Raw genomic sequence first — 288,358 nt, 5'->3', positions numbered from 1 at the left:
CACGCCAATAAGCGCCTGAAGGTGGCGCGGAAATGTACTAAGAGTACTACCCAAAACTGCTTGCTCTTCTCGCTAGGCAGTGTGTTATGGCGCTTTAATCGGCACCACAAACTTCAGCGCAAGTTCCCCAGCGCGTTTGTCTAATACCATTCCCTGCCTATATAGTTCCTTACAACGTATAGTCCAGCTAGTTGACGCATATGCCATGTCTGGCTTCGACAGAGAGGAATTAAGCTTGAACGAAATGCCGCGGAAAAGCACTACGGGTGCACCAGAAACTGCGTGCTCCTATCGCTAGGCTGTGTCACGGCGCTGCGATCGGCACGGCAAATTTTAGCACAGGCTGCGTATAGTCTCATTGTCTCTCGAAAGAGCTGACTTTTTCGTGTATGGCGACGATCGGCTGCACAGGGACGAAGGCAATGAAGAGACGAAATTATATATGCTCAATAATTTTGACGCTTCTGGCTTGCTTGGTAGAGCCAAACATTAAAAACCTGATTTTGTTCACTGCTTTGTAATTGGTCAGCGGAGTAATACAGGGCGCCACGGACCATGACCAGTGTTAGCAACTGCTGTCTATTTAAGTTGTATCCTACTATACATAGCTAACTTGATTCGCCTCTTGTTCAAAATTAATGGCGGGTCTCCCTGAAACACCTGTCATATTCTGTGGACTTCAACCTTCAATAGGTTTGTTGCGAGTGCTCGTGATCATGTTCTTTCTGTTGGCATGCCATCTGCGTTAAATTAAATCAATATAACGTCAGATTACTAATCAACAACGATGCAACCATAGTGCGTTCGCACCGTCGGCAAAACGACAACACGTGGGGCTCAGCTGGCTGATCACTGTATCGGCCTTATCTCGGAATCTTTTTCGCATCTCAATTAATTGGTCAATAGCAGTAATAACAGCTATTGTGCTTTAAGAGCGCTCTAAGGTGGACGTAAGGCTTTCCGCACTGCTGTCGACTGCGTCGCTCTCTCTCCTTTATTTTCTGTGTTGTCCAGGGCGTGACTCAGCTTTATTTTTGTCCAAAATTATATTTAGGCATAAAAATTACCCGCATTTCCCTGCTAATTCCTGAAGTTCTATGAAAACTCGTGAAGATTCCCCTGTCCCTCCAGGATCAATTTTGTGCCGAGAACTTCCTGAAACAGGGAAAATGGCCCGGAAGGAGCACCACTGACTATACCAAGGTAGACCGTCTCCTCAGCGGTGGCCTAGTGGTTAGAGCATCCGCCTCGCATGCGGGAGGTGCGGGGCTCGATCCACCGTGCCGCCGGGTACCCACCGGTGATACAACGGGTACAAGCTTTCCCCTGGTCTGGTGCTCGGCTTCTTTAGGGTGAAATGCTTGGAAAATGGGTCTTTGACCTTACCCTGTACAAAAAAACCTACCTTGTGCCATGACGCTATTTGGCCACAGATGCTCTTGTGCCATAAAAAAAAATCAGCAAGGTAGGCTGGCACTATACTTTTGTCGGCAGAACTCAAGCGCTCGCGACGAGACGAGTACTTTAATTATATACCTTTCTGGAAGAGAAGGGCCTGGGCGGCGGGACCAAGGGCGAGCACGCAGGCACAGCACAGCGTCGCGGCCCTCGTCGAAGGCACGGGTTTCATCGCTGGATGCTCGGGAGGTGGCGCTCGTACCAGATGGCCAGCACCTGGAACGCGATATGATGCGCCATAAAGGTATCGGCAGCTGCCCATTGAAAAACCATTCTGGATTTAGTGCATTCCAGGCTTGGCTGCTAAGACCAACGTCGCGGGATCGAATCCCGAGGCCGGTATTTTTATTTTATTTTATTTGTACATACTGCAGCCCTATTGGGCTATTGCAGGGGTGGGTGTAAACAAAACGACACAACAATGGCGAACAGCAGAGACAATGTGAGTAGAGAAAAAAAACATATGCAAGAAAAGGCATTACTATTCAATAGCCTCTAAAAAACAGTTTTAAGGGAAAAGAGCGCGTACGACCAGGTGAAGAATTCCAGCATTCGATTACACGCGGAAAGAAACTGTACTTAAATGTGTTCGTAAGGGCAAAATAAGGAGTGATATTTAGCCTGTGGTGACTTCTAGTTTTAGATGGTATAGCTGGGATTAGATAATCATTTGAAGAGGTCCGGCAAGAAGAGTTAACAACACAATGCAGAAATTTTAAAGACTCAGCCCATCGTCGAGCTATAATAATAATAATAATAATAATAATAATAATAATAATTGGTTTTTGGTGGAAAGGAAATGGCGCAGTATCTGTCTCATATATCGTTGGACACCTGAACCGCGCCGTAAGGGAAGGGATAAAGGAGGGAGTGAAAGAAGAGAGGAACAAATAGGTCCGTAGTGGAGGGCTCCGGAATAATTTCGACCACTTGGGGATCTTTAACGTGCACTGACATCGCACAGCACACGGGCGCCTTAGCGTTTTTCCTCCCATAAAAACGCAGCCGCCGCGGTCGGGTTCGAGCCCGGGAACTCCGGATCAGTAGTCGAGCGCCCTAACCACTGAGCCACCGCGGCGGGGCTGAGAGGGTGAAGCCCGTGTGCTGTGCAGTGCCAGGTGGTGGAAATTAATCCGCAGCCTTCCACTACACCCTGAGCAGAAAGGAGTTGAAAGGAAGGAAGATACCTTCTAGCGCACTCTCTTTCATAAAATGGAGTGCGCTAGATGACTTCACTCCCTTTTTACTCCCGTCTAGGCGTATTCGTGTATACAGTGCACGACTTCTCCCATGACCTATGTGCAGCCTGGAATCCTAAAACCCACGTACCAGGCCATGCCTTTCGAGTGTTCAGAATCGAGGCGTCCAGACGGAGGAAAAACGCTAAGGCGCCCGTGTGCTGTGCGATGTCAGTGCACGTGAAAGATCCCCAGGTGGTCGAAATTATTCCGGAGCCCTCCACTACGGCACCTCTTTCTTCCTTTCTTCTTTCACTCCCTCCCTTATCCCTTCCCTAACGGCGCGGTTCAGGTGTCCAAAGATATATGAGACAGATACTGCGCCATTTCCTTTCCCCCCAAAAAAAACCAATTATATATAACGATGTAAAAGGAGAGCGCAAAATAAATACGGCCAGAGCAACAAGGACAACAGAGCACACGAAAGACGCTAACTATCATCTGGTTTGAAACTCTTTCCTTACAGCGACTAATAAAATCGTTCAGTTTTCATGAAGAAGCCAATTGGCCCATTCTGCGCGCTATGCGCTGCTTTTGAGCCTGATCCGGAGTTCCCGGGTTCGAACCCGACCGCGGCGGCTGCGTTCTTATGGAGGAAAAACGCTAAGGCGCCCGTGTGCTGTGCGATGTCAGTGCGCGTTAAAGATCCCCAGGTGGTCGAAATTATTCCGGAGCCCTCCACTGCGGCACCTCTTTCTTCCTTTCACTCCTTCATTTACCCCTTCCCTTACGGCGCGGTTCAGGTGTCCAACGATATATGAGGCAGATACTGCGCCATTTCCCCAAAAACCAATTATTATTATCAGCAAGTTCTGCCATGCGGTTGCAAAAGAACTGTACTTTAGTTTCGGATTAGGAATTGTTGCCCGCCGCGGTGGCTCAGTGGTAAGGGCGCTCGGCTACTGATCCGGAGTTCCCGGGTTCCAACCCGACCGCTGCGGCTGCGTTTTTATGGAGGCGAAACGCTACGGAGCCTGTGTGCTGTGCGATGTCGGGACACGTTAAAGATCTCCAGGGGGTCGAAATTGTTCCGGAGCCCTCCACTACGGCACCGATTTCTTCCTTTCTTCTTTCTCTCCCTTCCTTATCCCTTCTCTAACGGCGCGGTTCGGGTGCCCACCGATATGTGAGAGAGATACTGCGCCATTTCCTTTCCCCAAACACCAATTTTCAATTTTATTGTCTGCTGCTGTTGTTGTTGACAGGAAGAAAGAAAGGAAAGCGCACGGGCCTGCCTACTGGCTCAAGCCGAGCCACGCTCGCTGCCGCGTGCTGAGAGTAGATAATAATAATAATTGGTTTTTGGTGGAAAGGAAATGGCGCAGTATCTGTCTCATATATCGTTGGACACCTGAACCGCGCCGTTAGGGAAGGGATAAAAGAGGGAGTGAAAGCAGAAGGAAGAGGTGCCGTAGTGGAGGGCTCCGGAATAATTTCGACCACTTGGGGATCTTTAACGTGCACTGACATCGCACAGCACACGGGCGCCTTAGCGTTTTTCCTCCCATAAAAACGCAGCCGCCGCGGTCGGGTTCGAGCCCGGGAACTCCGGATCAGTAGTCGAGCGCCCTAACCACTGAGCCACCGCGGCGGGGCTGAGAGGGTGAAGCCCGTGTGCTGTGCAGTGCCAGGTGGTGGAAATTAATCCGCAGCCTTCCACTACACCCTGAGCAGAAAGGAGTTGAAAGGAAGGAAGATACCTTCTAGCGCACTCTCTTTCATAAAATGGAGTGCGCTAGATGACTTCACTCCCTTTTTACTCCCGTCTAGGCGTATTCGTGTATACAGTGCACGACTTCTCCCATGACCTATGCGCAGCCTGGAATCCTAAAACCCACGTACCAGGCCATGCCTTTCGAGTGTTCAGAATCGAGGCGTCCAAACGATGTAAAAGGAGAGCGCAATTAAAATAAATACGGCCAGAGCAACAAGGACAACAGAGCACACGAAAGACGCTAACTATCATCTGGTTTGAAACTCTTTCCTTACAGCGACTAATCAAATCGTTCAGTTTTCGTGAAGAAGCCAATTGGCCCATTCGGCGCGCTATGCGCTGCTTTTGAGCCTGATCCGGAGTTCCCGGGTTCGAACCCGACCGCGGCGGCTGCGTTCTTATGGAGGAAAAACGCTAAGGCGCCCGTGTGCTGTGCGATGTCAGTGCGCGTTAAAGATCCCCAGGTGGTCGAAATTATTCCGGAGCCCTCCACTGCGGCCCCTCTTTCTTCCTTTCTTCTTTCACTCCCTCCTTTATCCCTTCCCTTACGGCGCGGTTCAAGTGTCCAACGAGATATGAGGCAGATACTGCGCCATTTCCTTTCCCCCAAAACCAATTATTATTATTAGCAAGTTCTGCCATGCAGTTGCAAAAGAACTGTACTTTAGTTTCGGATTAGGAATTGTTGCCCGCCGCGGTGGCTCAGTGGTTAGGGCGCTCGACTACTGATCCGGAGCACCCGGCTTCGAACCCGACCGCGGCGGCTGCGTTTTTATGGAGGCGAAACGCTACGGAGCCCATGTGCTGTGCGATGTCAGTGCACGTTAAAAATCTCCAGGTGGTCGAAACTGTTCCGGAGCCCTCCACTACGGTACCGCTTTCTTCCTTTCTTCTCTCACTCCCTTCCTTATTTCTTCTCTTAAAGCAATGTTCGGGTGCCCACTAATATGTGAGAGAGATACTGCGCCATTTCCTTTCCCCAAAAACCAATTTTCAATGTCTGCTGCTGTTGTTGACAGGAAGAAAGGAAAGCGCACGGGCCTGCCTACTGTCTCAAGACGAGCCACGCTCGCTGCCGTGTGCTGAAAGTAGAAGAGTTAAAGGATAGGAGAGTAAAGATAGAAAGAAAAGACGTCGCGCGCTAATAGGCCCCGAGCTGATCCCGGAGGCTGTGCAATACCGGGCTGACCCGTGCCAGAGTGCGTATAGCACTCTGACATTGTCATCTGCCGTATGAAGGAGTATTTTTAAATGGACCCTGAAATAATTTCGATGGACATGTTCTAGTGTAACAGACCTGTAGATGTGATCTTTGCGGGCGTTTGAGCAAAATTTGAAAACTTTGAGTGGAACCTATAATTTAGAAAATTTTAAAAAATCGCTGTCCCAACCGATTAGAGCGACACACGTCGCCGCGCGTCCCCTGCCCCGATGACGTCAGTGGGCAGAAGGGGCTGCCTTGTGCAAGCAACACCTGTATCAGCACCATTAAGGTTGACAGCTCAGAATGGACAGGAAAAATCGGTGCTCGCTGTGCCGGAAACATATAAGAAAGCATCACCCATATCCCCGCGCTATAATAATAATAATAATAATAATAATAATAATAATAATAATAATAATAATAATAATAATAATAATAATAATAATAATAATAATAATTGGTTTTGGGGAAAAGGAAATGGCGCAGTATCTGTCTCATATATCGTTGGACACCTGAGCCGCGCCCTAAGGGAAGGGATAAAGGAGGGAGTGAAAGCAGAAGGAAGGAAGAGGTGCCGTAGTGGAGGGCTCCGGAATAATTTCGACCAACTGAGGATCTTTAACGTGCACTGACATCGCACAGCACACGGGCGCCTTAGCGTTTTTCCTCCATAAAAACGCAGGCGCCGCGGTCGGGTTCGAACCCGGGAGCTCCGGATCAGTAACCGCGCTATTCCCGCGTATTGTTATAGTAATCGATTTCAGGGCTGGCGCGGCGCGTGGAGAAATGCGGCACTCCTGGGTACTCCGAAAGCTTCTCCTTACTTCTCCTAAACTTACGGCGCCCTCTTTGAGCCAGCTACTGCCGGTGAACGATACGAATCACTGCCACTCGACAGAACTGCCGCAGCGACCATGCGCACAAGCACCGTGAAGCCGTGGCTCGATCCGCATGCGTTGTGAAGCCCATTTCCCACGCACTATGCCTACCTCACGCCGTCGTTTTTCCATCGACTCGGAAGACGCTCACACCACGTACAATGCACTGACGAGTGACGAGAGCGGTTACAAGAGTTCGCTCTTGCTTGACCGGCAACGTCGACCACGATCGGTCGACCGGCAACTGCGGACGCTCGAGGAAGTTTCGGGCAAGCGCGGCGCGGTTCGGGCAGCCCGCTCAGCGCTAAACAGGTCTCGCACGGCGCTCACATGCCGAGGTGGGACGCCCGCCCCCCAAATTGTGCCGGCCCCTTCTTTACTTTGTCTACTTTTATCTTTTTTTTTTTAAATCCTCAAGGCCGTTACGCCAACACCGCGCGCACAGGGAGTGTTTACTTACCGGTTCCTCCGCGTAAGCCGCGTGCAAGAGTACATTAGGCGCTGTCTTCGCTATCAATCGAAAGACAGAAAGGCGCGTTTCGGCTGCTGACCTGACCGTAACCCACTGGCCGCGAGCTGTGTGCATCCGTCTTTTCTTTATTCGCTGTGACGCGTCGCCCTTCTCGATCAAAGTGTATAGTGCGCCTCAAAGGTTTTCACAGCAATGCAGATCCGGTCTTGTGCGTCTGGACTGTAGCAAAAATGTCTCGGACAGGCTCGGAAGTTAGACAATGATGCGCCAGCTACAGCAAACCTGCGATTGATCGGTATTCAAACGCGAAAGCAGAAGCGGAGAATAGACTGCATTCAGTTCGGAAAGCTTTTCATACATATGCGCACGAAACACGCGACAGTCGTCGGTTGCCGATGCAGGAGACTGTTACAGTAACCCCGGATGGCGAAAGTAGCGCACGGATACCGACCCGGATCTCTCTCGGGCTATGCTATGCCTCACATTCTGCAGCATGTAAACGTGGCTTTATGGACAAAATTAAGGTCATAATTTACTTACCTGGTTTTAAAAGGACATGCAAAACTGCAGCGAAAGATATGCGGTGCGAACTCGTTTTCCGACGATCGAGTCGAGAGCGGCAGCAGACGACGGCAGACGAAACAGCAAACAGCGCCAAAAACAACGCTTTGCGCCGTGCTGCCACCTAGTATGCGATATGAAAGACAGCGCAACGACAATACAACCACTAAAATTATTTGAGAGCAAAAAAAAATTGCCAGTTTGTGCTACAACTTAGTATCTAAGAAATTGACAACGATTGTGACAGACACCAAATAAGTTTATGTGACCAAGGCTAACAGCTGGCAACATAGTGTGCCGTAAACAAGCTAAACAAGCAATCCAATCCAAGAAAGCAAGCATGGCTCTCAATACGGTTCGCGATAGCTTGATAAAATGCATATTTTTCTGCGAATTTCATCCAACTGCTGGCCCAAAAATAATGTACCAGGTACGTGTTTAATTCTGTGTCACTCCGGCGCTCACTTGAAGGCACAATCATCCCTGGCAGCCAAAAATACTGTACGATGTCTTCAAAATTACGTATCGTGCAGTTTCGCTTTTGCCCGTTGCTGTTTGAAGTTGTGAATCAGTCGCTTATTACTTATTGCACGCCCCTTGAAGTGTATATTGCGAGTTACAGAAAATAATGCTGGATTCGTCATTCTTGGGGTGGCGGGGACGAGTCTATACGGTACATTTCTGGCTGCTAATGGCAGGTTCCTGTGAACTACATCAGCGAAGAAACATTCAGCGCCATCAGCGTCTACCTCATTCCGAAGCCGGAACTTCAGCACAAGTTGATCACTGTGTAAGTGCAACCTTTCCTTGGTCGTGCGATTTTGTAGTTGCTACCGCTTTTAAGACTGTGCCAGCTCGTTAAATCAATTAGTTTAATCTTGCGTGCCTCCTGGGTTACCTTTCTTTTTTTGGTCGTGGCTCAGTGATCAGACCAGTATCAGGTATGCACAAGCCCTGATATTTTCAAAAACCTGGAGGCATATCGTTAATAGCCGGACGAGATAAACGGCTCTGGCATGTAGTATAGACTCGATCAAATTAAAGTTTACTTATGGCTCATTTGTGGGCACACGTGAAGAGATTCATGCATGCTGATAACATGGTGCAAGAATTCTTATTTTGGCATACTTTAAGCACGACGTAATGCATTTGTCCATTTGCTTCGCCATACTGAAGCAAAGCATAGCAGTTGCTCTATTTCTTTTACCTTCAGGAAGAGTAATTTGTTGGTTTTATTTCAGGACATTGCAATCAATTACGGGTGTCCTTCCAAATTTTGCTTTTTTCTGCGCAATCTAATTTTCAATTTTGGTCCCACTTGCATTCTAGGAACATGTGTGAAATGAAAGTAATTGGCTACCCCGTGGGAATCGACAGCGCTGAATACGACCGAAATAGGCTGATGTTCAACCTCTGTTTTGTCTGCGATGCTAAAATGCGCACCATCCAGTATGAGCCCATTGTACGGAAGTTGGCAAACTACCTCACAACTCTTGAGGTAAGTTGAGTAAGTGCCATTGGCAGGTGATAATGCAAGCATTTTGTGTACTGAGAACCTGTGTGCTTGCTCCCGTTTAGCAAGAGACGAATTTCATCCGTGACGAGTCCAAGAAGTGCCACTTGCCAGAGATCATGTCGAAAATCCTGCACGACTTGAACATCAAGAGGAATTGCTCAATTCCTATAAGTATGTTCTCGTACATCTACGTATTAAACTAAAAGAGCCATTTCCTTGCAAATTTTAACAGAACCACAGAAGCTGATTGCAAGGATAGAGATGGGACAGTCTCAATTGTGTTTCCCAGTTGCAACAAGGAAAAAAAAAAGATTGCACAGCGTCATGGCACTTCTTAGGAGTGACTGAAGTGAAACTTGCATTAAGGATTATGAAAAAATCCAGAGTCTTTACCATTTCCTGAAGTGAAGAAGTGACAAATGACTCACTGCTCTTAATGATTACCCCAGATTGCTGTACCAAAAACTATGGTACTATGAAAGAGTCAAATAGCATCAGTTGGCAGTGCAGAGCTGTCATCACATGTAGTATTTGTAAACTTCAGCCATTATTTTAACAGAAAAGCAATTTAGACGGGAGTAACCGGAACCGACTTCATACCTATACCCTACCTTTGCACATTCTGTAGCAAGGCTAGAGCACTGCACATGGGGGCAGTTTTGCTGAATCACATTCCCATTTGTGACATGGTTTGGTTTTGAATGGTTCTTCAGACGAGTCAACCACAATATACCTCAAGGTGACAACAGTGCATGAAGCGCCTCGTATAGTGTCAGACCATGACGTGCCAATCTTCACGGCCAGTCGTCCTGCGTGCACGCCGTCTCAGTGGGATCTCACCACGCAGCAAGTAAACCAGATTTGCTTGACTGTGTCTGTTGCTTATGTCTTGCATATTACTAGCCATGGTAGCTTGTAGAGGAGGATAGTTATCGCTTGTTGTGTCAAGTCGTATGGCGAGAAGTGCTGTCATGTGTGTCATCTTGTTTTGGTGGGCACCAGCCGATGTCATTTACTGAGTTGTGAGAAGCATTTAGGGTGAGCTGGTAACAAGCTGCTCAAAGAGATGCTTTTTGCAACAATACAGTACAGGTTTTTTTAGCTTTCTGCATATTTTAGAGCAGCCGCTTTGGAGGCAAAGCCAACAATGAAGGAGAAAAGAGACCGTGATACAAGTTGGTAGTGAAGCCTTTAGAAGTTCTTCAGTGTACATTAAAATCTGCCACCATCTGCCGAACCTGAACAAAGGCATGCACAGATGATCGAGGTGTTGAAGTGGCAGCACTTGTGGCCTTTCAAAGCCACTGGCAGAGATTTTCTGCCTGAATTGTTCCATCATAAAACTTCTTTGCCACTGGCTCAGATGTGTGGCACGTTAGAACCAGACATCCGTGTTTTACATTTGATTTATTTTGTTGTGTTCTTGTGGTGCAGTGCACTGCAGTGTCCTTATTTATAAACGAAAAATAAACGCTGGGGAAAGAAAAAGAGGCACTCCCAGATGGCATGATTCATACTCAAGGTTTTTTTCTACCACAGCTTATCGCGTTCCGTGGTTAATAACAAGAAGTTGGCAGATGTGCGCATAGCTGCTAGTGAAGAAAAAACTTTGCAACAAATCATATACGAAGTTCAAATTTAAATAGCGAAGTCAACCTTTTCCTGCCTTGTGCTTCAACATCAAGCTGCAGTGCAAGCTCAAGATAATGGGCAGCCTTTTTTAGTGCGCTAGCACTGCAGCCCTTACTCACCGGTTTTGCCAATGTTTGTCCGATCCGTCTGCGACCTTGAAAAACTGGGTGGCAGGCGGGCCACCTAGGTCATGTGACCTTGTGACATCACAACCTGCCCACCAGATTGTCAGCAAACTGCCTACTATGGCAGATGGCAGTTCATTTAATGACCAGTTTTTAGGGGTTGCTCAGGAAGAGCAACGAGGGTCTCAGAAGACCCATTGGTGGCAGCACCTGCCATTGCAGGGCAGTGGCGCATAGCTTAACCGCTGTGCCAGGAGTGGCATGAGGACTCCCACGGATCGATGAATGTAAATTGGAGGAAGACCAATTCTGTATATATGAACGGCATTCATGGTTTCTTGTCATACCCTTAAGGCGGAGCTTAAAAGGACTATGCAATAAATTAATTGAGATTACATAAAGTAGACGAGAGATAGGCATTTCATCACTCGTCACCCCAACGCAAGAATTTTTAAGCTAGCATCAATAACAACGAAGATATAAGACGACTAAAAATTACGCTCCTCCTCTCCCCCCTCAACTCGTACACATGGGGCACCAGACAAAAATAAAGAAAACCGCTATGGGACTGGGCCCCGCCCATGAATACGTCATCAGATGACGTTCGCTTTGCAAGTTCCGGTTGTCGCTCCTAGCACCCCAGCAGCAGCGTTGGCGGCGTGGCGGTATCTCTCCGGTCTCTCTTCGCCTTCCTGGATTGCGGCGCGCATCGGGTTTCTTTGCTTGTCATCTGTTGTAGTTAGCAGTAATAAAGCCGGACCTCGAGGCACGACTGCTCGTGCTTACGGCCGCGATGGGCATCGAGCCCTATGCGTGCCCACGAAGAGCTGTGCGAATGGCTCCGGAACTCCCGACAGAAGGAGGCGGCAGAGGAAAATTGAAACCATATGCACGAAGGCAATGCCCTGGCCCGTGCTTGCCCGAGAGGGTCGCGCGCGGCGGCACGAGCAGACGATTTTCACGGCTACCGGAAGTGTGCCCGTAACGTCGTAGCTGCCGTTGCTCCAGTGAATGACAGCGTGTGGTGGCCTGGTGGCGTCATGGGTACAGTGACGTCTTTTTTTCACGATTTTAGTGCCAAAATCGGTCACTACGAGCACACCAATCGGCCCGCGAATTTTATGAAACATTTTTTAAAAATTTATAATAAATTGCCGGCTCAGTTCTGAACACTTATACTTGGTGTGAGTGCTCATTAGCATCATTTCTAAGCATTGAAAACATTTACAAGCGACTCTGAATTCTTTGCATAGTCTCTTTAAGTGCCCTTCCAGTTTTAATGCGCTAGCGCTAAGGCCCTCTCTCTAGCTAAAAAATCCAAGTTAAGCTAAGCACAACAGCTAGTGCTAGTGCACCTGTGTCACATTTGGCCCAACCAAGCTAAATTGTCTCATTTGTCTTTTGATTCCTTCGCCTTACAATCAGTGTGAATTGAGGGAGTATTGTGTGAAGCTCTCGCAAGGCGAGTGTGCAATCTCATGCTGGTAATGCAAAAGACTCCAGTAATGTCTTCTCATCTGGCGCTGTGATGGAGTGTGTTGTGATTGTGCAGCGTACTGCTACTGTGAAGTCTGGCCTTTGTGTGTTTTTTTTTTTCAGCATCGGCTCTTACACATGCTGGCGTGTATGCCGTGGTGGCTGCTTATTAATGCTGAATTGTTGTGTGCTCTTTCCCTCCCTGGCTGTTTCTTTTCTCTTTTCTTTTTTGACTTTAATGGATCACCAGTGGGATATCACAGCAATGCAGGTAAGGCACATCTGCATGTGACATCTGGCTTCCCTTCTAACTGCATTCTCTAACAGTCCATACAATGCACTAACAGCCATTGGCCTTTTTCTTGTGCTGTTGTTGCCATAAAAAGTCTTTTTTTTTGAACTTGGACCAGAACTTAGTCATGTTTTGTGTGTTCTGTAAAATCAACACCTTCCTTGCTCCTGGGGAATTTTATTTGCATTGTGTGCTGCAATGTGAAGACTGTGAGGTGTGCTGTGCTGTCTGTGCACCTGTGTATTGTTATTGTGCTCATCAGCAAGCTGCACTCTTGCAACTTTATGACAGATATGTAACGTTCAAGTCAGCAGCCGAGACTTTGCCATATCCCTGACGTGCTGACCATCAGGTTATTTTTGTGTGCGTAATATGTTAGGTTTAGCACCAACTTAGCTCATAGCCTGAACATGAAATAATAAATAAAACCTCATAGTCATGGGATGTAATCTTCCACTTTTGTGAGTGGTATCCGACTGCTGCATCATGTAGCACAATGTACATGTTGCATTAAACATTTATAATTAATTCTAACATTTAATGCTTAATTTATGTCGCTCTCAACCTAATGCTGATTGATATAAACACAACATGAAAGTTTGAAGCCGTAAGATTTTTATAGTTCATTTTCACATGCCAGGTGTACCGGCTAAATGTAATCAAGTTTCTAAATAAGTGTCCTCGGGGAGTGAAACCAACCTTGTGCTCTTGAGGGGCGTGTTGCCCATTCTGCGGTATTTTTTTCATTCTGCGAAGTTAGTTAATTAGTTACGACTAACTAGCTAACTTTTTAAAGAAAGTGTCAATTTAAGACTTATAGATCGCCTTGAAAAACAACCAGTAGAAAAGTTTGCAACCAGGTACCATTTACTCGGCTTATTTTACCAACCCTAAAAAATGCATGCAGAACTAAAAATCTACCACTTGACAATCGATGCTACTTGGGTGCCCAGACATGATCTGAGAGAACAAAATCTGCTTATTTCATATCCTGTGCCCAATGCAAACACAGCACCCTGTTGTAGACAGCGTCCCGGAGATTAGTAGAATTTTTCCCCTGACAGGGCATCTTGAGGTGCTCAAGATGCAGCACTGTAAGTGGTAGATTTTGAATTTCATGCTCTTTATTTAAGAGCCGGTATGAAAAACTGCGTAAACAGCACCTTGTTGCAGACCGTTGTTTTTCAAACTGATCTACAACTTTCAAATTGACACTTTTTTTCCAAACCCAGCAGTGCGGAAATTTTCTAGTTAGTCCGAACTAATTGACCAACTTTACAGAACTAAAAAAATAATGCAGCCTAAGCCACAGGGCTCTCAACAGCACTAAGCTTTCACTTGCCTAGCACATTCCGTATATTTAAAAAACGCTGTTATATTTATCTGGGGCACCTGGTGTTTGTTTGGTTCTTTTCACCACCTGGTAGAGAGTCTACTTTTTGAACACGTTTTGATTTGATCCTAAAGTGTGTACAGCTAGTCAGTTTAAAAAATAATTTATCATCATTACAACACATAAAAAGCTGCATAACAGTTTGATAGTGTTTGAAATGTGTGCATACATGCAGAAAAAAGTGACGACAGGTAGCAAGTGAATATCATTTGTGCTCGTGCGTCGATGTCTCATAGCCCTCGAGTTTACTTTCCGCCATTCATAACTGGAACTTATTGTTACAAATAAAGGGAAGATGCGGAATGAACTGGCATTGCTGAAGTACTGCATTGTAAGCTACTATGTTAATACAACCCGGCAAAGCAAAACAAAAAATGGTGGGGGGAGAGCTGGCATGAGGAAAGCTTGTCTGGAATGTTTGATGTCACATATTAGTGCTTGCCTTTTTTTTGTTTGCGCAAGAGTTCCCTACACCATCAGATGAAGGCTGGCCTAATAGGGCCGTTTGTCGTCATGAAACAAAGATGCGCGTTTTTTTTTGCAGTGGCAGTGTACCAAGTTGTCTGACATTAGTGCTTTCTAACTCTCTGATATCTGTTCGTGTAGATAGACGCTGTGGCATGGCCCTTGCAGCAGTGTGCTAGCCAATTTTTAGACACTAAGGTATATAATGGAACTGCTAGATGTAAAGAAATCACAAAAATTTGACTAATCAGGTCAGGAATGAGGTGTTGGACGAGGGTTGCTGAAGGAGCAAGGGCCAATTACGATGTACAGGCAGGAAAGAGGATGCAAGGGAGCCAGGTGGCATGTGATTGCACTGCAGTGATGTTGAGGTAGATAGCACCGAGTCCGGCTCTTGTTTTCGGTCCTTGTGGCGATCCCTTTGTAATGGCGTATTCCTATCGACGATCCGGAGCACATTTTTCTTGCTCCGTGAAGTGAAAAGCATGCTTAAATGGGCGATTTGGATTCAAATCTTGAGTTGTTATTTCCCAAGTTACTAGATTTTTTGCTCCTTAACGGATTCAAGGCGACTCTGCTCTGGATCACCGATTGGAATATGCCACAAGATGTTGCAGAGGCGTCGTTAGAAAGCACCTATCACAATGTTTTTGTAGTTTGCAGACAAAACAAGAGCTGTAAATATGTTACACTGCTTATTCTCACGCTGAGCGAGCTGCAAGACTTCTGTTTTTGCTAGTAATGGAAGAGAGAGAGAAGCAACTTTATTATGCTAATAATGGGATGTTTCTGTGGTCATTGAATGGAAGTTTCCTGTAGTTTTGCTAAATGTTGAGGCAGTTTAGCAGTACTGGCAGTTATTTGGCTTTGTGCCAGGTTACCAGCAATATACTATTGCCTGCTTGTGTGGTTTTTTAACCACTTAATTTGTGTATTACTCAAAGATGCATTGCCACTCTAGCTTTGTGCTGTTAACCTACGAAGAGATAGCCTCCATATTCATATTTTTGCTTGTTCTGCTTTGCTTTACTGCAGTGAGAGTAGAAGAACATGCCTGTGGTTATTTCAGATACTGCCATACATTGATGGCTTCAGACATGTAGCGAAAATCGCAATCGAAGCTGATGTTGAAGTCAGCCTGGTCAAAGAGTGCATCAGAAACATGCTGTGAGTGTTTAGTTTGTCGTTTCATCTTCATTATGTTTGGGTCCTGTCGAATATAGATTGATGTTGAGAGAGTCGTGTTATTGTTGTCTTTTGCGCCATTGCAGGTACTATGGCATAGTGCAACTGATTCCCCTGTTCCTCTACTCTGCTGTCTACGCAACAACACCAGAGATTAGGATACTGGCTACAGATTCTGTTGTTCAAAAGGAGTGCATCTCCTACGTTGCTAGACAAGGTGATGCCCTAACGCTGCTTTTGTTTTTTTTTTTTGTTGCATAGAAGCCTTTTTTTTTTTAAATGCAGCCCTAGAGTAAGAACATTTCTTGCCAAGTTTTGTGGTATGGAAAACAGCTGTTTGTTAAACAGGCAGAGCACCAAATTTTTGCTTTGTCAACTCTCGCCTTCATCCACTTGCGAAGTGGTCACACGAAATGCTGGTAGATAAAACGGGCATAGTCATTTTCACAGTGTTGCTTTTTTATCACTGTTGCATAGCCACATATTTAATTGCAGACCCAGATAGCCTGCAATGGTTTAGTTGTGGTTAATATGGTTTGCCTAAACTTAACTTGATCATTGCACCAGATACACTTTATTCTGAAGCCCACCACAAAGTGGCATTTCAGTGCGAACGTTGCATTGAAAGAGTGGTTGCTCATTTAGCGTATGTGAGTAGTACTATGACTGCAAAACATGTTAAACTTTTGTTGCAGGTTCATGAATAGTACTACTACATGCGTTTGTGATACATTGGGTGCAGGAAGGAACTTGAAAGCTGTAGGTACAACACCAGAGACAGTAGTTGAACTACTATTGCTACAGGCACAAGCAGCAGCTGAGCAGCAGTAATAGCTTAATTAACTAGAATGCTCTTTGCTCAATCAGTGGAGCAGAAAACGTTGGCACTTCCTTGAACCTCTGCATGGCACACTACACCCTATTTTGATACAAATGTACAATTATAATTTTGTGAGGTGCAGTCTGTTAAACTATGTGCCATATCATTAGCACTTCTTTCCAGAATGTTACTGCTGTTTATTTATTGTGTGTTCATAGTTTTTTGCTTATAGTATTTGAAGGTAGGTACGTTTTGCAGAGCATGGTGAAATATGAACCTATAAGGAGAACTTCAGCCGGAAGGCAGAAGCTCTTCTGAGGTTTCGACCAAAGTTTGAATTTCTTCACGTGTCAAATTATTTAAAGCCATAACCACCAAACTTCAGGTAGTACCGTCATATTTGAATCAAATGCAGTCAGCAAAATGCATAGATTTTGGCACAGTCAGCACCAGCAACCAAGGGAACACCTAGCAAGGGTTAGCATCCAGCTGTGGCATTTCTTTACTATTACTCAGCCAACTAGCATATCCTATTAATGCTATTAAGCAGGGGTTGAGAGTGAGTCACGTGGGTTCCTGAAATATGGAAGTTTGCGAGGATAGGGCGGTTGCAGTTGGCTCGGGACATGGTTGATAGCAGATCAGCATGGGAGGCCTTTATGGCACTGCTCTCTGCTCATCCTTTAGTGCTTGCTTAATTAGTGCTTGATGCTACCAAGCTGCTCATGCAGGTTTGAATGCCGAGACTTTTTTTTCCTGTGATGCCATACCGGCTGCCTCTGCCTTCATTTCGCCAGTGTTTTGCCACAAATGGTTATATGGGAAGCAGATAAAAAGCCGTTTATCGGCTGTTTTCAGGGAAAAATCTGCTAGTTCATCTAGGAACACGTCAGCGGCTCTGCAACAACATGCTTTGCTCGTGCATTAGTTTCGCCCAAGTATCCAAATTTGAACATCCTGTTGTGCCAGGATTTTGTGGAGTTGCACATTAAGGGGTTGATGAGTGGAGGCACACACCAACACAGGCGCACGGTCACTAAGCTGGCCACAGTATTGGCGGACTTGTGCTCAAGCAAACACTTTCTAAAATTCCATGAACATTCTTTGCCAAGTAGAGTCAAACCTCATTACAATGAAATGGCTTATAATGTAATAATGGATATAATGAAGAAATGACAATTCCACTTGGAAGCTCAGTCAAGACTGGCTATAATGAACTAATTGCCGGACCTCTTCAAATTCGTTACAAGGTTCAACTGTAATGTAGTGTGAATGCTGTGGGTTTGCCAGATATATAGTCCTTCCATGGAACACCCTATGCTGCCTGCTGCTTTTTATAGCTTTTCCCCACTGCATTGGATCAGCAGCTGCGTGTGCTACTTAATCAGAAGCTGTGCGTTTTTTGCCCAACCATAGTGGCCACACACAGATACAATCTGAAAACACGGAAGGAACCACAATTTTAGCCATCATTTACAAACCAGAGGTGCTTAAAAAAAATGCTCCTTCAGTATACAACACCCTAGATTGAACCAAAGAATGCTGTCAGTGGAAATTTAAATGTTGGTGCACGTTTTGTAATACAGAATCGGTACTTTGCCGAAGCATTAAATATGTTCAGCCTCTAATTTGCGCTTCCTGAACTCTTGCATGCTTCCTTCCATTAGCATGATTGCAACAGTTTGACAGGTAGTGAAGTAGAAGTCATAAGGGGAACACATCTAATCAAACCAGTGAGCAAGGTTGGAACTTGGAAGGCTAATGTAAAGGCTTAAAATAATGTTTAGGACAGCATAGCAAGCTATGGAAAGAATGGAGGCAATGCTGACAGGAAAAGAGTGGTGTGGGTTAGGGAGCAAACACAGGTTAATGACATTTTTGCTCAAATCAAGAAGAAATGTAAATGAGAGGAATATTAATGGTACATTATGGTAGGAAAGTGGATTGTGGATAGCAAGAGGAAAGTGTAGTAGCCGACAGCATAGAGTCAGAGGGGGAGGTGAAATTGAGAAGTCCGCAGAGATCGGGTGGTGGTCGCAGCTGGCTAAGGGCAGGGAGAGTTTTTGTCCTGCAGCAGACATGAAAAGGACTGATGATGATGGCAATGAACTCTTCCAAACAGTTTACTGTGCAATGTGGTAGCAGTGCTTGCTTATCCTTTTCCATTTGTTTCAGGTCGACCAAGGCCAACATTCAGGTCGATATTTGAAATGTACTGCAGTTTTCACCACAGCAACAGTGTTCGAGACGTCTGTGCCCGAACGAACCCTCATAGCCTTGGAATAGATGAAAGGTAGCTGTACTAGACCAGACCTCTGCTCAAGTTTTCTCTGCCATTCAACCCTTATATATCTAGGTTGGCCAGAAGTTTTGGGAATGGACTTGGTGCAAGTTCATAAAAAGTTTTTCATGCCTATCATTTAGCTGCGTACAAGCCACTTGCACATTTGTTAACGTGTATTTTCTTGCTTTTGCTATTCGGTATTTTATGTCACACCTTTACGCAGTTGCGCTGCTCCTAGCCTTCGACAGTCTCTGTCGCTGCCAATACAAGTGGCAACACAGTGCAGTAAGCTTTTTCATTGCACAGACCTTCAGCCGCTTTGAGTGTCGAGATTAGCAAAGCATATTAACCATGTTCATCTTTGTTTCCTGCATTGTCATTTGATTAGTATAGATTTTCTCACCTTTCATCGAGTGCTGCAAGTTTTCCACAACTTGTGCAGTGCCAAGGTTTCAAGAAATTTTCTGTCATGGATGTGGCCCTATATTTTATTCAGAACAGGTGCAGTCAGCTCTGCCAGCCATGGTACTATATATTCCTTGTTAATGACCTACAGAGTTATGCACCTTATCACTGGACTGTGAAATGACACCTGTCTGACATATCTCTGTGGTCACCCAACTGCTGATGCATTCTCAATTTTGTGGTTAGCACCATCAACATGCTATTAAGCAGCATGACACGTTTTAAGGCCATTTGCTTTTTCGATTAGCACACATTCATCTCCAATTTCAGCTTTTTAATTTTTATTCCTGGGCCAAGAAGGGCAAGGTGACTAGGCATTTATGTTTTATTAGCATAGGATACAGCCAGGCCTCCGACAATCATTTTGCTTCTCAAACGAGAAGAAACTAGTTCTGCACGTGGCCAGAAGGTCAACTGTTGTTGCAAATCTGTAGTTTTCTATTCATGGTGAAACTGTTTAGGCTGCCTGTAAGCTGCATTAACTGTCGCAGTGACCAGAGAGAGTCAGAAACGTATCACATCACAGGTGAACTAGCTAGCTGGTTAGAATTGCTCTTCTTGAGTAACATGCACTTGTGACACTTTGGGTGCTTCCTATTAAAAGTGTAGCATGCTAAAGGAAGCGATTTTTTTCTTATTGACCAGGAAACTTGTACAGTACGGTGTAATGAAGGGCCTGCTTCGTCGTCTTCACAAGTATCCAATAGACCTGAAGCGGTCTGGAGACAGTGCATCGAAAAGCAAACCTGTTGCAAAGTACTTCGATGGAGCCCACAGCTATGACGATATTTGTGCAAAGACGGGTGAGCAGGCATATTCCATTTTGGGGCTTGTGCCGAGGTAGGAAAGCATGTTCTGTGAAACAAGTTGTTCCATGTCACTCTTAGCGTAGAGAGCAGCCTACTCAAGAGACAATAAAAATATGCAAGTTACTGAAAGTGCATAGTGTTAGAAGTGATTGCTAGGAATTTCTAGTTTCACAGCTTCACATTTTGTGCACAGGGCTCATAGTGGCAGGGAGGGGTGCCCAGCGTTATGTCCTGCACATGCCGAGACTGTTAGCAGCCAGTTTCACAGATGGTGGAAGTATAGTCGTGGACAGAAGTTTACGGGGTATGGGCTCACAAAGATAAATTTCTCAGCAGCCAGGTTAAGGGAGGTCATTGTAAAGAGCGGATGCACGATCTGATGTGCGTGCTCCATCCCCTGGAAGTATACCAGCCAGCAGGCTTTCGAGGCCAGAGAGAAATTTTTTTATGTTAGTCAACATCATGCAGAATTGTCTACGACTGTACATCTGGCCTCCAGCGATAGTCATGGACAGAGGCTGCAGTACATTCAACTGCAGCATCATCACTACAGAGTGGCCACTAGTTCAGTGGAGAGCATCTCTTGGGCCTCATGTATGGCATGGCATCCCTCATATCTGAAATTTTTGGGACCATCCATTTGATAGCATCAGTAAAAGCCTTGCACATGATTTGCATCTATGGCTACAATGCTAACTGGTGTTGCCGTTTTTCTCAGTCTACATTCGCTTTATTACATACACACACACCTGTCAGCTCCGAAACATTTTAATGGTCAAAACAACAATCAAAACATAACTTTGTGGAAAAGGTGACAGCCTGTCTCTTTAGTAAATGTGTTATATGTTTGCAGATTCAGAAGCAGAGGTGGCATGCAAACTGTGAAGATGCAGTTTACCTTATCCTTTCTGAGGCAGATTTATCCATTTGGCTTGTAGACTGGATGCACTACACAATAGTGCTCCCTCTAAAGAGGATTGCAATTGAAAGCAGGCCCCATCTACTGCTAAGACTCCTCTGTACTGCACTGTTGTTGGAGCATTCACACTTTTATACAGTCACCTGATTGGAGCCAGTCAGCCATGTTGAGGTAGTGTGTACAAGTGGCACACTGCTTGTAAGCTGCTCTACATTTGCTTTATTACACACACCTGCAGTGGGCATAGTTGGGCTGATGATGATCCTACTCATGTGGTCCATTTCTTGCAGGCATGAGCTACAAAGAACTGGACGACATACTTGACAAGGACCCAAATGTGTGCGTGTGCTGGAAGTAGAAACTTCTGCAGTTACCATGATCCCATTATCCTGTACATACAATTAAAGCTATTTTTCAAAACACTGTCTTCTGCAAGGTTATCTGAAACATGCACTACTTGAAATTTTCCTGGAAAATTGGCCATTTGTGACAGCATGGTTATGTAACTGGCTTGATTTCCCACCTATCATTCTATATACCTTCAATAAATTGGTATACAAAGTACTTATCTTTCACACCTATACTAATTTCATACATCACAAGGCGCAACGCTCTCAAAGGAAACTGCATGGTCTACATCCATGATCAAATAGTGATGTGTTCCTTGTGGACAAAAAAAAAATAGTAGTGCGCTCCTTATGGAGAGCGAAAAAATAAGCCTGCACATGACACGTTAATCATGAACTCCACTAAATGCACAGTTACTGCCGCTGACATGCCGTCACAGTCTCGCGCTTTAGGTCACAGTACCACAAACCAAGCAGAGTAACATGGTTCCCTTTTCTTGCGTACTACTACTGTACCTTTCACAGCACTGCACCTGATAAACAGTGTAATCTTCACTTGAGTAGAGTGTCCTGCACACGCCTCCACATATAGGGCGGCCATCGTTAACATGATCATGTCATCACCTGGGTCCTAAGACCTGCAGGTCTTTATGGCATTATTAGAGCAGATGCCCTTGCTTCAGAATATATCAACTGGGGTTCGCAAACTCCATTCTCTACCCCCTCTCGATCAATTGCGCAAGGCAGACCATGAAAAACGACTGCACATAACATTTTATCCAGCTGCACTGGGAGGCTAGAATGGCCTTCAGTGCATAATTTCTTCAACTAGTGGTTCTCACAGCCAAATTGCAGACCCTTGAAATACTCTTTGCAATCTGCACATTTTAGTCTACACATTTCATGTGCACAAGATGCACCCATGAAGAGGTGCAGTCAGTGCCTAGAGTTATATTGCAGAAATGTTTGCAGGACCCACTGCACTGCTGTAATGGTCGACAGTGCCATGTCAATTCTGTGCAGTTTCCATTAGCAAGTTAATAGCGAGCTTATCCTGCAGTAAGCCATTACTTACCTAGCTGCAGAGTTCTTCCACAATCTTTTCTAAAAACCGGACTGCAATTTCCCTTGCAAGTTTGGAAACTGGTGTACCTTGTACATTCCAATTGGTAATGTGGAGTAAAGCTCTGAATACAAGCACGCACAAAATTCGTGTCATCCAATAACTCGGCATTTAAATGCACGCATAGAAGCACCCTTTTGAATTTGCAGAGGAAAATGCACTCCAGAACGCAGATTGGAACAAGACTAATTCTGGCAACACTTCTCAGCTATGTAGTGCTCTTAAAACTGTCATGCACAAACACTTTCGGAACATGTTTTTTTTTTTATTGCGGCAATGTTATGTGGCATTTTGTGCTCTTACATGTATGTGTCGTCTATGGTTTTTGAATTGATGTGCCAAGCCCAGACTTGAGAGCATAAAATATGGTTGTGTTGGTCCCCTTGCACAAAATTGGCAAGGCAGCAATTGCGGGTTTTCCACGCAAGCTGCCAAGCAGTAAAGACAACACAGGAAATAATGCGAATGATTTTTATTCAGTGAAAGAAACTTGGGTTTAACGTCCTGAAGCGACACACTGCTAAGAGCAACACCATAGTGGAGGGCTCCAGATTAATTTAGACCACCAGGGGATCTTTAACATGTGCTGACATCGCACATCACATAGGCGTTTTTGAATTTCGCCTTTTTTGAATTTCGCGTTTTTGAATTTCAGTCCAACTTGCTGTGGCGGCTTGGTGGCTTTGGCGCTTGGCTGCTGATCCCGAAAATCAATCTCGACCGCCACAGCAAGTTAACAAAGGTCACTTGCTAGACATGCTTTAACCAATTTTGCATAATCCTTCTATGTACCATTAACAGTTAAGTTTTTGAATTGTACTTAAATTGTATATCCAGGCCTCAAGAAAACCAATTTAGTTTTTCAATGAAAAAATGGAGCACACCAATGGTGAATTTCTTACATGCATGCAGAAAAATTTTGCTCTTAAAATAGGTGGTGAAAAAAATGTGTTTGTAGAAATATCTGCCTTCAGCGCAGGGTGTGCTACCAAGCACAATGTTTTCAGATATTTGCTGTTCTTGGTAAAACCTTATTGGAGTGTGAAGGATGCTAAATTTGCCTGAAACAGAAGTCAGCATGCAGACTTGCGCTATAAATTAGCTGGGTACACTATATTTGTTTAACATGCAACTTACATGTTGCATATATTAAACCCTTGCAGCTCTCACTAACAAACACCCAGCTCAACACAAGGCTGACAGCAGACCCTGAAGAAATTGCCAAGCAATTTTGAAATGGCAGGCTCCCTTCTCCCCTTCACCTGCCCCTATTCCACACCAAGATTTTTTTTGTATTTATTGTGAACAAAAGTCTGGGCTCGGTTATCTTCTTAAGCCATATTTTCTTTCTTTCCAAGGCAATCTTCAAAGTCTGCTTAGTCCTGAAAGCTTGGATGCATGCCAGACAAAGCCAGAATAAAGCTGCCATGTTTGCCCACCACTGAGTGTATCCTACCCTAGCAGGCTTAACAAGGGCACCACAAATGGATTCCAATCATTTCAACTCCTCTAGAAAACTGCAAATTTGGAACTTTAAATCCTGGCACATTAGACTAGCATTATCTGACATGTTTTCATGGGGAAAAAAATCCACAATGCAGAGAGCACTTGCCATCCTTGCACTTTTCAATCACTGTCCAACTTCATTCTTGTATTTCAAACATTTACAACAACACATCTGCAGCACACTATCCTCAGACTTCAAAATGGTGAAACGTATAGAGAAAGGGTATTTTTTAAAGTGTTTGACCAGTATCCACTATGTTGGAGGGGGCCTCGATTAAAATTCGATATTTAATTTTAATATTGAATTAATGATTTAATTAATTTAATAATGACTATTGCTCATCCATTTCAAATATAGATGAAAATGGCCATACAGTGACCTCCTTTTCAATTGTAGACCTCCTCTTTAATAAACTTGCAATCAACATAGACCATAAACTAAATCTTTTAATGCCTGCTGCAATTAGCTAGTAGAACTACTGGTATTCCAGCCTTACATTATTGATAATTATTACAAAATTTGATAATTATTACAAAAGCAACGTCACTCTCTTCGATCGTAAAGTGAGCCTAGCTGAACTAGCACATCACATGTTAAGGAAATGACGAAGAGGCACACTGCGTTATATAATGGGAAACCTCCTTGGAGTCACGACAGGAAAACACTGCCGCAGTATGTCGCAACATATTTCACCACAACGTGCTAAACCAATTTTCTGTCATCACCATCCATTTTGCTAGTTGAAAATAACTGGGCCTTGGGTTCCACTGAATGATTATATTGCAAGAGGATTTTAAGTCCCAATTTCACTAATGGCAGCACCACATTGATTGTGGTCAAAATATTAATGGACTTTTTTAAGAAAGCTAGTTTATGAAGATTACTGGAAATAACAGGACACTGAATGTACTGCTCTTTATATTTTTCGGTCATGGTAAAGGCTACAGGAAACTTTACCTTCTTCAAGAAGAGTTCCAACAGTTTTAGCCTGCTGTTAATAGCATTAATATGAAATTACTCTCTGCAAGTCACTGAGAAGGAAACACCGCTTCACCATCTATATCGATTGTGATCTGAATATCAATTCACAGTAGTACCTTGTTTTCTAGGACAGTAGATTTAAATTAAAGCAAATGGCATTTATATGGAGAATTTACTGTACTGTATAGATGCGGCACAGTCTGGGCACAGCACAAATTAAACCAGATATTGTTTTTCTGTTCTTTGTTTTCAAATTGAATGTACCCCCACCTATCTTTATGGCACTACTGTACATAAGATTCGGTAATAAATATCACAGCTTTTGTTTAGCCACTGCAGTTTAAACCGCAACTGCAAAGCATGCAGAGCATTCAGAAGAAATTTCACAAAACATGCCAAGCTCACTTTGTGGTATGCTATCTAAGTGGGTTTACACTTTCCTTTTTTGTGAATGGCAACACTTTTTATTCTACACTAAAGTGGGCACGCATTAATGCTCGACATCCTACCATGCTTCCTAGACACATCTCAACTTTAAAATATGAGAAACCCAAAATGGAATTTCTTGGGTGCTGTGTCCTAACCCTTAAGGTACGCAATCACTGCTTTCATTGAAAACCATGTGTAAAACTGTGAAACTGAACACAGCTCTTTAGTCAGCTATTCTGCTTTCAAGTCAGCCTGCACCATAAAAACCATTGGTCATGCTATGTACTTTTGCCCTCCTGCCGACTTCGTAGCAATCGTCTGGGTGGTATAAAACAGATCGCATTATGCACACGCCAAAATTCTATTATTTACTTTTCAAAAACAAAACCTTGTTTTAAACACAAAGAAATATTTAGCCCATTACCTCAGTTCCATATTTCATACCTCAGGCAAAAGCACAAGTGACTAATGTTACGACCGCCCATGGGTGCATTTACACTAAACTGGCTTCACTGATTTAAGCATAATACAGTGTTTTTATTACAAAAAGCAGTCATTGGTTATCAAAGTGCTTTACGACCTCACCCTGGCCTAAAATACTTCATTCCTCCAATGTTTTAATGCTATTTGCTAAATACAAATGTAATTATACCACAAAACTGAACATGACCCCCTTCAATTTTAGCCAAGAGTACGCATGAGAAAAACATTTGAAAACATTAGCATAACTGGAAATTCCAGTAAGAATTTTTGAACTTGAAACATTACTGCCACCTATTTTCAGCAGTTCCGTCGACCATGCACCAGTCACTGCTACATAAAAGCTTTATTTTTACAGGAAATCTTAGCGTTATCACAAGCTTTTTTTTTTGTTTAAGTACTAAAATACCTAAATTTTTCCTCAACAAATCTGAGCAAAATTATTAGCTTCACTTGAGGGCAGCCAAATTTTTCTAATTTCATGCCAGTACTATCTATTCAAATCTACAGCACCCCAAGACTAATAGCTAACTATCAGGAAAAAGAATGATCGCTTACTTGTTCTATTATACTACCGACTTCACAAACATCTGGTCTATATAAGACGTATTTCATTATTCGTGCTTGTCAAACTTTCATTCTTCATACTTCTTAATATGTTAGCCATGAGCACCTCCGGCCCTTTACTGCAGGGATATTTTAGCGCATCAGGTGGCACTAAACTACTGCCGGTTTTTATGCGAAGCATAATAGGGACACTACTTAGCTCAACCATAGCCCACCCTGACGCGGCCGCGACCACCAAGGCTAACTCCCGCTAGGGGGCGATTGTCGTCGCGGCATTGGGGCATTCATTCATAAAAGTATGAATTTTTAATGGGTTAGACTGGGATGCAGGGAACATTTATGGCTAAAAGGAACAGTGGCAGGCAAGCAAACACTCCTTGGCTTTGTATACCTGTGGACAGGGGTTAATGCCAAAGACGAAAACAGGAAAATGTTAGAATGTATTGCAAGCGACATTGATGAGCTAAAAGGACAGGGCGAGATAAATATATTAGGCGACATGAATGCACACATAGAAGACCTGGATGGGTACACGGATTCGACAGGAAGCATGCTGCAGGACATGTGTGATAGGCATGATTTAGTTTTATGCAACAGCGCCGAGAAGTGTGAAGGGCTCATAACATGGGAGGCAGGGAGTCTGCACTCGACGATAGATTATGCACTATTGTCACAGAGGATGTATAATAGATTAGGGGTAATGAGCTTAGATGAAGATGGTTGTTGAGCTTCAGAAGAAAAAGCAATGTAGGACTGAAGCAAGATGAACAATCAGGGGGGAATTTTTACTCAGAAATGCAATTGGAAGCAGCAGCCAAACAAATCGAGAAAGTAATTTTTGAGGATAGTGAAACAGAATGGACTTATACCAAATTAACTCGATTACTGGAGCTAGAGCTAGCTAAGGTGCGAGTAAAGCAAAAAGGGAAAAGATACAAACCCAAGAGTTGGTGGGATGAGGAGGTCAAGAGGGCAATAGAAAAGCGCCAGGGAACACAGATATTCCAAGAAGAGGGGGGAACCAAAGCCCGAAGTAGACAGAAAATGGTATACCTTCATAAACTGTAGGAGGGACGCATCCAATTTGATTAATGAGAAAATTAGAAGAAAGGGTGCCCAATGGATGTCAAAAGTAAATAAAAGCAGCCCAAAAATTCTGGAAACATCTAAACGCAATGAGTAATAAAACTAGGCTAGAACAAAGGTTTATTGTTACAGATGAGGGTATTCGACTAGAAGGGGATGAAGCAATAAAACAAATAGGAACAAGGATGACGGAAAAACTTACAGCAAGCACGTGGTACATAATTTATCGGAGGAGGATAGACTGGTTACAGCAATAGCTTCACTTGAGCAAGGAGAGTGGGAAAGGGCAGAGAAGGTTCCTAGTGGCACATCAACAGGACCAGATAGTATCTCGATTATGTTGATAAAGAAGTTAGGACCAAAATCCAAGCAAACATTAATACAGGTAGTGAACAAAATGATAGTGGATGAGAAAGTCCCCGATGAATGGTGATTAAGTAGAATGAACATGATATATAAGGGAAAGGGGGAGAAAGCAGACGTAAGTAACTATCGTCCTATAACAGTGACATCTGTGGTTTACAGGGTGATGATGCAAATTATAAAGGATAGACTGCAGGCTTGGGTGCAGAACGAGGGGGTGTTAGGGGAACTACAGAATGGGTTCCGGAAACAAAGGAGATTGGAGGACAATCTATTTTTATTGACACAGTGTATAGAAATTGCGGAAAAGGAACATAGGCCCTTATGGCTAGCATTTCTGGATATTAGGGGAGCCTATGACAATGTTACTCAGGAGCATTTGTGGGACATACTGGGCACATTGGATGTGGAAAATGGAGCAATTAATCTTTTGAAAGATATATATAGAGGTAACAGAGTGCTCATAAAATGGGGAAAAAATGCATCAGGGCCTGTAGAGATACAGCGGGGGCTTAGACAAGGATGTCCTCTGTCCCCTTTGTTGTTCATGTTGTACCTGCAAGGGTTGGAGACCAAGCTAGAGGGGAGCGGACTAGGCTTCAACCTACCTTTTTTCAAGCAAGGGGAATTGACTAAACAGACATTGCCGGGACTAATATATGCGGACGATATAGTGATAATGGCTGACAACAAGGAAGACCTGCACAAGTTGTTAGACATATGCAGTACAGAGGGAGGTAGAATAGGCTTCAAGTATAGTAAGGGAAAATCTGCAGTCATGATATTTAATGAAAAGGGCGGCGAGCATAGAATACAGGAGTTCGTACTAAAAGTAGTGAATGAGTACAAGTATCTTGGGGTGTGGATAAATAACAGTGTTGAGTATCTGACAGAGCATGAAAAATATGTAATGAATAAAGCTAGTAGGAATGCAGCTGTCATGAAAAATAGGGCACTGTGGAATTACAATAGGTATGAGGTCGTAAGAGGGATCTGGAAAGGGGTGATCGTCCCTAGCCTGACCTTCGGTAATGCGGTTCTGTGTATGAGGCCAGATGTTCAAGCAAGGCTGGAAATTAGGCAACGGGGAGTAGGGAGGTTAGCTTTGGGAGCACATGGCAATACAATACACCAAATCAGGGGGTACAGGGTGATATGGGATGGGTGTCTTTCGAGAGCAGAGAGGCTAGCAGTAAGATAGCTTTTGAGGAACGATTGAGAAAGATGGAGGAAAAGCGGTGGGCTAGGAAAGTTTTCAGATACCTGTATATAAAGAATGTTGACACGAAATGGAGAAAGCAAACTAGAAATTTGACAAGCAAATATCTGGACAGCAGTAAGGGGGCAAATCAGCAATTATCGTTTAAGAAAAAGGTTAAAGAAACAGAGAGAGCTTTGTGGAAAACAGGGATGCTGACGAAATGGGCACTGGAAACATACCGGACCTTTAAACAGGAAATTGTCAAAGAAAATATCTATGATAATTGTAGGGGAAGCTCTTTGTTGTTTGAGGCCAGGACTGAGTTTTGCGGACTAAGACGTATAGAGTTGGGTACCAGGAGACACTTTGTGCATTGCGTGCGGAGAGGAGGAGGAAACGGCTGAACATTTGATACTTTTCTGTAAAGGGCTTCACCCTACAGTGGAAAGCAGCGGGGCTGACTTACCCAAGGCATTGGGGTTTAGGGATAGTGAAGGGAAAGTGGACTTTAAGAGGTTAGAAGTAACCAAGTGAAGGTTATCCGATTGGTGGCTAAAAGCAAGACAGGAGTAAAATTTCACAAGACATGGCTAGGTGGCTTGAGACACCGCCCGATGTAAAGGGTTCAGCCGTATCCATCCATCCATCCATCCATCCATCCATCCATTGTATAAAAGAGTCCCGCTCCTCACGCCGAGGCAGTCATACAGCGAGATGCTGCCTATAGACAGGGAAGCTCGGCGGAATGAAAAGCGTAAGCTTCAGCATCTATGTTTCGCATCCTAGGCTTAACCTTAGCTAAGCCAGGCCATTTTTTTTTTTCCTCACTTGTAATGCCTCGTATAATTTTAGAACTGCACACCATGTTTGATCCAAAAATACAATTCCACAATGGAAACTTCATTTTGCAGTGTTCGAGACAGACTGCTATCACCATAATAACATTAAAGACTGATGCTATTCCTTAAATAACCATGCCATTCCTAGACACGCAGCCAACAAGGAAGCCTTCACGAACATATTTTCAGACTACACGAGTGTTTTTTAGCCTATCGCACATATACTGAAAGCCACACCTCTTGTTATCCATATGGCTCATATCTAATGAACAATATTTTGCCATTTCCACACCCAAGTGCTGCAGTTATACAGTGCCCTTCTTTATGAGTCTCCTCGCAAACATTCAACATTTTATCATGCTTATTCTCATCCATTTGCATTTAAATGCTGTTAAACAACAAAACCATTTCTCTGCGTATTAGACCACTAGTGCCAAAACACTCAATTTAATACATCATTAATCATTATCTGTCGAAGGCCTCCACCATAACAGTCTTACCCTTTTTAACCTCATCTGCTCACCTGACTCTCTGCCACCCCCAGCTGTGCTTGCCTTGTGTTTTGCACAACCTGACCTTTAGAGAGGAGGTTACCCTATATCCTCACTAAACTGATAGTCAAAGCATACATGCCAACATATACTGCACACCTAACCAGGCATCAGTTTTAAGTCACTCAAACCTTCCCAATTTCACTTTTAAACAAACAACACTAGCAAGGAAGGAAAACCATGCTTCTTTTCGTTGTTTAATCACGGCAACTGAAACGTTTTAACTGTCACTGAATTGCACCCATATGCTTAAAGGCAACCCCAGTTAACCACAACATTTACTTTCCCTAGAAATATGCGCTATGTAATGACCTGTAAACTCTTCAAATCCCACACTAGTGTGTCTCATCATGCCCACAGTTCTCATAAAATTTTCTTTTAAGACAACCAATTTCTAATTAAAATTTTTTTCAACTTTCTTGAAGCTAACTTTTACTGTAAATATTTCACAATATTAATGCATTACTCCACATTTAAAATTTCACTGCAATGAAACAACCAACCTTATTACTTGCCTTGAGCATTTTTCTGCACCTGGCATCTGTTCCTTCATCACATTCAAAATTCTTCAGGCATGACAATTTTTTCCTGCACCTATCATGTGGTTAACGCACAACCATTCAACTCAAATCTACATAACGTATATTTTGCACAATTAGCATTTCCCACAAATTAACTATTCATTCCACGCTGCTAAATATAATTTCATAACCGCAGAATGTATACTACCTGCTAGCATTACTCTCTTTTCCTGGCAGAACAACCATGCAAAATATTTTTGCACTTCACTGCTTTGTTATCATATTTCAGCACTGCAGCGCGTACTTTCACACCCACCTTTGTAGTTACTCATATTATCCTGCCTTAAGAGGCCTCTCAATTTTGATTCAATACATTACTTTGAATAAATATTCCAACTATTCTTTTCTCACTAAAATCATTCTTTAGCCTTGTCATTTCAGCACACTAGACAAAATTTACACTCTGCAGTACACATTTTGCGCCACTCGTTCTCACCAGAATAACCCCAGAACAACAAATACTAATCTTTTTTACGCTTGCAATTTGAAATCATTACACACTATTTGTAGTGCACTTTTAATATGCTTCAAAACCACACAACTTCTATTCTGCACTGTTAACCCTTCTCCCTATATCCACCCTGGGACATCATCTTTTAAACCTCTACCGTACATTCACATCATGCCCTAATAATTGCAGATATTGCCCACCACTGTTTTTCTACATGCCATTTTATCACACTACCCAGTAATCGTTATGCACTATATTTTGCATTACAGAACTAGAGAACGAGTTTACACTTACAGACCTAGAGAATGAGTATTCTGTACCATTTGTTCAAATTACCATTGACATGACAGCCTCTCAATTTTTCCATTTTTGCCATTTAAAACACCACCCAGCATTCAATATGCAGTATAATTTCAGAACAGAAGATACATTTTGCAGAACATTTCAGACCATTCCTCATTTCACACCACTCAGAGTGCCAATGAATCGCCACATTTCTCGCCATGCACACCCATGCAAAATTTCTAATCTTTAAGTAATGCTATTCAGTACCAAATTCATCCTGGGCATTATGAACGTGTTTTTTTTTTTTCTCTACTTGAAAGATTTATAACACCCCATCCACAACTGTTAAGCATAACAGATATTTTGGATTACTGGGAGGAATGCCAATACAGAAATCAAATTTGCCATTTCACTGTGCAATGCAGCACATGTTACACACTACCATATTCACTATTTAAGGACGTAAAAATTTATACGCAATTGCATTTTCCTTCAATGCAGAGCATTTGTCAGGCGTTATATTCATAAATTGCTAATGCAAGTTACACACCTGTTAAATTTCTAACCCTCACATGACTGCTCTTACTTCTTGCGATTTCCATGTTAACTTATTTTTATGTCAACCAATATTCCTAATGCACAACCGTTTTTTTAACACAAAACCATTTCACACTCCTTATTTCCCCTTCACAAACTGACGAGCATGACATCTATTCTCTAATTTTTGCTTTTAACAAACTACTTCTGATTACCTTCATTAATTCCCCCTAAAATTCATCACAGCATGAAGCCTTTATATGTTTTTTGTTCCAACCATTACCGTTCAGACACACCGTCCAGCATTTATTACACTATTTTTCAGCCACATCGCGCCGGTCAGGCAGTTATACTGCAGGCTTTTGTGAACACTACAGAGCACTGAAACGCATGATTGAGCAATGTTTTTACACCATTCATCGTAATGAATTTTTTTACTAGCACTGTAGTTATCTAATATTTATATTTATCTCATAGTTATACATTACTACCATCCAGCGTTCATTAAGCATCAGTCTATGCTCATAGAAATGCAGAATGTGGTATTATTTTATCGCCCTTGCATGGCCGCTTTTTTTTTTTTTTCAACATATGCCTACACTAGTAGATCAGACTGTATATTTTATATATTACATTGCAGATCATTTAATTCAGATTCCTACAGTCATTCCAAAACATCCCCCCCAAAAATCGCTAAGCATTACTGTCAGTTGATCTTTACACATTTTCCCATTCAACCCAACATTCGTTATGCAGCTTATATTTTTCAGCACCGCAAAGCTTTCATGTACAGTCCATCATCAAGAAATCAAATTGCGAAGTTCACTACTGCAAATTTGTATTCATTTCACAAGCTCACACAAGAATAAATCCCAGTGCACCGGTGTATTTCCTATGAATCTTTACACCTGGTAACAAAAATGCATTACTTTCAATATTTTCTCAACCTAGATTTACCACTCAGCCATTTAAAGTCAAGGCCTTAATTATGAATGTTATCATTCAGTACTGCAATGCATACATGTAGCTTGCAGAATTTTATTCTTTTAGCAAACTATTTTTACCACTCTCCATTTAAATCCAGCCTTCATTATGAACCTTATTTTTCAGTACCGCAATGCATTCATTTGTTTCAGTTATTTCACAAAAAATTTTTTGCACTGGCCATTTTAACATTCAACCAAGCCTTCATTATGAACCTTTTTTCAGTACCGCAAGACATGTGTACCTTATGTTTAAGTGACACAACACATGGTTTTAGTTCCTTTTACACCTTATTATCACATCCATATAAACTTTAAAGCAAGACTGTATGTATTTTTATTTTTCAGTATCACAACGCATTTATATTTTTCACATAATTGTTTCAGTCCGTTTCACAACCTATTTTTACCGCTTCTTACTTTTACCGCTTCATAACAACCAATTTATGCACTGGTTGTTTCAGAACTAAAGCTTTCAATATGAACCTCATTTTTCAGCAGCACAACGCATTTATGTCCGCAGAATTGTTTGTTTCACACCTCATTTTCACCACACTGCAATTCAACATCTAACTCTGCCCACACTATGAACCTGGTTTCTCCATGCTGCAACGCCATAATGTTTGCAGACTTGTTTCAGTTCACTTCCCAATCACATTTTACCACTGGCCACTTCAACAATGAACCCAGCCTTAATATGAACCTTACTTTCCAGTACCAGAATCCAATCGTGCTTTTTTTTTTTTTTTCAGAACACATTTCCTGCTGCTCCATTGTTAGCAGTTGACTTCAGCAGTGAGCCTAGCTTTCACTATGAACCTTATTTTTTACTATCGCAACACATCCATGTTTTTCGCAGAATTGTGTCAGTTCGTTTTACAACCCAACAGAACCTTAATAGTGAAACATTTTTCAGTATTGCAACACATCCATATTTTCCACACAACTGTTTTAGCTCTTTACAGAACCTATTTAACCCACTGACCATTTCAAATTCAGCAAAGCTTTCATTATGAACCTTGTTATTGAGTACCGCAAAGCATTCGTATTCGCAGATTTGTTCGTTTCACAATCTATTTTTTCCACTGTTCAAGTCCTTAGTCAACCCAGCCTTCATTATCAACCTTATTTTCAGCACCGCAACGCATCTATGGTTTTCGCAGAACTGTTTCAGTTTGTTTCACAACCCACTTTTACCACTGTTCATGTCATTACTCAACCAAGCCTTCATTACGAACCTTATTTTTCAGTCCCGCAATGCATTAATGTTGTTTGCAAAAATTTTGTTTCTTTCACTACCTATTTTTACCATTGGGCACTTCCAACATAAAACCTAGGGTTCATTATGCACTTTTCTTCAGTATCGTAATGCACCTCTTATATTTTACACAGAATAGTTTCATTTCATTACATGCACGATTTTTACTGACGTGCATTTTAAGTCATCTTTCATTATGAACTTTATTTTTGAGAACCACAACACATTTATGTTCACACGGTTGTTTCAGTTCATATTGCAACTATTTTTACCACTTGGTATTTTCAACATGCAACCCAGCCTTGATTATGAACATCATTGTTCAGTGCAGCTACGCATTCAAGTTCGCAACTCTGTTTCAGTTCGTTTCACAACTTGTTTTACCACTGTGCAAACCAACAATCAAACAAGCCGTTACTATGAACCTTATTTTTCAGCACCGCAATGCACGTTTTTCTCACAACTGTTTCATTTTCTTCCACAACATATTTTCACCAGTCCATTTTAACATTCAAGCAGCCTTCATTAAGAACCTTATCTTTCAGTACTACCACACGTTCATGTAATCGCACAATTTCATTTCATTTTATTTCAAAAGCAATTTTTACCATTGTCAATTTCAACATTCAACCAGCCTTCATTATGAACCTTATCTTTCAGTACTACCACACGTTCATGTAATTGCACAATTTCATTTCATTCCATTTCAAAAGTAATTTTTACAATTGTCCATTTCAACATTCAACCCAGCCTTCATTATGAACCTTATCTTTCAGTACTACCACACTGTAATTGCACAATTTCATTTCATTCTATTTCAAAAGTAATTTTTACCATTGTCCATTTCAACATTCAACCCAGCCTTCATTAGAAACCTTGTGTACCGCAACGCATTTATGTTTTCCGCAGAGTTGCATAAGAGCCTGTTGTTACCACTGTCCGTTTTGATATTTAGCCCAGCCAATATTATTAACCTTAATTTTCAGTATCACAATGCATTCATGTTTTTCGCAGAATAATTTAGTTCCTTCTCACAACCCATTTTTAGCACTGTCCATTTAAGCGAGGCTTTATTATATACCTTATTTTTCAGTACCGCAATGCATTCACATTTTTCAAATTGCTTTTCAGTTCGCTTCACAGCTCACCTATACCACTGTCTATTTCAAACGAGCCTTCACTATGAACCGTATTTCTCAGTACTGCAACGCATTTGTCGTTCGCAGATTTGTTTCAGTGTACTTCCAAACCAAATTTTTCCACCGGTCATTACAACAATCAACCGGGCTTTAATATGAACCCTATTTTTCAGTACAACAATCCATTCACGTTTAAAAAATTTTCAGTGCTCTGAAACTAACCGTAATATTCTTAACACATTCCGATTAGAGTAAATATTTTTCTCGGAACACATTTCTTGCTGCTCCCTTTTAATAATCCTCAGTATTTTCTGAATCTATTTTTATGACTTAGCCATTTCAATCGCCTACATATCATTCATTACAAAGTACCGCAACGCATCCATTTCAGCCTGGTTTTCATTATGAACCGTAATTTTCAGTGCCGCAACGCATTCATTTCTTTTCACAACAAATTATTTGCACTGGACACATTAACAATTGCCCCAGCATTCATTATGAACTTTATCTTTCAGCGCCACAACACATCTATGCTATTCACAGATTTGTTTTAGTTCATTCCACACCATATTTTTACCCCTGTTCATTTCAAGACCAAAGCAATCCTTCATTATGAACCTCATTATCAGTGCCTTAACGCATGCACGTTTTTCGCAGGTTTGTTTTATATTCATGCCAGCCTACAACATGAACCTTACTGTTCAGTAACGCAACATGTGCATGTTTTTCTCAGAATTTTCATTTTTGAAAACTTATTTTTACTATTTTCCATTTTAACGGAACCTTAATAGTGAACCTTATTTTTCACTATTGAAATGCATTTACAATTTTCACACAATTGTTTTACTTCTCTTCAGAACCTATATATACCACTGTCCATTTCAGCCCAGCCTTCATTATGAAGCTTGTTATTGAGTACTGCAATGCATTCGTAATCGCAGATGTTAAAGTTCGTTTCACTACACATTTTTACCACAAGTCCTTAGTCAACCCAGCCTTCATTATAAACAAGTTTTCAGTACCACAACGCATTTATGGTTTTCGCAGACTGTTTCAGTTTGTTCAATAACCTATTATTACAATTGCCCATTTCAGATTTCAACCTAAACTTCATTATGAACCTTATTTTTCAGTAACGTAACACATTTATATAGTTTGCAGAATTGTTTCATTTCACAAGCTATTTTACCAGTCCCTTTCACTACCGCAACACATCCGTTTTTACCAGATTTATTTTAGTTCAACAACTGATTACCCCCACTGTCAATTTTAATATTCAAATCTGCCTACATTATGAACCTTATTTTTCAGTATCAAAGCATTTATGTTTCTCGCAGCATTGCTCTAGTTCTTTTCACAACCAATTTTCACCAATTCCTATTTCAACCTATTTCAACGATAATCATTCTGCACTTCAACCCAGTGCATCATTGCATTTCCTTAAAATCGTCAGACTTAGTAACAAAAACGCACTTAGGCATTTCAATCCCCGACAAATCATTCGTTACGAATCTCGTCAAGTACCGCAACGCATCTGTTTTTCAAATTAAGTCCGTTTCCCAATTTATTTTTACCACTCCCCATTTGAGCCCAGTTTTCATTATAAACCTTATTTTTCAGTACCGTAATGATGCTTGCATCAATTTGTTCCAGTTCGTTTTGCAACAAATTTCTTAGCTGGCCATTTTCAATGTTCAACCGAGCTTTCATTATAAACCTTATTTTTCAGAACTACAACTCATTCATGTTCGCAGATTTGTTTTCAGTTTGTATCACAAATAACATTTAGCACTGGCCATTTCAACATTCAACCCAGCCCTCATTATTAAGTTTATTGTTCAGTAGCGCAATGCATCCACGTTTTACACAATTGTTTCAGTTCGTTTCACAACCGATGTTTACCACTGCCAATTTTAACATCCAATCCACCTTTCCCAATAAACCTTTTTCACTACTGCAAAACAATTATGTTGTTTGCAAAAACTTTTTTACTTATGTCACAACCTATTTCTACCTATTCATTTGAATATTCAACGCAGCCTACAATATGAACCTTATATCTCAGTACTGCAATGTGTCCTGTATCACAGAATAGATTTATTTCATGTCACACACAATTTTTACTAATGTGCATTTCAACCCATCCTCCATTATGTACTTTATTCTCCAGTACCGCAACACATTTATGTTCACACGATTGTTTCAATTCATATCTCAACCATTTTTGCCACTGTTCATTTAAGCATTCAACAGAGTATTCTATAAACCATATTTGTCAGTACCACAACGCATCCATGTTCACAAGATTGTTTTCAGTTCGTTTCAAAACCCATTTTTATCGCTGTCCACCTCAACCGAGCATTCACTATGAACCTTAACGCAACACACTCGTTTCAGTTCATTTCACAACCAACTTACGCAGACTATTTCAATATTGAACCAATACTTTACTATGAACAGTCTTCGAGCATCGCAATGCAATCATATTCGCAGAATTGTTTGTTCGTTTCACAAACTATTATTACCAACCACTCCTCATTTCAACACTCACCCCAGCCTTCATTACAAACCAGATTTTTCAGTACCACATCACGTTTTTTGCAGAATTCTTTCAGTCCATTTCATTTCAAGTACATTTCAATATATTTAACATATATTTACCATACACCATTTCAATACTTCACCCAGTCTACAATAAGAGTTTTTTTCAATACCGCAACACATCCACGTTTCTCATAGAACTGATTCACAACTATATTTACCACTGTTTATTTCAGACGAGCATTCATAATAAATCTTTCTCAGTACCGGAACGCATTCATGTTTGCAGATTTGTTTCAGTTCACTTCTCGACCATATTTTACCACTCGCCTTTTTAACAATAAACCGGGCTTTAACATGAACCTTATTTTTCAGTACAACAATCCATTCACGGCATTCAAAAAATTATCAGTTCATTGGAACCACAATATAAACACACACCGATTAGAGTAAATATTTTTTTTTAGAACACATTTCTTACTGCTTCATTTTAATAATCTTACGATTTCGCAATTTTAATCTCCTACAAATCATTCATTACAAATCAGATCATGAAATACCACAACGCATCTATGTTTTTCACCTAATTTTTATTTTCACAACCCATTTTTACTATTGTCTATTTTCAACGGAGCCTCCATAGTGAACCCAATTTTCCAGTATTGCAATGCATCCATGTATTTCACAGAAATTTTTTTTTTTTCAGAACCTCTTTATACCACTGTCCATTTCAGCCCAGCCTTCATTATGAACCTTGTTATTGAGTGCAGCAAATCATTCATATTCACAGATTGGTTCGTTTCACGACCCATTACCACTGTTCAAGTCGTTAGTCAAACCAGCCTTCATTATAAACTTTAGGCTTGAGTACCACAATGCAACTATGGTTTTCACAGAACTGTTTGAGTGTTTATTTTTCAGTATCACAATGCATTCATGTTTTTCGCAGAAATGCTTTAGTTCCTTTTCACAACCCATTTCAACCGAGCCTTCATCATGAACCTTTTTTTTTTTTTCAGTAGCACAATGCATTTATCTGCACACAATTGTTTCAGTTCATTTCAAAATTAATTCAATTCATACCACACTTCATTTCAATAATCAACATAGCCTACATTATGAACTTCATACCGCAACGCATCCACATTTTTCGTAGAAATGTTTTATTTTGCTTCACAACCTGTCTTTACCACTATTTCAAATGAGCCTTGAATGTGAACCGCATTTCTCAGTACCGCAACGCATTCATGTCCTCAGATATGTTTGAGTGCACTTCCAAACCAAATTTTACCACCGGTCATTTTAACAATCAATCGACATTCATGTTGTTCAAAAAAAATTTTTCAGTTCGTTGGAACTAACCACAATATCAACCCATACCTACTAGAGTAAATTAATTTTTTTTAGAACACATTTCCTGACCTCCATATTTAGCAAAGATCATTCTGCACCTTACTCCCAGTGCACCATTGCATTTTCCTAAAATTCGTCAGACTTAGTAACAAGAACGTATTATCCTTAATACTTTCTTAATCTGTTAGTACCGGAACGAATCTGTTTTTGAAAATTGAGTCCGTTTCACAAGCTAGTTTTACCTCTCCATTTCAGCCAAGTTTTTATTATAAACCTTATTTTACAGTACCGCAACGAATCCATTTGTTCCAGTTTATCTTAACTGGCCAATGTTCAACCCACCTTTCATTATGAACCTTATTTTTCAGTGCCGCAACACATCTATGTTTTTAGCAGAATTGTTTTAGTTCGTTTCACACCCTACTGTTGGCGCTGTCCATTTTAATATTAGATCACACCTTCATTATGAACCTTATTTTCATTTCTGTAATGCGTCCACGTTCTATGCAGATTTGTTTTATATTCAACCCAGCCTACATGAACATTTATTATCAGTATCGCAACGCATGCATGTATTTCACAGAATCGTTCCAGAACCGATTTCTACAGCTGTTTATTTCCAGCAGAGCCTTCATTAGGAACCTTTTTTTTCAGAACATAACGCATTCATGTTCACAGATTTGTTTTCAGATCATATCACAAACATTTTGCACTGGCCATTTGAACATTCAACCCAGCCCTCATTATGAAGCTTATTGTTCAGTACACCAACGCATCCACGTTTTACACAGAATTTTTTCACTTCGCTTCAGAACTGATTTTTATCACTGTCCATTTCAACAATCCATCCAGCTTGCAAAACGTTCATGTTGTTTGCAAAACATTCGTACTTATTTTAAAACTTGTTTTAACCTGTTTATTTCAATATTCAACGCAGCCTATAATAAAAACTTTATTTCTCAGTACCACAATGTACTTATAAACTAAACTTTAACACCGGTCATTTAAACAATCAACCGACATTCATGTTCAAAAAATTGTTTCAGTTCGTTGAAACTAAACACAATATCAACCCATACCTACTAGTGTTAAGTTTTTTTTTTTTTACAACACATTTCCTGACTTCCATATTTAGCAAATATCATTCTGCAGTTTACTCCCAGTGCACCTTTGTATTTCCTTAAATTCATCAGACTTAACAAAAACATATTATCCTCAATACTTTCTCAATCCATTTTTACCACTTAGCCATTTCAATCCCCAAGATATCATTCGTTACGAATCTCATCATTGAGTACCGTAACGCATCTGTTTTTCAACTACTTATTTCGAGTCTTTTTCACAACTTATTTGTCACCACTCTTCATTATAAACCTTTTTCAGTACCACAACGCAACCATTTGTTCCAGGTCATTTCGCAACAAATTTTCTTAACTGAAGAAAACTGGCTATTTTCAATGTTCAACCCAGCTTTAATTATGAACCTTACTTTTCAGTGCCGGAACACCTCTATGTTTTTTGCAGAATTGTTTCACGCCCTACTGTTACCATTGTCCATTGCGACATTAAATCAAACCTTCATTATGAACCTTAATTTTAGTTCCGTAATGCATCCACCTTCTTTGCAGATTTGTTTTATATTCAACCCAGCCTACAACATGAGCCTTTATTTTCAGTACCGCAACGCATGCATTTCGCAGAATTGCTTTCAGTTCATTTCAGAACCCATTTCTAGCACGATTTATTTGCAGCAGAGCCTTCATAATGAACCTCATTTTTCAGAACAACACATTCATGTTCGCAGATTTGTTTTCAGTTCGTTACACAGCAATTTTTACCACTGCCCACTTCATCAAATCCACCTTTCCCTAAAACGTTTTTCACTACTGCAGAACAATTATGTTGTTTGCAAAAACGCTTGTACTTATGTCACAACCTATTTCTACCTGTTCATTTGAATATTCAACGCAGCCTACAGTAAGAACCTTATATCTCAGTACCACAGTGTGTCCTGTACCCCGGAATAGATTTATTTCATGTCGCACACAATTTTTACCAGTGTGCATATCAACACATCCTCCATTATGAACTTTAAGTACCGCAACACATTTATGTTCACACAGTCTTCATAATGGAATTTATTTGTCAGTACAACGACGCATTCATGTTCACAGGATTGTTTTCAGTTTATTTCAAAACTCATTTTACCATTGTCAATTTCAACCGGGCATTTACCGTGAACCTTACTTTCAAGTAACTCAACACATTCATATCAGTTCATTTCACAACGAATTCATACACTACCCATTTTAACATTAAACCCAGACTTCAGTTATAAACCTTGTCTTTGAGTACCGCAACACAATCATATTCGCAGAATTGTTCAAGTTTGTTTCACCACCCACTATTACCACTGTCCACTTCAACCGAGCATTCACAGTGAACATTAAGTAACGCAAAACACTCGTTTCAGTTCATTTCAGAACCAACTTACACTGACTGTTTCAATATTGAACCCGAACTTTATTATGAAGTCTTTAAGCATCGCAATGCAATCATATTCGCAGAATTGTTTCAGTTCGTTTCACAACCCATTATTACCAACCACTCCTCATTTCAACACTCACCCCAGCCTTCATTACAAACGATATTTTTTTTCAGTACCACAACACATTTTTCTCAGAATTCCTTCAGTCCATTTCATTTCAATATATTTCAACGTATATTTACCATACACCATTTCAATGCTTCCCCCAGTCTACAATATGAACCTTTTTTCAATACTGCAAAACATCCATGTTTTTCATAGAACTGGTTGTTTCGTTCACAACTATGTTTACCACTGTTCATTTCAGACGAGCATTCATTATGAATCTTTCTCAGTACCGGATCGCATTTTATGTTCACAGAATTGTTTCAGTTCACTTCCCAACCATATTGAGTATTAATATGAACCTTAATTTCCAGTACCACAACCTATTTCTGTTTGTCCTCCTCAGTGGCACAGAGCCAGCGCCTCGCCTCAGTCTTATAATCGCATTTCTGTTGTTCGAAAAATTGTTTCAATTCATTGAAACTAACCACAATATTCTGTCAACACATACCAATCAGAGTAAATATTCATTTCAGAACACATTTCCTGCGGCTACATTTTTATAATCCTCAGTGTCTTCTCAATCCATTTCTACAACAGCCATTTCAATTGCCAACAAATCACTTAATCCAAATCTATCATGAAGTACCGCAACGCATCCGTTTTTCACAGAATTTTCATTTTCACAACCCATTTTTACCATTGTCCATTTTAACAGAGCAGCATAGTGAACCTTATTTTTTCAGTATTGCAATGCATCGATGTTTTTCATTTTTTTTTTTCAGAACCTATTTATACCACTGCCCTTTTCAGCCCAGCCTTCATTATGAACCTTGTTAATTGAGTACAGCAATGCATTCATATTCGCAGATTTGTTTGTTTCACAAACCATTTTTACCGTGGCAACTGTTAAGTCATTAGTCAAATCATCCTTCATTATCAACTTTAGTTTCCAGTACCGCAACGCATCTATGGTATTCGCAGAACTGTTAGTTTGTTCAGTAACTTACCATTGTCCACCTCAGCATTCAACCCAACCTTTAGTATCAACGTTATTTTTCAGTAATGCAACAAATTTATGTAGTTTGCAGAATATGTTTCATTTCATTTCACAACTAATTTTATGTCCCTTTCGCTACCGCAACGCATCCATGATTTCACAGAGTTCAACAACCTATTTTCACCACTGTCAGTTTTCATATTCAAATCAGCATACAATATGAACTTATTTTTCAGTATCACATCACATTCATGTTTCTCGCAGGATTGATCCAGTTCTTTTCACAACCCATTTTCACAAACTTTCATTTCAACCAAGCCCTCATTATTAACCTTATTTTTCAGTATCACAATGCAGTCATGTTTTTCGCAGAAATCTTAGTTTTTTTTTTTCACAACCCATTTTTAGCACTGTCCATTTCAACCGAGCCTTCATTATGAACCTTTCTCAGTACCGCAACGCATCCATTTGTTCCAGTTCATTTCACAACGAATTTTCTTAACTGGCCATTTTCAATGTTCAACCCAGCTTTCATTATGAACCCTTCAGCGCCGCAAAACATTACTTTTTTCGCAGAATTGTTAGTTTCACACCCTACTGTTAGCATTGTCTATTGCAATAGTGGATCAAACTTTCATTATGAACTTTATTTTCATTTCCTAACGCCTTAATGTTCTTTGCAGATTTGTTTTACATTCAACCCAGCCTACAACATAACCTTTATTTTCAGTACCGCAACACATGCATGCATTTCACAGAATTGTTTTCAGTTCGTTTCAGAACCCATTTCTAGCGCTGTTTATTTGCAGCAGAGCCTTCATAATGAACCTTATTTTTTCAGAACCACAACGCATTCGTTTGCATATTTGCTTTCATATCTCAAATAACTTTTAGCACTGACCATTTGAACATTCAACCCAACCCTCATTATGAAGCTTATACCGTACATTAACGCATTTACGTTTCACACAGAATTTTCACTTCGTTTCACAACCATTTTTATCACTGTTTATTTCAACATTGCATCCAGCTTGCAAAATTTTTGTACTTCACAACCTATTTTAACCTGTTCATCTCAATATTCAACGCAGCCTACACTATAAACCTTATCTCTCAGTACCACAATGTGTCCTGCATAACGGAATAGATTTATTTCATTTCACACACAATTTTTACCACAGTGCATTTCAGCCGATACTTCACTATGAACTTTATTCTCCAGTACCGCAACAAATTAATGTTCGCATGATTGTTTCAATCCATATCAACCATTTTTGCCACCGTTCATTTAAACATTCAACTGAGTCTTCATTATTCCCGAGTCTTCAGAACAACAATGCATTTATGTTCACAGGATTGTTTTCAGTTTGTTTCAAAACAAATTTTTAACACTGTCCACTTCAACCAAGCATTCAGTGTGAACCTTATAATCAAGTAACGCAAGACATTCGTTTCAGTTCATTTTAACTCACACTTCATTATGAACCGTTTGAGTATCGCAACGCAAACATATTCGCAGAATTGTTTCAGTTCGTTTCACAATGCATTATTACCACTCCTCATTTCAACACTCACTCCAGCCTTCATTACAAACCATGTTTTTCAGCACGTCACACATTCATGTTTTTCGCAGTCTTTTCAGTTCGTTTCACACCCTATATTTACTATACTCCATTTCAATGCTTCCCCCAGTCTACAATATGAACCTTTTTTCAATACCGCAACGCATCCACGTTTTACATATAATTGATTGTTTGGTTGACAACTTTTTACCACTGTTCATTTCAGCCGAGCCTTCATTATGAACCTTTCTCAGTACGGGAATGCATTCACGTTCGCAGATTTGTTTCAGTTCACTTCCCAAGCATATTTCACCACTTGCCATTTCAACAATAAACCGAGATTTAATATGACCCAAATTTCCAGTACCACAACCCATTTGTTATTCTATCAACAAATACCGATTAGAGTAAATATTCATATCAGAACAGTTCCTGCTGCTCTATTTTTAATAACCCTCAGTAACTTCTCAATCCATTTTTACAACTTAGCCATTTCAATCGCGTACAAATCATTCATTCCAAATCTGATCATTAAGTACGCAATGCATCCATGCACATTTTCATTTTCTGAACCCATATTTACTATTGGCCATTTCAATGGAGCCTTCATAGTGAACCTTATTTTTCAGTATTGCAATGCATCCATGTTTTTGACAAGTTTTTTTTTTTGTTTTTCAGAACCTATTTATACCACTGTCCATTTCAGCTCAGCCTTCATTATGAACCTTGTTATTGAGTACAGCAAAGCAATCATATTCGCAGATTGGTTCGTTTCACGACCAATTTTTACCACTGTTCAAGTCATTAGTCAACCCAGCCTTCATTATCAACTTTAGTTTTCAGTACTGCAACACATCTATGGATTTCACAGAACTGTTTTTAGTTTGACAATAACTTATTACCATTGTCCACATCAGCATTCAACCCAGCCTTTATAAAGGTATGGACCTTTAGTTTTTTTCAGTAACACAACATATTTGTGTAGTTTGCAGAATTGTTTCGCTTAATTTCGCAACCAAATTTACCAGCCTTTTTTAGTACCGCAACGCATCCATGTATTTCACAGATTCGTTTTAGTTCAACAACCTATTTTCACCATTGACAATTATTCAAATCAGCCTACAATATGAACCATATTTTTCAGTATCAACGCATTTGTTTTTCGCAGGACTTGTTCAGTTCATTTCACAAACCATTTTCAACAATTTCCATTTAAACCAAGCCTTCATTACAAACCTTATTTTTCAGTTCAACAAAGCATTAATGTTGTTTGCAAAAATTTTTTGTTTCACTTATTTTTACCACTGGGCACTTCAAAATAAAACCCAGGGTTCATTATGCACTTTTCTTCAGTATCGTAATGCACCTCCTATATATTACACAGAATAGTTTCATTTCATGCATGATTTTTACCACCGTGCATTTTAAGTCATCTTTCATTTTGAGAACCACAACACATTTATGTTCACACTATTGTTTCATTTTTATTACTTGGTATTTTGACATGCAACCCAGCCTTAATTATGTACATCAACACTGTTTCAGTTTGTTTCACAACTAATTTTACCACTGTGGATATCAAAAATCAAACAAGCCGTTACTATGAACCTTATTTTTCAGTACCGCAATGCATTCACGTTTTTCTCACAACTGTTTCATTTTATTCCACAACGTATTTTCATTAATCGATTTCAACATTCAACCAGCCATCATTATGAACCTTATCTTTCAGTACTACCACACATTCACGTAATCGCACAATAATTTCATTTTATTTCAGAAGCAATTTTTACCACTGTCCATTTCAACATTCAACCCAGCCTTCATTAGAAACCTCATGTACTGCAACGTATTTATGTTTTCCACAGATTTGTATTAGAGCCTGTTGTTACCACTGTTCGTTTCGATATTCAGCCCAGCCAATATTATTAACCTTATTTTTCAGTATCAAAATGCATTCATGTTTTTCGCAGAATAATTTAGTTCCTTCTCACAACATATTTATAGCACTGTCCATTTCAACCAAAGCTTCATTATCAACCTTATTTTTCAGCAGCGCAAAGGATTCATCTCAGAATTGTTTCAGTTCGTTTCACAATTTATCCATACCACACTTCATTGCAATATTTAACCCTGCCTCTATTATGAACTTAATTTTGAGTACCACAACGCATCCACATTTTTCGTAGGAATGTTTCAGTTTGCTTTACAACCTATCTTTACCACTCTATTTCAAACAAGCCTTCAAAGTGAACCGTATTTCTCAGTACCGCAATGCATTCAGGTCGTTCACAGATTTATTTCAGTGCACTTCTAAACCAAATTTTAATACCGGTCATTTTAACAATCAACCGACATTCATGTTGTTCAAAAAATTGTTTCAGTTCGTTGAAAGTAACCACAAAATCAACCCACATCTACTAGAAAAAATTTTTTTTAGAACAATTTCCTGACCTCCACATTTACCGAATATCATTCTGCACTTTACTCCCAGTGAACCATTTTATTTCCTTAAATTCATCAGAATTAACTAACAAAAGCGTATTATCCTCAATACTTTCTCAATCCATTTTTACCACTTAGCCATTTCAATCATAAAGAAATCATTCGTTACGAATCTTATCACCAAGTACCGCAACACATCTGTTTTTCAACGTATTGTTTCGAGTCCGTTTCGCAACCTATTTTCACCACTCTTCATTTCAGCTCAGTTTCCATTATAAACCTTTTTCAGTACCGCAACGCAACCATTTGTTCCAGTTCATTTAGCAACAAGTTTTCTTAACTGGCCATTTTCAATGTTGAATCCAGCTTTCATTATGAACCTTATTTTTCAGTGCTGCAACGCATGTATGTTTTTCGCAGAATTCTTTCACACCTTACTGTTAGCACTGTCCACTTAAACATGAAATCAAACCTTCATTATGAACTTTATTTTTATTTCTGTAACGCATCCATCTTCTTTGATGATTTGTTTTATATTCAACCCAGCCTACAACATGAACCTTTATTATCAGTACCGCAACGCATTCATGTTCGTAGATTTGTTTTCAGTTCATATCACAAATAACCTTTAGCACCGGCCATTTTAACATTCAAACCAGCCCTCATTATGAAGCTTATTGTTCAGTACACCAACGCATCCACGTTTTACACAGAATTATTTCACTTCGTTTCAGAACTAATATTTCTCACTGTCCATTTCAACAATCCATCCAGCTTGCAAAACGTTCATGTTGTTTGCAAAACATTCGTACATATTTCAAAACCTATTTTAATCTGTTCCATTTTAATATTCAACGCAGCCTACAATAAAAACATTTCTCAGTACTGCAATGTACTTCTAGACCAAATTTTAACACCGGTCATTTAAACAATCAACCGACATTCATGTTGTTCAAAAAATTGGTTCAGTTCGTTGAAACTAACCACAATATCAATCCATACCCGCTAGAGTAAAGTTTTTTTTTTTTTAGAACACATTTTCCTACCTCCATATTAAGCGAAAATCATTCTGCACTTTAACCCAGTGCACCATTGTATTTCCTTAAAATCGTCAGAGTTATATTTTAACCACTTAGCCATTTCAATCCCTGACAAATCATTCGTTACGAATCTCATCATAAAGTACCACAACGCATCTGTTTTTCAAATAAGTCAGTTTCACAACTTATTTTTACCACTCCCCACCTACTTCTGCAGAGTTTTTATTATAAACCTTATTTTTCAGTACCGTAATGCATCCACTTTTTCCAGTTCATTTTGCAACAAATTCAACCGAGCTTTCAATTATGAACCTTATTTTTCAGAACTACAACGCATTCATGTTCGCAAATTTGTTTTCAGTTCGTATCACAAATAACTTTTAGCACTGGCCATTTCAACATTCAACACAGCCCTCATTATGAAGTTTATTGTTCAGTAGCGCAATGCATCCTTGTTTACACAGAATTGTTTCAGTTCATTTCACAACCAATTTTTACAATTGCCCATTTCAACATCCAATCCACCTTTCCCAATAAACCTTTTTCACTACTGCAGAACAATTATGTTGTTTGCAAAAACTTTTGTACTTATGTCACAATCTATTTCTACCTGTTCATTTGAATATTCAACGCAGCCTACAATATGAACCTTGTATCTCAGTACTGCAATGTGTCATATCACAGAATAGATTTATTTCATGTCACACACAACTCTAGTACCGCAACACATTGTTCACACGATTGTTTCAATTCATATCTCAACCAAGTTTGCCACTGTTCATTTAAACATTCATTATACACCATATTTGACAGTACCACAACGCATTCATGTTCACAGGATTGTTTTCAGTTCGTTTCAAAACTTATTTTTACCACAGTCCACCTCAACCGAGCATTCACTATGAACCTTAAGTAACGCAACACACTCGTTTAAGTTTATTTCACAACCAACTTACGCAGACTATTTCAATATTGAACCAATACTTTACTATGAAGTCTTTGAGCAACGCAATGCAATCATATTCGCAGCAATTGTATCTTCGTTTCACAACCCATTATTACCAACCACTCCTCATTTCAACACTCACCCCAGCCTTCATTTTAAACGATATTTTTTTCAGTACCACAACACATTTTTCCCAGAATTCCTTCAGTCCATTTCATTTCAATATATTTCAACGTATATTTACCATACACCATTTCAACACTTCGCCCAGTCTACAAAACGAGTTTTTTTTTTTTCAATACCACAACACATCCACGCTTTTCATAGAACTGATTGTTTGGTTCACAACTATATTTACCACTGTTCATTTCAGATGAGCATTCAGTATGAATCTTTCTCAGTACCGGAACGCAATCATTTTTGCAGATTTGTTTCAGTTCACTTCACCATATTTTACCACTGGCCATTTCAACAATGAACCAGGCTTTAACATGAACCTTATTTTTCAGTACAACAATCAATTCACGGCGTTCAAAAAATTTTCAGTTCGTTGGAACCACAATATTAACACACACCGATTAGAGTAATTTTTTTTTTTTTTGAGAACACATTTCTTAGTGCTCCAGTTTAATAATCTTACAAATTCACCATTTCAATCTCCTACAAATCATTCATTCAATCTGACCATGAAATACCGCAATGCATCTGTTTTTCACCGAATTTTCATTTTCACAACCCATTTTTACTATTGTCTATTTTCAACGGAGCCGCCTTAGTGAACCCTATTTTTCAGTATTGCAATGCATCCATGTATTTCACAGAAATGTTTTTTTTTTTTTCAGAACCTCTTTATACCACTGTCCATTTCAGCCCAGCCTTCATTAAACCTTTTTATTGAGTACTGAAACGCATTCATATTCGCAGATTTGTTCGTTTCACAACCTATTGTTTTCACTGTTCAAGTCATTACGCAACCCATCCTTCATTATCAACTTTAGTTGTCAGTACCGCAACGCATCTATGGTTTTCACAGAACTGTTTGTTTGTTTTTTTTCCCCGAACGTATTTATACCACTGTCCATTTCAGCCTAGCCTTCATTAAACCTTTTTATTGAGTACCGAAACGCATTCATATCCGCAGATTTGTTCGTTTCACAACCTATTGTTTCCACTGTTCAAGTCATTACGCAACCCATCCTTCATTATCAACTTTAGTTGTCAGTACCGCAACGCATCTATGGTTTTCACAGAACTTTTTTTTTTTTCCCCCGAACTTATTTATACCACTGTCCATTTCAGCCCAGCCTTCATTATGAACCTTGTTATTGAGTACAGCAAAGCATTCATATTCGCAGATTGGTTCGTTTCACAACCCATTTTTACAACTGTTCAGTCGTTAGTCAACCCAGCTTTCATTATAAACTTTAGGTTCCAGTACCACAATGCATTTATGGTATTCACAGAACTGTTTGAGTTTGTTCAATAACTTATTACCATTGTCCACATCAGCATTCAACCCAGCCTTTATAAAGGTATGGACCTTGTTTTTTTCAGTAACACAACATATTTGTGTAGTTCGCAGAATTGTTTCGCTTAATTTTGCAACCAAATTTAGCAGTCTTTTTTAGTACCGCAACGGATCCATGTTTTTCACAGATTTGTTTTAGTTCAACAACCTATCTTCACCACTGTCAATATTCAAATCATCCTACAATATGAACCTTATTTCTCAGTATCGCAACGCATTCATGTTTTCCGCAGGATTGGTTCAGTTACTTTCACAACCCATTTTCATTAATTTACATTTCAACCAAGGCTTCATTACGAACCTTATTTTTCAGTCCCGCAATGCATTAATGTTGTTTGCAAAAATATTTAGTTTCTTTCACTACTTATTTTAACCATTGGGCACTTTGACATAAAACCTAGGGTTCATTATGCACTTTTCTTTAGTATCGTAATGCACCTCTTATATTTTACACAGAATAGTTTCATTTCATTTCAAGCACGATTTTTACCAATGAGCATTTTAACTCATCTTTCATTATGAACTGTATTTTTGAGAACCACAACACATTCATGTTCACACTATTGTTTCAGTTCATATTGCAACCATTTTTACCACTTCGTATTTCAACATGCAACCCAGCCTTCATTATGAACATCATTGTTAAGTACCGCATCGCATTCATGTTCGCAACACTGTTTCAGTTGTTTCGCAACTTATTTTACCACTGTGCATATCAACAATCAAACAAGCCGTTACTATGAACCTTATTTTTCAGTACCGCAATGCATTCACGTCTTTCTCACAACTGTTTCATTTTGTTCCACAACGTATTTTCACCAGTCCATTTCAACATTCAACCAGCCTTCATTATGAACCTTAACTTTCAGTACTACCACACGTTTATGTAATCGCACAATTTCATTTCATTCCATATCAAAAGCAATTTTTACCATTGTCCATTTCAACATTCAACCCAGCTTTCATTACAAACCTCATGTACCGCAACGCATTCATGTTTTCCGCAGATTTGTATAAGAGCCTGTTGTTACCACTGTCCGTTTCGATATTCAGCCCAGCCAATATTATTAACCTTATTTTCTAGTATCACAATGCAGTCATGTTTCTCGCAGAAATGCATTACTTCCTTTTCACAACCCATTTTTAACATTGTCCATTTACCACACCTTTATTATATACCTTATTTTTTAGTACCGCAATTCATCCACATTTTTCAAATTGTTTTTCAGTTTGCTTCACAACTCATCTATACCACTGTCTATTTCAAACAAGCCTTCACTATGAACCGTATTTCTCAGTACCGCAATGCATTTGTCGTTCGCAGATTTGTTTCAGTGCACTTCAGAACCAAATTTGACTACAGGTCATTACAACAATCAACCGGGCTTTAATGTGAACCTGATTTTTGAGTACAACAATCCAGTCACGTTCAAAAAATTGTTTCAGTTCTCTGAAGCTAACCGTAATATTCTTAACACATAGCGATTAGAGTAAATAATTTTTCTCAGAACACATTTCTTGCTGCTCCATTTTAATAATCCTCAGTATTTTCTGAATCTATTTTTAAGACAGCCATTCCAATCGCCTACAAATCATTATTACAAATCTGATCATGAAGTACCGCAACGCATCCATGTTAATCGCAGAATTGCTTGAGGTCCTTTCACAACCTATTATTCCTTCTCTCCATTTCAGCCTAGTTTTCATTATGAAACTTAATTTTCAGTGCCGCAACGCATTCATTTCCTTTCACAACAAATTTTTTGCACTGGACACATTAACAATCGCCCCAGCATTCATTATGAACTTTATCTTTCAGCGCCACAACACATCTATGCTATTCACTGATTTGTTTTAGTTCATTCCACACCATATTTTTATCCCTGTTCATTTCAACACCAAAGCAATTTTTCATTATGGACCTCATTATCAGTGCCATAACGCATCCACGATTTCCGCAGGTTTGTTTTATATTAAGCGTGCATGTTTTTCTCAGAATTTTCATTTTCGCAACTTTTTTTAACTATTGTGCATTTCAACGAAACCTTCATAGTGAAGCTTATTTTTCACTATTGAAATGCATTTATGTTTTTCACACAATTTTTGTTAGTTCTCTTCAGAACCTATATATACCACTGTCAATTTCAGCCCAGCCTTTATTATCGCAGATTGGTTCGTTTCACTACACATTTTTACCACTGTTCAAGTCCTTAGTCAACCCAGCCTTCATTATAAACTTAAGTTTTCAGTACCACAACGCATTTATGGTTTTCGCAGAACTGTTTCAGTTTGTTCAATAACCTATTATTACAATTGCCCATTTCAGAATTCAACCTAAACTTCATTATGAACCTTATTTTCCAGTAACGCAACGCATTTATGTAGTTCGCAGAATTGTTTCATTGCATTTCACAAGCAATTTCACCTGTCCCTTTCACTACCGCAACGCATCCAGGATTTTAACTGATTTATTTTAGTTCAACAACTTATTACCACCACTGTCAATTCTAACATTCAAATCGGCCTACAGTATGAACCTTATTTTTCAGTATCAAAGCATTCATGATTCTCGCAGGATTGGTCTAGTTCTTTTCACAACCAATTTTCACCAATTCCCTTTTCAACCAAGCCTTCATTATGAACCATATTTTTCAGTCCCGCAATGCATTAATGTTGTTTGCAAGTATTTCAAGTTTTTCACTACCTATTTTTACCATTGGACACTCCAAAATACAACCTAGGGTTCATTATGCACTTTTCTTCAGTATCGTAATGCACCTCCTATATTTTACACAGAATAGGTTCTTTTCATTTCATGCACAATTTTTACCAATGTGCATTTTAACTAATCTTTCACTATGAACTTTATTTTTGAGAACCACAACACATTCATGTTTACACGGTTGTTTCAGTTCATATTGCAACCATTTTTACCACTTGGCATTTCAACATGAAACGCAGCCTGCATTATGAACATTATTGTTCAGTACAGCTACGCATTCAAGTTCGCAACACTCAGTTTTTTTCACAACTTATTTTACCACTGTGCATATCAACAATCAAACAAACCGTTACTATGAACCTTATTTTTCAGTACCACAATGCATTCACGTTTTTCTCACAACTGTTTCATTTTCTTCCACAACGTATTTTCACCAGTCCATTTCAACATTCAACCAGCCTTCATTATGAACCTTATCTTTCAGTACTACCACACATGTAATTGCACAATTATTTCATACCATTTCAAAAGCAATTTTTACCATTGTCCATTTCAACATTCAACCCAGTCTTCATTAGAAACCTTATGTACTGCAACGCATATATGTTTTCCGCAGAGTTGCATATGAGCCTGTTGTTACCACTGTCCATTTCACAATTCAGCGCAGCCAATATTAACCTTATTTTTCAGTATCACAATGCATTCATGTTTTTCGCAGAAATGCTTTAGTTCCTTTTCACAACTTATTTCAACCGAGCCTTCATTATGAACCTTTTTTTTCAGTAGCACAATGCATTTATCTCCACAGAATTGTTTCAGTTTATTTCAAAATTAATTCATACCACACTTTTCAATATTTAACCCAGTCTACATTATGAACTTCATACCGCAGCACATCCACATTTTTCGTAGAAATGTTTCATTTTGCTTCACAACCTGTCTTTACCACTATTTCAAATGAGCCTTGAATGTGAACCGCATTTCTCAGTACCGCAACGCATTCATGTCCTCAGATATGTTTGAGTGCACTTGCAAACCAAATTTTACCACTGGTCATTTCAACAATCAATCGACATTCATGTTTTTCAAAGAATTTTTTCAGTTCGTTGAAACTAACCACAATATCAACCCATACCTATTAGAGTAAATTAATTTTTTTTTTAGAACACATTTCCCGACCTCCATATTTAGCGAAAATCATTCTGCACCTTACTCCTAGTGCACCATTGCATTTTCCTAAAATTCGTCAGACTTAGTACAAGAACGTATTATCCTCAATACCTTCTTTTCAATCTCTAACAAATCATTCATTACGTACCAGAACGCATCTGTTTTTGAAAATTGTTTGAGTCCGTTTCACAACCTAGTTTTACCTCTCCATTTCAGCCAAGTTTTCATTACAAACCCTATTTTTCAGTACCGCAACGCATCCATTTGTTCCAGTTCATCTTAACTGGCCATTTTTGATGCTCAACCCACCTTTCATTATGAAACTTATTTTTCAGTACCGCAACACATCTATTTTTTTCGCAGAATTTTTTTAGTTCGTTTCACACCCTACTGTTAGCGCTGTCCATTTTAATATTAGATCACACCTTCATTATGACCCTTATTTTCATTTCCGTAATGCGTCCACGTTCTATGCAGATTTGTTTTATATTCAACCCAGCCTACATGAACATCTATTATCAGTATCGCAACGCATGCATGTATTTCACAGAATCGTTCCAGAACAGATTTCTAGAGCTGTTTATTTCCAGCAGAGCCTTCATTAGGAACCTTATTTTTCAGAACATAATGCATTCATGTTCACAGATTTGTTTTCAGATCATATCACAAACAACATTTTGCACTGGCCATTTGAACATTCAACCCAGCCCTCATTATGAAGCTTATTGTTCAGTAGTTTCAGTTCGTTTCAAAATTCATACCACACTCTATTTTAATATTTAACCACTCGTCCCTGTCTGTTCCCTCTGCGTCCTCGGTGTTTTAGCGCTTCTGAAAATGACATTATGAACCTTATTTTTCAGTACCGCAACACATCCACATTTTTCGTAGGTATGTGTCAATTGTACGAATTTTTATCACTGTCGATTTCTACATTCAACCCAGCTTTCACTATGGACCTTATTTTTCACTACTGCAAAACGTTCATGTTGTTTGCATAAATTTTTTACTTATTTCACAACCTATTTTTAAGTGTTCATTTCGATATTCAACGGAGCCTACAATATGAACCTTATCTCTCAGTAACGCAATGTGTCCTGTATCACGGAAGATGTATTTCCTTTCACACACAATTTTTACCAATGAGCATTTCAACCCATCCTTCACTATGAACATTATTATCAAGCACCGCAACACATTTATGTTCGCACGATTGTTTCAATTCATATCTGAACTATTTTTGCCACCAATGATTTGAACATGCAACAGTCTTCATAATGGAACTTATTTGTCAGTACGACGCATTCATGTTCACAGGTTTGATTTCAGTTCATTTCAAAACTCATTTTACCATTGTCAATTTCAACCGAGCAATTACCGTGAACATTACTTTCATTTATACACTACCTATGTTAACATTAAACCCAGACTGCATTATGAACCTTGTCTATGAGTACCACAACACAATCATATTCGCAAAATTGCTCAAGTGTGTTTCAACACACATTATTACCACTCCTCATTTAAACACTAACCACATTTATCAGTACTGCTACACAATGTTTTTCACAGAATTCTTTCAGTTTGTTCGCTTCAACACACATTATTACCACTCCTCATTTAAACACTAACCACATTTATCAGTACTGCTACACAATGTTTTTCACAGAATTCTTTCAGTTTGTTCGCCTTATTACCATTGTCCACTTCAACATTAAACCCAACTTTTAATATAACCTTATTTTTCAGTAATGCCACACATTTTTGTTTTCAGAATTGTTTCATTTTATTTCACAACCAATTTTATCAGTCCCTTTCAGTACCGCAACGCGTACATGTTTTTCACAGATTTGTTTTAGTTCAACAATTTATTTCACCACTGACAATGTTAACATCCAAATCAGCCTACAATATGAACCTTATTTTTCATTATCACTACGCATTCATGTTTTTCGCAGGATTGGTTTAGTTCGTATCACAACCCATTTTCACAAATCTCCATTTGAACTAAACCTTCATTCAAACCTTGTTTTTAGTACCGCAATGCATTAATGTTATTCGAAAAAAATTTTTTAGTTTCTTTCACTACCTATTTTAACCATTGGGCACTTCAACCTAAAACCTAGGGTTCATTATGCACTTTCTTATATTTTACACAGAATAGTTTTATTTCATTTCAAGCACGATTTTTCCCAATGTGCATTGTAACTAATCTTTCATTATGAACTTTATTTTTGAGAACCACAACACATTCATGTTCATGTGCATTTTAACTAATCTTTCATTATGAACTATTTTTGAGAACCACAACACATTCATGTTCACACTATTGTTTTAGTTCATATTGCAACCATTTTTACCACTTGGTATTTCAACATGCAACGCAGCCTTAATTATGAACATTGTTGAGTACCGCAACGCATTCAAGTTCGCAACAGTTTCAGTTTGTTTCACAACTTATTTTACCACTGTGCACATTAAGAATAAACCCAGCCTTTACTATGAGCCTTACTTTTCAGTACCGCAATGCATTCATGTTTTTCTCACAACTGTTTCATTTCGTTCCACGTATTTTCACCAATCCATTTCAACATTCAACCAGCCTCGATTATGAACCTCATCATTCAGTACTACCACACATTCATGTAATCGCACAATTGTTTCACTCCATTTCAAAAGCAATTTTTAGCATTGTCCATTTCAACATTCAACCCAGCCTTCATTAGAAACCTTGTGTACCGCAACGCATTTATGTTTTCCGTAGAGTTGCATAAGAGCCTGTTGTTACCACTGTCTGTTTCGATATTCAGCTAAGCCAATATTATTAACCTTATTTTTCAGTATCACAATGCATTCATGTTTTTCGCAGAATAATTTAGTTCCTTCTAACAACCCATTTTCAGCACTGTCCATTTCAACCAAGCATTCATTATCAACCTTATTTTTAAGCAGCGCAATGGGTTCATCCAAGAATTGTTTCAGTTCGTTTCACAATTTATCCATACCACACTTCCAATATTTAACCCTGCCTACATTATGAACCGAATTTTGAGTACCACAACGCATCCACATTTTTTGTAAAAATTTTCAGTTTGCTTCACAACCAATCTTTACCACTCTCTATTTCAAGCAAGCCTTCAAAGTGAACCGTATTTCTCGGTACCGCAATGCATTCAGGTCGTTCAGATTTATTTCAGTGCACTCCCAAACCAAATTTTAACACCGGTCATTTTAACAATCAACCGACATTCATGTTGTTCAAAAAATTGTTTCAGTTCGTTGAAACTAACCACAAAAATCAACCCACATCTACTAGAACAAATTTTTTTTAGAACAATTTCCTGACCTCCACATTTACCGAATATCATTCTGCACATTACTCCCAGTGCACCACTGTATTTCCTTAAATTAACAAAAACGTATTATCCTCAATACTTTCTCAATCCATTTTTGCCACTTAGCCACTTCAATCCCCTAGAAATCATTCGTTACCAATCTGACCACCGAGTACCGCAACGCATGTTTTTCAACCAATTGTTCAGAGTCCGTTTCACAACCTATATTCACTACTCTTCATTTCAGCCCAGTTTTCATTATAAACCTTCTTCAGTACCGAAAAGAATTTATTTGTTCCAGTTCATTTCGCAACAAATTTTTTTAACTGGCCATTTTCAATGTTGAATTCAGTTTCAATATGAACCTTATTTTTCAGTGCCGCAACACATTATGTTTTTCGCAAAATTGTTTCACGCCCTACTGTTAGCACTGTCTATTTTAACATTAAATCAAACCTTCATTATGAACATTATTTTTATTTCCGTAATGCATCTATCTTCTCTGCAGATTTGTTTTATATTCAACCCAGCCTACAACATGAACCTTTATTTTCAGTACCGCAACGCATGCATTTCGCAGAATTGTTTTCAGTTCGTTTCACAACCCATTTCTAACGCGATTTATCTGCAGCAGAGCCTTCATAAATGAACCTTATTATTCAGAACCACAACGCATTCATGTTCACTGATTTGTTTTCAGTTCGTATCACAAATAACTTTTAGCGCTGGCCATTTCAACATTCAACCCAGCCCTCATTATGAAGTGTATTGTTCAGTAGCGCAATGCATCCTTGTTTACACAGAATTGTTTCAGTTCGTTTTACAACCAGTTTTTACCACTTCCCATTTCAACATCCAATTCACCTTTCCCATAACCTTTTTCACTACTGCAGAACAATTATACTGGTTGCAACAATAATATTTGCAAAAAATTTTGTACTTATGTCACAACCTATATTTACCTGCCTGATCTCTCAGTACTGCAAAGTGTCTTGTATCAGTGAATAGATTTATTTCCCTTCACACACAATTTTTACCAATGAGCATGTCAACCCATCCTTCATTATGAACTTTGCACGATTATTTCAATTCATATCTCAACCATTTTTCCCACCGTTCATTTAAACATTCAACCGAGTCATTATAAAGCTTATTTGTCAGAATCAACGCATTCATGTTCACAGGATTGTTTTCAATTTGTTTCAAAACCCATTTTTACCACTGTCCACATCAACCGAGCATTCACTGCGAACCGTATTTTACAAGTAACGCAACACATTCGTTTCAGTTTATTTCACAACCAGTTTACGCAGACTATCTCAATGTTCAACCCAGACTTTATTATGAACAGCCTTTGAGCATCGCAATGTAATCATATTCACAGACGCAGATCTGTTACAGTTCGTTTCTTAACCCATTATTACCACTTATTTCAACACTCACCCCAGCCTTCATTACAAACCATATTTTTTCAGTATCACAACACATTCATGTTTTTTGCAGAATTCTTTATATTTCAACTCTATTTACCATACTCCATTTCAATGCTTCCCCCAGTCTACAATATGAACCTTTTTTCAATACTGCAAAACATCCATGTTTTTCATAGAATTGATTGTTTGGTTCACAGCTTTTTTTTACCACTGTTCATTTCAGCCGAGCTTTCATTATGAATCTTTCTCGGTACCGGAACGCATTTTATGTTCGCAGAATTGTTTCAGTTCACTTCCCTACCATATTTTACCACTGGCCATTTCAACAATGAACAGAGTTTTAATATGAACTATAATTTCCAGTACCACAACCCATTTCTGTTGTTTGTTCTCTGTGGCGCAGAGGCAGTGCGTCAGTCTTATAATCGTATTTCTGTTCGAAAATTGTTTCAGTTCGTTGAAACTAACCACAATATTCTCCACAATGTTCTATCAACACATACCGATTAGAGTTAATATTCATTTCAGAACACATTTCCTGCTGCTCGATTTTTAATAGTCCTCAGTATCTTCTCAATCCATTTTTACGACTTAGCCATTTCAATCGCCAACAAATTCATTCCAAATCTGATCGTTAAGTACCGAACGCATGCATGTTTTTCGCAGAGTATTTTCTCAACCCATTTTTACTATTGGCCCTTTCAATGTAGCCCTCATAGCAAACCTAATTTTTCAGTATTGCAATGCATCCATGTTTTTCACAAGTTTTTTTTTTTGTTTTTCAGAAGCTAATTATACCACTGTCCATTTCAGATCAGCCTTCATTATGAACCTTGTTGATTGAGTACAGACACGCATTCATATTTGCAGATTTGTTGGTTTCACAAACCATTTTTACCACTGTTCAAGTCATTAGTCAACCCAGCCTTCATTATCAACTTTAGTTTTCAGTAGTGCAACGCATCTATGGTTATCACAGAACTGTTTGAATTTGTTTAATAACTTATTACCATTGCTCACATCAGAATTCAACCCAGCCTTAATTATGAACCTTATCTTTCAATACTACCAGACATTCATGTAATCGCACAATTTCATTTCATTCCATATCAAAAGCAATTTTTACCATTGTCCATTTCAACATTCAACCCAGCCTTCATTAGCAACCTCATGTACCGCAACGCATTCATGTTTTCCGCACAGTTGTATAAGAGCCTGTTGTTACCACTGTCCGTTTCGATATTCAGCCCATCCAAAATTATTAACCTTATTTTCTAGTATCACAATGCAGTCATGTTTCTCGCAGAAATGCATTACTTCCTTTTCACAACCCGTTTTTAACACTGTCCATTTCAACCAAGCCTTCATTATCAACCTTATTTTTCAGTAGCGCAATGGATTCATCTCAGAATTGTTTCAGTTCGTTTCACAATTTATCCATACCACACTTCATTTCAATATTTAACCCTCCCTACATTATGAACCTAATTTCGAGTACCACAGCGCATCCACATTTTTCGTAGAAATGTTTCAGTTTGCTTCACAACCAATCTTTACCACTCTCTATTTCAAACATGCCTTCAAAGTGAACTGTATTTCTCGGTACCGCAATGCATTCATGTTGCTCGCAGATTTGTTTCAGTGCACTTCCAAACCAAATTTTAACACCGGTCATTCCTATAATCAACCGACATTCATGTTGTTCAAAATATTGTATCAGTTTGTTGAAACTAACCACAAAATCAACCCACACTTACTAGAGTAAATTTTTTTTTTTGCAACACATTTCCTGTCCAACATATTTAGCGAATATCATTATGCACTTTACTCCCAGTGCGCCTTGTATTTCCTTAATTACACACAAAAATGTATTATCCTCAAACTTTCTAAATCTATTTTAACCACTTAGCCATTTCAATCCCCGACAAATCATTCGTTACGAATCAAGTACCGCAACGCATCTGTTTTGCAAATTAAGTCCGTTTCACAACTTATTTTTACCACTCCCCATTTCAGCCCAGTTTTCATTATAAACCTTATTTTTCAGAACTACAACGCATTCATGTTCGCATATTTGGCATATTTGTTTTCAGTTCATATCACAAGTAACTTTTAGAACTGGCCATTTCAACATTCAACCCAGACCTCATTATGAAGTTTATTGTTCAGTAGCGCAATGCATCCTTGTTTACACAGAATTGTTTCAGTTCGTTTCACAACCAATTTTTACCATTGCCCATTTCAACATCCAATCCACCTTTCCCAAATGACCTTTTTCACTACTGCAGAACAATTATGTTGTTTGCAAAAACTTTTGCACTTATGTCACAACCTATTTCTACCTGTTCATTGGAATATTCAACACAGCCTACAATATGAACTTTATATCACAGTACCGCAATGTCTCCTGTACCACTGAAGATGTATTTCATGTCACACACAATTTTTACCACTGTGCATTTCACAACCCATCATCCATTATGAACTTTACTCTCCAGTACCGCAACACATTTATGTTCGAACGATTGTTTCAATTCATATCTCAACCATTTTGCCACCGTTCATTTAAACATTTAACCGAGTCTTCATTATAAACATTATTTGTCAGTACCACAACGCGTTCATGTTCACAGTATTGTTTTCAGTTCATTTCAAAACTCATTTTACCATTGTCAATTTCAACCGAGCATTTACCGTGAACCTTACATTCAAAAAACGCAACACATTCATTTCACTACCAATTTATACACTACCTATTTTAGCATTAAACCCAGACTTCATTATGAACCTCGCCTTTGAGTACCACAACAAGATCATATTCGCAGAGTTTGTTTCACCACCCAATATTACCACTGTCCACTTCAACCGAGCATTCACTGTGAACCGTAAGTAACGCAACACTCGTTTCAGTTCATTTCACAATTAACTTTCGCAGACTACTTCAATATTAAACCAAAACTTTATTATGAGCAGTCTTTGAGCATCGCAATGCAATCATATCCGAAGAATTGTTTCTGTTCGTTTGACAACTTATTATTACCAACCACTCCCTCATTTCTACCATCACCCCAGCCTTCATTACAAACCATACTGTTCAGTACCACAACACGTTTTTTGCAGAATTCCTTCAGTTCATTTTATTCCATTTCAATATATTTCAACTTATATTTACAATACACCATTTCAATACTTCACCCAGTCTACAATATGAATTTTTTTTCAATACCGCAACACATCCACGTTTCTCATAGAACTGATTCACAACTATATTTACCACTGTTTATTTTCAGACGAGCATTCATAATAAATCTTTCTCAGTACCGGAACGCATTCATGTTTCCAGATTTGTCTCAGTTCATCTCTTAACCATATTTTACCACTGGCCATTTCAACAATGAACCGGGCTTTAACATGAACCCTATTTTTCAGTACAACAATCCATTCACGGCGTTCAAAAAGTTTTCAGTTCGTTGGAACCACAATATTCTTAACGCGTATCGATTAGAGTAAATATTTTTTTTTTTCCAGAACACATTTCTTACAAATCATTCATTACAAATCTGATCATGAAATACCGCAACGCATCCATGTTTTTCACCTAATTTTCATTTGCACAGCTCATTTTTACTATTGTCCATTCCCTATTTTTCAGTATTGCAATGCACCCATGTTTTCTGTTTTGTTTTTTTTTTCAGAACGTATTTATACCTTTGTTTATTTCAGCCCAGCCTCCATTATGAACCTTGTTATTGGGTACCGAAACGCATTCGTATTCGCAGATTTGTTCGTTTCACAAACTCTTTTTTCCAAAACATCCATGTTTTTCATAGAATTGATTGTTTGGTTCACAGTTTTTTTTTACCACTGTTCATTTCAGACGAGCATTCATTATGAATCTTTCTCAGTACCGGAACGCATTTTATGTTCACAGAATTGTTTCAGTTCACTTCCCAACCATATTTTACCAGTGGCCATTTCAACAATGAACAGAGTATTAATATGAACCTTAATTTCCAGTACCACAACCTATTTCTGTTTGTCCTCCTCAGTGGCACAGAGCCAGCGCCTCAGTCTTATAATCGCATTTCTATTGTGTTCGAAAAATTGTTTCAATTCATTGAAACTAACCACAATATTCTGTCAACACATACCAATCAGTAAATATTCATTTCAGAACACATTTCCTGCGGCTACATTTTTATAATCCTCAGTGTCTTCTCAACCCATTTCTACAACAGCCATTTCAATTGCCAACAAATCACTTAATCCAAATCTATCATGAAGTACCGCAACGCATCCGTTTTTTAACAGAATTTTCATTTTCACAACCCATTTTTACCATTGTCCATTTTAACAGAGCAGCATAGTGAACCGCATTTTTCAGTATTGCAATGCATCGATGTTTTTTTTTTTTTTTTCAGAACCTATTTCTACCACTGTCCATTTCAGCCCAGCCTTCATTATGAACCTTGTTGAGTACAGTAACTCATTCATATTTGCAGATTTGTTCCTTTCACAAACCATTTTTACAATTGTAACTGTTTAAGTCATTAGTCAGCCCATCCTTCATTATCAACTTTAGTTTCCAGTACCGCAACGCATCTATGGTATTCGCAGAACTGTTAGTGTGTTCAGTACCTTACCATTGTCCACCTCAGCATTCAACCTAACGTTTAAAATCAACCTTATTTTTCAGTAATGCAACACATTTATGTAGTTTGCAGAATGTTTTATTTCATTTCACAACTAATTTTACGTCAGTTTTCATATTCAAATCAGCATACAATATGAACCTATTTTTCAGTATCACAGCACATTCATGTTTCTCGCAGGATTCGTTGTTCTTTTCACAACCCATTTTCACTAATTTCCATTTGAACAAAGCCTTCGTTATTAACCTTATTTTTCAGTATCACAATGCAGTTTTGTTTTTCGCAGAAATCCTGGTTTTTTTTTTTCACAACCCATTTTTAGCACTGTTTATTTCAACCGAGCCTTCATTATGAACCTTTTTCAGTACAGCAACGCTTAGCTTTCTAGCATCTGCGTATTGAGTCAGAATCCATTTGTTTCAGTTCATTTCGAAACAAATTTTCTAAACTGGATATTTTCAATATTCAACCCAGCTTTCATTATGAACCTTTCAGTGCCGCAAAACATCACATTTTTCGCAGGATTGTTAGTTTCACACCCTACTGTTAGCACAGTCTATTGCAATATTAGATCAAACCTTCATTATGAACTTTATTTTTATTTCCATAACCTCCATGTTCTTTGCAGATTTGTTTTACATTCAACCCAGCCTACAACAAACCTTTATTTTCAGTACCGCAACGCATGCATGTATTTCGCAGAATTGTTTCCAGTTCGTTTCAGAACCCATTTCTAGTGCTGTTTATTGCAGCAGAGCTTTCATAATGAACCTTATTTTTTCAGAACCGCAACGCATTCATGTTTGCATATTTGTTTTCATATCTCAAAAACCTTTTAGCACTGACCATTTGAACATTCAACCCAACCCTCATTATGAAGCTTATACAGTACATTAACGCATCCACGTTTCACACAGAATTGTTTCACTTCGTTTCGCAACCAATTTTTATCACTGCATCCAGCTTGCAAAATTTTGTACTTCAACACAACCTATTTTAACCTGTTCATCTCAATATTCAACGCAGCCTACACTATAAACCTTATCTCTCAGTACCACAATGTGTCCTGCATAACGGAACAGATTTATTTCATTTCACACACAATTTTTACCACAGTGCATTTCAGCCCATCCTTCACTATGAATTAATGTTCGCATGATTGTTTCAATCCATACCAACCATTTTTGCCACCGTTCATTTAAACATTTAACAGAGCATTCATTATAAACAATATTTGTCAGTACCACAACGCATTCATGTTCACAGGATTGTTTTCAGTTCGTTTCAAAACTTACTTTTACCACTGTCCACCTCAACAAAGCATTCGCTATCAACCTTAAGTAACGCAACGCACTCTTTTCAGTTCATTTCACAACCAACTTACGCAGACTATTTCAATATTGAACCAATACTTTACTATGAACAGTCTTTGAGCATCGCAATGCAATCATATTTGCAGAATTGTTTGTTCGTTTCACAACCCATTATTACCAACCACTCCTCATTTTAACACTCACCCCAGCCTTCATTACAAACCATATTTTTCAGTACCACAACACGTTTTTCGCAGAATTCTTTCAGTCCATTTCATTTCAATATATTTACCATACATTATTTCAATACTTCACCGTCTACAAAACGAGTTTTTTTTTTCAATACCATCACACATCCGCGCTTTTCATAGAACTGATTGTTTGGTTCACAACTATATTTACCACTGTTCATTTCAGACGAGCATTCAGTATGAATCTTTCTCAGTACCGGAACGCATTCATTTTTGCAGATTTGTTTCAGTTCACTTCACCATATTTTACCACTGGCCATTTCAACAATGAACCAGGCTTTAACATGAACCTTATTTTTCAGTACAACAATCCATTCACGGCGTTCAAAAAATTTTCAGTTCGTTGGAACCACAATATTAACACACACCGATTAGAGTAAATTTTTTTTTTTTTTGAGAACACATTTCTTAGTGCTCCATTTTAATAATCTTACAAATTCACCATTTCAATCTCCTACAAATCATTCATTCAATCTGATCATGAAATACCGCAATGCATCTATGTTTTTTACCGAATTTTCATTTTCACAACCCATTTTTACTATTGTCTATTTTCAACGGAGCCTCCTTAGTGAACCTTATTTTTCAGTATTGCAATGCATCCATGTATTTCACAGAAATTTTTTTTTCTCAGAACCTCTTTATACCACTGTCCATTTCAATTTCAGCCCAGCCTTCATTAAACCTTTTTATTGAGTACCGAAACGCATTCATATTCGCAGATTTGTTCGTTTCACAACCTATTGTTTCCACTGTTCAAGTCATTACGCAACCCATCCTTCATTATCAACTTTAGTTGTCAGTACCGCAACGCATCTATGGTTTTCACAGAACTGTTTGTTTTTTTTTCCCCCGAACGTATTTATACCACTGTCCATTTCAGCCCAGCCTTCATTAAACCTTTTTAATGAGTACCGAAACGCATTCATATTCGCAGATTTGTTCGTTTCACAACCTATTGTTTCCACTCTTCAAGTCATTACGCAACCCATCCTTCATTATCAACTTTAGTTGTCAGTACCGCAACGCATCTATGGTTTTCACAGAACTTTTTTTTTTTCGCCCAAACTTATTTATACCACTGTCCATTTCAGCCCAGCCTTCATTATGAACCTTGTTATTGAGTACAGCAAAGCATTCATATTCGCAGATTGGTTCGTTTCACGACCCATTTTTACCACTGTTCAGTCGTTAGTCAACCCAGCTTTCATTACAAACTTTAGGTTCCAGTACCACAATGCATTCAATAACTTATTACCATTGTCCACATCAGCATTCATCCCAGCCTTTATAAAGGTATGGACCTTTAGTTTTTTTCAGTAACACAACATATTTGTGTACTTCGCAGAATTGTTTCGCTTAATTTCGCAACTAAATTTACCAGTCTTTTTTAGTACCGCAACGGATCCATGTTTTTCACAGATTTGTCTTAGTTCAACAACCTATCTTCACCACTGTCAATATTCAAATCATCCTACAATATGAACCTTATTTTTCAGTATCGCAACACATTCATGTTTTCCGCAGGATTGGTTCAGTTCCTTTCACAACCCATTTTCATTAATTTACATTTCAACCAAGGCTTCATTACGAACCTTATTTTTCTGTCCCGCAATGCATTAATGTTGTTTGCAAGAATTAAGTTTTTCACTACCTATTTTAACCATTGGGCACTTTGACATAAAACCTAGGGTTCATTATGCACTTTTCTTCAGTATCGTAATGCACCTCCTATATTTTACACAAGAGTTTCATTTCAGGGACGATTTTTATTAATGAGCATTTTAACTCGTCTTTCATTATGAAATTTATTTTTGAGAACTACAACACATTCATGTTCACACTATTGTTTCAGTTCATGTTGCAATATGAAACCATTTTTACCACTTGGTATTTCAACATGCAACCCAGCCTTCATTATGAACATCATTGTTCAGTACCGCAACACATTCATGTTCGCAACACTCGGTTTTTTTCACAACTTATTTTACCACTGTGCATATTAAGAATCAACCCAGCCGTTACTATGAGCCTTATTTTGCAGTACCGCAATGCATTTTTCTCACAACTGTTTCATTTTGTTTCACAACGTATTTTCACCAGTCCATTTCAACATTCAACCAGCCTTAATTATGAACCTTATCTTTCAGTACTACCACACATTCATGTAATCGCACAATTATTTCATTTTATTTCAAAAGCAATTTCTAGCATTCTCCATTTCAACATTCAACCCAGCCTTCATTAGAAACCTTGTGTACTGCAATGCATTTATGTTTTCCGCAGAGTTGTATAAGAGCCTGTTGTTACCACTCTCCGTTTCGATATTCAGCCCAGGCAATATTATTAACCTTATTTTTCAGTATCACAATGCATTCATGTTTTTCGCAGAATAATGAAGTTCCTTCTCACAATCCATTTTTAGTATTGTCCATTTCAACCAAGCCTTCATTATCAACCTTATTTTTCAGCAGCGCAACGGATTCATCTCAGAATTGTTTCAGTTCGCTTCACAATTTATCCATACCACATTTCATTTCAATATTTAACCCTGCCTACATTATGAACCTAATTTTGAGTACCACAACGCATCCACATTTTTCGTAGAAATGTTTCAGTTTGCTTGACAACCCATCTTTACCACTCTATTTCAAACAAGCCTTCAAAGTGAACCGTATTTCTCGGTACAGCAATGCATTCACGTCGTTCACACGTTTGTTTCAGTGCACTTCCAAACCAAATTATTCAAAAAATTGTTTGAACTAACCACAAAATCAACCTACACTTACTAGAGGAAAGTTTTTTTTTTTACAACACATTTCCTGACTTCCATATTTAGCGAATATCATTCTGCACTTTACTCCCAGTGCATTATTGTATTTCCTGAAATTCATCAGACTTAACAAAAACGCATTATCCTCAATACTTTCTCAATCCATTTTTACCACTTAGCCACTTCAATCCCCGAGAAATCATTCGTTACCAGTCCGTTAACTGAGCACCGACGCATGTTCAACAAATTGTTCAGAGTCCTTTTCACAACCTATATTCACTACTCTTAATTTTCAGCCCAGTTTTCATTATAAACCTTCTTCAGTACCGAAAAGCATTTATTTGTTCCAGTTCATTTCGCAACAAATTTTCTTCACTGGCAACTTTCAATCTTCAAACCAGCTTTCATTATGGGCCTTATTTTTCAGTGCCACAACACATATATGTTTTTCGCAGAATTGTTTCATGCCCTACTATTAGCACTGTCCCTTTTAACATTAAATGATTACCTTCATTATGAACCTTATTTTCATTTCCGTAATGCATCCATCTTCTTTGCAGATTTGTTTTATATTCAACCCAGCCTACAGCATGAACTTTTATTTTCAGTACCGCAACGCATGCATGTATTTCGCAGAATTGTTTCCAGTTCGTTTCAGAACCCATTTCTAGTGCTGTTTATTGCAGCAGAGCTTTCATAATGAACCTCATTTTTCAGAACCACAATGCATTCATGTTCGCAGATGTTTTCAGTTCGTATCACAAATAACTTTCAGCGCTGCCCATTTCAACATTCAACCCAGCCCTCATTATGAAGTCTATTGTTCAGTAGCGCAATGCATCCTTGTTTACACAGAATTGTTTGTTCGTTTCACAACCAATTTTTAGCACTGCCCATTTCAACATCCAATCCACCTTTATATAAACCTTTTTCACTACTGCAGAACAATTATGTTTGCAAAAACTTTTGTACTTATGTCACAACCTATTTCTACCTGTCCATTGGAATATTCAACGCAGTCTACAATATGAACCTTATATCACAGTACCGCAATGTGTCCTGTATCACGGAAGATGCATTTCATGTCACACGATTTTCACCAATGTGCAATCCTCCATTATGAACTTCTCTCCAGTACTGCAACACATTTATGTTCGCACGATTGTTCCAATTCATATCTCGTCTTCATTATAAACATTATTTGTCAGTACCATAGCGCGTTAATGTTCACAGTATTGTTTTCAGTATATTTCAATACTCATTTTACCATTGTCAATTTCAACCGAGCATTTACCGAGAACCTTGCATTCAAATAATGCAACATTCATTTCACAACCAATTTATACACAACCTATTTTAGCATTAAACCCAGACTTCATTATGAACCTCGCCTTTGAGTACCACAACAAGATCATATTCGCAGAGTTTGTTTCACCACCCAATATTACCACTGTCCACTTCAACCGAGCATTCACTGTGAACCATAACGCAACACACTCGTTTCAGTTCATTTCACAACCAACTTACGCAGACTATTTCAATATTGAACCAAAACTTTATTATGAACAGTCTTTGAGCATCGGAATGCAATCATATTCGCAGAATTGTTTCAGTTCGTTTCACAACCCATTATTACCAACCACTCCCTCATTTTAACACTCACCCCAGCCTTCATTACAAACCATATTTTTCAGTACCACAACAAGTTTTTCGCAGAATTCCTTCAGTTCATTTTATTTTAATCCCATTTCAATATATTTCAACTGATATTTACCATACACCATTTCAATAATCCACCCAGTCTACAATATGAATTTATTTTCAGTACCGCAACACATCCACGTGTTTCATAGAACTGATGGTTTGGTTCACAACTATATTTACCACTGTTTATTTCAGACGAGCATTCATTATGTATCTTTTTCAGTACCGGAACGCATTCATGTTTGGTTGAGAAATGAACTTTAACATGAACCTTATTTTTCAGTACAACAATCCAATCACGGAGTTCAAAAAGTTTTCAGTTCGTTGGAACCACAATACTCGTAACACATACAGATTAGAGTAATTTTTTTTTTCCAGAACACATTTCTTGCTGCCTTATTTTAATAATCTTACGACTTCGCCATTTCAATCTCCTACAAATCATTACAAATGTGATCATGAAATACCGCAACGCATCCATGTTTTTCACCGAATTTACATTTTTACAGCCCATTTTTACTATTGTCTATTTTCAACGGAGCCTCCATAGTGAAAGCTGCAATCGCGTTTTTTCCCCTTCAATCACTGCAGACACTACCACCATTCCACTGGCTGGCCACCATACTTTATCTTTTTCCATCACGGGAAGTTCAGAACACACACGTAGTCCATTGCACACTACTGATCCACCCGATTTCAGAGGTTTCAACTTTTTAACACGCCACAGTTGTTTATACACGTTATAAGTATCGCATTAAATATTGCACTCTTAATTTCGGAAGTCGAAAAATTCACGCAACCCAACGTCCACAGCATTGCCCTCTCACAATAGGATCAACCAACATCCATCTACATTTACAATATTCAACCCAGCCTTCAATCTGCAATATATTTTATTACCTCATTGGAACTGCACAACATATGCCACAAATTCGTTTATTCACTCCGGTCACACAGAGTGTCACCACGACATGAAATTTTCCCCACTACCCCACCTTCACTAAGCCCATAATACATTTATTGCATTTTTCTTAGCTCCTTGGCACCCAACCTACTTTTGACGTTTGAAAATGCTAATAGCCATTAACCACCGTACTGTATTTCAGATGTCTAGAAAGCATTTTTCACGCCTCAAAACTTCACATTTCAACACACCTTGCACCCTGTAACCATTATTCTGAACTGCGAACATACTCGGCACAGCTTTCCATTGCATCACCAAGAGCATCACCATTTTCTCGAGTTTTTGCAGTTTGCACACTGGGTACACACCCTCGGACATTCAAAATTACCGTTTTCAACATTTCACAAGTTCCGAAGTCCATAGCAGACTTTCTTCGTTTTCAATCGCAATTTTTCTCTTTCCCCTTGCCGTTTAAACACCCAGAGGTATACAGGCAACGTTTATGCGCCTGCCTAATTTTACTTGCTGAAAACCCACATGGTGAACTTTTTATACTTCATTAACCCTTGGTGCACAGCTATTCATTTTCTCTTCAAGACTACCTGGCATCTCAACATCCACCAGTGCAAGAGTCCAGAACCACGTGTACACTTCCACACCACCCGCATAATGCATTTTCTATTTCCACTCTCCATTTCAAACCACAAGCCAGCGTTTGGTTTTAATTCACTCTGATCATTTTATACACCATCTGTTTTCTGCCACTTTGTTCCCAACAAAGCAGATTTCTTGAAGCTACTGCCCACTCAACACACCACCGTAGGTCACTTGTAAAGGTAATACTTTACCAAAGCAAAAAATTCAGAACACATATTTTAGGCCATTTCATCATTTCACACCACATTCCTCGGTGTCTAGAATATTACTGAATTTGCACATATTCATATCCCACAGTCGTTTCAGAAGCACCCGCACTCAATGACAATTATTCCAGATTCCAGAATATTTAATTCATCTCAAAACAGCACCAAGCATACTTCAGATTTAAGTACCACCCAGTCAACTATTGACAAAACTATTCCGTAGTCTATGCACCATCCAGCTTTCATTAGCCACTATCATTGTCTATGAAGCTCAGAATTGGAGGAAACACTTCCACTACCCACATTTCCAATTATCCAGATCAGCACTTCATTTAAACAATCTTGCACCACTCCCTCCAGCACACACACACCCGCAAATTTTACGTTTAGACACTTTCTCCATAGCATCATCCTTGCCCAAAATTTTTCAATCTTTTCCTTTCAGACAAAGTTCCACACACAATTCACACATCACCTAGCATAGCAAATAGATTAGAACCACAGTCCATCTGCTTGCTTGACCATGCTTCCATTTCCCCCCTCCCCCCACGCCCAAACAATCTTTTTTGTCACATCAACACAGCCATGTACTAATTTTCTCATAATGCCATCCACAAAATAAAACGCACAAATCTATAAACAGTATTTTTAGCAGAAATTGGAGTTTCAATAATACATGCACATCTTGGATTTAGTTCTGCACCACCATGACATTTGTCCTCAGTACACCACCTAGTATCTAATGGGAACATACTACTGCCATATGCATAGAAGCCGTACTCTATCAAAGCAGTAATAAGCACAGTTGCTCTTCCGCACTACGGGGCCTATCTGCAATCTCAATTTATAAATGCATTTATTCTGCCAATACACCTTCAATTGTTTCAAATACCACAAACCTTTTTAAGACCACATACGAATTCACTAAAGCTATCGAATCCCCACATCGCAATTACTTGCAATGTCGAATTCCACCTGAACTCTTCCACCATTTTTTTTTATGAAGGCATTACACCAACCTACAAACATCTGCAGATCAGCTAAATACCACTTGCCAAAAAAAATTAAGCCACACCCTGCTGCTTCAGCCAGCAGCAATGACTGCACGGAACCATTTCCAGATAAAAAATCCTACTATTAATTCAAAGCAAAATATTATCCACTTGGCATTACCACAGTACCTAGATTGTAGAACACTTCCAGAATGACAACCTTACGGAAAAGGCAAATGATTAGATACTCCCAACATGCCCACTGCAAGCTCTTAAGTCTCGCATCCTAGATCAAAACATGCAACTACAAAATGCGTGATACTATACCATTCAAACCTCCAGCATCCAGAACAGATATGCAGCACCTCGAAGCTTTTGGTATAAGGTGCACAGTTGCGGTAGATATACTATACCATTGAAATCTCCGGCATCCAGAGCACAAGATACGCAGAATCTCGAAGACTTGCTAAAAGAGAACATCTTACTAGAGTACAGGCTTAATCCAACACCCTTTCTGAACTGGCGCAACAAAGCAAGTAATAAGCAACCAGTCTCGAGGGGTAATGGATTTAAGCAGTAAAGCCCGCCTTTGCTTCAAGTGCTAAATGCATTTGAGCCAAGCAAACCATGGGCCAATTCCCAAAATGCTGCCAAACTTTGGCTGGCACCTGGTTTAAGAAGATACACCACAAAGTATGCAATATGCTTTCACTTTTTTTTATTTCATTCACTTATTCACTATCTCTAGACAGTAACACTGAAACGTTGCTGTGAATAGAGTTTTGTTTCAGGCAGGCTCCCTTCTCCCCTGGCACCTGCCCCAAATCCACGCCTTTTCTTGCCGGATATTGTTGAATTTATTCAATCGACCTTATTTACAGCAACGTTTAAGAAATAAGTCCCGTTGTTATGAACAATGCTTTCACATATCCTGCCTAGAGAACGAAAAGCAGAACAAAAATATTGGTGTGATAGATGATAACTGAAGGATTTGAAAGTACATTTCCAGGAGTGATAGGACCAAACAGAAGGGGTTTTTGTAGAGAACTTCTGAACTGTAGTTTATGCTACCCACACAGCAAGGAGTTCCTTTGTTGAAATCTCATGCCTTGCAAATCTCAAATATTCCTTACATATTACGGTTTCTTTCAATGAGAAAGCCTATTGAAATATGCAACTAATGCACTTGATAGGTGAACATCTATTACTCCAGTAATCTGATAAAGCATTGAGCCACAAAGGGAACTTAACCCTTATTACAACAATAGAGAATTTCAAGTTACTATGCTTTACAGATGCAGCCGACAGTTTTCATTTCACGGGGTTTTGGCATTTGTGAAAAATTTATCACGGAAGGACGTAACATATATGAAATGACATCCTTGCTAAATATAGCACATGTACATTTCACATTGGCATTATTGCAACCAGCTCCACAACTGAACTCGGATAGATCCACTGGTCTGCCTAGAAGCTTGTAATGTTCATGGAAACAATTAGCAAGTTTAACTTTTTGCAGTGGAGGTAACACTAAAGGTATGCAGGAAATATAGTTTCCAGTGAAATGAATACAAACTCAGTATGTATGCATTGAGCAGGACCTTCGTGCACAAGTCTCACTTTGCAGAGCAAATTAGACAATCTTCCTTTGAGTCTCAGATATTAGTTCCAAGGGGACATTTCATATTTAACTTTTACAGGAAATAGTTTGCAATCAAGCAATTACAGGCTGACAGCAATGAACGGCTTACAAGTAACAAAATCCTTTCACAGAGCAAAATATAAAATATACTTCTTATTCCAAGTCACTCAGCTAGTTTGGAACCAAATGATAATGCAACTTAAGCAGGTATGGTTTGCAATTAAGTGAATGTGCTTGATAGTAAGTAATAGATTGTTTATTTTAACCCATTTTCCTTCTGCACCTTATTTATAAGCACCTCCCAGCTGTATTAAGCTCGTAATAAATCCAGGTTAACGAGTTTTCAGCTTGACTGATGCAGCTCCACACTGCAATAACTTGAGCATGGGGACAAAGTATCCATGTTTTGAGATTTACAGAGCACTGTGAATATACTCGAATGCATATGCAATCGAATGCATATGCAATACTTTCGAATGGATTTCAGACTAATGCTAAAACAATACAATGTATGTTGTACTTGATTCACACAAACAAATCGCAACTATGGTTACTTGAATGCTTTTACAAAAGATTGCAGCGTCAGCAGCAGTCACTACCTCGCAACACCAATGCGTTTGGAACGGTCTCAATCTAGCATATAGACCGCACAAATGATACTTTATCGAATTTAAACTTTATATAACGCAATCTTGGAAATGCTGTTGTAGACTATAATACAGTTACAGACGTGCAGATGGAGCAAATTTGCTAGTCCAAGAAGGCACCTACTGCTGCCCAGATGGAAAATGGCAGCCTCAATGTGGGAGAAATCCTATCCCAATAGCACTCTCACAAGGTGAGCCTTTATATACATGGCATATAGGCTACACACAGCTCAAGTATATCAGCTCCAGGAAACTGGTCTAAATTGCATATGAATGAAGACAGTTACAACATGGAAGCATGACATATGTAGCAGTAACAAAGTGCGTTCAGGAATGTGCACGTCACAGGCAGTACCAAAAGATCAGATTTTTCATTATGAATTTCAATTTCCTTCTTATTAATGCTTTTGCAGAGATATTGGTGCATTGCACTAAACAGGGAGGAAATTTGGCATTTTAAAAATGCATTCGCATAATTTACGTACTGAGCAATGCACAATTTAGACATCCAGTTACAGCACTAAATGGGCTGACATGACTAGTAAGTAAATATGAAGAATGGACAGATGATTCTAGAGTCGAATAGGCAATAAGTGACCAGGCCAATTAGCGTTGACGATGCCGATGAGGCCACATGGGGCACCCATGGCAGTGGAGGCATCCTGGGATCTTCAGAACTGCGCGCTTTGCTCACTTGCAGACTGGGAAGTTCCACCGCGGGGGAACAAGCTACGATGATCTTCCAACGAAGGGGGAGGGGAACCTTGCACGCCTCACACGCCCGACCGCACCAAGACGCGTCGCCGACAGTCCTCTACACCGGGAACACGGGAACCACAGGAACCGGACACAGCACCACGGAGAACGGCAGCCCCTGATGCACCCTCGACGACCGAGGAGGTGATCTAGCGGGCGCATATCCTCCAAAGCTGGTCGGCCGCGGATACCCTCGCCCAGCTGTGTAGCGGGACCCTCGCCGAAACGCCTTCTCTTTTCGGGTCGAAGCCCCTTGCCATCGCGGCTCACAAAGCGGCGAACCCGACGAAGCCTCGCCCGGACAGCGGCGCAAGACGCCTCTCACCGCGCAACGGCACCGCAAACCACACACGCCACGGCAGCAGCCACTCGCGCCAGAAGCTGCAAGAAAACGCCCACTCCCACACAACACCCCAGACCATCCCCCCCAGCGACTAGCCTTACTCGAACCACCACACACTAGCTAGCTACATTATAAAAAAAACTGCACAACACAAACCCAAAACCCACCCCACCAATAAAAAAAACACCCAGCCCCAAACTCTTGCCAGTGGAGGAACAAATGCAAAAGCCCGCTTCCAAACCTTCGGCCCCACGTTCACACCAAGGCCTTGTCAAGGACGGCCAGCAAGCAACACGCAGCAGGAGTGCAGACTGTGGTAGGGATTTCCTTTACAGCAGCCAGTCGAGAGAGGTACGTGCCCGAACAAAGGAAGGCTTTCTCTTTGCGGGTCAGCTTTAGGGCCAGGGCACTCCAGGGCCAGTAGCATTAAGGGAACCAGGGCTCGGCCACCGGGAGCAGGGCTCGATCACCCCTAGGCGCGCGCACACGCATTCCAACGACAGTAAGCGGTGGGCCCAAAACCAATGAGTGGGTAGTAGCCACAACAGATCAAGGTCTACAGCTGTACTCCCTGCACCCATCCTCGCGACGAGAAGACCGCAAACCGGGGACCGCGTCCCTCTGCCAGCCAGCCACACATCCAGTGGAGGTAGGCACCGCACACGGAAGCTAGGGTTGCCTCGGAGCTGCAAGGATGCATGCACGCCACCAACGAACCCCCCCCCCCTCTCCCCAACGCAATAAAACCCACACAATGGTACAAATAATAAAAAGGGCCACTCACAGACGGCTAAGGGTCGGGAGACTACAGTCAACAGGTATACCTGACCTGGGTTCACACTGCAAGAGCTGCACATGGTAAATTAACCCCCCCCCCCCTTCCCCAAACAACTGAGCAAAATTTACTACCCTCCGCAACACTAAAACAAAAGGCTTATGCTTACATTGGTCCTCTGGTGTAGGCAGTCTTCATTACGCCACACTGTAAGGCTCACGGGAACCAAACTTAAAATACACCCCTTCCCCACCCTTAGAAAGAGAAAGGCTTACAACTGCACGAGTTGATCATCCAGATTGCATCTACTATGGTTGCCAAACACTGCACAGACTCAAAACTGTGATACCCCACCCACCCCTTACCCGCACTACATCCAAGACACTTCTGCTTGCAGCAGGCTGTTCCTCCAGACAGGTTTACACGAATCCATTAGTTCCTGCAAAAATATGCTTCATCACGCAACCCCCCCCCCACCCCCCCAACCGCAACGGGGACACCCAGGTTTAACAAAGGCAATCCATAACCAAAACATGGCGTGCAATGCTTACAGCAACTTGCTTCCGGAGCGTGTTCAATGTGCCACACTGCAAACATTTAACACAGCAGTTATGCCACCCCCCCCCCCACCCCCCCAAACCGCATCGCGGACACCCAGATTTAACAAAGGCAATCCATAACCAGAATATGGCGTGCAATGCTTACAGCAACTTGCTTCCGGAACGTGTTCAATGAGCCAAACTGCAAACTTTTAACACAGCGGTTAAGACAACCCACCCCCCAGCACTTTTAATGTAGCCCGCGCAAGAATCCTTTGGTTATAGCGATGCAATGAGAAGAGGTCGAGCAAAGCAAGTACTTGCACAATCCAGTGGGCCGTTATGCAATGATCCGTGCAATTTGCTAAGAGAAACCGGACCCCATTCAGAAGGAGCTTACAACAAGCTTTCCGTGCAGCTGTAGACAAAGATCGCAGAGTGCACCAGGCAGAACAGAAGAAAGCAAACGCAGGGCTCCAGGCCACGCTGAACCACGCAATAAAAGTCGCAGAGGTGTTGGTGTCACTAGCAGTCTAAGTCATCCAGGTGAGGTGTGCGAAGTGTACCTAGTTAGCTGCAATGGCTCAAAAGCGAAGCATACAACACCCCCCCCCCCCCCAACCCAGTAACAAGGGCAACACGCACGTACACACATCAACCATGCTACATAAGCTTAGCCTACAGTACACAACTAGCTGGAATTGCACACAAGGCAAAGAGTTGAATGCGAGCACTAGAAGATATTGCAAAGGATGTGCAATGAGACTATGTATACGCAACGAAGGGTTATGCACGAAAATGAACTTAATGCAGGACAGGACTCACGAATACCTGTGGGAGAACCGTTGATGCACGAAACTGCTGGTATCTACTAAGAGTGCCCACGCATGGACGATCCTTTGGCATCTACTTTCGCTCTTTAAATCAATGCTTTGTGATGATCCAATTAACTGGCATCCCACAAGACACTAGTTCCTTCAGTCTCGACCACCAAACCTGCAAAACAAATTGCCTTTAATCTCATATCCTGAACTACTGTGCCTGCCTTCTAAAACTGTGCTGCAATTAAGACTTACGGTGTTGGTTTAAAGCCAACAATAATGAAAGCTTGCAAATGAAAAAAATTTAAGCAGCACACAATACAAGTAACCTAAATGTGAAAGATAAAAAGCAAACCAATGCCATTCAGGCAGAATGTTGGCAGCTTGAATACTTCAGTACTTCTTAGCCAATCTTGTGGTCCACACTTGAAGCTTTACATGCCAATCTTGGAACTTTACTTGGTAGACTTTCCTTATATCCAGTGCCTTGGGCTGTGTATGGACAACATCTTCATAAAGCCCCCCACCCTCCCCAATAATAAACTTGCTCTCTCATGCATGTCTTGTCAACTTCATACTAAAACTTCGAACTTTACTTGGTAGACTTTCCTTCTATCCAGTGCCCTGGGCTGTGTATGGACATCTTCATAAAGCCCCCCACCCTCCCCAATAATGAACTTGCTCTCTCATGCGTCTTGTCAACTTCATACTAAAACTTCGAACTTGGTAGACTTTCCTTCTATCCAGTGCCCTGGACTGTGTATGGACATCTTCATAAAGCCCCCCACCCTCCCCAATAATGAACTTGCTCTCTCATGCGTCTTGTCAACTTCATACTAAAACTTCGAACTTTACTTAGTAGACTTTCCTTCTATCCAGTGCCCTGGACTGTGTATGGACATCATAAAGCCCCCCACCCTCCCCAATAATATACTTGCTCTGTCATGCATGTCTTGTCAACTTCGACTAAAATCAAGCTTGGAACTTTACTTGGTAGTATCTTCTATCCAGTACCTTGGACATCTTCATACAAAGCCCCCGAACCCCCCACGCCCCATATACTTGCTCCGTCATGCATGTCTTGCAATTATTGAACTTGTGCTTGTCAACGTGAATAAATTTTGTCCTCTACAAATACTTGCATTGCTTCTCATGTCACTCATCTCTTGAAATAAAACATTTTCCTTAAGTTAGGACCAAGCTGAGCTGGTAAGAGGCTTGAACTTGTGCCTTTTATAGCAATACATTCCTTCTTCCCATGGACACTAGCAGCATGTTGAGCTTCTGCAGTTGAATTACATGGTAACTTCCTTGCTTTAAAGATGTACTTGAAACAATGTTGAAAGGCAAACCCATGACATATATGCATTCCCGGATGACTTCACAAAGATACTCTTGCTTGGACGTCATTTCAGACCGCTCCAGTGCCTTTGCTTTCTCATTCACCAGAACTTCAGTACACAGTGGATACTACTTTCACCTCAAGCACTGACCAGGATGGAGTGCTATGAAATAGGGAAGAAAAAAAAAGTCGAACCAGATGTGATCAGTAATGAGTTGCACCGAATCACTGCACTTATCTGCCCAAGAACGACTACAATTTAGTGCAAAGGTTCATATCTAAAGGAAGTGTACAAGATTGTTAAATAAATTTTAAAATACTAGAGTAAATAGCGAAAGTGTCGCATCAAGCATGATTGAGTGATTTAATATCTGCCCAAGAACGACTACAATTTAGTAGGTTCGTATCTAAAGGAAGTGTACAGGATTGTTAAATTTTAAAATACTAGAGTGAATAGCGAAAGTGTCGCATCAAGCATGATTGAGTGATTAATCATTAAGGGAACAGTAGCCACAAAGAAACGAGCGAATATATAGGAACTTGGGCATAGTAATATGGAGAGGAAAAAGGAGTGAGCAAACCCAGTGTTTCGAACGCTAACGAAGGCGCCGAGAAGCGGTGACAGACGGGTTGCCTTGGATGAAACTGAGCAGGTATGATGTCAACATCCAGAATCAAGTTTCCACTTCGACGTGCCGTTCAAATGCCGTGGACATACTTTGGTCGACGTATTGCATCAGTCTAAAACTTGCGAGTTGCTGGTGAAACTTTCCCCCTGAAACGCAATCGACTTCAACGCAAAAAAAAAAGTCGCTCGATGCATTCCTGTCACGAAGTCATCTAGTATAAAGCAAGGCAGTAAACTGTATGCAGTCTTCCAATACCATATAGTAGTGATGAGTTTTCTAACTTGTAACAATCAGTGACCTAGAAAGAAGAAATGCTATTCAGTAGACGCGGCGAAGTCAACAAGTCGTTCTTAATGCGCGCGGCGGCAGGGCATCGGTGCGAAGCAACACAAACCGCAACACCCCCCCCCCCCCTTAGGCTTAGGATAACAAAGCCGGCGCCATGTTTAACCCCGCTAAGCCTACCAAGATGGCGGCCGCGAAGCGACAACACAGTAGAATGCATGTTTCGGCAAATAACTTAATTTTAATCTTGCGACTATGGCTATGTACAGACTTATTTACAAGAGTGATGAGTATTTACAAATGCGCATTTACAGCGACAACCACCGGAACTCACTCCCTTCCAGCGGACGCCGACATCCTGGTGGGGGTAGTCGCGCCGTGGGGGCGGGAGGTGGTGGTGGGAACTGCAAAAAAGAAGGAAACGACACCACGCTCAGACTCGGTCCTGCACAGCCACTGCTCCCTGCCGTAGCTTGTCAAAGAAACAGTTCAAGGAAAGTGGGTCATCGTCGCTTGCGCAGTCGCCGCCATCTTGGTGCAGTCGCTTCGGTTGGGCGCCGAGCTCTGACCACAACTCCTGCCACCGGCGTTTTCGGGTTATCCGTTTCCGCTCCAGCTCCTCCTTGGCCTTTGCATACGTGGCGCGGACGAGGACGTTCATTCTGAGGTCGCACTTCCGCCTCAACCATTTCTGCCAGGCGCTGTTGACAATCTTCTGAAGCTCTTGCGTGTTGACCACACAAGTCGGGCCGCCGGCGCTTTCGACAACGGCTACCATGCTGTCCAGGTATCACTCAACACAGCCCTTAGGTAAGCAAGCAGACGAAGCAAGTCGAAGCTTACCTTATCGCAGACACGCGGCCGCGTGCTCCAGCGCACGTCCCTGCGAAAAGTTCCGCTCCTGCTTGCGTCGCACGGGTTTTTATAGCCGCCCGAACCGAATTGTAGCACTCCGCTAGAAGGAAACGTAGTTCTCTACATAGTATCAAAATTGTTTGCTAAACCTCGCTAACTTCTAATAAACAGTCTTTTCCAATCATTTTCAAAATGTTTCGCACTACTGTAATTGAATATTTTCTCATTTTATTGCGAATTAACAAAACTGCGCTCCAGGAGGTCTCGCGGAAGATTTCTGTCTGGGGCGCTCTGCGGCCCGTCGGGAAAATTCCTTTTTGTGACGTCAGCGCTGGCTGACGTTGAAGCAAACGCTACAGAGCGGCATCCCGTTCGTTTGTTTATATTTTTATTATGCTGCGTGGCCTAGATAGGCCTGAGGACATTAAGTTGCAGTCCTAAAAAAACGCTTTTGACTCGGCTTTCTACCACTGTGCAGGGTTCTGAGGTACTGTTTTGTGCGTAAAAATCGTGGAAACCAGGAGGCGGCTACGTATTTTAGGCTGGAATTTGTTTGGCCTTCGTGTTTGATGGCGTCGCAGTTGCTAGAATGTTCTAGGCAGTTCCAGACGTTGGCGCTGCTTAGAACAATAGAGAGTTGCCTGAAATTTTACGCAGCATTATTCCTGCACTATTCGTGTGCATAGAGTTTCGCCATGCAAGAATTGGCTTTTTTTTTTTTTTACGCGAGATTGCTTCCACTGTCAGCGCTGGCCGAATGTTGATGTGCGTTTTGCAAACGTTTGATGGTTAGTGTCTTCAGTCATAAAATTGGCGCAGTTACACTTTAAAAAAGACTTCGTTCCGTCTGGTGCTATCACTGTATCCGAGAACATGTTTCTGCGATTATTTCGACGCTTGTTTTCGTGCCGATGCACTCTCCATTCGTGACCTTGTTTGGGAATCGATGTCGTTCGACTGATCCTGCATCCAAGGTTGTTATTTTGGCGGTTTGCGTAAAACATCATCCGTCAGGCGTGCTTGCAGATTACGCTGCAATCATATTTTATTTCACCTCGGCCTTTACATAGCACCCCACCCTACTTCCATGAAATGCCTGGTTCAGCTGAACGGAGTCACAGCAGAATAATCTGATAATTTTTGGCCTATTTTTGCGCTGTTTTCGCTGCCCTCGGTTCGACAGTCAGATTCTGTATGAGCCATATGAATTTTTTGGCCCCAAACGAGCTGTGGCGAGCCGCTTGACTGACGCGTCACCCACTGCTGGATGCGAGTCAACTCTGCGAAGCTGTAGCTCTCTGTCGATCCACGCGTTTTGAAGTTTTATTCGAGATTCAAGAACTCACTAAAATCAATTTTGTCAGCCCACTAGCGTGCTTTGGCTGATTCTTCGTGGGCTGGGTGTTTTCCTCTGTGCCGACATATCTTGCTTGAGGTCGTCCTTCAACGGGCTGAACTAATCGGAGAGGCGTTTATTTGCGGTAAACATTACCTTGAATGCAGCTTGTGAATCATCGGCAACTCATAAAATTGTGTCGGAAAACAGCGCAAACTATACGGAACGCACAACAGAAGGAACACACCGAACGCGCTGACTCGCATTTTGTTACTGCGCTGAAAGCATACGTTGTGACGGGTCGAGAAACACAGACACGAGGCCAAAGTGCCTTTCTGAGTCACAACTGCTTTGTTACACTTGATTTCTTGCACAGTGGGATCTTTTTGTAACAATTAACAGATGCGAGTCAGCTTGTGTATGGCATCTTCTCTTGTGTGCTCCGTCTAGTTTGCGATGTTTTTCATCGTGAATATTGACCAACTAGCCCAAACTTGTGCTTTGCTCATTATAAAATGCCTGCAGCGACCTCTTATGTAGGCGTTGATGTATATATACATCCGCTGTGGCATTACATTCTAGCGTAGTTGGCGCTGCAAACCGCCTGCTATGCCGACTTATGACGAATCTGCCGCATGCCTCCCTACTTCCGCTACTGCGTCTCGCGAGCCTTACTCGCGAACTTAGTTGTACATTTCAGTGTTAGCCACAAATGCGTGGCTACCGCGATTATGTAATAAAACAGTGACAGCTGCTTGATATTGCTTAATCCTCTCATCAAGTGCTATTAAATTATATTCGAACAGTTTCAGATTGTGATCAGCATATCCCCAGAACTTTTTTGGCCACACCCCTTGCCAACCTGTTCACAGTTGCGGCAGCACCCAGTTTCACATGCCAATACTATTTGCCCAGAACTCTAAATTCTTAAAAAAATTTTACTGCATTTATTTTTCTTGCTGCATTATCCTTCCACTCTATGCAAAATCTGGTGCATATAACGGCCAATTTTCTTCCACTCTGTGATTGCACCCCATATGAAAATGAAAATTGGTTGCTGGGGAAAGTGAACGGTGCAGTATCTGTCTCGCATCTCGGCAGACACCTGAATGACGGTGAAATATCAGTATCTTTTTTAAGCAGCTTTTCTCGGCAAGAATGATACTTACGTCACTTTCAAGCTTCATGCAGAAGTGAGAGAGAATTTGGTTCAATGAAGGGCTCATTAAAGGTTTCAACCAATCAATGCTGCATTTTAGTTTATTGTATCTGAACCCATGTCTTGCTGCAGGTGTCCCACGATGCAGTCACTGCTTACCATCCCACATGCAACGACGATCGTTGGAGTTCAGGCATTTTTATTGAATGCTTTCTATACAATAAATAACACAGAAAATGAAACAGATAAAGGCAATGGTGGCATATTAACACAACATAGCAGCCTCTGTGTGTGAAAACTGATGCGTAGCTTTGTGCATCTGTACCAGCCACAGGTGCAGAGTCTTCTTCCAGGGGTGGGGGAGCTGGGACCCAATTGGTACCCACTCTTCCATCTTGACCTAACCCCAGCACATGCTCCTTGGCATGATACACGTAGGTGGAGAGGCTACATAAACATGGTTTTATTTTTCTGCAGCTGAGCGAATATGCTAAAAAAGAATGGCCGCACGGTTCTGAAGACACTAAATAAATTAATGAACAAAGGAAACTCAAAATGCGTAAACTCTTGGTAGACGTTAACGTCCTTAGTCGAAGCAAGAGAAAATGCTCGGCGACACAAACATTTCCACAACAAGCAAACAATTCGAATATTACTGTTTGTAAAAACCACTGTGCAATACCAACATTTCCACACCCCATCACTGAATTTCCAAAAGGCCAGCCCCCTCAAGAAAAATTTTGGGTGTGGCTTGAGCCCATGGAACCAGCTGAAAGTCCATGCAGAGGCACACAGCTTAAACTGCCTACCATGAATTCCCCCAATAAGTTACCACTTCCAAGCACAAACGGGAATCGGCAAACAGGACTAGAGGTTTTCGTTTGAATACTGAAATTTATACGAAGGAGATTATGGCTTCCAATTTTTCTTTTGTGCATACTTTATTATCGAGCATAACGCAAAAACACATGCCATAATTTCAGTTGAGATGGGTTGCATGCGATATCACGTGTGCCACGTTGGAGCTTTGGGTGTAGTTTCACGGTGCTGGTCTGAGCTGGTGGCAATAAGCGGAATAGAAAAACGTACAGCCTTTTGCCGTGCTTCTGGTCTCGATCTCTGTGACGCCAGCGGGAGCTGTCTGTTCTCACCTTGTCCAAGCCTGCAGTGTGCAGCAGAACTTGCTCTGTTCATGTAAACCATAGCTACGGCTATGGTTTAAAGAGTGTTTCATGTAATGCTTGTCTAGCACTGGAATTACTGTCTTTGCAAGCATTACAATACGAAACTCTTGTGCATATTAACTCCCAGATGAAATTATCTGGACAAGCTTCACGCTCGTCATTCAGAGAGAACTAAAACTGTTGCCTGGGAGAAAAAAAATCCCTGTATTTCAGTGTTGCAAGGCCTTTTTAATGCCAGTGCTTGGTGCCTTACTCGCAAAAAGACATGAAGCTGCTGACATTTTTAAGTGGGGATTTGATGATGGTGATGAATTTTTATGGTGCCTTGCGCCATGGCACAAGGTTGTTTCTTCTCCTCAAGGTGTGGTCAAAGACCAATTTCCCAAGCATTTCTCCCTAAAGAAGCTGAGCACCAGGCAGAGGAAAGCTTGTACCCACTATCACCGGTGAGTACCCGGCGGCGCTGGGGATTTAACCGCGCACCTCCCGCATGCGAGGCGGATGCTCAAATGACTAGGCCAACGCTACGGTTTTTAGCGGGGATTTGTCATAGTCCAAAGAGGATTGCAGAGGAAGTGTGCCCTTGTGGGACAAATACTGAACTCTCGAATAATGTTTTATTCATTAGCATACTGCAGAGCTAAAAGATAAGTCTGTCATCTGAACTTGCAACCTAAGAAGCTTAAGCACTGTTCTTTATCACATAGTCACTGCCTCCGGACCAGTCTCTGCAGTAGCAGACTATTGGCATGCTGCCCCGACAAAGCGTTAACTAGGCATCAAGGCAGGACAAGAATGCATTCCACTGCAGCACCTAAAGACAATTTTAGTTTCGGTAAATGCTGTCACCACTTTAACAACTTTGCTGTTAAAAGGGGGGCTATATGTCGCTGACTAGTATCCCCCTACACAGTGCTACAGCCAATCTGCAAGCACTGCAAGCATTGTACAGACTACTCAAATCTGCATGAATGCATAGCCAAAATGCTGCAGAGCCTAATGCATAGCCAAACGCAGCAACAAGAAAAAAATTCTTAGTAATGGCCCAGCACGTACAAGATGGCTACATCTGTTGACTGTAGAATCGTCCACAGGCAACAGTGATCACCTTCACAGGCTGCTCTCCAACATTACAGCGCCATCGACTCTCACAGTACAAACACTTTATGTGCACTCATAAAAATTTTTAAATATTAACAGCGTGCTGGTGTATGTAGCAATAAACCCACTTTGGTTCTGGAAGCCTTGGCAGCACCATGATAGCTATATCATTGTGCAGTAGCATAGAAAGGTGCACCAGTCTTTTCTTCGAAGAAATAACACGCAAACATCTGTTCGCACTGGTTACAGGAAGGGCGACAATGATACGTGAAAGATAGGCTGGCTGACCTACTGTCTTGATGTAAGCTTTAGAAGCTGGTTAAAACCCTGTATACAATTACGCTATACATGAAAAGAAACGCTAGCATTCTGCGCTGGGATTGTACTGGGTCGTGGCTGCTGCACTGGTAGAGTGCAACCCTACGAGTAGAGAGGTGTGCCTAGTGGGTCCCGTTGGGCGTCTGTATGGTGCTTTCAAAAAGTTGGACTAGCTTCTCGTGGTTGAGGACCCTGGCTACTTCTTCAGGGGTGTGATTGTAGATGTCTTTTGTTTCGGGGCGGATCTTGCTTTCCAGCAGAAACTTGACCACGGCCTCCTGGCCAGCTTCGCAAGCCTAAAGAAAAGATACAGTGCAATTACCAAAAGCATCAAAGCACGGACAGCAACGAATTCTTGGCCAACTGTAGCCATGTTCTGCCTGCTCAACTCGCTCTGTTGTCAGGTGCAGACATTTAAGATGTATTCAGAAGCTGAGCAGTTCATCTTACAGACACTGTGCTCCATCATTAACAAGGCCCCCAGTGACATTTCACGTGAACTTGTTGGTATCCATCACTACTACATTTCAATTTCCACGTATGGTTTGCACAATGTATGCATTCTCTCATGCATGGCAAACATGTCCAGCTCAAATTATTTGCAGGAATTGCATGCTTCTGTTGCAAATTAGACAACCCTAAACAATGCACAACACTAGGTAATGGTCAGCTAATATTGGGCTTTTAGTAATAAATTATAGATCATTCTCACTCTAGACTTACTTGATGCGAAAAAGAGAGTAACGCAGAGCGTCTATGATTATTTTGAGATATCCGCAGACTATCTGAAGTGCAATCGGCGCTTACGGAAGATCAATGTTAGCATTAAGAACAGGCTCTTCCTCATGAATAGTCTGTGTTGGGCAGCTGACAGTTCCGATCAAACTTCTTTCAAACTTCTAAAATCTTTGAAACTCCTTCAAACTCGAGTCCTATGAGGCCAAGAAGGCCAGCCTTTATAAGTGCTATATACTCCGTATCACTATTTCTTGCTGTGCAGCAGAAGCTAAAAAACACAAGAGTTGGCTCATGGGTGTGTTAGAGCAGCACACACACTAGCAGGCCATCTCGTTGGTGCTCAGTAGCTTCCACTCTGCTGCAAGAAGGAGTGTAGTGGTGAATACAGTGAATACGAGAGGAGCCAACATGTCTACTGCTCTAAACCCATCATTTTGTCAGAACAGCAATGAAGACACAAGCACGGCTGTATCCAGAAACTGTCTTTAAGGGGTTGGAAAGAGTAAGCGAGGCTAAGATGTCTCTGTGTCAAAAGGTAAAGGATAAACAGAAATCAGGAACCTGCTCTGCGCCGACAAGGCTGAGCAGTTTTCTAGTCACCCTTGTTAATAGAGATTTTTTTTTTTTTTCACTGCACCCCTGCCATTCCTCTAGTTGCAGACTCCAACAGCACTGTCAGCAGTTTTTCATCGCGCACTCACTACAAGCTCACAAGTGGCAATCCCAACTTCTATCATGTGAGAGATAAATAACAAATGGTTGCTTCTTGCAGATGGCACAGTGTGAACATGAACTAGGACTGACAGTAAAAAAAAACTGATGGCAGAGTGCATGTCCCAATCAATTCTAAATTTTTGCTCGTATTCATGCTCTGGTGCCTGCAAGAAGGAATTTTTACCAGCTACCAACTCGCGCTGCTCTCGTGGCCTTTGGAAAAGTTGTTCAGATCAGAATTGACAAACAGAATGAAGAAGAAAAAAAAAATGGCAACACAATTTTTTAAATAACAAATGGTTGCTTCTTGCAGATGGCACAGTGTGAACATGAACTAGGACTGACAGTAAAAAAAAACTGATGGCAGAGTGCATGTCCCAATCAATTCTAAATTTTTGCTCGTATTCATGCTCTGGTGCCTGCAAGAAGGAATTTTTACCAGCTACCAACTCGCGCTGCTCTCGTGGCCTTTGGAAAAGTTGTTCAGATCAGAATTGACAAACAGAATGAAGAAGAAAAAAAAAATGGCAACACAATTTTTTTTTTACTTTCTTTAAATCCAGACTCACTGCATGCAAGCATGTCCTTCCAGTCACGTCACTCTCGTAAAAGCTGGCTCCAGCAAGTCTGTAGGACTCCAGCCGCTTCACATTTCCATTCCTGGCCGCACTGAAATGGCAACAATGAACTTAGAGCACATTTTGACATTTTTTTACCGCCTATATTCACACAAGGCTGCTAAAATAACAAATGCCTCTGGAATGCACCTCTATTACAAGATAATTTAGTGGTGGGTCTGCTCTTGGAGGTCTGTTCAATGTACATAAAACTTGAAAGTTTACATGAAAGCAGACACTGAGGGAAAAGGCCTCAGGTAGCCAACAGATTCCAGTACAAGAATGCATTAATGCTGCATAACACACTCTGTCATGGGTGTAAAATACCATATTTATTTATCACATTTAGACACGACCAGAAGAAATGAGTTTGGGTGGCCGATATTTTTGTTTCTAAATGCCCCACTTGTCTGAAGATGAGTGCAGGTTCATTGAAGGACATCACAGGTCTATGCTTGGCAGGCTCTAGCACTGCCGAAGCTATTGAATTATGTCTGATGAATAAAATTTTAACACTCAGTGTCTCAAAGCGTGTGCTGGCTGTGTAGAAGGGCCAACATGGAACTGCATCAAGCTATTAGCAAGTCCTTCACACTTTCGTTGCGCACAGTAGCAGTTTTTTTGGCATTTATGAAAAGTGGAAAAACCTAGGAATGGTAACACATGCGTGAAAATAGCAGAAGCTGGTCACTTGAACTGCACTGTTACTGAAAAAACTACTGTAGAGAGTTCTTAAAGGGACTAGGAAATGATATTTTCAGAGATGAAGTAAAGCGTGTGAGCAAGCAATAGATATTCCATCACATGTTCACTCCACTGCAAGAATATTTGAGCTAGCTTCATTAAAACTGAAGACATAGGCGATTAAAAATGACGCTCCTCCTCTCACCCCTCAACTCATACTTGCAGAGACATCAAACATAAACAAAACTGCCTGAGGCCTATGCCCCGCCAGAGCCATCCATGAAAATGTCATCAGTTGACGCTTGGTTTACCGACCTCTGGTTATCACACCTGTTTTCCATTGCATGGGTCCTTGCTTTCCTGGTCCTCACGCACGCACATACTTCGGTCATTGCTCATCTCCTTTTTCTCATCTCATTGTTGGTAATAATGGACCCAGAGCCAACACAAAAGACATGGCAGATTGCTCCGGAACTATTGACGGAAAGATGTGGCAGCGGCAAATTGGAGCCATGTGTGCGAAGTCGAGGACGTTGCTCGTACATGCCTGAGGGGTTCACACAGCAGCGTGAGTAGATGACTTTCGCAGCTACCGGAAAAGTACCCGTGACGTCATGGATGCTGTGGCTGAAGCGAATGGCAGCATCTGGTGGCCTGTCGCTCACCATGGCATCACCATACTAGTGACGTGTAACTCTTAGCAAAATAAATTCCAAAAACCTTCACCATACGCACACCAATCGGCCCGCAAATTTTTAAGAACACTGTTTTTAAAAATGAATAATAAATTGTTCACACTGTTCCAAGGACTCATAACTACTGTGAATGATCAGAAGCATTCGTTGTACGCATCAAACTCATTTACTAGCAATCTTCAAACCTATTTCCTAGTCCCTTTAATGATACAGTGTACAATGCAACAAGTGAAGACTCTAACCGCTTGCAGGGAAACCTAGACTTTCACTCATAAGCTGAGAAATAATGATGATTACATGTAAAAATCCTAAGTGCGAGAAGGTTGAAGTCTCACAGGCCTCATCCATGTGTTAGTAACATGAGGCCTAAAGTGAGTGATCCTCAATAAGCAGTAAGGAATGAAATAAGGCTTTTATAAAGTGGCAATATAGTGACATGGAAACATTGCATATGTCAAGTCGCAGCTCATCTTGCAGCATCCTAGGAATTTTGTAATGTAAGGGCTGCCGAATTTGCCCAGAAAAACCAGCACAGAGTGCCTTCTATTCTCCTGTGTTAGCAAAACTAGTCCATTGCAAAAACAATATAATTTTTTTTCAGGAAGGGCTCGAGGCAGTTGCATAGGGCGAAGACCAGAGGGGGGTGGGGGGTTGAGTGCGATTTTAGGGGGGGCCCGAGGGTACATCCCTGACGATGAACAAGACTTGCTCACTTATGACAAATAAGGGGAGTAATTTCCCTGTGAAGAAACTGGTGCAGAATTTTTGAAGTCTTGTTTTTCCATAACAAAGAACATGAAGTCATCTATCCATCATGGTACAAAACATCAGCTGCTCCCCCACATGATGAATAGTCATAATTATAAATGCGATAGCATTAGGAGGGTCATGAAAGCGAAAATTGACCGGTGGCGGCATCTGCGTGAAGCCTCCACATATACTAGGTGGTGTTTAAGAGAATTTGCCTCTCATCTGCCATCTGTAAAACATCCGTTCCCTCCACTAATAGGGAAGAGAAGGGAGACACTGGACACAGAATACTGGATGCTGGTATGCAGTATGAAGTTCAGACTTCATTATGCATACTGCATTTCATCACATTAATATCTGTTTTATGAAATGCTGCACCTTAGAGCTACCTTTAAAATGACATTAAAATTTTTCTCTACTACATTCAGTATTGATCATTTTAACTAATGTATCCACATTTTGAAGATCTGAAAAATAAATTTAAAAAAAAATTTAATTTTTGTCAAGGGCTCTGGAGTCTGAAGGCCACTGACGTGCATAGCTCGTCGGCTAGTTGGGTGGCTGGTAGGCTGAGGTGTGCCCCAGCCTGCACCAGCATCTGGACGACGGCATGCTGGTCGGAGAGGACTGCGCTCATGAGCGGCGTGTTGTGGTCACGGTCGCGCATGTGCACACTGGCGCCATGCTGCAGCAGGTAGCGAACCATTGGGACATTTCCCTCACACGAGGCCACGTGCAGTGGTGTGCGGAAGTCGTAGTCACACGACGACAGGTAGGCACCCTGTAACAGAGAACGGCCAGCTGGCATACACGTGCGCACATTTGCATTAGCCCTTTCAACTGCCTCTTGCCATTTCTATATTTAAAGAATTTTTAAAACTAAACAACCTATGCAGGACTAAGGAAGCCGGGTAACACCAGTGCCAGAAGGGCAACTTTAATGCCATGAAATGCTTACTTGCCATGAAATGCCATGAAATGCTTAAAGGCATTCAAGTGATGCCATACGCATAAATTTAATGACATTAGCCTTACTGCCATTCGTGACCTACTGCGTTTGCCACAACTCATTTGCTCGGGCAATGCATACTCTCATCCCCATTCCACACACAGAAAAGCACGCAACTTTGTTAGTAACAACTTTCTAACCAGTAGTAAATGGTTAATTCATAACAATTCAGTCAGATGAGGCATCTCTACAGCATTTTTGATGCGAATGACGCCATTTTTACCGGCACTTCTGACAGATACTCTCGGCATGTGTGCTGACACACGAGTTTATGGCTACTTTCTCAACTTGTCAAGCAAGAACAGAGGCATTTTCTGCAAATTAATTTTTATATTACATTTGAACAACATTTCCGAGATACAGTGCTCATTAGCACTGTTTTTATTCAGATGAAGTTTTGTAGCGATAGCTACATTATGGTAGCATTTCTGGCCTTCAGTGTGGCAGCGCCGCCACGCTGTCACGTGGTACGGAGCAGCTGCCGGCGGCGCGACGCCATGGCTGATCACGTGACCAGCCACGTGGTGCGGACGCGCTGGCGAAACCGAGCTGCCACAGCTGTGCACATGCGCCATGTCAAATGGGACGAAGATGAAGCCCAGCGAAACGGAGCGGCGAAAGACTGACTTTGCAATTCAACTGAGCAAGTTCCACTCGGCCAGCTGTAGCTATCACGTCACTCCAGGTTTAACCAGAGCTAAACCAGCGCCAATTTTTTTACTGCCTTGCAAGCGCTGTTGTCATCATGACTTTCGTGTAACAACATTAAAAGCGGATGTGTAGCACCAACTCCGGAAATAATGGCATTAACAAACTTAAGGCCTTAACCATTTACTGCCACTTCCTTGTGCGCGTGTAGCACGGGCATTATAATTTGCTTTGAAGCATGAAATACAATTAATTTTCTAGAGGGATGTACACATCTGGGTAAAAAGCATCACTATGCTTGTGAAGTAACATGGTTCAGAAGGAAATAGATATTCAAGGGACGATGCAGTAACTTCTTCTTTTCACGACAAAGAAACCGAGAAAAAAATTATACGACAAAATCAGTACGTATCAATATGCACAACCAAGTGCTGCCAACCTCACTGTTTTGAGAAATATCATTTACTGCATTTGCTAGTTAACATAATAAATATCCCATTGATGAATACTATTGCATTTATCTATTTATCTGAAAAAAAAAAATGTTTGACAGAAGTAGCACATTCTCTAAGAAAGCTGCAAGCTTGCTTTGTGTACATACCATCTGAAACAGCTGAAAGAGATTAAGGCAAATAAAGTGGCTGACTTCATCAAGAAATTTGATGTTTGCATAAACAGTTTTCCTTATCCTCCTGAAAGTTAACCTGTACAGCTGTGAGACACCAAAGCAAAGGAGGACAACATGTCCACAATGCAGCATTTCACTGGTACAATAAGCTTATGATATTGCATGGGATCACTTTATGAGGCTGTGTTTCTGCAGCAATCAGTCACACTCAACCCTCCACTATATCTGAATGGCTACTATGTAATAAAATAATCCCATCTTTTGCAAATGGGTCTGGACACATATCGGAACACTCAATAATGTTGTTTAGTTTTACTGTTTGAACTGCTTCACTATTTTCATAATTCACTTTTTGGTAGAAGTAAACACTGTCGATTAAACAAGAAAGTTGGGCTAGTTGGTGCTGGGACACTGAAGGAAAAACCAGCACCTTCATTTCACGGAACAGTCCTTTGTGACCAAAAATAAAATTTAAAAAAAAGACGACTTTGTCGGGGTACTAATTATAGCATTAAAACTATAAGATACCTTAAAATTAACTTCTATTCTGATATCATCATCATCAGCCTGATTACGCCCACTGCAGGGCAAAGGCCTCTCCCATGTCTCTCCGATTAACACTGTCCTTTGCCAGCTGCGGCCACCATATCCCCACAAACTTCATCTCGTCCGCCCACCTAACTTTCTGATATCAGTTCATTTAATTACAGGAGTACTAATTTGGCCCAGATGAGGCAGCTCGACATCTCCTGCACAGTTTTTATATCATCAATTATTGAATTACACCCCCTCTGCAATGCAAAAGCCCCGAGGGTAAAATAAATGAAATGAATGTACATAAAGCTTCTTCAAACAGTATATGTATAGAAGGAGCTAATAATTTTATTTTAATCTTTCCCCCTTTTGCTCCATATTTTCTTGCTACCTCGCCCTGTATTCTTGCTTAGTACTTCGACTACGACATGCTTATTTTGTGCGGATCCTAATAGTCCGCAGTATTTACACAATAAAATAAATACAACAATAAAATTTCCGCCTTCACCCCACAAGTTATAGCTGACAAGAGTGAAACGTGATGTATGTGAACTCACAACCTCCCATATACCACAGCCTCATAAAATGATGAAGTTGCCTCAACGTAATCCTTGCCACTTCATGTACACTTCTGGTCAAAAATCTCCAGGCCATACTGTTCGGTTTTTCAGCCATGCAGTGGGGCACTGACATTGCTGCTGGAGCTTTAGACTTCAGGAAAATGAGGAGTACCTTTGTCCTCACTCTTCAAGACAATCTGATCTTCAAGGGTGCTCCAGGTGACCAAAGTTATATGGCTCAAAAGAAATACGTGGCCTGAACACTGTCGATGAAGGCTGCACTTGCATACATGAACTGGCCCCTTTCCTCTTCCAAACTTTATTCCTTCAAATTTACCCCTGAAATGTTTGCATCCAAATTTTGACCTGAGATTTCCCATCCTACTGCATCTAGAAGGAAGGGGTGTTAGGTGCTGACAATCTTGGTGCCAGGAAAAGTGAGCCAACCCAGCAGACCTAAGCTGTATCCATCATCAGAATGGACAGGGCTACTTTTGTTTAACTGTTAAGCCAGATGGTGTTTCTCTTAATTGCTTCCTGAGAGACAGCGATGCCAGTTTAGCTGGTTTGCTAGGCTTTCTTTTTCACAGCCGCTTTTTCAAACAGCAGCCCATCTTTCACCTCAATTCAAACTATGACCAATTTCTAACAAATGGGGTACTCACGAACTGGCGCATCACTTCTAGGCGATCAACGTCTCCCTGTGCCGTGACTGAACAAAGGATGCTGGGATACAGCACCGTCTGCAGGGACTGAAGTTCCTGTCAGCATAAGACACAGATGACTGTATAAGCTCACAATGACTGCAATATGAGTGAAGCTGCAGAGCAAGAGACACAACATGATCAGGCCAAAATAGGCATGACAGTGCAGCATTGAAATTGAAATTAATTTATTGATTCCTCGCACATGTGACAGCAGGCAGGGACTAAAGGCTATGTAAAAAGCGTGAAAGAAGTCTCTGCCCTCCTCACGGATTCGGTATCATGTAAGCTCAGAATACAAACATGCATTACATAGTAACAGCTTGTAATTACGCACTATTAATAATACAGACAGGAGTATATGGATACAATAACTTCAACCATATAACAAATATACGAAGCAAATTTCAACTGAAATAATCTTCCATTTTCACACAAAACATTTCCATCCACTCAAAACAACTTGAAGAATATTCATATTAATGCACATGAACTCCTATAAATTATAAAAACAACATATTGAAATGGCTGCATATGTGAGAGAAAATAAATAACGAAATCAGCGAGACATGCCGATTATTTACTGAGATCAACAACTGAAAGGCATGTTCTGAATTTCCTGAAAGCGCACACAGGATGGTCTGATGTAGCTCTTGTCGTGCTTGGGAGCCCGTTCAAATTAACCGGTGCAAGACACGTAGTGTTCAAATTAGCGAGCGTCCTACGCAATAAACTTATGCCAGGATCGAGTTGGCAGTTCGAATTATCCGGGTTACCAAATTAACGGGGGTCGAATTAACAAGCTTTTATTGATATCCTTTGTTAGGCTTTGAAATTTGGTGTCTCTACCCCTTTAAGATATTATAAATAATTTTGTGGAAAAAAAAAAAGTGACATCCAATAGTGAGTCTGTTCTGCTGCTATAAGCTGTGTTTGTTCCTACTGATTTTTCCAATATGAACCCAGATCAACTACCTCTACTGTCCACCATAGTCAGCCGCAATCACTACTACACAAGCATCTCGAGGGTTTTTCTGCACTGTGCATAAAACACAAAAACCCTTAGATCTTTACATTCTATGTACATTCTTAGATTGCCCAATGTGCTGATGAAAAATGCTACTATCAAAAATCTACAAAATTCATGGGTTCATCACAGTAGGCACCTGCTATCGTACGCTTTCACTGTCATACTGAAAAAGATATTCCCCTATTATAAGCCGCGTGCCCACCTCACTCTTTCATTTATAAATTCTTCGTCTAGCAAGAAGCTTTCCTGAAGCTTTTGTTAAAGCACTGCAAACTTTATGGCTACAGTCGGATAAAACTTAAGCCTGCTGTGAAGCTCCACCCACGTCCATTACCACCACACAGTATGTCTCCATGATAAGCAAATGGTCGATTGTTAAAAGCTTTTCTAATTGCGTAAATAAACAGCTAGTTCTAAGATGAAATTACAAGCCCAAAAATTTTGAGGCATCTGACTTCTTCAACAGCATGCAACGCTAAAATGCTGGCTTCATTTATTACTCTGATTGGTTAGAGGAGTAATATAGAGTGCTCTGCAGGCCATGAACTATTATCATTAACTGCTGTTTTTTTTAGCTTGTATTCTATTTAATCACCACTAATTAAACAAGCCTTTTCTATTGCTGTTCTGTTACAGTATCCGTTGTGGCTTTATCTTAAAAAAGAAATGATGGACCCTAATGACGATTACATACCCGAGGGATGAAAGTTAGGAAATTAAAAATTTTGTGTTAGCCATTAACCATCCTTCTCAGAGGCTTGTTTGCTTGAGCCCTCAAATGTGTTTTCGAAACATCAGGATCCGTTGTTTATACTAAGATAAAGCCATGACGTATACTACAACAGAACACCAATAACAAGGGCTTGACTGATTAGCAGTGATAAAAAGTCTTAGCCATGTGGAAGATTGTTGGCAAACATCCGTCGAGATATGAGAGCAACTTTACTACATTTCGGCTGTGAAACAGCTGCCAGAAAGAAGCATGCCAGTGTGCCTGCATAGCCGAAGTAGATATTTATACCTCAGGTGACGAGATGTTCATGGTCCTTGCAATGGCGGTGATCAGATCCAAATCATCCAGCTTGTTTGGCTTGGATACGGAGAGCTCACCTCTCAGACTGGCCTGCAGCATCTGCATTCACAGCCAAGTGAACTTCAAGCCACTAAATTTAACGTCATGCAGTTTGCCTTGAAAATAATAATGAGATTAGACGTGCTACCAGAAAAGAGCAAAGTGTGGCAATTTGTAGAAATGCCACGCTAAACTGCAGCTGCATCGAATGTACTCATGGGAATTCCCCCAGGTGATGTAAATTTAAATTAATTGAGTAATTGCTCATTAGAACCCACCTCAGCATATTTATATGGGCATAAAGAAAAGCTACGCAGACTTCTTAGAACAGTCAGAGTTGAAAACGAAACTGTACTGGCCTCGGGCTTGAATCACCGCCTGCCTGGAGCAGTCTACCAACTAAGCTTATCAGGACACAAGGCTGAACTAAACAAAAACCCAAACAGAGAACAGTGTTGGTGCAATGTATCAAGACAATTTTCCAAGGTGAAGTAGTTTTCAACTAGCATAATTAGTGATTAGCATTCACCTTAGTGCAGCAAAATGGCTACACCGCAAAGATTTTGAAAAAGGCATATACCTTTGCTCAGTAGTTGTATGGCTGCACTCAGGAATGTGATAATCAGTAATTACTCCATTAATTCAACTGCTATTAATTGCTCTGTTGCCAGTCAAGGTGGCAAAGTGGCAGGAGTATGAAAAAAGAGAAAGATGAAGATGCTGAAGATGGGAAATAGGATAATTTGGTATTAAAGAAAGAACATAAGACTGCAATGGAGAGAAAGAAGATAAGTAGACTTGTTCATTGGGGCTAAGAACAGAGATGAGAAGATTTGCTACAAATAATAAGAAATCAGGACAGGAGATTAAAGTAAGAAAATCGGTTAGAAGAATAGGTTGAAGGAAGGGGTATAAAAGAAAAGAGATGATGTGTACTAAGGAAGAGCATTCCAGATTTCAACAATGTTGTTTAGCTGTTCGCTGGTCCAGTTGCTTGTTCCTTAGGCCTCTTCGTCCAGGCGTGGGCCCCACCAGCTACCGTTCCTGTGGCGTTCTCCTGTCTACGTTACGAAGGCTCTGTGTGAATGCCCCTGGGATGCCGAGAAGGCCAGCTGGTGCTACCGACATATCTGCATCTTTGGAACATGGGCAGTGACCCATCCACACCTGAAATGTGTGACGTGGCCTGGACACATCACCACTCCGTCAGCACCAGTGCAAGGTACCGTCTAGCCCACTCCGCGTAATGCACCGCGTCGAAGTTTTAGTCGTGTGCACTACATCGAGGGCAGTTTTTTGAGACTGTGTCCTTTTATATAGTTTTGTGTACGTGTTAGAACTGAGCGTTCATCATGACTGTCTCACTGTTGCATTACAATTTTGCTCCTTTTTTTTTAGTGTTGTGTGCATGTGTTCTCTTTGCTATGCGTTCCATATAAATGTCTGTTTTCGTGTGCCACCACCTGGTCTGTCTCTTCGCTTCATAGGCACGCATACACAGAACGCTACCATCTCACACGTGACAGCTCTCACTGCACAATGCACTAGTTAAATATGGGTGCACATTGTTTACATTCTAACAGAACATCACAAACCATTGTTTCAAGGTATCCACCATGTCCTGCACATAGCCTAATGAAAACAGCACGACTTAAGTAGCAGTGTTATTACGCATGACTTGAGCAACTGTCAGGCCACATCACACGTCACCTGCTCTGAGTGACAATGCATTCGGCACATTCAATCAAAGAATATCATAGTGCCATTAAAACACAGCACAGAAAAATAGTTTGACTTAAACAGACTTCAAAGGAGTAACAGCTGATGAGCTGATACCACCTGATAAACTGGAAAATTGTTGTGAATGCCATTTAACTCACCATGCATAGGTAGTTAAAGTGATAATTATATTATATTGGCTGAGCAACTTGAAGCACTCAATCATTTTGTTAAGAAAAAATCGCATCCCAGACAGCCCCCGGTTAGAATAAACTTGCATACAAGAAAAACCAACGCACCTCTTTCTTGGTGGCATATGACCATTCGGTCTTGCTCAGCACATAGCACAGCTTGGTAAGTGCTGCTTCGGGAGTCATGTCCGAGCCAGGGATAACACCGGCTGAGCAGAGAGCCTGCACCATCATTTGCAAACAAAAAATTGTGATGTTACAAGCAGCATGACCACACAGGACGCCAGAGTTCAGAATATAAATGTGTTGTGTTGTGCTGAGTTGGTTTTTAAGGCGCAACTAAAGCCATCATGCATCAAATGCAATTTTCGAGTTCAGAATATAATATCCATGATTCACTATACCCTTTGCTATGATCACTGCTAATCACTAGAAAATGAAAATCATGCATGCAAGCAATGAACATATCTGAGAGAGATGGAATGAGGCTGCTGCCTCAAAAGCAGGATTTGAGAGCTATGGGGACTTGCCCCGCCGCCCCTTCGTTTGCTTTCCTGCGATGCACCCTGCAGCAACAGCACCGCCTCAATGAGGGGCGCGCTATGCGACTCTCCCTGGTTAGTTACCTTAAGTAACAAGAGAGGGCGACACGAGCACTACAGACGGCGTTATTGCTACGTGCGCGGAAGAGCGCATCCTCTTGAGGCTGGAATGTCATCGCGAGCGGACGTGTCGCCTGCGGCGCTCCGCTCTCTGCCAGCGGGGCGAGGCATCGTGGTGAGGACATTTTCCCACTTCTCGTCCCATCCAGCAGCGGAGTATCCCCCCGCCCAGCGTGGGCGAACATTCGCTCATAACCTTGCTGGTGAGTCGGACGACCTCGATTCATTAGCTTATCTTGTTGCTAGCTGCCGTTATTGTTTCTGTAGCAGTATATTCCTGTCTGTGTCAGCCAGTGTCGTTCCTTTGTTCCCTCAGAGCAAGGCCCGCCGTGGTCGGCGTGCGCTCGGTAGCGTACGCGATCACGGGGTGGGGTCCGGGCAGCTTTGAATTGTGTCAGCCGGGATTAAGCGGGGGAAAACGTATTTATTTCCCCTATTAAAACTCCACAGAGCACTAGTAAAAATGCCAAGAAAGCTCTAAATACCGTGCGTTTTAAAAAGCAGCAAGGTCTTTGGGATCAACAAGTGAAATTGCTCACATTCCCCGTAGCGTAGGCAGCGTCTATGGAGCCCTGTGTGCACTGGGAGCAATTGACAATTAGGATGCCCCTCAGTGTTGCGCGACGAATTTCATCAAGCAGGTCCGCACGCGCAGTCGGGCCATTTCCAGCACCGTAGGTCTGCAAGACAACTCCCTGAACTGGTGGTGTAAGGAATGCACGCACCTGAAAGCCAAGACAAAGCTTGATGCAGTGTACACGCAAAAAAACCACAGCTGGCATGACAGTCTTAGGCACTGGCTAGGTTATGCGCGAAAGAAAAGACACAGTAACTGCCTCATTCTTGGTAAACATTCCCGCAGCGCCGTCAGGGAAAGGATGAAGGAGGGAGCGAAAGAAGGAAAAGAGAAAGAGGCGCCGTAGTGGAGTGATCCAGGCCAGTTTTGATCACTTGGTGTTCATTGACATCGCACAACAAACAGGCGCCTTCTACCATTGGCATCCATCAAAACATAGCCACCGCAGGCAGAATTTGATCCCCTGTCCTTGTTCTCAGCAGCCAAATGCCGCAGTTGCAGTTTTTTCATACCTCACATGATTCAAACACACCTTACACATCACAGCCATCTTTTAGTCGATGCAACCAAACCCAAAACACCGTGAGAGAAGAAATTCAATAACAAATTATTTAGCAGTAACAGGCGAATACCATGTGGCCACAGGTGAATACCAACATTATTATAAGGTATTTAAAACAAAAATTCGCCTCGAGGAGGGGCACATTCCCTGGTTAGTTACCTTAACAAGAGAGGGTGCCAGCGTCGCAGCACGAGAGACGGCTTGGAGCTCGCGCGCGGGAGAGAGCGTGACCCTATTCGGCTGGGATCGTCGGCGCGAGCGGACATGTCGCTCGTGGCTCCTCTCTTCGCCAGCGGGGCGAGGAAGTGGTGGGGAGACTCGCCCCCGTATCTCATCCCGTCCGGCTCCGGGGTATCCCTTGCACTAGCGCGGGCGAACATTCGCTCGTAACCTTGCTGGTGAGTCGGACGACCTCGATTCATTAGCGTATCTTGTTGCTAGCTGGCGTTATTGTTGATGCAGCAATAAATGCCTGTTTGTGTCAGCCAATGTGTCGTTCCTTTGTTCCCTCAAAGCAAGGCCCACCGTGGTTGGCGTGCGCTCGGTAGCGTACGGGATCACGGGGTGGGGTCCTGGCAGTTTTGAACTATGTCAGCCGCGGTGAAAGTGGGGAGAACATATTTATCTCCCCAATTAAAAACCCCATAGTATAAAAGGCTACGCCAACAGTTTTTTTTTTTTTTTTTGCAACGAAAGTTGTTATACAGAGCCCTGCTCGGTGGGCACTGACAGGCTACATATAGATCGTCAACTAGGGACATGACAGTCACGGATTCATGGTCATGTATTATCATGTGATTGGCATCATCCACGTTACCTGTCTGCTACAATCATTGTGGTAGCACACGTTTTGCATTAGAAAAAGACAGCCAGTAACATGGTGACAGCTTCCGCCGAGTTCAGCATGTTACACAGCAGAGGGTAAACACTTGGAAATTTTTCTTTTTTCTGCTTTCAGATTTGCTGCTCCAGCCAGTTATAGGCAGTGCATAATGGAAGTGACATCCATGAAGAGAATAATTACATAATATGACCTTCATGTTCACACCTGGCAAACTAAGCAATGTGAGAAATGTGCAAGAAAATAAAGTAAAAAACATGGACAATGAAAAGACCTGAACCTACCACTTCAACAGTGATACTGGGAAAGAGCCGCAGGAGGCCAACATTGCGATTAAGCGTGGGGTGCACGCGGAACTTGTCCATCGTGTTCGCCTGGAAAACCGACTTCCAGTTCACTGCATGAACACAAAGGCAGGGAAGAAGTATAGCAAGACGAGGGTGCCACAAACTTCGACGATTCCAACATTACAGCGAGTGGCACATCATGCTTCCAAAGAATCTATAATAAACACCCACCACAGGGTCTTGCGAAACCAGCTTCTCCTGTAGGCAGCAAAAGTACAGTAGGACACAAACAAAGGCTTTCTGTATTCCACATGCTCTGAGAACTCCAAGCATAACCTTTTATTTTTTTTTCTCTAAGTTATTCCACTGACATGGACAGAACAAAATAGACCTGCTGCTTTGCATTACCCAATAAGGCATGAATATGACAGCTTTATCAGATTTCCACTGCTCACACGTTATTTTCCTCATTACTGACCCTAAGCAAGAGTTTACATGGCTTTGTGTGTATTAATCATTACTACATAATTATACACTACATTCATGGTCATTCACTTTCTTTTTTACAGCTATTCATGCCTGTAATTCACTAATTTCTGATCAAAAACCATGTACTATATACATATATATCAATGTTCAAAATTAGATGAGCTTTGCAGGACTTCCAACCCTGACAATACGCGTGGTGCCATCCTTTGCCAACTTCCCCTACTATAGTCGGATACAACTTGAGTCTGCAGTGAAGCTCCGCCCACATTCAGGACCAGTGCACAAACCCCTCCATGACAAAGTAGTAGTTCATTGTTAAAACTTTTCTGTTACCTAAACAAGAAGCTAATCACAGGAAAAAAAAAAAATATAAGCTCTAGAATTCTGATGTCTGGCTTGTTTAATAAAGTGAAACATAATAAAGCTCATTTCGTTTCCTGTTGTGAATGGCCAGCGGAGTAATACAGGATGCCTCGAGTCGTGGCCTAGCGTTAACAACTGCTGTTTTTTTTTTTAGTTGTATCCTACTCTAGGCTGCTGCGTCACAAACACTTCTGATTTACCCACTGACGGACATATCACACCAATTTAATATATGTTGCTTCCTTTTGAAAAATGTAATTCTCTCCATGTCAGAGTTGCACCAAAGCACGCTCACACTGAATGAAGCATTCCCTTCAGAATGAAAGCATCGTCATAAGCTTGACTACGCCCACTGCAGGGCAAAGGCCTCTCCCATGTCTCTCCAATTAACCCTGTCCTTTGCCAGCTGCACCCACCCGATGCCTGCAAACTTCCTAATCTCATCCGCTCACCTAACCTTCTGCTGCCCCCTGCTACGCTTGCCTTCTGTAGCTCATAAAGCACATAAATATAAACCAAAATGAGCATAAAAAGAGGCAGCCAAAGACATATCCCTACATCAAATCTGCTAGAAGTCCGAATGAGCACAAATTCTAGCTGAAAAGAAATATTAGAACATTCTTCACTTCTTCACTTCACCACAGTGCAAAAAAAAAAAGAATGAACATGGATAGGCAGAAAGACACCACAATTTAGCTCTTTTTATTTGTTGATAAGGCAAGTGCTTGCTGGACTATAAATTAACTGCTCACGATGACTTGCTCGGCTAGATGGTTCCTCGTGCTTCACTTCACCACAGTGCACAAAAAGATGAACACTGACGGACAGAAAGACATCAGGAGTGAAATGCAATATTTCTGTGTGTCCGTATTCATTTTTTGTGTGCGGTGGTGAAGTGAAGCATGTGGAACTAGCCCAGCAATTTGAACCAACTAGCCCCGCAGAGCCGAAACAGCGAGGTCAGGATTCGCATTTGTCAAGGTGTTTGAATGGGTCGTCTGTGCATACTACTAGTTTTTCAGTTTACGTGATTTTGAACTGCTTTCTTGCCACATATAGTTCCGTCATGTCATCTTGGCAGCATTTAGAAGGTATATATACACACACATTAAGTCACCACCATTTAGTGCTGCAAAATGACAATTTTTTTCACATCACCAATCAGCAACTATCAAGAATCACCTTATCTAACAAGATACAAGATACTAACAAGATACTTAACAAGACACTTAAGTAGCAGTGTTATTATACATGACTTGAGCAACTGTCAGGCCACATCACACGTCACCTGCTCTGAGTGACAATGCATTCGGCACATTCAATCAAAGAATATCATAGTGCCATTAAAACGCAGCACAGAAAAATAGTTTGACTTAAACAGACTTCAAAGGAGCAACAGCTGATGAGCTGATGCCCTTTCCATAACAATCCCTCTTATTATACATGGCACGTGTATACAAATTAATAAACAGATCTGAGAGCCTTCATAGCTTTAAGGCAACACATTTCTAAGCGCCAGGCATAGACAAGCGTATGCCATCTGCTTTGCCAGGTGAGACTTACCAACTCTGACAGAAAACTCTGACAGACCTGATTTAAGTGCAGGCGATGAAAGAACGACAGAGACAAAAGACAGTGAAAGGCATGACACACAAAGAGACACTCATCACACCAGAAGGAAAGCAAGAGTTAGGAGCGCCTATGCAGAGCTTTGCTAGCTTCGGCTGAACTTACGAGAGTGCAGCTAATTAAGTTCGCCTAGACAGACGGATCACCGAGTCATAATGAAAAAGGCAACTATTGTCACCAAAAACGTAGCTCTTATAAGCAAAAAAAAGTGAAAAATAAAACATGAGTAGCACAGAAAGTACACCACGATAGCATCAAGTGAAATTTTTTGTTGCATAGAACGGAAGATAAAGGATTACAGGATAACTTTTGTATTGTTACCGTAGTGCAGTTTTATTGCATAAGCAAGATAAGAACAACTAAATGTGGAAAATGAAACGAAGCAAGGCCACAACTCCCGATGTCATCACCAGCATGCAGAGTTTCGATTGAAGAGGCAGGGAAAAATTAAATATTTAAACTTTAACTAAAAATTCCTCAGCAACGTAAACATTTCTTTCTACTACATGAATGTCAGTAGTGTCACAAACAGCCAAGCTATATTTTACAAAGAGCAAAAGCCTGGTGTGAATTGATAACTTTTTCCTCACTGTCCCTTAAGATCCGCAGCCTTTGCTGGGCCGACTTATTCTCCTACCATACTATATTTTTCAATCCTCCACTCAGGCACTTCTATGCAGCGCATCAAAGAGACTTGAAGGTGCCTACGATTACACAAAGAATGAAGGAAGCAGTTTAACAAAGAATGTTACTTTTCTGTCTCAACATCAGTGTTTACTGTAGAGAAATTTTCATTCAAACTTAAAACTGGAAAAAACAAAAATTTTGTTTCAGTGGTAACCTCACAGAAAAAAATATACATGCCGAGCAAGCTCTCTATTTAAAAGAATTTTTTAACAACTCATGCTCAAGTTGGAGGCGTCAAAGTTTAGAACCGAAAACTAGAATCTAAATTATGAAGCTGAAAGAAGCATAATGCAGACTTGGCAAAAGTATGACCCACTGGTCTAACAGAATGAACGAAACTTATATTGTAAATTACTTTATGCACAGCAACACAGTACTTCAAAGAAGCTCACGCACTCAGCTGATGACAAACAAAGGTGGAACAAACAGCCGTATCCAAGCAATACTGAACATGATCTTCATAGTTACTGACAAATGAGTGTTTGCACTTCCTAACCTTTCTCCAACTGCAAGTATTTCCGGTAGCGCAACCATAAAGACAAGCAAAACATGAAATCTGTATATTTGTAATGCCACCAATAAGAAAACCATCCCACCATTTCTGCAAGATAAGCAATACCAAATATCATACGACCTACCCAAAAGGCTAGCAGTTAGCGAATTATTAGATTTCTGTTTGTTTTCACTCGAGCAACGAACCTGCTCCTATTAATTACTGACTGGGCAAAACACAAACCACAGCAAAGAGCTTGTGTCGCTGCCTGCATTCTATCGTAGCTTTCATCCTAGAATGTAACTCAGCCTTCATAACTTAATCCCTCCTTTTAGAATGTAACACCCAAAGCCAACTCTGCAAGTAATCCAGACAGGCCTATACGGTGCTAACATTGAACCATTATAAACATGAATGTTAGGCACTTTCCCGTGGGTTGCAATGTCAGGAGTAGAAATGGTGTATACCACACATCGATGCTTCGCTCTCTGCTTCTGCAATGCCTTTGGGCGTCTTCACCAAGCAGGAGCACCACAATCAAAAAAAACAACTGACATGTTTCCATAGAAACGCAGTCACCTGGTCGCCTGCCTCGACTGCAGATGCTGCCCGAAAAAGGTGCGGCAATGAAGTCTTAACTGTGGCTCAAATGGCCTACATTGCTTTCACTCTTTACAGTATCAATACCACTGTCGCCATTGGGATGGAGCTGAAGACAATGCACGGATGACACTATTACCTTTGATCTTGACACCGATAGTGGCCAAGGGAGGCAGGTTGGGAGAGGAGAAAGCATCCAGCTCATTGATGCTGGTCTTACTTGTCCTGTTGCCACGAAACAGCTTGTTGTTGAACATCAGCGTTACCTGAGGCAGATGCGGCAGAGCACATGAAAGGTGTTAGAGAACACTATTCGTGAGTTTCGTGCTGCGCAGTTCCGTGCTCGCTCGCCCTTTTTTCTCCTTCCCTACTCATTTCACTGCCTTCTATTCTTTCTCAACAGCCTGCGCCACCTTCTTCCCACGTTTGCAGCAACTCTTTCTCGCCTGCGTGTCCCACGCGCTTCGCATCGATGACCCAAGGTCGTTGAGAAGTTGGCTTTTCCTCGCGGCTTGCCAGCCTAGTGGGTGAGCTCACTTTGAACATCTATAAGAACAGCGAAAAAAATTCGCCTAATTCGTGCTTGGTTCAAAACATAACGTGACATACTTTCTAAAGCGGATGATTCAAGCAAAACTGGCGTTGTATTCCTGCAGATACAATAACGCTCCTTTCGACAGGCGCCAGTACATATCGGCATTTAAAGCATGTCAAGGCATTATCAGAACTTCGTTCATTACCAGATTCTACCTTTCAAGAAAATTCAGATGAATAAAATAAACAGATTCCCATCATTCTATCACCACTAGTGATGTCCATATACAATATAATTTTTTAAAAAAAGACAGAATGTAGCAACACACAATTCCGAGAAAAATGGCAAAATCCGCAATATTTCACTGAATCATGGAAAACAAGGAGCCTTTAAGAGAAGGACATGGTGTGCAATTCCGTCAAATTATCATCCTCAATAAAAGTTGATTTTCGGACTCTTTTTGGGTATGTTTTGTTTGTCCAGCAGCAAAAGAGCCACTTATGGCCGAGAAAAATGAATTTCTGAATTTTCCCGCTGTTCAAATTTGTGACGTCTACACCGAAAAGGACTCCATGGTAACCACTGTGCAGTGAACAGCTGTGTATCCTAGCCTCTGGGATCCGTTAAAAAAGTCAGCGTTGATGCATGCATTTTCTTGCAAAATCGGCCACTGATGGCGACAACTGCTTTTAGCTTTTTCGGCTTTTCTAGCTTATAAAACCTTGAGTGGTCCATTTGTCGTTAGAATGCCATGGTCTATCGATACAGACCAACTTAAATTTGTCCTCAGCGTCCCTTCAGCTATAGCGCCCCGCTACCGATTTACTGACATTACTAAATTTCAACAAGGAAGAGCATACTTGCCAAAAAAAAAAAAAAAACCTTTCAGCCAAAAACATTTGTGGAATGCAAGTAAACAGGTTCATTGCATTTAAAGAGTGATTGCAGTTTAAAAGTAAAATGCATGGAATGCATTCTAATCACTGGACCGAGCTGCCTGCAAAGGGAAATGCCTGGAAAACAACATTCCCCATGTTGGCCAGGGAGAAATCTCACCTCTGGAATGACGTAGTTGCCAGCAATGATGAGCGAGTTGAGCAAGTTCTCCCGTCCGTCACTCCTCGGCTCAAAGATTGGAATCTGGCCAGGAACAGAAACGGCACAGCTGCTGCCAAACCTCCCAACATGGGGCACAAAAACAGCAGCAACAACCGAGTTATTTTAATAACGGCTAGATGTCAGGATATCACGCACTTGTCTCAGCGCATTGTGCAACAGGCAAGCTGCTATGCAGCGACCAGTTCAGGTCACCGTGTCGCAGTGTCAAATGTTTGCCCGAAATAAAAAAAAATATTGTCGATTCCTAGCTTAACAACAACAAATCAAAACAGACAAGCACCGCATTACAATCAGAGTTACACTGGGTAGCTAGCTCAAGGATTTTTCAGGTTAAAGTGCAATTAGGCTCAGCATGAAAAATTAAAAAAACGTTAAGTGAAGGTAGACAATAGACCTTCACTTAGCCAAGTTTCAATGGTGTCCCTAGTTAAATTAGTGTAAAATCAAGGCTCATTCAATTAGTGTAAAGTCAAGGCTATCATGAAATTAGAGCCATTGACTTTCTGTGGTGTCATTTCTGAAATTGCACCACAAATTTTTGCAAACAGATCAACGAACCCCAATGAGTCGAACAATGCCACATCAGACCCTCAAAGCTGCTTCACTCTACCCTGGCAACATGCAGCAGCAGCAGAGAAATATAGCTCCAAAGATAATGTCATGTAATTAAGACAGGCATCATTACTCCATGCAGAAAAAGCATATAGAAAGAGTGCTACCCTCAAAAGACATCTATAGAAAATTGGCTGATAATAATGACTAGTTAGTAGTACTGCACAACTGGCTACAAGAAACAATGATCTGGCAGCAGTATTAACTGGAAAAGAGTGCAATGCCCATAAACTGAATCACTATGATGAGGAACATTCAACTTGTGTTGAAGCAGCAAAATTGTCCTAGCTTCTGCTCTCCATTTGTAGAATCACCATAACTCTCTTCAATAGAAAAGCTGTTTCATGGCTAAGGTTGACAAATGAGGTTCAATCTCGTTTTTGGTGATTTAATAATAGCTATAGGTGCTCCCTGTTATACTGGACTATGGACTACAACAAAAAACAGGATAGGTAATTTAACTGGGGAGCAGGTTTGAAGCAAAAAAAGAAACAGGAACAGGCGGTTAAATGGATCATGTGACAGACATTCCACCCAGTCGTAACCTATGCCTGGAACAATGAAAATCTGCCCACCTGTGAGCCTGTGATGATGACAGACTTGCCCAGGTTTTCAAGCATGAAGGACAGGGCAGAGGCAGTGTAGGCCATAGTGTCAGTTCCGTGGAGCACAACAAACCCATCAAACTGTTCATAATATGCCTGCAGACAAAAAACATGGCAGTCGCAACATACATTAGAGAGGGCTAAAAAAAAAAATTAAAAATGATATTTCCCTTCCCGTACTGCCTATTGGCACAACAGGCTTAGCATTATAGTCAGATACAGCTTAAGTCTGCAGTGAAGCTCTGCCCACATTTAGGACCGATGCACAGAATTCCTCCACGACAAAAACGTAGGCCGTCATTAAAACTTCTCTTGTCACCTAAACAATAAGCTAATCACGAGAAAAATGTTATAAGCTCTAGCATTTTCTTACCTGGCTTGCTTAATAGAGTCAAACATTAAAATGATGATTTTGTTTACTTTTGTGACTGGCTAGCGGAGTAATACAGTACGCCGCAAACCATGGCCCAGTGTTAACTGCTGTTTTTTTAAGTTGTATTCTACTGTAGCAACTGTTTAAAACCCCAGAAAAACTGCCTACCACCTTCCTCATTTTGCGTAACCTCACAAGCAACTTTGATGAATTACAAGAGACGAAGAAAGCCACACTATTCTATTGAATATTAATTGTCAGTTACCTGCATTGCAATCTAAAGCAAGCTTTAAAATTTACAAAGCAGCCTGATGCACATAGTGTTTTTTTTTATATATATAACTAAGCAAGTCTGTCTCTTAGGCACAGGCTACTATTTACTCGTATATGGCAAAAACATATGTCAGAAATGCGCAATTATGTTCAGAGATCATTATGCAGTTTTTGCGATCATATTACCTCCTCCTTACTTGACTTTCAAAAATTGCTTTCTTGTGTTGCCAACTAATATTTTGCAGACTTCGGATTCTTGAATGTATGCAAGTTCACTTGTCTTCCAATGGCCTTGTGCTTTTGCTAAATGACACAAGTTGAGCTGATTTTCATCTTTCAAATTCCTGACATAAAAATCTGTTCCAGGCTTCTCGAAGTTCTCGAAACTAAAGGAATTATTTGGCAGGTTCAAAAGTTTCTTGGAACATAAAACAAGGCCTACAGTGATTTAGCTCCTCTCATACTTACAACAGCCTGTGTAAGAAACTGCGCAAGCAACATTCATGAAAGACAAGTCATTTTATTATGTTACAAAGTAGGCACCATAACTCACCACAAGAAAGCTTAATTCCTGTCAGTTTTTGTCCTGGAGCCAAAAAAGTTGATGTGGCATGTTTCTAACCCACCCAGACAACAAGTTAAAACTATGTTCAACATCTTCAGCTGTAATTTACATACTGTTTATTACATGTATGGCTGCTAAGCACAGTAGAGAACCCACAATCTTGCCTTGAAAACTGCTTGCCTTTGCCAGTATACTTGTTTCACGTCCCCACTACTCTTTCCTGAATACTTTTTATGCACATCACCATCAGCAGATGGCATGTATTATTAGCCAGCAGAGAAATCTGGCTGAGCAAAAGTGGAAAGTAGCATGTCTAAACCACCAACAATATATTAAGCACACTCCTTACGCAAAGAACCACGTGCAGTAGTGCCATCATGAGACATGGCTTCGAGAGCTGTAGATATCACAAGAAGTAAGATGCTGTGAGACAATTTCTGATCAGTGCTAACTTTGCCAATGTGCACTTCATTTAAACATCTAAACGGTCCTAGTAGTGAGATATTCCACAAGCGGTGATTCTTCATGTTGAACAGATTTCATAACTTTGACAAAAGATATGCATATCAAAGTCCCTTTGAAATATTTTTATACCATCATCAGCAAATGAACACCCGTCACATAAAATGCACATGAAGCAGTTCAACTGCATGGCCACATAAAAGTTCTAAGTGGCCATGATTGCAATTTTCAGCACAAACAGAAAACACAAACACAGCTTTCACCAGTGGCCACTATTCTGACAAGGGTGCTTCACTGCACCGCTTGCAGCACCCGTAGGAAGCTTGCCTAGAGGCCGAAAGTTGTGTTTCTCTCATTGCCAACAATACGTGTCAGCACAAATATTTGCTCTGGGTTGCTTAGTGCCCTCTCATATCATGAAAAAAAAAAGCCTGCTGTGGCTATATTAGCGTCATCTATCTACCCACACTATGTCTAAAATTCTACTCCTGTAGCAGCAATACTTTTGAAGCAGTTCCTACATCATCATCCCCTATGGATAAGCTGCATAATAGTGCGCTGGGTAGCAGCTTCACAGGTGGCAAGCTCAATGCCACCACTCAAAGCAGTTTTTTTCGTGCAATTCTGATATACTTGAAAATGTAGACATTGAAAATCACAACAGTTCACTTCATTTTTGTTGAATTTAGTAATTAACCTCATGGACACGCAGTTACTAAGCGCATCACTCAGCTTTTTTTTTTTTTCACTCTGAGGATTCTGCATTTATGCCTAATTATATGTTTTTTTTTAACTTATCTGTTAACGTCGCTGCTAGATATGGAAAAATGAGGCCCTCCAAATGGCAGCTCAATCCAATCACCCTTCTTCATTTTAATTTGTAGATAGTCAATTCTAAATAACACTGTATGGATTAATAAAAAGGTACAGTAAGTAAAAAAAAAGCTAAGCCCTGTCATGAATAAAATTAGCTCTGCAAAGCTATACTTATGAAAAAAAAAAAGAGAGGCCTTTATAATGAACACGAACAAAAGTGCACTGAAAACCTTCTGTGTTCAAGTTCCAAATACAGAAGATGCCTAATAGAGACTTCTTTAGCTTTAAACCCGCAAGCAACCTTTTCATGTTGCTAACGTAAACTCCCTGAAAAAACAATTATTAGTGGCATGACAGGATATAGATGAATATAACAAAAATTATCTTTTGTTCCCAGCTTCTTTACTATATAATATATCCCTCACATGAGCCAACTAGCAGGCAGCCGCACCTCCAGCTGTCCATTTTAGGTTTTTAAATTGCTCAATCCCTGTTAGCAAGTTTAAAGGAGCAAAAAGAATATACAGGAGATGACCAAAAAAAAAAGGATATATATAATAACAGCATAAGCAGCACTTCGGTTTGTGCTAGTTGCTCGTAATGAGACATAAATGCACAAATTCAAACTGGTGCAAAGACACGAGGACAAATGCACACAGACAGGACTGGCACCATTCCTGTCCCTCTGTGTTCACCCGCATGTCTTCAGGCCGGTTTGCATTTGGACATAAGCAACTCTCTCTGAAAAATTACAGAAATGCTCAAGCAGATGACTCACCCGAATATCAAGAGCAATACGGACCCAATCATCCATTGTGGCATTAGACGAATCAAGCAGCGGGTCATATTCATAGATAGTGTACACTACACGATTGGTATCTCCGGTGCAGCTGCAAGGAGTCAACGGGCACAAGCATTTCGCATCAATCATACACCAGTTTAGTAAAGGCCACTAAACAAACTGCAATCTCAAAAACCTGTGCAGAATCCCTCTGCAAGCGTGCACAAGCTTCAAGGCAGAATTGTTCACACATATTGTGAGCAAAATTTTGCTGGATCCCAATTCGTGGAATAAAGTTTATTTCCGCGCAGTCAGACAAGCCAGTTTACCAAAAAAACCCGGAAGCATGAGCGGACATGCGCACTCTACCTGTTGGAATAAATACCAGCTGGCTGGGCAAATAGACAGTGCAGCAATATTTTTTTTTTTGCAGCACGCAAATTTTTTTCCACGACTGTGCCGAACCTGAGTGCACACTTCTGCAACCAAACAACCTGAAGGCACTGCTAAGGACCACTGTCTGCACTGAGCAATCCAGAAATGAAAGGCAGAATTTCAGCAAACAGGAACACTTCTTGATATGGTCAAGTGGTGCATTTTTAGAGCAAAAGCACTATTCCGAATGGTAAACCCTGAGCGAGATCTTGTGATGTCTGTATGCTTGCAGTGTTTGTGGGTTTTTGCCAAGTGAAATAAATAAGAAAGTGATTCAAATAAATATTCAAGACAGGGATTTGAACCAGCTGCAGCGCGAACATATCAGTTTTACTGGCCACTGCGTGAGTGCACTAGGCTATTGCCGCAGCCGAACATGCCTCGTGTTAAACTGCAACACACTCCTCCCGCGCTGTGCATTGCACATCGTCTTCTTCATCGCCTAACACTACTATCAAACTATTATTCCCGCTTTGAGCTATGAGTCAGTAGTGACAGAGAGATGTGAAGTGCATGCATTGGGGTGGACACCGTTATGGCAGAAACGCGGCACTAGAGCAATACGCGTTGGCATTGACAACATTGCTGCTGCATAAATTGGGTAAATTGGTATTGACAATGAAAAAGTTCAAGACACGCATAACTGGCTCCCTGGGTCAGTGGACACCTGAACCGCACTTTCAGGTATGTGGCGGTGGTGTCCGCTTGCAAAAAACTCTGCTTTCGCACAATATTTCGTGCAATGCTAGACCGCCAGCAACTTTTTTCCTGTGCTTAGGGACATACAGTAGTGAACCAAATGTGCAGTTTTCTCTGGTCAATGTACGTTATCTGCAGGGAGTAAACTATCCATGTGGTGCACCCGAGATGCCTGATGGCAATGCATGCAAGGTCTCGCAACAAGCTCCACATTCTGCCAGTAATACATGCCTGCACTTATTCCAGCACACAAGTGTGGTAAGAAAACTGGACTGTCCATCAGTTATGCAGCTGTTTTCATCCACACTTTCCCTGCGTACAGCACAGTTGGCTTAACTACCGCATGCCTATTTGTTCTGTACTCACAACTCAGCATTAGAAGGCATTTTGAGAAAGCAAGGCATAGCGTGTTGATTTTGCTGTTGCTCAGTGACATCACCCGTTTACTGATAAACCACACTATGCCAGCCTACACCTCTGCTGTAAACAACAGGCAATAACATCTTATCAACAGAATTCTTTTTCTTAGGTTACTTTTTGCCAGCAGCCAGACAGAAGGGGAACTCCCAAGGAGGAAGTCGTTTTTTGCTGATAGTTTCTCCAGGTTGCATTTACGCCTCTGCTGCAGCCAATGGGCAAAAACATCTTATCAACAGCATTCTTTATCTTAGGTTACTTTTTTGCCAGCAGCCAGACAGAAGGGGACCTCCCACGGGAGAAGTCGTTTTTTGCTGAGTTTCTCCAGGCTGCATTTGTGCCTCTGCTGCAGGCAATGGGCAACAACATCTTATCAACAGCATTCTTTTTCTCAGGTTGCTTTTTGCCAGCAGCCAGACAGAAGGGAACATCCGAAGAAGGAAGTCGTTTTTTGCTTTTTTGCTAATAGTTTTTCCAGGCCGCAGCAGCGCTGGCTAGGAGTGGTAATAAGCTCTCTTTATCTCAGAAATATCTATGGAGAAAACTAGGAAGACTAGCAAAGCTGACACAGATCAGCTGCGTCAACTGACATGCACATTTATCAGTAGCTGCACAAAGCAGACGTGTCTGCATTTCTGCACACTTTCTCTGCAGTGTAATCGGCATACACAGCAACGATAAAGACAGCTCTTTCTGCAACGAGCAGACTTCCTTGTCACCTGACAGCTTTCAGAGAAACTGCACTGTAGTATGCGTGGCCTAACAGCCTCATGCCTTCTTTTTAACGGATGTCAACGAATGGACTCACTTGTCACCTTACAGCTTTCAGAGAGACTGCACTGCAATATGCATGGCCTGACAGCCTCATGCCTTCTTTTTAACAGATGGTACAGTTTGAGCCTGATTCACATGGAGAAATATTTTTTATTATTTTTTTTACGGCAGCGCCCCTTTAGTCACGCAATGCAGGGCTCTTCACCAAGACTGTGCTGCAAACTAAATGACCTAGCAAACCTGTCCTGATTGCACAACAGCGAGCTAGCATGTTCTCGCAGCACCCTTCTATCTTTTCCTCATTACACCAATCCTTGTGGCCTCAAAGTTCCAGGAAACTAGATAGAGCAGATAAAATTCACCATGTCATTCATGCATTTCTTTTCTTGGGGCTGATATCTGACTGCAAAATGCATGGGCTTGTCACGTAGACCACTTTGCCAACACATCTAGTTTTGCAACCTTCCATGGTTGTTGCATAATGATAAGCTGCTGTCTTTTCTCTGCACAGCAGCAATTGCACACAACTTCTAACTCGTAGAAGATAGGGTTGAGTGAAATGTGCCAAGATCACCTGAGGCTACAGGCAGCCTGAATGATACTGCTGAAGAGCCCAGAAAGGCTTTTGGATAAGCTTTCCTTTGATGGCAGACTTTCACAATGGTTCTTCATGCAGGCTGTGAAGTAACACACTTCTAACTCATAGAAGACAGGGTTGAGCGAAATGTGCTAAGATCACCTGAGGCTACAGGCAGCCTGAATGATACTATTGATTGCACTTGAAGAGCTCAGAAAGGCTTTTGGATAAGCTTTCCTTTGATGGCAGACTTTCACAATGGTTCTTCATGCAGGCTGTGAAGTAACGCACTTCTAACTCATAGAAGATAGGGTTGAGCGAAATGTGCTAAGATCACCTGAGGCTACAGGCAGCCTGAATGATACTATTGATTGCACTTTAAGAGCTCAGAAAGGCTTTTGGATAAGCTTTCCTTTGATGGCAGACTTTCACAATGGTTCTTCATGCAGGCTGTGAAGCAACGCACTTCTAACTCATAGAAGATAGGGTTGAGCGAAATGTGCTAAGATCACCTGAGGCTACAGGCAGCCTGAATGATACTATTGATTGCACTTGAAGAGCTCAGAAAGGCTTTTGGATAAGCTTTCCTTTGATGGCAGACTTTCACCATGTTTCTTCATGCAGGCTGTGAAGTAACGCACTTCTAACTCATAGAAGATAGGGTTGAGCAAAACGTGCTAAGATCACCTGAGGCTACAGGCAGCCTGAATGATACTACTGATCGCACTTCAAGAGCTCAGAAAGGCTTTTGGATAAGCTTTCCTTTGATGGCAGACTTTCACAATGGTTTCTTCATGCAGGCTGTGAAGTAACACATTTCACATTTAAACCTTCATCTCTACTGCTCCCATCTCATAACCGAAAATCTGCAGAAAAGTGAAACGTTTTATGATACTCAGATGAGCAAAAGTTGCCTGATAAGTCTACTAATGGGGTATATCGCTACCAATTTTGCAAACAAGTTACGGAGAATCTCCAATTATGACCATTTGATGCAACAATACAGCCACAAGAATTAAAAGAATATTCAGCTTGCATTGCCTCAGCAGCAAACGAGCATTCAATGCATTTCTACATGCTATATATATATATATATATATATATATATATATATATATATATATATATATATATATATATATATATATATATATATATATATATATATATATATATATATATATATATGCCTTTGCTCACAGCTTTCACACCTGTGCTGTGATATTGCCCCATTCACTGAAAAGGCAAAAAGAAAAAAAAATTGTCTGGGTTTTTGCTGCTCTATGTGCAGCTAGGAGAGGCATCTGTGACCCCGATTTGCACCGTAAAACCGGTTCGTGTGACCTCGGAATTTTTTTTTTACTTTCCTCTTTCACTTTATACGACAAGCAAGACTGGCCCGGGATATGGCGATCACGCAACTTACGGCAAAACCAGGGGCGGTTTATTTGGGTCCGTAAAGTGCGTGCTCGAGTACTCAGCGTCGTGCAGCTGCGGAAAGGTGCGCAGGCGGTTTTCCAGCACCTGAGGCATCGGAAGCAACACTGCAGAGGGAGAGAAAGCGATAAAAGAAAGAGCGTACACATGAAAGAAATAACTTCGAGCGCGTTGCGCGAGATGAGCACAAACGATAGCGCCCGGGTTCTCGAAGAACACAAAGAAACGATGAGGCTGCAGTGCGCTCGGACAAGGCACCAACTCCTAGCGCATATTAATTTAATGCGTATGATTGTACGTATATATGCGAGTAAATTAACATTTCGAGATATGCACCTGTGCAAGCTGCAGTGTACGCGATCACGGCTGGGAGTATAGAAAAGCACAGTCGCGCGTCATATTGATCGCGCAAACTCCGACCAGCCAGAGAACTCGGGAAATTAGCGCACATGTAGTACAGGTGTGCGCGCCATGCATGTCCACCTACCGCCACTTTCGCAGTCCCGGACCATGCCGATGGTACCGCCGCTGTAGAGCACCAGCACCTTGGACTCGTTGTGATGCGACTTGGGCTCCTGGCTGATGAGGCAATCGCTCGTCTTTCGCAGCACCTTTGGCGCGTACGATGTGTCCAGCAGACTGCGAGACGACTGCTTCCCCGTGTGCCGCCGCAGAAGCGGCGGGCTGGCTTCACCGTGGAAGCCGTTCTTGCTTATTTCGAGCGACGGGCTGGACGATGCGGATCGAGACACCCGGGAAATTTGGCTGTCACCTGAGTGCGACTCCTGCAGATCGGCTTCCGACATATTCCCGTTCGCTGCCGCCGGCGTTGAAGTGCGGAGCGCGAGAAACAGGCGCGTCTTCGTTCACGTCGCGATCCACTTTCGCTTTCGCGCCGCTGACGACTGCGGCAACCGCGCCGACGGGTGAATGAACCCGCGAATCCTTATCCCACGCGACGGCGGCGGCTGCAACGACAGCCGGATCCTGCCGATTGCCTGGAACGGCAAGGCAGGGTGGCAGGGCACCCAACACCCTAGTGGCCGCGCTACAAACTAAAACCTCCGCATCTCCACGACCGCACAAGTAGAAAGCTCGGAGGCCGTGTTTGCGTAGGCAGGCGTGCGATCTGTCAGCAAATACGACTCTTGGAGGCTGTGCTCTGTGAAATATCAAGCTCACAAGTTAATTAAAAAAACAATTTAATAATGCTTGAATAGCAATATTTTTTTTTTAATGAGTAACTTCCAAATGCAAACCATGATCACGTGCGAGCATCCAGTTTGTAAAAAAAAAAATACAAAAAAGGCGCTGCTGTCGCCAACGATACAAAAGTAGCAGACGCCTTTGAGACACCTGCCTAAACAGTGCCTCCTCTATACTTCCTAAAAGTACAGTATTGTGCGTTTTTATCACTGACACTTTCAAAAATTTCCCCGCCTCAACCGCTGGCTCGTTTGCGGTGAAACTGCACACAGAGCTTGCGTATTATGGTAACTTTTGTATCGTAGCAAGTTTGACAATGGTACTTACTTAGTTCAGGCACACATGATGCGAAAACGTGAGCGTCTACGAGAGATCGGCGAGCCAAAACCCGCAGACGACGCTTTTTCGCTGAGAACCGGCAGTGGCGCCATCTGTTTTCGGCAGCGGAAAGCGTGACGACTAGGCCGCCGAGGCGAGCGTTGCAAGGAGCGCGGGCAAATGATGAGATACGCCTGGAATTGGTTTGTTTTTCAGTGCTATAATTTGAAAATACTTATGATGAAGCAAATGCCGAAAAAGAGCCCGCGCTCCTTGCAACGCTCGCCTCGGCGGCCTAGTGACGCTTTCCGCTGCCGAAAACAGATGGCGCCACTGCCGGTTCTCAGCGAAAAAGCGTCGTCTGCGGGTTTTGGCTCGCCGATCTCTCGTAGACGCTTACGTTTTCGCATCATGTGCGCCTGAACTAAGTAAGTACCATTGTCAAACTTGCTACGATACAAAAGTTACCATAATACGCAAGCTCTGTGTGCAGTTTCACCGCAAACGAGCCAGCGGTTGAGGCGGGGAAATTTTTGAAAGTGTCAGCGATAAAAACGCACAATACTGTATAAAGGAGGCACTGGCCTAAACCACAGCCGGGTTCGAATGAGACCGCGGCAGCCGCGTTTCGATGGAGGCGAAACGCTAAGGTGCCCGTGTGCTGTGCGATGTCAGTGTACGTTACAGATCCTCAGGTGGTCGAAATTATTCCGGAGCACTCCACTACGGCACCTCTTTCTTCCTTTCTTCTTCCTTAGTCCCTCCCTTACGGCGCGGTTCAAGTGTCCGCCGATATGTGAGACAGATACTGCGCCATTTCCTTTCCCCAAAAACCAATTTATATATTTATTAGTCCAGCGCTTTGCCACTGTCTACAAATTGCTAGCTATCAAAATTCTGTTAACTGCAGCAGCCGCTTTCACTGTATGACCAGTAGCAGCTGAGCAAATCATCGCTCGCAAATTTCACATTGCCGCGCGGCTTCGCAAACGCATGCACAGTGTTGTTCGGCAGCCGCTACGTGATTACAAGATCTAAAGTAAATAATGATATCGGTGTGAATATTGACGAGTGTAAAACGCCTAGTGGAAAATATCATTGGCCATGCCACGAGGAAGTTTAACTGCGCCGAGAAAACTTTCCGATCGCGCCATGCGACGTTTTTCATTGTCATTTTATTTAAGGAAAGAAAAATGGTAGGTGTAACGCTAACCGGAAGCGGGCAGAGTTGGTGAGAGAACAAACGCAGGTAAACGACATCACATTCGAAAATTGAAATTGAAAATTAATTGTTTTTTGGGGGGAAAGGAAATGGCGCAGCATCTTCCTCACATATCGGCGGACACCTGAACCGCGCCGTAAGGGAAGGGATAAAGGAGGTGCTTAGTGGAGGGCTCCGGTATAATTTCGACCACCTTTAACGAGCACTGACATCGCACAGCACACGCGTCCACCTTTTGCGTTTCGCCTCCATCGAAACGCGGCCGCCGCAGTCGGGTTCGAACCCGGGTACTCCGGCTATTTAGACGAGCGCCTTAACCACTGAGCCACTGCAGCGGTACATAGTCGAAATCAAGAGGAAGAAATGCGCAGCAGAGCATATGCGAAGAAAAGATGACCGCTGATCCATAAGGGTATACTGAGTGGATTCCAGCAGAAGGCAAGTGTAGCAGGGGCGGCAGAAAGTTAGGCGGACGGATGAGATTAAGAAGTTTGCGGGGATACGATGGCCGCAGTTCACCGAGGACAGGGTTAATTGGAGAGACATGGGAGAGGCCTAGCTTTGCCCTGCAGTAGGCGTACGTAGTCAGGCTGACGATGGTTATGAATTGATACTCCTTGAAAATAACTGTGTAGCCGGACCATCTATCACTATTTTACACGCGTCTTTTTTTAATGAACCAGCAACTGTTAAGTAATGAGAGCAGAGTGCGAGATATAATAATCTGGTTTGATCTCAGAATATATTCAATTCCACATTGTCCTGCAATAGGCCGATTTTAGGACATTGGGAAATTTTCATCCTCGAGTCATCACCAAATGACAAACTGAGGCCATCCTCATGAGGACATTTAGCCGTGAAGCACCTAACGTCTGTTAGGGATGAGAACTTTCTGACCATTATAGGACATTCTCAGGACGTTTAATTGGCCTGGGCAGTGGCGCACCACTTAACCACTGCCCCTTTAGTGCTATGAGGACTCCCAGCGATCTTTGGATGTAAATAAAGAGAATGACCAATTCTGCATATGGGCATAACGCTACGGCCCATCAACCGATTTCTCTGATCTTTGCCTGAAGCCTGCATGACCTTGAAAACCGTGCCATTGAACCTAAACCTAAGTGGAAACCGAAATGCTGCAGTGCATCTATAATAATTCGCAGTTAGCCTATCTGCTAGATAAGTCAATTTCTTGTTTTCCTGCTTTGTGCGTTTCTAGTAAAGCGAGTAGAGGAATTGAGATGATACCCGGAGGGTGGTTATCATGGGAGCTACGATATATGGCATGGCAAAATGCATAATTGGAGGGTGGTTACCACGCAGGAACCATGTCCAGAGCTAGGGTGGTTACTGTGGGATGAAGGGAGCTTTACTTAGTATGGTGAGGGCGAATGAATATGCTACTAGGGAGCAGTTACCATGGAAGGAGGCTATGGTGGGAGCGTAAGAAGGCACAGCCAGAGGGGTTGCCATGGAAATCACCCACAGGAGTTTATTACAGTGAGTGCGTGCAAGGAATGAAAAATTGTAGGGTGCCTGCCATATGGGAACCATGGGAACAAAAAGTGGTTACCATGGAAGGATGAGGAGATTATGCGGAAGAACGTAGCGCAGTTATTCCTCTGTCGGGGCTGCTGCGAAGCATGCTGCCCAAGGAGGTGGTCAGCGGCTGCATGCGACACCGAGCAGCGGACTGGAGGAGCACTTATCGAAGATCGATCGCTCTTTGACCCACTTTCAAATGTGTGTCAAAACTAAAAGGAGCGCTCTGTAACTACTTGATACAAAGTCGTTCCTTATCTACCTCATGCAATAAAGATACCTCAACAGCTATCGCTGAATCTCCCATTACACAGTAGTAACCGCCCTGTGAGTTTTCTTTTGTCTTATTTCAATCGTGCTTGTCGACATCACACGACATAATTTCACTATATCGATAGAAAGTTTGCATTACATATCGGAGATCCGCGTCTATGAATATGTACGCCAAAATAATTAGAGAATTCAGTGAATGCATGTGTATCTGGTGGTGTGCCACAGACAGTAGCTACACCGCTGCATTCGTTGTGTGCAATTTTTCAGCGTTTTTACTATTAGTGTTTCACTACTCGCCGCAAGGCAAGCTCCTTGGTGGATAGTGCCTCCAGTAGGAAGATTTCTTACTATATAATGGCATGTGAAAGAAACATCTATGGTTGAAAGCATTTTTGCTCTCCAGACCTTACAAGCTGGAACAGATATTTTTAGTTTCCAATGTCTTACATCTGAAAAAAATTTTGGTGCAAGTTTACCTGAGCCCATCACGAAAACAGATAACATTACAAATCCCCACTATTAACCTTGAAGCACCATTAATATTTCACATGTCACTGTTGACAACTCTCCCTGCTAATTGCATTGTTTTCACCTCAGCACCATATAGCACTTGCGGCACCTTCCTACAGCAAAAAAGTGTTTATGTAAAGTTTCAGAACCTTATTTACCTGAAAGCCCCATATGCTAATCACTCGAAATAATACTGGTTAGGGAACTCAATTTCAAAATCCACCAGTTTACTGGAAGTTAGTTTTGCAAGCTAAGGTGCATCAGGAATCAACATCTTGAAGTCATGCATTGTAATGGGGCTGAATTTTCCTCCAAGTAACAGCCTAAAACTTCTCAGCAGTTCGTTTATATATTGGTGGGAGATGTCATTTCTAGACCACAAAATTTCATGCCAATCAGCATGTTCTCTCAAGCTTAAGGCCTTTACTCGGTCAGCAACTCCTCTATATTTTTCAATCCCAGCCGCATTGCTCAGTTCATAATAGGAGCCCTCTGGACGCTTTAATTCAGGTAGTTGCTAAGACGCGGTGCAAGCCATGTGGAGAGTCTCTAGAAGCAGCTGCTTGCACCAAACTCCAAAGCTACTTGTGGCTGCTTCATTTCATCCGTGTTCCATCACAGTGCACCACCAGGACGGTGCCCTCCCCCACAGCTGTGGAGCAGGGATGGGGATGAGTAAGAAAGGAGGACAAGAGGGGGGGCCGTGATCAGTCGGGTCAACCGTATCTGGTGGACACTGAAAAAAAACTAAGGAAGTGCTGGCTCAGTTTCGCAAATGGTATCCTGAAAGAGCACAGAAAGAAGACATGAAGAATGGGATGCTGTGCAGCTCTGTATGCACAAGACATCACCAAATACATGACTCGGGACTCGTCAATAAATGACAGTGCGACAAGAATGTCCTCTGTATTCAATACGTTTATTTGGCGAGTGATAAAAAGACTGTGCTGAAGTTGAAAAGAGACTACACATGATGCAAAGATCACAAAAGAATTTTCAGTTACAAATACAATGCAGGGTTGCATTAAAAAAAAAGATTAAGCAGCAGCAAAAAAATACATAATATGTAACTGCAATGTACCACTACATGCAAAAGCAAGTGCAGTCTAGAAAACACACACTAGAGAAAAATAATGCCCTGATGAGTGTCGAGAGACTAAGTAAGAGCTTCAGGCGCATATGTCTACCGCAGGGGTGTGCTGTGCACTAAAAATTAAAAAAATATGGCTCATTTCATATTGTATACATGTAAATTAACAAGTACAAAACAGAACATAAAACATGAAACTTGGCTTTGAGGTTTACATAGCATTGGAGTATAATTTCAATAACAAAAATATGTAATAGTACTGTATAACTGACTCAATGAGCAAAAATTATACTCGCAGTCAATCGAATTGTAAGTAAATATTTAGCTTGAAACTCATGCTCGAAAAATTCGATTAGTGAACCCAAAGATCATCTCATGGCATATCATTATGCCATCATGCAAGTTCACAGTGTTGCAGGGTACAACAAAGAGTTTCAATACCAATAGTAAATCTTAAAGAACTGCCATAGTTATTACTAATGGTTCTGTCTTCTTTTTTTTTTTTCAGAGAGCAGTAACACAGGACACTTTTGGCCTTTCATTGCTTTAAACTCACAAAATGAGAAGCCACACTCAACAGGCTGGCTGTGCCATAAGCCACAGTAACTACACTGAAACCAATATCAAATAGCAAATATATAAATACGAAATGCATGTAAATGCTAATATGTTTAGACAAGACTGAATACACCTTTGCACTGTTCACATGACAGAGTCAGAACACATACTCTCTGGTCCGTGGCAAACATATGCAAAGTAAACTTGCGTTACAACGTCATGTGTGCCGCTAGCAGTTAGAACAGTCCACTGAGTAATATGGTGAGCTGCAGAAAGCACCTTTTGCAAAGTCTGCAACATACAAACACCAAGAAGCATCTTAATGATATGACTAGTTAGAAGGAAATTAAAATTTTTAAAGAAGAAGAAACCACAAGAGAGCAAAAAGAAAGAGCAATCTCAGGAATAATGTTATTGCACAAAGACGATAACATGAACAGACAGTTATTGCGTGCTATACAAGGTTCGTCAACTCCCTACGTGGTAATTGAAGAAACCTGCCAACACAACAACAGTAAAAGCTGCTGCTACTCCACAAATGTCTGGTGTACTCAAGGGTCTTGTGGGCCTGTGATGAGTATTATACATCCCCTAGATATTGAGATCACCGACGTCCTTCAAACTCAAACAAATTAATTCCAAGTAGATCAACAATAGCAAAATGCAAATAAATACTTAAAAGCTTCAGGGAAAAGGTAACAAATTAAAAAATGAGAAGCCTCGCTGTGGTGACATGGACTAGAAATGTGACACGAGATCAAAGCACACTAGGCAGATCAGTAGCATCTTGAGTATGAATGCCAGGTGAACAAATACCACAAGGAGTAATGAAAGCACATCTTGAAGGTCACTTACAACGTTAATTCTTGGTGAGTGACTTGGCAAAAGGCATAAGCCACATACACACAAAGGATTTCTACCATACTAAACATACCATAAATGTGCCACAATGAAACTACTATGCTGTCTCAAGCACAAAGGTATACTCAAGTCAACTGTGTGTGCGCTGCAAGATGAAAGTGCAGTACAAATTACACCTCAACAATTGCAGTTGAGTAAAGCTTGTTCCTAAAAACATACCTCCCCGTACTAATACATTGCAAAGAGAAAATAAATATCAATTCCAGCATTGCATTTTAGCAGATGCATCCCCTTTTCAATCCAGCTTGGCGAATAGCATAAAACAAAAGATTCCAAGTATCAAAGTCACTAAAGTGCCGTACAGTAAAGCATCGCGATTGTAAAAAAAAACCTTAAGACATGTCAACCTTCCAACCCCCCAAATGCAAGGCAGATGGCCGCATGTTCTTGAGACGTGTAGCTCTACAGTTTCTACCAAATGTGCACTCAATGATTGACAGTGCAATACATTTATGACAGAGACCTGCACAAAATTACTGTATACTGCCACGTGTAGATCGACCTACTGTGAATTCGACCTATTTGTGGGGGCTAAGGTAGTTTTGGCCAAGCTGCGAGTGCACCCGTTCCATGCCGGTGCCCGTTCCAAGCAAGATGTACAGAGCTCCCTGTGTCAGAGAAAATCATTAATTCTTAAGTAGATCAGTTCCGCTAACGGAAATTCAATTTGCGCGCCGTTTACCCTGCTTGCTTGTGCTGGTGGTAGCTTTCCCAGACAAGGGGTAGATGACACATGAGAGAATGTTCGGAAACCTCCGAACGTGTGTGATCATGTGGTGCTGGATGGGGCTGGAATCCGAAACTACAGGATCATTGCAAATTTCGGTTGGTTTGGTTTGCCGCCTAGTCGGCTGGGACGCATGCGAATATAGGAGGCAGGATAGGGCGCGGTTTTCTTGCCTACGACTGCTGGCCTTGCGATTGCATTGTTATACATTGCACATGCCGCAATGCCATCTCCCAGGGAGCCATATAAACTGTGTGGCAGAATGGCAGGATTGTGGTCGTCAACTTATATTTGGAGTTGACTAACTTTTCCGCCAGCGAGGGCTACGAGCTAGGGGCAGATGACCTATATTTGGAGTCGACATACATGCGGCAATGTACAGTATTCATTAATTTCTTAAATTTTTTCAGAATATCTTGAACATAATCTTAAACGTGACACCAATATGCTTGTGTCACTGCAACCAATGAATTCCAAAAATTTCTGAAACTAATATACCTTACCATGCATGAAATGATTTGAATGATTCCATGGTGCCAATCAAATCCCACATGAATATTGTAGAGGGACAGAGACTTAGTCCCCTACAAATTAACGAAGTGCGACGCGGACGAAAGCGAACCGGCCGGGAACCAGGTATCAACTGCGTTTTATTCTACTCTGCACGTGGCACTATCACCACCAGCAGTGCTGCGCCGCCTCGGCTCGTGACATGCGCTCGCGCTGGCTACATGGGGCCACGTGGCCAGCGCAAGCGCATGTCACAAGCCAAGGCGGCGCAGCACTGCTGGTGGTGATAGTGCCGCTACAAATATCATTATCTCCATCCATTATAAACAGCATTAAGGAAATGGGCTGGTGGCTTTAAATGGCACGCACTCAGATCTACACGCAGTTTAAACACAAAAGATGCAGTTCTGAGGAAAAGCAAGAGCCCCAAAAACATTTTCAAGAAGGAAGCAAAGTTCACTTAAAATGCTGTGAGAACAAAGTCTGCCAGCAATTACTACTGTCCACACCAGAATCAAGAGGTAGCATCAAGGTAGTACATCAAGGGATTCTCAGTGAAGCACACTAGAACCAGGCTTACCAATGATACCTCAAGAATTTTCATATTCCACTCAATTTTCCATTATGTTAACTGTAAAAGAAAACAAATAAATGCTGCAGTTGTGAAGGATAAATTCCAAAGGAATGTGACCAAAGATAGGGTGGCACACATCTGGTGAGAGACAGACAGAGTGAAAAAAAAAAAAAGTCAATGCTGCACATGCATCTAAACTGGTTAATTACACATTGTCTAAGTGGCAAGTCAGGCTGCAGCGAAGCCGGATATTACCTTCACTCCCGATTAAGCTCTGCTTCGAGCTCATGTGGTCTTTCACACAGAAATGCTGTAAAGTAGGTTCAAAGCCTCACCATGCTCTAAACTAGCCCTATCATTTGCACCGACAGCGTCAATTTTCATACCACTTGCTGCACGTTGCTGCTCGCATGAATGCAGCCGAGCTGCAAACATGCATAAGAACACGCCATCTTGTTGACGATGGCGAAAGGCCACAGTCACTTGTCAGACCTAATGCATTTGTGAACTTTGCCCTACATATTCCACGCTACAAATGCTTGGAGACAAAAGGCCACGATGTTCTGAGGGTTGGTGCAACCTAAAGCCTTCATTTCTTCCAAGTAAAGTCACTTGGCACTTTAAAGACACGCTTAACTGGCTATACTAAAACATAGCCCGCACTGAAAGCAAGGAGTATACAACTGCAGCTTCATAAAGCTGTGTGCCAGTGTCTGACGGAGTGCCTTAGCCTATCTGAATTCTACATGCTGACACGAGCAACCATGGAAACAAATTTGGCGTCATCACAAGAACTCTCTGTAGCTGCCTAAATATAGTTGGCACAGGCGAAAGAACGCCTCTCTCCCTACAAGAAAATGTAGTCCCAGGCAGATCACACCCACCCTACAGCTGGGGACACAATCAAGGCAATGGAGATGTGGGCAGGTGCAAGCAGTAAACACACTAAAAATGCTTCAAAAATTGCCTCAAAATCCAGCTGGAAACGAACAATGTACAGGATGCGCCAAGTAGATATGCAGCTCCAAGCAATACCAACGCATGTACAGTCGGGCAGGAATGAAACGTGAACAGCGCCTGCGAACAAAACAAAATATTTTACCTTTCAACTTACAGCTGCAGTATGCAACTAGCCTGATTCATGCTTCTGGGTGAAGGATCTACCCAGTTACGCATACATAAACCGGTTCTAAAGCAATATCTAGCTTCAAAGTAGTATGACATACGCATGTTCGCATCTCATTCTGGCCCGACTGTACACCTGTTATACACCCCGACACTGGAGGCTATGTGTTAGGTGCACATAGTATCAGCACCTACCGTGGCCTACTGCTACCCAACGTTAAATGCAATATGGTCACACATTCGACTGCTTGGTTTTTAAGCACTACATCTCTAGTACAAACCATCCACTGTGCTTCCTATCGTAACCTTGTGGATACACTTTGTGATAAATGGCAGAAGTTGGAACAAGAATGCCCTCCCGAGCTCCATTCCTATGGGTTCTACACCAACAAAGTGCCACATTAAGTGCTGCAAGCCAACCAACGTTATGCTGAAAGGAACTGTTTCGAATACCCTAGAACCACAACATCAGTCTGGGGCTCGCCTGACAGGGTCATAATGGTATGAATTTGCCCAATATATATAAGCCACCATCAGAAGGAATTTTTTGCCCCCCTTATGGCAGCTTGCCAAGTTCATCAATTCTTTGGTGCTGCCAATTACTCCCATTACAGATGCAGCACTTGGCCGCTGGGCACCAAATTGAGGAAACAGTGAGCACCAGCAAGACAAAATTCAAAGACAGCCTAGCACTGATATTTTGGTACGGGCTAAAATAATTGGGCACAAAGAAAAAAAAATTATTTGGCATTTAAATTTACTGCACTCTTTGTGGCCTTGGTGCTGGAGTGAGACCGGCGCAAAAAGAAAATAAAGAAAAAAAATTGGTGGTGGTTTAGCTCTGGTTAAACCTGGAGTGACGTGATAGCTACAGCTGGCCAAGTGGAACTTGGTCAGTTGAATTGCAAAGTCAGTCTTTCGCCACTCCGTTTCGCTGGGCATTTCTTCTTCATCTTCGTCCTGCTTGACACGGCGCATGCGCACAGCTGTTGCAGCGCGGGTTCGCCGGTGCGCTGCGCCGCCGGCAGCAGCAGCTGCTCCGAACCACATTCTGGTCACTTGACCAACCACATGGTGGTGGCGGCGCCGACACCATGGTCATGTGCCACCACCATGCTGAAGGCTTGAAATGCTACCGTAATGTAGCTATCGCTACAAAATACCTAGTGCACCCATAAGCAGAATGTGCAAAAACTGCAGAAATGCATTTGTAAACCAGCATTCTTCCAGCCTACGTCACACTGGGATACATGTGAATGGCCTCGTTAGCAAAACATTCAGCTCTTGACAGCATGGGGTGCTCTGATGGGTGTTCTGGTCATTACAGGAAAGGTGGTGCAGACACAGGTGAGGAGGCCAAAATGAATGTTCCCGCCCATCCCCCCAACCAGGCCACACCCTCTTTGCAAGCAGGCAGAGGTCTATTAGCGAGTCTGGCACAAAACACGAAACACAGAAGAGAGGACAATGCATGTGGCTGTACTGAGTACTTTCAACATAAATTTTTTGCTTAATGGTCATGAAAGCTGGCAGTACACATTCATTAAGAAGTAGTGACAACAAAATTTGAGGTGGCTGCTCGGACATGTGATGCGCAGAGCCTTGGCAGCAATAGCCATGGATACCAAAAGTGCTGCCACGACCTCAGTGATTCGTAATGACAGAATTGGCGCTCTACAGTTCCAGCTTAGTTTCAAACTAGGAGCGGCATGTGATGCCATTCATCACTCATCGCACAGTATAGACCAAGCAGGCTAAGAAACCTGCCATCGGCTAGTGTGAATGCACAACCATGACTAGTCACACTAATATATTATTGTTTTGCAAAAAAAAAAAAAAACTTCTCACATCGATGTCAAGCTGACGCATTCGATAGCCTAAGAACAGCTTGACACAATGAATGCTCAGAACAGAATGTCTTTTAACTGTCTCATAAACTGGCAAGAGCAAATCCTCGAAAGATCAGAAAGCTGACGCAGTAGCAAATATTTGCGTCTCCGGTCTCCTGGAGTTGGACCAACAATGTGGCACAAAGTGAAAGCGCTGTGGCCAAGGGGGACCACATGGTACTGTCCACATCTGGCCCTGCTCACTGGGGTGGTCCCTGGTGTGGTGGTAGCTGCCGGTAGCCCCCGAGAGACGGCGGTTGCAGCTGGCGCAGCAAGGATGCGCGTTGGCCACCGCCCATGACGGCGACGTTCTCCGCGAAGGCCGAGTTGTCGTAGGCGCCACCCGCAGCTGGCAGGGACGCCCCCACCAAGATGCCCTTGGAAGGCAACAGGGCAGCGGGCAGGCCGGTGTGGCCTGTGCAAAAAATGGCAAGCAAGGGTGTTAAGCCCCTCTGTGCATGGTAGCCCGGCTTGTACATGATACCACAGACTAGTCATTACCCATTGTGCAAACAAAACACTATCACTACACTCCATGCGCGCTCTACATTGCATGTGCACAATCCTATTTCCAAATGCATGCACCCAACAAAGCAATGTACTATAAAGCATAAAAACAATGTGTACAGAGCTGGTCAGAAAGCCCCAGGCCACAGGCTCTGCTTTTGCGTCACGTAGTGGGGCATCTACAATACCTCCAAACCTCAATATCTCTAGAGGGTGAGGAGGGGGTCTTGTCCTCAGCCCAGAGGACCTTGGAAGCTTAAGTGCCTGACTATAGTGACTAAAATCAGGCCCAGCGACCTCGGAACTTCTGACCAACACTGTACTTTTTAAACAAAAAGGAAACAAATACCATTTAGCATAACAAAATACAACAAAACACGATCTAAGCATAAAAACTATGCCAAAATGTGCTCAAAATTTTAGTTAGCCTGAATTGTCACTCAAGAAGACTTTAGGCTTCCGTTATTCCTTTTATGGCAAGAGCAGTGTAAATGAACCCCGCCCAATGACAGCTCTCATCGAATGTTTTAGCTACTAAGCTGCAGCCTAGTTTAGCCAGTAATCTCATTAAAGAAACCTGCCACTACATATTACATCATGTGCTTCTGATACCACAGGCCTGCTGTTAGCATGCACCTAGCTTTCAGTGTCCATACGGGTACCCTGTGGCACTAGCTAGCAAATCCTTTAGCAGCTCTCATTTCCGAAAAGCCCAATTTACTCCCGTGTTGCTTCTGCTGAATCCAGTAATGTTTTACGATGTTTGCGGTACACAGCAATATGTAGCAGAAAAGATGTGAGATAAATACCAACACTGCTATAATTTACCCATAAAGTTTTCACTTTAACGCAGTATACAGCAAGCAGTATATATGCTTTATAAGTGTTGCTTCTTCATATTATCTGATAAGTACATTGCATTAGGTATAATGGGGAACAATTTTCCCTTCATTATATCCATCACTGTGCTATAAACCATTTCACTGAAATAATATTTAAAGAAACTGACAACTGACCTTTAAGGACAATTTTTTTTTTTTGCCATATGAAAATTTTAGTCAAAAGCACCCGATTCCATACCAGGTGTGAAAAAAAGGCCATAAAGTATTTTAAACAAGTATTTTTCGATCTGCAGATGCGCTTATTCTTACGTACCCTGATGCTGGACACAACGACCAGTGAGTGCAATGGCAATCACACGCCAGCAGATGTGAAAAAAACCCTAAGCAAATATGGCCTTCTAAAGTAATTGGATTAGAAAAAATAAGTGAGATAAAACAGGCATTTACAAACAAAAAATCAAATATTATTAAAGTGTGAAACAAGAAAGTACAGAGAAGTTTGCGACCAACACAAGTTATTTAGTAAGGATGGCAGGTAATGATTGAGCAAATGGCATCTGTAATTAGTATGTATGTGTCTGAAAAGAGCTATTTTTGTGGTTTCATGTCAAGATTGTGTTTCCCAGGATTTAGGCGAGAAAAAGTTTCCAGAAAATTTTGGTGAGTATACCTTCTTTGTTCCATTTTATTTGCATGGTAATACATAGCTCGAGAATTGGAGTTACACTGAGAGAATGAAATAATGGCTTTGTCGTGATGTCATGCAGAATGTTAGCAATGTTTCTTACTGTGCATTTCTTCTTAAAATTATATGCAGTCTCTTTATGCTAGAGATTTCTGTAGTTCCCCAGACAGTGTAACAATACAGCATAATCTCGATATGGTCACGGGTGATATGAACCCAGAAAATTCTGAATTTGGATGCTCCGAATGCACCCCTGTTCCACTGTGGATGATAAAAAGACACGAGCTGAGACCGCACCCTCGAACACAGAGCACCGCACACCGCCGACGGTGCTACCATATGCTACGCAACACGAGCAGTGAAGGGCAGTGCGCGGCCCGTATGTCACAAAACGTCACGATAGGTAGTCGTGCGGTGCGCAGCGCAAGTGGTGAGCGGCAACATGTGGCCTATATGTCACGACTGCTATTTGCGTGGCGCATGGCCATAAATAAATCCCGTCAGCTGAAAACAGATAGCCGTGGATGCATTTCCAGTGGGTCTGAATACAAATTTTGTTAGCTTTGGATGATAAGAATATTTTTCGCGACCCCTTGAGATTAGTATAATCCGAGTGTATACCGTAGCTTACAACAGAGGCAAACTTTGAATTGCAGATTATTACTTTTATCAACCGTTTTTCTTTTTGTGCATATGACAGAACCCGACACCACACAATGCATGCTATGCCTGCACCACAGCCTTTTAGAGCGAGTCTTCTCACCTGGAGAGGAGCGGCCTGGCTGCCACCGCTTTTTCTTGGACAGAACCAGCAGCACAACGGAACCGAGGACAGTGGCCGAGCCAGCTACCAGGACCACAGCCAGAGGCCATGCCTTGTCCCCTTCTCCTCCTGCGAGGGAGGAGGACACGCTGAAATAGGAAGCCCTTGCAGCAAAAGCTGAACGCGACACTTTCCTTGCATTTCCTCAGTTAAAAGTCTGAGCAGAATTGTGACTAGGGGGGGAGCAGCACTGAGAACAACTGCAGGTTTCTCATGCGATGTTTTAATGAATTACACATCGCACAGCACGGAGTGAGTTCTGCGCTGAAGCAAAGTACGAGGATAGAGCATGTGGTGCATGAGGCTGGGCGATGTGCCAGGCCACTGCCACTGCAATGGACAGCCGCTGACCTTAGTGGTACGACTGTGCCTCAGGATTTTCTTTTTTGACGTGGCCATGAAAACACAGATACACAAAACCTCATAGCTACACCCTTTACTTTTTGAGCTAACTTTTGCAACACTCTTCCAGTCATGCAGGACAGTGTTTTCCCACATAGATCTGCTTGCCCCCAACCACATTACTAGACAGCACTAATTCAAACGATTTTTGTGTGATTTGGAATGCAAAACTGAAAGGTGTGAAAATGAACCCTGCTTGCAAGAGCCGACAGAGGTGTGCTATCAGCAAAACAACACGTACAAGCCCAAGGACCACAAAAACCAGTGCTATGAAGTCCGTTCTTCATACTGTGGATGCAATGATAATCAAGTCACAGTCCTGAAAAAAACAATAACTGCTACTTGAATTGAACTGCTTGACTCACCAGGGCTAGGCCCCATGAGCCACCAGCCGGTGGATTCGATAGAGGCATTGAACATGCCTGCGTGGTGGTGGGCATGGTGGCAGAGGCTGCTGTGGCTGCGGTTACCGCCACATGCGGGGCCAGTCCAGCTGGGGAAGGAGGGCAGGCGCGGTGGGGGTGGCATGTCCACTATGGCCGATGGCGGTGGCCCCAGGGAACGCAGGGTGGTGCAGTGCGGGCAGCCTGCATGGACACTGCAGCCGCCCAGCACCAAAAGCCACAGGATGCCCACCATCTGGGAAGGAGACCAGTGAGCATCACATCATCAACGGCCAGGCTATGTCTATTGCAGGGAAAAGGATATCCGTAGCAATAGCTGTGACACAGATAGTAGCATCCCTAGCAGCACAGATAATCGGCCCAATATTGGAGACATATTGGCAAATACTGGTCCTAAAAAGGGCCAGTGTGAGAACATCTTTTTCCAATTTTGGGCCAATTACCTGTGCTGCTTGGGATGTGGCATTGAGTTGGGAGTACTGTTATGTCATGACACAGGATCAGCTGTTCTGTCATTGTACAACAGGGGCTAGAGAAAGAATGTGCCATGTAATGAACTCGTTCAGAGTTTCGGCATTCTTTTTGCCTTTTCCATCTGATCAGTCATCTCTCAACCATCCCATACTTGCTGCAGCCATCCTAACCCAGTAAACTTCCCAACCTCATTAACCAACATAAGCCTCTTTAGATCAATGGTTAAAAAAAGAGGGTCCACATGTCTCCCAGTCTCCTTGAAGATATCCCTAAATTACTTGAAGCCCTCAATCTTTAGTGAATTCTGCTATTCTTGTCGGTTGGATCACAACAACTAACAGAATCACGCGCACTTATTCAAGTACATGATTTCAATCAAGTTAATTCAGGGACCCACAAGCTTCAGGAGAAGTTTCTTGACTGCAACATTGTGGTACAATACATGGGTGAAGAAATGAAATGAAATGACAAAACATTTCCTGGATTGCCATTTCATGCACTCATGTAGAACAAGCCTGATTTATGGCCACAACTGGTTGCATAGACCCCTATCCAGTGCTGCCACAACACTTCTCTGCTGGGCTCCTCTATCATCCTGACTGGGTCGTCAACCCAAGGTTCGATAGGTTATCAGCTCACTCATGATAGGGAACAGATGAAGACCACACTGCTTCCAGCATTATGATACTTTTTTTTTTGCTTAGCCATTTGTATCACTACATTTACCAGCAAGACATTATTGTGGGAAAATGTACCATAGGAAAGAGATGAATAAATACATCTCTAAGCAGGACTACTTTTGTGCTCAGTATGAGCTACACCACGCGAGGGCGATAGTACATGTACCAAACAAAAATGCTCTAAATTAATCATACACAGAGCTGAACAAGAAATCTGGCATTGCAGACAAATTAAAAAAATTTAAATAAAAGTAGCAAGAAAATGACACACAAGGATGAAAATAAATTCCAGACAAAAGGATTGAACCAGAATCCAAGTATGAAAATTGACATGCAAGTACTCTTATGCAAACACGTTTCTATCAACTGCCCTAGATAAAAGTGCAGAAACGGTTACAGAAGAGTGAAAATAAAGGAAAGACAGCCACTCATAAGACAAGACTGCCCTACTAAAATGGCTTGGCAGTGACTTATTTAAACCAACCACAACATATCCATAGAAGTAATGCATAGGTAGACAGGCACTTGTGATGAAGAGCTATGTAATGACTAAGTTTTGCATAGGTTCAAAGTCCCATAAAGATAAAATTAAAATAAAAAGGAAAAAGCATGCACCTGCAATAATAGCCTGCCTTAAATGGAGTGTATAGCTTTTCATCCAGATGGAACGATGTAATGCAGCTAGAGTTCTGTCTATACCAGACTCCTTATACTCCCACCCCTGGCCCTGGGGAACCCCCACTGCCCCTGCTGCACCTGCAATAATAGCCTGCCTTAAATGGAGTGTATAGCGTTTCATCCAGATTGAACGATATAATGCAGATAGAGTTCTGTCTATACCAGACTCCTTATACTCCCACCCCTGGCCCTGGGGAACCCCCACTGAACCTGCTGACACATTCCCTTCAGGTTTCGATCAAACTAGCAACAATACATACCATCACAATATTGTAATTTAAAGGTGCCAAAACCACACACACACACAAGAGAAGAGAACGGGACAGAGCACCACACAAACAGAAGGCCCCACGGTATTAGAAATTTGCTGGGCTAGTTGGTAATTGATCATATTTCTAATACAGTGGGCCCTTCTGTTTGTGTGGAGCTCTGTCCCTTTCTCTTCTCTCGTGTGTGTGTATGTGGTTTTGACGCTTTTAAATTACAACGATCAATTACCAACTAGCCCAGCAAGAAGTTCTCTTATACCATCACAACATGCACAAATGATTGTTGTTGTGTGGTTTTCTTTTCATAGCCATTACATCACAAGAAGGCAGGGTTTGGTTACGTTCAGTTCGTTGTCATCACAGCACTCAAGTGGCAGTTGCTGTTCCATCTCGACCTAACTCCAACAGCGGTTAAAATTTTTTTGAGTGCCTAGTGGTCTACCCAGACGGAACAATATAGCTGCTGCCAGAGTTTTGTATAGAGATACCATTACACAGCATCACAAATTGCACTGACTTTCAGCCCCATAGTTTTAATTGTGCTGTTGTTTCATGAGAAGTGGTCAGGTTAGGTTTGATGTCATTAGGGAACTTAAGTGACAGTTACTGTTCCATATGGACATAACTGAGAGTGGTTTTTGTTTGTGCTGTTGTTTCATGGGAAGTGGTCAGGTTAGGTTTAATGTCATTAGGGAACTTAAGTGACAGTTACTATTCCATCTGGACATAACTGAGAGTGGTTTTTGTTACGCTTGGATGAAACACCATCAGTAGCAGCAGCTGATTTCTGTACAGACCTCTAGCCACAGTCACTGCTCATACTTCATGTAGAATTGATAATATTCCCTAAACAAAAACTGTTGACCCGCCCCCATAGTATAATGAGCATCAATTAAGAGTAACTGATAAATTAAAAAGCATAAATTTTTAAGCAGTTTGACTAAAAGCTGTACCCGCCGCGGCGGCTCAATAGCCATGGTGTTCGGCTGCTGATCATAAGGTCGCGATACCAAATCCTGGCAGCGGGGGCCGAATTATGATGGACGCGAAATGCAAATCCCACAGCACGCCGTGCGCTGTGCAATCATACTGCTCACTGCTGCATCTCGGGTGGTCGAAATTAATCCGGAGCCGGGCTTTCAATAAAATACGTGCCTTCTCTCACTATTTTTTCAATTCCGCTACGAAGCGGTTCAGGTGTCCACCGACAGTAGAGTTTAACAATTGCTGCACTACTTATTTCGTGACAAAACATTAGCAACTGAGAGTTACTGATTACGGCAATGAATTTGCACGCGATGCTGGAACGAGTTCGCGCAGCATTAGGAAGTGGACGGCACGAAAACAACGAGATGTGCTGGTGATGCCTCCCTGAAAATGGCACGCCTATACACCCTTAACATTTAATGCTGGCCTGCAGCCCGAGGCTAGCTGGCCGCCGGGGCGCAGTCATCCCAGACGGCGCTGATGACACCAATTAACGAATCCTTAATTGAATACCTGCCGCCTCATCGCCAGGCACTGTAGAAGCTCGAAGCCGAACAGGCAACACTTTAAGTGAGCTAGCTGAAAGCAATTACTGTACTGCATATAAACGCTTCCACATATTCCGCATCATGAAAAGCCACTCCTCTCCTCACCTTTGGCAGCATTCGCCGAAACCACAACATCGCCTCGGCTTCAAGGCGTCGACATCGCGCCGATGCAGAAAATCAGCGTCACGTTTGACGTTTGCTGCTTCCTCAAAAGTGAACCTTACATCTTCGAAGGCATGGACGTAAATGAGGCCATAAAATGAGCGAAAGAAGTAAACGAGACGCTTACGCGAACACACGCGAGAACCAGGCACAACAACGCAACATACACACAGCACTAGCTTCGGAACAGCTTCGCACTACGATTGGTCTGCTGGAGCACGTGACCATTCACGTGACTATTCCTTTTGTTTTGCCATCGGAGGCAATGGTTTTGCCCACGACTGACTGTGTTGTTGTTGTTGCCTGAAATATGATGGCAAATACCCACGGTGGGGGATTGGCCAGGGCTTGGTGTAGATCCAAACAGGGAGAGTCTAATCCAGGTTCATTTTCGCTCTCAGCGCAACACGAACGGGACACAAGACGAAGGACTAGCACAAACAGGCGCTGGTTTATCTAATCGTTTATCTCAAGCGGCTCACAAATTGAGATGATTGAGTGAAAAAGGAAATCACGAATTTTGAGCGTGGTTTTGCCGTTTGCAACCATGTTTGCTGCTCTGTCTGGCCGCCTGGCTCTGCAGCTTATGCTTTGAATAAAACTTTGACGAAGCTGTGCTCAGTACGCATTATGTATATATTTCTGCTGGTTTTTAATTACTGCATAAAGCGTTCTAGTTGCTGCACGATAACATTTCTGCCTTGTCTCAAGCCAGAAGCATATTTATAGATCTGAACGGCAATTCCTGCGATTCAAAAATAAAAGCTTTTCTTGAACAGACGCTCATCAACCCCCCCACCCTCTCCCCAGCTTCAGCGGGAGACGCCTGTGTATGGCCATAAGTATTATCATGGCCACCTCCTGTGTTCTGAAAGCATACGGTATTGATGAAACATTGCTCCTTTTATTTGAAGCACCAGTACCAATTTGTGGTCTCGTTTTTAAGCTAGGAAAGCCAGTGCGGAGCCACTGCTGAGCTATGAATGCCAGAAAATTGTATGGGAAAACGAAATTTCACCCAGCTCAACAACATGGCTCCATTCAGACTGGAACTTGGTGCAGTAAACTGTCTAACCAACGGCATTGGTTTCGAAACTCTTCTTCGAGCTTCTTTCCTTGCCAGAGCACTGAAACTTGGTGTATTGAGGAGCCATTCATGGTGACCGCAATTCAAAAACTCTCTCATAGTGAATCTCGTCACTCTAGGTTGCCACAACTCAACAGCAACATGCTCATGGGTAGGCATATACACAAATCGGAATTTACCCTCAGCGTAACAAGTATTTATACGCTTCTACATCAACTCTATATGGAAAGTTTTTGAACTACAGAATACTTCAAGAATGCAGTACACATTAAAGGTCTGTGGGCGATTTTTTCAGAAAGCTACCGCCAAGCACACAATATAAATATAATCACAAGGTCGACTTGACAAGACTGTAGGCAATCAAAAACCGTGCTTGACATGACCAAGCATGCGAACGTCACTGGCCAGTCCTCATAAATGCAGGAGAGGTATAGTTTAGGTTAGTGCAGCATGGGTTTAGACTGTTAGTCACGCTGGCGCACTGCAGGGAGGTGCTGCGTTCTTTTTGCATCCGCTTTGAAATCAGTCACCCCGATTTACTCACTATAATACTATTAACTGCCCATAGTCAAGCTGGCCTTCCAAATAACCATTGCCTCTTGCTTCCAGGATTAATCCATACTTGTCCATTCCACAGGCAGATATTAGTTTGGGCAGAATAAAGATATAGACTGAAGATGTGACCAGATGGAAATACTTAGTAACTATCAATAACTTCATAAGTGCAAGCAGATATACTTTGCACACTACACCTGAGTGTCTGTGCTACTTGGAGTGCTGGAGTCCCAACAACCAAGTGGGTGTAAATGTGAGAAAGAACATGAACACTTTACAGAAAGAAAAGCTTTACTGCGTCAATAGATAACCGGGTAAAACATAAAAAGTAAAATGACAGCTCCTGCATACAGCAGGAAAGGGGTGGGTGTAGAGATTCTTAAGCCTCAGCTTGGGCCTCCTCTTCATCTTCAAACTCTCCCTCTTCATCAGCAGTGGCCTCCTGGTATTGCTGGTACTCAGACACCAGATCATTCATGTTGGACTCTGCTTCTGTGAACTCCATCTCATCCATACCTTCCCCAGTGTACCAGTGCAAGAAGGCCTTGCGACGGAACATGGCTGCAAAGAAAATGGGGGCCAGAATGAGCAGAAGTGGTCACAGTTCCACTCAGGCACATGTACTTCCGTTAGCTAGAAGTGAAGAGATTCGGGATAGCGGAGATTTAAAAAATTCGAACTAAAAAAAAATTACCAGTGAATTGTTCGGAGATTCTCTTGAACAGCTCCTGGATGGCAGTGCTGTTGCCGATGAAAGTTGCAGACATCTTCAGGCCACGGGGTGGGATGTCACAGACTGCGGTCTTGACATTGTTCGGGATCCACTCAACAAAGTAGCTAGAGTTCTTGTTCTGCACATTCAGCATCTGATCGTCAACTTCACGCATGCTCATGCGACCTCTGAATACGGCCGCAACTGTGAGATAGCGGCCATGGCGGGGGTCACAGGCAGCCATCATGTTCTTAGCATCAAACATCTGCTGTGTCAGCTCTGGCACAGACAGGGCCCTATACTGCTGGCTGCCTCGCGACGTGAGAGGGGCAAAGCCGGGCATGAAGAAGTGAAGACGAGGGAAGGGCACCATGTTGACAGCCAGTTTGCGAAGGTCGGCATTCAGCTGTCCAGGAAACCTGCGTAGAATGGCGATCAGAAAGCATAAGGCATGTCGCAATACAAGAAAATGCAATAGGAATGCACACAACCCAGTCTTTGTCGTGTGCATTCCCATCTTCACTCCTAATCTTAGACTGGTTGTCTTCAAATAAGTATGTACCAACTGGCCCAGGTTTTGACTCTGCAACAATCGGGGCATCCCCAGCAGCACTGTTCGGCCTTGCACACTACAGTAAATTACCGAACTGCACACATAACAGAGGGTGGCAAATACACACCTAAGACACGTGGTGACACCAGACATTGTTGCAGAAACAAGGTGGTTGAGATCTCCATAGGTGGGAGTGGTGAGCTTGAGGGTCCGGAAACAAATGTCGTAGAGTGCCTCATTGTCAATACAGTAGGTTTCATCTGTGTTCTCTACCAGCTGGTGCACAGAGAGGGTGGCGTTGTAGGGCTCAACAACAGTGTCCGAAACCTGCAGAGTGGTGAAAACATACAAGATTTAGGATTGTGCTACAAGGAGCAATGAAAAGCCAAGGATTGACAGACCCTAAAGACAACTTGATCCAACCTTTGGACTCTTGGCTTTTTCTGGACATCTGTCCGGTAGCAAAATATGCATTTACTGCAGAGAAAATTACATTAAAAATTTGTCCTGTCATTGAATTCAAACTTCCGATAACAACTTAGGTTACCACTTCGAAGTAAGTGAACAGCAGTGTAAGTAGCTTCAGGGATGTGTGCCAGCCAAAACATATAGCCAGCACAACGGCACTGAGGATCAAGTGCTCGACGTGCCTCGAGCCCCGCAGTGTGCCTGCCCATAGTGGACTGCAAATATGGGTAGCCCTCAGTTATTGGCAAGCAGACAGTTTTTTTTTTCTTAATTTTGCAGGTCTGCCTCACAGCCAGGGCAAAATTCATTTCTTTTGTCTACAGTGGTGGTGTAGCCGCATCTGCAATGACCACTGTGGAAGCAAAGACAGTATGCATGGAGGAGGCGTGCTTTCATTCGGTAACTATGCAATCCAACTTAGTAAATATTCCTGTAAACCGTCTCCCCGATCTGCTTGTAAGTGAGCAAAGTATACAAGCGAGAATGTATGCCACATGTGATTCTGTACCTACAGCTGGAGCGCAGCCAATGCATTTCAACCTGCAATGAGCCTGCCCGTAGCCTGCTGCAAATATGGTTTGCCCTCCCTTACAGACAAGCAGACAGTTCTCTTTATTCAAATGTTGTGGATCTGCCTCACAGCTACAGCAAATTTAAATATTCTCTCAATGGTGGCAGTCCTGCAGCAGCGGCAATGACCAAGCCGACAGGCTTGTTGAGGTGAAGACAGATCTTGGGGGAGGAGCTATGCAACAAACCAGAAAATGGGAGAAGCAGCAGTACGCTTGGCTAATCCAGGTGTTGAGTGATAGCAAGTACTTTCTGTGGAGGCAGAACCAAGCAACAAGGCAAGCAACGCAAGCACGACAGCAAAAGCGCTTCGCTGCAGCTTTCACGTACATGGAGCTCAAACTTAAAGGTCCATAGACACCATTTTTTTGCTTGCGTGTTTTCTTCTTTCAAATGATAAGTTAGACAGTACACATGAAGCACTACATTGCATTTACAGACGGCTGCTAAAATTCATAATTTATCTTTTTGCGCTGCTTCAGTTTCCAGTAGTGGGATGGCCAAGAGCATTTTGGAGCAGACTTAGTAGCAGAAGCCAGACGCCGAGAAATAAGACGAAAATGGCAATATATAGGGGGTCTTTCAACTAACTTGTGCTACGGCTTAAAAAATGACAATGCGCTGCATGAAAGCTTGAATGATGCAGGGCTGTAGGCAGTGGTCTTAGCCCGGCCTGCCTTTTTTTTTTGCTGAAATTCACATTTAAAAAATTTGGAAATGCTTCTACAGTAAAGTTGTAGAGAATGTAAAAAAATGCCGATTTCAGTTTGTGCAATGTCACTTTAGCCCACTTATCCCCAAAGCACTAATCTACTAGTGCAGATTAGTGCTTTAGCCTGGTTTCTTTTTAAATCTTAAATCACTGCAGTCTTAATGCGTGACGAAGCATTCTTGTCAGGCAAGCGCGGTCCTAGTCTAAACGACAACACGATGTTTTCCTCAATGACAATGAATATGATTATATAGATTCCTTCTGCATTCCAGAGACCAGTGGAAAAAAATTAATATGAGCATGCAAATGAAAGTTATTTCCCTTCGGAAATCAAGATCAGATGTGAAAAAAATATTCGCTTGCCCATTTCATTCACCCAGTGCAGATACTGGACTCTGCTAATCAGAACCGCGCCTAGCACACACTCAACGATAGATTGCATGCAACTGCTGCTATGACGCGGCAGCCCACAGCTGTGCATCTTGATGGCGTCCCTCCATGTACGAACCGTAGACAGGGTAGGGGTGACTGAACAAAGGAAGCTCACCAGTGTTTCTTTGTTAGTAGGAGACTGCCACTCGGCGATCAGTGTATTCTAATGTCTAATGCATCACTCGAAAAAAGAAAGCACTCAACTAATATTTGGAGTTTATAGTCTTAAAAACAATATAAAATGCCACACAGCACTGGTAACGCCACTTTGCATCCACAAACCTTAGGGGAAGGCACAACGCTGAACGTATTCATGATGCGATCAGGATATTCTTCACGAATCTTTGAGATGAGCAGGGTGCCCATGCCAGATCCAGTGCCACCACCGAGAGAGTGGGTGAGTTGGAACCCCTGGAGACAGTCACAGCCCTCAGCTTCCTTGCGGACAACGTCAAGCACCGAGTCCACCAGCTCGGCACCCTCGGTGTAGTGTCCCTTGGCCCAGTTGTTACCCGCACCGCTCTGACCTGATGAAAACAAAACAAGAGCAGCTTGCCAAATGTGCCCAAGAGCATTTTACTGGTAATACTGCCCGTTGAGAACTACTGTCTGCTTCTATGAAGGCACTATACTCCGTTCCCTACACAGCAGTCAGTGCTGCCAAAGCTAGCACACCTATTCGTGCAGGCTAAGTCCCAGCTTAAAAACTAGTTTGCCAAACAACCTAAGTGATGGCAGGCATATTTCGCTGCAACAAATCTCAAGTATCATGACTGGCAACCTGCTGCGCTTTGCTCCAAACACTCACCGAGGCTTTGAGAACAAATATGTGATGGAATGATATGGTTCCCCCGAGAACACTACTTTCGCAACCTCCGCAGCATTGCCTATGGAAAGCATCAGGGGATATAATTTGGGATGCCTAGCAATGCCCCTGGAGACCAAATGCTGATTTCAGATAAGCCAAACAACTATGTAGTTTGTACAGGGTCGTCCACTCTTAGTTAGAATGTTGTTCCGTGCTGCCGGCGCTCAACGGGGTGCCGTAGAAACTATTGCGCAGGCGCAGCGAGAGCTGCGGGCGGGGCTTCATGCGTCGTCTGCTACAGTGCGCTCTGTATAGCAGTGATGTGGGCTTCAATTTTGCACTGCGTGCGCATAACGCCGATCGGAGAAATGTTTTTGACTAAACAAAAGACTGCTAAGGAGCCTATCAGCTGCTTTCATTTTGTTGGAGAAACAGTACCAATGTTTTCTGCTTGCACGGTTAATTTGAAACCTACAAATAATGACACTCAGGAGAAAGTGTGCACCACGTAATAGTTAAGGCTTTGCTACTGTTGCTGCAACGGGATAGAAGCGGCTGATAGGCTTCTCAGCAGTGTTTTGTTTCTCACGTTTCTCCGATGGGCGTTATGCGGACGCAGTTCAAAATTGAAGCCCACTTCACCTCAATACAGAGCGCACTGTAGCAGACGACGTGTGAAGCCCCGCCTACAGCTCTCACTGCTCCTGCGCAATAGTCTCTCCGGCGCCCACGAGAGGCGCCCCGCGGAGCGCCGGCAGCACGAAGCGACATTCCAACTAAGAGTGGACGACCCTGTACAGCCCACTATGCCTGGAATTAATACAACTCATTTCAAAACAACAGAGTACGATTAACTAGAACACAATCAGAAGAGCAGGAACAAATAAAAAACAGCTCATTAAAAGCCAGTCTCATGTCCTCGTACAGTTACAAATTTACACGTTGGCCAATATAGCAATTGCTAAGTAGCAAATAGGGAGTCCTCTCTCCAATATGCAAAACTCCAGCACAGAAGGCTTAATTTAAATGGCTTCCAACTATTGTTTGGGAAGTACTTGAGCTCTAGGCAGGAAAAAAAACATCTCAGTACAATCGAGAGTGCAAAAGGCATGAACCGTCTCGTGTATTAAAAATGGAATTCCTCACCGAACACGAAGTTATCAGGCCGGAAGAGCTGTCCAAAGGGGCCCGACCGCACCGAGTCCATGGTACCAGGCTCCAGATCGACCAGAATGGCCCGTGGCACGTATTTACCTCCTCAAACAAGAAGAAAACCCCACTTAGTGGCACAGCGGATGTGGCACGGCTAGAATAGAAGCGCCACCAAAAGTCATGCACATTGAACGAATTTATCGACAGGCACACTGAATATTAAAGTACCAGAAGCTTCATTGTAGTAGACGTTGATCCGTTCCAATTGCAGGTCCGAGTCGCCATGGTAAGTGCCAGTCGGGTCGATGCCGTGTTCATCCGAAATGACCTCCCAAAACTGCAAAAGAAAAAACACAATCGTAGCATCGCTGAGTGACACGTCACAGCTTACCAGCAATATCAAGCACGCGGACTAGAAATGGAAGGCTGGTGAACCTCCTTCTCTTCCTTTGTAGTCTTAACGAGGGCAATTGTCGTCTGCGAGAAGTCTACGTGCCACACCCAACGGAGACGGCCGCGTGGTTTTAGATTTCTTGCCCCACCCAGAACTTTACGCCAACGAGCACAGTGACCGCTGTGGAAAAACGCAAAACAAATCCCGAGTGGCGGGCGGACAGCCGAAACAGCCACGACGTCAGAAGGCCACGCCAAAGAAGCGGTGATGTGACGGCGTGCATGGGATGTTTCGAGTAAGAATTCCGTGTAGAAAAACAGAGACCGCGTAATAAAGCAATTGTTACGGCCACATTATCAACGAACCTCTATAGGAAGACATCAGAATTTCAAAATTAAAACGCAGCCTTGCACAAAACAAAGCGGTAATTCAAACTTGTACTGTAACGGAAATCAACGCGGCTTAGGGAGACAAAAGGCATGCCCCTGAGCCACGAAACCTGTGTGGCGATATGCAACGAAGAGCGGACTTCCAGCTTACCTTGGCACCGATCTGGTTACCGCATTGGCCAGTTTGAATGTGGACAATCTCGCGCATGTTGATTACAAATTACACGTCCCAACGACAAACGTCAGAATGGCGACTAACGGTTACCGGCTCGGGCTGCTCGAGCGCTTATATGCGAAAAAAGCGGGAAAGGAAGTTACGTCATAAAAATGCATGACACAAAAGTCAGTTTCGGTTTCGTTGTGTGCCAGAGTGACTTTCTAGAAGGCTCGATAAGTAATTGCCCCAACCAATCTTCCTTCTTTTGGTTCTTTCACCAAGTATGTTGCTGTTGGTTGACGCCAGCCTGTCTAAAAACGTTGGATGTCGCTTGCAAACGCCTTGATATCTCCATCGTGCTTATTAGCATCCGCACTGCCCGCACTTGCTTCCGTATTTCGGTACTTCCGGGCGGGCCCTTTAATAACTGTTCTGTCTTGGTACGCGGCTCGCGCTCCCATCGTCACGCGCTGCCTCGCGCGTTCTTTCCTTCGCGTCCTTCTTGGTTTTCCTGCCATATCGTAACTGCTGTTATTTTGTTGTAATTACGGCACCAACGCCATGGCCAGCAATATGAAAGTATGGGCCGAATACCTGCAGGCAAAGGCCCAAGAAGAAGACCTTAAAGAGCGGGCCGAAGAGGCTCACTCGGATTTCGAGGTAATAGTGATATTTATTCCGACCTTGAAAGGCTGAGGTGCACTGGCTGAACAGAATTGTGTGCAGGCTGACTGTGAGGCTTTGGGCATAGCCTTTGGAAGAAGTACCCTTCAAATTCGTGCATAAATATGAAGCGGCAATTTAGTATTGTGACTGATCTCAAGCTTTTGTTTGACCTTTCGCACCGCGTCGGTGATGTTGGGACACGAGAGCATCATGCCAACTGCAGAATTCTTATGCACTCGGCTGATAGCCAACAGCTCCGGGAGAAAACGGCTCTTTTAAGTTGCAGCGCTAGGAGCAGCAGCATAAATATCCTCGGATGCTCAGAAGATTGCTTGTTATACTTGCAATGACCCAGTTCGAGTTTTGCACTGGGCTGTGAATGGGCGGCCCAAAGGCAAGGCGCCGGATGAGTTCAAGCCGTTAGTTTCAAAGCAGCTCTGCAGAGAACGGTAGATGGTGGCGGTGATACCTGCATTTCATTTTTTTCTAAATTTTTCTAGCTTATGAAAGCTTCTTTGTCATTAGAATATAGTTAATTTCTTCGTACAGGCCATCTTCAGGTTGTTGTCAGTGCCCCTTTAATGTTTAAAAATACTGCAAGGGTATACTAAGCTAGCTAACTCTGCAGAGCTGACCCTCAGCATTGGGGCCCGTCCGTAGCCGAGTAGGGATAAGTAGTGACTGAACTTCAACGTGCAGCATAATTATAGCCATTTTCTTAATGCCAATGTCAACATTGCTTTTTAAAGTACTAAGCATGAGGTGTGTCTCTTGGATGCATTGTAGATTAAAATGATTTTGAAGAGACCAAGGGGCTCGGAATATACTTGAAAGCAATTCAGTAAAGGACTATAGACAACAAACTTTTGCTTGCATGTTTTCTTTAAAATAATGCCTTAGACATTAGAATACATTTATCATGGCATGGTATTCGCCTACGACCACGAAACAATTTATAATTTAATTTCTTGGCGCTGTTTCGGTTTCATTAACCTAATGTTGGCTGTGACATGTAGTTTCCGCTTAAGTCATGTGAGGCATGAAAAAGCTGCAGTGTAACTGTTGGTACGTCGCTTATTGTCATTCCAGCTCCTGAAGCTGGCTGGTTTAAGTGCTGTAGTGAATTAAAACTTTGTATCAGCGTTAATATTAGTGACTAGTTAATATTAGTGACCCTCGCACGGTTTGGATTGGAAATAACTACTGACTGCAAATGCTTTGCGTACGGTGCAAGCTGTTTTAACGGCTTAGACCAAAAAGTGCTGAAGGGACATTTGCATAACGTGAGAAGAGATTCAGTGTCACCCATGTGCATAGAGATTTGCATTCACTCTGGCGAGTCGGGGAGGTCGCATGACGCAATTGAACCGATTTGTCACAGAGGGGGAACACTGAACAAGTCGCCAGTGACCCGTTTAGGGCTTGCTGACCAATTTCTCGCGACACAACACCATGTTGCAGAACTCCTCAACCAATCTGTTGTGTTGCGCGGTATGACACCACGCCATGTGATGTTAATATCTGGGTTCTTGCTCTGCCGGGAAATTCAAGCCATAAAGCGCTTGTTCTAGGCATCCATGTTCAAACATACATGTTTTGGTGGCCGCATTGTGCCTTCTGCTGGATACGCTGTTCTTTTCTATTATTTATGTCCCTGTCATGAAATCTTCCGTAGATGCAATCAACAATGGGGTAAAATATTTTCTCATTATGATTAAATAGCGCCTCAATTTCATGTGCCGTTAAAAGGAAAAAAAGCTGAAAGATGGAAAAAGATATGGGAGTTGTCCTGAGCATTTAGATAACAGGTCATGCATGCGTTTTTCATGCTGCCTTTGTGATATCGGGATGGTTACTGCAAGTGATTTTTCCTGATTGACGATTACCGATATGCTTTTTCGCGATTAGGTTACTCTCACCACACCGTGATAGGTGACAAGTATGTGTCCTTGGCCTTTTTTTCACTTGTGGTAGTAGATGTGCAGCGTGTTACATGGTGAGACGACCATATCACTGCAGCCAGAAAGAAGAAACTGACTTCCGGTAGCACCATTCGTCGAGCGTGCGCTGTTGGGTCTAGAGACTCGCGTGGCTGGCTACTTGCCGCCACTGCAAGCATGGGCATAAACATGGGCACTGCTGGCTTTGTCGTTGGTGCACTGCAGTTTTCTGGGCTTTCAAAGCTGCATTACGCTTGAGCATGGTCACTGCTTCCTTCTCTCACACCCTTATGTGCAAGCTGAAGGGGAGAGGGCACGCGAGTGGTGCCTCCCCTGCCAATTCTCGTTCAGAGGGAGCGGTCTTGGGAAGAGAGTCACAAACTCGTCTCACCTATGACTACACTTCTTGTCGCTCGGCGCCCATCGCGAGTTGGCCAGAGCAAGTTGCGTCACCCTCTCGACTCGCCACTGTGAAAACGTCTTAATAGGGAGCACTTGTATTATGCGCCACAAATATAGTTGTTTTAGTAAGTTGCGTTTTCTCATGTGCCCTAGTGGTGACCAAAGCAGAAAAAAAAGTACCTGGTGTGTTTTTCTGATGTATATCCGCGGGTATAATGCGCCTTTTTCACAGGGCAGCTCTGCGCATGTGTGCCTTTTCTTCTCCAGCTCCATTAGTTTACAGGGGCTCTGAAATGCCTTCCGAGGAGAGCACATTAACTCACTTAATCACTGCACTGCGTTGCCATGAAAACCAGAGCCACATAATACTCTTCTACACGCAGCAGACGACCCACAATCACGCGTCAAAGTTGGCGAGCCCTTCCCGGCGACATTTTCATGCTCGCACCCTCCTCCGTCCCCCGCATCTGCGTAGACAAGGTTAGAGGTGGCCATTGGTTAGATTCTTTCAGACGTCAGGCAGCTACCGTGGCCGCGGCCAATAAGCCGCTTAGCTCCGGCGGGTCGGGAAGCTCCGCTCCCAGAGGGGGGGTCGGCGAAGGAGCGCCTACCTTCCAGCGTGCAAAAAGCGACGAGAGGAGAGGGCAAGGCGCGAAGACGCTGAAATTCAAATTTTAACTACGGATAACTCAGCTTCTACAAAGCGCATTTAAAAAATCCTTGCTGGACACTATTCGTGATGCGGCGTGCTTCAATATCCCAGTCATGCCGCAACTTAGAGCCCCCTTCACAGCTCCTGCTGTGCATATGCAGTTCATGTTAGTGACAGTCACATGCGACAGATGGCTGCAGCTGTCAAGCACACACTTGCCACTTCACAGGCGCAGCTGACTCCTCATGGAACCAGGTTGTGCCTGCGTCTCCCACGTGTATTTGTTTTTATGCAGTAGCAGGCGAATTTTTGCCGCTCCCCATGGGCTGCCTCATCTTGTGAAAAAGGCAAATTTCCTGTGAAGTTCAGCTCTACTGAAGTGTCGGGGTGGTCACCAGGCCTTCAGCATTACTTTGGTTCCGTACTGCTTACCCTTCTATTTGCAAATCAGCAGGGCACAGCTGATTATAGGTTGTTTGTAGGTTGGGTTGGCAACAAAGGCACTGTGACCAAAGAGCCTGTTGCTTCTGTACGATTAATGAGGTCAGTGCGATGAATGCTCTGCAACTTTGGAGCATTGTGTGTTCTCTGATCTTCAGCGCTGACATTGGTGTAAGCGCATTGTGCTTTGATTGTATTTGACTCACCAATGAGCTCAGTGGCTCTGGCATTTGGCTGCTGAGCCCATGGTTATGTGGTAAAATGCCAGCTGTGGTGGCAACATTTGGATGCAGGTGAAATCCTAAAAACTTGTGTATGCTCTGCAGTGTCAGTGCACGTTAAACCTTGCATGCCTATTGAACGTGTTTGGTGCATTTCAGACATTTTTTGCTGAACGCCTTGGCAGCATCAGTGAGTTAATTGAAAAAGAACAAGAATTGCGGAGGAAAGTTGCCTTCTTTGAAGAATTGTCAAAGTTCAAAAAATCAATGCTGTCAGAGGTAAGTAACCTTAGGTATCACTCACGTTCAGTGTTTAATTTCATATTTTCATGCAGTATTTTTATTATTCGCACTGCCCAGCACCAGTGACAAATCTCCAGTGATATCTGTAGCTAGCAGATGTCAAAAAGTTGAAATGCAGTAGCTCTCCTGCAGTGACTGGGGGGACCTTTCGCTCACACTTTATTGCTCAATGGCAAAAGGATTCTTTCAACATTATGCCTTCGGGAGATAGAAAGTGAAGGTAACAGGCATTACAAAATAAGAAAAAAAATGGTACAGGTATCACTGTCGCCACCGCTTTGCCATCTTGGAGTCCGAGAGAGCTTTCTTTTTGTATGTCCAGACTAACACAGGATAAACTCTTAACACTCAAGATGAAGGGCAGTATGCATGATATTGCTTTTGAAAACAGCATCACACATTTATTTATTTATTTATTTATTCATTTATTCACGTTACCCCTAAAGGCCCTCCAGGAGAGCGTATTACATGGGAGGGGGGGGGGGGGGGTACAGTCATTAATAAACGCGATACATTTCAGTAAAAAGTGCAATACAACAACAACAACAACAAACATTAAAACATAAGGCATAACACAAAAAAGGAAAAATGAACAAACAAAAACAGCAAATCTTACACATTTCCATCACAGCTAAGAAACTTGAAATTTTATGATGTCAGTTTCTGTGGCGATGACTGATGGTAAACTATTCCATTCAACATTCACATACTGCACTGTGTTCATAGGTTGTGATCCAGCAGGTAAACTTAAGGCAAAGCTTTTCCAAAAGTGTCCGACACAGGGTTTGCTGCCAAAGCTCCTAGCAGGGCAGGCACCTGCAGCACTTTTGAAGCCAAAAGTGCTTCGCTAAATGCCTCAGCAGGGAACTCTCTGGGCTGAGCACTTTTGACAAAGGCTGTATTTTACCTGTTATACTATCCAGCCCGTTGTTCCATGACACTTTTTTACGCATCTAATTTCACTTTTTACTGTTTTCTTGCACTGGGTTTACCCAAAAGGGTGAAGCCTGGGCTAGGAGATACATTTGCACAATGGAAATAGCATGAAGGAGACGACAGATAGAGGAATAACTTGCAGATTTTGGTTTAATAGAAAGAACATATGACATATATACAAAGGTGCAGTGCAAGGGCTGTCCGAGGGTTGGATGGATATCTATATACCAAAAAAAAAGTAAATGCTTTGCATAAAGCTGTGATCTGGACCAGTTCGTCTTGTGTATGTTGAGGCTTGCATATCTTTGTTGACTGGCTCGAACTCTTTTTGTTCATCAGGTATTAGTTAAAATGTTATGCATGATTTAACTGTTATCTTCCTCTGCTTGTCGTTACCTTTTAGCCTTAGCCTTCGATGTGTTGTTAGCATAATGAGCCACCAGCAGGCGCAGCCATGTACGTGTCCTTTCGCATCCAGTCTAATTCAGTCCATTTTTGTTGTGCTGTCTCATCTTCTTGAACTGCTTCATTTTGCTGAAGGGATCATGTAGAATTGTGTTGTGCTTTGTAAGTTGGACAGAGGTGCAAATGTTGTGTGTAGTAGAATAACATATGTGCAAACATGGCTGAGCGAGGTATTGTATCGGCATTTAGGGATGAGTCCGCCACACCATAAAATTCGTCATGTACAAGGAGCAGTGTCCTCTAATGCAGTAAAATGTGCTGAGGCATGAAGAACCTACACTTAGCAACACCTACAGCTAGGCATGCAAATGAGAATCATTTTTAGAATGGACTTTTTTTTGTTTACGATAGCTCTGGTACAGTGGGTGTTTTTGTTTGTTGACATGAGTGCATTGAAGCGCCTAGAATGTTGGCGTATTTCTACATAGCGACTTCTTATGGTAGGAATCAGTCAAAAGAAGTATTTGACACCCTGAAAGCAGTTTGGAGTCGCAATGTGGTTGTATAAAGGTCCGAAAGAAATTGCATTATTTATTGGAAAAAAAATTGGAATTTCTTAAGTCGATTTTTGGCACGCTCTGTGCAAAAATCTTTTTCTCTCCAATTGGATAAGAACTGGAGCTTCAAGGGGACACGCATGATAAATTTGGCTTGGCTTTCACAAGTTGTGTGGTAGCTTAGGCAATGTGTCATTAACAACTAAAAACTTTCTTCACTGTGATTGCAGAGGCCGCAAAAATCTGAGCGGCAATCTTGAGCTAGGTTGGCTTCTCTGCGAAATACCGCACCGCGTGATCGTGGACAACTGACGCCATCATTCTTCTTTCATTGCTGTTGCAGGCTGCATTGGATGAAAACACAGGTTTTGGTGATGGCTTAGATGAAAATTGCATTGCTACGATCCGAAAGAAGGCTGAAGAAGTGACCGCTAGTGTTGTCGTCAAAAATGTCACTCATGCAGAAGGAGGTAAAGCGAATTTCATCTTTTGTCAGTTTCGCTCTGTTGTTTCAAGTGATGTGGTTCTGCAATGACTCCATGAATATTACCTCGGGCTCACAGCATATGTTCCCTGTGCTGTTTTCATTACAAACATCACAGGCAATTCGAATCGTTTCTCTTTTTTTAAATTTTTGTTTGTAGAGGCACGTGAAATGGCAAACATGTGCCTGAATCCTATTTGTGGTTGAGCCTTGGAGATGGGCAACAAAGCAAAGCACTTTGCGTCATTGCAGCTTGCTTCTGAAAACTAGCTGTGGCTGTGATGCCAGTATTTAATTTTTTTTGTGCTTTTCTAGCTTATAAAAGGTTCATTTTCAGTTAGAGGCCAACTTCAGTTTGTCTTCGCTGTTTAACTCTGTATTCCGTTTTCTTTTCTACCCAGAGGATGCACAGCATTGCATTGAGGAGTTGGCAAAGAGTGGCAAGCTGCTGGAGAGCTCAGCTGGTTTTGAGTACGCCAAGTTGTACACAGAGGCTCAACTTGTGGCCATGGCCTGCAAGAAGGAGCAATCCAGGTAGCCAAGCGGCCCATTTTTTGATTCGGTACCTTTAGAGGTCCCATTCATGAGAAAAGCCGACATCCTTCCAGGTCCTGAAAAAGCAGGTGGCCACGTGCCACGGTGAGCAGGTTGCAACCAATCCATCATGGCAAATGCCAGTGAATTTAATTCAGATAAATTCAATGCAGTTGCCACCTACCTGCCCTGGCACTGTGCATCAGCTCGTTGGTTGAGAGATAGACAGCCTTCTGAACAATTATCTATGCAAGAATGAGCTTTAAAAGGGCTGCGAAACACTGCTTGAACGGATGCCGGTTGCACTTCAGATGGATTCTTTATGTCACACATGCTGACTCAAAAAGAATTACAGGAATCGATGCATAGGAACAGGAGTTATTCAATGAAAAAATTCTAAAATACAAGCAAACAAAATGCTGCCCTCAACTCGATTTTCGCGCAGCTTCCCATTCCCATTTCACTCTCCCGATGACACTTGGGGGGACCAATCAAAACAGCCTATCTGAGCACATCGCGGAAGTTTTAACTCCATGCTTGCCTGTTCTCTGTAACTCGTTCTTGCCAAGGCTGGCAGCACCGTTTGCATGGTTACAACAACCATGTGAACCATGTGAACCAGCGATGCTTCATTGTCATGTCGACGGTGCAGAAGGGAACACTGATCAGTGACGTCCCCTGACTTGTAGATCCGAACTGGATCCGAACTCAAGCGCAAGATACTGCGACGGTGTGACGGCCTGCGCAAGATATCAGACACATTTAGCATAGAAAACCCAGAAACAGCCCAGAAAACCAGTTTTCCCAAGGGTTGTGAAAAGGTCTATAGGTCACGGGAGACATGGTAAAAAAACTGCGATGTAATCACTGCTTCTTCACTTGCTTTGATTCTGGCTCTTGAGGCAGGCTGGCTTTAGCCTTGTAGTTAACTAAACAACTAAAACTGCAAAGCAATGATTATATCACTCTTTTTTTTATGCCTCAGGTGATCTATACTGACCTTTTACATCATAGCCATGGCTCGGCTGTTCAAACTGAAACAAGCGAGAGAAGGAAAAAAAAAATAAATCATTTAGCAGTCTTCGCTGAATACCACAGGCTGATCAGTGTATATTATACTAAGGTCTTGCGCTTCATAACAAGGAATAAAACTCTCAACCAAAAATTTGGTGTTTGCTCCTAATATATTTGATCATGTCACTTATGCAAACGTACTTTTTTCTTTTAGCATTTCAGCTTTGTTGAAGGCAAGTGGAAACGCTGCACGAGATTTGGAGTGCATTGAACTTCTGAAAAAAAAAGGATACATTCCTGTAAGAGATGAAGAAGCTGATTGTGGAGACAATGACACATCTGGTTTCTCAAGCCTCGATGCATGCAATGGATCCGCTGGAACGTCGGACTCTGTTTGAAGAGATAGGATCAGTATAGTTTCGCGAGTTGCAAGATCTGTGATGGATGCAGAGTTCATGCTTAAGATCGTCCGAGTTTGTCAAGAGGACATCAAGTGCAGTGATAATTTATTTACTTGGGCTTATTGTTAAGTAATAATTAAGTCAGATTGTCAGCCTGAAGGTATTTGTGCTGTGTCAAGAAATTGTATAAGGATAGGCAGCCACTGTTGCTTGAGACTAGTCTATTTTCTACAGTTTGTATTTTGAGCACTTTCACTGTGATGTTCAAGTTGGACATGTTCACTGTGTTACTGAAATATATGCCAGAGCCCTGACCTATATTTGCGAGCATGCAGCCCAGGCACATTTTTTTTTCTTATCACTTGGTTGTCTGAAAGCCAAACTGTTGCTGCAGCTGGTGTTGTTACTATGCTATGGATGGCATTGTGTTTGCCATCCTACATTGCTATTGTTTGGGAAAACAGCTTTGATTTCTCGCTGTGCGTTCTTAAACAGAGCTGCATGCACACTGTTTTTCTACTTTTACCGTAGTGTTGCAGTATATGTAGCCTTAGCGACATACATGCGAATGGCTTGTTCTCTGAGGGCTTTGAGCTGCATCACTGAATAGTTGGATCACTGGGCATTTTGCTGCGTTTGAAAAACAAGCACGAAAATTACAAATTTAGTGCGACCGGGCACATTCATGGACAAGTGCACAGATCTGTCTCTCGCTGTGATAACAAAATAAAAATTTAACCCACTGCTCGTGTCAAAAGCAATTGGTACACAAGATGTCATTGTATTCACTCATTGGGTAAGGAACTTGAGTATATATGTAAGTGTGCTAAGGCAAAATAGTATGTTACCTTGCAAAATGTCTCCAAGTGTTGCATTCCATGCATACATGCGCAATAAATATATTTTGATAAACATGTCGAAAGACATTAGCTTGGCCATCATTATTACTATCTTATTTCACCTGCCGCGGTGGCTCGGTGATTACGGCACTTGGCTGCTGACCAGAAAGACGCAGGTTAGATCCCGGCCGCGGCGGTCGAATTTCAGTGGAGGCGAAATTCTTGAGTACACAGAAAAATTGTGCACTACGGAGGGAGGTTGCCATGTGGAGAATGAAATATGCACCAGGTGATCTGATGGTCAGTACCATGTTTTTTTTTGTGACTGGAACATAGCGGGCGGAATCAGCGTGCCATATGCACATTGATCAATCCATGACACCATTCCGACATGATAGTGTCACTAATTTGGCATGACTGTTGCCGCTTCTTTAACTGGAGCATAAATAAAGGGTGATGTGAAACAATCTCGAAATAAGCACTATTGTGTTTTGGGGTTGTAGGTACAGCGAACCGCAAACGGTGTGGCCAACTGGGGTGTTCATCATATATACAGTCATTATTGGAATTCTAAGGCTCGCTAATGTTGTCTTAAGTTTCCATGTGTTCGCAGCCATAACAGGTGGCAGGAATGATGCTTTTCTGTGTCATCTCATCTCTCGAAGCCTGTGCTTCGCACTTGTCGAGTCGCGACTAGAACATATGTAATACTCTTTTCGCTTTTTATTGTGGGTTCTGTTAATCTTTATTTCATGTATTTTTGTATTACTATTGTGAATCTGTCTGTCGCAGCTACTGTTATCCTTGCTTATTCATGTTGTTTCAGGCTGTGAATTTTATGAGTTGCTGGTACTAATATTGACCTTTTTGTGTTCCTCAGTGCCTCCTAAGTGTTTTTAAGGTTTCTTATATGTATATTCCGCCTTCTCATTTCTGTTTTTGTAAGTGTTCTACTTTCCTAATCCTGCAACAGCCTCGTACAAGAGGCTAGCAGTATGTATTAAAGAAATTTTGCATCATGCTTCCTGAACCCCAATTGATTGTAAAACATTTTATTCGTCGAAAAGAGCTTCGTGCTAAGAAGTCGCATTAAGTGGTCAAGAGTACATAGCCCTAGACGACTTTGTCAGCCCACTCCACCGCCAGAACTTGCGTTCTGGGGTTAGAGCTAGCCAGCACGGCCTCCCACCACTCGAGAGAAGGATCAATAACTAGGTCACCCGAAGTTGGCCGCAGTGTTTGCAGTTCGGGTTGTCGTGATCGGAATAAATGTGCGCGAGGACTGATGGGGTGCATATCGATCTCGTCTGTAGATGACGCCACGTAACCTCTTGTTCTTTGTCAGGCTTTTGTGCAGAGGGGGGAAAGGTCTCCTCTCTAGTTTAAAATGATTGTTTAGATCATAATACGTGATCATGGGGTCCTTTGTGAAATTCAGGAGCCAGACTCATCCACTGCCCAGTCGACGAAACTTCTGGCGTTATTGTGGGCTGCCTCGTTACCCGGATTCTCCGAATGGGCTAGGACCCATATCAGTTCAGAGTAATTTGGTCAGAATTTGATGGCGTTAAGGATTTTAAGGGCGGTGTTTGTAATTCACCTTTTTGCGAAATTATTGATAGCCATTTTAATGTCGCTGAGAATGGTGCTGTATTGGGTATGCGCTAGGGCGAGGGCTATAGCTGCCTCTTCTGCCGTTTCAGAGGATTTACCTTTGAGTGTTGCGGAGACAATGTGGTCACCGTTCTCGTTCACGGCCACAATTGCAGAGGCACTCGTATGTTTGTATTCTGCCACATCTACGTAAATTATTCTGGCGCACTGTCCGTATTTATTATGTAAGGCTTTGGCTTGAGCTTGTCTTCTACCCTCGTGGTGTATGGGGTGCATTCTTTTGGAAAGGGGTTTGATTAATAGGGCTTCTCTATAGTCACGGGGCAAGTCTACTTTGACGTCTTTATTCATAGGTTGAAAGTTAATTACAAGCCTTGTTAGAATACTCCTGCCAGTTCTGGAATTGGTTAGTCTCGCCATTTGAGCCATTAAATGGGCTTTTTTCAGTTCATTGTAGGTGTTGAGTATTCCTAACCTCATAAACCTTTCGGTTGAGGCATTTAATGGGAGTCCTAAGGCGGCTTTGTAGGCCTGCCGTATCATGCTATCCAATTTGTCCTGTTCTACTTTCACAAATTTGAAAATAAAGGGTGGTATAGAGTATCCTGCTTAGCGCAAAGGCCTGCACTAGTCGGCATAAATCTCTTTCTCTCACCCCTTGCCCTCGATTAGCTACGGGGCAGATTAATCGCACTGTCGCTTCTAACATGGTTCTTAGTTCAGTGAGTGTCATTATTTCCTTTTGTTTGTAAATACAACCCCAGTATTCTCATGGTTTGTACTTCTTTGACAGACCATCCTTTGGCATAGACGTTTATTTGTTGGGGCGGAGTTGTAGTTCTCCTACCTCTTTGTTTATGGCGCCATCTGCACGACGCCATTCGTTTAAAAAATGTGCAGACGTTGTGCAGGTATAAAGCCCATTCGAGTCGCCTGCACTACGTGAACTGGTTCTCGCTGCACTTCGCCATTCGTTTTAGCGGTGCAAGAAGGCGCCGTCTGCACAACGCCATTCGTTTCAAAAAAAGTGCAGACGTTGTGCAGGTCTAGTTCAGTAAAGTGCGGGAAAACTGTGCACCTCCTCAATGGTCGGTGCCGAAATGGTGGTGCTGCTGCAGCCGGCCGCCATGGAAGCAGACGACGGCTTGCGCTTTGCGATAAACGGCGGATATACTCAAATTATTCCACTCGTCGATGATAACAGTGCCTCACACGGGCCCGCCGACTCTCATGAAACGTGAGTGGCCACCCGGCCCTAGCCGGCACCTTGCATCTCTCGACCATCATGCTCTCGACGGGCTCGTAACCGGCGTCTTTCCTTTCTACTAATAAAGTTATATTAGTACTCGAAGCCGGTTATGTTAACTAAAAAGTAAACACGTGCATGCGCAGCATGATGCACGTTATTGCAACAACCGCTTAGCATGCAAGTCGGCGCGCGTACACCTCAGTCGTGTGCAGTAAAAGAACACACGTGCGTTTCGCTTAGCTGCCACGAGGTTGCATCGAGGCTGACTCATGGCAACACTTCGCTGCGATGTGCTGTTTGAAAATTCTTCACGCGGTTCGGCATGTTGGCGGCCGTTGATTTGGGCGCCACGCTGCTGGCTGCAATTTGGTGGCGATGCCAAGGCTAGCAGACGACCAGGCCTGCATGCACTCGACCATTCGTTTTGGAAGCGGCACCGCCACGGCACCGCTGCGGAACTTTATAGAACTGGTGCAGGGAGTGCAGGCGAATCGAACGGACCTTCGCATCATTTGGTTGTCTAAAGCGTGATGTCATAGATCTGCATAGAATGTGTGATGTAGGTCTGGTATTTGTGCCAATTTGAGGAGAATTTTGACGAGGGAAAGGTTAAAAATGAATGGGGACAGGACGGTGCCCTGTGGTGTTCCTTCGGTTCATAGTGTGATTGGGGCAGACTTGTTCCGACCGTTATCACATGCTGTTCTGTTAGTGAGGATAAGGATCGGATGCAGTGGTACGTCGTTTCTCCGGGATTGATTTCTAAAAAGTTTTCCAAAAAGGCTTTGTGGGTGACAATTATCGAAAGCTTTAATAAGGTCTAAACCCAACATTACTTTGGTTCCGGTTCCCTCGTCAGCTTCGATTATGTCTTTGCTAAGCTGCAAGTGTATACGTCTTGGGTAGATATATGGGCCCTGAATCCTAGCATCATTTCAGGTAGGAGGTTCATGTCCTCCACATATTTTTGGAGCCTGTTGAGGATGACATGCTCCATTAGTTTGCCTATGCATGATGTTAATGAAATGGGGAGTAGATTCTCTGTGCTGAGTTTCTTAGCCGGCCGCTTTAGGAATAAAGGTGATTTTCGCGTGTTTCACTCTTGTGGAATGTTGCCTGGCTGCCAGTATTTGTTCATTAGGTCCGTAACCGCCGCGATCGACGTTGTGTCTAAGTTCCTGCGATCCTTATTTGTTACTTTGTCTGGTCCTGCCGCAGATGTCCGTAATTTTCCAATTGCGTACCAGACCTCTGCATCTGGTCTCTCGAATCACGCGCTCTGTAAAGGGGTTGTGTCCGTTTTATCTTTCTGCCGACAAGCGCCGCCACCAGCCTGGCAGCAAGCCTGGCCCAAGTTGATCGGTGCAAACAATAGCCGTTCCTAGATTTTTTTTTCTTTGGCGAGTAATGTGTAGAGTGCCCCATGAACTTAAGCTGCACGCCGAGGACCAAATCAACCAAAGTACCGGTGGTACCAGCACCAATAAACCGTGCACATCGTTTTGACTCCAACAAAACTGTACAATGTGGCGGAATGACCTTCGTTTTTGAAAAAAAATGATCTAAACAATGGTCTACATACTGTTTGTAAATAGTAAGAAACTCTTATGATACTAAAATATGGTCCTAAAGACATCTCTAACGACCACAGCACCCCTTGCCTAAACTGGATTAAACTACTCAATGACAATGCATGTGGTTCGAGGGTATCAAACATGTCGTCTGCACTCTGCATCGTTGGCATCAAATAATGTTTCTGAACACGCGACATATACGTGACCAGACGTCTCAGCACGACAGTTTGGGCCTTTCTTTGTGAAAGCCATGTGACGACGAAGCAACTGTGGGTAAAAACACCGCTGGTTGTGGAAAAAGCTTACTCCTGGCAGCCTTCGAGGGCTATGCCCATTGGAATGCCGAGATGTCTTGGTTGGGCGGCACACTGTCGTCCCTCACGAACCAGATATCAAATCTCACAAGCGAAGTACTTCTCGAAGGGCGTGAAGAGTCGGACGGTACGTTAAACACACGTGCACCGCTGCTCATACTGCATTTCTTAAGCGCACTGCCGCGCTTTCCTCGTGCAAAACAAGGAATTGTGTTACGTTTCCACGTCTCGATCAGCGCAAGCCAACAAGCGCAGCTGTTGCTGTTTGCTCGCGAAAGGACGCTGTTTTGATGAGATCTGCTTTTTAGTTACCATGTCCTATTTCGTTGCGGGGGAGGGATGTCTATTGCTTGCAAATACTGCATGACCGAGTGCGATGTGACAGTTTTAGGGGCTACAGGTTAATAATTTCCAACCCGTGCTTGAAAAACTATGATGACATTGTACGTTGATCGACCAAAAAGTCGGGCTTCAATCTACAGCTTGTTATCCTCACAAGTTTAAGCGAACTTGGATGCATTCTGACATTGTTTCCCTCTTACTGATGCGACTATTGCTGCATTCCATGCTGTCATGTTCGACTCACAATAGAAGCTGAACCGCTTTTTGTGTATCAAATTCACGCACGCTTCTTCTCGTTGGCGCATGGGGAATGTCGTGACGGAAGCTTATTTTTATGTGTACGAGTATGTAGTGAGGGTCACCATGGATTCCCGTGCAAAGCTGGTTGGACTTTCTGTGTGGCATGTGTCCTGTGTTTCGAGTAACAGCAGCGGATGTTCCCATGGTTGTCAGGAGATTAGATCAATTTCGAATATATAATTTCTCTGGTCAGTGCTGTTATGATCTAGATGCTTACACCGAAACGTGATGGTTTAACTGAATGACAACTGATAATGTATCACTTGCGTCCGTAATATGATGTCATTCAGTAACTGAACACTTATATCACTGGGAACAATTCTTTCACATTGTGTGTCATACAGTACTTATCTACAATTGTGAGCACACATGACACAAACATTCCAGAAAAGTAAAAATGTAGAGACGGCTACCTCTCTTTTACAAATAATGGTCATCATACATCACTAATGAAGACCAAAAGTGCTGAAGTTTAATGCCTGTCAATGAAGATCTTCATATTTTTGTTATTTTTGTAGCCCTGTTTAGACTTGATTTGCTAAAAAGAATTATGCAAAAGGCCTTTACACCTAGTAAAACAAATACATTTGCTGTACAGCGTGTGCAGTGGTGATTCATTTAATTGCTCCAAGAACAGATGTTCAGCAATTTTTTTTGCTGCTAGGCAAGCATAAAAAAAAATGAAAATTGGTTTTGAGGAAAGGAAATGAGGCAATAATTGCAGTAATTGTCTCACATATCTAGGTGGACACCCAACAGGGCCAGAAGGGAAGGGATAAAGGAGGGAGTGAAAGAAGAAAGAGCGGCTGTAGTGGAGGTCTCCCGTATAATTTCAACCACCTGGGGATCTTTAACCTGCACTGACATCACACAGCACACGGGTTCCTTTTGCGTTTCACCTCCATCGAAACGCGGCCACCGCAGTTGGGTTCGAACCCAGCAAGATGCGTAGAATGTTGTTAGCATAATTTTCAGTTTTAAGAGCCATACTGTTGTAGATACCTAATTCAGACTGACCTCTCTTTCAGACCAAGGAGCCCAGCTCCAGCTGCTCAAAAGTCGCCTGGAGCAAATTGAAGGATGCAATGTGACCCTTCGAAAAGAGGTATGGATTTTGGGTCCTGCACCTTTTTCTCTACAGCCACCTTCTGAGCAGGGACATTCGGGTGTTATCTAGGTTGTGCTGACTCCAAACCCCCACTGGCAGATTTTGCTTGAAAGATGAGCCCTTGGCACTTCATTTCTACCTCAAGCGGCACTGGCAGCCGTCATGGCTCAGTGGTTATGGCGCTCACCTGCTGACTTAGAAGATGCAGGTTCATTCCCGGCCATGGCGGTCAAATTTCGATGGAGACGAAATATTAGAGGCCTGTGTACTGTGCGGTGTCAGTGCACGTTCAAGAACCCCAGGTGGCCGAAATTTCCGGAGCCCTTTACTGTGGCATCCCTCATCGCCTGAGTCGCATTGGGATGGTAAACCCCCATAAACTATAAACCAAACCAAGTGACAGTAATTGCAGTCATGCTTTAATCAAAAGAACTGCTTTGTTACCTTGGTAAATGTGTTCCAACTTGTCTGAAAAGGGATGAGTCTATGTACATTACTGTATCATCAACAGATTTGTTGCTTGATTTTAAGTTGTAGATGCAATAGTTCGAACCTCCTACATTAAACCGAATACCAATATTAACAATTATTTGTCATATTTCATTAACAGCCAGGAAGCTGTACATAGTACACTTTTTTTTCCATTGTGTGTCTTTGTTGCTTGAATATGTCAGATTTTTTCAAACAACCTTGTATTCAGATAACTAAAGATTTCCTAATGTATGAAGCTAGTTTTGCACAATAAGTGCCGTATGACGTTTTCGTGGTACTTGGACATATTTTGTTAGCATTAAAAATTGGTTACATCTAAAATAAATAATAGAGCCAAGCACCTGATGATGGAATATGAATACCACTAGCAGGCAAGTCATGCATACTGTCACATAGTGATGACAGCAGTTAGGGCTGCAAGTGTAACTCACAAACAGGTAGGCTGACAAAGAACTTGGAACTCTTTATTGAATAAACTTGTGCAGCATTAAGTGCACTTGGTGAAATCAGAAAGCCCGTCGCTTCTGGCCGCGCTCTTTTTAAAAAACACAGTTATCTATCTCTCTCTCATTGTCGTGTTTTTAAAGATGAGCCTGAACTTTCTATATAGCGCTTGCAGCATCGTGAATGATCCCGAATGTCATAAAAGCATCTGCATGTTACTATGATCCTCGTGAAGCTAGGGCACAATAACTCAAATAAATTTAAGTGAATTTTTCTCACTTTTGTTGGAACCTCCTTAGTTGTTATTAATGGAAAATAAATTAATTTAATTTGAATTTGAAATTTAAACTTATCTTGCATGGAAGAGTGATAGTGCACATTGTGCTAGTGGTGATGAACAAAGCACATTGGAAGAAATAACATAAAAACCATTCCAGCAGTATGTCGAAAGCTTGTTTCCCAAAATGTCCACGAGGGCATGTAAGATCTCTTGAGGATCTATTGGTTAGCTTGGCCAATGTTAACAGATATGGAAGGCAACAATTAGGGTGTCTAGCATATATAATGCACCATCTCATCTATTCATGCATCCATTATTTTTCACTGGTATGTTGCTTCAAAAGCTCCTTTGTGTTATTATTACTACTGCTGCGATATTAGGCAGAAATTCATCAGATTTAAAAAACCTCTTTTGATGTGATTATGAGCCAATCCTTAACTTCTCGCAGAAGTTACTTGAACTGCTTAATGAAATGCTTAATCTTGGGAAATGCCAGGCTTATGGTCACGAAAATACTGTCATAGAAGTGCGATTCTGTAATATGAAGCCAACAAAATTACAAGAATTTGTGGTCTTGTTTCCATTCTGTTGACTCTGCTGATGATTTTGTCTTTGCCTACTGGAAGTTCATAATGTGTGTCACAGATGGCGCTACCGCTCTGTTTCATTTGGCTTTTGCAATGAGCTCACTCCTTTGCAGCTAAAGAGAGCGCAGATGCTGCTTTTCATTTCCGCTAGTGTAACGTGTTGACCAAGTTTATGCTAGGCTTGGCTAAACTTTGAATCTATTTTTTGTGCAAGACTTGAAAACATTTTAGACATTTACTTCCGGATAGTGTTTTTAACTTATTCTATGTTCTGCGGAATGGAATTCCTAATGAATAAGCCATAGCCATACAGTGCGTTTTATTATGGTGCAGCTGCGAAGTGCCCATTCATTGGTTTGAGTGTCAGTGTTGCTTAGTTGTAACCGGAGGGTGGTTACCGTAGAAGAAGGTGATTATCTCCGTAACCACAGGGTGGTTACGTGTGGCTACCACAGAAGCAGTTCAGTAACCTTATAGAGGATGGTACCACCCATAGAGGGCGGTAACCTCTGTAGAAGGAGCAGGAGGGTTACCGTAAAAGGAGGAGGATATGGCGAGAGCACAGGAGTGTGACACAGACAGCCTGCGGCAGCTGCTGCTGCAAAATGCACCACCTGAGGAGATTGTCAGTAGTGTTGGCAGGCTAGAGAGGAGCGTCCAGGTGGGATGCAACTTAAAAAAACAGCAGTTGTTAACATTCGGCCGCGGTCTACGGCCTCCAGTATTACTTTGCTAGCCATTCACAACAGTAAACGAAATCAACTTTTTAATGTCTATATTTTTAAAACAAGCCAGGTATCAAAATTGTAGAACTCATAATTTTTTTCTTGTGGTTAGCTTCCTGTTTAGTCAGCAAGCAAAGTTTTAACAACTGACTACTTTTTTGTTGTGGAGGAAATTCTGTGCTGCAGTCCTGAATGTGGGTGGAGCTTCGCTGCAGACCCCACTTGTGTCCGACTATAGTCAAGGGCGGTGACCTCGAGAGTGGTACTACTCAGTGTATTACAAAATGAAAAATTAAGTGATGCTCACATATCTATTGTTGTTGGCAGCGCTTAAACACACAGGCGTAAGACAAACAGGAAAGACGACATCACAGGTGCTGAACTTCAACTTTATTTCAGAACCGCCGAAACGCTGCATATATACCCAAAACACAGGCGCCACTTTCTTATGCATTCGTGGCAACAGAAGTGACCAGGCAAGTAGTGGTAAAACAACAAAGGCTAGAAACAAAAACCAAAGGCTAGAACAGGCAAGGATAAAACCAGAACAAGATGAGACAAAAAAATTTTTTTTGCCAAGCCACCTTTAAAAAATTTCCAACACCTCCAACAATGGGTCAGCACAAACTAGCCTGACCTTATCTGATGCAACAATTCTGTGAAAGCAGTTAGATTTACCCTCAATGACTAGTTTGATGTGTTAACTCCATTGAATGCTTTTACTCCCAGCCCAGACTTCACACATGCGGCAGAATTTATCTAGAGGGTGAATGAGGGTGGGCAGAGGTGGATCAACGGTGGCAGTGGGTGGGTGGGCAGCCTCCTATCTGGGGAGGTGGGATGGGAAGAAGGTGGCCGGTGGTTGCTGCTTCTGAGGGGCAGCTGGTTTTCCCACTGTGTCTTTGAATTCGATTTTACCATTGCTTTTCGGTTGGACTGGTGCTTGGATAGGGGTGGTATGGGGCACTGGATCAAGGGTGGCAGTGGGTAGGTGCTGGTGGAGGCTCCTTGCTTGGGCTGGAGGCTTCACTTCAACACACGTCAGATTTCCGGTGGGGGTGCGGGGGTGACAGGATCACTGCTTTTGCAGTAAGAAACCTCCACAGCTACGCTGGAAAATTCGCATTACCGAGTAGCGTAATTGTCCAATGAGTTTTTTGTTGCATAGCTTTGATGCTGCTTCTGGAAGGAAACTTCTCTATCAGTCATTTTGATATTCTGGCTGCAAAATGTAGCTAGCCTTGTGCAAATCCTGTTGTGTGTCGCACAGAAAGACTAGTGTGTGTATTTTTGAGCATAGTTTCTCTGCTAATACGTCACTACAGGAGCAGAAGCATGGCGCATAGCCTGAGTACTGATACTAATTTAACAAGTAAGAATTACTATGTGCAGCTGCACTGTGGTAACTTAGTATGTATATTTGCACAAGCAGCTCACAAACTATGCTGCATTTTAAAATTTTGGCTCATATCATGTTACAGTTGCCTGTCTGCTGGCAAGAAATGAGCAGGCATTAACAAAATGGGACATTATGTGTTCTTTTGTTATCATTTTAAATAATATACACCCTCCGTCAAAAGTATATGGCCCGAGGGGTTTGCTTGGGAGGCCTGCTGAGGCCGGAAGCCTCCAAACTGCCACTTTATTAGTTTAGGTTCAGCCGACTACACAGATGCAGTGCTGCTTCTTCGCATGCGCAGAAGCAGCTTTCTTGCAGAGCTTGGAACTTAATGGTGGACCTTCGTGCTACTGTGCTCTCTTCGAGAGCGTATACAGCAACACTAGTACAACTATGCGCCGTGTTGTAACCCACAGCGGCAACTTCAGGTGAAGGCGCAGTCATTTAGATGGTATAAAGGGAGATAATGTTCATTTCACTTGAATATCCATGCCTCTTTTCACCCCTCATGCGCACACATTTTTCGTGCCTCTGTTTCAGCATAGGATGCATTCGTGACATCAGGCTGCACACGCCACAATATCTGTGCCATTTTCTCGCACTGTCGTTGCAGTTGCTCACGCATTAATGAGAACATAATGCAAAAGGGGCAGACTACAGACAGCAGCAGCCGTATTTATACGGCCGCCGCTGTCTGCTCCGCCGCCCAGTCTTTCTGCTTGCTTCGTCTTTGTCAGCATCTCGGCTGTCATCCGCTCGTGGTAGTGGGAGTGGAAACCGCTTGTAGTGCACCCTCTGATGTAGTGAAACATGCACTACGCCAAACACCCGCAGTTGTATCAGAAGCTGTCACAGTAAAATAGACCACTTATATGTTGAACTGCACATTGGAGGGCGAAGCATTTCACCTCTATGGCGTAAACTCGTACATAGCAGACGAGTATTGTGGCAGGCATTCGCGACCGCTTGAGTGGGATTGAAACTCTCCGCGGCCTTCTCCGATGAGTCCCAAGAGCGAGTCATGTGTTAGTCATGTATTGACTTTGGAACCTCATCGCCAGTAGCCGACGAAAGCTATCGCTGCTTTGGCACACTGATGACATCCCGGTAATTATTATTATCAGAGCCCATAACTGAGGGACACCGGGGGAAGGGAAATGCAGCCAAAGTCAGGTAGAGTGATCAGATATAGGACCTTTGGGATGAAGGACCGGGGTAATAGAAGGTCAGTGATGGAGGGCCCTACATGCGATGTAACCGGGCTGTTGGTGGTCATGAAAGGAGTTAGCACGCCTTCGTTTTCGAATAACTGCACTGCTCGCAGCAGTTGCATTTCCGAGCTGCGCAAGCGGGGTGCTTGTTTTTTTTCTTTTTCTAACTGTGTGTTATTGAAGCAGAGTGCACAGTGGTCGCCATAATAAGTGGGCTTTACTGTACGCGGGATGGTATCGAACATACTACCATTTCGTTACAAACGAGTCTGAACGTTAGGTACGCGCATCTGTCTGGCTCTATGGACCAGCGACACCCGAAAGAGGCCTCGCCGCGGGGAGCGTGCGTGCGTATAATGGGGGCTGCAGGCGGCGCGTCGTCATGCGCTGTCATGCTTGCTAGACTCGGGGGGCGGGCCGCCGCCGCCTGTTCATATTCCGGGACACGAAGAAGCCGCTGCGGCTGCTGGGAGCTGACGTGTATGCACACTACGTGGCACCAAGGCGCGGGGTTGGGTTCGTTTGTGCGAATTCGCGATCACCCCCACCCGTCCTGCTTGGTTTTTATCGCTGTTCCGTATTAGTTTCCTTGTAATGGATGGAAGACAGGGGAAACGTCTTCATGACCGGTATTAGAGACATCTAGCATATCGCCGCCACTACTGCGCATGCCCAGATCGCCCTGAGGGCGCTCTATGGCTCCATGTGCCATTGGAAGACGTATTTGAAGAAAATGGCGAATTTTAATAACTTGCAACACAGTTAAACAAAAATAAAGGGAAAAAAAGCTGAGCATAGTGGAAATTGCCATCCATCACCCCGTTTCAAAGGGGACGCTCCTACCGTCCGCCCGTCCGTCCGTCCGTCCGTCCGTCCATCCCCATGCTGGCCAGTTGCGCTCAATGGACGCGGCAGGTGTGCAACGCGTGCGTAACGCGCGATGCAAACCACTATTTTGACGCTTTAGGACAGCTCCGAGGTGTTTGAGCATTTAGCACTGTGTGCTGTGTTCACAAAGACACGAATTAAGAGACGACTCAGACCAAGCGCAGTCCGTGTCGTCACAGCGCACAGTGCTAACTGAACTAAATCTAACTTGCATTGTTAGTTACCTAAATTTAGCTTAGCGTGTACCGCCACCGCGTACCATGCCGCGCCACTACGCATGCGCAGATTGGTCCCTACGCGCGAGACGGGCGCGCTGCAGTTGACGGGAACGTGGCGCCATCTGATGCCCTCTGGGCGATCTGCGAATCGCAGTGATGGGGCGTGGTACGCCGTTAGCGGCAGCGGTAGTGATACGCGGTACGCGCTGCGCTAAAAGTATCTTTTGGGAGTTCCGGAACGTGGGGCTTGGGGACTTAGGGTGGGGAAAGCGGGGCGGTGAAGTGAGCCAGTTCGCTTTATAGAGATCGGATTTGGACAGAGTCTGTTTGATGGTTTCAATGTGTCGGCAGTCCCAGAACGTATGAGTGTTGATACGTACACAGCGGAAGTGGCCGGTGTTGTCCTGGACGTTTAGTCCGTACAGGGAGGAGGCGCTGAATTTAGGTGTGCCGCCGCGCGCTATACACCTCCTGGCGCGAGAGAGGAAGGATTGGGTTGTGAGATTGGAAGGCGGATGAGTAATATCGCTCCCCCAGAAAATGTGTCGCAGGAAATGATTTATTTCGGGACACTGCAGGTAAAGGTGCATATTATCTGTTATATATACCTGACATAAATGTCTTGCGTCGATGCACCTAAGCGTGGGGCTGCCTGCGTGTACGTATGTCTTGCTATTTCTCTACTGCGCTTTCTTGTGTATTAATGAGTCAATAGAAGTAAGACTTATACACATGTTGTGTAGTAGTCGCTTTTTTGTTTCACCGTTTTGTGACGCACTTGCCTCTGTGCCCGGTAGAGTGACGACAGGTAGATGCCATGGGTTACTTGACAACACAAAGTGGACAAGAGAGATGGGGGGAGCCTCGGGGTGCTTAGCGAACGTTTCCACGAAATTCTTTTCGTCTGGGCAAGGCGTTCATCATTGGCGGGGTTTAAATAGGGCGTTCACTCCGAGGAGGAAGCCCAGGTGTGGGGGAGGGGTGATCAAATAGGGCCTTCACTCCGAGGAAGTCACGGTGCGCTCACCGTGGCTTCCACCTCGCAGTGAAGGCCCTATTTAAACCCCGCCAATGATGGTATCTATTCCCTAATGGAAACACTCAGTAACACAGATGCGCAGGAATGAAGATCGTGTGTTTCGCCTTCGTTCCTGTGTGTTGTGCTGTTTCCAAACGGCCCGCAGCCGTCCGAGGAGTGTCGAACTGTTTGTTTTGCCGCCACGGGATGACGCGACAATCGGCAGGCCTGCAATTGAATTTTGCACATATCAGCATGCTGGGTATTGAAGCGTATGTGCGCCCAAGGGGGCGCTTCACAACAGGTATACGAAGACCCGTGTTGTTAATGGCACCGCTGACGTGGCAGCTGATGCGGATGGAGATCGTGCGTGAGGCGCTCGTGTGCTTAAACGCTGCACAGCACAGGCTGCACACGCGCACTCGTAACCAGCAAGTCGCGTACGCAGCTGTGGCACATCTGACGCTGATTCGAGGTCTCATATGTGTGCGTGTCAGCACGTACGTTGGCATCAGTGGTGAGAAAGGTTACGAGAGCTGCGAGGCGGCCAATTAGCGCTCGCGAGCCATTACGGGTTGGGATTATATAATGCTGCCATACCCGTGTCACGGGGACAAATTTAATGCCATCAAGTGCTTACTGCCTAAAGTGTTAATAGCGTTAGCCTTACTGCCATTCGCAGCCTACTGGGTTCGGCACAACTCATTCGCCCGAGGCATGCGTACTCTCGTGCCCATTCCTCACGCTGGAAAGCATGCAGCTTCGTTGGGAACAACCTCCGATCAGAGGAAAGCATGTTTTATACACGGCTTCCTGCTACGTTTTCGTTGCGAATGACGCCATTTTTACCGGAACTCCTGGCTTGACAAGCGAGTTCGTAGCTACTTTTCGACTTGTCAAATTCGATTTATTTCGCTTGGTTTCCGCCTCATCTTGGTTTTAACGCTCAAAACCCGGGCTCAGCGGAAAGCATAGTATCGAGCGAAGAAAGCGTTGTTTAACGAAACATCGCGGCTTATTTCGGTCGGCAATGCGGGGCAAGCTTTCTGCTCCGCGAAACCGAAGATCGTATTTCAATGGGCGGTTTGGATTCAGATCCTGAGTGCTGATCGGACCGCGATGGCAAGGTGCCTAGACTCATTAGACACGTTGCTCGTTCGCGGATTCTGGAGAGCTCCTCCAGATCGCCGTTTGGAATACGCCATTAGTAGACGACCGCGAAGTCTGGCTGGTTCGACGAAAATTTTTCTTATCTTTAGCAACATCGCCTTGTGCCTTCAGCAGCACTGATTATACGCCGGCTTTTGGAGCCATCCATTAGTACAAGTGTAATAATACACGCGATGCGCAGCGTTTGACCTGCACCCCGGATCAGTGCCGTGGAATGCGCGGTACGTTGCCAACCGACCGCCGACCGATTGCGCATGCGCCGTTCAGCATCGAGACCGTGGCATACCGGACGTGCAGAGATCGGAAACGATCCCTTGCCGAAATATCCCGATTGTCTTTGCGCGTATACAAAGCTAGACCTATCTCCCGCGTTGCGCAGTCTTCGCCCATAAGTGGGCATCCCTAGAGCAAGAACAAAAAAAAACGCTGTTTCCGATGTGGCGGGCTGGGATTTTTCTAGCCCCCCTCCCCCCCCCCCTCTTCCTTTTTCCTAGATCGCTTGGTACAAAGCTGGCGCGTGTGCGTATATCGCTCGCATCCGACACGAAGGACGCTCCATGGATATATACAGGGCTGCATGCAAAACACATGCGACTCTATGCCTTCCGCCCCTTTTTGTTTTGTTTGTTTTTTCTTGTTTCTGGGGCAGCTGCCATGTGTGTGTGGCCCCGCGGGGTTCCAAGCGCATGCTCACGGAAAGCTCGTCCCGGCTGGTGCGCTTGTGTCGCAAGCCACGCGGTCGGGATATTCGCCAACGCTATCTATACACGCGTGGCTGAAAAAAAGAAAAGCAATAAGAGGAAAGGATATGAATCCCTGCTGCATTTGGCCCGTGGAGGCCAGTGCGACAGGAACTGCGGCACCTGTTGCTGCCGCTGTGGGTATAGCGGTGCGCTATATTGTAGGCATAGAGCAAATAAAAACGATATGTGAACAGACAGACACCGATAGCTGCATGACTGCGCCGGGGGTTCGGGACGTGATCTCTGCGCTGGGTTTTTGGTTTTTTTTTTCTGGCGGCGTACGCGGCCAGACAGCTCATAATCACGCTGCAATACCCATCCAGGTGGAAACGGAGAGATGGGACATGGCCGCTGCCGCCGGCCCGTTTGTTGTTTGCGGAGCGGCAGGTTTTTGCGCGCGATCATTGGTGGATCGGACGTCACGTGATCCGATTACGTGTATACGTCGAAGCTCTGCTGTCTCCTCGGGCTCGCGGCTGCAACGTTACGAAGTGATATGAACCCTATTTGAAGCGCATTTGTCGTTGGGGCATGCATGCTGTTACGCGTTGACCGCCGGCTGAATGAACTATTAAAGAGCCCGTCTATTAAAGAAGTCTGACCGAAGCCTTCCTGCGTTCGGAGAGCTCTTTAACCTCGGTATCTGAAGCCTAGCTCTTCTTTGATGGCGTTGCCCCCAAACTCTCCAGTTTGTGTGATATGAATTATCCTGATTAGTTTTTGTGTAAGAGAAGCATCAAAAACTTCAAGCCGCCGCGGTGGCTGAGTGGTTATGGCGCTCGGCTGCCGGCCCGAAAGACGCGGGTTCGATCCCGGCCGCGGCGTTCGAATTTCGATGGAGGCGAAATTCTAGAGGCCCGTGTGCTGTGCGTTGTCAGTGCACGTTAAAGAACCCCAGGTGGTCGAAATTTCCGGAGCCCTTCACTACGGCGTCTCTCATAGCCTGAGTTGCTTTGGGAAACCCCTATAAACCAAACCAACCAACCAAAAACTTCAAAAAAGGTAGGGATGTGAAAGAAGGGTGGGATGTGAAAGTAAAGTTTGGGCTCTATTATTAGAGTCGTTTCTAGCAACTGTACTGTATGCACTGTTCTCATTTCAATCGCTAACCATCTAAACGTTTCTCTGTTAGTCTAGACAAGTAAGTGTAAGCGCCTTTTTCCAAACCCCGGTGTGCGAGGCTAGCGCAAAGGGTGTCGTCGCAAAGTCCCCACCACCTGTTGCCGTATCGGTCGCCGCGACAAGCACGTGGAAGCGAGTCTCCGTTGCTCGCCGAGCGCGGCCTGGGCAGAAAATGGCGCCCGTCGCGCGCGCGCGCGCGCATGCGCGCACGCGTGAATTCGCGGTTGCCGCCGAGCCCCCTGTTTCGGTCGGGCGCCTGCCGGAGCAGCCCGTGTTCCCGTTCGGGCGGCGGCCGAAAAGAGCCATGGCTGGCTGATTAGCGCATATTAATTAATTGGCGGCAGGAGCGTCTCGTCCCCCCGCATACGCACAGCTTCGAATGCGGGGGGAGGGGGGGCGGCAGGGTGCATGCACGCGCCCCGCCGTCCTGTTTGGCGTCGTCGTCCCATTGTGGCTGCCTGGCCATGTGTGAAAAGGGGCCGTTTCCCCACCGCGTCCATTGGTCGCGCTTCGGTGGCCGCGCCGTCGTGTCCCTCCCGTTGTGTAGTGCTGCAGCTCCTGCCGCAGTCGGCGCGTTGTTGTTGCGCTGTTCGCGGCAGCCGGCGTCTTTGCTCGCGTCGCTTGTGTCCTCGTCGCTACTTCTGGCGATGCGGCTGAAGGCGGTCCTCGCCGCCGCCCGAGCTCGCGGCGTATCGCTGCGAGCGAGAGCTGGCTGCTACCGGGTGAACCAGAGGGAAGACTTGGCGCTTTCCCCCTCCTCGAACCCTGTAGTTTTTTTTTTTTTTGTCGCTGTTATGTCCTCCGCGCGCTGTACTAGATGTGTGCACGAGGATACGCAGTGTGACCACAGTCGGTATCCCGTCCGTTACGTACATCGACGCGCGGACGAAAGCACTGTGATTGGTTTAAAGCGCAGGATGAGCGCAGGACAGATCGCTATGTCCTGTCAATTTCGTTACTTCCTGCGCTGGCCGCTTGCGCTGAAAACCAATTCCAGTAATGCACCAACTAACCTGCAGAAACGTCCTCACAAAAGCACCCGGTCGGATTATCCGAGTGTATACGCCGTTTAAGTTAAGCGGTGGTCACGTTTGTGTGGGAAGGAGGGTTAATTCAGCGCCTTGAGGGGGTCCATTCGTGTGGCGGTGCTTGTAGTACTCACGCACTTAGCCTTCGAGATTCGAGCGGCGAGACATGGTTCAGCCAGTTTTAGCCAAGCCTGCCTTCATAAGCCCACTATCGGATGGCATTGCTCAAATTGTCATCCCTCTCGTCTATATTGTGATTGGCAGTAGTATTTTTCGTTGTTGTCATGTGTAGCAAAAGGCAGTTTTCATATGCGTGTGACATGACAGTCACATAGTTAATGTACTGACCTCGTGTTGTCCCCTAGTGGAGATTGGTGGTGCGTTATTTGATAGGTACAGCTTTAGTTCCATGACTTGTATACCGCTGCTGCTACCGCTTTGCAGTTTCGCATAGTTATTCTTTTCGTACAAATATTCGCGCAAGTATAGCGAATAATATCATACAGATGCTCGATTCGTATCCGAATCGGTTGCTTCACTGTTCGATTCGTTTGATGCGGTTTTTAACAGCACTCTTCGTATCAGATTCGGTAGCAGAGGTTGACTATTCGTATTGTAATCGGTCGCGAAAAAGTACTTTCCGCGTCCCCTAACATTCGGGATCAGAAACTCTTTCAAGTAGACCACTTAACTTGAGACCAGATTAACTTGACCTAACAGGAGGGCCCTACAGTGCCGGTGCAGCCATCGACCTTTCGAGGCTGATATCACATTTAAATTCAACCCATTTCCTTACTCCTTGGATTGTATTTGCAGATTCCCTTCTTTGCACCTGAGCTAAGTTCTTGTGCCTGACATGCTTTAACTCAAGTAGTTTTTTTTTCTTCTTGCCTTGTGCTCTCTTTAAAAAAAAACATGGAATTAGTGTTGCAAGTGAGATTATAACAAAAAGGTTATACTGTCAGCGAGTGGCTTAATTAATTATTTTGTGCAGTGAAGAAAGTGCGCCAGGAATTGAGTCGCCGAGCCTTTCAGTGCCAATGATTTTGACAGCAGAAAGAGAAGTGCTTTGTCAGTCGGAAAGTGCAAGCAGAGAGTCGGTATGCCTGGCAGTTCAAGGTTTAACAAAAACTGCACGCTGTGCTGTAAGGGGTACGAGGGCAATTCCAGGGTGCAACAGCCATATGAGTCAGTCTGTATTTGTCGCCAAACACTTCTAACGGTCCTTGCGCTGTGTTATAAGTATCTGTTTACCACAGTCCAGACATTCACATTGCAGTCCTTATTATACGACAAAAATATGCAGGTCCCAATGGGCTTTGTGCATTTAAACCCTGTCAGCTGTCTAAACAGCAAGTTTCCATGTTAAGGCATGCATGCTTTGATAAAGTTTCATCCCCTGAAAAACTGTCCATAATTCAGGCCACCATATTACAGGGTGGATATTAACGAGGTATGGCTGCATACAGCAGAATGTGGTACATTTTTTTGTTCTAATAATGTCACAAGCACCAAATCATTGCACCATTTCTATGACTGGCATGGGTTCCTAATCGTGAAAAACACTATGTACTCTCACGCTGCTGAATTGTCGTGGCCCATTAAATTGTTCCTTCCAAATCTGCACGCTTTTTGAAAAGCATTCCTGTGATAGCCAACTTTTCGTTCTTTGTGACATACACTTGCACCTTAGTCTCTTTGAGAAAGCATGCGATAAAATCCTTTATAGAATAATGCCTTGCATCGTACTGGTCTGAGCGGGATTTAAGTGATTCTAGCCACCTAACAGCAGCTGGCCCATGCTAACTCTAGCTCATCCTGCCTTTCTTTTTTTGGAATCTCGGGCAACCCCAAAGGTATTGTACTTGGCCCTTCCCTTTTTCTTGCATTCAGTAATGACCTTCTTTCACTGTTTCATTTCACTAGTCTTCATTGATTGCTATATGGTCTGCCATCTCGCTATCAATATCAACATTCCTACCCTCCAGAACAACCGTCTCCGTGCTTGAGAATGGCCTATTTGCCAATGTTAATAGGACTGCATTAATAGTTTTTACTGTCAGCCATACCCGTCTCCATTACAAGGTGATATGCGTCAGTATTTCCTTTGTGCTTGTATCCTACCCTGTTTCAAGCGAAGCAACACAGAGACTTCCATTATGCGATGTGGTTAAAATGCTAGGTGCGTATGTTTACGCATGTAACTTTTATGTGCGTGTGTCATTTGATCCTTATCCTCATCTGAAATGGCCAGCCAGGTATGTTATTGGGCCAGCAAAAGGGTGCCTCCTTCTCCTCTATAATAAAGCTAAATTTCACTTACAGTTCTGCCATCATGAATGGAGTCAGATTATAGCTGCTGTGAATTTTGTGTGTCAATGTGATTTTCTTACATTGACGGCAGTGAAACGCATGGAAAGGCACAAACCTGTACTCAATATTAATTTATTCATAGGGTTGCTGTTTTGCTTACATTACTAACTCGAGTTTTCATATAAGGCCCTGAGGAGGATCATCATTTTGGTGTATTGTTTTGAAAACGGAGGCCACAAAACAAGACATTTGTTTGCTTAATACATGCAGCCCTTCTAGGACTGTTTAAATTCACATACACACCCTGTATGAAGCTGGAAAGTAGGCATAGCCTAGGCAAAGATCTTCAAGCAGTTAAGTTAACAACTAAGTCATTTTAACATAAGGTATGCCTAAAGGGAACTTTGGCAGTTTGACAAGCAAACTGGCAATGAAATAAGCTTTACTTTGCAGAAGATGTTGCTAATAACAACAGCTAGCATGTATATAGCATGTAATATTAGCTAGCATAGTAGCTAGCATGTAATATTAGGAGGAAAAAATCTTAGCTCGTAGTTAGAACGGTTGCATATATGGGTGGTCTTCAGTGGAGTCTAGCGGTCGAACGAGTTGTGTCACGATCGCGGTGTGATGCCTTTTTTTCACTTTCTGAAGTAGAAATAGCGCAAACGTTAATCGTTTCCCGAGACGCTGTTTTAGAACCTCGCCTGCGGTGTTGCAGAGTTTGTGGCGACTTCGTTCGCGGACGTCAGAATCGTCCGCGCAGAGATCCATGGCTATCACAACCGATCGCGGTTTTACCCGCTACGAAAAATCTCACAGCTAAACATGTCTCGTAAACATGTCTGTGTGTTCGTACGGCAAGATATGTTCGTGTTTTGCTACGGCAGATGCCTGTGCTGCCGCACGGGCGGCACTGACGAGCGCGCCAATCAGAACGCCGGAGTCGTCCGCTCGGTCGCATGCAGCAAACTTAATCGTGTAGCACCTCATCCGCAACGCGCCCTCACGCGGCCGTGCGCATGGTCGCAAGGACGCGTGCGCATGCGGAACAAAAAAAAAAAACGATCGTACAGCAGCCTTTACCCTCCGTGTTGCCAATCATGCCGGCTACAGCCTACATTACAGCATCTAGATTTCGGCGACGTGCGTTTTTAAGCACGCAAGACACAACACGTTTAACATCGGCGGATTATGAGCACCTTAAATATTATTGGAACAGGAAAATTTGTTGCTCTCGGCAGCTTGAAGTATCACTGACGAGGCTGCGCTGCCGCATCCCCCCTCTAAATTTCTATTTACACAAGTGGGGTTTGGCGCTCTCTCCCCTTTGTGCATTTTGCCGTGAGCCTGAATCTATAGAACATTTTTGGCTGTATTGTCGCCGATTCAACTCTCTGAGAAAAAGGTTACTGGAGGAGCCCTTGCAGCAACTTGGCCTTAGTTTGAGCAGCCCGCTCTTGCTATCATTTGGCGCCACCACATTTGGGTTCAGCCACAGATCTGTTTCTTTTCTATCAATCATTACATTTTGACTTAATCATTATTATTTAATCCCTCTCTTTATTATTATTCATATAATTTTGAAATCAAAACTCTCATCCCTTTTCTGTTCACGAGGAAGAATTCACCGGTGTTGCGCTCCCACGTGCTTTTCCTTTTTATTAACTGCGTTCAGGTGAATTGCCACCCGATTCTTGGCCGATCCCCCAGTGTGGGTAGGTGCCATCTTTTGATAGGCAAACAACAACAACCCTCCGTATTCTTGGCTCACTCCGTTTTCGGTTGCTACCCTTGCAAAAAATTTCTTTAGACCTCTGTCTATAATGTCTGTAGGCTCTCTATAGACAAGCATTAGAGTACAGTCTAAGGCAATACAAATCCTATCGACAGTCTGTAGATAGACAATCTATAGATTTATGGCCGTACGCTTTTAGCAGATTTTTGTCTATAGACTCTGAATAGCCAAAGAGAAATATACATAGGAAGGCAATAGAGTCTATAAGAAGTCTAGAGACTGTCTACAGATCATTTTGTAAGGGCACGAACCGGCCCTATCATAGCCCCTGCAGGCCTGGCAACAGGTTCGTGCCTTCGGTCCATTGGACGCGCCCTCCCGTTATGGTCGCTATAGCCGCCACCGCCGGGGGAGGCACGCGCGGCAGGCAGGCGTTGCACGTCGTCATCGCCAGCGGCCCGCTATCCTGTGCCTGCGTGTGCGCCACAACTTGCGTGTCTGCCTTTGTGCGTGCACGGTGACGCGACACCTTGCGATGCAAATGCGGCCGGCTTCCGCGCGCCACAAGCCATGCGTGCGCAGCAACCGCTGGCGTGGCGGACGCCTCCGACTCCGCACTGCTTGTTGCGTCGTGATAGTTTGGCAGCAGTTGAGGGGGGGGGGGGGGGGGGATGCTTCCTTTCCTGCCGTGTCACGTACCTACCTGCGCGGTGACCTTACGACCTCCCGCCGCTCGCTCACGGCGACCCGCGGGTGGTGCGTGAACGTGCGTGCGTGCGTGCGTGTGCCCGGGGGCTTTGCCTTCGCCGTTATCTCTGTTGCATATGGAATAGTAAACGCGTGTAGTGTTTTCTTGTTTCATCGCTTCGCGAATGAATGTTTGTGTTCAGTTGTACGCGTTGAGACCGTCTTTGTTGTTGGTGCGACATCGTTTCTGCACCCGAACTCGGCGTGTTCGTGTCACGCCTGTAACGGTATACGTGTAGGGAGCGTATAATATATGGAGGGCATCTGTACTCTTAGTAGACGGAGCAGAGTGCGCTGTGTACAGAGCGTGCGGCGTACGGAACACACAATAGGCACAATCGTGTACTGTATACATAGTTGCCATAAAGTGGTGTGGGATTATATCGGACGACTGAAGATACAACAAACTGTTTTATGCAATGCTACTTTGTCCGGACGCAAATAACTGTGTGGGAGGCGCGATATAGAGGAAGTCGACACTGTAGTACATGACGTACATGGTTTGATCATCATCATCAGCCTGATTACGCCCACTACAGGGCAAAGGCCTCTCCCATGTCTCTCCAATTGACCCTGTCCTGTGCCAGCTGCATCCACCCTATGCCTGCAAACTTCTTAATCTCGTCCGCCCACCTAACTTTCAGCAGCCCCTGCTACGCTTGCCTTCTCTTGGAATCCACTCCGTTACCCTTAGGGACCAGCGGTGATCTTGCCTTCGCAGTACATGCCCTGCCCAAGCACATTTCTTCCTCTTGAATGATGTGCTAGATGATGCAACTATGGATATCGTTGCTTGGTGCACTTACACAAGACGCAGCGTACCATATCGCACGCACGAATGCTTTGTCGAGATACGAAAGGGGTGTTTTTTTTCCGGGTTTGTGTTCTCGTTTCTTAATTCAAAATGTTCGTTTCATTTTCTTTCTTTCTTTCTTTCTTTCTTTCTTTCTTTCTTTCTTTCTTTCTTTCTTTCTTTCTTTCTTTCTTGACCGCGTGGAAGGCTTCCTGTTCCATGGATTGTCTGGAATTTCGCGCCCTCTTATCACACTCGCGGGCTGATGTAACACAACGATTCTTCTCTGTGGGTTTGTACCGTAAGCGGGCACTACATCGTGAGGGGTAATGGCCGCTTGCCATCCTCCACGCCTATTGGCTGCGTACCTATAGAAGTAGCGGCGACGCTAAAGAAGAATATTATATTCTATTTGAATACGAGCAACGCGAATTTGAATACATATGTCCGAGTTAAGGTTATCCTGGTGGAAATCAAGGCGAATATCTGATTATGCGGGACACGTGATTGGGCACAACGGGTAACAGAGTGGATTCGAGGATAAAAAGGGTGGCGAAGCGTGAGTCGGGTGGGGAGACGAGTTTGGATGACGGGACCGGGACTCGTCCAGGACGCGGCTATAATTTGAGATCAGTAGTTTTGTATCGCAGCGGGCGTAACGAGGCTGATGATGATGATGATATTTACTTTGTTCTCCCTGATTAGAACGCGTTATTATTTCCAACTACATATTCCTTGCTCACTTTATTATTCATTCGTAGCCACCTCAATTACTGTTTATCATCGTGGCGTAACACGTGTTATAGCCATCTTTCTTCTTTATGTCATCTTCAAAACCAGTCTGTTAGAATAATGACATTCAGCTCATACACCGCATCCAGTGCTCCCATTTACCGCAGGCTCAATACCTTGCCTCTCCTTTGTTCACTCCAACTGGAACTAGGTTATTGATGTATCGCGCCCGTCACAAGAGCACTGCTATCCCTATCTTTACAGCTTCTTGTTTGTCTAACGTCAATAATACTAGATTCGCAGAACAACATAATATCTCGCTTCCGAAAGTCGAAACTAATTGCGGCAAACAGTCAGCTTTATTTTCAGCAATCACTGTCTGCAGGAACTCGCTACCCGCAATCATCAAATCATTCCGCACCGAAGCACAATTCCATAAAAACTTGAAAAGCTGTGTACTGTTTAATTGCCTTCAATTACCACGCCAATGAAACCTGTTATTATTGTGTACGACTTCTATTGGCTGAGTGCTTGTACTATGTTCTCTTTTTGTGTTTGTAAAATGTGTTTTTAAAATTTAGCATGCTTAAACTGTTTGTTGCTAATATTAATTTGTACTGCACCGGTTTTCCGCTATGTAGTTGCTATCTGCCGTATGCTTATCTCTATTCATATATGCAATTAATAACAGGAAGTGCCCCTGACAGTTTACGCTTTGGGACCTTCTTCTGTGATAATTAATTAATGTACCTCTTACCAGCGCTTCTTTTTTTTTCAATAAAACCGTTCAAACCATTCTCGTGCAGCAAGGTGGCGCCCGCCTGCCGCAGGTTCTTGTATGGCTGTTGTTAGCATTGGTCGCGCGGTTTTGTCGTGAATTCTTCGAAATATGTTCAAAGCACACACACACACACACACACACACACACACACACACACACACACACACACACACACACACACACACACACACACACACACACACACGCACACGCACACACGCACGCACGCACGCACGCACGGACGGACGGAAGGTATTGAAACGGGATTGGGCAGGGCTTGTCGATCATTGGCCACTCTGCCACGTAAGCTGCGGGATGATTACGCACAAAATACTAAGCGCCGCGTGCTGCACATCTTGTCAGCGCTCCGTTGAAAGGTTGTACGGAGTGTATATCCGCCACTCATCGGGCCGTTATCTCGTCGGATGCAGCTACGCGGAACTCACGGTGCAGCGCCGTCGTGGGTGGCGCGATAACGGGGATCTTCGAAGCGGACTTTTTCCGAGCTTGCAGAAAGAGGATACACAGCACGTCCTAAGAGCACCGGCCACGCCCCGGAAAGGGAACGCTATACGTGGGGAACGATCCTTCACCGAGTATTCGTCCGCTTTCCTTACGCACGTGTCGTCAGCGCATTCTGAAACTATGGAAGGTTGGGTGCTGCCGGGTGAGAACCTTGTCTGCTGAGGGCAGCGTACGGATGCGTTGGCTGCGAACGTTGTTCAGCCCGGTCAGTGGGGCCTGCTAATTACCCAAGCAGAGTGGGGCGCTCATTTGGGACTTGCGTGCCAGTTCATGGCTCATAATGATGATAACCCCATCTATGTCTACTGCAAAAAAAGGCCTCTCCCAGATTTATTTGATTTGATTTAGGGGGTTTAACGTCCCGAAGCGACTCAGGCTATGACGGACGCGGTATAGTGAAGGGCTCCGGAAGTTTCGACCACCTGGGGTTCTTTAACGTGCACTGACATCGCGCATTACACGGGCCTCTAGCATTTCGCCTCCATCGAAATTAGACCTCCGCAGCCGGGGTCGAACCCGCGTCTCTCGGGTCAGCAGCCGAGCTCCATAACCAGTCTGAGATGTTAGATTCAAGAATGAATTGATGCAATTCTGTGTGAATTCGAATGAATTGGTTTCGCGGCGGTCAAAAGCAGGCAGGAGGACGTATTTACCGTTTCCTATCGTACTGCATGACACCTTAGTTCTCGCGACTATCATCACCCTACTCCGGAGGGCGTTTGGGGGGGGGGGGGGGGGGGTTGCAACGAAAATTATGCGTTCACAAATGTTATTTAATAGCCAAATATTTCATGTTCCCTTTTCTGCCACGTAACAAATGCATTATGTCTGATAGTAATTGAGGTATGAAGCGTATAGTTCCCCTGAATTCATTGCTCGCGGACCCTATGCCACGTGTCTGTAGGTTAACGCCACGGTGGCGATAGTGCGGCTGTTGCCGTAGATAAACAGTTATTTAATCTTCTTGTTGATGCAAAACGACTCTGAGATGCTACCGCTGCTCTCATACTGGTTCTTGCCCCCCCCCCCCCTCCCCCCACCATACAACTTACAATAATGTCCCTAAGGGTGCTGTAGAAATGAGTGAATTTATTTTATTTATCACTTTACCAACAGCGCTATTTTTGTTTGGCATTGCAGTGGAGGGGGGGGGGGGTAATTACATAATGTGCGCAACAAAGTTGAGGGTAAAAATAACGCAATGCAGAAAATACAATGCAGTATAATTTGAAACCAACAAACAAAACATTGACTATTACAGCAGTCAGGCAAAATATTCGTTCTCCATTCCGGACACGATTTCTTGGGGCTGCTTATACCACTCATTTATTGTTTTCCGGGGAAAGGACATTTTTAATAAATTTATCCTGTATCTTATTTACCTTGAAAGTGTGGTCTCTTCTTGCTTAATTGTAGTCTGATAGAAACAGATATTGGTCACGATCAGTACCGGTTTTGCAATAAATAATGTTACGGAAGAATTTAAGCCTAAGTACAGGTAATAGTATAGACACACTTCATAAACCTGCGTTGGAGGTCGGGGCGGACAAGAGAGCACAGCAGCCCATTTGGACTACAGTGCACAAGAGGCGCACATTTTTTGCCCTGTGTTGCGCGCCTCGTGTCCCGTGTCAACGTGCTGTTCTATCATCGTGTCCTCAACTCCGCGTGACTCGTACTCCCATCTTGCGGAGAGCTCCACTTTACGGAGACGCTTTGCGTGCGTCGCGGTTCTGATCTAATTGGTACCTTTTTTATTCTCCAGGTGGAGCGGCTGCGGTCGTCCAACGCGGAGCTCGAGGACCGCTGCCACGCCACCGAGCTGCAGCTGTGCGCCGAGCGCCGTTCCAGGGCGGAGGACGTGGCTGCCGCGGCCGCCTCGGCGGGACGCCGCCACAGCTGCAACAACGCCGAGGGGGACAGCTACGTGAGTGCGGCATCCCTCCCTCCTCCTCCTCCTCCTCCTCCTCCTCCTGTCTCTGCCTGCGCTGACGAGAGACGGCGATGAGCGGGTGGTGTCTCCGCACGTGGTCGGGCCAAAAAAACTAGCCTCCTGCTGCGAAGAAGCGGAGTGCCGGTTAACCCTTTCAGGCTCTGGCCGTAATTTCTACTCAAAACGAATATTTTGTCACCAAAGTAGTATAAGCAGACCTCAAGAAAGCCAATTCGTGAGTTTTTCAACACGAAATTTCGTACAAAGCGTCGCAGTAATTGAAAATTTTAGCATTCAAATTCCAGGATTTATCCAATAAACATCCGAAAATCGTGGAATCACCTTCTGCTTCGGAGATACGCATGGCTCCAGAAATTGAGAAAAGAAAAAGTGCTTTTCTAACTGGTGGCCAAATCTCTCTGTCTGAAAAATTGCGGAGGACGTGCCACCATCGTTGTTTCGAGAAGTAATACGTTCTGCTTTCGCTATAGTTGCCATAAAAAAAAGCACCCTACTTGCGATACGAAGATATGAGTCAAAAGTCTTCAGCCCACAAGTTTTTCTTTTGAGTCGTGCAGGGAAGCTCGGAAAGTGTTGTGACACAGGCAGAGGTGCCCAGAGCCGCATGGCCCAGTCCTTTTATGTAGTGAAACGTTCACATCTATCAGTCACCTAAAAGCAAACCCCCGTGGCATAAATACCTTTCATCGTGGCTTACGTGCACGTAGTTGTAAGGAAAGTGACACGTGTGACGTCAAAAGCCAGAAAGAGCAGGGTGGATTAAATGGTGGTATCCCGATATACAACTGTGTATATTGTATTTAAAGAGGGAGAAAACGACTGTGGCAGGATACTCATGGCATAAGGACACATAGTCCTTGCTTTGTGCCAAGGGTAAGGAAACGTGGCCCAGGGCGACGCGGCGTCGAGTGGGGAGATGAGTGTGAAGCGTGCGTTGGAACAAGCGATGTGCGCTGGACAGGGCTGGTTGGAGATCAGTCGGGGAAGTGTGTGTCCTGTAGTGGAGGAGGTAACCTGCCTGGTGGCAGTGTTGTCACGTGGCGCTGATAATCTGGCAGGCGGGACAGAGGGCGGGAAGGTCTTCGCACCAGTCTGTTCGTGAGTGATCTTGTGCCTTTTCGTGGGGTGGAGTTGCGCCTGTTCGTGGGGCGTACTTGTGCCTGTTACTGGGGTGAAGTTGTGCCTCTTTTGGGGTGTACTTGTGTCTGCTCGTGGGGTGAAATTGTGCCTGTTTGTGGGGTGTACTTGTGCCTATTTGTGGGATGTATTTGTACCTGTTCCTGGGGTGAACTTGTTCCTGTTTTTGGTTTTGGCTGAGTGTGTACCTATTCATGAGCGAACGCGCAGCGTCCAGTTTACTGACACGCCGGAGTTCTGCGAAGTACGCGCGCTTTCCGCCAGATGGTGCCCGTGAGGCTTCTTCGGTGTCGGGTTTTTTTTTTTAAGAAGAGCATTTTACTTTTCGCCTAACGCGCGGTCGGCTGCGCATCGGACAAGCGGCAGTGTTCGTTCGGTCACGTACGCTCACGCCAGGCATGATCGCGGGTCCGCGAAGGGTACTGAGCCGGCCGCGCATCACGCGCCTTCTTCCTCGCGGTGGAAAGGGGCGTAGAACGACGTAACGTGCTCGCTTACCTACCGCCTACCTGTGTACACCGATATAGCTTCTCATCCTCCCTCCCATCTCCTTCTCTCTTTCCTGGACCTTGGTCCACCGGCCGGCGGCGACGGGTTGCTTAGCTGACGGGATGTTTGTTATAACTGTACGAGGCGGGACGGGCGGCACGTTACCGGAACGCAGTATCTTTTCCTTCCCGTCTGGGCAGCCCGTCTTCGCCTTTTTTTTTTCTGGGGGGGGGGGGGGGGGGGGGTGTTCTCGGTTTCATCTGATTGCATAACTTCCTTCGCGTGACCGCAGCGCCCCGCCGGCGAAAGTACTCGCCGATCTGGTTGTTCGTGCGTATGCTGCCGCGGAAGGAGTACTGTTATATACACGCACATGCATCGTCATGCGGACGCGTATGAGTCTCCCCGGTTAACGTACATCTGTACGGTGCAGCGCTGGCGGATATTGTGGTGATTGATGAGAGAAGGGGGAAAGGAATTTAGACGGGAAAGTAGTAAAGCGGTTTGCCCCCCCCCCCCCCCCCCCCCCCCCCCATCCCTGTTGTACTTTGGACGCGATTCTGCTCGGCCACCTGGCGTTGTGCGCTATCGAAGTACGGTATTTTCCGGTCAGAGAAACTATGGACTCCTGCCGCCCGAACGAGCGGCCGCACCCGCGCAGGAAAAAAAAAAATGAATGAATGAAGTGCAAGCGTAAAAGAAAGCTCGTCTAAAAAAATATAAAAATCCTGACTCAGCGTCAGAATACCCTTTAGCATCGCTTACCCAATACGCATAGATCGAAACGTATACGGTACAACCGGCTGCATAAGGTTATCAGGTACACCACATTAAAGTGGCTAGATATGCAGATTCTTTTGAAGCGGAGGTTGCAGCTTGATTACGTGTTCTCCGCGGCTGCATCGAAAAGACCAAGCACCGCTGCCATCTGTGCCGGGATCGCGTAGGTCCCGGGTTTGGTTGCTCTGACCGCGCAGGTTTTCTTTAAATGATAATAATAATAATTATTATTGGTTTTTTGGGGGAAAGGAAATTGCGCAGTATCTGTCTCATATATCGTTGGACACCTGAACCGCGCCGTAAGGGAGGGAGTGAAAGAAGAAAGGGGTGCCGTAGTGGAGGGCTCCGGAATAATTTCGACCACCTGGGGATCTTTAACGTGCACTGACATCGCACAGCACACGGGCGCCTTGGCGTTTTTCCTCCATAAAACCGCAGCCGCCGCGGTCGGGTTCGAACCCGGGAACTCCGGATCAGTAGTCGAGCGCCCTAACCACTGAGCCACCGCGGCGGGGCTCTTTAAATGACGGTGATTTTCTTTTCACGAAAGGCACATAACTTTCCAAGTCTTGTGGTATTGGAATGCGGGGTTTGTTACGTCTCGAAGCGATGCATGGGCTATGAGGGACGCCCTATAGCGGAGGGCTCCGGATTAATTTAGACCACCTGGGGTCCTCTAAACTGCGCCTACATCGCACAGTACACACGGGTGTTTTTGCGTTTCGCCTCCGTCGGAATGTGGCCGCCGCGGCGGGGATTTGGTCCCGCGACCTTGAAATCGGCAGGCAGAACGCCAAAGCCGCTGAGCCGCCGCGGTGGGTCGTCTTGTGTACCGCAGGCCGCGTTCAGGTTGGGTCTGTGTAGGAAAGTGGTCGGGCTAGGTAGGCCAGTTCACCGAATAGTAATGATAATAGCTATTAATGTTATTATTTTGGGGAAAGGAGGAAAGGGCGCAGTAACTGTCTCATTCTGTGGACACCTCAACCACGCCGAAGGTATGAATGAGGGAGTGAAAGAAGGTGGCGGGAACAGAAAGAGGCGCCGTAGTTGAGGGCCGTGGAATAATTTGGTCCGCATGGCGATCTTCATCGTGCACTGTTATCGCACAGCCCATGAGCGTTTTTTTTGTATTTATAAACATTCACCGTTGTTTGATTGGTGCATTTTTTTTGCTGCGTTAGCAGTATATATAGTCTTATCTCGACGAAAAATTCATGATCTGTAGCGTTAGAGGTTAAAGACGAATTTAGATGTAGAGGTGCACCATGAATTTGTCCATGAATTCAGGGTATATGTTCAATTCGTGGTCTGTATCCTTGGAGGTTACAGAACTTAGAGGTAGAGTTGCACCATGAATTTGTCCATGAATTCAGAGTATATGTTCAATTCGTGGTCTGCATCCTTAGAGGTTACAGAGGACGAACTTAGAGGTAGAGGTGCACTATGAATTTGTCGATGAATTCAGGGTATATGTTCAATTCGTGGTCTGTATCCTTAGAGGTTACAGAGGATGAACTCAGAGGTAAAGTTGCACCATGAATTTGTCCATGAATTCAGAGTATATGTTCAATTCGTGGTCTGTATCCTTAGAGGTTACAGAGGACGAACTTAGAAGTAGAGGTGCACCATGAATTTGTTGATGAATTCAGGGTATATGTTCAATTCGTGGTCTGTATCCTTAGAGGTTACAGAGGACGAACTTAGAGGTAGAGGTGCACCATGAATTTGTCCATGAATTCAGGATATATGATCAATTCGTGGTCTGTATCCTTAGAGGTTACAGAGGACGAACGTGGAGGTAGAGGTGCACCATGAATTCATCCGCGAATTCTGGGTAGAGGTGCACTGGAGGCGTACCGGGCACTCACCGGAAAAAAATACAGCTCCCAACTACGAGCCTTAACCCACCTCCGCACTTCAAGTTAAAAGATGCTATGGGAAGCCAATGAACATAAGAGTGAAATGTACAACCAATGCTGCTGACAAATATTTATCGCTTCACATCGCACGATGAATCTATTTTTTTTTACATGAAGCTGAGAGCATATGCAGTGTAAATTCGTGGTTGTATATAAGCATATGCAATGTTTGTGGGCATATATATACGGCATAAAATCGCACGCATGCGAGTAATATCTGTGGTGGTATAAATTTTTGAAGCGTAAGCATAATACAAAAGCGAATGCATAGAAACCTGTTGTATACAGAACGACGAGTAATCGTCGAGGAAATCTGCTTAACCTGCGTGCTTAAAATTCCCCTGCCTGCATTCAGGAGGTCGACCAGACCTGGAGGATAAGTTTTGATATACGCTGACGTACTGTGCAGTTTTGCTCAGGTCCGGGGAAAATATATGTCACGCGTGTCATGTGATTTCGTTTTCAGAAAGAGATGCGATAACGAAACTCGTATAGAACACAGTGTGAAAGCGCATATAGATATATACACACACAGAGCTCGGTGTGTCTGGCGTGATCGTGTATGAGCATGGCTTCAAAGCAGGCAGGCTGTTCCCGGCATGCACTTGCGCAGCGTGAGCGCTTGGACAAAAGTGGGTCATCGTCATCGGGCAATTTACTGCACAGAGATAAAACTAAATATAAACTAAAGAAGCGCCGCAGTTGCGTGGCAAGCGGGATCAGCACATGCGCATGCGAGCTAGTATTCCCCGAGCACACGGCCCTGCTTATTTTATTATTCTTTTTTGTCCACCTTTGCTCTGCCTCGACTCTGTCGTCGAGCCGTTAATCGACGTACGTGGCATATATAGCCTTACCCACGGGTGACTATGTGTGCGTCCACAGGATGCAGTAAATAAAATAAATTCAACGTAGATGTCTCTTTCCTGTCGCAAAAGGCCACTAACCCGGAAAAAAATGGAATGAACGGGAAAATTTTTTGTGTGTGCCTGGGTTGGGGAGGGGGGGGGGGGGGGAATTTCCGTTTTTAATGCTCGATCGATGCTGCGGCCATCTGTGGATGCCACGTGTGTCGCATCACTCGGAGCAGGGAGCGTATCGTCGATCTCTGATTGGACCACCGGCCGCGCAGGCCCCCCGGCTTCATGGCGATCTTTCAATTCAGTTCAATTCAATTTCAATTTATTTAACATTTCTGATATGCAATATACGCCAACACTCTTTGGACCCATTGTCAAAGGCTAGTTCGGGTCAAAGTACACAGAATGCAAAGAGACAAATTCAAAAGCGCGAGCTTATACAGAATAGTATTAACATTTAATCAACATTGAAATCAAAACACTCTAAAATAACTCTGGTATAAAGCACTAGGCAGAACACGGAGATAGCATTATAATATAATAATGAATTGGTGAAATGGCGAGTATCTGTCTCATATATCGGCGGATACCTGAACTGCGCCGTTAGGGAAAGATAAAGGAGGGAGTGAAAGAAGAAAGGAAGAAAGGTGCCGTAGTGGAGGGCTCCGGAATAATTTCGCTCACCTGGGGATCTTTAACGTGCACTGACATTACACAGCGCATGGGCGCCTTAGCGTTTCGCCTCCATAAAAATGCAGCCGCCGCGGTCGGAGATAGCATTGAAACACTCTGTGAGAACATTCGGGCATGCGCTACACAGAGAAGACATAATGGGAGCATATATATACCCAGCAATTCTGGGCAAAAGCATTTTTGAACGGGAAACCATTTATGAACGCATTTTTTTTTTCATATAATGTACGATACGATTCCACTAGAACAATCAACATATCTGCAGATCACCCGACGGCAGTCTTGAATTTTTTTTTTTCAAATAACGTTTTAGCTATCGTCAAGAGAGTTCCCCGTTGGTTTTCTATGGCAGTCTTAACTGTTCGATGCGATCGCTGGACGCACTTTAAAAAAAATGTTTTGCTGCATATTAGAAATTCTTCCAATATGCAACAAAACCTTCAATATTAACCGTAAAATTATCTTGCATTTTCTCATTTTTTGAAAATTTTGTTCGAAATTGCTGGACATGAAACTATGGGAGGAAAATAAGATTTCGTGGCAAGTCAATTAGTTCAAAGGACACTGAGAACTCTATCATTTTTTTTTTGTTAGCAAAATCTGATAGTTCGGCATTTCATGGCTTTGTTGCCGCTTGTCCGGGCGCGAAAGATGCATTTATTTCAAAGAAATTTGGATTCGAAGATGAAAAAGTTTTTCCCGCCGCTCTGATTCAAACTCAGGGAACTCTTATGACGCCACGGCAACTCTTATGACGTCTCAAAACGGAGTGACGTGATACGTGACGTAAACGCAGACTCCGTGATTTCTGACGGCTAGCGGTGTGGTGCGCAACCTTCCTTTGCCAGCCTCAGAGATTCGTGCTTCGATGAAGTAAGGAAAATTCCTCCAAGGTGGCGCCTCTTGTCCTAGGAAGTCATCACGCTTGTACTTGCGAGATTGGCCTGTGGCGGCGACACCTGTATTTTGGTTCTTGCTATTTTCTACATTACAAGAGCTTTGTTTTCAGTAGGAGTGGCGTTTTTGCGATCAGGAACTGCTATTCTATCGATACAAGCCAACTTCAATTTCTCCTCAGTGTCCCTTTAAGTGTCGTCTCTCTGTGGCGCCGCTGTATTTTCGTTCCTCGCTTGCATCCTAGATGGCTGTGGGCCGATCGAAAAGGAGACGTTGGTGAAGGTGAAGGGGCGATTCGGGCAGGAGGAGTCGGAGTGAAAATGGTACAGGAACAGAATGTTTCTTCTTGATACAAACACATGCATTCCTGCGCCTACGTCGCTTCGTGCTCCCAGCGTGTCATGGATGCGCTGCGCCCACCAGCGGTGCTCATAGTAGTTGTTGGGCGCACTCCAGACGCGAACGCCCTTAATCCTGGAAATGTCTTCTGGTCCTCGGGCGCGGAGTCAGTCAGCCATTCTTCCCACGAGGCATGCCTGCGGGTTTGGCTGATGGATGGCTTTGGTTACGTTCGCGCTTGACCCGATCATGCATGTGTTGTGTGTAGAGTCCCCCACAGGAAGAGACATTCATTCTGGCCGGTATAGACCTTTCCACCGAGCGAGGAGGATGCTGAAAAGCCTTCTCTCTGGGCTGTTGCAAACCGGTTCCGCTGCCGCTTCCACCGCTCTAGCACCAAGTGCGCACAACAGCCCAATGTGGCGGCGTCCTGGAGCCCTCGGCGGAAAGGTCTTGATGTGGCGGAATAGGAGTGGTGTGGGGAAGGAACTTGTTAGCTGGCGGACTATTGCAGCCTGCTCCGTGTTCAGGCACTTTTGTGTGTATACCTGCACCTTGGCCCAAGGCTTCGAGGAGATGGCGCGCATGTCTGTTCTCAGGTTTATGAATCGAGTCGTGCCTATTCAGAAGCTTGCAGTGGCAGAATGCAGGGATGGAATGGCGAAATCAACTAGCGCAGTACTTTTCGAATCGCTGTTCCATGCGTCCATAAAACGTCATGAATGGCTTAACCTGTCCCCCTGTTTAGCCATCGCGTGTAAAACTTCCGCCCGTGCCTCCCTGGACTCCTAAGTCACCTGCAGTAATGCTCAAAGCCGTGAGCGGATTCTCGTGGCGTGTGCTCGCCAAACGGAGCCAAGGACAGCACCATTTGGGCGCGGTTCGCTAAATCCGAATTTCGCAATACTGGGTCGCTTCGGATCGGCACGAGCTGGGATGCGCTTCCCGCCGGGGGCATATTCCGAAAGCCGTGACCGCCGCCCCGCCGGGGTCGCCTTATTTGGTTGGCCAACAAAAGCGTAAGAGTAGTAATAAAGTTTTGGCAGGCGCGGCAGCGCGAGGGCGTGAACGCCTAAGGAGGCGCGGGCGGCTTTGTTTTTGGCACCGGCCTGGCGCGCGCCCGGACGCGTGTGTGTGCATTGAGTGGAGACTCACGAAGGGGGGTGGGGGCGTTTTTTTTTAGTCATTATATGGACGACCGACGGAACAAAAAAAATAAAAACGAGGGAAGAGGTGGGGTGTGGTAGGTGGCGAGAGGCGTCAATCGGCGCTGACGCTTCCGCGTCGACGACAAACGCCTGTCAAGGGCCGCCGCTGCTGAAGCCTCCTCTGTGCCCCATTGTGTGTGTGTGTGTGTGTTGTGAGCTGGGCTTCTCTGCGGCGGAGGCTGTCCCCTTCGTGGCCACCCCCGCCCTGGTTCTCCAGGAGGAAAAGCGCAAAAACAGCGACGGTGGCACGAGGTGACGAGCCGTGCAGACTCGACTCGTTTTTGCACCTGCGCTCCTCCGGGTCTGGGGCGACGAACCGAATTACGAGCAGCCAGAAAGATTTACCGGCGCGGCCACCAGAGGTGCTGCGAATTTCAGCCACTTTATGTCCCTGTCACGCGGGAACCGCAAAGGCCTTTGAGAATCAGGACCTTAATTGTATCCGAATGCGCAAGGAGCGCAGCTACACGGCACAAATGTTGCGCCTTTGCCGCTAAGGGCCTTGCAGGCGAAGGCGTCCGTCCGAGACCTTTGGAGCCCATAGGCGCGGCCTTCGAGAACCTGCAATCGCAGTGCCGCCCAGCGTCAAAAAGTGAAAGCAGTGAAAAAAAAAAAAGATAGATGCAGCCAACAATGTTTGAAAACACGTCTTTAAAAAATTCGAAAGTTGTGTCTGGCTTTGCTTTTTGTACGGGTGTGTATATCTTACGCCCATACTTCAAGACAGTAAAAGTGTTGCAGCAACACCGAGTGCCCGTGGCGGCCAAAGGCAATGCACAAAACCTGCTGCTGCTGGTGAGAGTAGCTGTTCTTAATGTTAAAGAAGCAATTAGAATAAAAAAAATTGTCTGAGCTCAACGAATGAATAGATTGCGCCACTTCAATTTTAAAACACAAGCTTCAGCAGCCCCAAGCACAGCAGCGGTTGCTGAGCCTCAACGACTGTTCCACCTTTGAGCTGCACCGTGTAGCTGAGTCGCCGCTCCCTTGAGCTTTCGGTCGCTTGGTGAAAAGAGGCGCCTTTGCTGGAAAGACCTTTAGGGAATGCCGTGTGACACGGGTAGTCTCATAATACTAAAACACGCAGGGCTGGCGAATGGCGCTACGAATGAAGGCGTGTTTGTAGTGACGTGGTTGTGTCACGTGGTGCAACGTATACGCTCTACTTAGACGTTCCTCCTCAGTTTCACGGGGACAGGGGTTTAGAGTCCGGAGCGGCGTTTCCGTTTCGTGTTATCAGATATACCTGTCGGATGACTGCGTCAGCTGTAATGGGGGGCTTTCTCAGGGATCACTCGCGTCGCGGCTGTAATCCGTGGCCGGATAACTTTAACAGGATGCTGTCCTTAAGGAGGTCCCGGGTGTATAAGAACCATATATGGGCTGACAGAGTATGCGCGCTCTACAGAGCGTGCTATCTGCGGTCGACTGAAAGCACGTTTAAACCGCTTACAGCTATCGCTATATACGTGCACTTATTCGAACCGGGGTGGGGCGAGAAGCCTTGGAGATTCTTTTGCATCCACGAGAGTGTCATCATCATCATCATACTTGTGGCCAACATAGTCATCTTCCATTCATCCCCAATTGTCCGTCTCCTGTGCGAGCAGTGCCCACTCCGGTCCGTCCCGGCTCAGCTGCCACCTCCGTCACTTCGCCCGGTTCACTGCGAGTGCCTCTTTCCCATTTGCGCCCGCTGTGTCACTGCAGCGAGGCACTCGCACGCGCTCTTTCTTCACCGACCACTATATAGATGCGCTACTTCCAGCGCAACCACGACCGTCACCTCTGCCACGATTTTAGTAGGTTTTAGTTTTGATACTTATAGTAACCACCATCTATCCATAGTCACTACCATACCATAGTGACCGTCATCGATACCTATAGTCACCACCAGCCAGCTCCGGCCACAGCAAACCCAGTGGCGCCTTCAGCCTGCTCTAACCTAACCTTTCGCCATTGTGCCCCTTCCCACGTGCACCGGGAAGCGCCGGTGCGGGCTTCAGGGTTGTCTGGTGGTGACTACAGGTATCGATGGTGGTGACTATGGGTAGACGATGGTGACTATGGGTAGATTGTGGCGACTATAGGTATGGAAACTAAAATCGTGGCAGTGGTGACGGTCTTCTTTCGCTCCCTCCTTTATCCCTTCCATTACGGCGCGGTCCGGGTGTCCACCGAGATATGTGAGACACTTACTGCGCCATTTCCTTTCCTCAAAAAAAAAACAATTTTTATTTTTCCCCGGCGCCATCTTGGGCTGTGCGCACGGCGTTGGTGCAGCGCTGTGCTTGTGAACACTGCCCGGCGGCGTGGTGTTTTGCAATGTTTATGAACTGAGAATACGGCTGACTTAGCGTAATTGAGCCAACAAACCACATCATCCGAGTAAGAGTCGTCAGTGCTGCAGGGCGGAAGCGGTTTCAAGCAGCAGTGTAGCGGCCAGCGCAACGCCGAAGGGCGGTGCTACGCTTACTGCCCGGGTGTCTATGCTTTATCGTTTGTGGAGCACGTACTTCCAGCTATGAATTGTCACTGTAACTGTGATTGCAACTGTGGACACAACCGCACAGCGAAGGAGCCGCATGCGCAGCTACCGAATGCGCGATGCAGGTACACATACGGCTCGCCGCGGTACACGTATACACTGTACTTCCTCACCTTGACTGCCGTTGTGGGACATCGTCAACCCACGTTTGTTCTCAGATCGCTCGCTGCTGTCCTTCTTTCTCTCTACACTGCGGCTAAGAGCAGCGCGTAAAGGTTTGGGCAAGTAGGTGCGACACGCTCTGGTAGGAATGGCGGGGCAGGGAAAGACGTGGACGAAAGAAAGAAAGCACACACGCAAGCTCCGCGTGTCGCCATGCGTAAATTCGGCGTATCGACAGCCACGCATTAAAGTTGAAAGTTGGCGCTTGCGTGTTGCTCCCAGAGCATGCGGCTAAGACTGTAACGCGATATCATTAAAAGCCTAATCGGGAAAGAAAAAAACCCTGCGGCGTCTGTCATAACATTCGCCGATTGGCTGGCGGGAAGGGACGTCGCTACACCGAATAAATCCCATTGGCTCTAGGGCATAAAGTGTCATCAACAGATCGGAGAGTGCTCATTGACTGCGGGGAATTAAGTGTCACCAGACGAGTCACGTCAGTGGGAAGCCCTCACCGGCCAACCGTGGCAGGTGGTGTAGACTATGGAGGAATAAGAAGACTCGGACAACATCAGGTCTACGTGCAAAACTGACAGCCTCCGGAAGGAATTGACAACCTTCTTTTTGCGCAAAACGGAGGCTTGCGCGAGCTCCTGCGCATTACACGGGCAGAGCTACCTGGGTCTGGCAAGCCCTAGGCTACCACCCGCTTCTGGTGAAGACATCACCGGCTTCGAATGCTGTGGCATTGTCAGCGCAGTGTAATTAGGTGAAAATAACGAAGCGCCGACCAAAAGGTGTTGTCAAGATGGAAGGGCGTTTCGACTTCCACACGGAAGTCTTGTTCGTTATTTTCGCCAATGTATTCACCCGACCAGACGAGATTTCGTCGAACCTTAGATTTCATCATGCTACGACGGTCGTATGGCCAGAATTTCATCACTCAGAGTGAACAAGACTTCCGTGTGGAAGTCGAAACGTCCTTCCATCTTGACAACACATTTTGGTCGGCGCTTCGTTATTTTCGCCAATGTATTCACCCGACCAGACGAGATTTCGTCGAACCTTAGATTTCATCATGCTACGACAGTCGTATGGCCAGAATTTCATCACTCAGAGTGAACAAGGCTTCCGTGTGGAAGTCGAAACGTCCTTCCATCTTGACAACACCTTTTGGTCGGCGCTTCGTTATTTTCGCCAATGTATTCACCCGACCAGACGAGATTTCGTCGAACCTTAGATTTCATCATGCTACGACGGTCGTATGGCCAGAATTTCATCACTCAGAGTGAACAAGACTTCCGTGTGGAAGTCGAAACGTCCTTCCATCTTGACAACACCTTTTGGTCGGCGCTTCGTTATTTTCGCCAATGTATTCACCCGACCAGACGAGATTTCGTCGAACCTTAGATTTCAGTGTAATTAGGTGTTAATTTTTTTGTTTCCATCGATGTTATTTTTCTCATTTCGAGCTTCCAGGTGAGTACAGTGGAAGAATGTACGCAGGTTACACACTTTCATTTTGCCACGACTGCGAGGTTATTGCCATGACTTTTTTTTTTTTCGAGTCCCCAGTCGCAATGTGACAGCGACGACAGCAGCTGGAGGCTGAACGTGAATGCCACGTCTTCTCCCGAGTCGTACACACACACACACTTGGCCGCCCTTAAGCTGTAGAATCTCCGGCAGCTCCGTCTCCCCCTCCTCCTCGGGCGGAAAGGCCGTTGCAACCTCGAGCCCTTTGCTGGGCGATGATGGCCGTCATAAAGATAACACGCCGGGAGGACAAGCTTGGGCGCGCGATCCGCGACAGCCCCCTCGACTCCGTCGGGAGGCTTTTCGCCTTATCCCCCCCCCCCCCCCCCGCTTTTCGCCTTATCCCCCCCCCCCCCCCCCCGCCGGTTCTCTTCGTTTTGCGCACGCTTGAGCAAACGGTTAATTAAGGCAGAGCGACGACATTTCTCAACTAGCGTTGGCCGTTTCCTTTGAACACCCTTGTTTCGCTCTGTATATGCAACTCCGCCGAGCGCTAAGAGCTGTGGAATTTTTTTTTTTTTTTGCGAAGCACTTTCGTTATATCGCGTCTTGGTTGTAAAGGGAACCTTTTTTTTTCCGTGTGCACCACGCTTTTACGCGAGCGTACGCGCCCCCTATCGGGCCGGCGAATGCGGGTATGCGCATATGCGTGCAAAAACGCGTGTTTTTGACTCAACGTGTTTTCGAAGTACACAGTCTGTATAATATCGCTTTTTTTCGCGTCATTTTCCTCTTGGTTAGCCCGACGGAAGCCGATGGCAGAGGCTTTGGGTCGTTCTTCTGTTGTGCACGGTAGGCTTTCCTTCTTTTTTTTATCGAGCTGGATCGCGATATAATGAAAACTATAGCTTGGAGCATCTTCTAACAGCATACCTATAGACCTAGTTGTTGTACGTGAGAAATACAGCAATGCATTACCTTTAGCTTAATTTTACATATGCGTGCAGCGTTGGACAACCGATAGACAACTCCCAGCAGATAGATGTTTCTACGATGCCGCATAGGCGCATTGCGCACTTTGTGTGATAAGCATTTTACTTTATTTTTCAGGATTATTTTCTCAGTGATCTGTTCATTTATAACAGTGTAGCCTTTCTCGCTTTTCGTGCCCTATCAAATCCATGTCTATTTTTAGAAACGGCCTCTGAAAAAAAAAAAAAACTTCGAAGTATACACATGCGTGGTAGCCATGTCACTGCTTCTGAGGTAAAGGTGGCTGGAACGCTGTCAAGCTGCGTAAAGAGCAGCTTTTTCTCCAGCCACCTCTTTTCGCTTCTTTGTAGTCAGTGCCGAAGATAAACAGTATTTTATTATTATTATTATTATTATTATTATTATTATTATTATTATTATTATTATTATAACTTGAAATGCCGGAGCGTTGGCCAAATCAAAAGCGGCTCCGGGCGACCATGAGAACACGAACCAACATCGAGGCGAAGTACTAGTGTGCTCTCTTGACGGTGTTTCTCTTGCATACCTGTTATGTTCGCTGCAGGGCGCAATCGAAAGTTAAATGTAAGGGCGTGCTAATATTGGAAAATTTTCGAATCGAACATCCTCCTATTCGATTCGCTCATTTAACTGAACGAATAAAATGTTCCATCTTCAAAATTACTCGAAACGAATCGAATTCGTTCTCGGCTTTTCAAATTTTCGAATAATTGACACGAAGTTCGAATAGCGAACTCCATAGATTTTTTTCTTTCGTCGCCTGCATGGTTATCAAGAGCAGGACACATTTCGAACGCCGCACAGCATGCTGCATGCCCCGATCCGTCTCTGCAAGAAGGAAAATTGAGCGCCGCGATGCGGTACATTTCTGTGGCGGCTTTCATAATGCTTATACAAATGGCCTTCTAGATTCGGTGACGTCACAAGGTTCGGACAGGTTTAGCAAACCCTGTCATCGTGCCCGCGATATCGAAGGCCTTGGCTCAAACTCTCGTCCCTCTCGTGAACTGAGATTTGGCATTAAGTTTGTTCGTTGCCGCCATCGGTAGCTAAAGGTAGCTTTCTATGCGTGCCACATGACGGTCATCGAGTTGGTACACTGACTCCGGGTTGCTTTGCGCCTAGTGAAGGTCAGGTCAGTGTCAGCTTTAATTTCGTGGCTTATAACGCTGCCGCCCCATATAAAAATGGTTGACAGACAGTCTATAGAATTCCTATAGACTTTATTGTCTTCCTATAGATATTTCTTTTGTCTACTCATAGTCTATAGACTGTCTATAGACAAAAGTCTACTAAGTGTTTATGGCCATAAATTCATAGATTGTCTATAGGATTTGTATTGCCTATAGACTGTTCTCTAGGGTTCGTATATAGAAAGTCTAGAGACTTTATAGACAGAAGTCTATGTATAGTCTATAGACTGTCTAAAGAAGTTTTTGTGGGGGCTAGCGCTTCGCTGTTTCGCATCGATATTCGTTTTGTTAATATTCGCGCAAGTATAAGTAATCACGTATAAAAGTTAGTTTCGGTTTTTAACTACACTACGCGTATTTGATTCGTCAACAAAACGAGCCTATTCGTATTCGATTGTGTTTCGAAAAAGTGCTATTCGCACACTCCTATAGCTAAATGTTAGTACGTCGTTTCAGGTTAGGTTGTCCAGCCTTGAGCTATTTCTGTGTATGCCGTTAAACACGGGGCGGTAGCATTCAAAGAGCTTCTGAGCGTGTGAAAAATAATTACATTAATATGTGGATACATATGTGCGCTGGAACGCGCGAAACGTGTAACTCGCCATCACGCACGTAGTTTTAAACTGCGTGCTGCTGCCTCCTCGCGTTCGTGTAGCTGCTGCTGTCAACGGGGAACAATTTTGATGGGAAGTACAGACTTTTGACGCGGTGTGTCAGGAGTCGCGCGCGCCACGCGCCACGCGGCTCTCTTGGAACGGAGTGGATGTGGAACGCTATATAACCGGTTCGTGCGCGCCCATCTCAAGTCGAAATGCGTGCGTGTGTTATGCGCGTGTGTATACAAGGATGGGGCGGCGCTTTGCAGCTCTTGCCTCTCGGGGGAAAATCAAATCCCTGGACTGGGGCCAACAGCCAAGCGTGTATATATACGCCTCCTCCTCCTCGTGTGTCACGAAAACCGTGCAGGGTGTGTGGAAGCTGTGAGGAGCTTGCCAGTAAGCCGACCAGGTGTATACGCTAACGCCCGCCGATCCTCCTCCGGCATCCATGGTTCGTTCGCGTACTTACTCGGAGTAAAGGTTCGCCCGACGACGCGTAATTAATTAAGACTTCTTCAGCAACTTGATCCTGTCGACTGCGCTGGTAAAGGTTCTGATCCTGTCGACTGCGCCAGTAAATGTTCTAATCCTGTCGACTGCGCCAGTGAATGTTCTGATCCGGTCGACCGACTGCGCCGGTAATGGTTCTGGTTCGGTTTGACCTTCAACTCTGCCGAGAGCGAAGATCTCTCAGTTTAGACCGATCTAACCTCTTACCTATTCATTCCCCGCTTACTGCGATACTGTAAATAATTTTTGTACAATCCTCCGTTTCCCTATTTTTAACTGTCGCCAAACGTATCTGACTCGGGAACACCAGCTGGCGGGAAACGGAAGACGCCTCCCAATTTCCGGCCTTGACGCGTGCTTCTTTGATGCAAAAGTCCTGCTACCTTGACCACAATGCACGTCGGCCTCGCTCAGACTGGAGAAGAATCCGACAAACCCTGGCTTTTGCATGGTGTATGCGTACATGGGTCGTTTTTTTCTTCCAAATGTGGGCAGGCAACACTCGTACACCTGCGGCGTGAAAGGTGGGTTCGTTCTAACGTTTGTTGGACACAATACTGTGTGCCTCTAGAGATACTGCAGCGCTCGCCCCGTTTCCGACCTTGCAGTGTTGCTTCCTGCCAGCACTTGCAATAATGGGCTGTAGTTTTATGGCACAGCTGAAGCTCACGAATCCCAGTTCCACAGTCCAAACTACTGCTGGCGCTGTCGAAATCGCGCCGTCAGCGTGGCGTCAGTATTCGACTCCAAGTAGTTGAACGTTGTTTGCTCTTTTTGTGTGTGTATGTGTGCGCCAAATACGGAGCAGAACAGGCAGCTAGTATTCTGCATGAAAAGAAAACACCGTCCACGCAAAGCAATGTTTCTTTTGTTGCCCCATCGCGCTCCGTAGCCTCCGCAACAGTGCATGCTTTTTACCGAGACGCGTGTACGGAGGTGTTGCGGCGGCCGCTCTCTGCGTACGAATACATACGCACTACGTGGCTCGTGCTGAGGCGCGCGCCTGAGTATTGACGAAATCACACAGCGCGCTTTTATACGTGCTCGCGGACCTCGGCGAGTAAGTGTCTCTCTCGCTATTTAAAGTTGCTGACTCGTGCCGTCCTCGTGCATGCTGCTTGCCTCCTGTGAGAGAAAAAAAAAGTAAGAAAGTGAAATCCTGCCTATTCGCCGGTTCTGAAGGGTCGATGCGTGTATGATGTAGGCATAGTTCCGCAAATGCCGTGCGAGGCGCCGCGACTCCGACAGAACAAACGTCTTTGGATGAGATAAGACTATCGTAAGGGGTAGTCTCAGCTGCAGCTGAAGGGCAAGTGTGTATGACCGGTGGTCCGACGGATGCCTGTCTCATGTATGTCCTTGCTACTTCAGTCTCTTTTAGTCTTGTCCTAGCTGCCTGAGTGGTTTTCCTTTGAGAGCGTTCCGTACATGAAAAGAAAATTGACTGAACGCAATTCTGTTAGTTGCGGTCCTGTTGCTGTAAAGCTTTTTATTACTGATAACGCTGAAAATCACTCCTCTATAGCGGAACCGCTGCTTGGTACGTTTAAGGTGACCCTTGTGACAAAACCTGTAGCGTTGACCTTTAGCCATTTGGCAAATTGTCCTGCTGTGTTTGTACTGACACTTATATCGCGCGCTAATTTGGAACATATTAAATTCAAACATCATCGCAGTGCACACATTGGGACGTGCAAGGGATGAAAGTAAATTCCGGACACTCCTTAATACTGCAGGAGGACCGAAATGGCGACGTTTGTTTTTTGTACTCAAGTAACACTTGTTGCGGGGCTAGTTGGTGCATAGTTCTATGTACAAATGTTAGCGCAAAAATAAGAGACAATCACAAGAAAGGTGGACAAGACAACGCGCTACTGACGACTGATTTTTTATTGAAAGAAACACATAATATATAGGTTCACCGTCACACCACCTATCAGCTGCAGCAAACGTCAGAAAGATGAATGGGGTCATAAAAGCGATAAAAAAACTCTAAAACATGACAGTTAAAAACGATAAGATCGGAGAAAGAACAATGACTGGCATGACACGTGGTGTAAAGGGCCAAAGAAACATGACTGATTTGGATCTGAAAGAATGACGACCAACCAAAAAGCATTAAAACTGTAAAAATCCAGAAAAAAGCACGTGAGACAAGGAAACCATCTAAAAGGCTTTGTGCACTCAACCTTTCAGATTACTTTGGAAAAACCACAGCACCTGTACACGTGTACCTATCAGGAAAACTTTCCTAAAAAGGCTTCTTCGCTTTTATACAACAATATAGAAGCATCGCTAACGGCACTCAGGCCCGTTTTCCTAATTAAAAAGGCTTCTTTTAATTCGCGGGACACTCGATCCTGGCCTCTACCTAAAACTACAGTTCTTTCAAGAATGGGCCCGCAGGTGCTTTGTTCACAGTCCTTACAGTGAAGAGGCAGTTTGGAACCTGTTCCCGTCCCCATCGAACGTTCATGCTCCTTAAACCTTTCACTTAGGCAACGCCCCGTCTGTCCAATATACACTTTCCCACACGCGAGTGGGATCTGATAAACAACTCCTTCATCGCATACTACGTACCTATGGGCATGCCTGATTCCGCAGGTTTTTTCCTTTCTTTTTTCTGAGTTTACACGAGGGCATGATGAGGCCAGCTTACAGGGAGCAGAGAATGCAACTGGAACTTTGAATTTTGATGCAACTTTTTTCAGGTTATGGGCAACGCGGTGGGAGTATGGTACCACTTCTGGCCTAATTCTATCCTCAACAGGCATAGGCCGTTTACGTTCCACGCCTTTTGTATATGCCAGTATACAGGAAGCTTCCAAATGTGTTGTGGGAGCTTTAGCGACCTTTCTTTTTTTTCTCTTTTTTTTAATTCGAGGTGTCAGACACCACATATGTACGCGTATCACATGACCACATTCAACACACTCTCATTGGTCAGGAGCTTATCACGTGACGCCATGTGGGGGTTGACGTCTTTGTTCTCTGCTACTACTAATACTATATACTGCGACGAATAAGCCGTAATATATACGCTGGGTCACCACAGACGGGACATTCTCGGGAATGGCCCCTCGTGGTCCTGGTGGCCATAAACGTGCTTGGATTATTGCAAGGTCCACACGTCCCTTTGTAACCCAGGGACGCGTGGGTACTGTTATCATTTTCCAACGGATGCACGCGGAGTTCTTGGTTCAGACGCACTGTCACTACAGCGACGCTATTTAGATCGGAGAAAGCTGTATGGCTGCAAGAATCTGGCTCCGTTGGACGCTCGCAGTCTTTGCGAATCATGAACACGGCGCTTGCCGGTGGTCGCTTCGTAACGGGAATCTCTGAGGCGCCTCGGAACGTCCCGAATGTTTCCAGTGCTTTGTTGAGGCGACGACCACTGATTCTGCGAGGTTCCAAGCCCGCATAACGTGTTTCTTTTTATTCCATTCCACTTGTCATTTCATTTCGCCATGACGTCAATCGCAATGAAACAACAGCGGGTGAGGAAGCAAACGGCCAATCACAGACACAGCCGGTCTGGTGGCGACGCCTGGTGGTGACTCCGGCTGCGCCACACGGACCACACCGCGCCAGTTCGCCCCGGACCGCAGCCGAGACTGGATTAGCGCCGGTAGAGTTCGTCAATCGTGACAAACGCCTTGTCGTGTTCCGTCATTCGTTGTCGTCGTCGGCGCCAGTCCACCAGTGCGGCGTTTGTGCAGGGAAGTGGCATCGTGGTCGTATTTCTGCCTCTACCCCACCTTGTAACACAAATACATCCTCAGGACATCCTGAGGATTAATTTTTGAGGACGTTGTGTTGTCCTGAGGCCGTCCTCTACTGATCCTCAATAAGTCCTCACATAGTCCTGTTGTCCGGCTTCAGTATGTCCTCAGGACATCCTCAAAATTCCTCTCAAGGACCTTTTTAGTATGTTTTCAGGACGTCAGAAGACGATTGAACCCAGAGAATGTGGGTCATTATATTGCTTAATTACTTTGGGGAGTGTGCACAGGGCTGTCAAACCGCTTTATTTTTGCTTCATTTGTCTTGGATTCTAGCAAATAAATTATCCAAAAATTTCGCCATGCTCAAGACTGGTTCGTTTGCAACATATCTTGGTATACATACAGATTGTATACATACAGATTGATTTCAGGAGTTGAACACTGCCGCCAGTGCAAAAGCTACTTGGACTAATGGCCCTAATATTCAAACAGTCCCCATCAGAAGCACGCAGCACATAACAGATTTAAAAGCCAACATACCTTAAAAAATCTCCAAGGCATATAGTTTCTTCAGTCAGAATAGTTTCATTAATTTTTGTGTACAGTAGCAGTACATAAGTATCTCTTAATAAACCTGCAGTTTTTGTAGCGACAGCTACACTACGGTAGCATTTCGAGCCTTCAGGGTGGTTGGTCACGTGGTGCGGAGCCGCTGCTGGTGGCGCGGCGCCGTGGCTGATCACATGGTTCGCCACGTGACCAAGTTCCACTCGGCCAGCTGTAGCTATCGCGTCACTCCAGGTTTAACCAGAGCTAAGCGACCGCCAATTTTTAATTAATGAAAGCCGAGTGCGAGGGATAAAGCTTGTTTCATCTCAGTTCAATTCCACAATATTGTCCTGCGATAGGACGTGTGTAGGACGTTTGGTCGCGACGCACTAAAAAATTGCTCAGAATGTCCTGTTAGGAATGAAGACATTCTGACCATTTGAGGACGTCCACGGGACGTTTGGCGTTGTCTGGGCCGCGTGCCGTCTTATTTGGTGGCTTGTCACTGGGAGCAGCGAGCAATGACAGGGCACCGGGATGAATGGAAAGGAAATGGTTCATTAGAAAATACTGCTCCACGTCTTCTGCTACCCTCCACATTCCTATAGCGGATTGCGAATCGGGTGGATCACACGGCTACTGATCCAGAGTTCCCGGGTTCGAACCCGACCGCGGCGGCTGCGTTTTTATGGAGGCAAAACGCTAAGGCGCCCGTGTGCTGTGCGATGTCAGTGCACGTTAAAGATCCCCGGGTGGTCGAAATTATTCCGGAGCCCTCCACTACGGCACCTCTTTTTTCCTTTCTTCTTTCACTCCCTCCTTTATCCCTTCCCTTACGGCGCGGTTCAGGTGTCCAACGATATATGAGACAGATACTGCGCCATTTCCTTCCCCCCAAAACCTATTATTATTATTATTATTATTATTATTATTATTATTATTATTATTATTATTCACACGGCGGACCATTGGCCCGCGGACCTGGCGTCACGTGTCGTCCCACTTCTGCTTCGTGAGGTCCGCTCCTGGTCCGCGTGCGTAGGAAACCCGGGCTCATGTCCATTCTATACTCATCACCCCTTTCCTCGTACCTTCGCCTCTGCAGGGGGCGCTAAGCGGATTGGGCATGCTCACGGTCTTTCGCCATGCTACATCCACCAATATCGCGAGCGAAACCCCAACCTCACGGAGTGGTCAGTCGTGTGAATCCACCTTAATCTAGCCGCTGCAGGACTTGTGCAGGCTCCTGAGGGTTCGGTTCCCGCAGCCAGCGCAGCCGCGGCACTCCAAGCACCACCGATGCTGCGAACAGAGCAGCACTATAGCTGCTATGGCGCTACCGAACGCACAACCTGTGTAGGCTGAGCCTGTGCTTGTGTCCTTCGGATGCTGACATCGGGTAACCGCTCCAACTTTACTGGCTTAGCTGTCGTACATGTATACAGCCCTAGATGTTACTTCTGCTTCTTTCGGCTCTGGCGTGTCTCGAGCCTTGTCGCATTCGTTTTAGACGCGCCCATTTATATTTATGGAAGACTACAACGGCAGCGAGTTGGTGGGTCTTATTGACGAGCGAATTCTTTTTTGGAGCACGTCCACTCATTTGAGCAAAGCACAGATCGTTTGACGCTTTTCTTCCTTCACTGCACCCGCGTCTGCTTCTTGGAGGCCGCAATGTCACCGTCGCTTGTATGTCAGATACTTGTTTCTGTTGATGTGCTTCCCGCTCCTGGAGAACGCCACCGCCTCCAGGGTTGAGCTGAGAAGTCAACTCAAAAACAAAACGACACAGCGCTCTGTAAGCCGTGAAGCTTGGAACACCATCGTGCAGGAACGGAGCCAGGCTCTGTGCTTGAGCCACTGGAAGAACCTTCCCACACAGTTACGTGCTGGAAACGACGGTCACTTACTGCTGTCTGTGAACCGGCCCAATATGAAGCAGCTTTTCAAGACGTTCGAAGCGGAGTCACTGCACGCTACATGTGCCGGGTAACTGGAAGACGTTGCACTGGAGTCGGAGGTTGCCGTTTCGGTTAGGAAATCCTTCACGACCCGTTCTTGTATTTGAAGGGAAAGCTGACCGTGTTGCTTGAGTAACCCGCTTTGGTCCCTGCTCCCCGAGGCGATGGTGTCTGCGGACGTGCACGGCGGCTTGAACGCACTTTCAGCAGTACAATGCCTCCCTACGATGTGTGCTCGTATCCCTGGTTCTGCAAGACCGGCGCGTTGGTCGGCGTTGGCTAGCGAAAGCGCGTGCCGCTGAAGTTGTGTACCAGGCTTGGCTGTGCTTGTTGCCGGCAACGTTAGCTGAACCGGCACCTTCTAGTAACGCTGGTTGTCGCTTGCCCTGACACTGTTGAGTGTCCAGCCCTCCCAGCGAAGCCGGTAAGGGTCCGTCCTTCAGCGATATCTGGAGCGAGAGAGAGAGAGAGAAACGAGTTTAATGAAGCACCAGTCATTGAACGCCAGGAGAGAAGCCCATCTCCCCCGTCGCCCCTAGCCGTCGGCCGGAATCCCTTGGGACACAGCAGGAGTAAGGGCTTTACTGATGGTGTCCTGCTAGACGTTACGGTCCGGGCTGCAGAGCGAAGCCTGCCCCCCCCCCCTTCCCCCCTAAGTATTCTGGAGTGCGCGAGCTATCGCACCTAGTCGGACATATGTCCATGCATCTTGTGGAGCAAACTTGAAGCCTCGTCGCAAAATTTGCACTGTGATCTGAAGACTTTGTCACCGATGCGAATTGCCTTATATAGGGCAGCAGCCTTGACGGCAGCAACCTCTAGTGCATTTTAGAAGTGCGCGCTCGCTCCGTGCGGGCTTGGAAACCGTCCAGCTCCGGTTTATTTCGGATTCATCGTCGCCCTACATTTTTTTTGCGATGCCGCCGAAAGGTGTCTGAACGGATCCCGGCGCATACGTGAAGAGGAAGCGCCCCGGTACGACGGCGCGTGACAATTATTCTGCCGGCAGCGGCGACTTCCTGCCGCTGGCGCCGTGCACGCTCATTGGAGGCCGCATGCAGCAGCAACGGCATCATCGAGCGATCGACGCGTGCGCGTTCAGCCATCGAGGTGACGCGTTAGTGCGTTCGTCCGTGCACTGCTGCGGTCCCTCTAATCTCTCTCCCTGGTTGGGTGGGTCTGGCAACTGGCGAGGGGAAGCGTGCCAGGTGTATGCGACACCACCAGCGCCGGTGGTTGGCGAACGGGGCTAGAAAGAACAAGCGCCGATGAGGGCCGCTGGTGGGGACTATAGTCCCGCGTGCGGCCGCATATCGCGGCACATGCGAGCGGCAGTCGCCGCGCCGTCGACCTCGGGAGGAGGAGGCACGCCGGAAACCGTCGGGCGTCAGGCGGCGCTACGGCAGCGACGTCGGCGGCGGGGGAGGGGTTGCGCGTGGCCGCCCCGACAACCGGCGACCGGCCGCGCGTTCCACAGCCAGATGCCGCGCAGACTCGGCCGCGAGCGCATCGCCGACGACTCCCTCTCCCGGCGCGCTCCTCGCGGTCGTCCAAGCACACGCCCGGTCTTCTCCCCGCGCGCTCCGCACACAGCGGCAGCCACCGCCCCGCAAAGTCTCCTTGGGCCGCCGGTCGACTCCGGGCTCCCCCGAGGACCGGCGCTGGACGTCCTCTTCCCACTGCGGCAGTTCTCGGTGGTGGTCGCCGGTTCTCGCCGAAGAAGGACGGTGGCGAAGACTGCAACCACGCGGCCGGTGGTGGGGGTCGCGGGCTCCTCCTTTAGGCCAACGGCGAGGCGGCGCAGGTGAGAAGGGACTGGCTTCCTTCTTCTTTCCTCTCTGTCGTCGCTCCTTCTTCCTGTTCTCTCTGTTCGTCGTCTTTTTCGTGCTCGTCCTCAGCAAGGACATGTGCAAATGTCGGAAGGCGGCGGCGCGTTCGCCCTCTCTCTCTCACTCATTCTGGGCGCCGCTGCTGCTGGCTTCCACGACTCTACAGCAGTGTCGCTCTCATAAGGTGGGGAGGGGGGGTGAAGAAGCGTTTTCTTGCGGAGAAGATTGATTGATGGATCGGTCGATTATGTGCGGCCCCGGCAGTTCACTTAGCAGCCGCTGAATGCGGTCGAATCTGTTCGGTGGGCTTCCGGAAGGTTGAGGCGCTTACGCCCGTAAGGGCGCGGACGCGTGTAGCGGAGTACGCGAAGGTTGTGCAGTTACCGGTACTCTTGACCGTTACAGGCCGAGTGAGCGTGATTCTATTTTTTATCCTGGCGGGGATTGGAGGAAGCTAGAACTGATGCTCTCAGGGAGGAACCCACGCGAACATTGGTGGGCACCGCACTGAAAATTTAGGACGCTTGCCGTCGGGTACACTGTATGCCCTTGCGATAGCTGACTACGACTTCAATTTCATCCCCTCATAGTAATTCGTGTAATTTGTTTCTTTGGCTGTGAGGTGGAAACACGTTGTCCTATACTTCTGGAACGGCGTGGTATAAACCGCAGTGTTACACTTTATATTTTGTCCTCATCACACCTCGGTCCACCGGGCGCGGCGGTTTGCTTTGTTTTCTTGCACGCGGTCACAGAGGTACACGCCGACTGCGTGACGTCACGCGCCTCGGCGACGCTGCGCTGAGAAGAACGAGCCTCGGCGAGTGCTCATAGCTGCGTGGAAAGGTCGTAGTGCGATACAACCGAACTCCCGCGCATCTGGATTTGAGTTCGCACTCGCGTATACCCACGAAAGATCGTGACACGGTCGTGCGAGCAGCTCGCGCCGTGGGACAGGAGTCGCGCATTATTAGCTCGTTCTCGCCACGTGTACGTCACGAGCCAATCTCGCCGGCGTGTATGTGTGTGTACACATGTAATACGCGTGTATCATCATATCTTGAGTGGCGCGTTCTGATGAGGCGCCTCCTTGCTTTGTTGTTACGCGCCCAGAAGCAGCCTCGCGCCGGCCACCTGCGCGTTGTATGTCGGAAAGCCACCGAGGAGGAGAAACAGCGGATCGGCATTCTATCTCTCTGCTTTTTTTTTCTTTCTTTCTTTCCTAACAAAGGAAAGGCTGTCGACAAAGGAAACGCGAATATAAGCGAGAAGAGCGACCGCAACCGGCAGTGGCTTCCACAGCTGCGGGCGACGCTCTTCATTGCACGCCAGTGGGAAAAGGAACACATGCCGCTTCCTTTCCCGCGCCTCAGGCCCGTATAATATCGAGATAGGGCAGGACGTGAGAGGCGATCTGCGATAGAGAAGGCTGGAGGGCACGCCGGCCAGGGTAACGGCGCGACGGTTGGATCCAGTGCGCATGCGCGAGTCCCGGAGGCGGCTCTGCGCATGCGCACGCGCGTGCGCAACGGCTTCGGGAACGTATCGGATGTCGTACCTGGACCGGATGCGCCCTGCCACGGAGAGTTTATTAATATTGCCTGGAGGGATAGCAGGCGGCACTGCGTGCTTGATCCATCATGAAGTGGCTGGCGCAGGAATGCCGGGAAGATGAGGTTTCGTACTTGGCTTTTGTATTGGGGCATAAAACGTGGATTCGGCCATAGCAATACTAGTTTTCTCGCGGCAGACTTCGAAGAAGTGCTGTGGTAGTTTCTATTATCGAAGCAGAGAAAAAGGCGCTATTGAAATAACTTAATCCGCACGCAGAGGAAAGCGCAGCTGCCGATTCAGGGGTAGAATCCACGTTTTCAGCCCAACACTAGCCGAGCCAATGAAGAAGCCTCGTCTTCCCGGCATTCCCGCGGTGCGCGAAGTGCTCTTTTGAGAAACTCGCATAGACGGTGGCGCTAGCTTTCCCTCCGTAGATAATGTTGAGAAAATGTATGGCTCGTCCAGGTATAGCTATGGTGGCTAGCCACCACCATAGCATAACTGTGCGTTGAGGAGCCGATTGTCTCGACTGGCGTCGAGCAGACAACTGTGACCTGTTTGTGCATTCAAAGTTGTACGTACACCTAACTTCCGAACATATGCGAATTGACTCCGTGAACGGGCAAGAAACTGACCGTATCGCTTATTTGCTGGAGCGCGTATTTCTCCGAAAGAACTGCGAGGATTGCGTAGTGAGACAAACACGAGGGTCGCGGTTAAATGCGGGCATTCTTTTAATGCGCATTCGCCTATACTACACTTCAAGAGTGCCGTTTTTCGAGTTTTTCTGCAAGCGAAGCTGCGGTGGTGGTAGTGGTTTTTTTTTAATTAAAATAATAGTAAAAAGGAAGGAAAAGATTTTTCCTAGCGATTGCCCCGCCGCGGTGGCTCAGTGGTTAGGACGCTCGACTACTGATCCGGAGTTCCCGGGTTCGAATCCGACCGCGGCGGCAGCGTTTTTATGGAGGAAAAACGCTAAGGCGCCCGTGTGCTGTGCGATGTCAGTGCACGTTAAAGATCCCCAGGTGGTCGAAATTATTCCGGAGCCCTCCACTACGGCACCTATTCTTCCTTTCTTTCACTCCCTCCTTTATCCCTTCCCTTACGGCGCGGTTCAGGTGTCCAAAGATATATGAGACAGATACTGCGCCATTTCCTTTCCCCAAAAACCAATTATTATTATTATTTCCTAGCCCCGGCATCTGTCATCGATACTGAAGCACCTGAGCTTCGGTATCCCCCCTTTTTTTTTCCGTTCCGAATCACATGTCGACGCATGCCATATAGCCGAGTTGGCCTTCTCCCCCAAACCATCCACGTCTCGTTTTTTTTTTTTTTTCAAACAGCCTGCGCATGCTCCGTGCTGCGGCGTCTGTGAGGGCGAACTGTGTGGGCGACTGCACAGGATGCGGCGATCGCATATGCACCGCACCAACTGGAGTCGCACATATACACACCACGCGTCGTCGCGTCTGTCTCTCTCCCTTTCTATTTTTTATCTGCCTCCCGGAGCTGTCTGCACCGAACGGAGTCGGTTGGAAAGCAGCGCCCCCGTTCGGTCGTCGTGTGTCATCTGCACACGCATGTAGACCTTAGTGCGTCGACTTTGTACGAAGCCGTGTTCACGGTGAACGTATACAGGAGTAGCGTTTCGCTGTCGCCTAGCCGCATACGCGTGAGCAGTGCTCTTCATTGCCAGGCCTGATGCAGTATCGGTTGGTTTTACCGCACGTCGGCTTCTGGGAGGAACGTCCAGGGTCGACCGCCCACTGTGCTCTTCTGAATTGCAGATGCGAGAGCGTCCCCGTGGAGGCAGCCTGAAGGGGGGGGGGGGGGGGGGGGTAGTGTGAAAAGGCATTGTTCTCTAGCTGAGAGAGGGCGCTGCGCCTGCGGAGCCCGTTTCTTTCGACAATTTGCAGTGCGCAGTCACTTGCGTGGCTCCTCCTCAAGGACCGCGCTGCATGTGGTGGTTTTAGCCTGAAGCAGGACGCCGGCTACGCCCATACGCGAGACACCGCGGCACGAATGTTTCTTGGACGACGAGTCTCTCGCGTGACGCGATAAGTTCCTCCGGTTGGCTGGTCAATTACGCCATGCGTGCAGTGTAACGTAGCCCGTTCGAATCCTTCACTGTACCCTTGCCGTAGGTTCGCGAGGCCAAAGCTCTTTCCCGGTGCATTACAAAGGACTGCGGACGGTTTGTAGGTCGATTCAGGGCTTAATTGTAGTCTGTTAGGTTGCCTTCGCCATGATTTATCATTACTATCCCACTTTCGGACCCTTCGTTGGCGATACAGTGTGACTTTCTCCGCCGTAATCGACATCGCGTGATACGCAGGGACGCGGTCATTTTGCCTACACCTGAACTAACGACCCGACATGGCATTCGAGCGGAAGTGCCGTGCTTTTAGCCGCCACGTTGTACACTCGTGGCGTTTTAACCGGCAAATATATTAAACCGAATACGAGTGGCAAGCTATTTGCGGTTTCTGACCTACGATGGTCCCCATAATGGGTGGCTTATGTATGGAATGAGTGCTGCTCGATTTTTGGTGTTCGCACACAAAAAAAGTTGGGTGTTTTTGTGATAGATCTATGCATACGTTTCGAGTCAGTGAAAGAGCCTTCGATTGCCTTGCTTGTAGAGTCTTCTGTGTGCATTCAAGCAGCCCAGCTATGATTGAGTCCTTAGACCCGGTCCTTTCGCTGCATGGCGTCCCTCCTGTCCGCTTCTGTCGACGTACTTTTGGGTGGCGAAAGGACGCCGATTTAGCGAAGGGCGCGCGTGCGCTGTCTTGTCTCCCGGCAGCCGACGTCGTTCATCGTCTATGGAGGGGAATGGGTGGGGCAGGCGGGACGTGGGCCCACCCCCCGATCGACGAAATCCCGTTCCCCCGCACGTGCATACTCTGCCCGCAGCTGTCGCCTCGATAGCCACCCGCCGTAATGAGGGCGGCCGATGCTGGGTGGCTGCCCTCTTAATTGCACACGGCCTACACGTGTCCGAGCGAAGAGGCGGTTGTGTGTGCCTATGTGCGGTGCGTTCGACTGAGGCCTCAGAGGGCGCTGCTTCCCTCTTCCCAGCTTAGAACACAGGAAGAGCATAGCTTGTAATGGCAAAGAAGCAGGATGGCCGACCGGGACTCAAAGTTAAAAAAAGAATAGTCCGGAATAAATGAAATAGTCCAAATATGCTATCTCAGATGCTACGCTCGCCACCGTCTCTATTCAAAGGAATGCCCCCCAAAAAATCCTTGTTGGGGACCTTCATATGATTGCCTTCGTCTAGTATGGTTTGGTTTGGTTTATGGGGGTTTAACGTCCCAAAGCAACTCAGGCTATGAGAGACGCCGTAGTGAAGGGCTCCGGAAATTTCGACCACCTGGGGTTCTTGAACGTGCACTGACATCGCACAGTACACGGGCCTCTAGAATTTCGCCTGCATCGAAATTCGACCGCCGCGGCTGGGATCGAACCCGCGTCTTGTGGGCCAGCAGTCGAGCGCCATAACCACGCAGCTACAGCGGCGGCTCCTTTGTCTAGTATGGTGACAAGCATTGTTCCGTAGGGAGGTACCATTTTGGTTCTCAATGATCCCGCAGACATTGAGTATGGACGTACGTCTTCCAGTTTTCTAACTCTTTATAACACTTCTATGCCTGGTACCTGTATTGGACAATCCTCATGGCCCAAGGAGCCCGAAATGCGGCCTTTCCGCGATAATTCTATTTCACAAAAGAATAGCCTGTGGCTCAGGACGGTGTGGTTTTCTTCAGACTCTTATGGCCTTGTCGCCACACGCTCGAGAATGAAATACGTGGTACCGCCTTTGTCCATTTCTATAACTTTCTTTTCAAACTGCTCTTTCGCTGGATGCCGCGGTAGGGTGGTCTGAGCTAAAATGGCGACCACGAGCGCCGCCATCTTTGTTCTCTTCGTTTCGGTGCGGCAAATACGATATAGGCGGCGCAGCCTTGTATGACACGTCCGGTGCACGGCGAACTTCCTGGACACCCGAGATGTCGTCGTTTACGTCATTTCGTGCGCGTGTATAACCGACCCTTTCGTCCACGTAGATAGCTAATCCGATCCTGTAGCGACGGCGGGCCAGGCTTCGGCGCCGTTTTCTGCGCATGCGCAGAAAGAAGCCCGTAGGCAGCACGCGCCGCTACACCGAGATCGTATACGGGACGGCCGACTGGAACCGGATTTCCGGTTTACTGTGACAACAGGCGCTCGCCGCCCCACCACTGGACGCGTGCGGTTAGGGCTGGCGGGGGGTGTGCGTTTTTATCGCACCTTACCGTTTAGCTGTTCGTGTCATTCTCCGCACCAGCGTTCTGGCTGCCTATATACCTGCGACGGTGGTGGGTAAAATGGATCTCGAGAATCGACTCTGGACGTTTTTTTCTGGAGCCGTCGGATACGTTTGAGAGAGCACGTTTTGTCCGCGCACGCGTCCATCCCTCTCCCCCTCTTTTTATTTTTGCCTTCCGCTTTCTCCGCTTTTCGCATTTGCCGCCGCTTCGTATAGCAGTTCTCGGGTTGTACCGCACCTCAGCTGTCCGCGCATTCTAGAAAACGCGATGGGGGTAGTAGCGTGATGCCGACTTCCTACGGGAGGGGGGAAAAGAAAAAAAAAGGCTTTTGCGGCCTGTTGTTATCTTTGAACTCCGTATTCGCAACCTTTCTTTTTACGCCCCTTTTCGACCGTCCCGAGTCGTTTTCGCTGGCCGCACTTTCACCGGGGCCACATTCAGGACTCGATCGCGGCCACCGTGATCGCGGCTGAGTTCATTGAGCGGTTCACCGCCCAGCAACAGGATTCGACAAACCGCGTGTGCTGTGCGGAAAAGAGGCGAAAGAAGAAGTACACTTCCATGGGGAAATCTCGCGAAGCGATGAAAGGAACAGAATGAAAAGCCGTTGTCCGACCTGATTATGAGAGGAGGGGGCCGCAGCGCCGGCTAGCAGCTGCAGCCACTTTCTGAAGGGAGGAGGAGGAGTTCTGCTTTGCTGCGGTCCTTCGCTTCCTTTTTCCGAGCGAACCGCTGGAAGAATCAGGAGGGGGGGAGGGGGCTACTACTACACGGCGTCGGCTACGGCTACTCTCCTCCACGCCTTACCCCATCTCTTCGTGGTCGCACACACACACACCCCTTGCTGCGGCAGTAGCGGCAGCCCGACAGCAGCCCGCGTTTCGGGGTCACGGCTTTCTCTGACCGAGACCCGACCGGCGCGCGCGCCAGCATCACGCATCGCCGCCGACGCCGCCACCGGTCTCTCCCTCCTCTGCCCACCACCCTACGCACGCACAGGCCTCTCCTCTGCCTCCGACTTTGGGGGTAGCGTGCACGGCAATCTGTGTCGCTGCCCCCCCGCTTTTAATATGCATGCACTCCGGGGCTGTAGAAGGGGGCTGGATGAAACCGAAACGTTCCTCCGCCCGCGGTGCTGCTGCTGCAGCCGGCGATGCTCCGGGGCTGTGTGTTTTGTTTGTGTGTCGTCGTTGTGCCGGCTAATACTCGTGCCCCTTTCGCGCTATCGGTCGCATCGGTTGTTAATACGCCGGCACATGCCTTTCTTTCTTCCTCTTGTGTGTATTTTTTTTTTTACGCTCTGCGGCGTCCAACCTGGCGGCGGACGGTCGTGAAGCTCCCAGTGTCGTCTCCCAAGTGGTGCATCCGGGGGACGAAACGTTGCCCGGAGAAAGACGCTATCGATACAGTTAATGATGGGAAAGATGAGAGGGGGTAGGGCTAGCTTTGGTTTTGAGGCGCGAACCTGCAGCTGCCTCGTTGGATTGGTCCCCGCCGCGATCCTGGCGTTCGAGTCCCCCTGCCCGCGTTCGCTGAATGCCGCGCCGCTGGTGTCCTGGAACTGCGCAGCCCTCGCCCCGCTGCAGTACTCCGGGGCATTGTTCCCGAGGCCTGACCGCGATTCAGGTTCGGGCGTAATTTTGAGCTCTCGAAAGGAAGTCGTAGTCGCGGGACCGTTGCCCGCCCGTCGCCGCTCTCCACTCCAGCTGTGGCCTTTTGTTTCTTCGCAAGACATACGCCTAGAACCGTGGAACGCGAAAGCAGGGGGTTCATAATTTAAGAACCTTCCAGGCACGCTATGCTTTGTCCTTTGCTTCCAACTTACCGTCGGTGTGGCGGTCTCGTTCACTGCCGCGCCCACCGCTACCCTTCTAACACTGTGAGCAGAGCGTGCTGGGCGCGTGTTTCCGCGTCGTGGGGGCCTTTCGACTGACGGCGGCGTTGCTCACGTCTTGCCTTCCGCTGCACCCTTATATCCTTTCCCTACCCTTAGTTCCGCTTGCGCGTAACTCTTGGCAAGCTGAGAACGACGGCACGACTTCGTTCCTCCTCCGACGGCTCCTTGTCGTCGTCGGTGGCGGCGCTAGCTAGCTCTGTAGCCAGAGCGGCGTGTGTGTGTGCGCGCGCGGGCGCGAATAAAATATGCACTCTAAACGCGGACCGGAAAGAACGCGCGCCGTGTAGCTGGCGCGGGGGAGGGACTTTTTTCTCTTGCGCTCTCTCACCCTAGGCCAGGTAGTACGCAAGGGCTAGCGCGCACGACGGCGGGACGTGCCGGCTGGGAAGGGTCGAAAGTCTCTCGCGAAGTCCAGACGCTACACGTCCCCAGTGGGAAAATCGAATCCGACGCGAGGTTCAAAGTTCGCCGTAGCGCCGCCGTCGGCGGCGAGCTTCGGGTCCGGCCACCGCCGCCGTAGCGCTTATCTAGCGACTCGTAAAATTTTACACACCGCCGCCATCACCACTACCGGGCATGGAGGACGGCTGGCCACCTTGCATCTTTTCCGTCCGCGCGCCGAAGCCCGTAGTCATCGTCACTGCTCCGCCGTCCGCTACATTCGGACATTTTTCCGTTATCTATACGCGCCCTCCTGGCTCTTGGGCCCTGCTATATCTCGCGCTCCGTCTCGCCTGCCTCCGTTATCCGGCTCGTTGTAAAACACTTTTATTGTGGGCCGCGGTGGCGAGGGAGGAAGGATTCCTCTAGCGCGTCTCCACGAGCTCCCATTTCCGAAAGCTCGTGAGGGTTTTTTTCTAGCTGCACGCGCGCCCTCTGTATGGCGACGACGTCGCGTGTTCTCTGGCGGTCTCTGGCGGTTCTTCCCGGAACGAGGACCTCGGCTGTGTAACGCGTTTCGGCCTTGCCTGAGCCGCTGTTTTATATGAGGGGCATTTATTCCTACAGAAAAGCAGCTCATTGCAACCGGATTGCACATGCCCATCGCGCCTCTGGCCTTTCCTCTGCCTTTTACTTCCTGCTATTGATCTCTAGAAAAAAGGAGAAAAAAGTGCAGAGCATCGACAGAACTTCTATGACTTATCCGCTGCTTCTAGTAATTTAATGAGCAGCGCAGAAGAATATGTGAGCCTTACACTGCATCTGTGCATTGCCTGCCCAAATTCCAAAGAGAAGACGAGACATGTATGCAAATAGGCAACACTTCACACAGCATTGGTACATGCTGCTGCCTTTGATTGCTGATTCAGGCTCTGCCTTTCACAATGTTGCGTGGTTTTATTAGTTAAGCGAAGTGTACTCGTTGTCGAAAGTGATGACTGTGTGCTCATGCCCCTGCTGACTTTCTGTTCAATCGTACAATTCACCGACAGAATAGGGGTAAAATGTGCTTTGCGCAAGTTCTAGAAATGCTTCATCAGCTCTTTGATTCTGGGGCAGGTGCGTCTGTTCCTGTTAGCTCTACTTCCTTTGATTCCATGCTTTTTTTTATTTCCCCCGCCCCGCTGTAAGCAAGCTCATTCGTTGCCTTTTCCTGCGCGCCAGGGTGACGCTCCAGTGTGGCATTTCCTGCCTGCCTGCTGTTGCAGTTGTGCTCGAGTTGTGGGGCTCTAGCTTCAGTTCCAGGAAAAAGAACGACTCTGGTTTCATTCCTTTTATTAACTTTTGCTATCCATCCCTGAAGCACACACGCGCACAACTCTGCTTTTATATAGCGTGCAGTCCGGAGCCCACAGAAACAGGCAGGCGTATTGGAAAATCTGCTGTACAGGTGGCTGACTCGCAACCATTCCGCATCACTAGTTGGTTGGCTCAGAAAAATTAAAAAATGAAAAGAAAAAAAAAACTACGAGCCTCCTCTCCCTCCCTCTTTTTTTTTTCTGCCCCGCTCTTTCTTTTTCCTCTGTGGCTGCCAGCACATTGGGCAGAAAGCGCAGTGAGCGACCTGACACATGACAGAGGATAGACAGAGAGGTGGGGAGGGAAAAAAAAAACAGAAAATAATGAGCATAGAGCGGCGGTTCAAAAAAATGCCCAGCAACCTGTACTCTAGATGCCGTGGCTTTCCCTTTCTCTCACACGCATGCACAAAATGCTGCAGCAGGCATGCTTGTCGTTCTCTCTCCGTGCACTTGCCTCCCCTCCTGTGGTGAAGGCTCCGCCTCCACGTCTGTGTCCTCTAGCCGACCTCGACCAGAGTTGAAGCGACACAAGAGGAGAGTCTGCCTTCTCACTGTTTGCCGTTTTGCTTTACACTGACGAGAAAAGGGCGCTTTGGGCGGTTAGTCTGGTTTACAAATGTGGTCTTTCATTCTGTTTTCCATTCAGCCCTTTTATTTTAACTGTTTGACTGCAGAATCAGTGCTTCCTTTTTGTGCTCTTGAAAAGTAAATGTGCAGACCATGCTTGGAGAACAGCATGAAAAGAGCAGACCCACTACCATTTTCAAGTAACTGTTACTGAGTTGCCTTGTTATACCTCTTAACTTGGACACAGTTCTTTCGCATTTGTGGAGGTAGTAGAAACGTTTTGTGAAGCTAGGGTTGCAGCAGTCGCCTATTTCAGGGATAGGACTTTATGGTAATGATGGGAGTTGCATGCTAACTTTACATTCTCTGCGCACACACATAGTTAGCTAGTTTACTTTGCAAACCACTGTAGATAGCAAAACATCTCTCTGGAAAGGTTTCGCTTTGAGTGCCAGGTTACATGTAGGCTTGATATCTTTTGCCCACTTTTTTTTTCACTAGCTGACTGTTTGTAACCCTCAGACTGAAGTTAAGTGCCAGGTACAAAGCTGGAGTTTTTTTGTTAATATCTGCTGGTTAGGCTTTTTTGAGTGTTAACAATGCTATCCTTTTCAGCCAATCTGTTTTCTGTGTAATAACAGGAGATGAAATAAGCACTGGCTCTGCCTTTCGCTGTACTAAAAGCCCAATTTTTAGCCCTTTATTCAAAGCTAATGTTCTTGAACTTAGTATAGGATCCTCAAAGGTTGGCTTACTTCTACTGAATGGATCTTCACGCCGATGTAAGTCACATTATTTCATAGAGGTGACAGCAAGAGGCCATCCTGGCTGGCAACAGTTTAGCCTGTGCCGCTTGGAAGCAGGATGGTGGCAGGTGTTCTGCCTGCCTCACGAGCTGAGCAGCTGGGGAGGTGGGGGAGCAACCAACGAGAGAAACAAACGTGCTGGCACCCTGGGGAGCAGCCTCATTCGGGCGGAACGGAGGAGGTCCGCTCTGCCATGCTTGAATGGACAGATGTCGTTGTCAGTGCAGGCACAGAGCCGAGGGGGAGAGGGAGTGGGTGAGGAGGCAGCCCCTTCCTCTCATTGTCACCTTTTCACCTCTGGGTGCCCCGCGTGCTGCGCATGCAGTCGCCGTGTCTTTGTTTCCTGGCCAGTCCGTTTGACGTGTCCTGTCGAAACAAGGGGCACCCCCGAGAGGCTTAGCGCCGTGCTGGAGTTTGGGTTTCCCGGCTGGCTGGCCAGTCAGTGTGCTCTCAGACACTTGACTTTTTTTTGCCTTATTACCGAGGTTTCCACGGGGTCTGTGGCACTGTGGTAGAAGAGCAGAGTTCTCTGAGGCACTGTTATCTAGCTTGATATTTATCGTTCCATTACATCCACCGCCGCCGTCGGTGTGCTTTCATTGTTCTTGACTGCTTGATAGGTATTCTGTTTATCTGGCACTTCATATGCACTACAAAGACAAGTGCTGCACTCGAAATAGGGTCATGTAGGCAAACAAAAGTTTCATTGAAACTCGTGCACTCCAGAGGTTGCAGACAGGTCGGGTATCTTTGCTGGTCTTGTCTTCTGGGAATGTGGGGGAGGATTTCATTGTTTTGAACTGGCTTCTCTCTGGAGCCGCCTGGTGGGGGTGTGGATCGCAGCAGATAGGAGCGTTTTGCTGTGAGAACCTAAGCTTCAGTAACATGTTGCCATGCCTTCACAGTGTATGAGATTAGAAAAAAGGTGGTGTCTGAAGCACAGAAAACGCTGGCTGCAATCGTTCGCACCTACTGATGAAATTGAGGCCTCCCAGCCCTTGATGGCAGTGGTCGCCAGTACTTCCTTGTCTCACTACTGCTTCATCTCGCGGCAGTACCTAGACCAAGGGGGACAGCAGTTGCGACATTGAATGTCGCTGAATTTGGCCATTGGCTGTGACAGGTGTGCCACAGAGAGAAGGGAGACGCTGAAAATGGAAGGTCCCTGCACATGTTTGCTGAGCACTCCTGAAGCGAGGTGGCCACTTGCATTGGCCTTATCAGGGGAACACTTTCCCTTGTGGGGTCATGCCGACGACGTAGGCGGTATCAGAGGCGATAGGGGTTGGCTAATCTTGCCGTTTGGGCAGCGCAAGGCTAGCTTCTCTTTGATGAGGGTGGAGGGGGAAGCCTCTCTCCTTTTCCTCGTTGCCTTTACCGTTGGAGGGCGCACCAAACCCCAGGCAGGCTTCGGCTCATTCTGTCTAGAGGGGGTGCGTGCTTGCTGTGTCCTGCCTTTGTGCAAGGTGTGTTAAACGTGCTTTTTTTCACGGCTTTGTGTAAAGCTGGAGCAGGCGTTGTTTGAGTGTAAGTATTCTGCACTAAGATCTTAGGCGGAGACCACTGGCTTCGCCAGGAGTGCTTTTTCTAGTTTTTTTTTTCTGAAGGGGCTAGCATTTGTTTTGACCTTGATAGAGTGGGGTGAGAAGAAGAGGAAAATGTCGTTATGGTATGGGTTTACCTCATTTCGGAATGGCTATGCTCTTAGTGGAGTCAATTCACTGACTCACCTTCATTTCTTTATCTTTCTCCAGGTCAACCATGAAGATGGACAGGAACTTTCCCTCCTCTTGGAGCAGCAAAGGGAGCGCATCCAGGTATGCCATACTGTGGTTGTTTTGAGGTGTTTGCTGCCACGTGGCTTAGCTTCTGCATGAGAGCCTGTATCACGCAATGTTAAGTGTCCAATTTGACAGTTTGGCACCCATATTTTTTATTTTATTTTTACCACTGCTTGAAAGGTATTGTAACAAAAATTTCCTACATTGGGAAATCTCAGTACAATGGGCCTGCATGAAGTGGCTCTTATCCTTTCATTTACCTTTTTTTATAATTACTTTTCATATCTGGTATTGCTTTTATTCTTAACCTGTAGCTGGTAAAGCCAGCCTTCTTGTGAGCATACTTCTGTGAGGGCATTTATGCGTGCACTGGAAGTCAATACATTATGAACGCTTTATTGGCGAAAAGCGTTTCATTGCTTCCTTTGCAAACAACATGGAATAAACATATGCAGCCTGATTCTGGGGGTAGGAATCGCTGAGTGCAGTTTCAAGTTTCAAGCAGCATGCTCCGGATGCAAAGAATTCAAATTTCTTTGGCTAAGTCGCGTTTCATAAACTTTTGGCGGCGGGTGTACATTGATGCTAACATGGTGTGGGATTGCACTTTGCACATGCAGTAAGAGGAGAGAATGGGATTTTTTCTCCATGCACTTGCCCGTCTGTGCAGGAGCTTGAAAAGGCACTGTCTGAAGCTGCCATTCAGCGACAGGAAGAAGTGGCCACCCTGCAGAGTCATCATGCCAGGCAGCTTGCCGAGGCACGGTTTCAGCAGCAGCAGCAGCAGCAGCAGAATGCGGCTTCAGGTACGTTGTGAAAGCCCCCATTTCTTGCATGTGGCCTATCGACTAGTGCAGCCCTGCTCTGTGATCTTGGCCAGGGCCATGAATTCCTTTTTGCGCTGTGTTCTTTGTCACAAAGCACACAAATAACTTGAGTAATATCATGTCAGGGTGTGCCAAAGCAATTATGATTGCCTGGTGAGCTTTTCAGCATGTGTGAAAGTTGAAGTAGACAAGCTCTCTTGCATCTTCTTCCCAGTAGAAAGATGTTGATGCAACTGAAAGCAAGAAAAGAAATTGTAATCATGCTTTGACACCTCAACACAGTTACTAGCTAGCATGGTGGGTACTGTTGGTGATTGTGTGGGACGTATGTAATACCCCATCTTCGTTGGAAATTTCCAGCATTGAGCTTTAAATCTTGGAGTAACCAAGAGGGAACATGGGAACATACTGAATAGGAATGGAACTCGCATATTAAAACACTATCAAGCTCTATCCTGACCATTTTGGTCACACATTTTTGTACACTTTGAGCACTGCACCTGTTTTGGGGACTCATTAATGTGGAGCTGCGTGTTGCAGTGCACGAGATCATTGTTTAGTACCTGCCAGGCAGTAGCCATGCTGTTATGGGGCAAAAACACAAACAAGCAAACCCTGAGACTTCTTACGGGGCGAGGAGTTCTTGCACTCACAGTTAATCCTGAGCTTTCTGGTACGGCATCTTCCATAGACAAGAATATGTCTCTGTGGTGTAAAAACTGTAATTCTTTACTTGTTACTCAAGATATTGTGCTGTTTTTTTGCAGCTTTATAGCTTCTTATTCCTTTATATTCCTATTATAGATACTAATGTCAGTATGGGCCTATTTGCTTACTGGCATCCTAGTATAATAATTTTTTTTGTTAAAAAGTAAATGTGACTTAAAAATTGCCATGTCCAGGCGTACTCAAAGCTGATTTTCTACAAGCTAGCTGATTATGGGTTTTTAAACCTGTTTTAGGAGCTGAAGCATCGCAAACATCTAGTGCAGAACGACAAGCATCTGGCCCGGATGCCGCTGCGGAATTGCTGCCACAGAAGAAAAGCAAGCTAAAAGATGATAGCTGCCAGACTGACACTGTGCATGGTAGGTTATGCTGTGTGGAAGAGTTTTCTGTTTGTTCACAAGGTCTTCAGGCCTTTACCTTGAAGGACTGGTATGCACCTTTCCATTGGGCATGTGTTCTTTGTCTTTTATTTTCAGATAGCACAGTCGAGGACTTGCTTGAAGAAAAACAGCAGTTGGAAGCAAGCCTTGTGGAACTGGACCAACAGAACCAGGCAAGCTCCACTTAAATACCGGGCTTAATAAGTTCTCAGAGCACTCGTTTTGAGGAGCATCTGATGTCATTGTACACAATTTTACTTATTTCATCTGTTATTTGCTAATTTGCATTATGGTGTATTATGGCAAACGCCCCTCCAAAGGAAGCCCTTCAACCATTGTCATCGACCTGTTGTCATAACGTTCCAGTCAACCATCTTGCTCCTGTCATTGCTGCTAACAGGTGCATGCTAGCAGGTACAAGGCAGGTGACTGCGATTTTATGGCAACAGGCTGGCGCCATTGGTTTGAGGGCTTCCTCTGACGGGCGTATGCCATTTTTTTCTTGAGCTATGCTGTATTGCAGTAAAAAGAATCCTTTAGTTACAAAAACAGTTTGAGGGACCTTCTTGAATTGTTGGCAGTTTAATAATGAATGATATGTGAAAGTCAAAATTTCCGTGGCAACAAAGCATAAGAAGAAAATTAGAGACCTTAAATGCCATCTAGATTTCTTATTCTTTCTAAATGCATAAAAAGCTTCTGGTCCTTGGTGTGTAGATGGAATTTTTCAGTGGACCCAAGCTTTCCCGAGAGGTAACTGTAACTGCTGCTCTAGTAAAGTCTTGCCCTAAAATATTGCACTTGAAGAACTACATTGACACTCATTTAACAAATGATCTTTATTACAGGAAGCCATTGCTAAACTTCTCGCCTTGAAAATGAAACTCGAGGCAGAAAATCGGCAGCAAGGCCAAGAGCTGCAGAGGCTACAGAAGCTTTGTGAAAGTCACCAAAAAACAACTTTGTGTCAAGCCTTACAGACTGACCGTGTACCACTCAACAATGCAGCAACAGAGACAGAAACTTGCAGCGAATCTTTTCCAATGTCTTCAGTCGCTGTACAGGCTGAAATTGTGCAAGAACCTTCTTGTAGCCTCTCAGTTTGTGAGTCAGAATCTAGACCTGGGGAAGGTGCTCGTTGTGCGACCCAGGAAAGCTGTGAAGGCACTAATTTAAGGGAAAGCCTCGAGGAAGCACGAGAGAAGTGCATCCAGCTTGAGCGCGAGCTTGCCAGCCGCAGTGCTCGCGAGGGAGAGTTGGAAAAGAAGATGCAGGAGTTGGCAGCCAGTGCAAAAGTGGCCGCCTCCAACAACGGCTTTGGCGAGCGTCAGGAAGGAGATGGAGCCGCCGCCCAGGACACACCGACGACACTCACGGTCAACCTGGAAGAACGTCTCCGCAGCCTGCAAGCAGACAAGGACCGCATCCTGTCTGTGATGAATGAGAAGTCGCGGGAGAGCAGCTCACTCAAGGCAGAGGTGCACCGGCTACTCGGCGTCGTGGCCCAAGAGCGGCAGGCCGTTGCAAAACTGCGGCGTGAAAAGGAGCAACAGGTGGCTTCTGCTGGGGCCCGAGAAAGCGAAGACGCGGAGCTGACGCGGCAGGCCCTTCGCAACCTGTCACAGCTTGTGCGAGACCGTGAGCTCGAGGTGGAGGCCGAGAAGCAGAAGAACAGCACCCTGCTTCAGCTTCTGCGGCAATGCTCACCTGTGGATGGGGAACAGCTCAAAGAGCTGCTCGAAGAGCGTGAGTCGCTCTCGCAGCGTGCCGCCCTTGCAGATGAGGAGCAGAGCCGCCTCAAGGTGGCACTGCAGCAGAAGGAAGGGGAGCTGAGTGACCTGCGGGCAGAGGTGGATCGGCTGACGCTAGACCTGGGCCTGGTTCGCTTGGAGAGCGACTCTGCAAAGCAGAAGGTGGAGGAAAAGGCAAGCGCGCTCGCAGCAGCACGGGAGGAAGCCCTGGCTCTCAGGCAGCGCATAGCAGAACTGGAGATCCGTGTGCAGGAGCTGCAAGACCAGAAGGACCAGCTTGTCCAACAGCAGAACGAGAGGAAGCATTTGCAAGATGTGGGAGAAGTCATGGCTGACAGCAGCTTTCAGAAGTCCCATTCAAGAAGCAGTTCAAGTTCCACACAGCCAGAGACCCCGTCAACACAGAAGGACCTGAACGGTATGGCTGTACTGGCTTCCAGTTCCTTGGTTCAACACTGGCAGATGCAAGCTGAGAGGTATCAAAACCAGGTGAGTTGGCCATTTTATTTTGGGGGGAAGGGGGTGGGGGGTGAACATCAACTTTCCTAGTATATTGAGTTGCAGTTCATATTTTTCTTTCTTTGACACTTCACTTTATTTTTTTTAAATCCCACCCGGACAGGTTCAAGAGCTCCAACTGAAAGAGGCCAAGCTGAACAAGGAACTTGAACGGCTTCGAACCCACCTGATTCAGGTACCCCCAGGGCCTTTTGCTGGACTCTCCTGTTCTAATTACTGCGACGTTCTTACATGACCCACCTTTCTCTGCAGTCGCATTGAGCTCGTCTGCTGTTACTGTTGTTCTACGCAGATGGAAGAAAGCTATACTCAGGAGGCACTCCAGGCCGAATCCCGGGAGGAGAGTCTTCGGGCCCGTTTGATGAAACTGGAGGAATGGGCACGAGTTTCGGAGTCTGCTGCTCACAATGCCACGTGAGTGCCCTGTGTTGCACTTCTGGCCCCTTAAAATATTATTAATGTTTTTGAGACAAGCAGTGTATGCTTCTTGATCTGTCAGTTGTCTTAAGAAGCTTTGTCAGTTGCCTTATGAAGTTTAGTCTTATGTTTTCGGGAGGTGAAGCGTCAACTGCGATTCATTTTCGGTCATATTTTTGCACAACATTCAGTTTTTCAAATTTTTCCCTTCAAATTGTCTGCTGTACTGTTTTGAGTTTGTCCAAGCAAGCCTTAGTTCAAGAGTTGCCAACAGGCCAAGAATTTTTTTTTACGGTGTCCTGGTATTGTAGTGCATTTTATTAGTGAACAGAGGTGTAGGGGCATGGGTTGTACCATATGTTCTTCATAGTTTGTTGCCTGTCAAATAAATTTGTTAAGTAAGCCTTTCAGATAGGTCTCAAGCTCTGCTGTGAGCAAGTTTCTTTGTTTGCTCGGACTGCGTGTAACAAATTACACATTTGTGTTCGCTGCTAAAAGGGCTGAAATGTCCAAGTCCACAGCTGAATTCTTTACTTCTTTTGGTGTGTTTTTCAGGGAGCAGGCAAACCAACAAGTTGGTAGCCTGGCACAGCAGTTGGCCTTGGCCCAGTCACAGCAGTCGGCTCTTGCAGAAGAGCTGCGCCACAGCAAGGCTTCACTGGCCAACCTGCAGTCTGTCCTGGACCACTTCCAGACAGGTAACAGTGTTCCTGTTCTTGTTCACCCTGCCTGATGGGCTTGCACATGTCTACCATATTCGCCCCAAGCACGACGACTCTGTGTGAAGCGTTTGGGTCATAAACTTATCTGCTCCTGTGACAGAAAAATCTTGTCAGGTCTCGGCAGGGCATGTCACTTGCGCAACATTGGTCATTCTTTCTGTATTGAAGACAGAATGTGTGCAGTCTGAACAGTTTGTCAATTCCCTTATCTCACACTCTTATTCTTTGTATGTTCCCTCTGAAGTGGCATTTCAGGTGCGTTTTCCTCTCAATTTCCAAGCCTGGCATCATTAAAGTGCAGCAGTGTTGTAACACTGCACTAGAGCACCAAAAAAATATGTGGCAAAATGACCTTCCATTTGTCTTAGCTCAAATTTGTTTTGGCACATTGCTTGTGTAGTCTAGTTATAATTGGCACAGCTGAATGTGAAAACCTCAGGGCATGTTTCGCATATACTTATTCACTGGCTCCATTTCTTTACATCTGTTTATCACCCCAGCATGTATAGTATTTTACTTGGAGTAAGCAGCATTTGTGAGAAGTTCATGGTGGTAACTGTGTCTTACATAGTATATTTAATGTATCCTTGGGCTAATCGACACTGCTTTTTCTTTTATCTCTACAGAAAAGGACAGGGAGATTCAGCTGCTCCGCTCTTCGTACGAGTCTCAGCTGTCCATGGAGAGAGAGAAGTCTCAGCAGCTTGTAGCTCTGGTCACTCAAAAACAGGTGTGTTTCCACGCAAATCTTTTCGAAAAGTGGAATTGCTGGTTATAGGAATGCGGAGGCCTTTGCAGGTTTGAACTGTCATCTGCTGGCTGGTGATGTATAGAAAAGCTGTAGAGAATAGACATTTGTGAGGATGCATGCCACTTAGAGCTGTAAAGAAACATACCTTATGATATGGCAAGTGTACCAGACTTGAGACTTGATAGCAGACAAGCAGTATTGTTTTGCCTACAAGGAACTCTTTGAACTTGAGAAGAAGGACAGTAGATGAATTGTAGTTTCAGTTTTGCATGCCTCACACCTTTTGGTAACCTTTTGAAAGGCTTATGCCAGGGGTATTTGACATTGTTATATATTGAATATGTTACAGCCTGGCATTCTAGTTATAACTTTGGATGCTTTCTGTCTCAAGACTTGTTCGAGAGACTTGCTTAATTGTTGACATATGCTGTCCTTGCATTGGCACTGTGAATCATGGGGGCATTCACCATTGGTCAATATGTAGGAGCAACTAGAAGGAAGCAGAGACGCTCTTGAAGCTGCTGAGCGACTGAGCCAACAGCTGGACCGACGAGAGGAAATAATAGCGGCACTGAAGCAGCAAAGTAAGTCCACTTACTTTGTCATGCCATGCATTTCCTTGTCTCTCTGCTGTCTTTTTTTTCTCCCTCCACTTCTTGTTGTTTCTTTTGCACTGATGGCTCAAGCACGGATTCAGCACCCCCAAGCCCCCGGCACACTGTGGGGAGTGCTGGTGATGAGTTGGCGACAGAAGTCTTTGCACGGTGACTGCCCGGGGAGAGACGCCTTCTGCACCGGCGCCTTGCCGAGGCCTAATCTCATTTGGTATCTCTGGGGAGATGAGGAACGCCCGGGGAACCAGATGAGATGCTGTCTCGGGGAGGCCCACCCATGCATGGCACACACTCGCACAACACCGCACGTCTTCTTCACGTTTCTGTTTTTTTTTTTTCCCTCACTGTTCTCCATAGTGTTGCTGTCTCTTCAGCCTGTCTCCTCAACTTCGGGACCTTCACTGTTGCTGGCACTAGTCTGGTGGTTTTGTTCCCCTTGTCTCCTTGGTCTTCTGAGCTGCAGTTCGTGCCTCGAGTTGAAATGTCTTGCACTCTGTTCTCTGAAGGCCAGAACCTTGATTCTGTAGACAGTGCCTGTTGGTTTGGGTGAGCCGGGTCCTACACTGTTCACTTTGGAATGCATGACCTCGGCACGCTTGGTTGTCGGTTTAGATAGTTGCATGAGTTTTGTATGTTTCGTCCTTGATCGTAAAAGCTGACTGTAGTTTCGTGTGCTGTTTGCCATTTGTGTTGACTGTTTATGTTGTGTTTGTCACTGACGCACATATGCAGAAGTTTGACTCATTGCCAAGAGCAGCTTGGAAATGCTAAGCCTGATGACCGAGTAAATTGACGTGTTGAATACCGCTTATCGTAAGGAGGTGTTGTAAATGCGATTTAAAATTATTAAATGAAATGTTGGAGATAGTAGCTTCCTTTTAATTTAGTTGGCATTAATAAAATCAATTCTGCAGATATATGCAGAAAACTAAGTTTGTTAGTATCACCTGCTAGTAGTTAATAAATATTAAGTGCAACTGCACCTATCATATGCATACTCTTTAACTTTGCAATGTTTAACTACCTTGTTACAAAAACCTGTTCTGTTTCTAACGGGTAACTTATTAGGCAGGCAAGCTTTTTTGTCCACTGAGGCAGTCTTGAAGTCACGAATAAAGTTCCATGGCATTACAGAGTTTGCTAGAGCTTTTTGAAGCATTGTGACGTCTCACTAACTGCGGTAGTTGATGTGTCTGTGGTGCTCGATGAGTGCCATCGTCTGGCGCATGCTTGTCGCTGCCGCCTCAGGAGCATGAAGCATGGCATTGCCTGGCAAGTGCCCCTCGTTGGCGTCATCCCGAAGAGGAGCTTGGAAACCTTGGCTGGGCCTGGGCCTGAGTATTACATCAGGTACTGGTCTGACAAGTAGGAACCAGTACCTGTGTGATATTCACTCCCCCGCCCCAGACGCTGCATCGTTCTCCGTCTCTCCCATGCACGGACTGTTGTGTGTGCGCCAGCACCGCTCGGAAAAACCTTGCGTGTAACACCAGTGCTTCATGTGGTTGTCGCATGACACGTGACTAGGAACCGCGTGATCTGCTTTTTTCCCACTTGGTTGACGGTGCTCTGTAGGGTGGAGCCAACAGTGACTGTGTCATTTGCAGTTGCAGATAAGGAGGCCGAGGTGGAAAGGATACGACAGGAGGTGTATGATGTCCGCAGCACAACGGAAGGAAAAGTAGACAAGTAGGTGTTCCTGCTGGAAGGCACATGTCTTGTTGAGTGTTTCGTTTTCTGATTAATTTGCGCTAGCTCTTTAAAAAGGCTGGTAGCTGGCACTCTCGAGCAGCTTACATAGATTGATGTCAAATATTTGTATTGGGATGTGCAGTAGAACCTCGTTGATACTTTAAAAAAATGCATGAAAAACGTATTATGCAGGAAAACGTATGATCCAAACCGCTCAGTTTTGAAAAATGTAACTGTCCAATGCGTTACCAAGGCATTTATTGACAATTTCACTTCATAAAAATGACGGTTAGCATTTCGTGGCAAGGGGTGTGAACAACTCCTTTTCTAGTGCTCGCGGAATTCAGTCCTCGTTTGCGAGGAAGGAAGTTCGCAACGCATCCGTTCCGCCAGAGGTAGTTGCGAAAGTTCACCGAAGGCTCTCTCTCGTAGTTGTGGATGCTTCGCCTCTTTGCACCGATGCACTGCGGGGAGGCACGACGGTGGCTGACTGTCGCAGCATTCTTGGTCTTCATGTTGCGTTCACCAGACCCGGCCCGCTCGTACGCAAGCCCATCGCTGTAGTTCTCAGAGGGTTTACCACTTGCCCAAATAGGCACCACGAAGAACCCGCAGTGCATTGTATTTTTTTTTGATGCTTCATCTTTCGTCTGGGTACTGCAGAGAAGCAACCACTGCGGGCATTTGGCATTCCAGTTCTCCATGTCGCCTGTCCCAAGGTCCGCCGCACCTGTGTTTTTGCACGTATGCGGTTAGTCGCTAAGCGTATTATAGTACAACCAGAATTTGTCGAAATTTTAAGCGTAATATCCGGGAATCTGTGTTATTTGGGAACATATTAATTGGGAGAGAAGTGGCATCATTCTAGTGCCAGCGATATTGAATGCCTGAACAGGGAAATTGCATGAACCAGGAACGTATCAACGAGGTTTTACTGAATATGCTGAATTTTCTGTGTGCCATCCAAACAGTCACAGGGCTGTTCGGCAGATCCGTAATGCATGTAGTTTATTGGACTTCTATGTTCATGTTGTTAAATTGAAACATGCCTCATCCCATGACCACAGTTTGTCTACCTGCAGCAGGCGTGTTTTTGAGAAACTATGCTTTTAATCATTAATGGTGCAAACAGATACCTAGAAAAATGAGTTTAGAGTGAGAGCACTGCTTGGTGCTTCACAGGAGGCCTGTTTTTTTTCTTCTTCTCTGTAAACTACTAGGAGAGCATGCACAATGCAATTAATACTGCAAAGTGCAGGCATTCTTCATGTCATTGCTGATGGTTGTCAAGATGTGTAGCTCCATTAGTCATTTGCTATGGTGCTCTTTGGCCAAAGCTGCCCTTGGACCATAAAAATTCATCATCAGCACCTTTAGTCATGTGCTATAGCATCCAAGCTCTCGTAGTGGATTACTTCGTAGTGCAGCACATGGGACAGCACAAAAAGGTAGATTGGACGAGAGGTAAGCGTTCGTCCCACCGACCTTTCTGTGCTGCAACATGTTTCGAGCTATGAAGTAATCCATTTTTAACCATGAGCTAACTCGCCCCAAGGCAAACGGTGCTAAAATTTTTTCATAGTGGAACAGTTCTGATGAGGCGCAGTTTTCAGGTGGTGAAATATCAAGGAAATTTTTGCATTGCTATATGCTTTGTTCCTTTCTTTTTTTTTTTGTGCAGGCAAATAATGAAAAGCTTAGTGCTAGGTTACTTTAGCAGCCCACAAGGTCAGCGGCCTGAAGTGGTTCGACTTCTGGCCCGTGTTCTGGACTTTAGCCGGGATGAAATGGACAAGGCAAGTTATATCAGTTTGCACGCTTTTTGTACCAATAAATTATCCTGTGTTTCGCTGATGTTGGTAAGGCCATGACCCATGGGATTGAGTGAATGATACCTTATACTGAATGTAAAGCACACAGTACTTGCGGGTGCTAGATATTTTTGAAAAAAGAAAAACGGTCATAATAGCCATGACCTCTAATGCACTGTGATACCTAATGCCGCACAAGATAGTCTTTTTAATTAAAAAGCATTTGAAGGCCTACCCTTTCACAGAGCTCATTATTTTCTTGTGCTGTTTTGGTGTTGCAGGTAAAAATTAAAATGATTTTTTTTTTTTGGAATTGCATGTGCATTACAATGCCCCTTGTTACCTTGTACTGTCATGACCAGAATAATATGGAGTATGCTTCGGTGATTAAACTCCTCTCCTACATTACCTAGGAAAAATTGAGTGTTGTTTAATATTTACGCAAGTAAGGAGCACATGTGTGCTTGTGGGTAAGCGTAGCAAACCTTCCTACTTGTACACGGCGCGAAGGATATGCCAGAGTGTGCCATGTCAATCCTGCAGAATGGCACTTTCAGATGCATGAATTGGTAATTCCTAAGTCTATGCCCTTCACTGTTCTATAGTTAAACTTGCTTGTTTTTGAACTTTTGGCTAGGAAAATGGATTTTGCTTGCTTTAACAGAAGTAGGGTAGTCGTGTGTAAAGGTTGTGAAGTATTCTCGCACCTTTCCTGAAAAGCTACTAGAACTGCTTTTCTATCCTCACTTTTATTGTGGTGCTGCCTTGTGCTCTTAAAGACTTGTATTTGCAGTATTGATGATTTCATGATGGCTCTCTCACAGGCTGGTATCAGCCTGGGCCCTCAAGATGGCAGGGTCCACATTGGCTGGATCTCTGGCTTCTTCCGGAAGTCTATCGGATCAAGCGCACCCTCCAGCACCGGCGCCATAGCCAGGCCACTTCATCACCAGGTGGGGAAATGGTCGTTCATGCTAGTCGGTAGCTGATCACAAATTCAAGTGGCGCTGTAACCACTACCGCTACCAACCATCACCAACTACCACTATTACTTTGATACCAATGCCGCATTTAACTTCATGAGGCACGGCCATTCGGGAGGAGGTCTGCACGGAACGAATTGTGAGGTGCTATACTACAAAGCATTGTAGATCACAAGGCATTGCATGCAGGGATAATTACAATGGGAGCCGAAAGTGCTTGTTGAATACCAGCTCAGTAGTTACTTTCTATGGGCATACCGCACCGCGTTCCCTGTGCTGTTCAGAGATGGCACTCAAAGTTCCAGGTGTGGTGGCACCCTGTGGTTTTATTGTGCTCTGGCCTCTCACTAGAGAAAACATAGCAGACATGACACATGCAAGAGCACTTCTTCCGAACGAGAGAATAGATGCGTTAAATGCAAATGCAGGCAAAAGTAATTGGAGCATGCTATTGTCTTCTAACAATTTTAACTCGTTGCCTAATTGAAACTGGTGGCAGTGGTACGCGCATGCTGGTAAGTAGATGCTAGTACGCTTTCTCGTGGGCAGATAATGTTTGTGCAGTGCATATTTGATGCAGAACATACACACTTCAAACTGTGCAAGGGCACAGCTTGATTGCCAGTTTCCGTTTTTATACCTTGCATCCGTCTTACGTGCGCATATTCCTGCTTCAATTTAGTACCCTGCATTTCACTGTGGCTCAGTTGACTGCATTGCCCAAGTTCATTTGAATCTAGAAAACCTGTCACCAGCAGGATTTTTTCTGCAGTAACGGGAGTTTCTTCGCACAGCATAACTGGGGAATTTGAACTATTTTTGTTTTCAAATTATCTACTGTCAAGTTGTTGTTTGTTTGGATAAATGCCATCTCAACATTCTCGAAGATTTGAAGACTGGCGTTTAAACAAATCTGAATATTGCACATATATGTATCTCAAGTAGTGGGTTCGATAGGATGTCAGAATGGGAGCACGTATCATTAGAAAGAGCTCTGCAGTGTTGATGCTTACCCCCTTGAACTTGTATCTTGTCTAACTAATCCCGCTTGAAAGAATATAATAAACAAGTGTGTGTCAGTAATTTGCAATAAATCATGGGTGCCTGAACAAACTGGCAGCGTTACCACGGTGTGCTTTTTCTGCAGCCAGCATAGTGATGCGAATGCCTTAATTCACTTTTATATTTGCACTTTTCCTGTGCAGTCCTTTTCGGCACTTTTTGTGAAGTTCCTGCAAGAGGAATCCGAGCCCCAGCAACAGGTCCGCCTGCCAGTGGAGGCCATGGCTTTGGGAACAGTGTCGCGGCTGCCAGCCATCAAAGCAGCTGCCCCGAAGCCAGATCCAACTCCGCACCTTTTGTTGCAGCCAATTTCGGAGTCTCTGCCAACACTGGCTCCAGTGACTGTAGTTCCAGAAGATGCCAAAGGCGCGTCTTCCAGTGCATTCCTCCAGGAAATGCTGAGCTGAATCGACAGAAAGTGGCTTTCCTTGCTGCGCGCACACTCAGTTTTGAAAACTAGGGGCTCTCTGCCCACGGCAGAACGTTACAAGAACCCGTTTTTTAGAATACATGTTATTTTTGTACATTGTGTCAGCTGACTCTCAATTACATTGATGTCCATTGCTCGTCACTCTTGCCGTGCTCTGCCAACAGCGGGTGGTTGATGTACACTTGGCGTCAAAGGTTTCCAGATCACGGGAATCACAAAAATATCCGTTTTCTCATAGCCTGGGTGTCCAAGCCTGAAAATAAAATGCTTACTGCGATTTTCTGAAACCAAAGCTCGCACTGCACAATTGATTATTAGGCTGGTCTGGTGGGATAAAACTCGTGAGCGAAGTGGCACATGCCCCTCAAAGGGGCTTCCAACCGATGACGTCGCAGTTAATACCATAGCGTGACATCAGAGATCGTTGCCAGGTACCTCTGTGGAATGAGATCAACCGAGATGTCATGACAAATGGTCGATGCCACTGTCTGGAAGGCCTCCTTTCTCGAGTTGTATCTGACTATAATGAGATTGCCTTTTAGTATGGATAGCTGAGCAGGGCATCTTTTCCACAGCAAGCGACAATGGCATTTTCATATGTTCAATGCAAACAGTGTCCAGGCAGTTCAGGTTTGGGCACTATTTAGAATGCAACCCTGCTCGTGTGGGGAGGTGGCATTGTACAGCACTGGCACTGTTGATAATCGCTCCAAAGGCAGATAAGAAAGGCATGGATTTTTAATGCAAGTATGCCCTTGTTTTGTGTGGGCCTTGGAGTTGTGCACTGAAGAGGCAGGGAGTAGGGTATGGTATATACTAGTGATTAAGAGCACAGATACCAACAACATGCTCCTTACATTATCATATGTTGTGAACATTGAAGCTTTTGCACACATGACAATGTCAAAGGCATGCCTGCCAAAGATTTTGTGGAGCATGGCAGACTGTGCACTGCAACTTCTGCCTTTTTTTTTTTTCTGCTGGCATGATTCACAATGTCTAAATGGCAGCGATACCTTGTTGCCAAGTGGCAGCTGCTGCCTGAATCACCAGGATTCTGCCAGCACTCTTGAAATCCCGTGCAGTTCAATGTTTTTAGGAGAGTAAATTTTTAATAAAGGAGTAATTACTCGTTAGCATACAACCAAGGAAAGCCATACAGCTACACTTTGTAGCCTGTATGGCTTCACTCATATTTATGCTAATGAGTAATTACTCCCTTATTAAAGTAACACTGTATTTCAAATAACCAAGTGGTTGTGTACTTACTCTTTTCTGTTTATTCCTTTATCTTATCCAATTTTCACCACAATTTCAAAAACAGTTTTTACAAGACACATATAAGCAGAGCTATACAAATCGTATTGTATTCATACTGGTTTACATGTGTGGACTGTCACATAATAGTCCTTGAGATTCTTGAATAGCGTGACGAGCTATAGATTTCAGTGCATGGTGAAAAAAACTTATAGTACAAAAATACAGCCCACATGTTCTGCCGGTATCCACCAACCAGTTCTTTGCTGTTTGCAGAAAAATAAAACAAACACATGGTCAAGCTGAGCAGGCAACTGTCATCACTTCTAAAATTCATACCATGGGTTGGGGCGCATTAGGCATTCCGGGAAAGGTTGTTCCTTAAAAAAAAAGAAAGTTGCTTTGGCCAAAAAAATGCACGTATGACATTACTCAGGCCTGCCATGTGTACAACTGCTTCAGCAAAAGCTATGCACAGCAGTAGATTTCAACGACACAAGCACAATAAAACTTCCTGCACTGTCTTGTCAACTAGGGTAGCTTAACGAAGAAAAGTCATGCGTGTGGAAGGTTGTCCTAGAAAGTGTGTCTTCTGCACCAAGCAACCACGGCAGGCCTAGATATGTCGTAATACAGTAAAATTTACACTGAATAATGTCATAGGGGAATTACGGCAAACAAAAAAACTAGCCGTCGACTGGGCCTCTCACGTTCTCATTACAGGCTCTTTGTGTGACACGATTGTTCTCGCTTCTGGTCCCTGAAGACTCTTTTTAAGTAGCAACGACATTTGCTTGATCCCGCAGACTGTCTTCACTGGGAACCATGTTGTCGACTAGGTTTCCATGTCTCTGTGGCCCCTGGCAACTCTTCATAGGGCGCGGAGCTCTTAGTGAAGTTCATTTTGTTCAATCCTCCGAAGTGCTCTTCACGGGGCACGCATTTGTTTGGAAGCGATCACGTTGCACCATGTTCGTAAGTGTGCTCTTTGAGATTCAGTTTGCAAATGCCACGAGGAGAGAGAGAGAGGGTGGTTTGAAAGAGGGGCGGAGTCACGCGGAAAACATCAACACGCGCGCGCACCGGGAACAATCACCTGCACCCACAGCCCTCGACAACCATGTCCTGATAGTTCTTGAGCACCACTCGTTCGAACGCGTCCACATAGAGCAGCGACACGGGCGACAGGTCAGTGGGCACGCAGCACGCGCCGGGCACCTTGCTGGCGCGCATCGAGTTCACCAACGACTGCACGATCGCGTGGTTGGTGCTGTTCAGGTGGTCCGGCATCGGGAACGGACACGTGCCGTGGCAGTAGTACGCCTCGTAGCTAGGCGGCGCCACGATCCAGTCGTTCCACCCCACGTGGCTGAACTCGATGCGCAGCGGGTGCCGGCGACACGCGTCGCGCCCCTGCTTGCCCTGCGGCTGCTTGCGGCGGCGCGCGGCACGCCGGACTCGCTTGGGGGCCGCCTTGCCGTCGGCCGAGTACGTCAGGAGCACGGGCCTCCGCGGAGCCCAGTAGCGCTCGCTGTGGCGCTCCCGCCGTAGAAGCACCCGACTGGCGTTGGACGCGCCAGTCCGGGCGTCGACGACCTGCACGTAGAGGCCGTGGTTGGGCTCTCCGGCCAGCCAGCGGCGCACGGCCGGCATCACGTCCAGGGCCAGCCAGCCCTTCTTGCGGGACAACGCTCGCGTGTCCAGGAGCCGCAGGTGCGCCTCGCCCAGTTTCTTCGTGGCCGGCCGCAGGACCTCGTAGACTCGCACCACTTCCACGGGCGTCGGGGCGTCCGGACACTCGGACCGCTCGCTGTCGGCTGGCAGTCGGAAGAGCCGCAGTTCAGCGCCCAGCAGGCTCTCCTCCGGGTCCTCGGTAACGTTGAAGCGGAAGCGGGCGCCTCCGGTCTGGGCCTCGCGGTCTGGGCCTCGGTCCCAGGGCGTGTGGCTGCGCACGGTGTCCGCGGCTCCTCCGGTCGTCAGGAAGGCCCCCTCGGTGTCCTGCCATCGGGTGAACAGCTTGGCCATGTGGTCCGGCACCACGGGCATCTTGGAGCCGGCGGGCCTGTGCGGGGCCGACTCGAGTCCCAGGGCTTGCAGGAGTCGCGCCTTGGCCAGTTCCAGGGAAGGGTCCACGCTGGCTCCGGCCTCCTGCACCAGGGCCGCTCGAAGCAGCAGCAGGATGCACGCTGTGCGGGCCATAGTAGCTGTTGCTGCGAGCTCGGCCAGGGTACCTGTATCAGCTGCGAGAGGGAAAGGGAGCTGCCTGAGTCACCTTGCAACTTCCAAAAGAGGAGGGGGGGGGGGGGTGAAGCCCGATATTGGACGCTTTCGCGAGAGGCGGAATGCGTCCGTTCAGATTACGCGGGAAAGCGAGCGCGAAAGCTTTCGACGCAAAAGACACGGTCGAGCGACCCTCCGTATATCGCGATATGCGCGCGGTTGCGAAGAAGAAGAAAAAAAGCCTCCTCCGATGGAATACGATTGCAACGTCTACCGGAAGAAAGAACAGAAAATAGAGAAAAGCGAATTGGAAGGGCCTCGGCGACGTGGAGGAGTCGCGTTTCGCCAAGAAGGCAAGGACGTCGGCAAGAAAACACTTCTTACTACGAGTGGAGGCTTGCGTCAGGGTACAGACGAGGAGGACCCAAGGCTGAGCATGCGGTGTAAGAGAGCTTTCGCTCTTGGACCAGTTGGTGCACCAATTGAAAACGTAATAAAATGGGATACCAGCGGGTACAAATGACGCGTACGTAGGAAGAGAGACATTAGACACGGACTAGCGCTAAGCTTTTGTTACAATTTCAACACTGACCATGCTGAACCATTGCGCGTACTGACGCGAATCTAGATAAAGATGCAGAACCGGCGCCACATTAGCAACTAAATTTTTATTACAAAAAATCGGAGTTCCCGGGTTCGAACCCGACCGCGGCGGCTGCGTTTTTATGGAGGAAAAACGCTAAGGCGCCCGTGTGCTGTGCGATGTCAGTGCACGTTAAAGATCCCGGGTGGTCGAAATTATTCCGGAGCCCTCCACTACGGCACCTCATTCTTCCTTTCTTCTTTCACTCCCTCCTTTATCCCTTCCCTTACGGCGCGGTTCAGGTGTCCAATGATATATGAGACAGATACTGCGCCATTTCCTTTCCCCTAAAACCAATTATTATTATTATTACAAAAAATAGGAGGGGACACTTAAGCTCTCCACCTTAATGGTTTGATGCGATAGCATAACGGGTTAATTCCCATATATGCGGAAGGCCATTCTCTATACATTCGCCGCCGCTGTGGCTCAGTGGTTATGGCGCTCAGGTGCTGGCCCTACAGACGCGGGTTCGATCCCGGTCGCGGCGGTCAAATTTCGATCTAGAGGCCCGTGTACTGTGCGATGTCAGTGCACGTTAAAGAACCCCAGGTGGTCGAAATTTGCGGAGCCCTTTACGGCGTCCTTCGCAGCCTGAGTCGCTTTGGGACGTTAAACCCCCCAAACCAAACAGATGCTTGCCATTCATAGATCCCTGGGAGTCCTCATACCTCTCCTGGCGCAGCCAGGAGAGGTATGGAGGAAAAAACGCTAAGGCGCCCGTGTGCTGTGCGATGTCAGTGCACTTTAAAGATCCCCAGGTGGTCGAAATTATTCCGGAGCCCTCCACTACGGCACCTAATCTTCCTTTCTTTCACTCCCTCCTTTATCCCTTCCCTTACGGCGCGGTTCAGGTGTCCAACGATATATGAGACAGATACTGCGCCATTTCCTTTCCCCCCAAAATCAATTATTATTATTATTATTATTAAACGATATCAGGAGATGCGTCAAGCGTACATTTTTGTATGCGTGAATTCAAAAGTAACTGCACTTGCTTTCTGAAAGTAATTGTAATGTACTGGTCATTACTTTTTAAGAACAGTAGTTAATAATAATAATAATTGGTTTTTAGGAAAGGAAATGGCGCAGTATCTGTCTCATATATCGGCGGACACCTGAACCGCGCCGTAAGGGAAGTGATAAAGGACGGAGTGAAATGAAGAAAGAGGTGCCTTAGTGGAGGGCTCCGGAATGATTTCGATCACCTGGGGGTCTTTAACGTGCTCTGACATCGATAAAGATCCCCAGGTAGTAATGTAATTTAACTCCAAGTTCGTAATTTTCATGAAAATATTTAATAATGTAAAATTAGTTTTTTTAGAAATAATTAAATTACATTAATAATTATTATATATTAATTGTATGCTCTGTGGGAACTCCCGTGTGACAAGGTCTCTACAGCATGATGAAACACCCTACTGCTGTTCATGCAGAGGGTAGTCTACGCGTTGCGCGGATTAGCCTGTAAGCTTAAAGTCGAGGTTTAATTAAACATTTAACGAACATGTGTGCAACTTTTTCTGAAATGGTAAAGCCTGCAAGGCGAGATTCGCCATTTGTGCTCCGCCACAACTTCGATCAAATCTCTGCAAGTAGCTGTAGACAAGGCCGAGGCGCACTATAATAAAGCACAACTAATACAATCAACTCGTACAGTCACCTGCTAACAGATAGCATGGCCTCAAGCTTATATAGCCAGCTGAGAAGGGTGCCATAAACCCATAAGTGGCAGTGGTGGATAGGCAACACTCAAAGTTTTCGTATAAGCACCAACATGCCCGTTTCACTACCATTCTGGTGCTGCGCGCATGCAATATATGGCAGGCAGCCCCTAAGATATTTAAATGTAAAGTTCTACTATAGTTAAAACGCATCATTACAGCACAGTGTTAAATGTCGAACATATTGAAAATGCTTCAAAATATTGGTAATGCTACTTTAATTATTGTTACAATTTGAACATCTTAATAGCATTGAATTCGCACTGTTGTCTTATGTTTATGATGTGAACATTAAAATGACATTTTGAACACAGCAAGGACATGATGTTTAACTTCTACGTTAAACTAAAATGTTTAATAATCATCATCATCATTAGCAGCAGCAGCAGCATCCTGACTACGCCCACTGTGGTACAAAGGCCTTTCCTCTATCTCTCCAGTCAACCCAGTCCTGTGCCACCTTATCGTCGCAAACTTCTTAATATCATCCACCCAAACCCAGTTATTCTATTTTATTTCGACTATTATCGTTTCTTACTAACCCGCGTTTGTTCTCCGACCCACTCTGCCCTCTTCCTGTCGTTTAACGTTACACCTATCATTTTCCTATCCATAGCTTGCTGCGTAGTCCTGCAATTCAAAGGGAAAAGCTGGTTTGAAATGAAAATTTTCTTATAAGAAATATTGTAAATAAATTAGGCGTGTCTATGTAATTATTCCTCCTGTTTTCATAAATATAATTGGTTTCAGTATACCTGAATTAGTTTCCATATTATGAAAAAAATAACTGGGTTCCGATTAAAATGTAGCCGTAGCTAAAGGCCAGCCATGCGGATCTATGCTATTTATATTGTTAATGAGTACATCATCATATAAAAATGTTCATTTGCGTCGATCGAAACACTGCAATTATGCAGTTAATTAGGTGACATTATTGTTCACAAAATTTGATATGTTCGACTAAGCCACAAAATATAGCGTAACTACATAGCTTAGTCCTTTTTGAATTTTCGACGGTATAAGCATAAAACATAACGAAAACTTCCGCGAGGTTAGTCATGTTGGCAAATAACACGAAGTTGAGAAAATCGCATTTGAAGTGCGCGCGCCAGCCATTCGTTGTAGAGGCCTCAGAATAATAATAATTGGTTTTGGGGGGAAAGGAAATGGCGCAGTATCTGTCTCATATATCGTTGGACACCTGAACCGCGCCGTAAGGGAAGGGTAAAGGAGGTCTCAGAAAAAGCGCGGAATATGGGTGTTCCGAGAAGATTTAACAATAGCGAGTAATACCAAGATGTGGGGAAGAGAGCCGGCCTTCGTACAATACCAAAATGGCGGCCGTCGGGGACGCGGTTGCGGGAAGGTGCGGCAAGAGATGCGCTACTGCACTTTGCGCCGAAATCGGTGTTTCGACACTTCGGAGGCATCAAATATATCGATTTCTTTTTTTTAGAAGTTGAATTAGATCTTTACACTCTGAAGCTAGTTACTTTACAGTATTTTTGGTTTCTATAGTGTTTAACGCCCCATACCGCCTCAGGCTACGAGGGACGCCGTAGTGGAGGGCTTTTGGTTAGTACTCACTGCACTAGACACAGAATCACATGGCCACGAAAGAGCGTTCCGTCCGGACGCAGGTTCCGCACCGAGAAAACTTTATATTGCTCGCGCGCCATCTGTTGAGGGAGCGGCATATATCAGATCACGTCGTCGTCTTCGTCAACTTCCTTGTGATACGTGCGCTATGGATCCCTCTTAGTTAAGCGGTCCCAAAATTTTATAGTGCGCTATTACTAAGGTTCCCAACCACTGATTTCGCCTATTTTTGCCTGAAGCCTGACCCTGAATGCCTAGCCTCGAACGGAATGCCAAATGAAACGCGTCGTGCTGACACACACACACACACACACACACACACACACACACACACACACACACACACACACACACACACACACACACACACACATATATATATATATATATATATATATATATATATATATATATATATATATATATATATATATATATATACACCAAAAGTGATTTCTGGCAGCTGATTTGGTCAATATAATATAAAATCGCCAAAAATTGAAGAAACATAACAGGATTTAATTCACGACGTTTCGGCTGGAGGACCAGCCTTTATATTTATATATATATATATATATAGCAGTTGATTTACTTCTAAAGTAGGTTTACTTCTATGAACTAGGTTGACATGTCAATGTTGGGTTGTCGCGCTGGGCCGAGCGCAAAGGCGGCGCATCACGTGGTTTGCGTGTTGATGACTGCGATGGAACTGCCGTCCAATTGTCGCGGTAGCCAGAACATACTTTTTCGTGACGCCTATATGCTCAATTTCGTGTCAGTGCCTAGCATGCACTTGATTAAGCTACCTAACCGACTAACTGCTCTCGGCAAGTAGTGAACCAACCACGCTTAGCTTGCAGGCGGCGAGGAGCTGACGCTTCCGGTCGTCAGAGACATGCAAAATAGCGCAGCCAAGCAAATATTTGAGCAGCTGCGTACGCGTGACATTTGAAAGGTATTCCAAACAGAAGCGAGCGTTCAGAAACCGGAAAGCAAAGATCACTTATTTCAAAAATCGACTTGCACTCTAACGCATCCCGTCAACAGTGGAAATAACATAACTTAGTGAAGCCGATAAAATCCTCACTTGAATAAAACACTGCAGGAAAGGGTCGCGTTGATCCCGGAGAAATAAGCGGTGTATAGGCCACGAATAGATGTTGGTACAAGCGTATTAGATGGGTACCTATATGGTTTATGGTCTATGGGGGCTTAATCCCAAAGCGACTCCGACTATGAAAGACGCCGTAGTGAAGGGCTCCGAAAAATTCTACCACCTGGAGTTCTTTAACGTGCACTGACATCGCACAGTACACGGGCCTCAAGAATGTCGCCTCCATCGAAACGCGGCCGCCGCGGTCGGAACCGATCCCGGGTACTGAAGAATTTAATAATAATAATAATAATTGGTTTTGGGGGGAAAGGAAATGGCGCAGTATCTGTCTCATATATCGTTGGACACCTGAACCGCGCCGTAAGGGAAAGGGTAGAGGGAGTGAAAGAAGAAAGGAAGAAAGAGGTGCCGTAGTGGAGGGCTCCGGAATAATTTCGACCACTTGGGGATCTTTAACGTGCACTGACATCGCACAGCACACGGGCGCCTTATCGTTTTTCCTCCATAAAAACGCAGCCGCCGCGGTCGGGTTCGAACCCGGGAACTCCGGATCAGTAGCCGAGCGCCCTAACCACTGAGCCACCGCGGCGGGGTCTGAAGAATTTCGCCTCCACGGAAATTCGACCGCCGCGGCCGGGATCGAACCCGCGTCTTTCGGGTCAGCAGCCGAGTGCCATAACCACTGCGCCTCCTCGGCGTAAAGGGTACCTATAGCGAACGCGTTGACGGGTGTTTAGGATGTGTACTGATCTTATAGTAATTAAAAAGAAACAAATATAAATGTTCTAATTAGGCGTCCGAAATTTCGCGAAATGAAAAGGCGGTGTTAAGGCTCCTCATTGTGCTTAAAAAAATGGTGTGTATGAGTATGTAGTGGCCTAGTATGCCGTGCAGTGTAAACTATGCAGTTATTAGGGATTAGTAATCGGCAATGTTATCGGTAATCGTTTTTGTGATCGATGACGATGATCGGAAATGTGATTGTGGATTTCTAATGGGTGAGAAGTGAGAAAGAAAATGACCAGGCTTAGCTTGGTTAAGCCAAGAATGCGTTGCATATCTCGATGGAGTTCCGTGCTGCTCCGTTGACTCGATAGGCTATTGACTCGATCGCCATTGAAACTGCCCGTCTAGCAGCGCTCGATCGCCTTTGAGTCGATAGACTATAGGTTCGAGGGCCCTCGAAATGCCCGTGTGACACGGGTATAAGACTGTCCTGGCGAAGGAGCGCAACTCTTTTATACATATGCCGTGACGTCAATCATAGCGCAGCGCCCCTAGCGGGAGGAGCAGGAGTCAGGTGGTGGCTGCGGCCGCGCACGACCGCGCGAGTTGGGGCCCAGCTTTTCCTCCGGCTGTCGTGACGCCACGTCACGTGGTTTGGTGGCTGCCCGGCCGCGCCCAAGGGCTGAACTGAGTGATTGCAATATGCAGCGCATAAAAAGGAATGAAGAGGATAAAGGAGGAGAAGGCGCCATCGCGTCTGCGCTTAAGGCGAAGCTTAAGCGTCCACTAAGTTTTTTTTTTTTGTAGATATACGGTATATCTGCGTGCCGCGGTGTCGCGGGAGCTACCTGGTTGCTTTAGCTGGCTCAGCTGCTGCGTGAGGCACATGCACAGCGGAATGCGGACGTGCGCGATCGAGAGCTGCTGTTGACGGGGCACGCGAGGTATTCCGCGTTATCTCCGTTTTACGAGGGCCTCGCAGATATAACTGCTGTTCCGCGTACCAGAGGTCGCGGTCATGCAAGCCATCAGAGGGAAGAGAAGCTGACCCGCGGGTGGCGGTTTTTTGCTGAACCGGGCCCAGAAGGAGTTTCGCAGCTCCAATATCGCCAGGAGAACTGAAAAAAGAAATGCAGATACAACGCGCCGCGGTGGCTCAGTGGTGAGGGCGCTCGGCTACTGATCCGGAGTTCCCGGGTTCGAACCCGACCGCGGCGGCTGCGTTTTTATGGAGGCGGAACGTTAAGGCGCCTGTGTGCTGTGCGATGTCAGTGCACGTTAAAGATCCCCATGAGGTGGTCGAAATTATTCCGGAGCACTCCGCCCCGCCGCGGTGGCTCAGTGGTTAGGGCACTCGACTACTGATCCGGAGTTCCCGGGTTCGAACCCGACCGCGGCGGCTGTGTTTTTATGGAGGAAAAACGTTAAGGCACCCGTGTGCTGTGCGATGTATGTCAGTGCACGTTAAAGATCCCCAGGTGGTCGAAATTATTCCGGAGCCCTCCACTACGGACCTATTTGTTCCTCTCTTCTTTCACTCCCTCCCTTATCCCTTCCCTTACGGCACGGTTCAGGTGTCCAACGATATATGAGACAGATACTGCGCCCTTTCCTTTCCTCAGAAACCAATTTTCAAAATACATTTCCTAAACCTCCCACTTCCCCCTTAAAGAGAGAGACAGAGAAAATTTATTGCAGTGAAGAAATTCAGGGCACGCAGGCCCCTTGGTACCCGTACGACCCCACTGCACTAAAATGTTCATAAGATCCTAAGATAGAATAGAATAGAACTTATTTACATCACTGTACATGATGTAGGATGATGTTCATAAGAGCCGTAACACTGGCGGCTCGGCCGGCGGCTATGGTCACCACGGCCGCGGTTCCTCTGAGCGCAGCACGTTCTCTTAGTCCTACCTGGTCTTGGGGGTTGGTGGCGGTGAAAACATTTATTAATCATAGAGAGAGGTATTGGGGGTCGTGACCTAAAGGGTCACGCCCTTACAACCACTAGGTGGGATGCCTAGTCAGGCACCCCATTGGCGGTTGCCGCAGGCCGGGCGCGCTGCGTTAAGGCCTTTGGGCCTCGAGGGGGCAGCAGCCGGACAGGGTCGCCTCTGTTACGTCTCGCCTACGGCGCGCGGTATAGCCGGCGCGGATGCAACGGACGCCGCGGCTTCGTTCACCGCTGCCGCAACGCCTCCCGCCAAGCGCGTCCAGGCAGGTTTCTGTGCCACGTGTCGTCGTGCGTGCGTGTGTGTGTGTGTGCATGTTGGTGCGCACGCTTGTCAAAGCGCGGCAGCCGGGGAGAGGAGCTCCTCAACTGGGAGGCGAGGAGGTCTGACCGGCGCCGGCCTGGCGGACGCGCCCGTCACGCCTGAACATGTTCAAGCGTCGCCGTATCGGATGACTCTTCCCAAGCCGTTCCCTCTTGCCCTCGACTCCGAGGGTATAAGACGCCGCTGCCCCTGACGCCGGGGGAGACTTCGATTCCTTCCTTCGAGTAACGTGGTCGCCCTGACCGGCTGCTCTTTTGCGATGCCAGAATAAACAAGTTGTTCTGTTGCCAGTCGACTCATCCTTTGCCGGGACCTTCGAATGTTTCCAGCTTTGCCCCAGGCCGCCAGGCCAACGCTACCCTTGGGGCTTGCAACCCAGATGCAACAACTGGTTGCCAGCGGTGAGATCCCGACAACGGAGGCCAGCAGCGAAGATATGCGGTCAACTGTATGCTGAGCAGCACAACGACCATCCGGGAGCAGTGCAACGAGCCCTGTGTGATGACTGGTTGCCTGCAGCGGAACGACTGCGCTGAATTCTTGGCTGCGAGGTTTGGTGAGTGCGGGACTTTCTTCTTCTGAGTTTTGCCAGGCTTTTGTTAGTGTCTGAAACAGAGCTGGTAATTGGGTTGTCGTTGCTGCCGGGTTAGTTTGCGGCAAGACAATAGTAGGCAGTAGAGAAAGCAGCATTCGGAGCAGCCATGGATTTGAAGTCGTTGCGCAAACCGAAATTGCTGGAGCTTGCAAGAGAGTTGGGTCTTGATGTCTCAGACAAACTCAGAAAACCGGAACTGCTAAGGGCGATTCTTGAGTTGGAGGCTGAGGATGACGAGCTGTCGGAATGCCTTGAGACCATTGAGGAGAGGGAACAAAAAGAGAAAGAGGAGCGCGAACGTAAAGAACAAAAAGAGAAAGACGAGCGCGAACGTAAAGAACAAAAAGAGAAAGAAGAGCGCGCTTTGGAAATGAAGCGTCTCGAGGTAGAGATGGAACGCGCTCGTAATGGAAGTCAGGCACACGGTGCAGGAGAACGGGTATCGTTCAAAATGACTGACCTGATGCGGCCGTTTAAGCTTGGAGAGGACATTGGTTTGTTCCTGGTTAACTTTGAGCGAACGTGCGAGAAGCAGGGGTTCTCTCGGGAAACGTGGCCACAGCGCTTGCTCACTTTGTTACCCGCCGAGGCGGCCGACGTAGTCGCTCGCTTGAAGAGAGAGGAGGCAGAGGATTTCGACCAAGTGAAATCAAGTCTGCTAAAAAAGTACAGGCTGTCAGCGGAGGCGTTCCGTCGGAAGTTTCGGGAAAATGAAAAAGGCAGAAATGAGTCATATACAGAGTTTGCCTACAGGCTTATGTCAAACATGCAGGAGTGGCTCAAAGAAGAGAAAGCGTTTGGTGACCACGAGAAAATTCTGCAGTGTTTCGGGCTGGAACAGTTTTATAGTCGGTTACCTGAGAACGTGCGGTACTGGGTCTTGGATAGGCCAGACGTTAGTACAGTGGCTAAAGCCGCCGAGCTAGCCGAGGAGTTTGTGACGCGTCGGGCTCGCGGAGCTAAGGACGGTCAAAAGGGTGAATTTGGCTCCAAGTCTGAGAGGCCGAAGTTCACACCCATGAGAGCAAGGGGGGACACACGTAGTGCGGATGCGAGTGAAAGCAGTCCGACCGAACGTAAGGAGACGGCGGCAGCCGAAGCCGAACGCAGAAAGCGGTTCGAGGCGAGGCAAGCGCGCGTGTGTTATACGTGCCAGAAGCCGGGTCACTTTTCGGCGCAGTGTCCAGAAACAAAAAGAGAAGTCGTGTGTTTGTCATTATGTAGCACTGACGAGAACATGAAGCTTCTCGAGCCTTACATGCGAGACTTCCTCGTGAACGGGAAAGAGTGCCGAGTGCTTCGTGATTCCGCAGCTACAATGGATGTAGTTCACCCCTCTTACGTAGAACCCGATATGTTCACGGGCGAGTGCGCATGGATCAAGCAAGCAGTGGAAGCTCATAGCGTGTGTCTGCCCGTAGCAAAAGTGCTTATTGAAGGACCTTTCGGAGCACTTGAGACGGAGGCCGTAGTGTCATCTAGGCTGCCCCCCCAGTACCCGTACCTTTTTTCGAACAGGTCCGATCACCTCCTGCGCGAGAAGGGGCTTTTGTTTGGTGAGGCTAGCGTTCAGGCCTTAACCAGACCGAGAGTTCGGGAGCTCGCTGCAAAGGCGGTAGTTGCGGGGCCGACGTTGTCGAACAATGAGAAAGGGTCGGAGGCGCAGCAAGCTGATATTCCGAGCACGTCAGAACTGGATAAAATTGAGCCTGTAGCGTTGAAGGCACCAGGTACTGGAGAGGAAATGCCCGACAAGGGAAAGTTAGAAGAGCTTCCGGTCGAGCTTCCGGGACTAGGCTCAGTGACGAACAGGGAAGACACTGATCAGGTCATTAGTGACTTAATCATTAAAGCACCGCTGTCGGCTGAGCAGAAAACCGAACTACACCAACTCTTACAAGAGTTTCAAGGTCAGTTCTCTGAGAGGCCTGGTAGGACTTCTGTCCTTACTCATGATATAGAACTTACCTCCCCAGAGCCAGTACGATCCAAGGCGTACCGGGTGTCACCCCGCCAGCGCGATATTATGGAGGCTGAGGTAAAGAAAATGCTACAGCTCGGTGTTATTGAGGCAGGTGAGAGTGATTATACCTCCCCTTTGATTTTAGTTGAGGTACCGGGCAAGGAACCTCGTCCTTGCGTCGACTACCGCAGGCTTAATTCTATCACTAAGGATCAAATTTACCCGATCCCTAACATCGAGGAGCGCCTTGAGAAAGTTAGTAGCGCTCAGTTTATTTCCACCCTAGATCTTGTCAGGGGTTATTGGCAGGTTCCACTTACAGAAGAGGCTAGTAGGTATGCGGCGTTCATTTCACCAATGGGAACATTCCGTCCTAAAGTTTTGAGTTTCGGTTTGAAGAACGCGCCATACTGCTTTTCAAGCCTCATGGACAAAGTGTTGCGGGGACAGGAAGAATTTGCTTTACCGTATTTAGACGACGTAGCGATATTCTCCGCATCCTGGTCAGAGCATATGGCACACTTGCGGGCAGTGCTAACCCGCCTGCGCGAAGCGGGCTTGACAGTCAAGGCTCCCAAGTGCCAATTAGCACAGGCCGAGGTTGTCTACCTCGGTCACGTTATTGGGCAGGGTCGTCGCCGCCCCTCTGAAATAAAGGTGGCCGCTGTGCGAGACTTCCCGCAACCGCGCACGAAGACCGATATTCGGTCGTTCTTAGGTGTCGCCGGCTACTATCAGAGGTACATCCCCAGGTACTCCGATATCGCGGCTCCCCTGACGGATGCTCTAAGAAAAACAGAGCCCCAAACAGTCGTCTGGAGCGAGACAAAGGAGAGAGCTTTTAGCGCCCTAAAGAGCGCCCTAACAAGCCAGCCTGTGCTACGATCGCCAGACTATACCAAAGGGTTCGTTGTTCAGTGCGATGCTAGTGAGCGAGGCATGGGCGTTGTACTGTGCCAAAGGGACAATGGAGAAGTGGAACACCCCGTCCTGTATGCTAGTCGTAAGCTGACCTGTCGTGAGCAGGCGTACAGCGCCACCGAGAAAGAGTGTGCGTGTCTCGTGTGGGCCGTTCAGAAATTGTCATGCTACCTAGCCGGCTCGAGGTTTATCATTGAGACGGATCACTGCCCTCTCCAATGGCTGCAGAACATCTCTCCCAAAAATGGCCGCCTCCTGCGCTGGAGCCTCGCTTTGCAACAATATTCCTTTGAGGTGCGTTACAAAAAGGGGAGTCTCAACGGTAACGCCGATGGCTTAAGTCGAAGCCCCTAACGTAGGAATCCGCCTCAAAGTTGTTGGTTACTGATGTTTTCTTCCTGAGGCAGGATTTTTAACATATTGCTTTTGTTTAGTGCTTCTAAGTGATTATGTGCTTTCTAGTGCAATTTTCCAATTTGTGGACGCGTTCTGAGTGCTGCTTGACTACTGTAAGGAACTAGGCAGTAGTATAAAAGGGGAAAGAGCCTGGCAGAGCTTAGTGAGGGTTGTCTCGTGCTTGCTGACTGAGCGGTTGCGTTTCGGCGTAGTTCTAACGCTTGCTGGGAACGAGCACAAAAATGGCAACTCTCCCGAAGTGACTTTACAGTGTCCTATGTGATCCTGAACCCGAGAACGAGGCCTTCTCTGTGCGCTGCGCTCAAGCAACGTCGAGGGACGATCGGTTTCGATTACGAGCATCATCGAGCGACATCCCTCTGGACAGCGGATGCAGTCCCCTGACCATCGGGATCTCCTTCTCCCGGCGGGGCGGTCTGTTACGTCTCGCCTACGGCGCGCGGTATAGCCGGCGCGGATGCAACGGACGCCGCGGCTTCGTTCACCGCTGCCGCAACGCCTCCCGCCAAGCGCGTCCAGGCAGGTTTCTGTGCCACGTGTCGTCGTGCGTGCGTGTGTGTGTGTGTGCATGTTGGTGCGCACGCTTGTCAAAGCGCGGCAGCCGGGGAGAGGAGCTCCTCAACTGGGAGGCGAGGAGGTCTGACCGGCGCCGGCCTGGCGGACGCGCCCGTCACGCCTGAACATGTTCAAGCGTCGCCGTATCGGATGACTCTTCCCAAGCCGTTCCCTCTTGCCCTCGACTCCGAGGGTATAAGACGCCGCTGCCCCTGACGCCGGGGGAGACTTCGATTCCTTCCTTCGAGTAACGTGGTCGCCCTGACCGGCTGCTCTTTTGCGATGCCAGAATAAACAAGTTGTTCTGTTGCCAGTCGACTCATCCTTTGCCGGGACCTTCGAATGTTTCCAGCTTTGCCCCAGGCCGCCAGGCCAACGCTACCCTTGGGGCTTGAAACCCAAATGCAACACCTCCCAGTCCTCTCGGGTGGGGTTTGGGATAGGGGGTAGGGATGGGTTCTGCTGGCAGGCCTACACCATGTGGTAGGTGTCAGACACCTCCCCACAGTGTGAGCGGTCTTGGGGTACCCAAGGCCCCGTGGGGGCGGGTCCACCGGGCAGAGGGAGAGAATGTGGAGGTAAGAGGCGAAGGGTTCTGGGCAGGGGGTGCAGAGAGGAGTAGGGACGGAGGGATGAATAGGGTAATTGGGTCAGGCCATCCTGGTACGTTAAGAGATTTCTCGCCACCAGCACCACTTTAACTCATTCTCTGCCGAAGAAGCAAAAAGTCAGTTGTGTTGGCTGTAATGCAGCCGCGTGTATCCATCTAAATAATCTGACGCATTAACTTGACTGCAATGCGCTTAATTATTGCGGGGACAATTTTTTTCTCAAAATTTTGCAGACAGATCGGATCGGACAGACCCGCCGCGGTGGCTCAGTGGTTAGGGCGATCGGCTGCTGATCCGGAGTTCCCGGGTTCGAACCCGACCGCGGCGGCTGCGTTTTTATGGAGGAAAAACGCTAAGGCGCCCGTGTGCTGTGCGATGTCAGTGCACGTTAAAGATCCCCAGGTGGTCGAAATTATTCCGGAGCCCTCCACTACGGCACATCCTTCTTCCTTTCCTCTTTCACTCCCTCCCTTATCCCTTCCCTTACGGCGCGGTTCAGGTGTCCAACGATATATGAGACAGATACTGCGCCATTTCCTTTCCCCCAAAAAACCAATTATTATTATTATTGTTATTGTTATTATCGTATCGGAAAAACATTTATTGAGCTCTAGAAAAGAGATCTTCGCGGCTTCAGACGGCGTCTTCCATCTTCCGATGGCGTCTTACGTCTTCATTCACAGGGTTGATGCCCTAGTCCAAGGCTCCACTGAGTATGGCCCATCTCGCGAGCTCGCTCTACTATAGCACCTTGGCCTTTCAAGCTTACGCTGGAAAGCATACTCTCCCACTGCTCCGCACTCGGGTTTTTCATTCTATAGATACTTGGAGGCTCAATCTTTTGACAGGCCCATGATATGTGGTACAAATCTGGTTTCTGTCCGCACCATGGGCACCTCCTCATACTGCGTAGGGAACATTTTACTAAGAAGGTTTAGATTCGGGAAAGTACCCGTCTGGAGCTGTCGCCATGCAACAGCATCCTCTCTGCTTAGATCCTTATGTGGGGGTGGATACTTCAGTCTGACCCCTTCGTAATGATTTAGGATATCTTAGTAGCCCATAGGTACTGACTCGGGTTCTTTAAGGCTCGATGTGTCGGACGCCCGGTTGGTATGACCTCGAGCTATCCTATCCGCCTCTTGGTTCCCTGTTATGCCAGTGTGCCCTGGTCAGCTTTGCGCGCTGAATATGAAAACGTGCAGCGCAGCCTGCAGATAGGCAGTTCTCTAAGCGTTTATTTGCTTGAGAATGTGGTGTGCGGTAGTACATGTCTAGCGTCGTGTCATGTCTCGCCAGCACGTAAATGCGTTCCGTATAGCAAAATTACACGATTGCACTTAAGTGACGTCACTGTGCTAAATCTTTTTCATTGCGACCACGAAATTTAGTGCTTGCAGCATTTTTTTTTGTACTGTTAAATCCTTCGGGCTCATAACGCATCAGTGCAGTATTTTTATAAGCGATCTGCTTAAGAGCGCAAATGCGAACGGGCCTTTCCCTGTCCTCATTCTCCCTTCATTTTTAATTTCCTCTTATTTTCTGTGATTTTTGTTGCTTTATTTTTGTTTTATTTCAGTTGTTTTTATTTGTATTTTGTTTTGTTTATCCTTTGCTAACGTGGAGGCTCGTGCGATATTAGCTATAGCCACAGGTGTTTTCCTCGTCGTTGGTGCGTACCGCGGGATGACCTTCGGCCAAGGACACGGAGGAAGACTATATAGGAGTGGAAACTCCGTCGTCTGCGGCGACCAGAAAAGGTCGCAAGCCCGCGGCGCCACTATCATGCTGGCGGCGCCTGGCGGTCTGGAAAGAAACTACTGAAATACAACGTCACGGCGTGCCCGCTGAAGCAAACACCCGTATCGTCTGCTTGTTGTCTGTTTTGAGCGCGCGCCGGAGCCGCCTGCTCGGGCGATGCATTTTTTTATTTTTTTTCCCTGCTGCTTCTACGAGGCGCCGCATGGCGCCGCCACTGCATACGGCCCCGTCGGCGCATACAACAACTGACTTTATCTGGTCGCCTGCGCTCGCTCGCGCAGCCGGGAGTTTCACCTCCTGTTTAGTCTTGCTCCGTGGCATAGGAGCACTTATAGGGGCACTTGAGTTCCGCTGCTGCTCCGCACTTGTAAATCGAGACGCGTCAAAAACGAAACCATGCGGGCACGCTAAGCGCACAGTTGCGAAATACCCCAAAACATACCGAAACTCAGCTGGCCGCCTGCTGCATCGCCAAGTATATAGGTTTATCTGCTGCTTCCTTTGTCTTTTTTATGTATTTCTCGTGTAATAACAGCGGTTTAAAAACAAAACTTATGCTCTTCAATATCCAAACGCGTAACCTTCATGCACGTTATCAGCCGCAGGGATCCTGAGTATTTCGGCATCACGTTTGTACTTGCGTGACTGGCCTGTGGCGGCGATACCGGTATTTTAGTTCTTGCTCTTTTCTACCTTACAATACCTTTGTTTTCAGTAGGAGTGGTCTTTTCGTGGTTCTAGAGCTCGTATTCCATCGATTCAAGCCAACTTCAATTTCTCCCTAATGTCCCTTTAAAGATCCCTAGGTGGTCTAAATTTCTCCGCGCGCTTGAGATTGGCAGCCGCGACTACGCATTGGTCGGAACACTCAAAAACCATGCGCTCGCAAGATACGCGATTCCTGTGTGAGGGCGTTGCTTTTTGTCACAGGACGGCATCTTTGGTAACTCTGATGTCATCGACAATTGATGATTCATTGACGCGATCGGACAGTTAGGGTTATTGACGTTTATTGAAGCGAAAAGCTTCACTATACGCTAGGTAAAGCAGTCGTCGCGTAGGCCGGAGAATGACCTTGAACGACCTTCAGCCCAACCACGTTAGCCCTCGTGTATGACCATATGTGGTGGAGTTATGGTGTCGAAACCCTGACCTTGATTCATGACCTTTAGTAGACTTTTGACCTTGAGTTGACCTTTCACATTGGGTGACCTTTGGGTTTACCTCTGACCTTAAGAACATCCGATGAGGTGATGTGAAGCCACGTGATGATATCCGATGGGCGTGTCGTAAGACCATGTGATACCACGCCATAGCCAAGTGGTCGTGTGGGGCGGCTGTCACGAGCGTGTAGCGGAGCTGCCATGTGGACGAGCCTCAGACGCTTAGCAAGCGTCCTTGCTTTTCGTTGAATTGCAGGGTTAGCCAAGTCAAGCCACAGCCAATTTTTTTTTACTTTGGTTTATCAATCTCATGACAGCCCTGGCGTACCGCTTGGCCCTGATTCCACTCTACGCGGATGATTTCACTCTCTGGTGTACCCGCGGATCTCACCGAGAAGTGGAATCAACTCTGCAGCAGGGCCTCGACGCTGTCTCTGAATTTCTCCTTCAATCTGGCCTTCAACCGGCTACGGAGAAATCCAAGCTGCTACTTCTCTCTCGCACCTCGTATACCATCGAGCTGATGACCCTCTCCTCTCCGTCAACATCAACCAACGGTCCATATCGCCGGTCTCGGCGTGTAAAATTATTTGCTTTCGCATACATCAACGATCGCACGCACATCACGCTCCTTCGTTCCACAGCCAGATGATTGTGTACACCAGCGCGGCGGTCACGGAAAAACATGGTCTAGCACTGCAGCGAATGCCGTGTAAGTATATCCCCCCGCACCCATCCGCGTCACTTACACAAGTCCGGCTCATACAGTCAGTTTCCTACGGCGCCCGCCCTGTAAACTGCAGCCACTGCTGTGCACACCGTCATCTCATTCACTCAGTTAGCCCCATATCTGAATATTGCTACGAACCCATCGAACGACGACGATGCGGACGAAGTTGTGTGTACGGTGGCTCACTGGTCGAATGCGTCGGGGCGGCCAGTGCCTAGTGCTCCTTGTGTGCCTTAATTGTGTTGCGTTGTTCTACGTGCTACGAGTGCCTTATGCTTCGTAACAATACACGCGGCCTTTATAGATGTCATTCACAGCCCCTTCACAGCCACACAATCTCTGCAGTCCTCTACGACGACCTCATTGAGGCCCTTTGTACCCTCTCCCCACCGAGGTCATAGTTAGGTGGATCCCTGGCCATGCTGGTATCGCAGGCAATGAGCTGGTCGACAAGTTCGCCCGCGAAACTCTTATTCGGGTGTCTGCGATCCCCTGGTGAGGCCCTCCGACCTGTGACGAGGCTCTGTGCTACAAACTCATCATTAAGGAATACTACACACAGCTCCGTGACTCCTTTCAGACACTCCCCAAACCCCACCCTCTCAACTCAGCGTCGCCCAGACTCGTATTCTCCGCAAACCTCACACCTCATAAAGATGTATATCTACAGGTATTTTGCCAAAAGGCGTGCAGTTGCACAAAAACAAAGCGCGATAAAACCCACCGGTAAAAATGCCCTTCCCACATGGGAGCCCAGCAGCTCCCGAAAAGGACCGGATGCGCTAACCATTAGGCCACTGCACCGAAGGCCTAGAGGTTAGCGCATCCGCTCTAATGTGTCTCCTTTCCTCCGCGAGTCGCAAGGTAGCTATAGCGTTGGGTCATTCGTGCTACAAGCTCGTGACCGTGCTGTGATTTCATTTCTTATTCGTTTCAATACAGCGTCAACCTGCTGCTGCTCCTCCTCCTTTTCTGTTTCGTTACTTGATGCTATTCTGCTCTATCCTATAAACCGCGCACCACCCACCCCCACACCCCTGCCCCCGCGTCCACGCCTCATGCCTGCATACTGCACCCGGCTACTCCAACACCATCAATAACGCACCACCATATCCTACCTTCACACCACCTGTCACTCTGGACAGCCGCCATATATGCGGATATAGGTATAGCGACCGTGAGTGACACACGCCTATTCTCCTAAACCCCTAAACCACACTCCTCACGACTGGTTGCCGCACCCAGCTGCTTCAACACTTTCAGGCAAACACCAAATAGAGCTTACCCGTGGCACTAATGCGAGTATAACGGCATAACTGCAACAGGCGCCCCACAACTCAACCCCGGGTTATAATCTGGCCGGAATCAGCGCTTCGCATCGCTCCAGCTGCCACTGTGCGATTCGCGTTACACAAAAGCAAACATGCGTTCACTTTCTTTATAAGTTTATGAATTTTCAGAGTAAAGGTGAATACAATAAAAACGCTGCAGGAGGAGTTTCCAAAGTACAGGTATGTCGGGTATTTACACCGCCTTTGTGAGCCTTTTCAGCGTTGCACAAAGTTGTGAGCAATGACTTCAAGAAACAGTCGCACGCACGCTAAAATTTATTTTTTTCGGTAAGCTTCGTCATGTTTATTTGTTTTCTCTTTCTTTCTCGCCACGTGCACACCGCGCTCGCCACACTGACCTGTCTTTACAAAAGTTTCTTTAAACAGTCTATAGACTGCCCATAGACTTCTGTCTATAAAGTCTATAGACTGTCCATATGCTTCTGTTTATAAAGTATAGATTGTCTATATGCTTCTGTTTATAAAGTCTATAGACTGTCTATAGACAAACCCTAGATGACAGTCTATAGGCAATTCAAACCCTATAGACAGTCTCTGGACAATCTATAGATTTTTGGCCATACAATTTTAGTACACATTTGTCTATAACAGTCTATAGACTTTGAATAGACAAAAAGAAATATCTATAGGAAGGCAATAGAGGCTATAAGAAGTCTATAGACTGTCTACAGACCATTTTTGTAAGAAGGGTTACAGTCTATAGCGGGCTAGACGGTACTGTATCGTTCGCGAATGTTCGCGATGTTGCCCGGGCAATTCTGGGATGTTCGGCCCTATTCGCGACAATATCCGTGCGCTTTGTGCGAAGTTCTGAGCCACGGATTTCAATACATGCCAGCTAGCACTCACGTCTGTTCAAATGTATGCATGCGATTACTGCAGTCGGTATGGCAGCATAGGAAAAACAGTGGCGGACGTTGTCAGAAGTGTTGCAGTTCTGCTTCAGATTACTGAGTTTTAATCAAGCTCCTCTAATGAATAGATACGATGTACCTGATTAAGCATGACGGCTTGGAATAAGTGTCAGACATGTCAGGCAATTTCCTATTGCGCAATCTTGCATCGCCGCTACGGATATACCCGCCGCGGTGGCTCAGTGGTTAGAACGCTCGGCTACTGATCCGGAGTTCCCGGGTTCGAACCCAACCGTGGCGGCTGCGTTTTTATGGAGAAAAACGCTAAGGCGCCCGTGTGCTGTGCGATGTCAGTGCACGTTAAAGATCCCCAGGGGGTCGAAATTATTCCGGAGCCCTCCACTACGGCACCTCATTCTTCCTTTCTTCTTTCACCCCCTCCTTTATCCTTTACCTTACGGGGCGGTTAAGGTGTCCAACGATATATGAGACAGATACTGCGTCATATTCCTTTCCCCAAAAAACAATTATTATTATTACTATTATTAATCTAATTTCAGATAACACACATATGACACAACGTTTCGCGCATCCCTGTAGTTGAGAAGAATGATCATCCATTCTGGGAATTTACCCCTTTTCAGGGAATTTTAGAGACAACATTAGGTGAAAAGGAAATATTATAGGGAGTTTCAGGAAATTTCAAGAACGGCATTTGTCTAACTTTTGCAGATTGACGAAGTTCTCAAGCTGCTACAGGGGGAAAGGGCCTGAAATAGGGAATTTTTGGTCTAATTTAGGGAGTTTTCGGTGACGACATGAAACATCGCCGGTCACAAGTAAAGATGGGAAAATGGCTTAAATTATGATCCAATGGGAGGAAAACTTTCAAAATTTCAGTTTCGTAAGGAACATGCCTAGATCGCGCACACAAATTTCAACAGTTCCTGCTGATTATTTATGCGCAATTTTGATAGGGTTCTTATATCTCCATGTCAAGATTCTACACTGCTTTCCGAATGTCAACTACTACTTACAAATTTCTGCGAGCAGAAGTCATTTTGTAAACAATTCAGCTTATTTTAGGCCTTTTGAACACGCTGTTGGGCGAAAAAAAAGCGAACTAATACTCACATTGTTTGACATAATACTTTGCACAATTTTTAAATATAGGCTTTTTGAGTTAGAAGAGCACTTTTTTCGGTATAGCATGTTTTCCACGGTGTAGTGCATCAGAATACAGCTAAGAAGTGCTAGCTAGCACGCTGGTTAACTAATATTTAATAATTAACTTTTATATATTAGGTTTAAGCTCCTTATTTACGAACAGGCGTGCAGCCCCCTGTAATTAATATCCATATCAGTTTTAAAATTTCGAAAACGCGGTTAGCCTCGGCGTTGTTACTGAAAAAAATTTGGCTATTTCGACGAGTTACGCGCACTGGAGAGGTTGCTTTGCCAGCAAGCTTCTCGAAAACTCGTGTATTTTGGTGCGATGTAGCCAAAATTTGGTTGTGTTTGCTTTGGTTTACGGGGGTTTAACGTCCCAGAGCGACTCGGGCCATGAGGGACGTCGTAGTGAAGGGCTCCGGAAATTTCGACCACCTGGGGATCTTTAACGTGCACTGACATCGCACAATACACGGGCCTCCAGAATTTCGCCTCCATCGAAATTCGACCGCCGCGGCCGGGGTCGAACCGGCGTTTTTCGGGTCAGCAGCCGAGTGCGATGTTAGTGCACGTTAAAGATCCCCAGATGGTCGAAATTATTCCGGAGCCCTCCACTACGGCATTCCTTTCTTCCTTTCTTCTTTCACTCCCTCCTTTATCCCTTCCCTTACGGCGCGGTTCAGGTGTCCAACGATATATGAGACAGATACTGCGCCATTTCCTTTCCCCAAAATATTATTATTATTATTAGCCGAGCGCCATAACCACTGAGCCACAGCGGCGGTGTAGCTAAAATTTGTTAGGCCACAGCGCCGAGGGTAACCGCGTTTTCGAAATTCTAAAAACCGGTATGGATATTACGTACGGTGGACTACACGCCTCTCCATAAATAAGGAGCTTAAAACTAATATATAAAAGTTAATTATTAAACATTAGTTAACCAGCGTGCTAGCTAGCTAGCATGTCTCAGCTGTAGTCTGGTGTACAACACCGCTGGCAATGCTATGGCGAAAAAAGCTCTAACTCAAAAGATCTATATTTAAAAAAAAATGTGTGGGTGAAAACACCTTGTATACGTTTCGGAGCTACACCGGCGCTTGCGAGAAACGCGGAGGCATCCACCTTAAGAGCAATTTTATGTGTTCTTTTCGCGCGCCGCTTAAAATGGTTCAAATGATATAAGCTCCAGCCAATCCCCAAAAACCAATTATTATTATTTGTTCCCGTACCTGGGGAGTGGGTTAACTATGGATGAAGCCAACAGTCACTTTACTTTAATTGGTTTTTGGGGGAATGGAAATGGCGCAGTATCTGTCTCATATATCGTTGGACACCTGAACCGCGCCGTAAGGGAAGGGTAAAGGAGGGAGTGAAAGAAGAAAGGAAGAGAGCTGCCGCAGTAGAGGGCTCCGGAATAATTTTGACCACCCGGGGATCTCGATTCCCGGCGTCGGAACACGTATGTGGTCTCATGTTGTAATTGGTCAGCACTCTGGACTCTGAACCCAGCCAACAGTCACCGAAACCAAAGAAATCATTGGGGAATGTTTCTCTCTCTTTCTTTTTTCTGAAAGGGGTACTGATAACTAGGTAATTAATTTTGCAATTATTTTATGCCTGAAATATACTTGATTAGATAGTGGGTTGCTCGCTGTTCAGGCTAGGAGTGCAGTGAGGTGAAAGGGGAAAGTTGGAAAGAGAGTGCGGGGCCGCTAAGTGTTAGAGGCAGATGGGGTATCCCACTATACCACGGCGCTGGGGGCAATGGCGTCTCCTTCCCTTTCCGGCCTAGCCTCTGCTGTAGTGCGACCGAAAGTTGACCGCGACTATAGTTTTCCTCTGCGCTTCGGAAATATCCCGAGTTTCTCCAAATGCAGGGAATCTCCCAGCACAAAGCCAAAAGTTCTAAACGCGTCAAAAGATATTTCCACCATGTTTCGGAACCTAAGTAATCATATCATAAGCGCTTGAATAAAATCACAGATGTAGCTTGCACTACGCGTCTCAGGAGGTTGAGTTTGCTACACTGCTCAAAAGGTCGCTGCGAACCGTGAGATGATCGATTACCGCGAAGGTTCGTCAGTGAGCAGGGGACGTTGTGTGTGACAGCAGCCATATTGTTCCCAAATCCATACAGTGTGGAGAGGAGGTATGCGGTGCTCTGAAAAAAACACTGTTCAGATATAATAATAATTGGTTTTGGGGGAAAGGAAATGGCGCAGTATCTGTCTCATATATCGTTGGACACCTGAACCGCGCCGTAATTGGGAAGGGATAAAGGAGGGAGTGAAAGAAGAAAGGAAGGAAGAGGTGCCGTAGTGGAGGGCTCCGGAATAATTTCGACCACCTGGGGATCTTTAACGTGCACTGACATCGCACAGCACACGGGCGCCTTAGCGTTTTGCCTCCATAAAAACGCAGCCGCCGCGGTCGGGTTCGAACCCGGGAACTCCGGATCAGTAGCCGAGCGCCTAACCACTGAGCCACCGCGGCGGGTACTGTTCAGATCGCAGGGGTGATTTTGAACAACAACAACAACAAAAAATTGAGACTGCCTCCGCGCACGAAACTGGGGAATGTTAGGATGCCCAAGTGGGGTGCAACTGAATTTCACTGAAAGCTCGCGTACAGCAGCAAAATGCAGGCCAGCACGAGGTCGCGGGTTCGATTGCCGGCCGAATTTCGGCGGAGACCAGATGCGAAAAATGTTCCTGTACCAAGATTTGGCCCGCCGGGTTGAAAAACATCAGAGTCGTCGACAATGATCCGGCGCACTCCTCTCAACTCCTTCAAAGGCGAGCAGTGCAGCTTTGGTCCGTAAAGCTAATTAATGAACTAATTAACTATTTGCAGCGCCGTTCGCCATTTTGGTACAAAACAAATACTTTTCCGCTAATGGGGTATGTGGCAATTAAAACTATTTCTGTTATTTGTGAGTGAAATGCAACCACATTTAGCGCATATATGTAACTTTTTATGCTGGTTTCAGAACTACATTTTATTTTAAACTAGCTAGTATAGTTACCGAGTGATTACAACTACCACCCTCGTCAAGGCATTCCCAGGGCGTTATATAATTAAGAAGGAAGTGTACAAGTTTCTTTTTTTTATGTCGGCATGCTCATAAAGCTTTGATTTGTGCACTAATGTTATTAGTTATCTTTAGATGCTTAGTACTGATGGAATTCAAGGTTAAACTCCAGCAAGCATATTTGCATGAAAACATTTTTTACAAAAATAACTAAAAATATTGCATATGTACATGTAAAAATTGAGAGCTTTAATTACTGAAAAAAAAGAGGCTCTTTCTGCAGTCATTCGGTACGGAATGCCAAAGGAATGAGTGATAGAAATGAGAGAAAAATTTGAAACCTGATAAAAACAACTTTAGCCTTTATTCCCTCCCCTCGTTTGCTTGCTTATTGCCTCGTATGCTTTTGTCTTTGGTCAGAGAAATGCGGAATAGCAATCAACGGAAGCTCTTCACATCATGGTTATACTAAGACAGCATTGCTTTGCAGTCGGAAACAATTTCAAAACAACTTTAAGAAAGCATAACTTTCTAAATCTGTACTGCATTTTTTGCTATAATTTTTCGTCAGAGACAGGCAAAGACCCGCTGGTTAAAAAAATTAAATCGAAAAATTTCAGCAAATTAGCCATTTCACTTGCCGCGTCTCCCCTTAATTCCAGGCCTCAGCAAAGCCAATTCGTTGGTTTTCTAAAACAACTCACCAGTGGTTATTTTTTACATGCACGTGCAAAATTTCTTACTAACTGTCAAAATATACCTGTGAACTGTATTATCAGAAAGCACCGGTATTTATGAGATCAACAACTTAAGGATAGTGAAATCATTTTCTGTTTCGAATAGATGCATATGGCGCGAGAAATTCAGAAAAAAATGGCGATAGTACCGGTCAAGGTTACCAGATGGGCCCGAGGACAAACACCCAAAAATATTTCTGACGCTAACCCGAACAAAAAAAAATGGGCCAATTAGGCTATTTATAGCCCACTCTGGTAACCCTGGTACTGGTGGTAAGATCTGTGTAAGAAAATGGCGAATAACATGGTACCAAGCTCCTTGTTTCGTGCAGTACCGTTCGCTAGTTGGCATAAAAAAAGCACCGTGCTTACAACATTCATGATGTCAAATTTGCCTGAAACAAAATAAATCAGTGCCGGAAAGACCACTCTGGGAGAAAAATCCGCGAGTTCGTAATGTGCACAGTTGTGTACATTAACGCCTTATAAGGGCTAATTGACATTCAAATTAGTTGTCACAGAAAGCATACGGTAATGCAGTCGTCATATTCAGTGCAATTCATCGGATTTCGACAGGTGACTGCATTCTAAATGCACATACCATCGAAATCAAACAAGAATCATGCATGTTTCAGTACTTAAGACCCAACATCCAAAAGATAAAAAAGTAAAAAAGTGGAAAATTTCATTACAGTTATTTACTGCATATAACAATACATGTATAACACACTCCTGGGGTGGTCGGACTCCAGGAATGGAAAAGTTAGCAAGCAGACCGCTAGCTATAAGTTTCACCCCGTCTGCAACTGCGCTAATTAAAGTCACCTGCTACAGGTGACTTCAAACACACGGGCTTTGAGACAGCAGATGCGTTTGTGCAGGGTATCAAGTGCGATTTAAAATTTACACGTAAATTTCTCTCAGAAAAAGCTCTCAGTGCATCCGAAATAAATAAATTCTGAAACATCAATCGGCGGAATTTTTATCAATGCAAAAAAACAAAAACAAAAAGTACTTGTACTGTTTCACCTGTACATGCAGCTTAGCGCAGTCATCGAATCACAAAAATACGTGCGCGGTATCCGAAGAATGCGGGTGGAACTCGAACCCGGTGCTGCGCGCAATATTCAAGAATATCGATGATTCTACAGAAGCAAACAAACAAACTTGGCACACATTGTGAACAAGTTGGGCTTTAGTTTCATGACCCAGCTATATACTGGGACAAGGTGCAAAAGGCCCCATGAGAGTAGCGCGCTATCAGATCACTAGAAAGACGGGGACGACACTGTATGAACAACTTAAAAAAATAAATCGGCGAAGAAACTAGAAACTAAGAAACTAGAGACTAGAAACTAGAGGTATACAACTACGCGCATATCGTTCAAATGGTAGAGATAAGCGATGCGGCTCAGAAAAATACACCTGCCCCATAAAAGACGCACAGATAAATCTACCTCTGCCGAAAATAATAATAGAAATATCTATCGGTCTAATACGGGTTGGTTTGGTTTGTGGGGCTTTAACGTCCCAAAGCGAATCAAGCAAATGAGGGACGCCGTAGTGAAGGGCTCCGGCAATTTCGACCACTTGGGGGTTCTTTAAGGTGCGCTGACATCGCACAGTACGTGAGCCTCTGGAATTTCGCCTCCATCTAAATTCGGACCTATTCGTTCCTATCTTCTTTCACTCCCTCCTTTATCCCTTCCCTTACGGCGCGGTTCAGGTGTCCAACGATATATGAGACAGATACTGCGCCATTTCCTTTCCACCGAAAACCAATTATTATTATTATTATCTAAATTCGACCGCCGCGGCCGGGATCGAACACGCGTCTTTCGAGTCAGCAGCCGAACGCCGTAACCAATGACCCACCGCGGCGGCCGTATTGGCCTAATACATTCCTGTATTTGCTGTATATGTCCTTTATTAGTCGAACATGGGCTTTAATTACGCTATGAAAGTATAAGTGTACTTCTTTGTCCTATAGCTTCTTTGACGTCAGCAATTTCAGTTGTCTTCAAGTGAAATTGCTGTATTTTGTTGCTGTATTTCTTGCTGCATTTTCTTGAAATTGCTGTATTTTCTGGGGCAACTGTACTGCCCCAGAAAATAGACAACCTTCCCACTTTTATAGGGGACATAACAAATACCTAGTCGTAATATTTATTTAGATAGCTTCGCCGATCAACAACTCGCCACCAGCACTTATGGCTACTCATTTCGGAGGCTCTATATAAGCCCAGTGAAAGCTGCCTATTTGTATAAGGTAAGTGGAGATGATTTAATCTCTGCATGTCCTTATGGTGTCTCCCAGAGACCGTTAATGTACGCGCGCTTTAAATGGAGACCTGGTCTCGTTGATGGCCCTGCAAGTGCTACTTCCCAGCGTCCGGGAATCCCATCAGGTTTTCTAGATGCATTTCTTTTTAGGCTAATTTCCAATTAGTAGTCGATAAGTAAGTAGGTCATTACTCCTGTTATCAGAATTTTCGCTAGGGACGTGTGTCGTAATGCGTCTCTGTTATGGTGTACCAGGGAGGGGGAAAAGCCTCAGTCTGCCTAGACGAAAAGAAGTCCTCTTAACGCAGCTAGTCGAAAACGTTGGTCAGCGGTTCCCTCCCACTTTTCATAGAAATTTGTGATGTCAAATTTCAACCTTCTCTGCTCTCTATCTACCTTAGATCTATGCCTCTCCTGTAATTCATCAGCGGACCCTATTATCAAGATGCTGTGCCAATTAGCTCGCAGTCAAGCCTTTCCACGAAAGAACCTCTTGCAAGTTGGCTTGTTCATACCCAGCAATTCTGGTCAAAAGCATTTTTGAGCGGGAGACCGTTTATGAACGCAACTATTTCATTTAATGCAAGATTTCACTATAACAATCAATGTATCCGCAGATCACACGGCGGCAGTCCCCCATTTTTTTTCTATTCACATTTTTTATATCTTCAAAAGCGTTCCCCGTTGGATTTCTATGGCAGTCTTAACTATTCGATGTGATCGCTGGAAGCACATTAAAAGTAAGATTTTTCTGCATATCATAATAATGGACTATTACCTTCAATATTTCCGTAACAGTGTCTAACAATTTTCCAATTTTCAAAATTTTTGCCCGAGAAAGCTGGACTTGGTTCGGGTGGTCACGAATTCGCAGGTACGTTGCAGTCGTCTGCATGGTATGCGCTAGTCCAATCGCCATTTTTTTTTCAAACTGAACAAAAAATTCACCTGCCGCGGTGGTCCAGTGATTATGGTGCTCGGCTACAGACCCGAAGGATGCGGGTTCGATCCCGGCCGCAGCGGTCGAATTTCGATGGAGGCGAAATGCTAGGGGTCCATGTACTGTGCGATGTCAGTGCACGTTAAAGAACCCCAGGTGGTCGAAGTTTTCGGAGCTCTTATCTACGGCATCCCTCATTGCCTAATTCGCTTGGGGACGTTAAACCCCCATAAACCAAACCAAACCGAACAAAAAATTTTCGCTTGTGTCGTCATTGGAGCGCGCCTGCGCGCCTGTTCAAGATCTGCGGCCCACTTGAAGGAAATGGCACGCCGCGTATCGTCTCGGAAATCTTGTTGCTACGCTGTCATATCATTTCGTACGCGTGCGGGCGACTTCGAGAGGTCGAGAGAGAAAAACAACACTGGACACGAGACAGTCGGCGCGGCAACGACCTGAGCCGCAGACGGAGATCCAAGGCTCTTCTTTCGTTGCGGGGAGTGGCGACGTCGTCGCATTAAGTGATGTGCGTCGAAGCTGGCGGTTGCCTTTCTCCGATTCCAGGGAGCGCTTTCTTTTTTTTTTTTCTCGCTTCGCCATTGACCGAAAAGTCAGTGAACCCCAAAAGCAATGCCACGGGGGGCAGACGAGGCATTTCCGATCCCGATCACGTGACCGCTTTCGGCCGAGAAGCGATTAAATGCAGCGAGATGAAAACAGGGGGGCTTACCGCGAGTGAAGCAGCAGCAGGGTGATGAGCGGATACGTCACCCTCTGACACGTCGTCGCCTGTGCATGCAGGCCGACAATGACGACAAGCAGAAGATGAATAGGAAATCCCAGGGCGTGTGCGCGATATACACTTGTAGGTGGCTTCGTTCCGTGCACAAATCGTGTCACTCACTGCACGCTTTCTTGGCACAACGGCGCATGAGAGAGAAAACGATGCGATGGCCCATTTTTCACGCGCACTTGAGAATTTCGCACGCACAAAACGAAACAAAGCGGTACTGTTGCGGAGAAAAAGTGCACCCACATCCGTTCTTGGAGGTCGGATCAGAGGCACGGGGAGAGAACCTGAACGCGCAACCGAACTGGGGACTCCCGCCGCCCGTAGCCGCCAAGCGCGCGGGTGATGGCCTCGACTCGCTAAAAGACGTTACACAACTGGAGCAGCGGCGAGCAGCCCGCGTGTCTTCGGCATCCTCCAAGCGGGGCGCTTTGCAACAACAGGAAAGCTACAGAGAGCGGAAAAGAAAATAACAAAAGGGGGGAAAGAAAGCGCAGCGTTCCGCCGTCCCCCCCCCCCCCCCCCCCCCCCCCTCAAAGCGCCAAGCGCACGGCCCCTGCGCGGTGTCGCTCATCACCCCCAGCAGAGCGCTTCGTGACAAACCGTTACCTGTGCGGCTGTTTTCTCTCTTTCCGTCGCCCGACGTCGTCTGCTACGGTCGCCGTCGGCGTCGTCGTCTGCGCTGTTGACGTCCCGTAGCGGCAACGGCGGAGGCCGCGCGTTCGTCAGCCGCTGCGTTCATTTGCCGCGGAGAAGAAGGCGGCGGCACATCATCGTCATCGCGCCCCCAGCGAGTTTCAGTTCGTCGGAGAAGCTCCTCTCTCCTCCCGGAGGGGGCACGCTGCCGCGCCGCGTCCACTTGACTTCGCAGGCACGCTCCTCGAGACGAGGTCGAAGACGTTGCTGCGATGCCACGCATGCGCACACGCATCACTCTCTTCTACACCCCTCGGCCGCTTCTGCACACAAACAGGTTTCTTCCCGAAGGAGAGCGGCCGCCGGACGAGATAAAAAGCAGCGAGAGGAGTCCTCCGCCTTGGCATCCGCCCCGGCGCCAAGACGAGCGCGAGCAGACCGCGTGAGCAGACGAACCGGGCACGCAGCCCGCTGCCTGGGCGGCCGCCGCTAGAGTACGGGCGCGCGTTCCAGGAAGGAACGAGAGCGGGGGGGTTGTTCGCCGCAGCGGCAGACGCCTTCCGGTGCAGCGAGCGAGCGCCGTCGCCAAGTAGACGGCGACGACGCCACGTCGGCGGCCGACAGGAGCACGGGGGCAGTACAGTACCGTTCTCTTCCCTCCCGCCTATTCGTTCTCCGTGCGCAGTCAGGCAGAGCCTCCGCCGCCAGATAGGCATCGCCTTTGGCCACACGTCTTCTTTCCCACGTCGTCCCCCCACCCTCCGGTCGGCGGCGGCACTCCGGCCTTCTGTCCTTCTGCAACAATGCGGCGCCAATCCCAGGCCACTTGTCCCAGGCCCGCCCCGAACGGGAGACAGATGGTTAGTCGGATAAAAGCGGGCATTCCTGTGCGGCTTTCTGCCGCTGACCGATGCTGTTGTTGTCGTAGTTGTACTCTGCGTTCACGGTAGTCACCCTCGTCGCGGGCCGTTAAACTGGCGCCAACCCTATTGGAGACGCATGACGCGACTAGGCGCCTCTGCCTTCGGGCTTGAAGGGGTGTTTAGAAGGTGCGACCCGCGTCTCGGCCCGCTCCTCATTCATGCGCAGTCGTTGAATAGAGTGCTGTCCTTCGAGTGGTCTTGAGTTGTCGGATGCCTTCCTTCCTGCGGTCATTAGGGGGTGCGGTGTGATTGGGTATCGATTCTGTGCACTGGCACCCTCTCCTCACGATGGCCGAAGCTTAACGGTTCAGGAAGTGTTAGACTGCAGAGTCGGCTCGTTTCTTCGGACCAACGAGCCGGCCCCTGCGCTTGTACCTTTATTTTTTTCGCTATTTGCGAGACGTCTACAAGCTATCTCGTTAGTGTGGGAGTGGGCCTACCGCACAGCACAACAATAACCAGGAAGCGCCTTTCTGGCGCCTTCTGTAAGGGTGCAGAGGGGCCACCTAGCTTGAGCCTTGTTTCACAGGTACACAGCTCTGAGGACACATTGGGAGTCCCGTGCGGTAGTGGACACAGTATATCATTGCCAGTGACGTGACTTTCTCTCATCTGGTGACGCTGTGAGCTTCGTCCTGTGCCCCACCTCCGACGCCCATCGAAGCGTATGTGCATGCGGTTTCATACGCTATCTTGGTTCATTGGTACCGTTGCTGGGACGCACTGTTTGCGAGACTGTGCGGCGGAAAAATGACGTAAAGCATCCCAAACTAATGAATGCATTCCTCTCCTCTTGAACTGCATGAGGTCTCTTCCGCTCCCACTGAAGAAACTCACAAACACTGTGAAAACGCATTAGCATTATCATGGCGCAGAGCACCGATCCCACTACAGGAGTAACATTTTGGACCTCAGAAGGTCTGTTTATGATTCTCAGTAAGCTTACACCACACCGACGTTCACTATAATACAATGAACAGTTCCTGCAGACCGGGTCTGTGAGTGATGATTGTAGAGCCTTCGTCAACGTGAGGGCCACAAAAGCGTTTTTAGGTGGGGGAAAGGGTTCTCCTTATCTCCTTATATTATAGAGATTGAGCTGGGATGGGGGGGGGGGGGGGTGTGATGCTATGAGAAAGCATGTAGTATGATGACATGACAAAATGACCAGGCGACCACATTTACTGGCTTCATGCATGCACTCTTCCCTTCCCACATGTCGGGAAGAACAGAACAGCACAAAAAAGCATTACAACTGCAGGCCCATGAAAGACAAAGGTAATTGATGATTATGGATTTTTTATGGCGCAAGGGCATCTATGGCCAAAGAGCGCCATGGCACAAGGTATTTTTCGATTACTCAAGGTGGCGTCAACGACCCATTTTCCAAGAATTTCACCCTAAATAAGCCGAGCACCAGACCAGGGGAAAGCTTGTACCCATTGTATCACCAGTGGGTACAAAGGTAATTAAGGTAAGGTAATTACCTCCCAGCGATCCTTCTACAAAGGTAATTAAGTAGAAGGATCGCTGGGAGAAGGACGTGCTGGTGACTACAGGCCTTCGGTGGCCGCGACCGTTATAAACTGCAATAACTTAGAAGAAGGCTGTCAGCTAACATAGCTTATAAGACGGCGCTCTAGGAGAGAACTTTTGTTTTCCGCTCATGTTCGACGCAAGGACACAACGCAGAACCACACAGGCGCTCGCGTACAACCAAGAATACATATCGCTGTGCGCGTGTAGGAATACACTGCATGCGACTACGTGGGAGAAATGACGAGAAAAGACAAAAAGAAGAAATATGTGTGAGAAGGGAAACAGAAAACGTTACTAGGCTGATCACATCTTTCAACACCCCCTACCCAGCTTCGCTGCCCGCCCGAGCCAGCGAGAGCAAGTGGAGCCTTGATTATAGAGGAGCCACCCAGCCTGAATAGACAAAATTCCCCTCATCCCCTTCAATTTGGGAAAATAAATTTTCTTCTACTGCTACTAAACCATTCAAATAAAAAGTTTACACCGACGTGGTTTACACCGACGTGGCAGAACACCTTAATAGAGATGCCTTTTCCGTAGACATAGCCACGGTCCCCGTGAAGGAGACCGGAAGCCGCAGTAATTGCCGCAGTTGCTTTAGCGATCGCCTCCACGGAGGCCCAAATGATCTTTAGAGTCTAATAAACTGCCATCAGACCAAAAAGGGAATATGCTGTACGACATACTGATTCCTCAAAAGAAGGAGCGGAACCAGACCGCTCAACCAGATTGAAGTCATATGGTTTCCTGCGCACTCCTCCCATCCGGGAAACGAGGCCGCCCACAACAATGCCCGAGGAATTATCGGCCGGGCAGTGAGTGACCCGGATCTCAGATCGGCGAAGGACCGCATAGAGTCCCATACCACGAGTGTACGATGCACTATAGAAACCATTGGATGCACTACCGACCCCCCGACAAAGCTCTTAACAAGCAGGAACAGGTGACATGGAGGCAACCACAAACAGACACACTGTCCAATCCATCTCAATGGTCTATCCTATACCCAGACGTATACTCTCCGACATGCCAGCTGTGCTGTCATCAAAAAGGAGATATTGTACATACTTTATGTGAATGCCTGGAGGACCCAGGTCCGGAGGGACTCAAAGATTTTGCAGAGTAGGAGGCTGCGGTTACGAGCTCGGACCCTTAAACTCGATAAAGGGCCGTGCTTTCCGCGCTTTGGAGGTCGACAGACGCCACCTTTCGGGTTCTCAACGCCAGGACAAATTAAGCAGACGAAGAAGAAAGGGCTGCAGATGTCCGGGACACCACTCGAACTCTTGTAACAATTTTATTTTGGCGATAATAAAATTTTTCATTCATTCATTCATTCATTCATTCATTCATTCATTCATTCATTCATTCATTCAAAGCCTCCAATGCCTGCATTGTGTTTTATGTTCCGTTTTATTAATGTTGTTAGCTGTCAGTAATGTACTAACTGCAGCGCACCTCAACTCACTGGTTGAGAACGGCAATGGACATACCGTGCCGGCTATTTCAATACCTTTCTGCAGCAGTCCTTTTGAACTATTTGGATATGCTAATTAGTTGTTTTTGTCAATAGCTAATCCCTCTAGAAATACAGTAATGTTTTTATACTATATGCCCGTGCATGGTTTGTCCCTGATGTCGCCATTTGCCAAGCGCTGCCCCTTTAGCATTTACTGACTTCTGCAGGCCAGAATTTGTGTTCTGTTCATTGGTATAATTAATAAATAATAGTTATTATTATAATAACTATTATTATAATAACTATTATAATATTAGTTATTATTATTATAACCTCCTTTGTAATTCGAAAGCCCTGAGGGTAAAATAAATGAAATGATTATTATTATGGTTATTTTTGTTATTCGTTAATATGTTCGTTAATGACTTTGCTTCTACTATATACAACTGCATGGTCTTCCAGTACGCTGACGACACTGTGCTTCTTTCTAATCACTTATGTTATAATACAGCAGTCACCATTTTGCAAAATTACGAAATCACTTTTAATATTCGTATCTCTATTACACGTATGTCTATAAAGCAATTTAATAGTTTGCAATGAATTCGCTCAAAGTAAATCCTTCAAAAACTAAATTCATTTGCTTCAGATCTTTTTTTTTTTTAAGACAACAGATTGGCTGTCCCAATTTTCTCCATAACAATCGTTGTTCGCCGTGTTGTTGCTCCCCAGTTGAATCATCATCATCATCATCATCCTGACTACGCCCACTGCAGGGCAAAGGCCTCTCCCATGTCCCTACAATTAACCCTGTCCTTTGCCAGCTGCACCCACCGTATGCCCCGCAAACTTCTTAATCTCATCCGCCCACCTATCTTTTTGCCGCCACCCGCTACGCTTGCCTTCTCTTGGAATCCAATCAGTTGCCCGTAAGGGAGACCTGCAGGAATATTGACAGTTATAGCGAAATGTGATAATATATGAAAAAAAAATATTGCGTTTATGAAATCTCTCCCGTTCAAAAATGCTTTTGTTCAGAATTGTTTGGTAGTGAAGGGCTCCGGAATAATTTCAGCCACCTGGGGATCTTTAACGTCCACTAACATTGGGCAGCACACGGGCGCCTTTTGTGCTCCGCCAGGGTTTCGAACCCGAGTACTCCGGCTCAGTGGCCTGCAGAGATGGACGAATTTCGAGGAACCTTCCTCTGGGCTACGCCTATCTGAGCATTGTTTTAACGCTTCTCTTCAACACCCATTCAAAGAAATCCCGGCGGCCCAGAAACGCGTGGCCATTCGCTGCCTGTCGCGGCTCGTTCAGACAAACAGGATGTGAAAAACGAGGCAGCCGTATTATCTGCGGCCCTCGCGATAACTGACCGACACATCTTTCCGAACGTGCAGCAGTTCTCTGGGCACCGGGCATCGGCGTGCGATGTAATAGGGACCCGCGTACCGCGAGTAGCTGTCTCGTCTATCCAGTGCCCCCCCCCCCCCCCCCCCCTCTAGCTGCGCTCATGGGGATGCGGAACCTCTGTGCAGTGCGTTTAACCGAAGAGTGTATCATAATTTTCGGTATACAATCCGTACCCGGTGTGTAGTCTGTAGAGTTCTATTTCGGCAGAGCTGTCGGCACCCGGTACATAGAACCCCGTTGTGCATTTCATGATATATTGGGCGATATTGAAAAAGAAAATGTCGTGTAGTCTGCACCTATAGATGGCCAGCAAAGCCCAAAATTTTAAAATGTAGCCCGTGGCCTGTGTACCGGAATTCTCGGTAACAGCTGGGTAATTAAAGTATAATAGTTTAAAAATTCACTATTATTGTTGGACACGTCACTGTAATTTTTGGAGACGCTCTTTGGGACTCTCTACAATTTGGTACTGGCAGTTTTCGCCGGAAACTCAATATAGCTATGAAGTTAACTTCGTCAATTCATTTAATTATTCCTTTTAAATACAGGCCAATTTCATTAACAAGCATTTCCTGTAAACTCATAGAGCAGATAATATATTATATAATCTAGTTTTTTTTCCCTGGGAAGTAAATCGTCCTTCAGTTTTTGACAGTACGGTTGTATACAAGGTGTCAGTAAGGTAAGATAACTGATGTGACAGTCAGGTGTCACATCAATTACTCCATTAAAACAAGTTCTCAGAATATAGACCCTAATATTCTCGAATGAATTGAATGTTGCTTGACTAACCGCTCTCAGTTTGTATCAGCCAATGACTCGGTATCATTACCATGTGCCGTAACATATCTGGTGTGCCCCAAGACTCTGTTTTGGGACCTTTAGTCTTTCTATAAAATCTATGCTACTGACGTTACGGTCGGAATTAACTTTTCTCTTAAAATCTTTGCTGATGACTGTTATTTTTCGTAAAATAAATGACTCTAAGGGTAATTTCATCCCTCAGTCTGATATCGGTAACGCTCATATTAATATTGGCAGTGATACAAATAAGTGTCAGCGATGGCTTATGATTCCTAACCCATCAAAACGTAAAGTTGTGTCCATCTCACGCCAATCTAACCTACCTAAAACGTTCGATTGCAAGATTAATAAAGTTTCTGTAGAGAGCGCCCTGTCTTACAAATATCTTGGTGTTCACATCACTAATAACCTATCCTGACTCATGTACTACATCGATCATATCACTAACAACGCGAACCATGCCCTTGGCTACATATGCGGAAACTTACCTCAGGCTCCGTTCCGTCTGAAGTTACTTTGCATCAAACACTAATACGAATTAAAAAAGTTAACTATTAAATTAAGTTAACCAGCGTGCTAGCTAGCACGTCTCAGCTATATTCGTATGTACTACAGCGCCGATAATACTACGCCTAAAAAAATTGCTGTTCTAACTCAGAAAGCCTATTTTTGAAAACCGTGTAAAGTCTTAGGTGAAACACCCTGTAGATTGTGACCAAGCCACCTTTTGCCCCGTAAGGTTGCAGTTACCGTAGTTATAGTGCTTACGGTGGGACGGGGCTAAAGCTCTCTACCAATGCGTTAGCATTAGAAGGCTATGCGAACGAAAACCAGGCCGCGACCGTCTGTCATCGCCGAACAAGCAGAAAAAAAACAACAACAACATACTAGTCGCTTAGAGCGGTATTCGGACTCGCGGTGGTGCGAACAGTCGTCAATCGGGAATGCGTTAGCATATTCGCTCAGTTTTTTTTTTTTTGCAAGCGTTGTTTATTACCTCAGGGCATAAAGGTTATGAAATTAGAGATGAGGAGGACGCTTAAATAAATGAAAAAAGGTTGGCTTATCTAATGAAATCAAGAAGTGAACGATGATATGAAGCCTGTGTCCAGGCAATATATGAATCCGGATTGCCCGGTGAGAGACCCACTGCCGTCAAATGCCGAATTCTCGTCGGCTTCAGCGCCTGGCAAACCGACAACAGGTGGTGAAATTAAGTGTTCGTCGCCCTCATCAGCTTTTATTCGTGCATCTCGCGCTGCGCTTTGCAAATCATCGTCGTCTTCGTCTATATTCATCCGCTTCCAAAAGCAAAATAACGCGAACAGTTGGACTAAAGCAGGAGGGGGGGGGGGGGATTTTGACAAGGCGGGAGATTTGAACTAGTGTTCCTGTATATGCTAATTTGAACCATTCTTCGTTACCGCGACCGACAACGAGGCCTGAAGAATAAAGGGCCCGCATCAACCGACGATGAGCCTGCGCAGGGGCACGGCCAAGGCAAGTCTAATTCCAATTTTCCATCGCGAAAGAACGGGAAGAAGCTACTTGCACTCAGCAAGAAAGCCCTTCTCCCGCGCTTACCGACCGACGACTACAAAATCGTCTGCCGACCACAAGGTTGGAATCTGAGGGACTTTGCGCCCGGACTACTACTCTTCTGCGCCTGCGAGGTGGCCAGGCTGCCGTATGATACGGTGAAGAATGAAGACATTATCAGAGTCAATACGGCCAACAACACCTTTACGCTATGCACGCCCGATCGTCAACGGGCGACTGCATACGCCAATATTGAAAAACTGAACCTCCAAGATCAAACCTACAACGTAACGTCGTACGTGGCGGCGCCCGAAGACTCGGTAAAAGGGGTCATTTACAACGCCTACGCGGGAGACTCGCCCGAAGCGGTTCGCCAAGGCTTCGGAAACCGAAACGAAGGAATAGAAGTTGTGGATGCCCGAAGGATCGGGAAATCCAGAACAATACAAATCACCTTTTTTGGAAAGAAGCTACCCAGCCAAGTAATCTATCAGTGCGGCGTCTTTCGAGTCCACCCCTTCAGGGAGCAACATGAGGTATGCTACAACTGCAGGAGAGTAGGACACCGGGCCGATGTCTGCTACAAACCTACAACGAACCTTTGCCGCCGCTGCGGAGAAAATCACTCGCCTCCACCTGAGGGAGAACAGCCAACCTGCCAACCCGTATGCATCGTCTGCAACGGGGGCCACAACACAGGCAGCCGGAACTGCAAATTCCGGCTGATCAACAAGAACAAACAAGGAACGCCCCATGGCAACCAGACACCCAAGCAAGGGGACAACGACTCATCACTACACGGACACCAGTCTAGGCCCAGGAAGAAGGAACACGGTGCTACCGGAAAAGGAGGAAGCCACAGCCGGAACAACTTCAGCTCCTTCCCGCCCCTGGGGAACCCTGCAGGGAACGACAAGAGAAGCTCAAGCCGCGGACGCAGCGATAGCCGCTCCAATAAAAAGGTGAGCTGGCCAGCAGAGGCCTCCCAATCTATTGACGCTCGAGAGAAGGAGTTTCAGATCCAACTACAATCCCGAGACAGAGAAATTGCCAGCCTTAAAAAAGAGTTGGCTGACATTAAACGCCTGTTACAAGCGCATCAGGTACAGAATGCCACTGCGGCTAGAATGCCACCCACCGCGTCCCAGGATTCGACCAATAATGCGATGGAAACAGACGCTATTTGCCACACTCCCTCCAACGCGTCCCAGTCTTCAGCCCATAACGCGACGGACACAGACGCCAGAATAACAACTAAAAGACCGCATCCTACAAAAGAAGGCGAGGACTCCAAAAGAAAGGCCGAGGCTTCGGAAGCCGACACCCCGCAGCCGTCGAAAGCGCCTACCAAACTCAGGGCAGACATCAATACTCTGTCAGAGAGAACTAGCGCTATATCAACAGAACAAGCAACCTTCCAAGGCCTCGTTACTACCAAATAATAATAATAATTGGTTTTTTTGGGGAAAGGAAATGGCGCAGTATGTCTCATATATCTTTGGACACCTGAACCGCGCCGTAAGGGAAGGGATAAGGAGGGAGTGAAAGAAGAAAGGTAGAATAGGTGCCGTAGTGGAGGGCTCCGGCATAATTTCGACCACCTGGGGATCTTTAACGTGCACTGACATCGCACAGCACACGGGCGCCTTAGCGTTTTTCCTCCATAAAAACGCAGCCGCCGCGGTCGGGTTCGAACCCGGGAACTCCGGATCAGTAGTCGAGCGCCCTAACCACTGAGCCACCGCGGCGGGGACTACCAAATTTGCAGAGATAGATATTCGCTTTGCAACACTAGAGGACAGGTATCCCAAATAGCCACCTGCATGCAGCAAATAATTGATATGCTTACAACTATCGAGGCCCGCCTACCCCCCACCTTGGATCTGTCCACGACGCCACAACCATCTATAACCCAACATGGCACCACGCCAAAAATTTGAAATTTGGCAATGGAACTGCAGAGGCTTCCGCCGCAAGCGGGCCCACTTGCAGCTCCACATCCAACAAGCACCGTCTGTTCCAACCCCAGACGTGATTGCATTGCAAGAAGCTAGCGGCAGGGCTACACTGCCAGGCTATAAAGCATATCTGCCACCTCATTATGATACTAGTAACGCAGCCGGCTCCTTCACAGCCACTCTGGTGCATAGAAATATCACCGCAATTCAACATTTTATAAATGATTCGGAAGAAGATTACACCCTACTTGAAATAGTACCAAGGCAAAAAGGAGGCTCAAATCTCTTCATCCTTAATGTATACAACCCTCCCAGAAACAAAGGCAATGGACTCCCACACTTGTTGATAAACACAGTAAAGCTGGCTGCTAGGGCTCAACTATTAATTGTGGGAGACTTCAACGCTCAACACCCAGCATGGGGATATACCAAAGCAACTCCGAAAGGGAACCTGCTCTGGCAAATCATACAGTCACTAGGGCTCACAACGCTAAACAATCCGAGCGACCACACACGCATGGGTAACAGTGTATGTGTAGACACATCTCCAGACTTATCCCTCTCTAAAAACGTCAAGGACGCAAAGTGGGTCAACACCGGGCAAAACCTTGGTAGTGATCACTTCATCCTTAGCATCACCTTCCCCACGACAAAACTTAAAAACAAAGGAAAAGAAATACGAACCACGGATTGGGACAAGTTCAGGCAACTTCGCGACAAAACAGCTCCAAAGGAGATCTCTAACCTTAGCGACTGGGTTATCTCCCTGAATGAGGATGTCAGCTCCACTAGCGTTGTGGTGCCAGTTGAGAAGGAGGAGCAGATTGCAGACTCAAAACTGTTACACCTGTGGCAGGCACAAAAAGGCCTCCAAAAACGCTGGAAGCAGCAAAAACACAACAAGCGACTACGCAAAAAGATCGCTGAAATCGAGAGGCGAATCGAGGAACATACACTTCCTCTCCAAACACAACAATGGAACCAAATATGTGAAAGCGTCAATGGACAGCTCGGAAATAAGAAGACATGGCATCTTCTAAGACACCTGCTCGATCCAGAACAAACACGTCCCGTGCAACAAAGTCAACTGTACAGACTCATACATAAATATGAGGGTACAACTGAAGACCTAATCAAAGAGCTAGCAGAACGTTATCTAAACACGGATGATAGTACCACACAACCAGACTACCGGGGGACTCCTAATCCAAATTTAGACGCAGACATCACAGACGCAGAGGTCTGGTACGCAATTGGAAAACTGCGGACAACATCTGCGGCAGGACCAGACAAAGTAACAAATAAGACTCTCAGGAACTTAGACGCAACGTCGATCGCGGCGGTTACAGACCTTATGAACAAATACTGGCATGCAGGCAACATACCACCAGAGTGGAAACACGCGAAAATCACTTTTATTCCTAAAGCGGGTAAGAAACTCAGCACTGAGAATCTACGCCCAATTTCATTAACATCATGCCTAGGCAAACTCATGGAGCATGTCATCCTCAATAGGCTCCAAAACTATGCGGAGGACATGAACCTCCTACCTGAAACAATGTTAGGATTCAGGGCCCAACTATCTACCCAGGACATTCTCTTGCAGCTTAACAAGGACATAACTGAAGCTGACGAGGGAACAGGAACGAAAGCAATATTGGGTTTAGACCTTGTTAAAGCTTTCGACAACGTCACCCACAAAGCCATCTTGACAAACTTGTCAGAAATCAACCCCGGAGAAAGGACGTACAACTACATCCGATCCTTCCTCACTAACAGAACAGCAGTGATAACGGTCGGAACAATAGAGTCTGCCCCAATCAAACTAGGAAGTAAAGGAACGCCACAGGGCTCCGTCCTGTCCCCTTTCCTTTTTAACCTCTCCCTCATCAAAATTCCCCCCAAACTGGCACAAATACCAGACCTACATCACACGTTCTATGCAGATGACATCACACTTTGGGTAACCAAAGGATGCGAAGGCTACATAGAAGACACACTCCAAGCAGCAGTGGACATCATCGAGGCATGCGCATGGGATTCCGGCCTCACTTGTTCTGAGCAAAAATCTGAACTCTTCGTGATCCGTCGTAAACAAAGAGGTAGGCGTACCACGACATCCCCCCCGCAAATAAACGTCTATGTTAATGGACGATCTGTCAAAGAGGTACAGACCATGAGAATACTGGGGTTGTATTTACAAACAAATGGAAAAAATACTGACACACTCACTAAGCTAAAACGCACGGTAGAAGCGACGGCGCGATTACTCCGCCGCATAGCTAACCGCAGACAAGGGGTGAGGGAAAGAGATTTATGCCGCCTAGTGCAGGCCTTTGCGCTGAGCAGGATGCTCTATGCCACCCCTTATCTGAAATTTTCGAAAGCAGAAAAGGACAAATTGGATAGCATGATACGGCAGGCCTATAAGGCTGCGTTAGGACTCCCACTAAATGCCTCAACCGAAAGGCTTATGAGGTTAGGAATACATAACACCTATAATGAACTGAAAGAAGCCCATTTAATGGCTCAAACAGCGCGATTAGCCAATTCCAGAACTGGCAGGAGTATTCTTACCAGGCTCGGAATTAACTTTCAACCTACGAATAACGATGCTAAAGTAGACTTACCCCGCGCCTATAGGATGGCCCTACTAATCAAACCACTCCCCAAAAACATGCACCCCTTACACCATGAGGGTAGAAGACAAGCACGAGCCAAAGCCTTACATAAGAAATACAGACAGTGCGCTGCAACACTTTATGTAGATGCGGCAGAATACAAAAATACCAATGCCTTTGCAGTTGTGGTTGTGAACGAGAATGGTGACCACATCGTCTCGGCGACAATCAAAACGAAATCCTCTGAAACGGCAGAAGAGGCGGCTATAGCCCTCGCCCTAGCACATACCCAAGGGAGCATCATCCTCAGCGATTCCAAAATGGGTATCAATAATTTCGCTAAAGGGCGAATTACAAACACCTCCCTTAGAATCCTTAACGCAACCAAATTCTCACCAAATTATTCCGAATTGATATGGGTCCCAGCCCATTCGGGGAATCCGGGGAACGAGGCAGCCCACAATAAAGCCCGAGGTTTCGTCGACCGGGCAGTGGATGAGTCTGGCTCCCTGAATTTCACGAAGGACTCAATGATCACATATCATGATCTCACCAATCATTTTAAACTAGAGAGGAGAATTTTCCCCCCTCCAGACAAAAGACTTACTAAAGAACAAGAGGTTACGTGGCGTCGTCTACAGACGAGATCGATACGCACCCCATCACTCCTCGTGCACATTTATCCAGATCTTTACAACCCAAACTGCAAACACTGTGGCCAACGTGCTACCTACGATCACATCCTGTGGGACTGCAAAATAGAGCCACCTCCGGGTGATCTAGTTACAGCTCCTTCTCTCGAGCGGTGGGAGACCGTGCTGGCTAGCTCTGACCCCAGAACGCAAGTTTTGGCGGTGGAGTGGGCTGACAAAGTCGTCGAGGGCTATGTACTCTCGACCACTTAACGCGACCCCTTGCCAAGCTCTTCCCGGCGAATAAAATGTTTTACAATCAAAATTTGAACCACGTACCAGTGCCATCTGACGAACGTGAAACAAGTCACACAAAACGGCCGAAGATTTGAACCATCGCAGCAGGACAACGAAAAACTTGAAATGTCATTGGCGTTAATGAAGTTCGTTCGCCAACGCTAAGTGTTCACGAAATCTGAGCGAATTTCACCACCCGTTGTCGGTTTGCCATGCGCTGAAGCCGACGGGAATTCGGCACCTGGCGGCAGTCTCTCACCGGGCAATCCGGATTCATATATTGCCTGGACACAGGCTCCATATCATCGTTCACTTCTTGATTTCATTAGATAAGCCAACCTTTTTTCATTTATTTAAGCATCCTCCTCATCTCTGATTTCATAACCTTTATGCACTGAGGCAATCAACATCGCTTCCAAAAAAAAAAAAAAAACTGAGCGAATATGCTAACGCATTCCCAACGCATCAATGGCTCGTTAATTTTTGTTAGCAACGACTTCTGGGCATACAGTTACCTCGTGGGGAGGGCAAAAGTATTTAGTCTATCTCGTCGTCGAGAGCAGATGTATAAGCTTTAATTGCAGAAAAGGCGTAGCGCACAGGACCGCTCATAGATGGCGGTAGCCGCACCGCCATCGGCCACTTAGCTTTTCATAACAAGCAACGGCTCGCTGGGCACGCTTCTCTAATCCACATCATGTGAGCGTCCACCATTCCGATTAATCACTACCGAAAAGCAATGTGAGACCGCGCTGCGCAGCTCGGAGCCGAGCTTGTCCAGCGGGCTGACTGGGTCGGCGAGGCGCATGGGATCCTGGCCATCCGGCGAGGTTGACCTGATCAGTTATGAGGGACTCCGCCCCTCCCACTCAAGTAATCAATTTTGTGTGTGATGCCTCGCACTTTAGTATAACTATTGCCGCTCATACACATTCCGTGAACGTGTGCCAATTGCGCCTGGCTAGGTCTAAGGCATGTGCGTCTTGCGTCGAGTATTACCCAATTACTACTTCTTGTCCTTTTCTGAAATTCACGATTTTTGAATGTTTTTGTGGTGCTTTAGGTGCGGGCTTCGAATAGCTCTCAAAAAACGAGACGAATCGCAAGTAAATGTTTGCTGTATTCACGCGATATCTATGAGCGAAGCAAAGTTCATTAATAGCGAAACTAGAAACGAAGGATTTACACATGTAAATATAATTGGTCGTCGGCCCATGAATATAGGGCTGCTTTTGTACGATCACAAGAAAGCGATGTTTGCTACGGCAGCTAAAAAAGTCATCCAACTGGACATGCACAGCACTCAGTATCACAATCGTGAGCAGTTCACCAAGGCATCCTGCTGTGGAGTTCTGTGCGATTGTATCGCACATGCGTCGAAAACATATAAGTAACACATATACATGTCGCAGGGCGGTCTGCCCAAACTATACACTTAATCTCGAGGCGGTCGATATCCAGTCCACGGCGAGGCCGTTGCATCGGCTCGCCGACCGGGCGCCTGCTCGGCTGCCGAACGCCTCGAAGCTTCCGAGCCCGATCGCTGCTGCCATCCTCGACGCGACACCTGACATGACTCCTTTCCTACCGCCACCATCGATGAGCCCGTGCCGCAGCTAAAGGCTTCGGCAAACTGACGAAGCTGGCGCAAAGGCACGTTGACTCTGTCCTTGGCAGCGAGGCGAGCTGCGTGGAACGCCGGATTCACCGATTCGCAGTTGTCCAGCGCGAAGTAAATGAAGAAGAGCTGATGCGCTGTCACGTCTGGCAGATTGTTGAACCGGAGGTCCAGCTTCCAGATACGGCGTATCGGCAGAACCTCGTCGAAGGCGGCCACCGCGAGAAGAAGGGCAGACGTGAGGTCCAGGAACGTTCGGCCCAGACTGGACGCCGCTTCGGGGTTGATTGCGTAACCGACCATTTGGAAGCAAGCCAGTAGATCGGCCAGCTGTGCTCGAGTCTCTTCGCTGAAGCTCAGAGGGGCGTCGCGCTCGTACGGATTCTCGTAGAGTAGCTGCACGATGGCCCGGTAGAAACGCACCGCGACGCGCGCCAGGTGGAACACGAAGACAGAACCCTTAGCCGGAATCGAGTCGTTGAAGAGTGCCGCCGGGACATGAACCCTCTGGAAAGCACGCCTAAACGAGGCCTCCGTGGAAAGCTCGGAACCGGCGGAGTTCCACTGTCGGAGAGCTGCGCTGTTCCTCGACAATCCAACAAGCACTCTTTCTTGCCTGTGCCTGGAGAGGTTCCAGTAGAACATGAGTGGATTGTGCGACGACCTCTCCAATTCAACTGCGCAAAGTCGCTGCTTTCCTGAAGAGAGGCCAAGCTGCGTCACCGCTTGTCGCTTGAGCCGGTATCGTACCAGGAGTGCCGAGAGCTCGTTTATCCAACTGAAGTCCGCGATGTGCCTGAGGAATACTGCTTCTAGTTGAGATAACCACTCGCGCGTCACAACGTCCTGACCTGTCGAGTGACGCCACTGGCGAGCTACCTTGGCCAGGCATTCGGGCAGGGCTCGGTTAACGAGCCATCCGCACAGCAGGGACCTGTCCTCTGTGTCTCCGATGGTTCGCCCCATGACACTGTCCGCGAAAAGGTTCTGCAGACCGTGCAGGTTGCGAGAAAGGAATGGCGCAAGACGTACAATGACGAGGAAGCCCAAGTAGTTGAGTATGTCTTCAGGCGGCCCCGAGCGCAGAACGAGGTCTAGGTCTCCTCTGAAGTATTGCGCAGACCGGAGGACCACGCTTGTCCGGCTCGTGAGTTGTCGCGGGACGTTGGCCAGTAGTACTTTGAGGAATTCCCGCAAACCGTCGTTCAAGTCGCCATACCGAACGGCGACGAACGAAGAGTCGTCGCCGTAGCTCGAGCGTCTCAGCGCCCCGAAGCTAGAGCATACTGTGAACAGTCGATCTTCGAAGTCGTTCGTCACGGACGCCTGCAGTTCGCTGACGGTCTCAGTGACGGCTTGTTTGAAGAGCTCGGCTACGTCCGCTGCCCCCTCGCTCGCTTCCCCCAGCAGGAATCTGGGCATATCGAGCTCCACCACAGTGGCGTCTAAGTTGTCGGGGCTCAGGCCGACGCTTACCTGCGCTATTGTGGGCAGGTCGAGGTCGCGGACTAGTTCGGCCGCGAAGCGCCACACTGATTTGATGCCCTCCGGCGCCGGATCATTGCGAGGCCACTCCAGTATTGTCCACTGGGCGAATAGAATTCTGAGATTACTCGCGGCAGGTGGGTAAAGCGTGATCCAGTTCACGCAGGTGGCGTGGAGTTCCGCCGCCATCGCGACGTCTTTTCCGTCATGACCCTTCAACTCCTCGATTAGATGGCGCGTAAGCGCTTCTTGCAGCATGGTGTCCCGTGAGATGAGAGAGCCTGTGCTCGCCGAATGCGCTTGGTGCTTGCTCGTCCAAGTAGCGCAGACGTGAGCGTAGAAGTCGTCGCATGGATGGATATCATGGCTGAGAACTGTGCTTATATACTGGGCCTCTTGATTGCAATAGTCGGATGTACAGTAGTAAGGATCCAGCCCCGACGTCGAAACCGGTCCAGGCGTCGTTTCCGGTGGAAACGGCGGTGTCGTCTCTTCCGGTGTCGTCTCCTCGGGTGATGGTCGAGTGAGGGTGTAGTCGGAAAAGGTCGGCAACGGCACTGTCCGTACTGGTGGTATAGATCTGGGTCTGATGATGAGGGCGTAGTATATTGCAATAACGCAAAGGATCACGACAAGCGTGGCACAGATGGTGGTGAGCAGCAGAAACCAGAACACGGGCGTAGTTGACTGGCCAGCGAAGTCCTCGGTGAACTGATCATCAGATTTTCGGACTATAAGCACTGAGGCTCCGGTTGATCGAGACCTCATAGGGGACAACGTTATGCGCCTTCTACGCCTCCGGGAGTCGCGTCTATGCCGCCTTCCCATGGAGCTGCGTCTTTTCCTTCTGGAAGACCTTCGAGATCTGGACCTTCTGCTTCCGGATCTTCTGCTCTTCCGCCTTCGGGACCCTCTGCTTTGTTTTCGTTTCCGCCTCCTGTGCTTTCTTCTAGACCTTTTGCTTCGTTTGTCCCTCGAGTGTCTGCTGCTTCTACTCTTGGATCTCCTCCTGCTCCGGCTTCTGGATCGTTTCTTGGACCTACTCCTGGACCTTCTCTCGTGTTCGCTCCTTGGCTCCCAGCTGCGTATGATTTCGGATTGTCTGGTCGGCGTTGTCTCCCATTGCTTCTCACCGCTTACGCTTTCAGTGGTTATTATCGGAGAGCTTGTCTTATCAGGGCTCTCACTAAGCTGCGTACTCCTTTCACGTCTTCTCTCCCGGTGGTGTCCGCTTCCGGATGCCCTGCTGCTTTTGCTTCTTGACCTCCTCTTATGCCTCGACCTGTGCCTTCTCTTGTGTCGCCTTCTAGACTCTCTTTCGCGTCGCCGGCTTTTGGACCGTTTGCTTGACCTTGTTTCTAATTGCCTACCGGGACTCAAGCTTTTGAGTATAATTTCGTTGAACGTCCTCGTATCAGGGCTTTCGGCGTAATCCGTACTCTTTTCCTTGTGACGCCTTCTCCGCGATCTGCTCCTAGAGCGGCTGCGACGAGATCGCTTGCTTTTTCTACTGCGTCGAGACCGGTCAGACCGCCCGCTCTTGCTCCGCCTGGATTTCTGTTTACTGCCAGATCTTCTGCTTCTGCGGGATCCACTCAAAGTTTCAGAGGTTCTCGGACTTCTGGACTCTCCAGATCTTCTACTCCTGGACTTGTGTCGTTTCGACCTACGCCTTCTGGATTTCCTGGAATGACCACGATGGCTTCGCGAGCCTTTCGCCTTTCGCCGTCTAGAGCGCCTTTTCTCACCTTTTTTCTCCCTTCGGGACCTGGTGCTTCGCGGCGACCTCTCTCCTCTCCTCTCGAGTGTAGATTCTGGAGTCGCCGATACCGCGCTAGGTAGGGGGATAGGTAGTCCCGGTGGGCTCGTAAGGCTTGAGGGGCTCGATTTACTAGAGGGTATCACTGGGCTCTTTACATCAAAAGGGCTGGTGGGGCTGGAAAAACTGCGTGGGCTGTGCAATCTTTGGAGGCTCCCAGGACTGGTGGGACTCGCTACGCTGCGTGGACTCAATATACTTCGAGGGCTCCCTGGGCTCATTACACCAGATGGACTGGTGGGACTGGCAACGCCGTGCGTAGTCTGTGGGCTTCGCGGACTTCGAGGTCTTCTCTCATCTCCACGTTGCCGTCGACTTCTATGGTGTCTGTGGTGCCGGTGTCTGTGTCTCTTTCGTCGTTCCTGCCCTCTGTGCTCCCGATGACTCCTGTGACGACTGCGATGGCTTCCGCTCCGGCGGCTTTTCCGACTTTCATGTTCTCTTCTACTACGATGACTTCTGTGATGGTGGTGTCTGTGTTTACCTCCCATGTGATGGCCATGCCGGTCGCGTTCCCTTTCCTTGCTTCGTCTACTTCTAGATGAGGAACGGCGCTTTTCGTCTTTACTGCTTGCAGAGCGACGTCCTGTCATTTCTATATCCCTATAGTGCCTTGAAAGGTCCGAAGAGCCTCCCGACGGACTGAGCGTTGAAAGGTCGCTCGACTGCAACCGCGTCGTGCTCCAGCTGAGCTCGTAACCCGACACGCTAGGAATGTCTTTTGTGCACCAGTGAAAAACGTGAGGCCCAGAATCTGTGCTTTCTAATGCATCTAGGGGGCTGTATTTTTTCTTTCTGTGGTGCGTCCCGTGTCTTCTGTGACCTCTTGAGCTGCTCCTGTGATGTTCCCTGCGAGATTTCTTCTTCCTCCTGTGCCTGTGTTCTGACCTTGATTCTGACTTGGACTTGCGCGAGGACCGGTGCCTTAGCGTCGACTTTGATGTCCGTTTAGACTTAGATTTATGCGGCTTTGGTGAACCTCCTGGACTGAAGGCGTCTTTGGCTTCTGCTGGCGGTGACGATTCCTTCTTCGCAAGCGGTTGCCCCCCAGTTTCGGCGTCGGGAAGACGTTTCTTAGGAGATTTCGCTTCTCCAGTTATCAGAGGCACCGCGTTTCCTACGTGGGGAGAAGGTGCTTTTCTCTGAGGCGACACAGATAAAGGAGAGGCCATGGCACTTCTTAGCTTAGACTTCAGTTGTGACCTTGGAGCATGACGGGGCTGGAACGGCAGTGTCTCAAGGTTCTCTTGTCCGCGGCTAGGGAGAGGCTTTCTCTGCACTAGCGATGTGTAGGGGACTGGTTGTAATCCAACCGGTCGCATCAGTTCAGGACGTGGCAGCGCTCCTCGCGTATATGGCACCGTCCCAATAGAAAATTTGAATTCGCGTTGAGGACCTACGCTGACATCATACGTCGTTTCCGCAGGCTGACCCAGCTTAGTTTCCGCAGACTTAGGCAACTTAGTTTCTTTTGCTGTTTCTTCACCTTCATGCTTCCGTCTGCCGCGCCCTGACGACCTCGAACTCGATTCCTTGTTATTAGGACCGTCTGGCGTGTGCTGGTGATGGCGCTTTTTCCTGACCTTCAGTTTACCGCATACCGCTGGTTTCTCTGCCTCTGCGTCACCAGCGTTTTCCTCCAATTTGCCCTCTTTTTCAGGCTCGGGAGCTTTCGGACTCTCACCCGCTGCAGTTATTACTCCAATCATGTAACACTGACGAGCTATGGTTTTGGCCTCTTGAGCACCGTCCAGTCGCGAGCGGCTCCTTGGACGACGTGGCCGCTGGGTGTCCCCGTGGCATTCAAGGAACGACGCGCTGGTCGGCGACGTCTCCCTTGTTAAAAACTCTGGCGATTCGTCGGGACCAGTGTCGAGGGGCTTGAGCTCAAGCACTGCTTCACCTCTTTCTGTGATGCCTTCTGTGGCCTGGTCCTCCAGCCCCCTGACGGCTCGATCACACTTGTCGCTCTTCATTGTTTTGTCATGGTCGTGGACACCTACCAGCGTCCACTTCTCTCTCTTAGGTGCAGCACTGGTCATGCAATGTTTCCTTTTTTCGGGCTGTCTTTCGATGATGCCGGCGTCGGGCACTTCGCTGTTCGACCGTGTAATCTCCTTCGGTACCGGCTTCCAGACCTTCCCCCAAAGCGTGCTCAGTCTTGCCGAGAAACTGTGAAAGAGCGTCGTGCGATGCTCAGGGGCCGTCTTCACTGTGGCCGACGCGTAGGTGAGAACACCGCCGGAGGGCGTCGCTGGTGACTTTGCCGACCTGTCCCGTCGAGCCGGCAGTCTGCTCGACGAACGTCTTTTGGTGGACGGAGCAACAAAGTCTCGGCTCTCGGATTCCTCCACGTCGTGAGCTTTAATGTGAGGGTAGTTCCCCGTTCGCTTTTCAGGAGGGTGAGCTGGTTCTTCCAGATCTGGAAAGCATGCGGCATCGAGGAGTAACGCGGTGGACTTCACATCATCTCCCCCACCAGAGTCATGCAGCGTGACGACGTCGGCACATGAAGTGTCTCCCATCTCTTGCTGCACCCATCCAAAGCTTGTTTGTGAAGTGACAGGTCTCGGCAATGTCTTCTCTGAAGAACTTGTTCTGATGCGACTGCCCTTGCCATGTCGTTGCTGGTCAGGCTGCGCGGGTGTCCGAGTCGGAGAAGCAGCGGCAACTTGATCCGGCTTTTCAATGAGGGTAGAATAATCTGGACTTGCTGGTAATGGAACCTGGTCTCCGCCGTCGGTCGGGACGTTGGCTTCTGACCGGGTGCCCAGAAGGCAGCTCTCCGATTGTGCTGACGCCAGCGCTGTCACGGATATGGATCGACGGTGGACCGCTGGTGTTCCTTCCCGAGGCTGGCCTAGGGCGTTGAAGGTCGACCTACGCCTGGAGTGTTGGTTCTCCAGTTTTTGGGGATCCATGAACGAATTACGGACAATGGACAACGAGTCCTAGCTGCGTCGGGAACCAGGTTGCTTCTTCTTCTAGCGCGTGGCGCTTTTAGTAGCTCGCGCCCCGTGCTCGTTTGCTTCGTCTTCCCTTCACTTCGAACATCCACAGATTACATTTATTCTGCTTGGCATATCAAAGTTTGAGGGATTATGCTCCTTGTAATATTTATTTTCCGACACATTTGCTGTTATTGCTCAGCTTACGAGTGGCACACATTCGTTCGTTTCGATTTCGCTACGCACAGCCCCCGCGATATACGTGATAAAGACGTTGACCTAGCTCTATACTAGTAGACTCAGACGCCACCTCATCAGTTATCATCATCAGCCTGACTACGCCCACTGCAGGGCAAAGGCCTCTCCCATTTCTCCTCAACTGACCATGTTCTTTTGCCAGCTGCGGCCACCACATACCCGCAATCTTCTTAATGTCATCCGCCCACCTAACTTTCTGCCACCCCCTGCTACGCTTGCCATCTCTTGGAATCCAGTCGGTTGCCCTTAAGGATCAATTATAAGAGTTTTAAAAACTCGCCAGAACTTAAAGCCGTGCTGAATTTGTCAGATGAGCGAAGGGCATCAGGAATTTGCTCGGCTTTGCATCGAGCGCTACACTAACCAGAATTTGTAGGGCAGGCTTTTAAGGATACATATCCGTACGTGTCATTGGTGGTAAGCGAATTGTACCCGAGATTATAGGTGGCGGTTGGCAGCCTGGAAGAAAATAATTCATAACCAGTGCCCCAGAAATTAGGTCGATTACAAATTCATTGCAGCTACCTTTAAGTGAACAGTTTCTTGAGCAAAAGAGGAGTACGATGACAAACATTATGAATGTTTCTTTCCATCAGGAAACAGACAAGCCTTGTTTCGCTTTTTTGAGATCCAGAAATAGTATGGACGCCAGGAGAAACTGCTAAGTCATTCGAAGAAACTGCTAGAAGCTTGGTGCATCACTTTACAGCGTTTCTCCCCCCCCCCCCCACCCCCTCCCTCAAGAATGGGTGATCTGTACAGTGACCTCGACAATCTCTCTCTGTGCGAGCTTTCGCAAATTGTTCACCGGTTACCTCCTGCGGCTCCGTCGTACGGTATCTGTCAAGGGGATCCGGATGGGCAAGTATTCGCCTTGAGTTTACTGACGAAGTGTCAGCCCTATCGAATACAAGTCGGCCACTCTACTTCGATGTAAGCAACGAGCTGCACCTGACCCGTGTCGTAGTAAACTATAATCGGATGCAACTCAAGTCTGCAGTGAATCTCCGCCCACATTCAGGGCCGGCGCACAGAATTCCTCCGTGAAAAAAAAAAGTAGTCATTCGATAAATATTTTCTTGTTACCTGCACTAGAGGCTGTAGGCACAGAATGAAATTATGAGCTCAAGAATTTTCTGCTTCCGATTTGTTTGATCAAACATCAAGAAGCTGATTTCGTTCACTATTGTTATTGGTCGGCGGAGAATTGCATGACGCCACGGACCAATGCTCGTTGTTACCAACTGCTTTTTTTTTTTTACGCGACAGCGTATACAGCTCGTTCGGTTGAAAAGCCGTCGGCGTATTCGGCACCGCGTGTCGGAAATAATCGGGGCTGCGTAAAAAAAATTGTATCGTGTTAATTTGGGGTTCTAGTGATTTATGATTGATTGGTGTGTGATAGGTGATGACTAGTTAATGAAATCATTGTAATTAATTAATTAAAGAAATGAAAAAAAAGAAAAATGGAAAAGGGGGTCCAGAGGAGTTAAAATGCTCGGAATGAAGAGCCAATTCTTGACGATGCTAATTAAGAAAATTTAGAGCATGTAATTGATCAAATAATTAATCGAAACAATTGAAAAAAAATGAAAATGCGTTCAAAGGTGTCAAACTGCTCAGGATGGTAAGCCTAACCCACTACGCTATCGCGTCATACCTTTAAGGCGGAGCTTAAGTGCCCTCTACAGTTTTCTTTTTTTTTTCAAGTTGTATCCTACTACAGTACAAAATTAACCATTATATAATCGTGCCGTCCGTGGTTCTACCAGGGGCCGATGTGTGGGCAATTCTTCTCGCCGAAGCAAGGCCCGCCCACTTGCACCGAACTTGCATCGACAATTCAGACATTCGTGCCGGTAGCACACCGAACGCGACTGCATGCTTTCGCTTATACTTTTCCTCAGTCCACTGGGTGTGTTTTTTTAAAGATAATATTTTCATCGCATTTAGGCCTAACTACAGTTTATAAGCGCCTATATACGATCTTAAGGCTTAACGAAGAACGCCACTCTTTCGCTGTCATGGAAACAACCGTAAAAAACCAGCTATCCACGACTGATCTCGCATGACTAGGCTTTGTTTCCCGCTGGTGTTCGAGTGTTTCCTTGGCGCGTGCGTGTACACAGTTCCATACAGTGTGCCCAGGGCAGATTTCTTAAATTATTTATTTTTGGCGTAACAGCACTCCGCTCCAGGAGTCTTCGACAACTGCACCAGGTACCTGAGGGTGGCCACCATCTGCTCATGCTTCGTTGTCCCTGAAAAGACAAGCAGAAGATCACAAGTTCGGACACTGACGGATGCAGCTTCCGGATGCAGCCTCCCAGTACTCTCTAATGTGAATGAGCATTTCCTGCTTGCGGTCTTTAGAGAGCTACCAAGCGCAGGCGCTCAAGGCATGCCTTGGATTGCCACAGTGCACCCCTAACAAATGCGCGATTGAGATAGCACGTGCCTGCCCTATATCGATATCTTTGTCATACGAACCACATCGGGCTGTTTACGCTTGCTTACTTAACACCGTTGTCCCCCACTGACGACAATTCTGAATGAGCGGCCGGACAGCAGTTTTGTAGCGATAGCTACATTACGGTAGCATTTCGAGCCTTCAGCTTGGCGGCGCCGCAACCCTGTGGCTGCGCTGCCACACTGTCACGTGGGCGGTCACGTGGTGCGGAGCAGCCGCCTGCGGCGCGGAGCCGTGACTGACCACGTGGTTCGTCACGCGGTTGGTCACATGACCATCCACGTGGTGCTGCTGCTGCTGGCAGCGCGGCGCGCCGGCGAAACCGAGCTGCAACAGCTGTGCGCATGCGCCATGTCAAGTGGGACGACGATGAAGAAGGAACGCCCAGCGAAACGAAGAGGCGAAAGACTGACATTGCAATTCAGCTGAGCAAGTTCCACCCGGCCAGCTGTAACTATCGCGTCAGTCCAGGTTTAACCAGAGCTAAACCACCGCGAATTTTTTTCAAGTGCACATCGCTGCCATCAGTCTCAAATGCCATCAGGCTGTGCCTGCCCTTCCATATCATCCCGTCAAGCAACCATGGGTGATCCCTCAGCCTTCGGTATACGCCTGCATGTTCCCGGCATACTGAAGAAATTCATGGTACCAGTCAGCGCACAGAAGCAAGTTTCTCTGGCGTACATCTGGTCAGAATATCAGAACTACGTTCACGTATACACTGGCGGATCTGCATTTGTCACCAATGGCATCGAGAGCCGCTGTGGTGTTACCCATACGGCATATGACTCGCAAATTCGTTCTAGGGCATAACATCAACCGTTGCTGAGCTAGTGGCCCTTCGGGAAGTGATTCGGCACATCTGTGGGGAACCACCTCAGCAATGGTGCATAAACAGAGACTCAAAACCTGCGGTGCAAATTTTAGGACGTTTCGTACGCCACGCCACCCTACTGAAAAATGTATATAGGTTTGAATGGGTCAGCAAATAGGATTATCGAACATTTGGTTTGGCTTTATAGGATGGACGTCCCAAAGCGGCTCAGTCTATGAGGGACGCCGTAGTGGAGGGCTCCGGATAATTTCGACCACCTGGGGGTTCTTAACGGGCACTAACAACGCACAGTACACGAACCTTTCACATTTTTCCTCCATCGAAGTGCTACCGTAGCGGGCGGGTTCGAGCCCACGACTTACATGCACTGTGTGATGTAAGTGCACGGTAATTAATCACGGGTAATCGAAGTTATACGGAGCCCTCTACTAAGGAGTCTCTGAAAGGCTGAATCGCTTTGGAAGCTTCATCCTATAATGTTAAACGAAATGTGCCATAATCCTATTTTTCGACCTATTCAAACCTGCTAGAGATCAATGAGCTCCCTTCGTTGATCTGCTCAAAAAAAAAAAGGCCACCGAATAATGTTGCAATGGATCCCTGGACACTGCGAGCTCGATGACAATGAGAGGGCCGATGCTGAAGCAAAGAGTGCTCTCAGCAATGGCCTCCGTACAGTTGTGCCTTCCTTAAGACCGGACATCTCTAGTCCTCTTTCGGACTGTATGATGAGTGCGGCGGCGAGATACTGGGCCCAGCCAGATGCCTGGCACATCTGCATTAAAAAACTAGACCCGGCAATGAATTTTTTGTTTCCGCGTGGAAATCTGTGCCCTCATGCATGCTTGATGCATAGACTGCGTTCAGACGTCGCTTCACTCCAAAGTACTTGTATTTAATTGGACTAGTGGACTGCCCGGGCTGTTCAACTTA

At 45.4% G+C, this 288,358-nt stretch overlaps 9 protein-coding genes and 3 long non-coding RNA genes across 19 annotated transcripts in view; 3 read left to right on the top strand and 9 right to left on the bottom strand.

Annotated features, from left to right (window-relative positions):
• LOC144135439 (uncharacterized) overlaps nt 1-7,678 on the bottom strand; it is a 20,485-nt gene extending 12,807 nt beyond the window's left edge. Inside the window, exons 1-2 of one of the 3 annotated variants that reach the window (XM_077668107.1) lie at nt 7,505-7,678; nt 1,537-1,674 (exon numbers count right to left, since the gene is read on the bottom strand). In XM_077668107.1, the coding sequence (XP_077524233.1) occupies nt 1,537-1,630 (94 nt within the window). In that variant the 5' untranslated portion in view covers nt 1,631-1,674; nt 7,505-7,678. Of the gene's footprint in view, nt 1-1,536; nt 1,979-7,504 lie in introns of those variants that run through there. The other 2 variants (XM_077668105.1, XM_077668106.1) reach the window with 2 other exon arrangements.
• A 140-nt stretch (nt 7,679-7,818) lies between these two features.
• Nprl2 (Nitrogen permease regulator-like 2) lies at nt 7,819-21,337 on the top strand. Of its 2 annotated transcripts, XM_077666159.1 has the most exons (11): nt 7,819-7,955; nt 8,224-8,315; nt 8,855-9,023; nt 9,104-9,212; nt 9,755-9,891; nt 12,525-12,545; nt 15,494-15,591; nt 15,696-15,826; nt 18,605-18,722; nt 19,824-19,981; nt 21,197-21,337. In XM_077666159.1, exons 1-11 carry the CDS (start codon nt 7,866-7,868, stop codon nt 21,262-21,264), a joined length of 1,191 nt encoding a protein of 396 aa, XP_077522285.1. In that variant the 5' UTR covers nt 7,819-7,865; the 3' UTR covers nt 21,265-21,337. The 2 variants fall into 2 exon arrangements, with proteins under 2 accessions (XP_077522285.1, XP_077522286.1); XM_077666160.1 differs by lacking the exon at nt 12,525-12,545.
• Nucleotides 21,338-54,052: 32,715 nt separating this feature from the next.
• Nucleotides 54,053-56,012, bottom strand: LOC144133245 (uncharacterized). The gene is made up of 3 exons (XR_013315014.1): nt 55,357-56,012; nt 54,853-55,307; nt 54,053-54,617 (listed from the first exon to the last, which is right to left on the bottom strand). It is a non-coding gene; the product is annotated as an uncharacterized LOC144133245 (long non-coding RNA).
• A 5,130-nt stretch (nt 56,013-61,142) lies between these two features.
• Nucleotides 61,143-75,930, bottom strand: LOC144133246 (uncharacterized). The gene is made up of 3 exons (XR_013315015.1): nt 70,247-75,930; nt 62,545-62,700; nt 61,143-62,407 (listed from the first exon to the last, which is right to left on the bottom strand). It is a non-coding gene; the product is annotated as an uncharacterized LOC144133246 (long non-coding RNA).
• Nucleotides 75,931-80,734: 4,804 nt separating this feature from the next.
• LOC144133244 (uncharacterized) lies at nt 80,735-81,461 on the bottom strand. The gene is made up of 2 exons (XR_013315013.1): nt 81,357-81,461; nt 80,735-80,917 (listed from the first exon to the last, which is right to left on the bottom strand). It is a non-coding gene; the product is annotated as an uncharacterized LOC144133244 (long non-coding RNA).
• A 4,392-nt stretch (nt 81,462-85,853) lies between these two features.
• Nucleotides 85,854-117,447, bottom strand: LOC144133243 (L-asparaginase-like). The gene is made up of 14 exons (XM_077666157.1): nt 116,917-117,447; nt 116,419-116,536; nt 112,088-112,199; nt 108,791-108,916; nt 107,541-107,624; nt 106,089-106,215; nt 101,686-101,798; nt 99,961-100,146; nt 98,868-98,981; nt 96,799-96,909; nt 94,709-94,804; nt 91,198-91,445; nt 88,488-88,587; nt 85,854-86,762 (listed from the first exon to the last, which is right to left on the bottom strand). Exons 1-14 carry the CDS (start codon nt 117,233-117,235, stop codon nt 86,589-86,591), a joined length of 2,028 nt encoding a protein of 675 aa, XP_077522283.1. The 5' UTR covers nt 117,236-117,447; the 3' UTR covers nt 85,854-86,588.
• Nucleotides 117,448-122,400: 4,953 nt separating this feature from the next.
• LOC144133242 (uncharacterized) lies at nt 122,401-136,549 on the bottom strand. The gene is made up of 4 exons (XM_077666156.1): nt 136,299-136,549; nt 132,519-132,792; nt 131,692-131,820; nt 122,401-129,309 (listed from the first exon to the last, which is right to left on the bottom strand). The coding sequence occupies exons 1-4, from the start codon at nt 136,326-136,328 to the stop codon at nt 129,095-129,097; spliced, it is 648 nt and encodes a 215-aa protein (XP_077522282.1). The 5' UTR covers nt 136,329-136,549; the 3' UTR covers nt 122,401-129,094.
• A 1,721-nt stretch (nt 136,550-138,270) lies between these two features.
• LOC144133240 (tubulin beta chain-like) lies at nt 138,271-144,495 on the bottom strand. 3 transcript variants are annotated; one of them, XM_077666151.1, is made up of 7 exons: nt 144,339-144,495; nt 143,633-143,741; nt 143,399-143,509; nt 141,727-141,971; nt 139,390-139,589; nt 138,692-139,128; nt 138,271-138,558 (listed from the first exon to the last, which is right to left on the bottom strand). In XM_077666151.1, the coding sequence occupies exons 1-7, from the start codon at nt 144,393-144,395 to the stop codon at nt 138,377-138,379; spliced, it is 1,341 nt and encodes a 446-aa protein (XP_077522277.1). In that variant the 5' UTR covers nt 144,396-144,495; the 3' UTR covers nt 138,271-138,376. The 3 variants fall into 3 exon arrangements, with proteins under 3 accessions (XP_077522277.1, XP_077522278.1, XP_077522279.1); XM_077666152.1 differs by having other exon boundaries at nt 143,399-143,506; XM_077666153.1 differs by lacking the exon at nt 144,339-144,495 and having other exon boundaries at nt 143,399-143,558.
• Nucleotides 144,496-144,760: 265 nt separating this feature from the next.
• On the top strand, nt 144,761-155,175 carry LOC144133241 (uncharacterized). 2 transcript variants are annotated; one of them, XM_077666154.1, is made up of 5 exons: nt 144,761-145,004; nt 148,826-148,945; nt 151,211-151,337; nt 151,753-151,885; nt 153,114-155,175. In XM_077666154.1, exons 1-5 carry the CDS (start codon nt 144,906-144,908, stop codon nt 153,295-153,297), a joined length of 663 nt encoding a protein of 220 aa, XP_077522280.1. In that variant the 5' UTR covers nt 144,761-144,905; the 3' UTR covers nt 153,298-155,175. The 2 variants fall into 2 exon arrangements, with proteins under 2 accessions (XP_077522280.1, XP_077522281.1); XM_077666155.1 differs by lacking the exon at nt 144,761-145,004 and adding an exon at nt 148,631-148,738.
• Nucleotides 155,176-158,693: 3,518 nt separating this feature from the next.
• On the top strand, nt 158,694-231,025 carry LOC144133238 (uncharacterized). The gene is made up of 17 exons (XM_077666147.1): nt 158,694-159,017; nt 160,561-160,637; nt 181,360-181,521; nt 218,019-218,081; nt 218,716-218,851; nt 219,835-219,960; nt 220,078-220,154; nt 220,830-222,221; nt 222,355-222,426; nt 222,544-222,665; nt 223,224-223,366; nt 224,017-224,120; nt 224,626-224,725; nt 226,363-226,444; nt 228,129-228,243; nt 229,083-229,211; nt 230,447-231,025. Exons 1-17 carry the CDS (start codon nt 158,924-158,926, stop codon nt 230,708-230,710), a joined length of 3,258 nt encoding a protein of 1,085 aa, XP_077522273.1. The 5' UTR covers nt 158,694-158,923; the 3' UTR covers nt 230,711-231,025.
• Nucleotides 231,026-232,074: 1,049 nt separating this feature from the next.
• On the bottom strand, nt 232,075-263,527 carry dpp (decapentaplegic morphogen). Of its 2 annotated transcripts, none has more exons than XM_077666148.1 (2): nt 262,778-263,527; nt 232,075-234,230 (listed from the first exon to the last, which is right to left on the bottom strand). In XM_077666148.1, the coding sequence occupies exon 2, from the start codon at nt 234,187-234,189 to the stop codon at nt 233,083-233,085; it is 1,107 nt and encodes a 368-aa protein (XP_077522274.1). In that variant the 5' UTR covers nt 234,190-234,230; nt 262,778-263,527; the 3' UTR covers nt 232,075-233,082. The 2 variants fall into 2 exon arrangements, with proteins under 2 accessions (XP_077522274.1, XP_077522276.1); XM_077666150.1 differs by having other exon boundaries at nt 262,109-262,783.
• Nucleotides 263,528-286,270: 22,743 nt separating this feature from the next.
• Nucleotides 286,271-288,358, bottom strand: part of LOC144133237 (uncharacterized) — a 9,773-nt gene continuing 7,685 nt past the window's right edge. The window contains exon 5 of the mRNA XM_077666146.1: nt 286,271-286,381. Coding sequence (XP_077522272.1) covers nt 286,366-286,381 — 16 coding nt within the window. The 3' untranslated portion in view covers nt 286,271-286,365. The remainder of the gene's footprint in view (nt 286,382-288,358) is intronic.

The sequence above is a fragment of the Amblyomma americanum genome, chromosome 5 (genome assembly GCF_052857255.1).
Source record: "Amblyomma americanum isolate KBUSLIRL-KWMA chromosome 5, ASM5285725v1, whole genome shotgun sequence".
In the NCBI taxonomy this organism is placed as follows: domain Eukaryota; kingdom Metazoa; phylum Arthropoda; class Arachnida; order Ixodida; family Ixodidae; genus Amblyomma; species Amblyomma americanum.
The sequence above is the reverse complement of the archived record's forward strand: the minus strand, read 5'-3'. Positions and strand labels throughout refer to the sequence as shown.

Coding starts and splice junctions, on each gene's coding strand:
- Nprl2 (XM_077666159.1), top strand. CDS start 7,866: ATGGCTCTCAATACGGTTCGCGATAGCTTGATAAAATGCATATTTTTC. Junction 9,213..9,754: donor GAATTGCTCAATTCCTATAA/GTATGTTCTCGT, acceptor ATGGTTCTTCAG/ACGAGTCAACCACAATATAC. Junction 12,546..15,493: donor GGGATATCACAGCAATGCAG/GTAAGGCACATC, acceptor TGGTTATTTCAG/ATACTGCCATACATTGATGG.
- LOC144133243 (XM_077666157.1), bottom strand. CDS start 117,235: ATGTCGGAAGCCGATCTGCAGGAGTCGCACTCAGGTGACAGCCAAATT. Junction 112,200..116,418: donor AAACCGCCCCTGGTTTTGCC/GTAAGTTGCGTG, acceptor GACTCCTTGCAG/CTGCACCGGAGATACCAATC. Junction 98,982..99,960: donor CTGCCTACGCTACGGGGAAT/GTGAGCAATTTC, acceptor ATGATGGTGCAG/GCTCTCTGCTCAGCCGGTGT.
- LOC144133242 (XM_077666156.1), bottom strand. CDS start 136,328: ATGTTGTGGTTTCGGCGAATGCTGCCAAAG. Junction 132,793..136,298: donor TTCGGCGAATGCTGCCAAAG/GTGAGGAGAGGA, acceptor TCTCCTTCCCAG/ATGGTGGGCATCCTGTGGCT. Junction 129,310..131,691: donor GCCAGGCCGCTCCTCTCCAG/GTGAGAAGACTC, acceptor TTTTTTGCACAG/GCCACACCGGCCTGCCCGCT.
- LOC144133240 (XM_077666151.1), bottom strand. CDS start 144,395: ATGCGCGAGATTGTCCACATTCAAACTGGCCAATGCGGTAACCAGATC. Junction 143,742..144,338: donor GTAACCAGATCGGTGCCAAG/GTAAGCTGGAAG, acceptor TTTCTTTTGCAG/TTTTGGGAGGTCATTTCGGA. Junction 139,129..139,389: donor GGTGTCACCACGTGTCTTAG/GTGTGTATTTGC, acceptor CATTCTACGCAG/GTTTCCTGGACAGCTGAATG.
- LOC144133241 (XM_077666154.1), top strand. CDS start 144,906: ATGGCCAGCAATATGAAAGTATGGGCCGAATACCTGCAGGCAAAGGCC. Junction 145,005..148,825: donor AGGCTCACTCGGATTTCGAG/GTAATAGTGATA, acceptor GGTGCATTTCAG/ACATTTTTTGCTGAACGCCT. Junction 151,886..153,113: donor TGCAAGAAGGAGCAATCCAG/GTAGCCAAGCGG, acceptor TTTTTCTTTTAG/CATTTCAGCTTTGTTGAAGG.
- LOC144133238 (XM_077666147.1), top strand. CDS start 158,924: ATGTCTTGGTTGGGCGGCACACTGTCGTCCCTCACGAACCAGATATCA. Junction 219,961..220,077: donor CCAGACTGACACTGTGCATG/GTAGGTTATGCT, acceptor TTTTATTTTCAG/ATAGCACAGTCGAGGACTTG. Junction 226,445..228,128: donor ACGGAAGGAAAAGTAGACAA/GTAGGTGTTCCT, acceptor TTTTTTGTGCAG/GCAAATAATGAAAAGCTTAG.
- dpp (XM_077666148.1), bottom strand. CDS start 234,189: ATGGCCCGCACAGCGTGCATCCTGCTGCTGCTTCGAGCGGCCCTGGTG.